The sequence below is a fragment of the Zootoca vivipara genome, chromosome 12, assembly GCF_965207765.1.
Source record: "Zootoca vivipara chromosome 12, rZooViv2.hap1.1, whole genome shotgun sequence".
NCBI lineage: Eukaryota > Metazoa > Chordata > Lepidosauria > Squamata > Lacertidae > Zootoca > Zootoca vivipara.
In genome coordinates, this window is record NC_142595.1 from 14,273,953 (window position 1) to 14,480,681 (window position 206,729).

General features: G+C 45.0%; 4 protein-coding genes and 1 long non-coding RNA gene across 11 annotated transcripts; 4 read left to right on the plus strand and 1 right to left on the minus strand.

Moving 5' to 3' along the window:
* The first annotated feature begins 4,189 nt into the window (after window positions 1–4,189).
* On the plus strand, window positions 4,190–132,153 carry LOC118094582 (uncharacterized). The gene is made up of 66 exons (XM_088655102.1): window positions 4,190–4,218; window positions 5,310–5,810; window positions 6,758–6,931; window positions 8,638–8,734; window positions 9,011–9,117; window positions 13,771–13,856; window positions 15,126–15,269; window positions 17,223–17,294; window positions 18,975–19,118; window positions 20,609–20,680; window positions 23,068–23,625; window positions 38,831–38,974; window positions 41,078–41,149; window positions 42,948–43,091; window positions 45,425–45,496; window positions 46,878–47,021; window positions 48,179–48,250; window positions 51,918–52,061; window positions 54,764–54,835; window positions 56,099–56,245; window positions 61,779–61,850; window positions 63,155–63,298; window positions 64,290–64,361; window positions 66,048–66,191; window positions 66,365–66,436; window positions 67,426–67,569; window positions 69,563–69,634; window positions 71,383–71,526; window positions 73,077–73,148; window positions 76,575–76,718; window positions 78,740–78,811; window positions 79,571–79,711; window positions 81,800–81,871; window positions 83,020–83,163; window positions 85,736–85,807; window positions 88,227–88,370; window positions 90,001–90,072; window positions 90,182–90,325; window positions 90,786–90,857; window positions 92,993–93,097; window positions 94,083–94,148; window positions 95,971–96,084; window positions 97,933–97,992; window positions 99,122–99,226; window positions 100,028–100,090; window positions 101,017–101,121; window positions 103,461–103,532; window positions 104,257–104,361; window positions 105,488–105,556; window positions 107,666–107,770; window positions 109,349–109,417; window positions 111,202–111,306; window positions 112,986–113,054; window positions 113,372–113,473; window positions 115,966–116,028; window positions 116,474–116,578; window positions 118,340–118,411; window positions 119,059–119,143; window positions 122,030–122,106; window positions 124,605–124,748; window positions 125,678–125,749; window positions 126,177–126,294; window positions 127,538–127,734; window positions 129,292–129,479; window positions 130,743–130,847; window positions 131,571–132,153. Exons 1-66 carry the CDS (start codon window positions 4,190–4,192, stop codon window positions 131,862–131,864), a joined length of 7,842 nt encoding a protein of 2,613 aa, XP_088511228.1. The 3' UTR covers window positions 131,865–132,153.
* Window positions 132,154–137,660: 5,507 nt separating this feature from the next.
* On the plus strand, window positions 137,661–152,584 carry LOC118095347 (tRNA N(3)-cytidine methyltransferase METTL2). The gene is made up of 9 exons (XM_035136532.3): window positions 137,661–137,823; window positions 139,145–139,236; window positions 141,519–141,892; window positions 142,959–143,008; window positions 144,335–144,395; window positions 145,902–146,041; window positions 146,760–146,866; window positions 147,595–147,660; window positions 150,185–152,584. Exons 1-9 carry the CDS (start codon window positions 137,732–137,734, stop codon window positions 150,376–150,378), a joined length of 1,176 nt encoding a protein of 391 aa, XP_034992423.1. The 5' UTR covers window positions 137,661–137,731; the 3' UTR covers window positions 150,379–152,584.
* A 2,417-nt stretch (window positions 152,585–155,001) lies between these two features.
* On the plus strand, window positions 155,002–191,024 carry TLK2 (tousled like kinase 2). Of its 7 annotated transcripts, none has more exons than XM_088655105.1 (23): window positions 155,077–155,703; window positions 160,404–160,486; window positions 162,422–162,498; window positions 164,573–164,644; window positions 165,115–165,184; window positions 167,060–167,103; window positions 167,448–167,543; window positions 168,658–168,825; window positions 170,688–170,783; window positions 172,467–172,559; window positions 173,001–173,111; window positions 173,731–173,867; window positions 174,516–174,668; window positions 176,497–176,563; window positions 178,091–178,188; window positions 179,638–179,719; window positions 180,300–180,391; window positions 181,376–181,465; window positions 182,787–182,956; window positions 184,374–184,512; window positions 184,971–185,082; window positions 186,029–186,136; window positions 187,744–191,024. In XM_088655105.1, the coding sequence occupies exons 3-23, from the start codon at window positions 162,487–162,489 to the stop codon at window positions 187,915–187,917; spliced, it is 2,184 nt and encodes a 727-aa protein (XP_088511231.1). In that variant the 5' UTR covers window positions 155,077–155,703; window positions 160,404–160,486; window positions 162,422–162,486; the 3' UTR covers window positions 187,918–191,024. The 7 variants fall into 7 exon arrangements, with proteins under 7 accessions (XP_034990712.1, XP_034990715.1, XP_088511231.1 ...); XM_088655104.1 differs by having other exon boundaries at window positions 155,110–155,556; XM_035134821.3 differs by lacking the exon at window positions 162,422–162,498 and having other exon boundaries at window positions 155,002–155,556.
* On the minus strand, window positions 189,779–195,466 carry LOC148683794 (uncharacterized). Its single transcript, XR_015946548.1, has 2 exons — window positions 195,357–195,466; window positions 189,779–192,075 (listed from the first exon to the last, which is right to left on the minus strand). It is a non-coding gene; the product is annotated as an uncharacterized LOC148683794 (long non-coding RNA).
* Window positions 195,467–195,518: 52 nt separating this feature from the next.
* METTL16 (methyltransferase 16, RNA N6-adenosine) lies at window positions 195,519–205,686 on the plus strand. The gene is made up of 9 exons (XM_035134825.3): window positions 195,519–196,058; window positions 197,574–197,776; window positions 199,084–199,224; window positions 200,548–200,663; window positions 200,897–201,039; window positions 201,658–201,727; window positions 202,843–202,932; window positions 203,778–203,951; window positions 204,072–205,686. The coding sequence occupies exons 1-9, from the start codon at window positions 195,931–195,933 to the stop codon at window positions 204,756–204,758; spliced, it is 1,752 nt and encodes a 583-aa protein (XP_034990716.1). The 5' UTR covers window positions 195,519–195,930; the 3' UTR covers window positions 204,759–205,686.
* The last annotated feature ends 1,043 nt before the right edge of the window (window positions 205,687–206,729 follow it).

The following is a 206,729-nucleotide window of genomic DNA, read 5'->3' on the forward strand; positions in this document are numbered from 1 at the left end:
CCACAAGGGTCATCTAGTCCAACCCCCGGCAATGCAGGAATCTTTTTGCCCAATGTGGGGGCTTGAACCCACGACCCTGAGATTAAGAATCTCATGCTCTACTGACCGAGGTATCCCAATGGATGGCAATGTAAGACCACACTTTTATATCCTGCATTCAGCCTGGATCTGCAGGATCAATTAACGACAGAGCTTAGAAGTCCCGATTCAGCCATGCAATATGCGCTGGAAGTGTGTAAAAATGAAATCTACTCACCCTAATGGAATACAACAAAGTGGTTAACCCTAGCAAGCCTACTGTGAGGAGGAGACAGCCATGCTCCCCTGATTATGCAAATATTTGCAGGAAGCCCCAGCAGCAATCAATCAAGTCAGTCTGGAGGCCACACCTCTCTTGTTAGCATGCAGAGATAAATCAGAAAAGGCCCTGGGGGGGGGGGGGAGTACAGGCATGGTGAGAAATCAGGAAGAGGAAAGTTGAGAGACTTGGAATTGTTGGGATGTGTTGTATCCCATTCACAATGTGAATAGTTTTGCAGGAAGAGAAATAATAAAGTGGATCCCTCCAAACCTCATCCAAAGAAAGTTAAGAGGAGAAAGGGGGTTTGGAAGGGAGAGCCCTCACACTTTGTACAAATACGAAGGCAACAAGAAGAGATTGGGTCTCAGACAAAAAATTTTAGTGGTGAACCTACAAGAGGAGATGAGTGAAAAATAAGAAGTTTGGGGTAGGAAGCAGGATAAAGGACAATTCCAGGGGAGGAATTGATGCTCTGGTAGCAACAACCCCACCCAGGAGACTCTGAAGTTAAGAGTACTGTTATAGATTTATAGGTGCTAGGATTTGTTTAAAAAAAAATATGTTTATTGATTTTTATAACAGACAACAAATACAACAAAAATAACAACAAAAACATTCAAAATACAAAAACAAAAACACCTAAATACAAAAAATAAATAAATTCTTATTTCATAATCTCACTTCTTATCTCATCTAATGACTTCCTCATTCCTCCTCCTCCTGTGTTACAATGTAAATCCCTTTTAGTAATTTCAAAATCATATTAAACAACTAACTTTTACTTAAAAATTGACTTAATTCTATATCTTATAATCCTTGATATTTACCTTCTCTACTATTCCATTTCTTTCTACATACATATTACTACTTCTAACAATACTTATTTCTTAACTTGTTTTTATCTACAACCTCCTTGTATCTCCTTCACTTCCATTGATTCTGCTCTATTATATGCTTATTCTTTAAATAAACTTTAAATTTCTTCCAGTCTTCTTCCACTGCTAGGATTTAATTAAGGTTTGGTGGTGTCGAAGCTAATAGCCAGACTCATATGCATGTAAGATGTGTGATAGAGTCCCCGTTAATCCTTTAATCATAGACTCATTAAAGTCAGACCCTGTGTCCTGGACCAGTTGCCACCCATCCTTAATACTTTGAAATCATTATGGGTTCAAAGGTAATGGAGTCAGCCTAATTTCCTTTGAGGTTACAGGTAGGTAGCCGTGTTGGTCTGACGTAGTCGAAACGAAAAAATAAAAAAATTCCTTCCAGTAGCACCTTAGAGACCAACTAAGTTTGTCATAGGTATGTATCTGAAGAAGTGTGCATGCACACGAAAGCTCATACCTATGACAACCGTCCACCTTCTATTTGCTAGGAGGTGATGGGACCAGTGGCCATGATCTTGGGTTTTTTGATGTTGAGCTTCAGACCATATTTTGCGCTCTCCTCTTTCACCCTCATTAAAAGGTTCTTTAATTCCTCCTCACTTTCTGCCATCAAGGTTGTGTCATCAGCATATCTGAGATTATTGATATTTCTTCCAGCAATCTTAATTCCAGTTTGGGATTCATCCAGTCCAGCCTTTCGCATGATGAATTCTGCATATAAGTTAAATAAATAGGGAGACAATATACAGCCTTGTCGTACTCCTTTCCCAATTTTGAACCAATCAGTTGTTCTATATCCAGTTCTAACTGTAGCTTCTTGTCCCACATAGAGATTTCTCAGGAGACAGATGAGGTGATCAGGCACTCCCATTTCTTTAAAAACTTGCCATAGTTTGCTGTGGTCGACACAGTCAAATGCTTTTGCGTAGTCAATGAAGCAGAAGTAGATGTTTTTCTGGAACTCCCTAGCTTTCTCCATAATCCAGTGCATGTTTGCAGTTTGGTCTCTGCCCCTTCGAAATCCAGCTTGCATTTCTGGGAGTTCTCAGTCCACATACTGCTTATAATGGAACTCATAGAGACCCTTCTGGCTCCATGATTCTATAGCTACAGGCCCCGAACGGCGTCAAGTAGCTGAGTCTCCCTTTCACCTCCCAACTCAGGATGTTATTTTCTACCACATGGGTCACCTCTTACTCTGTGACATCACTAGATTGGAACCTCTCCATGCAACAGTTGAGGTCAAAGTAGTGGGAGAGAACCTGGTGTGAGGAGGGCTGCACATCCATCATCAGAGAGCCAGTTCCACCAAACTCTCTTGGCCCCTCCTATCCCTTCACTCGGCACCAAACTTAACACCACCTTCATGGTGCCAGGAGAAGATCAGAAGTCCAAGAGCTTCCCCTTGCTCATGTTGACTATCCTGGCTGTGCTACATCCTTTTCTTTCCATTCTGGCTGCCCAGTCATTTCCAAGAGGTTTGCTAATCCCTGCAACTTCTTGACAAGCGGATTTGCAACAGAGGTGTTTTGTGTAAGTATTTCTGTATGCATCTATGAAGGAGCAGATCCACAGCTTGGGGCACTCCTGGATCATTTGCTGTCACTCGAGGCCCAGGTGGCCTTTGTGGCCCGGAGTGCCTTCCATCAGCTTCGGCTGGTGGCCCAGGGATCCCTATCTGGACAGAATTCAGCGGCCAGGTTGCTCACCGGAGCAAGTAGGTTTGAGCATATTACACTGATCCTGGTTTGACTGCACTGGCTATCAATTAGTTCCCAAGCCCAATTCAAAGTGCTGGTTTAGACCTACAAAGCCTTAAATGGCTCAGGACTGCAATAGCTCAAGGACCGCCTCTTTCCATATCAACCTACCCAGACCCTGAGATCATCTCCTGAGATCCTTCTTTGTGTGCCTCCTCGTTGAGAGATACGGAGGGTGGCAACCCGAGAACAGGGCCTTCTCTGCAGTGGCTCCCTGTCTATGGAATGCTCTCCCCAGGGAAGTTCGCCTGGTGCCTTCATTATATACCTTTCGGCGCCAGGCAAAAACGTTCCTTTTTAACCAGGCCTTTGGTTGATCTGATGGCCATCCTATACCCTTTTAAAATGTGCCTCTTTTTTGGGGGGGGGGGTTGTTATTGGGTTATTGTTTTTATTTTGATTTTATATATTGTGATCTTTTCTGTGAACCAGCCTGAGATCTTCGGGTATACGGTGGTATAATGAATGAATGAATGAATGAATGAATGAATGAATGAATGAATGAATGAAATTTACTAGGGGAGGCCATTCCAGCCGAAGGGCTGGCTGCTAGCAAAAGCTGGGTTATGGCTTCTGTTCTATCCAAGGACACCCCATCCTGTTTCACCTGAGGTGTTTCATCCCCTGAGGTGTTTCAACACCTGAGGTGTTTCATCCTGTTTCATCCCCATCCATTTCACCTGAGGCGAAATGGAAAGCTTCCACCCCCTGATAGCTTCCACCCCCTGCCCAAGATTTGGTTACCAGGGTTGAGTGGTGGCAGCGGCTTCTGGGTTTTGGTAGCATCTTGTGAGAGATCTGTGAGATCTCGCGGGATCCTGGAAGCCACCGCCACTTCCCCTTGCTTTTCTGGAGGCAGAGAGCATGGGAGGTGCTGCCTCCATCCATGGGAAAAGTGAGAAGCGACAGCAGTTTATGGCGAGCTCTCATGAGAGGCCCAGAAGATCTGGCTATGTTTTGCAGGGCAAAACCTTGCCAGAACCCAGAAGCTACGGCCACAACTTCTGCCCACTTCTTTGGTGGCAGCGGCATGCCTGCAGGGCACCGCCCCTTGGATTCCATTGCCTGAGGCAGTTACCTCAGTCTGCCTCATGGACGGACCGGTCCTGGTTCCATCACCAGAGACCATGGGGCATCTTCACTTTTGTGTTGTGCCTTACTTTTAAAATTGTTATTATTTAGGATTCATTCCACAACAACACTGATGTAGAAGGAGCTGCGCTTTCCAACCCAGAAGAATGGAGGCCCCGCTCAGCCCTGTGAGCAGGTGACTTCAGCCTCTTTAATATTTATTTTGCCTTTTGCCTTTGATTGTGTTCTTATCACGATTAACAACTTCAACAATGTTTTTAAGGGCTATATAATAAACGGCGAAATTCTGCAGCATACTTGGCAAGGCTTAAAAAAAAGAATCCTAAGTATTCTTTCAGTTTGAATTGACATAAAGGTAAAGGCGCCCCTGACCATCAGGTCCAGTCGTGTCCGACTCTGGGGTTGCGGCGCTCATCTCGCTCTATAGGCCGAGGGAGACGGCGTTTGTCCACAGACAGCTTCCGGGTCATGTGGCCAGCATGACAAAGCTGCTTTTTGCGAACCAGAGCAGCGCACGGAAACACCGTTTACCTTCCCGCTGGAGCAGTCCCTATTTATCTACTTGCACTTTGATGTGCTTTCGAACTGCTAGGTGGGCAGGAGCTGGGACCGAGCAACGGGAGCTCACCCCCGTTGCAGGGATTCGAACCGCCGACCTTCTGATCAGCAAGCCCTAGACTCTGTGGTTTAACCCACAGCGCCACCTGGGCCCCCCAGGTTGACATAGCTTATCCCTACTCCAAATTGCCCTTATTTTTTTTCACCACAACAGTAGCTGATGTTTATCAAATGTTTGTTCAATAGGGAACAGTACTCTTCACATGGTCAGAGGTACTCGGGTTTGCATTATTAGTCCTTGCATGCTCCAGAGCTCATCTTTGCCTGGCACTGAAAAATAGACCTCAGGCCGGCACCATGTTTCAAACTGATCCCATAATGGAACATAAAGCAATGGAAAGGCTTCTTAGGGATGGAATATGTTGGCTACAGCTGAAATGTAGTGTGAATTCAAAATGAGACTTTTAAAAATACATGAAACGTACCTTTTGAAACCGTCAAATTACCACCACTCCAGGCAGAATCCAATGTACTGCGTTTTCATATTTCAGATTATTGAAAGTCCCAATAATATCCCATGCTGAGATAGAGCAGAACTATTCTGCTGTGGAATCTGTTCCCTAGTGAGGGGTGGCAAAACCAGAGGAATGGTACATACACAATGTAATCCATGTCTGTGCCTGGAATCATTTCTTCCTTCCATTGCAGCAAATCCCAAGATCTAAACAAGCCAGCCGAGGAGAACAAGTCCCAAGATCTAAACGAGCAAGCGGAGGACGACAAAACTCAAAATCTAAGTGAACACACCGGGGACAACAAATCCCAAGATAAAATTGAGCATGGGGAAGATGACATCAAATCCCTGAGTGATCGGAGCGAAAGTGGAAGCAAATCCCCAAACCCAAATGATCTGAGTGAAAACGACAGCAAGTCCCAAGACCCAAATGATCAGAGCGAAGGCAATCCCCAAGACCTTACTGAGCTGTCCGAAGACAGTAAATCTCAAGATCGGAAGGAGCAGAGCGAGGAGGAGCTCGTGACGCCGTCCGGGACATCGGAGCCGCAGTCCCAAGATGGGAAGGAGAATTCTCAGACGCGCAGCTCTCTATCCTGGGGGAAGACGGCAACAGATACGAAGGATGATCTTTCCAGCTTTCTTACTACTGAGCCGAGCACAGCTGCTACCCGCTCCTCGCGCAGCTTCGACAGGTAAGAGAAACAACCGCACAGCCGAAAGTGAGCTGCCTGGGCTTTCATCCTTTCCTTTGGGCTCCAAGTCGAGTCTTTCATGTTGTGTGAACTTTTCAATGTTGGATTTTTTGAATAGTCAAGTTACTGTAAATACTGTCTGTTTAAGAGAAACAGGTGTCTGTGTTTCTGTTAATTGCTCACAGGCATGGGCTCTGCTTCTTGTATATAAGGCTCTGCCAGAAAGCCTTCTGTATCTCTTAGTTAGATCTTTCAGTTTGATCCATTTCGTAGTAGATCACTCTCTCAGTTGTTCTCAGTTTAAGAGATTCCTTAGTTGAATCTTAGTACGAGAGTTGCTTAGTTATAATGCTAGTTTGCTGTTAATTCTTGGGTAGTTTTAATGGGAGTTTTGTGGGAGGTTTGTGGGAGGTTTGGAAAGTGGGTAGATAACATTGCTAAGAGAGAAAGCATTTATCTTTAGTTTAAAGTCTCTTTAGAGTCAGTTTGTTTTTCAGTTAAAGAAACCCAACCGTTTGTATTTTCATCTGCATACTTTTACAAGTGTGCAGCTAGTAAGGGGTTTCATATAAGGGAGATAATTATATATATATGGTGTGTGTGTGTATATATATGTATGTGTGTGTATATATATATATTCCAATATTCAAACGCCCTTCGGTCATACAGCTACGTGGGGCTTGTCTTTTCAGTTTTGTGGCCTTAACCTTTGGTCGCCAAACACTTTTAGTAGAAAGAAATTTCTGTCCAATGTACTATGTCTTTCAAAGCCCCCGAGAATGGATTCTATCTAACTTCTAATGGATTACGCATCAATATTAGGGTGGTTGCATTATGGCCGTGTTACCCAGTTATACCATAAGAGCTGCCATTCCTGAGCTCCTCTCATCCCACTATACCTTAGCAATCACATCTGTGATGGGTCCCGATTTTCCCTTCCTTTTTAGGAAACTCAAAATCTTAAAGAAGGCAGACTGGGACGAGCTGCAGAGTTCGCAGGACGAAGAGCTTCCTTTATCCTTATGGAAGGCTGAGGATGAATGGAGGGGTCACATACCTGCCCAACACGCTGCAGAATGCAGGTTTTCCTATCACACCCACTGCTGCTTCAGCGCAACGGAGTAAGTCGATACAGCAAGTTGTGGTTGAAGGCAGACTCTGGATCTGAGGGCTTGTCCACACTTCCTTTTGTGCCGTGTTTCTAGGCACAAGCCTGGGATTTCCAGATTCGTGTACAAGCAGTCTGCCTGCCTTCCTTCCTTCCTTCCTTCCGTAGGGAACCAGGCAGAGGGCCTTCTCAGTAGTGGCGCCCGCCCTGTGGAATGCCCCCCAACAGATGTCAAGGAAATAAAGAGCTATCTGACTTTTAGAAGACATTTGAAGGCAGCCCTGTTTTGGGAAGTTTATAATGTCTGATGTTTTATCGCTTTTTATTATTATTATTATCATTAATTCTGTTGGGAGCCGCCCAGAGTGGCTGGGGAGGCCCGGCCAGATGGGTGGGGTATAAATGATAAATGATTATTATCCTTCCTTCCTTCCTTCCTTCCTTCCTTCCTTCCTTCCTTCCTTCCTTCCTTCCTTCCTTCCTGTCCCAGCGCTTTCCCCGATAAAACCTGCAATTTACCACTGAATTGGAACAAATGGCAGTGTCAGGACCTTGAGTCATAGACAGGGCACTTTCCCCCGCCCCTACATAGTCCATACACAATCTAGAGCTAGTGCATATATATATATATATATATATATATATATATATATATATATATATATGCTAGTGCATATATATGCACACACACTAGCTGGCCCTGCACACGTTGCTGTGCGTTAGTCTGTGAAATGGAGGGTAATAGCCCCCCTTCAGATCCCCCTGAGCCTCAGGGTCCCCCTGAGTCGAGGCAAGATACTGTGGAGAGGGCAGGTTTCATCCCTGTGTCTCCCCCCCCTGTTCTGACCCATTACGTATCCCTGCCCCCTATTCGGCACCCCACCCCCCACCCCAGGCAGGCCCCTACCTCCGCTTAGCAATGTTGGGCCTTGTTGCTGGAAAAGGCCTGTTTTCAGTTGATTTGGTCTTCAACACCTCTGCCGGATGGATGTATGTGAGTGGTGGATCTCGTGGTGGAGGCGGGGTTTGTGGGTGTGGTGTAGATTTCACAGGAAGGGAGGTGGTGTACTGTGGGAGGAAATCCACTTGAGGGCGCTGTTTTACTTTGTTGAAAAAGAGGTTTGTACCTGCGGAGGTGTGAGGTTTGTAGGATTTTTTTTCTAACAACGCTCGGGGAGTGGCCTGGATCGTTGTGTCAAAAATTTCAGGACGATCGGTCAAGCGGTTACGGAGAAAAGTGGATCCCGCACTTTCACGATTTTTACATTTATATATATAGAGAGAGAGATAAATTTTTTTGCCCCTGAAAAGTGCTTTTCGAGAAAATGTTTTCACTCGTCATGGATTGATTCTGCATTACCCTGCTGTTTGCTCATTTGAAAGCAGATGTAGGCGATCCTGGCAAGGGTGTGTGCATATCAATACTTGCCCAGTAGGTGTGGGGGGGGTATATCAAGACAGCAAACCAGCACTTCCTTCTTCGTTCACCTGGAAGCATGTGCAGGGAGGAAAAGGGGTGGGTAACCTAGCCAAAGGGAGGGATTTCAAATGCTGGACCAAGAAATCCTGGATTGAGAGAAGCTGTATTTTTTGAACTGCAAATGGGTTAGTGTGCAGGCAACTTTCCAAAGCCCTGCCACAAAGAGAAATCCAGGGGGCAACCCCACCCCCCCAAAATGGTTTATTTTCCTCCCTTTACACATTTCCCGCTTCCCACAGGCAGATGATCAGGCACAGCCCAGTGAACCCTGCAAAAGGACCGTGTTACCAAAGCTACTTTCTGAAAAAGCAGCGTGCAAAGATCAAAAGATGTAAGGTGCGTGGCGTTCGGGTTTGGAGCCCCACTCTGTTCTGGTCTCTCCCCCAACTGAGTTGTACTGGTGGTGGTGAAGGTGAAGGAGACATGCCAGCGTGATGTTGTGCCAGCACATCACCTATGTTACTCCAGCCCTGCCTCTACGTCCCCACCGATTTCTCCCAGGTGAAAAGTGGGATGGAGTTGAATTTCCTTCACTGACCTAAGGGACTGAGGAGGTCTTTCAGGCCTGTCGGTCTTTAAAGCTAAGCCCATGTTGCTGTTCCCCTATGCCAGGTCTCCTCCTCAGCCGAGAGGATGCAAAAGGCGGGCAGGAAGGAGGTGAAAGAGAGCAAGCCGTTTAGGAAAACTCAGCCACCAAGGACCACTTCACCCAGTTTAAGGTATCTGGGCAGGTTGGAATATGCATTGCAGGGCGTTGGGCCAAATGACCCTTGCGGTCCCTTCCAATTCTATGTTTCCATCTGACACGATATGACCATAGCTGCCAAGTCTCCCGTTTTTCGCAGGAAACCCCCGTATTTAAACCCGTGTCCCGCTGTTATCCCAAATAGAGAAAAATCCCGTAAATCCCCCGGATTTCCTACCTGCCAGGGAGGCTCCTTCTGCGCATGTCTGGACATGCGCAGAACCGATTTTGGGTGCCGCTCTGCCCATGTCTGGGCACCGGAAATCGGGCAGCGCCGTCACCGGAATTTGCTTCTACACATGTCCAGACATGCGTAGAAGCGACTTCCGGTGCCGCACCACTGCTGATCCCGGATTTTTCTTACCGGGAGCTGGAGGGTATGGCTATGACAGACATGTGTTTAACAAATTAATTAACCAGTGGCTTTGTCAGCCGCTATTAGCTGTGAAGTAACTTCCACATTCAGAATAAATATTGAATAGCCGTGCCAGGGTGGATATGATTTAAATCAAATTGATTTAAATCACGATTTAAATCACTAGTCAGTAAGACTTGATTTAAATCTCTCTCTTCTTCTTTTTTTACAGAAAGATTCATTCTTGCTGGTATAATCTAAGTATTTACAACCAGATGAAGGTTTCATTTTTTTGAATAATAAATTTTCAGAGTAGTTTTTACAGTTATATCAAAAATTACTGATTTGGTTATACTATTAGACATACATAGACAGATAATTATGAAATTATTGCGAGGTTTAATAAGTTAACTGTTTATATCTGGACAACTTTTCTGCTGTACTTTAACCATTTCCTTAATAACGGGAAATAAAAAACAATTTATTTAACTAAAACAATAGCATTATAGCATATGTATCCATGTTTGTTAACTGATGTGGTTAAACAATTTTTTATTTTATTTTTTAAATTTTTATTATTTTCTCATATACAAAACAAATATGTCCAAAATAACCTTAATCCACATTTTCCTATATTGATACACCTCTAATAAACATTGGTTATCATATTAATACAAATCTCTATTTTATACAACTCATACATCTATTATCGTACTATTATACATACTGATGTTTTGCCAAACCCGACTTCCCTTCTTCCCCTCATTTGGTTTTCCAATTTCTTCTCTTATTTTCATATGCTTTCCCCATTCCCCCCTGTCTTTCTCTTTAATATTTTCCATTTTGTCTTATTTACAGACATAGGTATCTATTCTAAACATTTTTTAAAAATTTATTCTAAACAATTTTTTAAATAAAAAAAAGTAGGCTGAGTTTTAGCACACATCAAAAACGTAAATCCTTATTTCCTGATGAATAGCCTTTGGACTGTACTGTAACTTAAATAGAAAACTATCTTTAGAAATATTTTTCCTCCAAAAGCATTTTATTTTAAAAATCCAATTTAAATTTTAAAAATCTGATTTTTTTAAAAAAAAATCATTGATTTTTATCCACCCTGATCAGTGCCAATATCAGAATTGAATATCAAATCATTCTGGGATACAATGCATAAGGGATAGCTGAGAAATCATGCTCGGCTTGTGGGCATCTGGCTAATAATCACTGTTGGAAACAGGATGCAGTGCAAATAAGACTGACATTTTTGGCTTAAAGCAACAGAGGTCTTCCTGGGATCTGGGATTCTATTTTCTCATTTCGGAGCTTGAGTTCTGGCATGCCTAAGAGTGAGTCCCAGAGATGTTTGGCTTCAGGCTGGTCTGCAAATTATGGGCACTGTGTTTCTTTTCTTTTCTTTTTCAAAATTTTGTATTGCTTTTATGAAAACAAATATATAAACAACAAATAACACAACAACAACAACAACAACAACAACAACAACAAAAGAAAACACAACATTACAAACAAAAACAAGAACATATAAAAGAAAATATGCGTTTCACAATTTTTCATCCTTTCTAATCATTTTGGGGTGACTTCCTCATATCCCCCCCCCATACTGCGTTTCACTGTATTTCAACTTTAGCAAATTCTGTTTCCTAACTTTTTAAACATATTTTTTATTTATCTATGCTTATTTTAAATCTAACCATTAACTATCATTCTTTCATTTTATCCTTAATCTTAAAATAATCTCTAAAACTACAACATTATACGCATTTCCAAATCCATTTCAAACTAACTAATATTGCAATATTTCTTCAAATAATCTTTGAATTTCTTCCAATCTTCTTCTACCGACTTTTCTCCCTGGTCACGGAGTCTCCCGGTCAGTTCAGCTAATTCCATATAGTCCATCATTTTCACCTGCCATTCTTCCATGGGCACTGTGTTTCAAGCTGCAGAACATTGCTTTCCCATTTTAACTTTCCTCCTCTCTAGCTGGTCATCGGGATTCTCTCCAGGCCGTGTCCTTCCTAACCGAAATCCCACTACCTGGCCTACTTCAATGCGTCCCTCTTGCCCCGAATGTTTTTGCCTGGCTGGGATGTGTTTACTGAACTCTCAAAGTTGCTATTTTCTCCAGTGCATTTTGCAGTGCTTATGTCTCAACTGTTCCCATTGACACAGCTTAAGTAGTGTCAGGTTCATTTCCGTCACGGCCGTCTTAAGGTCATTGGGCGCCCTGGTGCAGGGATCCCTCGAGCGCCCCCCCTCTTAAAACAAGGAAACTCTTACCTGGCGTGCCGGGCGGCGGGAGCCTCATGGCGGCCCCTGCACCTCACAGCAGGGCCGCGCTGTGCCAGAGGCTGCCTGCCTGTCCGGTGCCACCGGATTGAGTGGGGGAGGGGGCGCTGCTGCTCCGTGCAGCCTTCCTCCCTTCTCCCAACGGAGCGGGGTGCCTGGGCAGGCCAGGCCACGCCAGGTTCCTTCCCGCCAACAGGGCGCTGTGTTTCATTGGTAGAGGTGCTGCCATGTGGCGTCACCTCTACCAATGAAATGCAGCGCCGGGGTGGGGGATGACCCTGGCGCTGCAGAGCGAAACAGGGTCCTAGTGCCCCTGCTCCACTCGCTTCCCTCCCTGCTCTCGCGGCGCGGCTGGTGGAGGGAAAAGGGAGGCCGCCGCGAAGCTCCCCCACTTGCTGGGGCGCCCCTCAGCACCCCCTGATCGCCCAGGCGCCGTGGTGCATTGTGCCACTAGAGTCAATGGGCGAGCCGGGCCTGATTTCTGTTTGGGTACACGCCAGCGGGCGTTGATTGGGCAGGGGGTGCCTTAAAAAAAAAGGTGTTCACACCTTGACTGGAGACGAATTAGGAGTGGCTTAAGGATTCAATTACAATAATCCAATGAAAGCCTCATTATAACAACACCAAAATATAATACCATTAATAATGCTAATCATTCAAACCCCAAATTATACCATTTAGGTGACCCCCCCCCCCTGGTGTGCTAGAATTGATGGTTTGATGATCTACTATGTTTCACAGCAGGGGTGTGAACACAGCCTTAGTGACGTGGATGGTGGAAACTGTAGAACATACGAAAGGACGTTCTTTCATATGTGGTGGACCTGTAAAAGAGTATTGGGAAATAATTCATAATGAATTGGGGGGGAAACCAGAGTCCTTTTTCTTGGGGATAATTCAGACGGAAATTCCCAGGTGTCAAAAAGGTTATTTATGTATGCCATTACTGCGGCCTGTGTTTTGTTAGCCCCAAAATGGAAAAATAGCGAGGTCCCAACTAAAGAAGAATGGCAACTTAAAGTGACAGAATATGCATAGCTTGCGGACCTGCCATATAGAATAAGAGAACAATAACATACATTTAAAGAAGATTGGAAAATGTTTATTGGATATATGGGGGGGGGAATTGTGTACACTTGAAAGCATTGGCAGCATTAAGAGAAATTCAGCAGTGTAATTAGGTTTTGATGGATGTAATAATGGAATACTGAATGGTTTAGGTATTTATGCAAAATGAACCACGGAAAGAGAAGAAGGGAAGTCCTTGATATTTTAAGGTTGTTTAAATGAATATTGTAAAATGTAAAACAGAAAATTTAATAAAAATTATTTTTAAAAGGGAAAAAAAGAAACTAGGTTACTGAACAAAGGCAAAAATTGCCTCTAGCATCCCCCATTACGGGGATGTTCATTAGAAGGTAGCCCTGATGCAAATGTAGCTCTTTGTGGTCTGAAAAAGGTTCCCCATCGTTACAGCAGGGTGACCCTTTTGGCAGCGGTGGGATTCACCTTGTCAGCTTCCAAAGTTTGAGCCAATTTTCTACTTTCTCAGTAGGATGGTAGGTAAAAGTACATATTTTATTTTGTCACAGTTGCAGTTTTATTCCTTTGTTCTCTGTTGCTATGCCCAATCGAAACTGGAAAGATTGACTTGACATCGTGCAGACTGCTGGAAATAACTTGTTGGGGATTGCTTAACCACGCATCTTGCATAACGTGAAGTGTCGGCCATGGCATCATTCCAACACCGGGCGTGAGAATCTCCATGCCAGAACTACTGCTTCTAGAGAGGCAGCCGACGTTGGCATGGAAAGATGCTGCTGCAGCAGCAGCAGAATGGAATATTCCATTACTGGCCAGCTAGTTGAAGCCTCTGTCGTCAATAAATCCGAGTTCATACTGTAAAAGGGAGGGAGGGATAGGCCCGAATCGTAATGATGAACTTGCATGCATGTCTCTCGGCAGGAGGAGCAAAGTTTTGTACAATCTCTACACGACCTTCTGCGATGAGGGAGAGCTGCTTGACACATGCCTTGCTCCAGGAGCAAAAGGTAATGCATGAATTGGAGGAATTGCACCTCTCTTGATGGCAATGTCAGCAAATTTCACTCCGGTAGAAATCTGGGCAAGGGGCACTTGAACTTCTTTTGCCTATGGCTTTGTAAACATGGGTCGTCGCTGCTGCGGCGCATACGCATTCTCCTTTCACTGATGATGTGGCCAGATTCCAGGGAGCACTATAGAGCAAAAATAAAAAAGGGCATCCAGAATTTGAAGCATAAAGCACAAAAACCGCAACCTGCTGAGAAAATTGCATACAGTTTCTAATTTATCTCCACATAGGGGTAAACAATGTGGTAAATAGCAGTGGCACTCGACCCGCTCTGTCATGTCAATCCAAATGAAGTATTACAAGAAATGTTCAAAAAGGACCCAATATATGTGGATCCCATGAAGTGCGAAGTCCATAAGTAGATGCAATAAGTAGATTGTAACCTTTCAGGTCTCAATACAGATTTAGATCTTAACTGTTTCTTATAATTTAAGAACTGTAATCTTGCAGCATTTTGGGGGGTTATCGCTTTAAGACTGAGGCAACCATTGGTTAATTATATACACCTGGAGTTGATACTTTGGCTTTTTGTATAAATTACAGTTTGTAACATGAATGTGTCACGCAATGTCCTGTAATACCATTGTAAAATAAGAATAGAAAGCAGTGTTGGGTATGTATTACTATCTTGTAAATATTACAGGTTTATGATTTTGAGTCTGTTAATCCCAATATGACAAGACTATAGCATTGCATTCATGTACATTTTGTAGATTTCATTACGTGGAAGAAAGGATGTACCTCACCAGATTGCGAAGGGGTTTACAACCTTAGAAATACTGTGGTATTCCTGGTTACAATCTTACGTTGGCCTCAAGCGGCTGAAGAAGCCAAAAGGCGAAACAGGTTGTTTTTATTCCGGAAAACCTTGTTCTGCTTGCATCTACTTATGGACTTCACACTTCATCGGTTCCACATATATTGGGTCCTTTTTGAACATTTGTTGTAATACTTCATTTGGATTGACATGACAGAGTGGTGGAGTGCCACTGCTATTTACTACATTGTTTACCCCTATGTGGAGATAAATTAGACATTGTATGTAATTTTTTGTGTTTTTTGTGGTTTATGCTTGAACTGTACGTGACCTAGGTTTGTTTGGTGTTGGATCCAGAGTTTGAAGACATTCTGGATCCGCCAAGAGGGTGCAGGGACAGGACAACAGTGAAGGGAAAAACCAGATCCGCAGTGTTATTATTTTTTCCAGGACTCTCCAGGGCCTGCACCATTTTTGGTGCCATCAAGAAGGGAAAGATTAACATCAGCAACCTCCTCCTTAGTTTGCACACGCTGGGAATCCTGTTGACCAAATCCGAGATGTACCAAGCTCTCAAGTTCATTCCGATGGATGGTGCGTGCTCTCACTCCCAGGCCTGTGGGTTGTCGGCAACAGTAATTTTGCATTCCTGGAAACAAATGGGGAGGTGGGTGTTTGGAATTTGTGGGATACGTATTGTTACTGGATTGGGCGTTGAGCTGAATGACCTCTTGGGGGGTGGGCCTTCCAACTTGGGGATTCTTGACTAGAAGATTTCTCCAAATGGGTTTTATATCGGTGTAAGGGACCCAGGTGGCGCTGTGGTTAAACCACTGAGCCTAGGGCTTGCTGATCAGAAGGTCGGCGGTTCGAATCCCTGTGACGGGGTGAGCTCCCGTTGCTTGGTCCCAGCTCCTGCCAACCTAGCAGTTCGAAAGCACGTCAAAAATGCAAGTAGATAAATAGGAACCGCTACAGCGGGAAGGTAAACGGCGTTTCCATGTGCTGCTCTGGTTTGCCAGAAGCGGCTTTGTCATGCTGGCCACATGACCTGGAAGCTATACGCCGGCTCCCTCGGCCAATAATGCGAGGTGAGCGCGCAACCCCAGAGTCGGTCACGGCTGGACCTAATGGTCAGGGGTCCCTTTACCTTTACCTTTAAGTTGCCTGAAGCGTGGCTGGTCAGAATTTGTTAGTAGCCTTGGCAAAGTGGCCCAGAACCACTCCTTTGTTAGGGATGCTTCTCAATACCTTGCCTGTTGGGTAAAGAAGTTGCCAAAGGCTGTTCTGGCAGGGAAGTATGGGAGCCATTTTGGAGATGGGCATGTCCTTTCCTCTTCCTTCGGCTGGGAATGATATCATTAAGCAGTGTGTGTAGACTGGGCAGAGACCAACACAGAGCAGGGATGGTTCTGGTAGCATCTTATAGTGCTAGTCGACTGCCCTGTAGGAGCAGTGGACTTTGAGACATCTGACAGAGCATTCAGTGCTGTTCCTCCACTTCTGATCAACCTGTATATTTGTAAGTGAACGCAAATTATAAACGGCCTTGGCCCAGTATACCTGAAGGAGCGTCACCATCCCCATCATTCAGCCTGGACACTGAGGTTCAGCTCCGAGGGCCTTCTGGCGGTTCCCTCATTGCAAGAACCAAGCAGAGGGCCTTCTTGGTAGTGGCACCCGCACTGTGGAACGCCCTTCCAACAGATGTCAAGGAAATAAGCAGCTATCCTATTTTAAAAAGACACCTGAAGGCAGCCCTGTTTAGGGAAGTTTTTAATGTTTGATGTTTTATTCCGTTTTTATCTTTTGGGAGCCACTCAGAGTGGCTGGGGAAACCTAGCCAGATGGGTGGGGTATAAATAAATTTTTTATTTTTATTATTATTTATTACAGCACTCTTGTAATCCTCCCGTGACTTTCCAAAGGAAACAAAATCTGTGTATGTTCTGCACCCCTGAAACCTTTTACTGCTCCGAGAATGTCCACAGCAATTTGAAAACAACTAAACCAAACACATTTTATACACCTTCGCACAAACAAAATCAAAATTGATTTTTTTTTAAATCCAAATTTTTCAGCTTCATGTTTTAGCTTTATTAGAAATACTAAATAATAATTGCACAGCCATCAAAATATATTTTGCAGCAGCCATCAAAACATTTTTCCTCAACCTGTTCCACTCACTTCTGAGCATCAGCGCAAATATCTGTGCACTGCACTGACACCTGAAACTTCCCTACCTGGGGGGGGGGGATAATCCCTGAGTCTACAATTTGATGTTAAAATTTTCATTGATGACTTTGTGAGAAATCACAAAATTCATGCATAGCTGCCAAGTTTTCCCTTTTCTCGCGAGGAAGCCTATTCAGCATAAGAGAAAATCCCTTAAAAAAAGGGATAACTTGGCAGCTATGATTCATGTGATTTTAGAAGCTAAATGGCAACATCTGGAGGCACATGACTGAGGTTCAGTTGCGGAGCACATTTTGTACTGCCTACTCCACATCGCTTACCAATTTATCCTGCCTCTTCTTCTCAAAATAGTGCATGGGAATCTGGATTTTGCTGACTTCCTGGACATTTTGAAGACCACCCCATCCTTCACAGAAAGAGAGGGTACGTGGAGGGGGAAATTGTGGGAATGTTGAGGAAAGTAGGAGAGGATATATTGATTAAATATTATCCCACCTCACGCTAGTGAGCAAGCAGCAGAGCACATTCCCTTGCACATTGCGGCAAGCAAGTTGATGGATTCATTGATGGATTCAATCATTTAAGTTAAGCAATCCAGTCTGGCTTGTCCAGCCTGGTGTCGCGGTCTGGTTGGCGGGAGGTAGCAGTCCCGACTCAGGACGTCAGGACCAGAGGCAAGATGGCAGAGTGGAAGCAGGAACGGGAGTCCAGGTGGCGTGGGGCTGCGGGGCAAGCAGCAGGAAGTCGCAGGGTCAAAGAACCGAAGGTCGGGAAGCAGGGTGTCACAAAGGCGAAGGTCTGAAGGTCGAGGAGCAAGGAGTCAGGAAGGCAAAGGTCCAAGGGTCGAGGAGCAAGGTGTCGGCAAGGCAAGGGTCCAAGGAGCAAGACGTCAGCAAGGCAAGGGAGCAAGGCAAAGGATCAAGGAACAGGAAGCCAGATGCAACAAGGCAGGGATCACGTTGCTGTGGCAAAGAGCTGAAGGGAAATGCTGAGCTTTTATCCCTCCGAGCTCTTGCCACCAGGTGCAGTGAGTTTTCAAGTGGCCTCACCTGAGTGGCCACTCCTTGCTTCTCCAGCACAAGCTGAGGCAGGCCCCAGTCCTGCAAAGCACTACAGGCCCCAGAGCCTGACTCCTGCCCATACTCCTGACACCTGGATTGTTCCTGGTAAGTTTCTCCTTTTATTTAAAACAATAATAACGCAACAGCCTTGTTTAAAAGTAAGAGTAAAGTCCACAGTTCCCAGCAGTATTCTGAAGGCAGGTTTTATCTTGTGGTTACAGTTACATTTGTTGAGACAATAAGTCTGAGCTAGGCCTCAGACATTCTACCTTGTGGCTTCCATACTCTGTAAGGATGAGCCATGTGCTGCTGGCTAGGAGCCAGAAGAGAGAAAGATAGCTGCATGGCTATAGCCCTTTTATAGGGTCTGCTAGGGTCACGCCCATCTACCTGGTCACACTCAGGGGGAGGATGCTCCAGAACAGGTATGACAGGAAGTCCTTCCTGTCCGGGGCAACATTCCCCTGTGTGTCCACTCTAGGCAACAGGAATTGTTGTATTTGACAGAAATGGAGCAAAATATGGCTGCGTTTCTCATCGTTTGACCTAGGCTGAGTATACACTCTACCATTCAGCTCATCCTTTTCCTCAAAGGATTCTGGCAACTTCTGCACTATTAAGGATTGCTGGGAATTGTAACACCAGGCTTGGCTGCACCTGCCTTTTGCCCTGTTCTTTGCAGTCACAAGTTCACGGTTATGAGTGTGAACATCGCAGCAGCTCGGCCAGTCAGTGTCCTTAACTTCACTGACACCGGTATAGTAAAATATGGCTGACAGGGCCCAAGTGTGAAGTTTGCTAAACTACTCCTTGGCAGGGAGAAACTAGGGCAAATGTAGTTTCCCTTGCAACACCCTGCTTGCCTGAATAATTCCCCCCACTGGAGTATATTGGAATTAAGTGGTTATCTTGTGCATACTAATAGACTTCTTCTTCTTCTTCTTCTTCTTCTTCTTCTTCTTCTTCTTCTTCGTCTTCTTCGTCTTCTTCGTCTTCTTCGTCTTCTTCGTCTTCCTCCTCCTCCTCCTCTTCCCCTGCACAGCTCTCAAGAATGCTCTGTTCATTTTCAAAAACATTAGGAAAGACATGGTGGCCATTGATGACTTAGAGACCGTTTTGGCTTGCCTGGGGGTCAGTCTGAGCCCCAAAGTTATACAACATGCAGTGGGATCCGTCCGGGTTACCTGTAAGTATCCACCTATTTCAGTGTGCGCTGAAGTAGGAGGGGGGGGGGTGCGTGAATGCACTGAATGTTTCGCTGGTGGGCTGCAAATTTCAGCCAGGCCTCTCTAGTCCTTGAGCTCAGCAAATGTTCTCCTCATCCAGGGACAGAAAAGAACTTTGGAGGTTCATTAGCATTATATTAAAAGACCTCAAATTCTCTTCCAGCTCAGATTCATGCCCAGTCCTGAGAGGAACATCTGGTTTTCCTGGCCTCCCCTCTTGAAAGTAACAGAGCTACATCCCTCCATAGTTATTCACCACTGAGCCAAAATTTCCATCTGGAATATTTTTCTTTCGCAACTGGGAAGTGAGATGGAGAGGGCAAAAGAAAGAGAGCGGGGTGGTGGTGCATAAAATCTAAAGATTTTTAGGGTTCAGAGAAAATAGAAAAATCCTGCAGTTTAGCATCAAAATGTCCCCTCCCATAGGAGCCTGCCTGCAGCTTAAGATCATTGATTCCAAATCCACATTTGCTTGGAATAAGGAAGAGATTTTTTTTTTAACCGTTATTGGACTCATACTTTGAAACTCCCTGCCCAGGGAAGTTTGTTTCCCCTACCCCCCCAACCCCTTTTTGGCCTGCCAAAGCATTAAAAGTATGGTTTCTTAAGTATGCTGAGAGTTGGTAGGGGGCCCCTATTCCCTTCAAAGAGCTACCATTCCCAAAGTTTTCTGGGAAGAGGGATTGACTCTGGAATTTACAGCTCTGTGATGGAAATAGGTAAAGGGACCCCTGACCATTAGGTCCAGTCACGGACGACTCTGGGGTTGCGGCGCTCATCTCGCTTTACCGGCCGAGGGAGCCGGCGTACAGCTTCCGGGTCATGTGGCCAGCATGACTAAGCCGCTTCTGGCAAACCAGAGCAACGCACGGAAACGCCGTTTACCTTCCCGCCAGAGCGGTACCTATTTATCTACTTGCACTGCGTGCTTTCAAACTGCTAGGTGGGCAGGAGCAGGGTCCGAGCAACGGGAGCTCACCCCGTTGCAGGGACTCGAACCGCCAACCTTCTGATCGGCAAGCCCTAGGCTCAGTGGTTTAACCCACAGCGCCACCCAACCCATAGCGCCACCCAAAGCCTCCTATTTCCAGCTCTCAGAACCCTTTACAAACAACACTTCCCAGAATTCTTTAGGGGAACCTGATGTCTGTTGTAGGTGCAATGGTACTGCCTTTACTATGTAGTGCAGATGGTCCCAGAATCTGACATCCAACCCTGCAGAATACAGCTGGCCAAAGGTTAACAAATTCCCAATTGCAAATCAGTTGCATCAACACCAGCTGCTGAAGAATGCTCCTCAGCCTGTTGGTCTGGAAGATCAACAGGACTAGACAACATTGGTGGACATCACTGGGAACCTTGAAAACAGGAACCTTTAAGCATGTGGGTTTAAATGGAGGGAGGCATTCCTTTGCATAAGCAGGACCCATTTCCTTTCATTCTGTTACAGGGGATGGGAAAATAAACATCTCAGAATTTCTGTCACTTGTGAGAGGACCAACAGTTTGCCATAAAGGACTAGGTAAGTGATTTTTGCCCATAAATTGGACTGGGGTCTATCTAAAGGAAGACTCCTCTTTGAAGCAGAAGAGGCATAGTGATTGAAACAAGTGTTTTCATAGGATTTCCACGGTGTTCAAAGTGCTTCAGAAACGTTTGCTTCTTGTAGAAAAATCTGTGGCCATCCATATGTTGCTGGAACACAACTCCCGCCATTTTTGAACATTGGTCCTCCCGGCTGGGGCTGATGGAAATTGGAGTCGAACAACATTTGGAGAGCCAGAGGTTCCACATCCTTACAGCGACATTGTACAACTGGTTTGAATTATTAACCTGACATAGCAGAATAGGATTTGGGGGGGGGGCAGGACTTGAGGGGGGGGGAGAAAGTAAAATACTTGGCTTAGTATGTGTAAAAGATTTACCCACTTTTAGAGCGTCATGAAATTCTACTCAATATTGAGCCAGAGCAGAACTCCAACATATAGTTATCAGAGTAAAAACTTAAAACTCGTTGCAGGATTCCCAAAAGATTGACCGGAGGCAATTATATTTCATCCAGCAGAGCTTTACTGCTACTGAAGGCAAATGAGCAGAATGGTCACAAATCCAATACTGTACATTGAGGATTGGCACTGTCCATAAGAAATTCAGTTGCAGTAGTCTTAACTTAAACGTACAGTAACTTCTGTATGAGTCTAAACCCGAACAGTAAGCATACTATGTACAGAACATCACATGAGAAGGAAAAGAGAGAGACAGAGAGAGAGAGAAAGTATGAAATCCAGGCTCCTTCTGGCCTTACTTTTATAGTCAGCATGACCTTGACAGAAAGAGCTAAGAGAACCAGTTTGAACCAGCTGTACTCAGCTTCTCTGAAGGAATGACCTCCAGAATAACCATCATGAACCTTCTGCTTGTTTCTTTCACGCAGAGAAGCTTCCAGAACCATAGCTGTCAAATTTTCCCTTTTCGCACGAGGAAGCCTATTCAGCATAAGGGAATTCCCCTTAAAAAAAGGGGAGAACTTGACAGCTATGTTGTTATGTACTGAGCTGAATCCTAGAACAATAGGATTCAGAATCAGCAGTCTGATTGGTCAGCAGGAGCCACCCAATCCAACTCCAGGTGGAAGTGAATCCGCAACCTGATTGTCCTGCAGGAGTAGCCAATCAGGCGGCTGGTAGAAGTGAATCTGCAACCTGATTGGCCTGTAGGAGCAGCCAATCAGGCTGCAGGCAGAAGTCAATCCACAACCTGATTGGCCCACAGTTGTATCCCTGAAGTAGCCAATCACGCTAGGCCCATTGTGTAAATAATGTATATAAGCAGATGGTTTTGGGAAAAGAGCCATTGAATTAATTAGAATAGGAAAGATCTCGACACATCAGAGCAATACTTTCTGCACTAAGTAATGCAAACTGACATAGAGAGGCCTGCCTTCCTTTGTTTTCTGTACGAGTCACTGATCTGGAAGGGGGCAACCTAAAAGGAGGTAACCCTAGAGCAGTGACTTCTGGAGAAATGCAGTGGGGCAGGTTCCGTCAACAGACGATCATTCTCCTGTGTCTGCATGGAGAGTAAATGGCCTTGGCTCTGTACACTTCAAGGAGCGTCACCATTCCCATCGATCAGCACTGAGGTACAGATCCAAGCACCTTCTTGGGGTGCCTTCACTGCGGGAAGTGAAGCTACAGGAAACCAGGCAAGAGGGTCTTCTCAGTGGTGGCACCCACCCTGTGGAACACCCTCCCATCAGATGTCAAGGAGATAAGAAACTACAGTGGTACCTCTACTTACGAATAACTCTACTTACGAATGTTTCTACTTACAAATGGAGCTCCGTCCGCCATCTTGGATGTGGTTTAGATAGGATTTTTTTCTACTTACGAATTTTTAGATAGGATTTTTTTCTACTTACGAATTTTTTCTCCCAATGCATTCCTATGGGATTCAACTTACACTTTTTTTCTACTTACAAATGTGCGTTCGGAACGCATTAAATTTGTAAGTAGAGGTACCACTGTATACAACCTTTAGAAGACATCTGGTGGGTGGGGCACATTAATAAATTAATAAATTATCATTATCATCCTCATCCTCATTATTAGCCAGTCCTGCCAGAGCACTAGATCTTGATGAGCTGCAGCAGGCAGCCTTCTCTCTGCGTACGTATTTTTGGTTCATTTTAATTTTATTTACTTCTCGCTGAACTCTTAAGAGCTCTCTCACGGCACACTAATGCGCCCCTGCCTGCACACAGTTTAGATTGGCACTGTCCAATCTAAGTTGTTGTGCAAAATATTTTTGTTTCAGAAGTATTTAAGGGTTATACTGGAGATGCCTTGTTTCAGCTGAAGCTGCAGAATCTGATAGGGTCTCTTTTGCTTCTCTCTGCTACACCTGTAGATGAAAGCTCTACTTGGGGGTCTTCCCGGGGCTTTTCTAGTAACACGGATGATTCAGAGACCCAGTGGAGAATACTGCCTGCTCATACTCACCCACCTCTGTTCTACAATCCTGATTACGACGCCGCTCTTGCCCAGCTACGGAAGAGGAAAAATAAATCCCAGAAACCTGCTGAGCCTGAGGCTGAGCAGACCAAACCCAGTACTGAGGTCCCTGAAAGCCGTGTGGAAGAGAAGAGCATTGAGTGGCCAAAAGTCCGACGAGGCTTTGGCTACACAAGCCAGGACACTCTGTTTCCTCTCTCCTCCACCTTATCCTTGAAAGAAGATGCCAAGATTTCCGCCCAGAAGGCAAGAAAGATGTCCTTGATTGCGAGCCAAGCAGAGGAGCAACCTTTCTCGTTGATCAACTATGACTTGATCCAGAAGCAAAAGAAAAAGAAGAGGCTGTCCTTCCAAAAGGATCTTCCAACGAGGTATGAATTTGAAGAGGCCTTCCAAACATCAGATTCCGAAGGTGAAGGCAGGAAACCATCGGAAGTGGTATCCGACGAGCAAGGTGGGTTTTGAAATGTTGTCCATTCAATGCAATACATGCTTGAACTTGCACATTTTGAATCGAATGAACTGGAGGGGTGGTTGCCGTTTACAATATGGGATTTGTCTTCTAATGAATAATAGGGAGCCAGGGTCAAGGACAGCGGGGGTTTTTTTTAGTCTGATTTCTGCTAAGCCCCTACTCTGCATGGCTAGGGGCTAGTACTGAGAAGGCCCTGGTCCTGGTCGAGGCCAGCCTAACCACCTTGTGACTTGGGATCTCCAGTATGTTATTATTTGTGGACCTTAATGTCCTCTGCGGGGCATACCGGGAGAGGCGGTCCTGTAGGTACGAGGGTCCTTAGTGCCGTTTCATTCACTCACTTTTGTACAGGGCATCCGCACGAAGCTGTCATCCAACCATTGTTATCCGGTATTTTCACTGTGGTTCTGTTCTTTTCTTTGACTGTGCATCTTTCCAAAGCATTTGGGTGATGCATCAGTAAAAGAGAACCAATCACATCTCAGCACACATTTCTATGTACACATCCCATTATGTTCAGTCCAACCACTCAGCTTGACATGGCTGCTGCTTGTGGAGCCAATAGAAGCTCAGCAAACATTCATTATAACCTTTGGTGAGGGTGCAATTTTTAGAGCCCATATTTGCTTTCGTAATCAATCTTTTAATTATTATTAAAGTGTTCCCCCCCCTTTTTCATAAAAAAAACCTAATGATATTAATATAAAGTTTTATAGGAATAGGAAAACCCAACAACCCTATTTCTGATCACTGCTGAAATGGCAGTAACTGGAATGGTTTTTAATAATAACAATAATAATATTCATTTCATGGCTTTACTGTGCTTTTATAGCATCATGGGTGCTTCCTGACGGGATTAATTTGCAAGCGGACCATTTGAGATACTGCATATGGGTTTTATATCTCTCTTGAGTTTTACCCAGAAAGGGTAAATCCAGATTAAATTGGGGACAGGGAATACCGTAAGTTACGGCATTTTGATGCTGATGACATTATGTAGATCAGAATTTTCCAAGCTGTGTGTCGCAACATGTTAGTGTGTCGGTTGCAATGTGTAGGTATGTCTCGTGAACGCTCCCTGTGCTCCTCCCGGAATTGGAAAGAGAGCGGGCAGCCCTTTACAGTTTGCTGGTAGAACTGAATTAGTGTGTCACGAAATGATGCATGTCACCAGTGTGAAAACTTTGGAAAGCTCTGGTGTAGATGCTGCAAACAGCCATGGTGGTGGCAGCAACAATTTGCAAACCCAAGAAGCATTAATCCTACCAAACTTGCCCCCAGATATCTGGAACCACACCCTTTAATATCATAATGCACAACAACAACAACAACAACAATAACAACAACAACAACAACAACAACCCCATGATGCTGTTGTTGCATGATGTTGCATGATGTTGTTTTGTAGTTGGCTGTTGTGGTGATGTGGGTGGCACTGTGGTCTAGATCACTGAGCCTCTTGGGCTTGCCGATCTCTGCTGTTTGAATCCCTATGACAGGGTGAGCTCCCATTGCTCTGTCCCAGCTCCTGCCAACCTAGCAGTTCGGAAGCATGCCAGTGCAAGTAGATAAATAGGTACTGCTGTGGCGGGAAGGTAAACGGCATTTTCGTGTGCTCTGGTTTCCGCCACGGCGTCCTGTTACACCAGAAGTGGCTTAGTCATGCTGATCACATGATCTAGAAAGTTGCCTATGGACAAACGCCAGTCTCCTCGGCCTGAAAGCGAGATGAGCGCTGCAACCCCATAGTCGCCTTTGACTGAACTTAACTGTCCAGGGGTCCTTTACCTTTACTTCCCAGAACACTGAGCAAATTCTAGGGGCCAGACTCCCAGGTTTACTTTCCTATGGACAAGAGACCACTGGAGACCAATGTCTTTGTAGTTTTGCTTTATTTTCAAATATATAAGTAGAGCATAGTAGAAGCAAATAAACTCTCCTAAAGCAGGCAGAAAAACAGCCAAGCTTGCTTTGGATTCCACAGGCAGTGCATCTCACACTGCATCACTTACCAGTACAGCCACTCAGAGTTCTTCTCCCCTCTCTCCCTTTGCCCTTCTCTTTCTCCTTCTTTGCCAACTACAAAACTGTGCTGGTCCAAGGGTAATCCAAGAGGCGAGGTCCAGGGCCGGTCCAAAGTCTAAGGAATCAACGAGGGGTCCGTCCGATGAAGCTGAGGCAGGGTGCAGGGCAGGAAACTAGGTGAGGTCAGGAATAGGAACACAGGCAGGATCTGGCAAGCAGCAATATTGCTCCCGCAACCTGGGGTCTGTCCGCCTTTTATCTCTGACAAGGTAATGGCCAGTCCCGATCCCCTGATGACTCACCACCCTGCCTTGCCTGAAGGTGAGCACTCCTCCTGCACATAGCTGCCAAGTACCCCGTTTTCCCCTGGAAACCCCCGTATTTTCTTACCGTTTCCTGCAGGTGTCCCGAATGGCAAAATACCCCGTATTCCCCTGGATTATGGAGCTCCTGCCGGTGGCCATGTTCTTCTGGTGCTGCGCCGGCACCGGAAGTCACTTCTACGCACTTCCGGACATGTGTAGAGGCGACTTCCAATGCCGCTGTGCCCATTTCCAAAATGTCCGCAGCGCCAGAAGTCGCTTCTACGCACTTCCGGACATGCATAGAAGTGACTTCTGGCACTGCGGACATTTTGGAAATGTAGAGCTGTAGAGCTGGAAGAGACCCTGAGGATCATCTAGTCCAACCCCCTGCAATGCAGGAATATGCGGCTGTCCCATATTACAGGGGATCAAACCTCCAACCTTGGTGGTATCAGAACCACGCTCTAACCCAGGCATCCCCAAACTGCGGCCCTCCAGATGTTTTGGCCTACAACTCCCATGATCCCTAGCTAACAGGACCAGTGGTCGGGGATGATGGGAACTGTAGTCCAAAACATCTGGAGGGCCGAAGTTTGGGGATGCCTGCTCTAACTAATGGAGCTATCCAGATATTCCCATCAATCGAGGCACATTTAACTTCTTTTCTTAATCCTCACCCACTGAGGAAATAAAAGCCAAGTCATTTCCTCTCCCCCTTCCCTTCTAAGTGATCAACTTAATATGTCCTCGCCAGCCAGAGTCAGTAACGTTATGCGTGGGCAGAGAGGAGTAAGCTGTGTTAAAGATGAGGAAATGCAGAGCAAAAAAAGCTATGCCTCTTCACTTCGGAGAGCAAGCAACGACATGGCAGGGGGCTTCGCAAAACATCTGATCACATGGGCAGCCAAGATAACCTTACAGTGGCGTTTTCCTGACAATTCTGGACATTCTACTTGCTATGAGAAACACCAGTGTCGTGTTGTACTGGAATCCAGCATTGCCTGAGCTCTGTGAGTGCAGCTTTCTCCCGATTGAAGTGCAGAGTGTTTGAGGACCAGGACATTCGCAGGGAAACCAAAATGCTTACTTACAAAGCTATTGTACTACCAACCTTACTGTATGCTTGTGAAATGTGGACCACTTATAAATGCCATCTCCAACTCCTTGAAAGATTCCATCAACGGTGTCTCCAAAACTTTTTAGGTATCACCTAGGAAGACAGGCGAACTAATATCAGTGTACTAGAAGAAGCAAAGATCACCAGTGTCGAAGCAATGATTCTTCAACTACATTGAAATACTGTAGTCATGTTGTTCGGATGCCTGATTATTGTCTTCCAAAGCAACTACTCTATTCCGAACTTAAAAATGGAAAGCATAGTGTTGGTGGTCAATAAAAGAGGTTCAAAGACTCTTTCAAGGCAAATCTTTAAAAATCTAGCATTAACACTGACAACTACGAAACACTGGCCTACGAATGCTCCAATTGGAGAACGGCCTTTACCAAAGGCGCCACGGGCTTTGAAGACGCTCAAACTCAGGACGAAAGGGAGAAATGTGCTAAGAGGACGGCACGTTTGGGAAACCCTCGCCATAATCAAGTTCTGCCCAGAAACCTATGTCCCCACTGTGGAAGGACGTGTGGATCCAGAATTGGCCTCCACAGTCACTTACGGACTCACTTTTGAAAACCGTGTTTATGGAAGACAATCTTACTTGGCTACGAGTGATCGCCAAAGAAGAGGAGTTGTACTGGTATTTCTCACAGCAAATGCACAAAGCAGATGTCTAAAGCATTTCTGTGTGCGTGAATCTGAGTACCCTGGACAAAACACAGCTCCCAGAGATGTGTTTAATGGTGTACGTGCACTTTGCATGTTTGCTGCAGGAAACACTAGTGCCTTTTCACACATCACATGGGGCAAACACACCTTGGCCTCTGAAAGTGCCCTCGGCAGAGAGCCCCAGCCAGTTTTGACTCCCTAAGGAGCACAATCCCTGCGTTTGTAAATACAGGCCAGTCTCCAGTTATCATTCAGCTTTGTTTTCAAGTGCTTGAAACCTCCCAGCTATGCACCTAAGAACAATTGTAAGTATCCACTGGATCATCCCAACTTGGCCCGCAGAGCACGATGCGACTGCTACCCTCAGTTTGTGCAGAGCTCAGGTTTCAGCTCTGTGCGACGAAGTTGCCTTTTCAAAGGGTGCAAAACACCACTCCTCGTGAACGATCGCTTTTTTCACGTGAAACAAAGCCAAGTGCTACGAGAACACGAGAAAATCCTGCTGGATGAGGGCAGTGGCCCGTGGGAAACCTGCAAACAGGATGTGAGCACAAGAGCACTCTTCTGTAGTTTCCAGAGATTGGCATTCAGAAGCATTCATACCTCTAACTGCAGGGGCAGAGTATAACCATCGCAACTGGCATCCACTGATAGCTTTCTTATAGCTAGATTTAGCTTCATAGAATCATAGAACTGGAAGGCTCATGATTAGTCCAACCCCCTGCAATGCAGGAATATGCAGCTGTCCCATGCGGGGATCGAACCTGCAACCTTGGCATTATCAGCACCATGCTCCAACTATCTAGGCTCCTTCATGGATTTGTCTAACCCTCTTTTAAATGAAAAGATTCCAAGAGCTCTGGCCCGGTAATGGAATAATTTTTAGAAAATTTTAAGGTGAGAATAAGAAGCCAAATTCCAGTAGTAATCCAGTTTTTAGAAACCCAGGGCAAGGCCCTGTTTCGGTTTATTCTCCATCAGCTCTAGTTTCACAGTTTCAAGGTCAAAGCATACCATTCATGTTTTTCTAAGTTAGAAAAACATGAATGGTACGCTTTGACCTTGAAATTACTACTGGAATTTGGCTTATTCTTCTCAACTTAAAATTTTCTAAAAATTATTCCATTACCTGGCCCAGAGGTCTTGGAATCTTTTCATTTGGTTGTCTCAACTCTCCAAGGACTCCAGTTTATCTAGTAACCTTCTTTTAAAGTCATCCTAGCCATCCTGCCTTCTGTGAGAGCAAGTTGCATCGTTTGACTATGCACTGCATGAAGAAGAACTTCCTTTGATCTGTGCTGAAATTTCCAACATTCGGCTTCAGTGAATGCCCATGAGTTCTAGTGCTGCGAGAAAAACTTAACTCTCTCCATGTTCTCCATTCGATGCATAATTTTATAAACTAATATCATGCCACTGCTATCCCCCCCCCCATTTCTGTTGACAGCCAAGCAGTTTGCCAAGAGTTAATTTGGGACGGCGCAGTGCTTCACAAAGCAGATCGCCTCCTTTAAAGCGCCAGTTGCAGTGCAGGCCCCACTGTATATTGCCTCTTTTAGATGCTGGACCATAAAGAAGGCTGATCGCCGAAGAATTGATGCTTTTGAATTATGGTGCTGGAGGAGACTCTTGAGAGTCCCATGGACTGCAAGAAGATCAAACCTATCCATTCTGAAGGAAATCAGCCCTGAGTGCTCACTGGAAGGACAGATCATGAAGCTGAGGCTCTAATACTTTGGCCACCTCATGAGAAGAGAAGAATCCTTGGAAAAGACCCTGATGTTGGGAAAGATTGAGGGCACTAGGAGAAGGGGGCGACAGAGGACGAGATGGTTGGACAGTGTTCTCGAAGCTACGAACATGAGTTTGACCAAACTGCGGGAGGCGGTGCAAGACAGGAGTGCCTGGCGTGCTCTGGTCCATGGGGTCACGAAGAGTCGGACACGACTAAACGACCAAACAACAAGAAGATGCTTCAGAGCTGGTAAAGATCCTGGCCAATGCACATGGTCTGGAAGGTCACCAAAACAGGGCCCTTGTTCCCATTGGGTAAAAGGATTGACAAAACACCCCTCTCCTTCCCCAAATTCTGTGCCACCTGGAACACTGATGGACCTCACCTTTCCAACCATATCAGTTTGCCAAAGATAACCATTTCAGCTGGAAGAACTCCCCTCCAGGACTAAATTAGTGTGGGTTACCAAAACCCAGTTCGAGCCAGAATGATTGGCCAAACTTCTGGAGGTGCAGATTTGGTTGAATCTGCCCTTGTGTGCTAGCCCCACAAGATACTTCTCTCCATATCCCCACACCATTGCTGCAGAAGATCAGAATGGACTTCCCCATCTTGATTTGCACCGGCTAACATAATTTGGAATCCCAGTCTATATTTGATCCAAGTTCTACATGGATGCTCCTCATGAAGTGCCCAAAGGGTATATCGTTTCCGTTTGTTACATGTATACCTTGCCTTTCCATTAAAATAATAGTATCACCCAAGGAAGGTAACAACAAAATTCAATACGTTACAAATAAGTAATATCACAGTAAAACCATATAAAAATAAAAAACGGAGTAGATAAAAGGGGTTTTGAAAAAAGAAGAAGAAAAAAATGGCACACAATTAAAAATATGGTGAGTTGTATTCACTTAAGTCGTAATCAGAATAGACCTATTGAAATTAATGGACATGGTTAACTTAGCTCCATTGTTTTCAGTGGGTCTAACCCAATTACCTTAAAATACAGAGGAAAAGACAGAGAGGAATGGGGAAATGCCTTCTAATATATAGCCTTTTGCTTTCTGGTTGAATACATGGGCTTAGAAAAATCTACAATGGCACTGAAAAGTTTTTATTATTTTAGAATTTTGCCTGCCGTATCCCAACGATTTGGAGTGAATTGCAGCTTGCTTCCCTTCACTCTCGCTGACAATTGTGGGGCCTATGGGGGCTGGTGTCCAATCTCTCCCCTGCATCTCAGCCATCCCGAATAGCCATTTTAGAGGGTAGCAATGGACAAACCCACAAGCTGCATGTGGCCCTCTAAGCCTCTTTGGCAGGCATACTCTGAGCCAGGCATAGGCAAACTCAGCCCTTCAGATGTTTTGGGACTACAACTCCCATCATCCCTGACCACTGGTCCTGTTAGCTAGGGATGATGGGAGTTGTAGTCCCAAAACATCTGGAGGGCTGAGTTTGCCTATGCCTGCAGCCTTGGGTGCCTGGGTGGGGATGGAGAAACACTCTCACCACCTAAGCAGAGAGAGAGAGAGAGAGAGAGAGAGAGAGAGAGAGAGAGAGAGAGAGAGAGAGAGAGAGAGAGAGAAGGCTTTGGAAGGCATGGGTCCAGGGCTCAACAGGTAGTGGTCATCTTTTGAAATCCCAAAGAAAAAGAGCTGGACCGATTCTTACTTGAAGCGGGCATTTCTGCAAAGATTGTAGTTTTTGTTGGTGTTTCCTAGCACTCCTCTGCTGCTGAAGTGGTTGAAATGGAACCACAGCAACTTCATTTCTCGCGGCCCTTCGCTGTCATCTCTTGGCTTGGGAAATGTGGCCACAAGTTCCCACTGGCATTGGGTGGTGGGCAGAACACAACCTTGCATTCCATTGGCCAGCATTCACTAGGGATGACAGCAGAATGGGCCTCTTGTTATGTAAAACTCTGCTTACCTCACATAGTGGGTGGGGAGTTGCCCCATTGCTTTAGAGGCCCTTCATAACCTTATATATATATATATATATATATTTAAAATTCATTTTCACTTTTAACACTTGCTATCGTACATGAATCATAATCATTTTACAAATAGGATTCTCAGAATCCCTGAACTTCCCTCCATGGTTTCCCCAGATATTCTTTTCAAACTGCACCCATGTTTTCTTAAATCTCAATTTTATCATAGTTCTCGCTTCATTGCAAGCATTTTTAAAATCCTGCCAATGTTTTCATTTGTTTACAGTGTTCTTTCAAGTAACTTCCTCATTCTTTATTAAATTTATTGTCCTCTTGATTTCTGATTTTCCCGGTCATTTCCGCCAATTCGGCATAGTCCATCATCTTTATCAGCCATTCTTCTTTTGTAGGTAGATTGTCCTCCTCCCATCTTTGGGCAAGATGCATCCGTGCAGCTGTTGTAGCATACATAAATAATCTGTTCTGCTCCTTAGAAATTTCTGGACCTAAAATTACTAGTAAAAAAGCTGCAGGGTGTTTTTTTTGTTTTGTTTTTACAAAAGTTATTTTAAACATTTTTTTCAACTTGTTATAAATCATTTTCCAGTATACTTTTTTTTTTTTGCACGTCCACCACATGTGGTGAAATGTGCCTTCCTTCTCTTTACATTTCCAACATGTATTTTTTAGCAGTTCTATACATCTATACATTCTAGTTTAGTAGGAGTTAGGTACCAGCGATGCATCATTTTCATATAATGAGGCCCCTCATATCCAACCAGAATTCAAATCTCTTGCTAGGCTTGCGGCAAGCATCTTATTTTCTAAAGATGATAAACAACAAACAACCCCCAAAACCAAAGAAATATGTATGAAACTCTATGCCAGGCATCCCCAAACTGCGGCCCTCCAGATGTTTTGGCCTACAACTCCCATGATCCCTAGCTAACAGGACCAGTGGTCAGGGATGATGGGAATTGTAGTCCAAAACATCTGGAGGGCCGAAGTTTGGGGATGCCTGCTCTATGCAGAGTGTGGCAGAGACCAACCCCAAGTCTAGGGGGGGTGAGACTTCTCCTCACCAACCTTCCTATCGCATATCAAATATACATGAATTACTTTTTGTTTACATGGCTTACTGGGAAAATAGCCAAGTCAGCAGAAAGCAAACTGTATGGGGTGAAACAGTTTATTAAACTACAGCAGCATGGCAGATAGTATTCTAAGCACCTAATATTGAAACCTGCTGGCCAGCAGTGATGTTATGGTTTAGGGCAGTGTTTCTCAACCTTTTTTGGGCCAAGGCACACTTGTTCCATGAAAAAAATCACGAGGCACACCACCATTTAAAAAGTTAAAAAAAATAACTCTGTGCCGCCCTATATTGACTATATAATTATGACTGTAAGAAACACTTGCCAATTGCTGTGTTGGTTGCAATCTCCTGTAATAAGGCTTCACAAGCCGCTGATTTCTCTGCCAGCACAATCCTTTGCTCAGCAAGTTTCAGGTTGAGCTCATCCAGCCAGCTTCTTTAAGTTTGTCTAAAACCACCCTCCTGTGGTGGTGGCTGTTGACAGCTGCGCTCGCCCCGCGTCATGACCCGGCCGGCTTCCTTTCCGGCGGGTCAGTGTTGTCTATTGGCGGCCGCCAGGCACGTGGCAATGCAAATCGCCCTTCTCGTCGCCGCACGTCGCGGCACACCAGCCAGCGTCTCGTGGCACACTAGTGTGCCGCGGAACAGTGGTTGAGAAACGCTGGTTTAGGGGACCTGTTGCACTAGGTCCCAGATCACCTTTGTCTTGTTTATAGGGTGGCTGGATGCCCTGCAACGTGTATTGCTTGTGAGATTTCACCCACCATTTTAATTTCCAGAAGGCTTCTATACATATAAATTAGCACATTCAAACTCTATGCACATTTGAGCCGCAGGTAGGGTTGCCAGGTCAGAAGTATCCCAGACCTTGAGATTTCAGGGCCCAAACCTGAGACCTGGGGGCGGCCTCTGGTGATGTCATGTCGGACAAGTGGCAAGATTTCACAGGAGGTGCTACAGAGAAAGTCTAAGCAGTAATTTGCAGAGATGGGGGTTAATTGGGAGGAGAGCATGACCACCATCACCTTGAAAGTCTATGCAATGATTTGCAGAGATGGAGGTTAATTGGGAGGAGAGCATGACTATCATCACATTGAAAGTCTAGGCAATGATTTGCAAAGATGGAGGTTAATTGGGAGGAGAGCATGACCATCATCACATTGAAAGTCTAGGCAATGATTTGCAGCAGGGTTCTGCTGAGTTGAAGCTTGGAAGCTGCATGCACAGCCTATTTAATCAACTGCCACAGGTCCAATAAAGATTGTTGTGGCTTTGGTGTGCTGATGGACCACGCAAGTTATGCTGTTAAAGCCTGGGTTAAATGTAGCCTCTGTCAGATTAAAAAATGAAGCCATATTTGTGCATATTTGCTTTGTGTCAGCTGTTGTTTAGTCGTTTAGCCGTGTCCGACTCTTCGTGACCCCATGGACCATAGCACGCCAGGCACTCCTGTCTTGCACCGCCTCCCGCAGTTTGGTCAAACTCATGTTCGTAGCTTCGAGAACACTGTCCAACCATCTCGTCCTCTGTCATCCCCTTCTCCTTGTGCCCTCCATCTTTCCCAACATCAGGGTCTTTTCCAGGGAGTCTTCTCTTCTCATGAGGTGGCCAAAGTATTGGAGCCTCAGCTTCACAATCTGTCCTTCCAGTGAGCACTCAGGGCTGATTTCCTTCAGAATTGATAGGTTTGATCTTCTTGCAGTCCATGGGACTCTCAAGAGTCTCCTCCAGCACCACAATTCAAAAGCATCAATTATTCGGCAATCAGCCTTCTTTATGGTCCAGCTCTCACTTCCATACATCACTACTGGGAAAACCATAGCTTTAACTATATGGACCTTTGTAGGCAAGGTGATGTCTCTGCTTTTTAAGATGCTGTCTAGGTTTGTCATTGCTTTTCTCCCAAGAAGCAGGCGTCTTTTAATTTCGGGACTGCTGTCACCATCTGCAGTGATCAAGGAGCCCAAGAAAGTAAAATCTCTCACTGCCTCCATTTCTTCCCCTTCTATTTGCCAGGAGGTGATGGGACCAGTGGCCATGATCTTGGTTTTTTTGATGTTGAGCTTCAGACCATATTTTGCGCTCTCCTCTCCCACCCTCATTAAAAGGTTCTTTAATTCCTCCTCACTTTCTGCCATCAAGGTTGTGTCATCTGGATACCTGAGGTTGTTGATATTTCTTCCGGCAATCTTAAGTCCGGCTTGGGATTCATCTAGTCCGGCCTTTCGCATGATGAATTCTGCATATAAGTTAAATAAGCAGGGAGACAATATACAACCTTGTCGTACTCCTTACCCAATTTTGAACCAATCAGTTGTTCCATATCCAGTTCTAACTGTAGCTTCTTGTCCCACATAGAGATTTCTCAGGAGACAGATGAGGTGATCAGGCACTCCCATTCTTTTAAGAACTTGCCATAGTTTGCTGTGGTCGACACAGTCAAAGGCTTTTGCATAATCAATGAAGCAGAAGTAGACATTTTTCTGGAACTCTCTAGCTTTCTCCATAATCCAGCGCATGTTTGCTATTTGGTCTCTGGTTCCTCTGCCCCTTCGAAATCCAGCTTGCACTTCTGGGAGTTCTCGGTCCACATACTGCCTAAGCCTGCCTTGTAGAATTTTAAGCATAACCTTGCTAGCGTGTGAAATGAGCGCAATTGTGCGGTAGTTGGAGCATTCTTTGGCACTGCCCTTCTTTGGAATTGGGATGTAGACTGATCTTCTCCAATCCTCTGGCCATTGCTGAGTTTTCCAAACTTGCTGGCATATTGGGTGTAGCACCTTAACAGCATCATCTTTTAAAATTTTAAATAGTTCAGCTGGAATATCATCACTTCCACTGGCCTTGTTATTAGCAGTGCTTTCTAAGGCCCATTTGACTTCACTCTCCAAGATGTCTGGCTCAAGGTCAGCAACCACACTACCTGGGGTGTACGAGACCTCCATATCTTTCTGGTATAATTCCTCTGTGTATTCTTGCCACCTCTTCTTGATGTCTTCTGCTTCTGTTAGGTCCTTACCACTTTTGTCCTTGATTATGGTAATCTTTGTACGAAATGTTCCTTTCATATCTCCAATTTTCTTGAACAGATCTCTGGTTTTCCCCATTCTATTGTTTTCCTCTATTTCTTTGCAGTGCTCATTTAAGAAGACCATCTTGTCTCTCCTTGCTATTTTTTGGAAATCTGCATTCAGTTTCCTGTATCTTTCCCTATCTCCCTTGCATTTTGCTTGCCTCCTCTCCTCCGCTATTTGTAAGGCCTTGTTGGACAGCCATTTTGCTTTCTTGCATTTCCTTTTCCTTGGGATGGTTTTCGTTGCTGCCTCCTGTATAATGTTACGAGCCTCCATCCATAGTTCTTCAGGCATTCTGTCCACCAAATCTAAATCCTTAAACCTGTTCCTCACTTCCACTGTGTATTCATAAGGGATTTGATTTAGATTGTATCTTACTGGCCCAGTGGTTTTTCCTACTTTCTTCAGTTTAAGCTGGAATTTTGCTATAAGAAGCTGATGATCTGAGTTACAGTCAGCTCCAGGTCTTGTTTTTGCTGACTGTATAGAGCTTCTCCATCCTTGGCTGCAGAGAATATAATCAATCTGATTTCGATGCTGCCCATTTGGTGATATCCATGTGTAGAGTCGTCTCTTGTGTTGTTGGAAAAGAGTGTTTGTGATGACCAGCTTGTTCTCTTGACAGAACTCTATTAGCCTTTGCCCTGCTTCATTTTGAACTCCAAGGCCAAACTTGCCAGTTGTTCCTTTTATCTCTTGATTCCCTACTTTAGCATTCCAATCCCCTGTAATGAGAAGAACATCCTTCTTTGGTGTCATTTCTAGAAGGTGTTGTAAGTCTTCATAGAACTGGTCAATTTCACTTTCTTCAGCACCGGTAGTTGGTGCATAAACTTGGATTACTGTGATGTTAAAAGGTCTGCCTGGATTCGTATCGAGATCATTCTGTCATTTTTGAGATTGCATCCCATTACAGCTTTTGCCACTCTTTTGTTGACTATGAGGGCCACTCCATTTCTACTACGGGATTCTTGCCCACAGTAGTAGATATGATAGTCATCCGAACTGAATTCGCCCATTCCCTTCCATTTTAGTTCACTGATGCCCAGGATGTCAATATTTATTCTTGCCATCTCATTTTTGACCACATCCAGCTTACCATTGTTCATGGTTCTTACATTCCAGGTTCCTATGCAATATTTTTCTTTACAGCATCGGACTTTCCTTTCGCTTCCAGGCATATCCGCAACTGAGCGTCCTTTCGGCTTTGGCCCAGCCGCTTCATCAGCTCTGAATCTACTTGTACTTGTCCTCCGCTCTTCCTCAGTAGCATGTTGGACGCCTTCCGACCTGAGGGGCTCATCTTCCAGCGTCATAACTTTTATATGCCTGTTGTCTTTGTCCATGGAGTTTTCTTGGCAGGGATACTGGAGTGGCTTGCCAATTCCTTCTCCAGGTGGATCACGTTTGGTCAAAACATAACTTCTCCAAGTTATTTAAGCCCCTTCGCCACGACAAGGCAGTGATCCATGAAGGGGTTGTGTCAACTGGGCTTAGCTAATTGCATCCTGGGCAGTTTCCCCCACCCTTTCCCCCCTTGTCATGCTTCTGTTCTTTGCAACTGCAGCCTGCTGTGCACAGGTCTAGCAAGTGAAACTTTTTTTAGTACAGTGGAGATAAAGGGATGTGAAAAGCGTAATCTGCTTCATTTCTGTGCACTAGACTATTGATAAAGAAGGTTGCAGCCCTCAAAATCTGTAATGTTTTATAGTTTTCAGGCAGATGGCTCAGCCTTCGGCAGTACAGTGGTACCTTGGGTTACGAACACGATCCGCTCCGGGACACAGTTTGTGACCTGAAATGGTCGTAACCCGAAGCGCCATTTTGCGCATGCACAAAGCGTGATTTCCACGATTTTTGCGTTTTGCGCATGCACAAACCGTGCCCCCTGCTTCTGCCCATGCGCAGAACGCGGCGGAAATCCTTCCGGGTTTGCGTAGTTCGTAACCCGAGGTGTTTGTAACCCGAGGTACGACTGTATGGTTAACCAGACCTCTGTCTGGTATGAGCTGGAATGGTTGCAAAAATAGCAAACCTTTTCCAGTGTGTTTAAATAAACCTCTAGTTTCCAGGCCCAATTTGAAGTGCTGGTGTGGACCTATAAAAGCCCTACATGGCTCAGGACCTCAATACGTTAAGGACCACGAATTGCCCTGGACCCTGGGCTTGTCGTCTGAGGCCGTTCTCTATGTTCCCACTCCCTGAGAGGTCCGGAGGGTCGCAATACGAGAACAGGACCTTTTCTGTGGCAGCTCCTCACCTGTGGAATGCTCTCCCCAGAGAGGCTCAACTGGCTATATCATTACATGTTGTCAGACAAAACATTCCTCTTTCTTACCAAGGCCTTGGGCCATCAAATAATCTATGACCTGTTAAATGAGAAGGGTGGGGGGACCTGTTATTGCGACACTGTATATTTTTATGCTTTGTAGTATGTTTGTATTATCATGCTCCACAAAATATGTTCTTAATGGGAACAACAACAACAACAACAACAACAACAACAACAACAACAACAACAACAACAAGACTGTCTCTGTCTACATGATCACCACCACCCAAAAGCAGACACAGAAATGTGAGAGGGTGGGAATCTAGGTGAATGTGAAACCTTGGTGAGGAGAAGTAAACCAGAGAAGGGATAATTCAGAATACAACAATGGTTGGCAGACCATTACCCTTCCCTCTGTCTCTCCTCCTCTGCTCAAATTCACCCCCTTGTGAAGCTGCTTGTTCTTTCAAGAAAAACAGACCCAGAGCTTTGTTTCTTGGATCTGTGTGTAAAGGTAAAAAGGTGAATGGTAAAGGACCCCTGGATGGTTAAGTCCAGTCAAAGGCAACTATGGGGTTGCGGCGCTCATCTCGCCTTCAGGCTGAGGGAGCCGGCATTTGTCTACAGACAGCTTTCCGGGTCATGTGGCCAGCATGACTAAACCGCTTCTGGCGCAGCAGGACACCATGACGGAAGCCAGAGCGCACAGAAACGCCATTTACCATCCCGCCGCAGCGGTACCTGTTTATCTACTTGCACTGGTGTGCTTTCGAACTGCTAGATTGGCAGGAACTGGGACAGAGCAACGGGAGCTCACCCCATCATGCGTATTCGAAACGCTGACCCTCCGATCGGCAAGCCCAAGAGGCTTGGTGGTTTAGACCACAGTGCCACCCGCGTCCCTCTGGATCTGTGTGTAGTGTGTAGTTTGCCCCTAACTAGAGTCTCTCTTCAGCCTTGCAGAATGCCTTCGATATCCTCAACACGCTTGCAGGAGATAACATGAAAGGCAATGAACTGCACTCCACCTTTCACAAAATGGGAGTGAGTGTGAACGAGAAAGAGTTCCAGGACGTGCTGCAGAATGCGGGTTTGGCAAGTGAGTCTCTCCAGGGTCCTTGGGGCTTCGCCTGAGGCAGGCTTTGGGCTAGTGTGGCAAGTGTGGGGTGCTCCTTTCCATTCCAAACTTGCCTGAGCAGCTCAACTCCCTCCCTCCCTCCCTCCCTCCCTCCCTTTCTTCCTTCTGGTTTTTATTTATTTATTAAATCTAAAAATGTGTGTGTGTGTGTCCTGTTGAAGGGGCTCTGTTAGTCTGGCAGGCCTCAAAGACCATCAACAGTATAATTTATTGACTTTGAACTACTAAGGCCTCGGTCCAGTATACCTGAAGGAGCGTCTCCACCTCCATCATTCTGCCCGGACACTGAGGTCCAGCACCGAGGACCTTCTGACGGTTCCCTCGTTGCGAGAAGCCAAGTTGCAGGGAACTAGGCAGAGGGCCTTCTCGGTGGTGGTGCCTGCCCTGTGGAACGCCCTCCCAACAGATGTCAAAGAGGAAAACAACTACCAGACTTTTAGAACAGTGTTTTTCAACCTTTTTTGGGCAAAGGCACACTTGTTTCATGAAAAAAAATCACGAGGCACACCACCATTAGAAAATGTTAGAAAATTTAACTCTGTGCCTATATTATTGAGGTTATAAGCTGCTTGAGGTTATTATTGAGGTTATTACCGTGTTTCCCACATTTTAAGACACTGTCTTCTATTTATTTTACCCAAGAAAACAAGCCTATGGCTTATTTTCGGGGGGTGTCTTTTTAATTTTTTTTTAACTGTAATTACCGCAGCCAGCGTTGCTGCTGCTGGGTCCCGGAGGCGGCCTGCTGGGTCGGTGACCAGCAGCGCTGCAGGGAGCCCTGGATTGAGGAGGCGGCCTGCCAGGTCGGCGTCCAGCTACGCCGGTGCGGGACACGGGAGAGAGCAGGAGATTGAGCAGCCACTGCGGCATCGCGCTGCCAGAGACCCGCAGCCACTGAGGAGCTCGTGGTGCCGGGGCTTGCGGGCGGCTCTCGCCTTGCCGCCCTTTTTCCTGCTCCCGGGGGAGACGCGGCTTCCATCCCCCATTGCCAAGGAAACAGCCCGGGGGAGAGACGCCAGAGCTGAGGCGCCCCCCGCCCGCGGATCCCGCCCACCACCCGCCTGTTGCCGCTGCCGAAAACGGCAATGCTTAGGGCCCCCCACTCCTTGCGCGAGGGGGAGTAAGGCCGCCCGAGCGGTCCAGGGCTCGCTTCTGAATGCGCAGGGACAGGGCTGCGCTGTTAAACTGTTTGCAAACTCCTTGCCCAAAATAAAGCTGTCCTGCAGAGTGCCGGATCGAGGAGCCGGTCTGCAGAGTCAGCGCCCAGCAGCGCGGTGCTGGATTGAGGAGGCGGTGCTTCGTGCGGAGCTGCTGGGCGCCGACCCTGCAGGCCGCTTCCTCAATCCGGTGCTCCGCGCGGCGCTGCAGGGTGCCGACCCGGTAGGCCGCCGGATCAAGGTAGACCGCCTCCTCAATCCAGCGCCGCGCTGCTGGGCGCTGACTCTGCCTGCTTTCCCCGCAGAAGCGCTTCCCCCTGCTGGCGCCTGCCAGGCTCCTCTGGGAAGGAACCACACGCGCTCAGCCAGCCAGCCAGGGATCCTGCAGGCGCGGCGCGGCGACTCGCCGCCCCACCGCCATCTTTTCCCCACGGCACACCAGGCAACAACTCGCGGCACACTAGTGTGCCGCAGAACAGTGGTTGAAAAACACTGTTTTAGAAGACATCTGAAGGCAACCCTGTTCAGGGAGGCTTTTAATGTTTAATAGATTACTGTGTTTTATTTTTCTGTTGGAAGCCACCCAGAGTGGCTGGGGAAACCCAGCCAGATGGGCGGGGTATAAATAATATATTATTATTATTATTATTATTATTATTATTATTATTATTATTATTATGGAGGCCAGCTCCAGTGGAGGACTTAGAGAGAATGGCTTTCTCTCCCACCACTGTTACCTGGGCTGCAGGTCCAGCCTCTGTTCACCAACCTCTGTGCTTCTTTTGGACCCGGACACAAGTGAAGGGCCTCGGGTGACGAATGCAGCACCCAGGCAGGTTCATACAGTTGGCTGCCAATCCCTGTGAACAAACCCTCATGGTCTCATGCCTAAAACTTGACATTGCAGGAGATGGGATGGTGAACTTCTCCAACTTCATGTCTGCCTTGGGGAAAACAAGCCGCGTCACTGAATTCGCAAGTAAGCACACCAGACCTTCCTGCGTAAGGTTGGGTTAAAGGTCTTTCCAGGGAGGCAAAGGATGCTTGATTCCCACCCCTTAGTTACACCAAGAGCCAAGCTATTGCCAGTAGTGGAACATCCCAGCCCCCACCCCCATAAGGATTGGCAGGGGTCGTTTTTGAAAACCAGGGCAGATGTTTTCTCCAGCACTGTGGCGGTGTGGGGGAAGACAAAGCCTTAGAAGAAACCAAGTAAAAAAATTAAGAGGCTGATGATTAATCCTCCGGGACAAACAAACGTGTTTAGATCAAAGGATGTTGGGTTTCTTGAATAATCAAAGTTGCTTTTGAGCCGGTCTAATGTCAATACTGTCTGTTTAAGAAAAACAGGTGCCGGTAATTTCTGTTTAATTGCTCATAGGCGTGGGCTCTACTCCATGTATATAAGGCTCTGTTGGAAAGCATTTTGTGTGGTAGTTGTGTGGGAGTATGGTGGGAGGTTTGGAGAGGTTGGAAGGGTTGGAATGTGGGTATGTAAAGGTGCTGGGAGAGAGCGCGTTTATCTTTAGTTTAAAGTCTCTTCCGAGTCAGTTTGTTTTTCTGTTAAAGAAAGCCAACCTTTTGTTTTTCTTCTGTATACTTTAAACCAGGCATCCCCAAACTGCGGCCCTCCAGATGTTTTGGCCTACAACTCCCATGATCCCTAGCTAACAGGACCAGTGGTCGGGGATGATGGGAATTGTAGTCCAAAACATCTGGAGGGCCGAAGTTTGGGGATGCCTGCTTTAAACGGTATACTGCTAGTCAGGGGTTTCATGCTAGGTTGGGAAAAATCTTTAAACTCTTGGTGGTGTATTTTAGCCAAGTCAACTTCTGTTTGCGTATTTTGTTTTTCTATAAACTCTGCGTGAAGCGTACTTTGAAGGGCCACTGGGAAACTGGGGTATATGATTTATGTTAGCACTCTTAATACCCAGTTTCCCCCAATATTATTTCACGATAAAGGAGGCCACCCAAAGAACTTCCCTTGCTGAAGGGACTGTAATTGTTCCTGAAGGTATAGTTGATGTAGGATTCTGCTGCTGACATCCCATAGTCTAGTGGGAACGTGGAGGCATGGGACCACTGACCTGAACCCTCAGTATCTGGCCCTCTTCGCAGGTGAAAAAAGCAGGATGGGGGGCTACGTCTTGTTTGCAAGGGGGCCTGCTGAATTTCCTCAAATATTTTCGGCCCATGCCGACACACTGTGCACAAGGTCATAGCTATCAACCCTCCCGTTTTTTGTGGGAAACTCCCTTATTTGTGGGAAACTCCCCGCTGCTATCCTGGATCGTTAGATATCCCGTAATTTCCCCGGATTTCAAAGGAAGCAGCTCCTCTCCCTCCCTGCTGGCCAGGGAGGCTCCACTCCCCCCCCCCGCAAGCAAGCAAGCAGCCAGCCACCGCCCAGTAAAATGCCTCACTCGGCAGCTGGCTGCTCGCTCACTTGCTGAGTGCTGCTGGAAATTGCCCCGAGCATGCGCAGAACCGATTTCCAGTGCCGCTCTGCCCATGTCTGGGCACTGGAAATCGCTTCTGCACATGTCCAGGCATGTGCAGAAGCGATTTCCGGTGCCCAGACATGTGGACACGGGCAGTCCAGCACCGGAAGTCTCTTCTGCGCATGTCTGGACATGCGCAGAACCGATTTCCGGTGCCGCGCCACTGGGTGAAGCTGCTGATCCCTTATTTTCCAATCCGGAAGTTGACAGCTATGCGCAAGGTTTGTTCTTGGGATAAAGTTCAGCTGAGACATCAGGTGTCCATGTCTGCAGTGTTGAAAGGCGTCATTCAAGCCATCGACAAGATTGAAGAAGGCAAGGTGGCAGTGCATGACCTCCCGGCCCTTGCGAGAGGCATGGGGGTCCACCTGTCTGACCACGATTTCAAGCAAGCTCTGAAACACGTATCTGTGGATGGTAAGTACAGGAGGAAATAGTTGTGTGGCAATGTCCCTCCCTCCCCAAGAAATAAGACACAAGACACAGCGAATTGATTTTAAGTGGGTGAACAAAGGCCACAACTTTATTGGTTTCAGATGTGGAGCGGTATTGGCTTAGGCATTGGAACCTAACCGGCTATATCCAACTGTAACCCGTGTGTTACAGTCTGGGAGAAATTAACCACCAGAAAGGAGCCCAGTGATGTACATCTACTGGGACACCTCCTGTGGCCACCGTTGGGGGGTGCTATAAGGCCCTGACCTCCATAGGCTCAGGACAAAGCTACCGCCCCCGGAACCCCTTTAACGGGATTAAATCTCCAATTTCGGGCAGAGGATGACGCAATCTGCCCCCCTTCTTCATTTATGCAAATTTCCAATGCCTAACCGCCAAACCAAGTTGTGACGAATTGCTATGAGGTAGGCGAAAAAACCAGCTTGGCTAGTCCAAGTGGAAAAAGTCCTACCAGGCCCATACTGCTGGAATACCCAGCCAGCCCTGCAGCAAGGAGGCTTTCTCTGTCTTGCAATGTCTTCTGCAACCGCACAGTCTACATCAGGGGTAGCCAAAATGGTGTTCTCCATATGTGGTTGGACTACAGCTCCCATCATCCCCCATGCCACCTGGGACCGGTGCTTCCCCCCCCCCCAAATGTTTAGGGGTACTCTCATTTTGACTCAAGAAAATCACCATTTTTAAAATGGACAGAAGTACAAAGAACGTGCATTGCCTCATATGACACAGCTGACAGCTCACAGTAACTTCCACATTGGCATGAGGTTGTGTGCACAAACATCTTCCCGGCATTCATTGGTAAAACGCCACACATCCACATTCCACGCTGCTTCACACATTAGACGCTCGCTTCCATCTTGAGACTCAGGAAACAGCGTGACAGGAAATGAAGGAGGTAGTAACAACGAAACTGACCAATCACCACGCTGGATTCCAACTCCTACTTCACACATTAAATGCTCGTTTCCTTCTGAGACTCAGGAAACACCATGGCAGGAAATGAGGCCGCCATCAGGAGTAGCAACGGAACTAACGATTCACCGTGCTAGGGAAGAAACTTGAAATTTTAATTTTTTTTAGTTTCTTCTCCTGTTAGATTCACAAAATATTTAGCAGTATGCATACCCCTGCGTCCCCCCAGAAAAAAAGCACTGCCTGGGGCTAATTAGAGTTGTAGTCCAATAACATCTGGAGGACCTTGGTCCCATTCTGCCCAGTTTTTTGTTTAGTTCTTTGGCTTGTTTCGCATCGAAAATGTGTCCAGTTTGGCCATTTTGCTTCCTTAGAACTGTTGGAAGGGACATTACAGTTCCTGCAGGAGGCAGCTGTGGCATTGCTGAAAGGTGGCCATTCCGCCTCTGCTTAAATATATCCGGCAATGGCAAGCCCATCACTCTTGAAGGCTGTTCTTCCATCAAAGTGCTTTTTACTGCTATGGCGATTCTCCTAGGGCAGGCATGGCCAAACGTGGCCCTCCAGATGTTTTGGGACTGCAACTCCCATCATCCCTAGCTAACAGGACCAGTGGTCCTTCAGATATTTGAAGGTTGCTTTCACACTCCCCTTAATCTCCTCTTCTCCAGGCTTAACCAACTCAGCTTTTTCGACCATTCCTCTTGGGATTTAGTTCCCAGGCCCCCTCATCGTCCTGGTCACCCTTCTTTGGGACAACAGTCCAATTTCTCCATGTCCTTCAACATGGCCCACACCAAAGCCCTTTCTCGCAATTCCACCCCATGACAGTCAACCGGGGAAGGAAGCATGTTATGTAGGTATTATATTCATTGTCTAATCCAGAAACTAGCTGATAAGCCAGTTGAGTCGCACCTTGCATACGTGCTACAAGACACGGATCCCCATAGAACCTTGCAGGCTGCAAAGTTTTTAACCTCAGTTCTCTCGCACAAGAGACGTTCTGGAATGCTGTTTGATTACTGAAAGTTTTTATTTATATTAATCTTAATAGAAAATATGACTCTCTTGTATATTCTTTCTCTCCCCCAATCACCGTGATGCGTTTTGTAAATGGTCTTGTGATTTTGTAATGGGTTTGTCTGGTTCTGTTATGGTCTTGTTTTGTTTTGTTTGTTTATATTGGCTTAACGGCGTAATATCTATCTATCTATCTATCTATCTATCTATCTATCTATCATCTATCTATCTATCTATCTATCTATCTATCTATCTATCTTCCTATCTTCCTATCTTCATCGTCCCACCCCCTTCTCCTGTCCCCTCCTATTGGCTTAAAAAGGTAAACTTTTTAATATATACTTTCTCAATTTGATTTGTAGGTGATGGAAAGGTAGTTGTGAAAGACTTCATGAAAGCCTTTACCAGCACTTCACATTTCTCTGACCTGATAAGTAAGTAAGATTTTTCAGCTGGGGAGGGAGAGAGGATATGAGGCCCCATTGATGCTCTGTTTGAGCCAGGATATAGAATCAGAGAGTTGGAAGAGACCACAAGGGCCATCCAGTCCAACCCCCTGCCAAGCAGGAAACACCATCAAAGCATTCTTGACATATGCCTGTCAAGCCTCCGCTTAAAGACCTCCAAAGAAGGAGACTCCACCACACTCTTCATTCAATTCACCTATCTGCTAGGGTTTGCAATATTATAGTAACAATTAATTATTACTAATTTAGTGTTATTTATTAAGTAATATTATTATGATTAACTGACTGACTCATCAGCTTTGTCCACTCGATGACTTGCACAAAGTGACCTTGGGCCCAGTCCCTGTCTCTCAGCCTAACCTACCTCACAGGGTTGTTGTGAAGAGAAAAAATGGGGTGGGGAGAAATATGCACAGAACCTTGAGACTTCCTTGGAGGAAAAAGTGATATATAAATGTAATAAATAAGCAAATAATACGGTGGGCCGGCACTTAATCATTACGGTTCAGAAGGTTCCTGTGGATACAAAATATTTCAAGACTACCTGGGCGGGGGGGGTTTGTTTTGTTTTCTTATAGAATCATAGAACTGTAGAGTTGGAAAGGACCACAAGGGTCCTCTAGTCCAACTCTCTGCAATGCAAGGATCTTTTGCCCGATGTGGGGCTCGAACACACAACCCTGAGATCAAGAGTCCCGTGCTCTACCGACTGGTTTTGTTTGAAGTAGAGCTGCATTTTCTGGCAAACGGTGTCATTTCCCCCAACAGCCTTTTTTAGATTAAAAATTACGTCTTTTGCAAGGAGAAAAAATGTTTAGGGAAGCGTTTAATGTTTGACGGACTACTTTATTTTAATATTTTGTTGGAAGCCGCCCAGAGTGGTTGGGGAAACGCAGCTAGATAGGCGGGGTATAAATAATAAACCATTATTTTTATTCTTGTTGTTGTTCAAGGCCGGCCCTACGTGTAGGCTGGGTGGCGCAGGGCACTATGGTGCCGGCCCGCCAGGAGGGCGCCGCGAGCTGCGCCCGCCCGCTGGCCGGCTGGTCCGCCGCGCAGATGCGCGCTGCACCCACCCGCCCACCGCGCTGGGAAACGGGGCGGGAGGGCGCCGGAGAGATCGCGCTGCGCCTGCCCGCCCGCCGCACAGCATGCTGCGCCCAGCCGCCCACCGCGCTGGGAAACGGGGTGGGAGGGCGCCGGAGAGATCGCGCTGTGCCTGCCCACCCGCCCACCGCGCTGGGAAACGGGGCGGGAGGGCGCCGGAGAGATTTGGCGCACCATGGCGCCAGGGGCGCTTAAGACGGCCCTGTTGTTGTTTGTTATATAACATTGCTTTGCCTCTTAGTGCTGAAGGGCATCTTGAAAGCAGTTGACACCCTTCAGGAAAGCAGAGTCTTGCTGGAAGAACTCAATCCCACCCTCAAGAGCATGGGCATTCGCTTAAGCCCACAAGAGTATGAACAGCTAATCACAAGGACATCTGCTGATAGTGAGTATCACTGAGAGAGCACACCTCTTGGGAGGGTGAGGCCTTGGTCTTGCCTTCTCAATCACCTGCTGTTGCCCGGCAATGGGAACCACAAGGTGCAGGTATGTGAGGGACATCATATACCCGTATTTTCGCTCCATAGGACGCACCTGACCATAGGACGCACCTAGTTTTTAGAGGAGGAAAACAAGGGGGGGAAATACTTTGCTTTCTTGAATTGTCCTAGGCATAGCAGCCAACTCCTAGAGGCCTAGGTACCTTTGCCCCCCCCAATTAAATATTTCAAGAAGCTTCTTTTGCAAAGGGGGAAAGCTCCATATTTTTTTGAGGATCAGTTCAAAGTTGTGCAGCTTTTTTGCAAATGGGAAAAGCCCTGTTGGGGGGGGGGGAGTCAGCTCACAGTTGTGCATCTTTTTTGCAATGGGGAAAGCTCCATTTTCTTAGGATCAGCTCAAAGTTGTTGAGCTTACCTTGCAAAGGGGAAAAAAATCTTGTTTTTATGGGGTTCAACTCACAATTCTGCAGCTTCTCTAGGAAAGGAAAGGGACCCATTTCTACGGTTTCCAGACAGATAATCTAATCAGCCAGTCACATGTCACTGAGGAAACAAACAGCCTTCCTCTGCAGACAACAATTGAGGCCTGGGCAAGGGGCCTGGGCAGGCTAGGAAGGGAGCTAGCTCCCTTATCTCCCTCCCCGATCTCTTGCAATTAGCTGCTGAGCGGGTTCCTTTCAACACTCTCTTTCCCTCTTGTTAGCTTTTAGCTCTTTCTAAAAAAAAAAAAGCACGATCTGCCTTTCGCTCCTGGGCAATTCAGCTCCAGGGACCACGCATTTGCTCCATAAGACGCACAGACATTTCCTCTTCCTTTTTAGGAGGAAAAAAGTGTGTCTTATGGAGTGAAAGATGCGGTATAGAACAGGCATCCCCAAACTTCGGCCCTCCAGATGTTTTGAACTACAATTCCCATCATCCCTGACCACTGGTCCTCTTAGCTAGGGATCATGGGAGTTGTAGGCCAAAACATCTGGAGGGCCGCAGGTTGGGGATGCCTGGTATAGAAGAAGAGATCTTTATTAGAGAAAGAGTCCAGTGGGAGCGAAGGTCCCAGGACTTGCTGTCCCATTGTTCGATGTAACCTCTTTCCCCTCTGCAGAAACTGGGAAAATTGATATTGGGCAAGTCTTGAGGAAGATATCCAAATTGCGACGCTTCACAGAAATGGAAGGTGAGGGGGAACGCACAGGTTAGGAACACACCAGTGGTGGGTGGGGAAATACGCTGTTAGAGGGGAAAACCTGTGTGGAAGATTTCTTTCAAATCCAGTGTTATGTACTGAGCTGAATCATAGAACAATAGGATCCAGAATCAGCAGTCTGATTGGTCCGCAGGAGCCACCCAATCCAACTCCAGGTGGAAGTGAATCCGCAACCTAATTGTCCTGCAGGAGCAGCCAATCAGGCGGCTGGCAGAAGTGAATCTGCAACCTGATTGGCCTGCTGGAGCAGCCAATCAGGCTGCTGGCAGAAGTCAATCCACAAACTGATTGGCCCACAGGTGTATCCAATCACGCAAAGCCCATTGTGTAAATAATGTATATAAGCAGATGGTTATTTCATCCAGCTTTTTGAAAAGAACAGATTTGGAGCCTCTTTTGTATCATGCCTCCTGCACCCCTACCACAAGGTGTCTCTTCTCTGGCTTCCAGGCCTACTGAGAGGCACAGAGTACAACACAGTTGGATGGAAAGGCTTTGCAACTGAGTGTTTAAGGAAGACTCCTCCTCTTTCTTTCTTTCGTTGTTATTATTATTATTATTATTATTATTATTATTATTATTATTATTATCTATTCTCCGACCATCTGGCTGGGTTGCCCAAGCCACTCTGGGTGGCTTCCAACAAATAAAAACATAATACAGTGATACCTCAGTTTTCAAACGTCTCAGAAGTCGAACATTTCAGTTTTTGAATGGCAAAAACCCAGAAGTAACTGCTTCGGTTTTCGAAAGCTTTTCAGAAGTCAAATGTGCCACAAAATATGGAAGGTGTATGGCCAACATATAAAACGTTATTAGAAGAAAGAGAAGGGAAATTAAAATTAAAAGAGTACATTGAGATTAAAATATATTTAAGTAAGGTAAAGGTAAAGGGACCCCTGACCATTAGGTCCAGTCGTGACCGACTCTGGGGTTGCGGCGCTCATCTTGCGTTATTGGCCGAGGGAGCCAGCGTACAGCTTCCAGGTCATGTGGCCAGCATGACAAAGCCGCTTCTGGCGAACCAGAGCAGCGCATGGAAATGCCGTTTACCTTTCCACTTGGAGCGGTACCTATTTATCTACTTGCACTTTGACGTGCTTTTGAACTGCTAGGTTGGCAGGAGCTGGGACCAAGCAATGGGAGCTCACCCCATCGCAGGAATTCGAACCGCCAACCTTCTGATCAGCAAGCCCTAGGCTCTGTGGTTTAACCCACAGCGCCACCTGGGCCCCAATATTTAAGTAGTTGGCTCCAATATTTTCAAATTAATCAAAAGTTTCAAGAAGATAATAGATTAGGATTTGAAAAAGAAAATTCAAAATTAGATGAAATATTATTAGGCTCTAAAAATAAATTTATAACAAATTTATATCAATTATTATTGAAATGGGAAACCGAAGAAGAGCAAACTAAAAGTACAATGATTAAATGGGCTCAAGATCTTGGGAAACCAATTATGCTTAAAAATGGGAGAATCTGTGGCAAAGAGATATCAAATTTACACCAAATTATTATTTAAGGGAAAATATATTAAAACTGCAGTATAGATGGCATTTGACGCTAGCAAAATTGCCCAAAATTTATAAAGGAACAAATAATCAATGTTGGAGGTGCCAAAAGGAAATTGGTACGTACATCCATATGTGGTGTCAGTGCAAAGACATCAAAGGCTTTTGGGATATGATTTATAAAGAACTAAAGAAGATTTTAAAATATTCCTTTAAAAAAAATCTGGAAATATTCCTATTAGGAATGATGAAAAGTGACATCCAAGCCAAAGACATAGTAAGCTATGCAGCAGTAGCAGACAGACTCCTTGTAGCGAAAAATTGGAAAACCCCAAAAATACCAAATAAAGAAGATTGGCTACTAAAAATGATTACATATTATAATTTGGCGATAAAGTATGATGAAATTAAAGGAATAGGGGAGAAAGGGAAGGGGGAGAAAGGGAAACTATTTGTGGATTATATTAAGCAACATGTAGAAAAAGCCGATCTCTTGGCAGACGTATAAAGCAGGCTTCCCCAAACTTCGGCCCTCCAGATGTTTTGGACTACAATTCCCATCATCCCTGACCACTGGTCCTGTTAGCTAGGGATCATGGGAGTTGTAGGCCAAAACATCTGGAGGGCCGCAGTTTGGGGATGCCTGGTTTAAAGGCTCAAGTAAATAAACAAATGAGAAAAAGAGAAACAGGTCTAGAAGGGAGGTATGCAGATAAATATGGTAACTCGTAATTGTAACATAGTAGTGGTTGAGAAGGGGAGGGGAGGGGAGGGGATAAGCGGGAGGGTTAGAAAAGAAAAAGCATATACAGTGGTGCCTCGCTTAACGAATGCCCTGCTTAACGAAATTTCCGCTTAACGAAATGTTTTTTTCTACTGGAGGTTGCCTCGCTAGACGAATTCGTTTTACGATAAATTCGTCTAGCGAATTGCGGTTTCCCATAGGAATGCATTGAAATTCAATTAATGTGTTCCTATGGGCATTTTTTTTAAAAAAAAAAAGCAATGCATTCCTATGGGATTCGCTAGATGAATTTTTCGTTATAAGAAAAGACCCGTGGAACGAATTAAATTCGTCTAGCGAGGCACCACTGTATTGGGGATTTGAGTGTATTGAAGCTATTACAAGTGTTTATTTTACTTATAGACTCAGTTTTATTTTTGTGTTTTTATTTCTGTAATTTTGTGGAAAATAAATAAAGTTTTGTTTAATAATAATAATAATAATAATAAAAGTCAAACATGCCACACGGCTTCCATATTGAGTTTTCAGTAAGTAAATGCTTCCAGAAGTAAATGCTTCGGTTTTCAAATGTTTCGGAAGTTGAATGATCTTCCGGAATGGATTACGTTCGAAAACCAAGGTACCACTGTAAAACGTAAAACATTAAAAACTTCCAGACACAGGGCTGCATTCAGATGTCTTCGGAAAGTTGTGTAGTTCTTTAATCTCCTTGACATCTGATGGGAGGGCGTTCCACCGGGCAGGTGCCACTACTGAGAAGGCCCTGTGCCTTGTTCTCTGTAACTTCACTTCTCGCAATGAGGGGACTGCCAGAACGCCCTCGGAGCTGGACCTCAGTGGCCGGGCTGAATGATGGGGGTTTAGATGCTCCTTCAGGTATACTGGGCTGAGGCTGTTTAGGGCTTTAAAGCTCAGCACCAACGTATTGAACTGTGCTTGGAAAAATACTGGGAGCCAATGTAGATCCTTTAGGACTGGTGTTATATGGTCCCAGTGGCCGCTCCCAGTCACCAATCTCGTTGGGGCATATTTTATTTTATTTCAAGCTTAAAAGTTGCATTTTGTCACTCAACAGTTATATCCAATTCTACAATACTAATGACTTCCTGCTCACCCATCATCAATGTTTATAATCACAGTATCAAAGAGTTGCATTTTATAATCCCACCATATCCAGTTTCATCCTCTTGAACAAGTTTCTTAATATGTTCGGCTATTCCGCCCCCCCTTCAAAACCCTGCTGTGGCCTTCAAAGGTATATGGAAAATACCTTTTAAAACAGACTAGAAAGGGTCTCTGGTCCCCCTTAAAGAACTCTGAAATCATGCCTCTTATTATCGGTACCGACTGTTTTGCCATCTTTTGTTCTTCCTCCTTGTAGTTCTGAACAACGCCATCAAGACTTTTCGCCAGTTCAAGGATGAGAAAGTGAAGGTGTCGGATGTGGAGGCCTGCTTCAGAGCTATCGGGGTCCATTTAACTAAACCAGAACTAAAGCAAGCCATAGATTCTGTGTTAGTTTCCGGTGAGCATTCATTCCTGCACGTGTTACTCATTTTGCCAAGTATGTCCTGAGTTCACAGGACCCGAATCTGGGAGAGCAGGCGCGAGAACAGTTCCTTCCTCTTTCAGTACAGTCGCACCTAGGAAGTCAAACAGAATCCGTTCCGAAAGTCCGTTTGACTTCCAAAGTCCGTTTGACCTCCTGCAGCCAATCGGAAGCTGCTGAAGCCCCGTCGGACGTTCGGGTTCCAAAGAACATTTGCAAACCGGAACACTCACTTCCGGATTTGCAGCGTTCGGGAGCCTAAACATCCGAGTACCAAGGTGTTTGGGATCCAAGGTACGACTGTACTTTGAAAGCTACTTCACATGTGACATTTTTTATATGTGGCTTAAGGGTGGGGCAGAATGCAGGGCTGCAAGTTTTAACTTCGATTGATGGGTCTGCTTCTGATTGGCGGAGCTGCATGACATAAAGGCCGTCGGGTAAGTTGGTCCTCTTTGGAGGAATCATAGAATCATAGAACTGTAGAGCTGGAAGGGGACCCGAAGAGCCATCTAGACTAACCCCCTGCAATGCAGGAATCACAGCGAAGGAATCCCTGGCAGATGGCCCCCCAGCCACGGTAATCCGATAAACCTTCATAGCCCAAGCCTCTTTCCCCTTTCGTCAAAGAACAGAAGACCTGGGTCCTTCTTTCTGCCTGCTCATCCCTGGAGCTTTCCTGAAGATATAATAGCATAAGGACTCCAGGCCATCTTTAGTATCTTTATGTGAATCCGGCCATTCTCAAGGTTAGGTCCTCCGGTGTTGTTGGACTACAACTCCCATCATCCCTAGTTAGCAGGATCAGCAGTCAGGGATGGTGGGAATTGTAGATTAGCAACACCTGAGGACCTAACCTTGAGAAAGGCTGCGTTAATCTTTGTAATGAGACCCCTTGTGCTTTCCTCAACTCATGCACCTTCCCTACAAAGTTCCTGGCTCGCCAACAGGTGTCCTCTGCTCAGTAAGAGGAATTGTTAGGGATGAGAACCGGACCAGGCTCTGGCCTGAGACTGGGCTGTGTCTGCTGCTTCCTCCCTCCCTTAGCCCATCTTCCCGCTGCGATTTCCCCCTCCTCAGTGCTGGCTCTAAGGCAAGGCTGGGTGGCGCAATGCGCCAGGGCGGTGCCGCGCTGCTGTGCCCGCGGCAACCGTGCTGTGCCCGCCAGACAGCCGCGCCGGGAAACGGGGCGGGGGGCGCCAGAGGGATCTTTGTGCCAGGGCGCCAGATACGCTTAAGACGGCCCTGGCCCTCCTCTCTACGTCTGGCTGCCTCTGACTCTGAGATGGGTGGAAGGCCAGTAAGGTATTGGCCCCCGTCGCACCAAGCCACTTGTGACCTGATCATGCTTGCACCCAGTTGAGATGTTCTGGTACAATTACAGAGAACGGAAAATAAATATTAGACGCCCTTCTAGGCTTTAGAGTGAGTGATCGCTGGAAGGAGGCTAACGCAGAACTTTGACACCTACAGAGATGCAGTAGGTAGCCTCTCAGAGGGCAAGTAATTACGCCACATTTCCGTATCACGCATGGTACGCCCATCGCACCCAAGGCTGTTGTGACAAAATTAACCACCCCAGGACTCAGCTACACCTGTCAATTATATTGTTATGTATTATAAACATGTGACACCAGGTGGCGCTATACAGCAGTGATCCGTCACCAACGGGATTTTCCATTAAGAGCTTTTATAACGTGTTTTTCTGTAGTGTGTTTTTTTAAAAAAAAATATGTATAGATCAGGGGTCAGCAACCTTTTTCAGCCGTGGGTCGGTCCACTGTCCCTCAGACCATGTGGTGGGCCGGACTATATTTTTTTGGGGGGGGGCGGGTGAACGAATTCCTATGCCCCACAAATAACCCAGAGATGCATTTTAAATAAAAGCACACATTCTACTTATGTAAAAACACCAGGCAGGCCCCACAAATAACCCAGAGATGCATTTTAAATAAAAGGACACATTCTACTCATGTAAAACCATGCTGATTCCTGGACCGTCCGCAGGCCAGATTGAGAAGGCGATTGGGCCGCATCCGGCCCACGGGCCTTAGATTGCCTACCCCTGGTATAGATCCAACCCCAGTGGAGGCTGATTGCGAAATGAGGCGAGAGGAGTGAGATGCAGGGACACAATCTTTAGTGGGTGGGTACTTTATGTGTTACAGTGCTTTTAGACTAGTCATAATATTCCAGAAACATTATCACCTTGTGCCTAGGGCAGCGTGATTCTCTCCATATTACAGATAAAGAGGCCGTAGAGAGACACCTAGCAAGTTCGTGGCTGAGATGGAGAGCTGTGCATTTGAACTTAGCCAGAACACTAGACTAGTTCTCATGATGCACATCTTTATGACCATGCGTTTGGGAAACCATGTTTGACGGGGAAATTCCGTCCTCAAAAAAAGGAGGTTGGTCGGGCATCTGCTGGGATTGCTTGTGATATAGGCTGTCCTCTCAGAAGATGGAGGTGGATTGTATGACACTGTTTAGTCTCTCTTAACCAGGCACCCCCAAACTCGGCCCTCCAGATGTTTTGGGACTACAATTCCCATCATCCCTAGCTAACAGGACCAGTGGTCAGGGATGATGGGAATTGTAGTCCCAAAACATCTGGAGGGAAGAGTTTGGGGATGGCTGCTCTTAACGATTCCTTAACTGCTCTGCTTCTTCTGTAGCTGATGGGACTGTGGATGTCAAGGAACTGACTGCAGCAATGAAGTCAACCAGGCGCTTTGCAAATTTTTCAGGTAAGATCTTGGGCATACACAAATGTGTGTAGAGAAGGCACATCTTAAAACGTTCGTTCTTTCATATGTGGTGGACCTGTAAAAGGGTAAAAGAGTATTGGGAAATAATGTTTAATGAATTGGGGGGGGGGAATGTTTTAAAGCACCTTTCCCCCCAAAAAGCCCAGAGTCCATTTGGTTGGGGATAATTCTGATGAAAATTCCCAAGTGTCAAAAAAGATTATTTATGTATGACTACGGAGACCCGTGTTTTGTTAACCCTAAACTGGAAAACGAGCGAGGTCCCAACCAAAGCAAAATGGCAACTTAAACTGGTGGAATATGCGCAGCTTGTGGATCCAACTTCTAGAATAAGAGGACAAGAAGAACATTTGTTTAAGGAAGATTGGGAAATGTTCATTGATTACAGGGGGGGGGGCATTGTGTACATCTGAAAACATTGGCAGCATTAAGTTAAATTCAACAGTATAAATAAGTTTTGATGGAAGTAATAATGGAATTCTGAACAGTTTGGTTTATATAAAATATGCAGGGATTTGTGCTATGCAAAGAGAAGAAGGGAAGTCATTGATATTTTAAGGTTGTCTAAATGATACCGGTATGGCAGGAGGGTGCGCAGCTTCCCTCCCAAGCATCTGCGGGGATTGCTCTCCTCCCTCCACCCGCAGTGGCATGGGAGAGAGTTGCTTGCCCCCCCCCCCAAAAAATGCTCAGCAATAATAAATGAAAATTGCTTAATTTGTAGTTAAAAATGGACCCAGTGTGAGGGGAATCGAGGAAGTCTACAATGTTAATTGAAATGTTAGAATTGATATGTTTTTCTTTTTTATGTTTTTATTCTCGTTCTGTTTTGTTTTTTGTGATTTTTTGTGATTTGTAGTGTTTGAAAATCAATAGATGTTATTTGGAAAAAACAAACAAAAATGCTCAACAACAACTCTGAGCTGCTCCCTAAAAAAAACTCAACAACTTTGGCCTGCCCCCCCCAAAAAAATTGGGGGTGCTGGGCAGTTCTTTGCACCCCATATGCTAAAGACGGCCCTGCTGGGAAGAGTTGCTGTGCTCACTAGGCCTGAGCTGTTTTTGTTCCTTTGAGCTAAGAGTTAACTTGGCTGTCTCCTTGTAAGTTATTACTGACTTGACCCCGCAGCCCACCCTGACACAGGGTGGGTTTTTCCTCGGCAAGTGGGCCACAAAGGGTGTCTCCGAGCGAGAACCTTCCCTCTTAACATGACTTTTAAATGATGATGTTCTCTTCGGCAGGCGTCAAGGAGAACATCTCTGCTCTCAAGTTAATAAAAGAGCACAGTGTGGGGCAGTCGCCGGCTGCGAAGGGCACCACTAGCCGCTTTAGCCTGCGCATGACGAACAAGTTGATTGCTCAGGTACTGAAGTCGGTACGTATGACGGGTAAGTGGTCAAACCGAAAGGAAGTGGCTAGCCGTTGTAGATAAGCTTTGTGTGAAGATCGCCTCCCAGCAACTATCTGTTCCGGGGGTCAAGAATCTTTCTCAGCCAAGGGGCCACCTTGCCTTGTGGGCAGCCTTCTGGCAGGTTTTGTCTAGAGACAAAAGTGGGTTATACGTAGGGCTGCCTCTGAAGACGGTACGGAAACTTCAGCTAGTGCAGAATTCAGCGGACAGGTTGCTCACCAGAGCAAGACAGTTTGAGCTTATTAAACCGATCCTAGTCCAATTGACCCAGGGTGGCGCTGTGGGTTAAACCACAGAGTCTAGGGCTTGCTGATCAGAAGGTCGGCGGTTCGAATCCCTGCAATGGGGTGAGCACCCGTTGCTTGGTCCCAGCTCCTGCCCACCTAGCAGTTCGAAAGCACATCAAAGTGCAAGTAGATAAATAGGGACCGCTCCGGTGGGAAGGTAAATGGCGTTTCCGTGCGCTGCTCTGGTTCGCCAGAAGCAGCTTTGTCATGCTGGCCACATGACCCGGAAGCTGTCTTCGGACAAACGCTGGCTCCCTCGGCCTATAGAGCGAGATGAGCGCCGCAACCCCAGAGTCGGACACGACTGGACCTGATGGTCAGGGGCCCCTTTACCTTTACCTTTACCTAATCCAATTGCACTGGCTACCAATTAGTTTCCAGGCCCAATTCAAAGTGTTGGTTTTGACTTATAAAGCCTTAAACAGCTCAGGGCCTCAATACCTCAAGGACCGCCTCTTTCCATATGAAGCTACCCGGACCCTAAGATCATCTTCCGAGGCCCTCCTTCGAGAGCCGCCTCCTCAAGAGGTCCGGAGGGTGGCAACACGAGAATGGGGCCTTCTCTGCAGTGGCTCCCCATCTGTGGAATGCTCTCCCCAGGGAGGTTCGCCTTTGTTATATACCTTGAGGCACCAGGCAAGAATGTTCCTTTTAAACCAGGCCTTTGGTTGATCTGATTTATACCCTATGCCCTTTTAAAATGTTTTTTGGGGGGCGGGGGGGCTGTTGGGTTGTTGCTTTTATTTTTATTATGTATTTTGTGTTTTTATATCTTGATTTTATTCTGTGAACCACCCTGAAACTCCCAGGTATAGGGCAGTATAGAAATTCAATAAATAATAATCATAAATAATAATAAAAGTCGGTGGAGGAACAGGTGTGATAATTGACCTCTGCACGGTAGGTTTCATTTCATCCGTGCAAAAGCCAAAGGTTTCTACACATGTTCAGGGCCCTTCTAAGGGAATGTTTCCCTCTTCTTCAAGGTGATGGTCTCTGTAGCAGATCCCACTGCTTTGTTGTTGTTGTTTAGTCGTTTAGTCATGTCCGACTCTTCGTGACCCCATGGACCATAGCACGCCAGGCACTCCTGTCTTCCACTGCCTCCCGCAGTTTGGTCAAACTCATGTTTGTAGCTTCGAGAACACTGTCCAACCATCTCGCCCTCTGTCGTCCCCTTCTCCTAGTGCCCTCCATCTTTCCCAACATCAAGGTCTTTTCCAAGGATTCTTCTCTTCTCATGAGGTGGCCAAAGTATTGGAGCCTCAGCTTCACGACCTGTCCTTCCAGTGAGCACTCAGGGCTGATTTCCTTCAGAATTGATAGGTTTGATCTTCTTGCAGTCCATGGGACTCTCAAGAGTCTCCTCCAGCACCATAATTCAAAAGCATCAATTCTTCGGGAATCAGCCTTCTTTATGGTCCAGCTCTCACTTCCATACATCACTACTGGGAAAACCATAGCTTTAACTATATGGACCTTTGTAGGCAAGGTGATGTCTCTGCTTTTTAAGATGCTGTCTAGGTTTGTCATTGCTTTTCTCCCAGGAAGCAGGCGTCTTTTAATTTCGGGACTGCTGTCACCATCTGCAGTGATCAAGGAGCCCAAGAAAGTAAAATCTCTCACTGCCTCCATTTCTTCCCCTTCTATTTGCCAGGAGGTGATGGGACCAGTGGCCATGATCTTGGTTTTTTTGATGTTGAGCTTCAGACCATATTTTGCGCTCTCCTCTTTCACCCTCATTAAAAGGTTCTTTAATTCCTCCTCACTTTCTGCCATCAAGGTTGTGTCATCTGCATATCCGTGGTTGTTGATATTTCTTCCGGCAATCTTAATTCCGGCTTGGGATTCATCTAGTCCAGCCTTTCGCATGATGAATTCTGCATATAAGTTAAATAAGCAGGGAGACAATATACAACCTTGTCGTACTCCTTTCCCAATTTTGAACCAATCAGTTGTTCCATATCCAGTTCTAACTGTAGCTTCTTGTCCCACATAGAGATTTCTCAGGAGACAGATGAGGTGATCAGGCACTCCCATTTCTTTAAGAACTTGCCATAGTTTGCTGTGGTCGACACAGTCAAAGGCTTTTGCATAGTCAATGAAGCAGAAGTAGACGTTTTTCTGGAACTCTCTAGCTTTCTCCATAATCCAGCGCATGTTTGCTATTTGGTCTCTGGTTCCTCTGCCCCTTCGAAATCCAGCTTGCACTTCTGGGAGTTCTCGGTCCACATACTGCCTAAGCCTGCCTTGTAGAATTTTAAGCATAACCTTGCTAGTGTGTGAAATGAGGGCAATTGTGCGGTAGTTGGAGCATTCTTTGGCACTGCCCTTCTTTGGAATTGGGATGTAGACTGATCTTCTCCAATCCTCTGGCCATTGCTGAGTTTTCCAAACTTGCTGGCATATTGGGTGTAGCACCTTAACAGCATCATCTTTTAAAATTTTAAATAGTTCAGCTGGAATATCATCACTTCCACTGGCCTTGTTATTAGCAATGCTTTCTAAGGCCCATTTGACTTCACTCTCCAAGATGTCTGGCTCAAGGTCAGCAACCACACTACCTGGGGTGTACGAGACCTCCATATCTTTCTGGTATAATTCCTCTGTGTATTCTTGCCACCTCTTCTTGATGTCTTCTGCTTCTGTTAGGTCCTTACCACTTTTGTCCTTTATCATGGTAATCTTCGTATGAAATGTTCCTTTCATATCTCCAATTTTCTTGAACAGATCTCTGGTTTCCCCCATTCTATTGTTTTCCTCTATTTCTTTGCAGTGCTCATTTAAGAAGACCCTCTTGTCTCTCCTTGCTATTTTTTGGAAATCTGCATTCAGTTTCCTGTATCTTTCCCTATCTCCCTTGCATTTTGCTTGCCTCCTCTCCTCCGCTATTTGTAAGGCCTTGTTGGACAGCCATTTTGCTTTCTTGCATTTCCTTTTCCTTGGGATGGTTTTCGTTGCTGCCTCCTGTATAATGTTACAGTCAGCTCCAGGTCTTGTTTTTGCTGACTGTATAGAGCTTCTCCATCCTTGGCTGCAGAGAATATAATCAATCTGATTTCGATGCTGCCCATTTGGTGATATCCATGTGTAGAGTCGTCTCTTGTGTTGTTGGAAAAGAGTGTTTGTGATGACCAGCTTGTTCTCTTGACAGAACTCTATTAGCCTTTGCCCTGCTTCATTTTGAACTCCAAGGCCAAACTTGCCAGTTGTTCCTTTTATATCTTGATTCCCTACTTTAGCATTCCAATCCCCTGTAATGAGAAGAACATCCTTCTTTGGTGTCATTTCTAGAAGGTGTTGTAAGTCTTCATAGAACTGGTCAATTTCACTTCCTTCAGCACCGGTAGTTTGTGCATAAACTTGGATTACTGTGATGTTAAAAGGTCTGCCTTGGATTCGTATCGAGATCATTCTGTCATTTTTGAGATTGCATCCCATGACAGCTTTTGCCACTCTTTTGTTGACTATGAGGGCCACTCCATTTCTTCTACGGGATTCTTGCCCACAGTAGTAGATATGATAGTCACCCGAACTGAATTCACCCATTCCCTTCCATTTTAGTTCACTGATGCCCAGGATGTCAATATTTATTCTTGCCATCTCATTTTTCACCACATCCAGCTTACCAGGGTTCATGGTTCTTACATTCCAGGTTCCTATGCAATATTTTTCTTTACAGCATCAGACTTTCCTTTCGCTTCCAGGCATATCCGCAACTGAGCGACCTTTCGGCTTTGGCCCAGCCGCTTCATCAGCTCTGAATCTACTTGTACTTGTCCTCCGCTCTTCCTCAGTAGCATGTTGGACGCCTTCTGACCTGAGGGGCTCATCTTCCAGCGTCATAACTTTTATATGCCTGTTGTCTTTGTCCATAGAGTTTTCTTGGCAGGGATACTGGAGTGGTTTGCCAATTCCTTCTCCAGGTGGATCACGTTTGGTCAAAACATAACTTCTCAAAGTTATTTAAGCCCCTTCGCCACGACAAGGCAGTGATCCATGAAGGGGGATCCCACTGCTAAGTGCCCCCAATTAGACCTGTAGCAAACCCACCGTGCGGTACACCAATTAATTAAATTTCCAAATGGCCACAGGTTGTCTTTGGGATCTTTTGCAAAGGAAAACTTAGTGATTTGGAGTTTTAGGCAGAAGTTGAACAAATGAGAAAGGTTTTGTTTACAAAACAAAGTTGGTAAGACAAAGGATTAATTAGGAGGTAATATTCTTTCAGGAATCGGTTAACTTATTAATTACACTAAATATAAAAGTGTTGCAGGCATTAAAACAATCTATGGCCTTTTAAATGTATCTGTGGGGGTTTGGTGTTTGTTTTTTTGTTACGTCATATATTTCATATTTGTATACTGTAAACTGCCTGTATGTAAATTTAATGAATGATAACAGTTGTAATACAGTGGAATCTTGGTACTTGAGCTTAATCCATTCTTGTAGTCCGTTCGACCCTCCAAACTGTTTGAAAACCAAGGTGCGGCTTCCAATTGGCTGCAGGAGCTTCTTGCACTCAAGCGGAAGCTGCGTCGGACATTCGGCTTCCGACAAACGTTCGAAAACCGAAACACTTCCAGGTTTGCAGCATTCGGGAGCCGATTTGTTTGTCAACTATGCCGTTCGAGAACCAAGGTATAACTGTATTGTGTGCATCTCTTTCAAGTACAGTCATACCTCGGTTTAAGTATTTTCAGTTTAAGTACTCCGCGGAACTGTCTGGAACGGATTAATCTACTTTCCATTACTTTCAGTGGGAAAGTTTGCTTCAGGTTAAGTACGCTTCAGTTTAAGTATTCCACAGACCGTCTGGAACAGATTAATCCACTTTCCATTACTTTCAATGGGAAAGTTTCCTTCAGGTTAAGTACGCTTCAGGTTAAGTACTCCGTGGACCAGTCTGGAACAGATTAATCCACTTTCCATTACTTTCAATGGGAAGTTCACTTCAGGTTAAGTACGCTTCAGTTTAAGTACTCCACGGACTGTCTGGAACGGATTAATCTACTTTCCATTACTTTCAATGGGAAAGTTTGCTTCAGGTTAAGTACGGACCTCCGGAACCAATTGTGTTTGTAAACTGAGGTACCACTGTATTGCAGAGCCTCCATCTGTTTTGCCTCTTTTTTTAGGGCAATTATGGATTATTATTATTGTTATTGTTATTCTGGCAACGTTTTCAACCGATCCCCTTCTTCCCACCATTGTAACTTGCAGAAGCTGGGCAGCCACATTTCATTAATTTCTTGAGGGTTTTGACGAGGAATGATCAAATCAGAACAGCGGCAGGTAAGAACGTTGTCACAAGTGGTCGTTTAATGCACGTGGCACAGTGGCGGGTCATGGAGCCTGGGCCCGCAATACCGCTTACCATCAATGGTGGGCGACATTGCAGCACAGCGGCATCGCACTGCTCCCGCAGAGTCTCTTGCTGGGTTCCGAGACAAGGGGAGGCGTAGTACCCTCTCCAGCTGGCCAGGGAACATTTGAGTTGGCCAATAGCGGCCGGACCAACGGGTGGGCACTTGGGGGGGGGCGAGCCTAACTGGTTCCCTCAAGGACTTCACTCAGGTCTGTTCCCAGAGTAAAGAGTGCCAGCCTCATACCTGGCACTTTGGACTTGCTGGATCTTCCACCTACCCTCTTTATAGTTAGACTGGCTCCTGCCCATCACTGGGTGGTGTTTGTTTTCTGACCTTGCTATGGGTGGTGGTGGTGATGGTGATGATCAAAATTTTATTCTTTATACCTGCCCATCTGGCTGGGATTCCCCAGCCACTCTGGGTGGCTCCCAACAGAATATTAAAAACACAATAAAACATCAAACATTAAAAACTTCCCTAAACATTGCTGCCTTCAAGCAGCTTCTAAAAGTCAGAAGCTTCTAAAAGTCATAGTTGTTTATTTCCTTGACATTGGATGGGAGGGGCACCACTACCCAGAAGGCCTTCTGCCTGGTTCCCTGTAACATCACTTCTCGCACCGAGGGAACCGCCAGAAGGCCCTCAGAGCTGGACCTCAAGCGTCCGGGCTGAGCGATGGGGGCGGATTACAATCGGTTGCAGTATTTGGGGCCAGGAAGGGATTTGTCCTTCAGGTCTGTTCACATCATCCCTGACCATCAATGAAGTTGGAGGACCGTAGGCTGGGTTACACTAACTGTCATGGCTCCCACCCAGAGGCTTATGGGTGTTGTGTGTGGGAAAGAGTGCTGGGGAATTATTTGGCATCAAATATATTCACCAGACAAGAGTTCCTTGCTGTGTTCGGGACCCAGGGCTGTTGGGAAGGAGATGGCTATTGGACCTAAAGCCACTTCAAGCTATCATCAGCTAGCATTGTGGTGTAGATTGATGCCAGGCATCCCCAAACTTCGGCCCTCCAGATGTTTTTGACTACAATTCCCATCATCCCCGACCACTGGTCCTGTTGGCTAAGGATCATGGGGGTTGTAGTCCAAAACATCTGGAGGGCCACAGTTTGAGGATGTCTGATCTATGCCCTGTAGATATAGCTTTGTCACCTAGCTTAGCTTGCCCTCTGGATTGCTGCCTGGCCAATCTCTTCCCTTCCCTTCCTCTTGAACCCTGCAGCCTTGACGGATGGTTTTGAATCCCTTGAGAAGATGGAAAATGGGAAGATAGGCATGGAAGGGTTGCAGATGGTCCTGAACAGCTTCAACATCTTCTTGTCCACAAAAGATGCCTCTGATGCGTTGGCCCTTTGCAATATTGATGGTAAGTACCTTTTGTGGCCAGTGGGGGTGTTTGTGAGGTGAGTCTGGCTTGGAAAGGCCCTATACTGTAATTCAGGGGTCCCCAAACTACGGCCCCCAATCGGCCTCCCAATCCGGCCCGCGACGACCCCCGCCGCCCGCTGCCGCCGCCCGCTCTTACGGCGCGCGGCGCGGCGGCGAACTTAAGAATCGGCAAAAAATCGCCAAAAAACCTTTGTGCGCATGCGTATGGGCCTCTCCCGACCCAGAAGAGGTCATTTCCGATGCACTTCCGGGTCGGGGGAGGCCCATACGCATGCGCACATGCGATTTTCGGCGATTTTTCCCCGACCGTGTGCGTGTGCGCATGCGCACAGGCGCGCACTCCCCTGCCCTCCGGCCCGCTGCGCGCGCACTCCCCTGCCCTCCGGCCCGCCGCGCGGTAAGTCTGGGGACCCCTGCTGTAATTCAATTAAATCGCAAAAGGGGCCATCCCATTGCTCCTAGAGCAGGCACGTCCAACAGGTAGATCGTGATCTACTGGTAGATCACTGGACGTCTGTGGTAGATCACTGGTAGATCACTGGCTACCCCCCCCCCCAAAGAAGCAGAACAACTTTGGCTCCCGTAAAAAAAGCTCAACATTTTTGCCCTGCACCCCCCCAAAATGTGGCTTTCCTCCTCCCTAAAAGAAACTCAACAACTTCGACATGAACCCCCAAAAAACAGTGCTTTCCTTTCTAAAAAAAACCCTCAACAATCTTGACCTGAACCCCCCAAAAGGGGGTAGATCGCTGCTAGTTTTTAACTCTGTGAGTAGATCGCAGTCTCTTGGGAGGTGGCCACTACTGTCCTAGAGCAACCATCTTTTTGTCTTGTGTTATGGAGAGTACACTAGTGCCATTAAGAAAGACATGCAAATAGCCACTCGCCTGGTTGTTTATGGCAAATAGGAATTGCCTCCAGGAGAGTGGACAAGGAATATTTTGTAAATTTCACCCCCCCACTTTCAGGCAAAAATACAGTGAATCTGAAGGACTTCTTCAAAGGAACTACCTATACTGCCACTTTTATTACTCATCCAGGTAAGCAAAGACAAGTCTGAAAATAGCAAATCTGCCTTTGAAGACTCACAGGTGCAAGGTGCTAAGATTGTGGTTGGTTTTCTCTTTATTTTTTTAAAAATTAAAAGTTTAACACTTAAAACGCTCAGAGAAATATATGTACCTATTTCAGTAAGAATGTCCTTAGTTGCAGGACTTTGGCTATGGCTTTCTTTCATTTTTCAAGGTTTTTTATTAAACATTTTCTTGTGTTATGAAACAAACAAATGAATGAATGGGGGGGGGAGTACCATACATGTCTTCTCCGCTTTCAATTCATGGAGTCTTTTTCACAGTTCATTTACCTGTAGTGTGAGACACTTTTGCCATAGACATCTTGCGCAAAATCTGGGGCTAGGTGCCTCAACGCGCCAAGCCCTACCCAGAAAGAATTTGCTAACATCACAAAAATAAAACACTGCCACACCAACATTAGATATCATGGGGTACAAATAAAATAACTAGAAACCTTAACAAACTATATCTTCAAAACTACTCCCACCCACCCCCCTCTGGCTGAAAATCAACAAAGACCTAAAGAGATGGTGTAAAACAGGCATCCCCAAACTGCGGCCCTCCAGATGTTTGGGCCTACAACTCCCATGATCCCTAGCTAACAGGACCAGTGGCCAGGGATGATGGTAATTGTAGTGCAAAACACCTGGAGGGCCGAAGTTTGGGGATGCCTGGTGTAAAACTAACTTCGCCATGATTAAAATGAGAATACTCCCAAAGCTAACCTACCTATTCCAAAGCCTTCCCAACTGGATTCCCCCAACCCAGCTCCATAAACAGCAGGGAAAACAACAACACTCATTTATCTTCTCACAGAAAAAAAACAAACCCAAGTTGGCTATGACTTTCTGTGATTGGTTTTCTGAAAAGAAAAGAGGAAAAAATCGAAAGATTTTGTGGTGTCTGGAACTCACAGCCCTTCTTTCGAATGTCAGAGATTGAACCATGAAAGGAGGAAGGGGCAGCCTGCAAGAAAGGACATACGGTAGCTCGGGGTAGAGCATCTTCTTTGCGTCCCGAGCGACCCAGGTTTGACTGCTGGTCCGTGGAGACAAAACTGAGCTACGTGGTCTGACTCCATATAACTTGGGTTCCTGTGCTGACAAAATAGGTAGTGGAAAATGTGTAAGGGACAATAGAGGGAAGAACGGGAATAGCCGTGGAACAGGCAAGGATTGGCGAAGGCTTTGCTTGTTGACTGTAAAAACACGACTTGCCGTATTCATTGGATCAGACCAAAGGCTCATATAGTGTAGGGCTATGTATCTCCATCGGTGCCCATCTAGATCAGCTATTGGGAATCTTTGGCCCTCCAGATGTTGGTGAACTATAACTCTCATCGTCCCTAGCCGTTGGCCATGTTTGCTAGGGCTGATGGGAGTTGTAGTCCCTGGAAAGCTCATAAGTAGAGCACAGCGGAGCAGCCATCCCATCATTTTTGTCTCTGGCACCTGGTATTCAGAGGTAGAGTGCCTCTTAAAACCAGATGTTCCACTTTTTAAAAATTATCATGGCTAATAGCCGTTGTAGTGACCCTTTCTTTTTTGGTTATAAATATTGATCAAGGCCAATCTATCCTTTGTGGCCTCATTGTGCTGGGCTGTTCTGTCATGTCGTGTTGACTTTGGAGTGTGTGTGTGTGTGTTTTTATAGAACTTCAACTCACCTGTATGGCTCTGAACAAGCTCAAGGGCGACCATATTAACCTCCACGCTTTTGAGTCCACTCTGAAGACCCTGGATCTTCGAGAGGCCAATGAATTACTGCAGGAAGTGATGAAGACGGCCCAAGTCGACAGTAAGACTTCTGGGTAGGGTCTGGGTGGGAAGGTGCTACTCTGTTTTGAACAGTCTCTTGCAGACTTTTTGCTTGAAGAAAAAGACAGTTGTGCAGGGGCTAAATCTTGATTAGGTTAGTACAGGCTGGGGTGGTTTTGCTATATTTTTTCTGATTTACTCTTTGCCTTTTAGGTCACGGCAGGGTGAATTTCAGAGAATTCATGAGGGTTTATAAGCTCCTACCAATACTCTTGGAAGCAACTGGTAAGGACAAACCAGCCATTTATTTTATGGCTCTGTGCCAACTGAGAGATCTTTCCTTGTTGTGGTACCTAGAACCATTAATCAGGTTCCAGGGCAGCCTTGTCGAAGCTGGTACCTTCCAGAATACAACTCCTATCATCCCTGCCCCTTGGCTGGAGCTGATGGGAGTTGTAGTCCAAAACATCTGGGGAGCAGGAGGTTGGGGGGAAGGCTTTCCCAGAAAACGTGTTTTCGTCGTCATTCCCTTCTTAGTGTTTTTAAGTGTCAGGTGTAACTTCAGCCTGAACACAGCAGAGTTTGCGCAGGTTTTTCCGGAAGCTTCTGGCGGTAACTTAAATGACTATATGTCTGGGCGCAGAGTAGACTATATACAGGATTTATTAAAATAAAGAAATCCAGAGTTTCTATGTACAGCTTTAGAACTCAAAAACAAAGTAAAATAAAACCTTTTCTCTCTGTCTCTCTCTCTCACACACACAACCGATACAGCACCTCTCCTCCTACACTGACCACACTCACCACACAATCGTACTGTGCTAGCTTTCTCTGATAACAGGTCTCAGTGCTGATACCAACCAATGAGAACACAGTTACTAAGGCAGAAGTAGACCTTGGCTTTCTGCCCAGTGTTAATTGCTTGTCCTAGAGTTGATTGTGTGAAGAAGCAATCTGATGGTATCTCACACTACTAATTTAGCAAAACCCGAACATCCCTAGCAATCTCAAGCTCACAGCTGATGCTCAGTTCTGTGATTCCTTGCCCCGATAGTTGACTTTATAAAATACAAATCAGCCATAGGAGGTTGAGAGTTAGTCAAGTGTATGGGGGAATGGTGAGGTGTGCTTAACCCTTTCCTGCCAATAAATGGCCAGGCTACTTTTCCACCTGCAGGGTGGAAACTACGGCCGTTGTTAGCCGTCGTTTTAGGCTTGCTTCCAAATGAATGAAAAATGACCAACTGCATCTTCGTCCCTCCTGCCCTTGGCAGTCCTGAAGGACACTATGAGTGCCATGAGTAATATCAGAGGTGACCAAGTCCAGGTGGATGACCTGCCCAAAACCTTGGCCGATGTGGGCATCAAATTGACACCGGAGGAACTCCAGCAGCTGGTCCACTCAGTTCCAGTCACAGGTGAGATCAGGACACTTGCTTGGGGCCATGTTGTGTCTTTTTGCATCGTAAACCTGTGGGCAAGGACTGTCATTTTCCTTCCTTTTTCCTCGCTGCTTCAATGAACCACATTGCCATCAGTATGTCCAGGGCCAGATTTACGTATAAGCTAAACAAGCTATAGCTCAGGGCCCCACTCTCTTGGGGGCCCCCAAAAAAATTTAAAGAAAAAAAAACTGGATATACATTTCCAAAATATAAGATAAAAAACAAATAAAAAAGAACCTACATATGGCAACAGTGTTTTGTGTTGTGTAGGCTCCTCTGATGTAAGTCATGGGCCCTGCCTGCTAGCCTGCTCCCTAAAATATCACTGGTTTGCTCATCTCTCTATATAGGGTGCCTACATTCTGCATGGACCGGTTGCATGGCAACATGTGCCATGGCTTTAGATACCTATTAGGTCCAGAAATTACCATACAGTGGTACCTTGGTTTATGAACACAATTGGTTATGGAAGTCTGTTCATAAACTGAAGCGTTCATAAACTGAAGCAAACTTTCCCGTTGAAAGTAATGGAAAGTGAATTAATCCGTTCCGGATGGGTCCGCAGCGTTCGTAAACTGAAAATTCGTAAAACGAGGTGTTCGTAAACCGAGGTTCCACTGTATAGCATATATTCAACACACAAAAAACAGCGACAATTTGCTGTTGACAAAGGACAGCTGGACATATAAAGGGCCCCATTACCTTCAGTAGCTTAGGGCCACATCAAACCTAAATCCGGCCCTGAGTTTGTCACATTATCCTTCTCTCCCCACCCCCAATCTCTCGTACACATTTGACATTAAACACATTTAGAGTATTGAGTTCCTACAAAGTCCCACCCCTAAGTCTAGGATCACACTGAGACAGTTAACTTGGGCTGTACAACTGCAGCATGCATGCAAAAACCGAATGTCTGAATGTCTACCATACTTATGCTCAAGGAGCCTTTTTGGCTGAAGAGTAGGCCGCCGAGACCACATAACACCGGTCTTGAAAGACCTACATTGGCTCCCAGTACGTTTCCAAGCACAATTCAAAGTGTTGGTGCTGACCTTTAAAGCCCTAAATGGCCTCGGTCCAGTATACCTGAAGGAGCGTCTCCACCTCCATCGTTCTGCCCGGACACTGAGGTCCAGCGCCAAGGGCCTTCTGGTGGTTCCCTCTTTGCGAGAAGCAAAGCTACAGGGAACCAGGCAGAGGGCCTTCTTGGTAGTGGCGCCTGCCCTGTGGAATGCCCTTCCATCAGAGGTCAGGGAGATAAACAACTACCGGTACCTGACATTTAGAAAACACCTAAAGGCAGTCCTGTTTAGGGAAGTTTTTAATCTGTGACATTTTAATGTATTTTAATGTTTGTTGGAAGCCGCCCAGAGTGGCAGTGATGGGCAGGGTATAAATAAATAAATAAATAATACTGTAATAATCAGTTGATCATTTTTTGGTGCCAAGACTGATTGCAGAAACATTTGCAAGAACAAATGCGAGATCGCCTTACCCCACAAAGGCCCACTCAGCCTCTTCGATCTGCAGAACTCTGGCTGCTACAGGTGCCACATAATGCTCATTCCACATTTATAATAAATCAATATTTTAGTCTGCTTTGGAACGCCTGCCTTTGAATACCACTGTACTCTTTTCAATGCCTCCTAAAAGCCTTTTTTTTGGGGGGGGGACAAGCCTACCCAGATATGTAGCATATTTACATGTGTTTTAATCTGCTTTTAGCTAACTGTTGATTTTAATTATTATTATAATGTTTTAAATAGCTGTTTTTAATTGTTCTTAACTGATGCTTTTATTGTTTTGCTGTTTTCTTTTTCTGAACTGCTTTTGGGGCATTTGGTGTTGTTTTTTTAAAAGAAATCAAGCGGTATATAAATTTTATGAAATAAATGAATAAATAAGAACATGATTCCCCACACATAAGTTATCCCCCTTAACTTCTCTGCTATTCTGTTCCTTACAGGAGACGGGACTTTAGCTTTTGATGAGATTATTAGGAGTATAACTGGTACGCAGTCTATCTCAGAATTTGATGGTAAGACCACAGAAAACAATATCTTGATTGCCCAAGAATACGTCAGTGCATCTGAAAATGTTGAGTGAATGTGCAGATGAGGGAAGGGGTTAATAATAATAATAGTAGTAGTAGTATTAAACTCCCTCTAAAGCTAAATGCCAGGGAAAAGAGTTGTAGCCTAAGCATCTCACTTTCATGATTGATCTCTTTGTGGGTGATTATTTTCTTGAATGGAGTAGCATTCAGTCATGTGAAGCCCCCACCACCACCACCACCCTACCATCCAAAGTGGTACAACCCAGGTGCAGACTTGCAACCTCAGTAAGAGCCAAACTAGACATGATGGGGGCAGTCGCATTTATTTGTTCTATGTTCTATGTTCTATGTACTACTGGTGTCTACACCAGTAGTAGGAAGCCTTTGGCCCTCCAGAAGTCGCTGGACTACATCTCCCATCTTCCCTGGTCATGCTTGCTGGGGCTGATGGGAATTGTAGCTCAGCAACATCTGGAGGGCCAAAGGTTCCTCGCACCTGAATGACACCATTTACACAGAAAACAGGGAGTAGGTGTGTTACTGTAGCGTTCCAGCATCATATAACTCTAGCACATTTTAACCTAATTAGTGCCCAAAGCAGTTAAACCCTAGAGGAAGCTCTATTGCCAGGCTTAGCCTATGTCATTACTTCCCACCTTGAGAGGAAATGGGTCACCACCAAGCCTTTGTTATCTCTCATCTCCATGTGGACTTCAGTATGTGTGGATCTCTGAGCTGGTTGCTCCAGCCGCATGGCTTTGAGCAGCCTCTTTTGTTTCAGACCAGAACGGAGCCTGAAACTAGCGTTTTTCTCTGCCAGTAGTTTAGAAACTTTTACCTTTTGCAACTAGGCAATGTTTTAACTGCCTGTGCATCTTTTCTGACTGCTGTATGGAAAAGCACATGAATCTGACCTTTGAAGAGTTTTGTAAGTAAAACCATTTTGTGACTTCCCAAACATGTGGTCTATCTCTATGCCAGGGAATAGCTTGGAATGAGCTTTTAAAAGGAGACATTTTGAGACTAGCCAGAAGGGTACACTTTGAAGGTTTTACAGTCTATATTCCAACTGTTTTCTTTGCTACATGTTTTGTGGTGTTAAATCTCAGCAGAGGTTCTCTCACCAAAGAGTGTTTGCTCCCAAATTGGGTCTTGTCTTCCAGGATTCCAACATTTACAACAGAAGGGATGTCATACATTGCCCCTATTGTTATCTTACCGTAGATTCATGTACCTTTATTGCAATAATCAGTATGCAGAAGTAGAAATACATGCTTCTGAGAAATTGTGACATGTGGTCTGATGCATGGGAAGGGTGGGGGTGGGGTGTTGAGACTGGCTCTTCCATCCTTGCATCCCTCCGTATCCCCATATGGGCATCCTCCAGGGTGATACAGGCATGCTCTGCCATAAGGTTGCAACCGCTAGTCTTTTCAGGTGAGTTTCTCCCCTCTCAGCTTTTCCACCACCTCTGCCCCTGTGAGATCAGTCTTCCCTACATCACACAATTACTTTATCGCCCCTAGTGAGTTCCATCATTTACCATCCCCTCTTGTTTGCTCAAACGGGGGGTGAACGCCTGCTGTTCGCCTTTCAAGGATGTGTCCCCTCCCGGTTCTCACTGCCTAAAACCAGCCTGTTGCAAATCACCTTACGGTTGTTTCCGGACTGCCGCTGGTGAAATGGGAACGAGTGTAAAAACGAACGCTCTCTATGCTTTGCTCTGCCAGCTTTACGGAAGGCTTTTGACACAATCAGCCAGCTCTGCAAAGAGAAGATTAAGAAGGAAGGGCTTTCAGTTGCCCTCGAAATCCTGGGTATCCGACTACCAGCTGAGGAACTTCAGCTAGCTCTGACATCTATTCCCATTGATGGTGAGATTTTAATAAATTTTCTATGTTTGCCCAAAGGCCTCCATGACATCATTCATAACAGTACAATCAATGTGGTTGTATTTCCTTATTTCTCCGGCTAATATCCCAGGGTTCTATCTCCATTTAATCTTCTCCCTTCAGAGTTAAGAAACTGAGCGCAGGGTAGGACTCTGTGAAGGGGGCAAGGGCGTGCAAATAGGAGTGGACGCGGGTGGCGCTGTGGTCTAAACCACAGAGCCTAGGGCTTGCCGATCGGAAGGTCGGCGGTTGGAATCCCCGTGACGGGGTGAGCTCCCGTTGCTCAGTCCTAGCCCCTGCCAAGCTAGCAGTTCAAAAGTACGTCAAAGTGCAAGTAGATAAATAGGTACCGCTCCGGTGGGAAGGTAAACGGCGTTTCCGTGTGCTGCTCTGATTTCGCCAGAAGCGGCTTAGTCATGGTGGCCACATGACCTGGAAAAACTGTCTGCGGACAAACGTCGACTCCCTCAGCCAGTAAAACGAGATGAGCAGCGCAACCCCAGAATCGTTCACGACTGGACTTAACTATCAGTGATCCGTTACCATTATGTTAGGTTGACAAAACCTACAATCACTATTGGCAGAGGGCCCAGAGACTTAGGAGTCTCTGGTGCTCCAGAATTGCTGCAGCTAAGCAGGTGTGGAAAGGAGACCTAATGTGAGTGCAGATACAAGTTTAATAAGTAGACTGTTGTAGGAGGGACAACACCTGCATTGCACCATCTAAAGGTCCTTCTAGAGCAGGCATCCCCAAACTTCGGCCCTCCAGATGTTTTGGACTACAATTCCCATCATCCCTGACCACTGGCCCTGTTAGCTAGGGATCATGGGGGTCGTAGTTCCAAAACATCTGGAGAGCCAAGGTTGCCTATGCCTGTTCTAGAGGCTCTCTCACCATTCAGCCTGCCATAATCATGGGCATTTTGCTAGCACCCTTTGGGTGGGGCGCATCCGTTTTCTTCAGGGCCCAGTATCCTCATCGCCCCATAGAGCATCACTTCGCCACTGGGATTCCCGGCATCTTCAGTGGGAACAGCACACACAGCTTCAATTTCCAGCTGCAAATGCTTGGACGTCACTCCAGTCCTTGGTAGGAAAAGGTCATCTTCTGGGGGCTAGGAACTTCTGCAGCCACCATTGTTGCCTGGCCGTCGGCATATTTCCTTTCACCTTTCAGAAGGGTAGCAGGTGGCTTCTTGGTATTTTGAATGCATGCAAAAGCTTTCCTCACTTTCAGCGTGAACACAGGGATGTTCATTGTGCACCTTTAGTAATGTATTTAGATGTTTTATGTACAGCTTCTCTCACTCCCCCGCCAAGGGCTGTTGGAAATCCACACAATTTTTTATTTTATTTTAACGGTGGGGCAATTTACAGTTTTTTGGGTTTTTTTTAAGCCGTGAGCTGATGTGTGGTTGATTTGAAGGGGCTGTATCCCCTTTCGTGGCAAATGCCAGCCCAATGGCACCTTTCCTATGTGATCACTTGTTTATTTGTCCGTTTGTTTCCCCTTTTCTCTCAATCCGTTGAAGGTTCAGGGAGACTGGATGGGATCGATTTCCTGAAGGTTTGGTTCAATTCCCCACACTTTTTTGAATTCGTAGGTAAGCATTTGGAAAGTTGGGAAAGTGAACTTGGGCATTGGGCATAAGCTCAATGGAGGTTGGGAGGCTGTGATGCTCTGCCATCGGGAGGGCAGGTGACAAACAAGTGGGGAGCGAGGAGAGGAGAGCCTTGGCTCTGTCAGTTTACTGCTCCTTTCTCCTCATCCCTTTGCTTCCCATTCAGCAACAGTGGCTTTATAACGGCTCTGTTTCTCAGCCTCTGCTCCTCTTCCACACAATGATCTGAGCCTAGAGACAGAGGAGAAAATTCAGAGGTTTTTTCCCCCCATTTAATGAGAAACTCCGAAACTTCTTCAGCCAATATACAACCCGAAACACCATGATCCAAAATGTGCACTTCTCTCAATTTTTCGATGCCATTCTTCAACTGAACCTATGTACAAAAAGGGGGATATAATAGGGGGAATGTGCATAAAAACACTTTCAATAATGAGAATATAGCATACAGAAGTATATTCTTTAGTTCTTCATATATCTTGTTCCAATATTCTTTTATATTTTTGCAGGACCACCACATGTGGTAGTATGTGCCATCTTCTTTCTTGCACCTCCAGCACCTCGGATTTATACCCCCATACATTTTAGCCAGCTTACATGGTGTTAAATGCCAACGGTATATCATTTTCATACAATTCTCTCTTAGGTTAAAACATGCTGTAAATTTTAGATCTTTCTCCCACAATCTCTCCCATTGTTCTATATTGATGTTATATCCCAGATCTTGGGCCCACTTGATCATTGGGGTTTTAGTTTGTTCTTCCATCGTCTCCTATTCTAAAAGATAATCATACATTAGAGAAATTTTCTTCTTCCTTGCTTTTATTATTATCTTTTCAAACCTTGACGTTTCTGACGCTAGCCCTGTCTTTCTATCTACAATTAATTTCTGATTCAGTTCAAAATATTGTAGCCAGCTCGTAAATTGATTTTTGATTTCTTCGTACTTTCTCAGTACTGGTTTCCCTTCTACTATCTCCAGTACCGTTCTGTATGTGGGCCAGTTATTACACATATTCCTCCTTTCAACCACAATGGCTTCTGTGGGAGAAGTCCAGAGTGGTATTTTGGGCTCCATTATCCCTTTATATCTAATCTACAGCCTGAAGAGAGATTTCCTTATCACGTGATTAAGGAACCCTTTGTGCACCTTTATTTTCCCGTAAATCAGATACGTGTGCCAACCGAATCTCCTATCGTGGCCTTCTAGATCTAATATGTCTGTTCTTTCTAATTTTATCCATTCTCCTAGCCACACCAATCCCACCGCTGCATGGTACATTTCGAGATCGGGTAGTGCGAATCCGCCTCTTGATTTTTTATCTATTAATGATAGGTGTTTTATTCTGGGGTTTTTTCCGCACCAGACAAACCTGGCAATTTCCCTCCTCCACTCCTTGAAGCACTTAGACCCTCCTAGGATTGGGATCGTCTGAAACAGGAACATTAATTTAGGCAGGATATTCATTTTAACAGCTGATACGCGCCCCCAGAGGGATAGATGTAGCTTGTTCCAGGCCTCCATATTTCTTTTAATTTCTTTCCATACTTTTTGGTAATTGCCCTCAAACAAATTTAGATTATTATTTGAGATCCAAATTCCTAAATATTTCCATTTTTTTCTTATTTCCAATCCAGTTTCCTTCTCTAATTCTTCCTTTGCTTTTTGTCTCAAATTTTTAACTATTATTTTGGTTTTTTGGCAGTTTATTCTCATTCCCATTATTTTCCCAAAGTTTTTTATAGTTTTTATGGCCTCCGGGATGCTTTCCTGAGGATCCTGGGTTGTTACTATTACGTCATCAGCAAACGCTCTTACCTTGTAAACCTTTTCTCCTACCCTTATTCCTTTTATTTTATCATTGATCCTGATCTCTTGTAGAAGGGATTCTAGTGCAAGGATAAACAACAACGGGGACAGAGAGCATCCTTGCCTTGTTCCTTTGCAGATGTTGATTTGATCTGTGACATTTCCGTTTATTAAAAGCATTGCCGTTTGCTGACTATATATGGCTTCTATACCTGCTCTAAATTTTTCTCCCACTTTCATTATTTTTAATTGTTGTTTTATATATTCCCATGAGACGTTGTCAAACGCCTTCTCAGCGTCTAGCAGTAGCAGACCTGCCTTTCTTTCATTATTCACTTCCAGGAATTCTATTGTATCTATTATATTCCTTGTGTTATCCGATATTTGTCTTCCTGGAAGGAAGCCTTACAGAAGTATATTAAGGGAAACAGCTTGCGCAAAATGTGTACAGCATACAAAAATTTATTAGGGGACATTCACACTGAAATTCCAACAATTTTCCATGAGGGCTAATGCTGAAGGTCTGTGAAGAACTGAATTTAAGACTGGAAAAAATAAGACGGTTTGCGGACTGAAATAGACAGTTTGTTCATCACCTGAGTGATGAACTCCTGTCAGCAATAGCCCTAGCATCTGGGAAATCTCTGTTCCACATCTAGGCATGGCATGACCTTTTGCATTCTAATTGGATATGGTGGATAAATTCAGTTAGATTAGTATTTTTAATGTGAACTAGTGTGCACTTCCCCGAATAATATGTTATGTTAGCTCAGGGCAGTCTAACTTTTCATACCAGTGTACAAAAATGCATTGCAATAGGGGAAATTGCTCACAAAATGTGTGAGTGTTGGGCAAAATTCCATACAAAACTGTGTATAATGTAATCAGTGCACACAAAAATGCTGACAGATTTTCTTTATTATTTTTTTTAAAAAAATTGGTTTTACATATTTAAGTTTACAATCGTATCACAACACCTCCAAAGTTTCAAGATCTCTGGATTTCCCACCTTCTCCTCCATGGGTTTCTGTTTTTAAACCTTTTCTACTGCATCTTTTTAAAATAAATAATCCAAATTTTTATAACTCCATTGCATCTATAGTTCTCTTTACATTACAAGTGCTATTTCAGTCCTTCCAACATTTTCAGCTGCTTGCAGTGGTCTTCAAGACAGCTTGAACATTTCCCCCAATCCTTATTAAAGTTTTGGTCTTCCTGGTTCCTGAGCCTTCCGGTCAGTTTTGTCATTTCGGCATAGTTCATCAACTTAATCTGCCATTCTTCTCTGGTAGGGACTTTATCTTCTTTCCATCTCTGGACTAGCAACATCCGCGCAGCTGTCATCACGTACATGAAAAGTCTTATCTGCTCCCTTGGAATTTCAGCACCTACAATTCCTAATAAAAAAACCTCTGGGTTTTGTTTGTTTGTTTGTTTGTTAAAAGTTATTTTAAACATTTTTTCAGTTCATTATATATCATTTCCCAGAATTACTTTTATTACCTTACACGTCCACCACATATGATAAAAGGGACTCATGGCAGCCCTTCCTTCCTTCCTTCCTTCCTCCCCCCCTTCCCATTCATGTCCTCCTCCAGCACTGCGGGATGCCATAAAGCATGTTGAAAGCATCAGAAACAAGAAGATGACAGTTCAGCAGTTGGAAGGAAGTCTGGGTGGCCTGGGAATGTACTTGCCCAATAAAACTTTCAACGATATAGTCAAATCAGTCAAAACCGACGGTAAGAAAGATTTACCTGTTGTCTGTCCTCTAAGCCCCTCTCTGTTCCTAGACAGTCGACACAGGCCATTGCCTGGAAACCTCACTAAGATAAATGTGGAATTTATCCACATCCAAATGTGGAATTTATCCACATCCAAATGTGGAATTTATCCACATCCAAATGTGGAATTTACCCACATAACATGAGGAAAAGCTGCACATTGTTTAGGGATGAATGGGTGAAGGGATTGATTCAGTCATTGAATACCTCTATACTTATTTAGTCACAGGCCAGTTCCAACTTGTCGATGAATAATGATCACATTATGGCTTTGATGCTGTTTCACAGTCATACATTTGAAAGGGATGCAGGTGGCGCTGTGGTCTAAACCACTGAGCCTCTTAGGCAGGGGTCCAAAGCTAAGGCCCGGGGGCCGGATGCGGCCCAATCGCCTTCTAAATCCGGCCCGCGAATGGTCCGGGAATCAGCATGTTTTTACATGAGTAGAATGTGTTCTTTTATTTAAAATGCATCTCTGTGTTATTTGTGGGGCCTGCCTGGTGTTTTTACATGAGTAGAATGTGTCCTTTTATTTAAAATGCATCTCTGGGTTATTTGTGGGGCATAGGAATTCATTCATTATTATTTTTCAAAATATAGTCCGCCCCCCCCCCAAGGTCTGAGGGACAGTGGACCAGCTCCCTGCTGAAAAAGTTTGCTGACCCCTGCTCTTAGGCTTGCTGATCAGAAGATCGGCGGTTCGAATCCCCATGATGGGGTGAGCTCCTATTGCTCTGTCCCAGCTCCTGCCAACCTAGCATTTCAAAAGCACACCTGTGCAAGTAGATAAATAGGTACTGCTGCGGCGGGAAGGTAAACGGCATTTCCGTGCGCTCTGGTTTCCGTTACGGTGTCCCATTGCACCAGAAGCGGTTTAGTCATGCTGGCCACATGACCCGGAAAGCTGTCTGTGGACAAATGCTGACTCCCTCGGCCTGAAAAGCGAGATGAGCCCTGCATCCCCATAGTCGCCTTTGACTGGACTTAACCATCCAAGGGTCCTTTTTACCTTTTACATTTGAAAGGTACTGGTGGAAAAGCAGTGGCCAAAGCAGGGCATATTCCACAATTCTATGTAAGAAAATTTTAGTATTCAGAATTCATTTTTCTAAAAATAAAAACAAACCCTGCACATTTTTAGCTCATGTGCTTGCAGAGACAAGCTTGAAACTTGTGTGGTGTGGTAGGTTTCTGGAGTCTCAGAAGCCAGCAAGGTGTGAGGAGAAAAACAGTGTGAAATAAAAAGTGGAATGTATCACTGGTGGTTCTGTCATCTGATCAGGATGGGCAGTTGATTCAAAAATCATTTTCTAAGGTGCACAAAAAGGTTTGAAGGCAAAAAGAAAGGATTTTGGATTGGATTTTCTCTCCCCCCCCCCGCCAATTAGTTTAACTTTAGCTTCCTAGTAGTTCGGCTGAGAAAATAGAACATCTCTCCCACAATGCAGTCTGGTTCTCTTTAAATTTGCAGTGCAGGTGTACCTTGGTTTTCGAACAGCTTAGTTCTCGAACGTTTTGGCTCCCGAATGTCGCAAACCCGTTTTGTGGGTGTTCCGGTTTGAAAACTATTTTTGGAAGTCGAACGTTCAACGGGGCTTCTGGTTGGCTGCAGGAGCTTCCTGTAGCCAATCAGAAGCCGCACTTTGGTTTCTGAACTTTTTGGAAGTCGGGCGGACTTCCGGAACGGATTCCATTCTTCTTCCAAGGTACGACTGTATAGGCATTCTTCTGCCTAGAAAATCAACCAAATCACTGTCTTCCTGCACATAATGGGCAGAGTTGGAGGTTTAGGAATTTAAAACTTAAAACTAATAGTGCCATCTCAGTGTGATATTTCAGCTTTTGCTAGCCATTGAGTACGGATTCTGGCTTTAGCTGCATAATGCAAGAAAGGACCTAAATCTCATGCAATGTACTTTCTTTATCCCAATAATTTCCTTGCACATTAAATTTTTAAAAAAGTGTTTCCCCCTCTTCAGAGAACGGACTGATCTATTTCAAAGACTTTTTGTTAGGATTGGGTGAAACAGAGGATTTCACTGAACTGGAAGGTAAGTTCAGTGCTCTTTTCTAGTCTTCTTTGGTGAAAGAGATACATATATCAAATGTCCTTATTTGAGATGTAGAGTTGAGCACCATTTACCCCAACCATCCTCTTCCCTCACTGCCTGCTTCAGATTCCCTCCCCAGATGCCTTCTTGCATCTTCTCCCTCCCTCCCTCTCCCCCCCTCTCTCCATCTATCCATCTATCCTTTTCAAGTTCATACATTTCACTGATTTTTTACATTTCACTAATTTTACAATCGTTTTGCCATTTCAAAACTTGACTTCCTTCCCCCCTCTTTCTGCGGTTCCTTAAATTCATTTTTAATATCTTCTGCATATCCAAATTAATTTACTCCTTTACTCCTTTTGGAACTACAACTCCCATGATCCCTAGCTAACAGGGCCCAGTGGTCAGGGATCATGGGATTTGTAGTTCCAAAACATCTGGAGAGCCAAGGTTGCCTATGCCTGGCTTAGAGTACTGCCAGCTTGCATTTCATGTGAAATTTGGCCAGGTCTAGGCATCTCTTAATCAAATGCACGTGAATGTGCATATCGTTTGGTAGTTCTTACTCTTTCATATGCCACAAGACTCTTGTTTTTACTGCATCAGGCTAACAACTAGGCAACTCCTCTAGAACTTCCCACTTTTCTGTCACCCCCTGGGGTAACAGAAGGAGTAGATGTGTGGGTATAGGGCCATCCAGGTATGCTGGCCTCTGTTGTTGGCATTGGATTGGAACTTAGTCTTGCTTCTCTCCAGCCTTACAGCGCGCCGCCACCATCATCGACATAGGGAACAATGGCTGGATGCAACCAAAGGAGCTGCAATCCACTCTGGATACTTTGGGCATCTACTTGAAACATGAAGAGCTCCAGGAAATTGCAAAGGAGCTCATGAATGGTGAGTTTTGTGGGCAAGGGGAAACTGACCATGAGTTTTGGTTTTGCATGCTCTGTCTCTGCTACGCAACGGAGAAAACACGATGCCTATGGCAGGCTGATGTTCTGCTCATGTTCTGCCTCATAAAACAACAACGACAACAACCTCCCTTCCAAAAGAAGTAGTAATATCTACGACTGAGGCAAGACTTGCTTAGCCAAATAAAACCATCCTAGCAATGATTAAGGAGGCTATATGGAACAGGGGTGGAGGATGTTCTCCCATTCCAAGTGAGGGCAGGAAGCTTCCCGCCACTCTGATTTGACTTTGCAATGCCATCGCCAGTGAAGGGCTTCGTCCCATTACTAATTTGTTGTCAACAGGAAGCCGTGTTCAGGCCACTCTCCTGAATATGGCGCTTCCTGCTGCACCAGAAAATCATGGCCACAATATTTTTTTTAAGTCACGTCTCCACCGCAGATTTAAAACTGGTTTCAATTTTAAAATTTGAAAACTGGTTTTATGTTATTAAGGTTTCGCTTTTCAGCCCCACCCCCTAAAAAGTTGAGTGCTGGTAAGTTTTTCTCCTTTTCGAGACACTAACCATTTCAATTTCCCCCTTGGCTTGGGGCAATTACAGTTAAACAGTTTTGAAAGAAATTTATACGTGGAGTGGACTTTTCCCAAGACATACTAAATGCCACTGTGACCCTTTTCTAATGGAAGGAACCAACATTTTGGCTACTGCAGCTTATAAAATGCTGTTGATTTGAAAAAAATCGTTTAAAATTTCTACCCTGTAATTGTCTTCCAGCAATAGCGTTGGGTTACCCATTCTAGAACTGAGTTCCCCATTCTATATACAGTACTGGGGAACTAAAGCAGAGAGATACTCACTTGCTCACAATGAATTTGGGCAGGGTCACAGTTCTGAGGTGGGAAAAGGGCAAGTTCGTAGGCCAGGTGATAGGTTCCTCATAAGCAGGAAACGGTTGCAGACTAAGGGAGAAATTCTGAGCAAGTTTGCAGATGGCACCAAATTGGGAGGGGTGGCTAATACCCCAGAGGACAGGATCACACTTCAAAATGACCTTAACAGATTAGACAACTGGGCCAAAGCAAACAAGATGAATTTTAACAAGGAGAAATGTAAAGTACTACACTTGGGCAAAAAACATGAAAGGCACAAATACAGGATGGGAGACACCTGGCTTGAGAGCAGTACTTGTGAAAAGGATCTAGGAGTCTTGGTAGACCACAAACTTGACATGAGTCAGCAGTATGATGCAGCAGCTAAAAAAGCCAATGCAATTCTGGGCTGCATCAATAGGAGTATAGCATCTAGATCAAGGGAAGTAATAGTGCCACTGTTTTCTGCTCTGGTCAGACCTCACCTGGAGTACTGTGTCCAGTTCTGGGAAGTAATAGTACCACTGTATTCTGCTCTGGTCAGACCTCACCTGGAGTACTGTGTCCAGTTCTGGGCACCACAGTTCAAGAAGGATACTGACAAGCTGGAACGTGTCCAGAGGAGGGCAACCAAAATGGTCAAAGGCCTGGAAACGATGCCTTATGAGGAACGGCTTAGGGAGCTGGGTATGTTTAGCCTGGAGAAGAGAAGGTTAAGGGGTGATATGATAGCCATGTTCAAATATATAAAAGGATGTCATATAGAGGAGGGTGAAAGGTTGTTTTCTGCTGCTCCAGAGAAGCGGACACGGAGCAATGGATTCAAACTTCAAGAAAGAAGATTCCACCAAAACATTAGGAAGAACTTCCTGACAGTAAGAGCTGTTCGGCAGTGGAATTTGCTGCCAAGGAGTGTGGTGGAGTCTCCTTCTTTGGAGGTATTTAAGCAGAGGCTTGACAGGCATATGTCAAGAATGCTTTGATGGTGTTTCCTGCTTGGCAGGGGGTTGGACTGGATGGCCCTTGTGGTCTCTTCCAACTCTATGATTCTATGCTCCGAATATTATTGGCCTTCAGAGTCTGCCTGCTCCAGGAGCAGACAAGATCCTGACTCTTAGCAACCCAACCTCTTCTTGCTTTTTAATTGCCCTGTTCTTCTGTCACTCAATGGTTTCGTCCTGTTTTGTCTTTTCCTTCCAGACGAAGGGATTGTAAATGTCAAGGACTGCCTGATAACTCTGTCCATGAGCCAACGCTTCAGGGACTCTTTGGGTGAGTGCGTTAATAACAAGGGCATATATCTAGGAGAGGGTGTGAGTTTGGTACTAGCGATGGGTAAGCCTCAGTTTGGAACTGCACTCGACAAGCTGAGCTGTTTCTGACCGCCACCCCTCCCCACCACCCCCTCAAAGAAAGGGAAGAAATGAGCTTGGTTTTTATTCTGAGTCCAGTTCAGAAATCAGGAGAATAACAGTGTCTCAGTCCCTTCCCTTTTCTCCTGTGAGACCTCCAGACTCCTTTGTGTGGCTTCTGCTGCCAATGCAGCTGTAAACATATTGACCCAGGGACTTCAGTTTCTAGGATGTCAAATATATTGAGAAAACTACCGTACATTTCTACGTAAGAGTCCTTGACTCTGGGGGTGCTGCCTTAGCAACATTTCGAGTTGAAATATAAACTTTGTTGTGACTTCAGCGATAGGCTCGAATTGTGGAAATGGCATCTTGCTGTATGGAAAATGTGGCAATATACGGTTACCGACTGTCACTTGCATGCATAAAAGGGTAAACCTGAGCCGGAAATGAGCTCAAGTGACCATGGGAGGAACTCAACAGGCTCCTAGCATCTTTGCTGCTTCTCTCTTCTCTCTCTCTCTCTCTCTCTCTCTCTCTCTCTCTCTCTCTCTCTCTCTCTCTCTCTCTTCCTGGAAGAAGCCAGTAGCTGCATGGCTCCCAGCTCAACAAAATTACACATGGGTAAACGCCCTAACTAGGAAATTTACACAGCCAAATATCTTTGCTCACAGAAAAAATGCACAGTCCCTTTGTAATTAAACCAAGTATTTTTTTTTTCCTTTTTAAACCAATTGGAAACTTTTTCTTCTTCTGCCCTTTGCTGCCTATTGGATGGGGATTTATTTCTGTAACTACTAAAACTCTTTTAAGTACAATCTTTACCTGCTTGCAAAACAAGGTGTTTGATTTATTCTAGCCTAGGTATTTTCATGTGGAACACTTGTTTCAGATGGATGTGGGCAGATATAAGATGTAAACAAGCCTTAACGGTGCCTGGTGCAACCAGTCATTGTGCGAAAAGAGATTTTCATCACGAGACTAGTATCCCTGTGAAATACTTGTTTCAGTCCCTATGAACACAGTAATTCCATTTTCATGGCCCGTATTTGATCTTTCTTCTGGCAGCACTTCAATCTGCTGTTGTGAACTTCAGTAAGATCAGAGGTGAGAAAGTGGACGTCAGAGACTTGGAGTCCATTCTGGAAATTCTGGGTATTAACTTGAGCAACACTGAGTTCCAGGATGCCTTAAAAGCCATCCCTGTAGATGGTAAGTACTAAAGTTGTCTTCATTCCTGGTCCCCATAAGGCAAAGCCTTGGTGGTAGTAAGTCAAGCTTTGATATGAAAATGATGTATCATTGATATTTAACACCCACTAAATTAGTAAAAATGTATAGAACTGCTTCAAATATTTGTTGGAAAGGAGAAAGAGGGCACATTCTACCCTGTGTGGTGGACATGCAAAATAACAAAAGCATTCTGGGAAATGATATATAATGAGTTGAAAAAAATGTTTAAAATAACCTTTGTGGGGAAAAGCAGAAACTTCTACTAGGAATTGTAGGCGCAGAAATACAAAAGAAGCAGAAAAGGCTATTTATGTATGCAACAATGGCAGCAAGGTTACTTTTGGCCCAAAGATGGAATTAAGATAAATCCCTGACTAGAGAAGAATGGTTGAAAAAGATGATGGACTACGCCAAAATGGCGAAAATGACCAGGAAGATCAGAAATCAAGAAGATAGAAACTTTACTAAGGAATGGGGAGAATGTTATTCTCATTATAGGGGATTGGAATGCTAAAGTAATGCAAATAAATAAAGGAAAACAATAGAATGGGGGAAACCAGAGATCTGTTCAAGAAAATTGGAGATATGAAAGGAACATTTTGTGCAAAGATTACCATAATAAAGGACAAAAGTGGTAAGGACCCAACAGAAGCAGAAGACATCAAGAAGAGGTGGCAAGAATACACAGAGGAATTATACCAGAAAGATATGGAGGTCTCATACACTCCAGGTAGTGTGGTTGCTGACCTTGAGCCAGACATCTTGGAGAGTGAAGTCAAATGGGCCTTAGAAAGCACTGCTAATAACAAGGCCAGTGGAAGTGATGACATTCCAGCTGAACGTGGATGACATTCCAGCGAGATGAGCGCCACAACCCCAGAGTCGTCCATGACTGGGCTTAACGGTCAGGGGTCCCTTTACCTTTACTAACTATCTGCCATGTGCATTCCTTTGGCTGGGAAGCCCCTTCGACACGTAATGTTACAGGAGAGTGGTAGATCCTGGGAGCTGTGGAATCTGGTTTCTAATTGGAGGAATTTAAATCCTCATCCTCAAGGAAAATGGTCAGCTTCTGACTCCTCAGGGAAACTTTTTGAATCCTCTTCCTCTAGTTAGGCTGCAAAATGCACTTCCTCGGTCTCGGCCCACCTTGAAGTAAAGAGGATATCTGAGATAGAGCCTCACTAGCTTACATGCACTGAGCTTTCCTGCCTCAGAAAAACCAGGATGTAACACACAGAGTGCGGCATCCCTCTCTATAAAATCATGTGGACTCTTTATTCCTGACGGGTCACAAAGACAGCACCCATGAATTCCAGTGTGCCTCCTCTGGCACCCATGAAATGTCTCGGCAAATACCGCCACGAAATTCCACAATGTGTGAGAGACTCTTTGCTGTTCCTGCTCAGCTCCTGTTTGCAATAGCTTGCCTACATTTGAACAAACACCTCTTAAATGTGCTCAAAGAATAGGTGCAAGGAATGACTCTTTGTGAGTGAGCACGGCAGCAGGTGATATAGGTGCCTTTTTTCTATTGGTTGGAGGTGGGCATTGTTTTGTGGGCATTTCTCTCTTTTTGCTTTCTTAGCTGTGGCGGCCATTTTGTGACAGCCATTTTGAGTTGCGCTACACTGCCGCAGCAGCCATTTTGTGGCTGGCACCCACGGTACATTCTTGTAATTCCAAATAAGTCAGCAAAACCCTGCCTTAAAAAGCATTACATGACTGGCTCTTAGCAGATCTCAGGGAGCCACTTCTTATCAACCTGCAATCCCATTGCGACTCTGCTCAGTATGGCCAGGAACATCAGTTATTCAGGACAAATAGGTCAGTGATTGTGAGTGTGCATGACAGGAGAGGGTTTGTTTCCTATTGGGCTGAGTAGCTTGACTCTCTTGAGTCATCTAGAAATACATCTCATCTATAGGGTCTCCATCTCCTTTGTATGGTGAGCGCTTTACTTTCATTCATTGATTTAACTTTTAAGGGCAGGGGGAAATGGTTTGACCATTCTGTTCGGGTTTTGCTAAATTGGTAGCATGAGAAACCATCAGATTACTTCTTCACACAATCAACTCTAGGACAAGCAATTAACACTGGGCAGAAAGCCAAGGTCTGCTTCAGCCATAGTAACTGCTCTCTCATTGGTTGATGATTAGCATGGAGTCCTGTTATCAGAGAAAACTAGCACAGTAGTGGTGTGGTGAGTGTAGGAGGAAAAGTGCTGTATTCGTTGTGTGTGTGAGAGAGAGAGAGAGAGAGAGAGAGGAAAGGATTTATTTTACTTTGTTTTTGAGTTCTAAAGTTGTACATAGAAACTCTGGATTTCTTTTATTTAATAAATCCTGTAAATAGTTATTCTGCGTCCAGACGTCTAGTCATTATTGCCGCCAGAAGCTTCCGGATTGTGCAACACTCTGCTACGTTCAGGCTGAAGTCACACCTGACACTTTAATATTCCAAGACATTCTGCCTTGTGGAGTGGCAGGAGTTAGATTGAATGGCCTCTTGGGTTCCCCTTTCCAACCTTTATGAAACGTTGGTTTTGCAGAATTCGGAAGGGTGACTTTCAAGGACTTCCTGACCAGCGTAGTGAACAACGAGCGTTTCTCTGAATCTGCAGGTGAGTGGGATCCTCTATGCCAGTGGTTCCCAACAGGTGGTCCGGGGACCCCCAGGGGTCCGCGAGCTATGCCAGAGGGGTCCGCAAGATGCTATTAGAATAAAAAATATATTAAATATATTTCGTATGATAACAGATTTTTTGTTTTGGCCACTTCCTGCATGAGCAGAGTCTAGCGCAAAACTAGAATTAGATAGAGGCAGTAGTTCTGCTGTATGCCGTTAGGTGGCGCTTTACAAACACTACTGTTTTGCAAAGAGGCAGCGCGCGCATTCTACTAACGCTCACCTCCCCAAGATGCCTTGCGCGCGTCGGCTTCATTTGTGCGCTACTGCGCAGGTACCCTGTCTTCTCCATTCTCCTCCCTCCTCCCTGGCACGCGCTGCCTCTTTGCAAAACAGTAGTGTTTGTGAACAAAGCGTTCTTTTTCGCGGAAGCTACAGTTCGCGTAGTTAAAAATGGACCGTTGGTTAAAAAGTGGTTCGTTAAAACGACAAAGGCCTACAGATGAAGAGGAAGAACTGTAAAAAACGTATAAATATAAAATATAAAAAGACTCTTAATTTGGCTCTCACTTTTTAATTTTAGGATTAGGAATTAATGGGGGTCCTGGTCACAATAGCGGCTCGATGAGGGGTCCTCGAGAAAATTTTGTTGGCAATCCCTGCTCTATGCAGCCTGCAGATGATTGGTTAGAGGGGCCTGGAGACGTGTAGTCAAGGTCCGACAAAATTCAAGGTCCATAGCTGCAAACGAGGATCAGAGGGGCTTAAAGCAGGTGTGTGGTCAACAGAAGGAAGATGCTCTGCTCTGCAAAATGCAAGTGTCCAGCTGAGGCATAGGTGCCTCTAGAACAGGCACCCCCAAACTTCGGCCCTCCAGATGTTTTGGACTACAATTCCCATCTTCCCCGACCACTGGTCCTGTTAGCTAGGGATCATGGGAGTTGTAGGCCAAAACATCTGGAGGGCTGCAGTTTGGGGGTGCCTGCTCTAGAACAACCATTTCAGATTGCCCAGAGAGTTGGGCATTTGTATTTACTATAGATGCATAGAAATGCTTCCTAGGAATGGCCACCTTTAAAAAGTTAATCGCGTAGTTTTGAAATGGCCCCACTTGATGGGTATTGAATCCATTCATTGTTATTAAATGAAACAATAATGCTCCCCCCCCCCCGGATCGTATTCCATTACCAAAACATTCTGGGCCATGTCACTGGCTGATGCTAAATCAAGCAGATTCAGGGTCAAGCAGCCATCTAGGAATCCAGTCCAAATTAGGATTGTAGCTCACAAGGAAGGAGGGTAACTTTTCCCTTCCTGATCTGTTTTTCCCTCCACCACAACCCCTCCCCCCTCAGCTGCTATTTGCCCCTGAATGTACATGTAACTTGCATCCTACACAAGGGTTCTGTTCCAGAGGTCCACGCATATACGCAAAAAACACATAAAGCCAGGAAACCTTGGAACTAGCTCCCACTCCCACCTCACAAAGTGGAAGGCTGCCTATCTAACTTTGGGATGGAGGTGTGAGGGCTCTGGCAGGGTCCTAGCACCCTCCTATCTCCTACCCAAAGTCCTGTGAGTGCAAGCCAAGCAAGTGCTTACAGGACTTTGGGAAGGAGGGAGGAGGGCACTAGGACCCTGCCAGAGCCCTCACACCTCCTACTCAAAACCAGGTGCCTTGCTTACCTGCCCTTGGGAAGGGGGTGCGACCCAAGGGGTCTGTGATGCTGCTAGAGCCTTTGTATCACCTTCCCAAAGCCGGCAGTTTGGGGAAAATAAATAAATGCAGAGTGGGGCTCCCTCTGCTCTCCATTTATTTATTTATTTCCCACTCACCTACAAAAAAACTGTGATCTCGTAAGTTAAATAAGATGTGAGTTACCTGTACTGTTAGTAATTAATAGCAGCTTGGAGGGGTGGGTGCAGATTCTTTGGTGGGAAAACGGGGGGGGGGGGGTTTAAATCACCCTACTCATGTGCTGCGGTTCCAGTCCTGGCTGAGGCCCAGCGGTAAGCACGGTGGTTGTTTTAAAAAGCATGTTAGTTAAACATATTTAGTAGGGTGGCCATGCATACTGCCAGCCTAAAATGCTGTATTTATCTGATTGGCTAAAAGCAGCCATCGCTCACTCACTCAGTAACCTGACAGATCCACTACAACTTCTGTTTCAGAAAAGTTGCCCAAAGATATAACCTATTGTAACTGCCCTCCTGGTTAATCTCCACCTCTCCTCTGCCCCATATTTTTCAATGCATTGTGAAGTTATTCCTAAACTTGCTTATGTATGAGGCCAGGACTCGCGTTCAGGATGGGGTGGTGGGAACTGTTTGCAGTGTCCCCCGTGTACAAGTCTCATGGAAACGAGACTTAGCTTCTTGCCTCTTAACTTGGCAACCTGCTTTCCTCTTTGCAGCTATACATAACCTCTACATGCTCATTAGCAAAATGGATGGTGATAAAGTCGAGGTTTCTCAGCTGAAAGACATACTGGCTCCCATCGGCATCCATTTAACCAAGGACGACGCCAAGGAGGTGCTGAAGACCATGGCAGTCAAAAGTAAGAAAACCTTGAGACATAACCAATTTCAAATGGGCAGAGGTGGCATACAATTGTAGCCCTGCCTAGTGCGACAAAAGACCCTTATTTATTCTACCTCTCACTTAATGCAAGAACTAACAGGGATGATCTGGGGTAAACTGAGCCTCCCCCCTGTTGTTCCCTTTAGCCTATCCTGTATTCCCTCATGCACTCGAGGGTTTTATTCTTTTTCTTCTCCTTTTATACAAAAGAGAGTCCTCTTCCAGCGCAAACGTGGCCAGGTACCTTTTAAAGTTCAGGGCTATAGCTGAGACTATCCCTTGTGTCCACAGTATAGGGAGTTCTGCCTCTAGAAATCCCTTTCTGTAAAAGCTTGCTTCTCCCCTGAGGTAACTTTATGACACCCCAGGTCTGTCTGCCTGGCTCGCCCTCTTGGTACACCCCAAAGATACAAACTAACCATTCCCCTCTCAAAGGAAGTGTTGTCTTTTTAATGGATGTCCTCCTGAATGAGTTTTCATGTACCTTGGCTGGACAAATAACACAGACTAATTTTCTAATTGGCACTTTAACACTGGAAATTTTATTGCTCAAGAACGTAATGGTTGCTTTAAGGTTTGCCCAGGTCCCCAGCAGTGTGTTCCCAATGGGATTCGTCCACAGAGGCTTGCTTTTCAGGCAATGGTGCCAGCTGTGGGACCATGAATAGGGTTGCCAGACTCAATAGAGGACAGGACTTCTGTGCCTTTAATTGCCCTGCTCTCTTTTGAGTCTGGAAACCTTAAAGAGAAACCAGCAGACCCTTTGCTTGGAAATTAAACAAAGGGTCTGATGGCTTCTCTTTAAGGTTTCCAGACTCAAAAGAGAGCAGGGCAATTAAAGGCACAGAAGTCCTGTCCTCTATTGAGTCTGGCAACCCTAACCATGAACTCTCCTTCCTCGGAGTGGGAAGACACAACGCTCAAAAGCAGCTTAATGTTGCCAGCTGCGGCTGCCATTCAGATCGTTCTTCAGCCTCTGAAAACCAAAGAGCCCTCTAGGATGGCATTGGTCAAACCTGGGGTCTCTGTCGGGCCTTGATTGTTAGGAAGGGTCCTTCAAACAGAAGTGGTTTCCCCCTCCAAGCTTGGTCACGTAACCGTGAAGGTTCCTTCTGGTACAGTGTAAGAGATGCATTCAGCTCCACTCTTTTTCTTCAGGTAGCTAAGGATCACTGCATAGTTCAGGCATGGGCAAACTCGATCCTCCAGATGTTTTGGGACTACAACTCCCATCATCCCAAGCTAACAGGACCAGTGGTCAGTGATGATGGGAATTGTAGCCCCAAAACAGCTAGAGGGCCGAGTTTGCCCATGCCTGGCATAGTTTCACCTGTTGCCCATCTGTGCCAGGCAATCTCAGGGGAGACTCCTGCTTAGTCTAATGCAGGTGTGAGGAACCTTTACCCCCCACCCAGATGGTGCTAAACTACAATTCCCATCATCCCTCTGGTATCAGAAATGTAGGCAATACTACCATAATATCTAAAGCTTGTTTGTGGTCCTTGGACTCATGGCCCCAGACTGCAGAGACATCCCTGCCCTGTTCAGTTATTTTTTTGCAACTAGTTCATTCTCATTTCTCTCTCCTCCTCTGCTTTGTCTTGTAGGGGATGGTATGGTGAAACTGAAAGAATTTATGAACGAATTGCCCAATACCCGGCGATTCTCCACAGCTTCAGGTAAGAGCAAGAGACTGAAAGAAGCCAGTTCCCTTCCTGTACTATTCAGTGCTTCATTGAGGCTCCTGCCTGTGGGTGATTCATTGTGTTGACTCTTGTCTGTGTTTAGAGATGGAAGGAGCTATGAAAACGATGAATAGCATCAAGCAAGGCTGGGTGGACACTGGAGAGTTGGATTCTATCATGCGCAATATGGGCCTCAATTTACTTCCTGATGAAATCGAGCAGGCATTGAAATATGTTACCCCAAACGGTAAGGCTTTTAAAAGCCCAATGGCTTCGATCAAAACTGACTAGCCTGTTAAAATTGCAAACCAAATCATAATCTGAGAGAAACCCAGTAAATCTGCCATTTTTTCTCTTAAGCACTTCATGCTTTAATCAGCTAACCATTAGATCAATGAGCAAAAGCTTTAGTTGATTAACAGTAGAAGACAGTTTAATTGGAGATTGAAACCAAGGGCACCCGTGTATATCTTCAAGGTTATTTTTATTTCTGTACTACTGTAAAATGGAAAGAAAGCAAAAATACTAATGTTGACTTTTCCTTCTAACAATCATTTAATCAACAGAAAGGTGGATGATTAACCAGCTAACATAATGACTGATGGGAGTTGTAGTCCAAAACATCTGGAGGGCACTGGGTAGGGAAGGCTGAACCAAAATACTATTTCATTGGTTGACATCCCCACACTTCTTTTACGAATTTGCAGATGATGGGAAAGTGAGTGTGGAAAGTGTCTTGTCTGCGTTGACCAAGACTCGACGCTTTTCCCAACCTGAAAGTAAGTGAAAATAGAGCAGTGGATTACAATACTTTGTGTGGATATAGCTCTGGGAACGTCCCTCGCCCCTATCCTAAAACCTGCTTTCCATTCCTCAGCAGAAGCTTTTGCAGCTCTGTACTCTGGAAACTTTATTGTGGGTTCAGTCAGAGCAAACGGGAGCCACAGTGCACCCCTTGAGAAAGGCGGCAAGGATTCTTCCCTACGGTTATGCTTTATTTAGAGCTGGGGTGGGAACAGTGGTGTAGCATGGGTTGCCAGTGCCCTGGGCCACATCAGAGGGGTCATCCGTGTCACCCAGGAGATCGCAGCCACAGAGAGAAGAGTCGTTCCATTGTCTGGAGAGGTCACTTCCTGCTCTGCAGGATAAGCCATTTTCAACGGCGCCCAGCAACCGAAGTGCGGCAAGGATTCTTCCCTACGGTTATGCTTTATTTAGAGCTGGGGTGGGAACAGTGGTGTAGCATGGGTTGCCAGTGCCCTGGGCCACATCAGAGGGGTCATCCGTGTCACCCAGGAGATCGCAGCCACAGAGAGGTCACTTCCTTTCTCATCAAGGGCCCAGACTTGAGGCACTAATGAGGATTTCAGCCCCCTCTCCCTTTGGCACTTGGGGACTGTTTGTCCCTTCAGTGCAAAGAGCTAAGGGAAAATCCTACATCACCATATGTAAAAAAATAAAATAAATTCCTGTTTTTGTGTTTGTTTCTTTTAAACCTAACACCGTTGCGTGACGAAGCTCCCAGAAATCCCATAAATAACTCGCAACTCACACGATATTTTAGGTTTGGGTTTTTGGCATTATTTTGGCCACAACTTTATTTAAATACTATTAATTCTGAGTGTTGGCTTAGGCTTTGGTTAATCCATCTGTCCACTCTAAGGAACAGGACCATTTCCATCTGACCCTTGTTGGGTCAGGACCAATTCCATCTGCCCGGTTTGGGCAGGACCAATTCCATCTGACCCCTTTTGGGTCAGGACCATTTCCATCTGACCCCCTTTGGGTCAGGACCAGCTCCGACTTACCTATGGGTAGGTAAGTCAAGTACAGTGGTACCTCGGTTTATGAACACAATTGGTTCCGGAAGTCTGTTCATAAACTGAAGCGTTCATAAACTGAAGCGAACTTTCCAATTGAAAGTAATGGAAAGTGGATTAATCCGTTCCAGACGGTCCGCGGAGTAACCGTTCATAAACTGAAGCGAACTTTCCCATTGAAAGTAATGGAAAGTGGATTAATCCGTTCCAGACAGGTCCGGGGAGTACTTAAACTGAAGCGTTCATAAACTGAAACATGGGTGTAATTGGTTCCGGAAGTCTGTTCATAAACTGAAGCGTTCATAAACTGAAGCGAACTTTCCCATTAAAAGTAATGGAAAGTGAATTAATCCGTTCCAGATGGGTCCGCGGCGTTCATAAACCGAAAATTCATAAACCGAGGTGTTCATAAACAGAGGTTCCACTGTAAACACCCCAAGGTGGTGGAGGTACTGTTCACAGGCACTCTCCTCTTGACCCAGGAATGTTCCCCAAGGCTCGGCTCTGTAATGGCCGCACCATCCTTGCCTATGGCAGGATGAATGGACTAGAGCCCCAGAGCCCCAGGATTCCTTTAACGGAATACTTCTATGAGGAACAAGATAGGGGGGTAGGCAAATTAATGCCATGCCCCTCCTATAACCAATTTATTAACCAAAGCCTAACGGCCAATCTAACAAGTTGTGACAATTTGCTAAGCAGTACGCAAAAACCAAATGGCAACAGCCAATCAGCCAAGTGGCAAAATTCCTACTGGGCCCCTGAATACAGGCGACCCCTGAAAAGGCAATGTCAGCTAAAGCCTATAAAACAGTGGCGGGCGGGTGGGAGATTCGAAGGCTTGCCGAGAGTGAGCTGAAAATGAAAGTACTGTACCTGAGTTTAAATAAGTGGCTCCTGTCAATCAAAACTGTGACACGCCTCAATGACTCAGCCTAACTAAAGCCCACCCCCTCCCAGATTTCTTTTGAGCTCTTCCGCAACCCCCACTACACTCTATGGAGTGTAATGGGCTTTGCAAAATATTTTAAATGGGCAGTTGCTCAAGAGCTGATTTCTCCTGGTCTTGTGTTCAATTTCTCCTCGTATCTAAGGTAACAAGGTCCTCGTCGGAAACCTGGGTTCCATCCTTGAAAACATGGGGATTGTTTTAACCAAAGAGGGGATGCGGAAGGTCCTCAAGCAAGTTGAAGTTGATGGTGAGAACTGATGGACCCCGTATTTGAGATTTCGAATCACGTGGGCAAAAAGGGGGGGAGAGAGAGGCAGCTGGAGAATGGCAAGTTCTCTAAACATTTAGATTCTGGAAACGTATTGCGCCCCACCTTTCTATTACATTAGTAAAAGGGACTGAGGTCTGGGACATCCTTTGCTACATCCCAGATCTTAGTGCAGTGGGTTTCCCCCATTGCCTTATACCAGGGGTGGGCAGGCTTCAGGCTTGTGGAATTTTCTAGAACTGTGAGGATAACCAACAAGAGCCAGGTATAAAATGCTGGCTCAGGAAAGCAGACGTAGGCTATGTCACACACTATACCTTTAAAACACATTGCTTCCCTCAAACAATCCTGGGCACCGTAGCCTTCATTAAAGGTTTCTGGGAATTGTAACTCCATGAGGGGGAAACTGCAGTGCCCACAATTCCTTAAATTGTGTTTTTCCCATGCACTTTAAAGGTATAGTGTTGTACGCAGCCGTAAGCTAAGAATTAAGGAGGCTCGGCCCAGTCTGTCCCAGAATCGAGCTCACATCCCTTTTGCACAAAATCCCACTCTGCCTACAAAGTGTCCCTTTAATACTTCATCTCTGTCACTGTGTGTCTCCTGTAGGGTTGCCAGACTCAATAGAGGACAGGACTTCTGTGCCTTTAATTGCCCTGCTCTCTTTTGAGTCTGGAAACCTTAAAGAGAAACCAGCAGACCCTCTGTTTAATTTCCAAGCAAAGGGTCTGCTGGTTTCTCTTTAAGGTTTCCAGACCCAAAAGAGAGCAGGGCAATTAAAGGCTCAGAAGTCCTGTCCTCTATTGAGTCTGGCAACCCTAGTCTCCTTCCTTACAGTATGTTCTCCATTATGCCTTGTTTTTTGTTTGGTTTTGTCTCTGGCTTTAGAAGCCAGGGTGTAAGAATTGTGCTCGTCTAAAAGGTTCCGCACATGTAACTTTGCACTTTTTTGACTCCCTCACAGAGGATGGGAAAGTGAACCTCAAAGAATTTATGAATAGCCTTAGTGAAATGGGGCAGACTCCTGAAGGTGAGTGAGGTCTCTGATGCCAGGATGACTCTCTCATAGCTGCCAAGTTATCCTTTTTTTAAAGGGATTTTCCCTTATGCTGAATAGGCTTCCTCGCGAGAAAAGGGAAAACTTGGCAGCTATGTCTGCTATGTGTGCCTACCAAACATGAACGTTGATTTTCCTTCTCTTTCCATTATGGTACTAAAATAAATGGTAGAAATTTCAGCTTACTCTGAGCCGAGGCTTAGCCCCTGAACCTATTTTCAGTTGTTAAGCTTTCAAAATGTGGTTTTGATAGCATGGGGTGTGTACTAGGGTGATGACTATTTTACAACCTCATTTCCCTGTATCATAATTTGATGAGCTTTCATTAAAGATTAGATAAAAATCTTACTTTCAAAGAGATTTGATAAAAAGAAAACCCTCACACACAAAATGATTTTAAAAAATTTATTTATCTGTTTTTTTGACCATTTTTGAAGTCACTATAAGCAGATATAAAATTGAACCCAAGCTTTAGAGTCACATATATAGGGTCATCAAACACACATGGAAGCTTTTTTTTAGCTGCAGTAACAGTATAGACGCCGTTAGAGGACGATGTTTTGCTACCTCTCCTGTAGGTTCTTTTCCCAGCATGCCCAGCAGGGTCTGCTGGCTGAGTTTTGAGGTCCCCAAAAGGGGCTTTTACTTTGCGCAGGTGTGACATTTGTATACCCTAAGTTGCTAAGAACACTCCCCATTGTGGAATGTGGTGTTGTGTCCAAATTTGATACGAAATATATATAGAATTGTTAATACAATTTTATGAAATGGTAAAACGGCATACAAAAAAAACCCCGGTTTGTGCATAACCTTTTTAAATATTTCAATGGAATATACTGTACCTCATTTTAGTCATTAATAGGCAAAAGTTCATCCATGTGTGCTACAGGAAATATTTTTTGAGAAAAAAAATGAAGTCATCACCGTAGTGTGTACTGTTTGAATGAAGGGGAGGCAAGCAAACCAACCAACCAACCCCCATCTCTTTTCTCACAACCATCACCAAATGAATATATCTTTTCCCTCTGGCTGTCTCCTCTGAACAACCCTTTAACTGGCCCAGCCTGTTCCCTATACTAAGCATAGCACTTAAGCACATTGCGAATAACATGGACTGAGACCAACCTTTTCCAAAACAAACAGTTGAAAATACGTTATTTGATTCCTTCCCCCCCCCATTTGATTCCCCCCCCCATTCCGGATATAGATCTTCACTCATTCCTTCTTCCCTGAAGCAGAGGCGCCATTTTGTGTTTTGCCTCAGGTGCCAAAATGTCTTGGGCTGGCCCTGGAGGGAGGGCATATTATCCCATGGCAATTTTGCCACAACAGGTTAATGAAACCTTCAGGTTCAGAGGTATGCCACTGAAGTCTAGTTGCTAGGTCAACAGCTGAGCAGGGCTGTTGCCTTTTTGCCCCACAGATGGACTTTTCAGGAGCCTTTGAGGTTTTTAAGCAGAGTCTGGATGTCATGAATGCTTTAGCTGAGATTCCTGCATCGCAGCAGGTGGTTGGACTAGATGCTGGGTTCGACAGGCCTTTGGTCTGGCTCGTAATAATGCCCCTATGGCCATAAAGGCCTACTTGTGAACTTCCCAGAGGTACTATCTGACCATTGTGGAAAACAGAATTCTGGACTGGGTAGAACTTCGATCTGATCCTGCAGGTTTATATTACGCTGTTAGGTTAACTTCTTGGGTTTTGCAGCAGCTTGACCTTTTTTTTGGCAAGGCCTTGTTGATTTCCCACCAACTTCTGAAAGTCTGGCCTTTGGCTCATTGTTTCCCCTGACTAGGTGACCAAGGGGATATGGTTGCTATGGAAGAGGTAGATTCCTTTTTGTCCAACTTAGGGATCCACTTAACCGAAGAGCAACTCCAAGAAGCCTTGAAGTATGTGGCTGTGAATGGTGAGTGAACCTTGTTTCCTGATCTCAGGCAAGGTGGGTTTTTTTTTGGGGGGGGGGTTGCCCATGTTCTACGCAGACACTGAATCTTCCTTCTCAAAAAGTCTCCCTCAGCTCTTGGGAGGTGATCCTCAGCACACCAGTCCCAGAGGCTGCGAGAAACATCACAACCCACTGATACACGTGCCTCTAACAGAGTGTGATGGCTTTAACTGTGGGCCGATCTCTGTGGAGATGGTTGCCAGACACATAGGGTTGCCAGACTCAATAGAGGACAGGACTTCTGTGCCTTTAATTGCCCTGCTCTCTTTTGAGACTGGAAACCTTAAAGAGAAAATAATAATAATAATAATAATAATAATAATAATAATAATAATAATAATATTTTATTTATACCTCGCCCTCCCCAGTCAAAACCGGGCTCAGGGCAGCTAACACCAATAAAATTACAATAAAACATAAAGAGCAATTAATTAAAATACCATATTAAAATTTAAAATGCAGCCTCATTTTAAATAGTCCATAAATCCAAGCCATGAGGGAGGAAAACACAGGGGTCAGACTAAGTCCAGCCCAAAGGCCAGGCGGAACAGCTCTGTCTTGCAGGCCCTGCGGAAAGATGACAAATCCCACAGGGCCCTGGTCTCCTGTGAAAGAGCATTCCACCAAGTTGGGGCCAATACTGAAAAGGCCCTGGCCCTAGTAGAGGCCAAGCAAAGGGTCTGCTGGTTTCTCTTTAAGGTTTCCAGACTCAATTAAATTAAAGACACAGAAGTCCTGTCCTCTATTGAGTCTGGCAACCCTACTCGCACAGACTTCCATACAGCACTTACTTCTCAGTGAAAGGTCAAGCAGGAGTGTTCTGGTTGGACTCTGGCATTCTGACATCACCGGCAAGTTTCCCAGTGACTCTTTCATCATAGGTGAGGGTTCACAGATGAGGAGAATGTCTTCAGGTAGAGGCTGCCTATGTGAGCAGTCAAGAGCCACTGTCTTAAAGAACCAGGTATGTCACTGAGTCTGTCCTCTCTGTCTCTCATGGAAATTAGCAAACTCCTGCCTCTCAGACTGGGGCATGCAATACCTGGGATTCGCATCAGTAGCATAGGCCATTGAATCACTCTTTTGGACCAGGGTCATAATCATGATGGATACTGAAATATAGCAATTTTTATTTGCGTATGAGTATTTCAAAACACGCGCACACACATACACTTCTGCTTGGTCACTTTCTGCATTGCAGATTGTCTTATCTATCTATCTATCTATCTATCTATCTATCTATCTATCTATCAATCAAAAGTTTATTGCATTAGCCATATAGCCATAGCACATATAAAAGATCAACCACGCAACTGTCGCACAACAACATAGAATACAACAAATACAACTATAACATTAAATATATAATCCAGCTGAGTGCGGCTGGTAAGGTAAAAGACAAAGTGAGGCGTGTCGACTGTGAGTATAACAGGAATTAACATAGGACTGGGGCTGGGCAAGTTAGCCAAAAAGGTGGCCCTGAGTTTCAGGGCCTGTAAAATGTAGATGGCCACGTCGCGTGAAACCCAAGGGGTTGGCAACCACCAATAAGTACTTCATGCGGTTGATGTCCCGTGCAATGGTCGTCAGGATTAAAGAGAGAAGCCTGGATCTTACTGAGGCATATAAAGGACAGTAAAAGAAAAAGTGTATATAGTCTTTAATCTTTCTGTCATTGCATGGGCAGAGTCGAAGGTTCAATGGTGTGTTGGAAAAAACGCCATGTAAGAATGCTGTGGGAATGACGTGGAATCGAGCTAGTGTGAAGGTCCTTCTTAAGTCTTATCTATCAGTATTTTGTCCTTGCAGGAAATGGGAAGGTGAATATGAGCGAATTGATGGCGAGTGTAGTCAAGAACCAAGCTGAGGGTAAGCGGGTTGCATTACAGTAGTTGGATTAGAATTTTTTAAAAATTAAGCTGTAAGCATTCGAAGAGAGCACTTGTTTTCTGACAGGGCTTAAAGCCCCAGGCAGGGTTTAGATGATGAGGAACAGACCAGCATCGAAGCAGATGGGATAAATGGTCAATGGACAAAGCACACCTGTGCACAGGACTGGTTTCATTCTGTGATTCCACAGGGGTGCAGAATGTGGTAAGAGAGGCTTCCCAAAGGGATGCTTGTAAAAAGCGGAGTCTCTCAGGCCCTTTTGGGTCAACACTGGGTGGCCAATCATAGAGTTGTAAAGTTGGAAGGGACCACAAGGGTCATCCTGCAATGCAGGAATCTCAGCTAAAGCATCCATGACAGATGGCCACCCAACCTCTGCTTAAAAATAAACCTCCAAGGAAGGAGAGTCTACAACCTCCCAAGGCAGACCATTCCACTGCCAAACAGCTCTTACGGCCAGAACATTTTCCATGATGTTTAGTTGGAGTCTCCTTTCTTGTAACTTGGATCCATTGCTTTGATTCCTACTCTCCAGAGCAGGAGAAAAAAGCTTGTTCCCTCTTTCATGTGACGGCCCTTGAGATATTTGAAGATGGCTATCAGATGCGGACATTTCGGAAAGTGGCTGAATAAGATTTCTAGGGGTCATAGAGAGGGACATCAATGTTCTGCATGGCTCCTTGTATCCCCATGTTCTGTAAAACCAAAAGATATTATTCAAATCAGCAAAGAGTGCACATTAATATAACCATAGAATGGCAGGGTTGGAAGTGACTGTGAGGGTCATCTGGAACAACCATCCACAATGCAGGAATGTCAATATGCGGTCCTCCATCCAGCTTTGAAACCATCCTGGATCCTGCTTAGCTTTGCAAAACATGCTAGCAGTTTTAGTTCTGCACCATGCTGTACAAGAAAAAATGCATACATTTGGGCACTTTACGCAGCTCATGGAATTCTATTCTTTTTGATACAGATGTCTAATTTTCTGAATTTGTGATTATTGCATGGGGTGCACACAATCCTCGACAGCGTTTGAAGCTTTGTTAACCAAGCAGGGGATTTCAAGGCCCTGTAAATGTTTCCATGTTTATCATTTCTCTCACAGAGGATCGAGTTCCTGTCGATAACCTGAATGCTATTCTGGCCACCATGAGCATTCAGCTAACAGACGATGAGCTCCAGGAAGCTCTGAAATCTACAACTGTGGATGGTGAGTCTTTAAAGCGCTTGCTCTCCCACCCCTCTTAGAAGTAAAACAGATTAAAACTATCCAGTTCAGGAATGCACATTCCCCTTTCAGCTCCTTTGGGTGATCTCACAGACTCTGGCTGAGGCCCACATGACAGACAGTTGTGTAAGACGAATAAGTAACATTTCTCCCCCTGTTTAAAAGCAATAATGAAAAGCAGCCCTGGGGAGGTTTTGAGTTTCAGAGGGGTTAGGGCTTCTTAGCTTTCCCTGCTCTGACCTACTTCCTCCTCGAACTTCCCCCAGCTACTTTTCACTCGATGAAGGAAAATATACAGGTGCCTGCATATCCGCCTCCCCCCCCCCCCCCGGTTGAACTGTAACACATAAGCAGGCAATATTAAATGGGGAATGGCGGAAGGCGGAAGGGTTAAGCATGTCCCATTGGTCTTCAGCCCAAGACTGCTGCCTCTGTGATAAAGCATGTTGGGGGGGGGGAATGCAGGCAACAGAGCATCATGGGTCATTTGTGCTTGAGAAACATCCTATCCCAGATCTTGAAACTTCTATTGTATCTTATGATACACTTATATCAAGTACTGTATATGCATATGTCAAGTATGTCCTACCCTCTCCACTACTAAGTAGGCAATCTCTCACTTCTCTGTCCCCTCCCTGTTGCATCTCTGTCTTGCCTGCCTGGATGCAGACTGTGGGGTTTATTTGCATTCCGTGCAGCTCCTAGCAACACCCTTTGCAAAATAATTGCACTTCTGCTTCCCTGCCCACTTGAGCCGCCCTCTTCCCCCATCTTGTCTTCCAGATGATGGGAAGGTTAACCTGAAAGAGTTCATGGAGGGGGTGAAGAATGTGCAGCTGAAAGCAGGTGCAGAAGGTGAGTCTCTGGGCTTTTTAATGATGGTGGGCTGAAGGATAACAAAGAGTTTCTGTACAGCTCCAGGCACCTAAGGCACAAGGATGTAACAATTTTGTAATAGAGCGTAAGAATTGCCTCGCTGGCTCAGTCTTGCAAGTGAGGCTGTGTGCACACCATATATTTAAAGCACATGTTTTCTCAGCAAATAATCCTGGGAACTTAAGGGTGCTGGGAATTGTAGCTCTACAAGGGAAGGGGTAAACTACAGCTCCCAGGATTTGGGTGGAATGGAGTGGATGTGCTTTGTTGTTGTTTAGTCGTTCAGTCGTGTCCGACTCTTCGTGACCCCATGGACCATAGCACGCCAGGCACTCCTGTCTTGCACTGCCTCCCGCAGTTTGGTCAAACTCATGTTCGTAGCTTCAAGAACACTGTCCAACCATCTCGTCCTCTGTCGTCCCCTTCTCCTAATGCCCTCCATCTTTCCCAACATCAGGGTCTTTTCCAGGGAGTCTTCTTTTCTCATGAGGTGGCCAAAGTATTGGAGCCTCAGCTTCACGATCTGTCCTTCCAGTGAGCACTCAGGGCTGATTTCCTTCAGAATGGATAGGTTTGATCTTCTTGCAGTCCATGGGACTCTCAAGAGTCTCCTCCAGCACCATAGTTGTTGTGCTTTAAAAGTACTTTAAATGATTGGTGTTCACAAAGGTCCACCGCTTACCAGCTTAGCCCCCCCCCATTGCCCCCCATGTTAGTCTTTTGTGTCCAAAAAAATTGGTTGATGTTCCTGTCTAGTCACCCAGGTCGAATTCTTATTCACCGGGGGGCACCTGGTTAAATTATTTTTTACAAGCCTGTTCTAATGTAATAGTATAGCCTGCGAAGTACAGAACCTGGATCATGGCAGCAGACTAATTCCTGCTACTTGAACCAAGGGATCGTGGCTGAGAGTGATACCGTGAGTCCCACCTCAGAGCAGAAAAGCAGCCTCCTTTCCGAAGAACAAGTGAAGACAGATTTAACAGGCAGCAGCCCTGGGGGTAAGTTGTATGTTATGTGAGGAGACTTACAGTGGATTTTGGGGCCTACATTTTGGAGAAATGTCCGTCAGCAAAGATGCATGTATCAGGAAGGAAACAGACATTTATGCAGCCGTTCTGACCTTGCATTTAATGCACTTCCCCGCCAAAAAAAAAAAACATTCACCCCCTGTGTCTAGAGAGCCAAGAATTGTTTGGGAGCGAAACAGGCACTTAATTGGCCTTTGTTTCTCAGTTGTTTTAAATGGTTCTGTCAGGGGATTGTTGCGGCTACTCTCGAGTAAAGACTCTCTAGTCTGCTCTGTCTTTAAGAGCTTTATTGTGCATACTATTTACAGTGCAGAGATATCAGAAAACATGACCGCCTAGTCTGATTCAGAAGCCAGCAATGGCGCTTGTCTGCTTTTGCGCCAGCATAATAGTCTGGGAAACCCAAAACGCCGCCCCCTTGCCCTACCTCTGGGTGCATGGCCCAACGTGGGCGCCGGAAGGGGCTGCGTTCCTTCTCCCGTCCTTTGGCTGGAGTGTTGCTGAGGCTCCGACACCTTGCTGTGCTGTTCTTCCTCCTCTGGCCAGCTGGGTCGGTGCCGAGGCTCTGATACGTCTTGGAGCCCCCCTCTCCATTCCGCTCCATTCCTCATTCCCTCCTCCTGACCCTCTGCTCGCGCTGTCACTGGGCGAAGTGCTGGTCAGGATGACTGGGGGAGGGTCCCTGTAGGGAGTCCCCCTGACAGGTTCTAAACCACATTTCCAAAGAAAATATAACAAGGTGGTGTATCAAACTATCGTGACTCGGGAGCCATTTTTCCTGACACTTAAAACTTTCCATGAGATAGGGTGACGGCCGCCAACGTGGACTGGCTTATATTCATGGATAAGACTATAGATGGTGACTAGTCAAAACAGCAACCTTCTACCTCCAGTTGCTGGGAAATTGCAAGTGAGCAGAGTGTTGCTGTGACACTCATTTCCTTGCTTGTGGGCTTCCCACAGGCGTCTGGTTGGCCGCCATGTGAACACAGCGAGGGACAAGATGAGCCTTCAACCTGACTCAGTAGCACTCCTCGTTCTTATTTCACACCCACCTAGTGCTATTTTTCTAGGGGGAAAAGGAGCCGGAACTCACCATGAACAATGGCGCCCACCTGAGAGGTGCCAGAACTGAGTTCCGGCAAGTTCCGGCAAAAAAAAAAAGCTCTGCTCCCCCCCCCCCCCCGTAAATCGTCCTCTCCAGAAACCTGAGGTAAAATGTTTTGGCTTAGTACGTGAACCAAAGAATGTACTGTCATTTTTTTTTTTGAAATAATTTATTTATTTCAAATGTTAAAAGCCATACAAATTTGCAGAAACACAAAAGATTTTCAAAAACACATACAGGAAATTGGTACATCTCCCTTTTACATATAAAGGAATACAAGGGAAAGAAAGAGGAGGGAATTGAAACAAAAACAATTATATAGGGAGATTATATAGGAAGAAAAAGAAAAAGGAAAGAAAAAAAAAAATAAATAAGAAAAAAAAGAAGAGCGTTCTTCCAATCATATCCTGTGTAAATTATATACACCCATTTAAATTCACACTTAAGTTCTTATCAACATTTCCTTATCCTTAAAATTTCGACATGGTTCAATTCTGTTCTGCTATCGGGATTTGGTTATTTGGATGAATTTATATAGTCTTCAAAAATCCTCCACTCCTTTTTTACTTTTTGCTTTGTTTGACCTCTAATTCTCCCAGTGGTTTTAGCAAGCTGTGCATATTCCTTCATTAAGATTTGCCAATCTGTTATATTTGGTACGTCTTTAATTTTCCATTTTCTAGCGATAAGGACCCTCGCAGCTACAATACCATACATAAGTAAAATTCTACTTGCATCTTTGATATCCTCTGGTATTATATTCAACAGAAACAGTTCTGGTTTCTTTATGATCTTACACTTCAGCATTTTCTTTAACTCTTCATAGATATTATATCCAAAACTTATTTATTTCTGGGCATCTCCACCACATGTGCATTTGGGTCCCTATCTCCTTCTCGCACCTCCAACATATTGGTGATTTATTTTTATACATCCTTGATATTTTGTCTGGTGTTTGATACCACCAGTACATCATTTTGAGAATATTCTCCCGCAGATTGTAACAGGCGGTAAATTTCAAGTCTTTCTGCCACAGCCTTTCCCATTGTTCCATATAGACATTGTAACCCAGGTCTTGGGCCCATTTAATCATAGATGGTTTGGTTTGCTCCTCCTTGAGCTCCCATTCTAATGTACTGTCATAAGGGTGAGGCAACTCTCATGACCTTAAGCCTTATGTGGGCGGCCATATTGTTTGTAGCTGATGACAGCCTGACCTCGAAGGAAGTAGTGGATGACCTCCCTCTGACGCAGCCATCTCCCACGCATGAAGGTGAGTTGAACTGAGGGGGGGCATGTTGAAATGGACGTGTTAAATATGGCAGCGTCTCCTTATTTCTCTTTAGAAATGCGCAGGCAATTTCTCCCCATGCTGTGGGGACTTGTAGGACACCCTGCCCATGGCTTGCTCATCTGTCTCTTTTCCTGCTCCTCTGCACCATCCCAGAAGGATTTTTTTTAAATATTTCAAACCATTCCTATACAGCAGGGGTGGCCAACTCCCAAGAGACTGCGATCTACTCACAGAGTTAAAAACTGGCAGTGATCTACCCCCTTTTTGGGGTTTTTTTCAGGGAGGAGGGGCCTTTTTTTAGGGTTTAGGTCAAAGGTTTTGAGTGGTTTTTTTAGGGAGGAGGAAAGCGCCGTTTTGATGGGCTGCAGGGTGAAAATGTTGAGCTTCTTTTTTAGGGGAGCCATAGTTGTTGAGCTTCTTTGGGGGGAGCCAGTGATCTACTACAGGTGTCAGTGATCTACCGGTAGATCACGATCTCCCTGTTGGACGGGCCTGCTATACAGTAATGGCTTAAAGTGTAGTGAAAGAGTAACAATCAAAATACACTAAAGGGTTTTTTAAAAAATGCTCAGAGTTTCCCTCTGTACATAGGGGATCAGCAACAGAACAGAGTTTACCCTCCGGCTTACTAATATCTTTCTGTGACTGACGTATTTAGGATCGGCAGTCATGTCATCCCAATCTGTTCTGCACCCAATTGCAGGAGAAATGGTTGACGTTCAGGAACTAGGCAACGTTCTGGCCATTGAAGGCATCCAGCTCGCAGAAGAAGAGTTCCAGGAAGCATTAAAAAATGCCCCGGCGGATGGTCAGTATGGGCTTCAGGGGAAGGAGTTCTCTGAAACAGCCGAGATAATTTGCAAGCTCTGATGGTCTGGCGTCCCGCACCGGGCAAACCCCGCAATCCGAAAGTTGACGGTTCTGTAACAAGAGGCATGAGAGGCATAGTAACGGAAATGTCCAGGGAATGCACTGCCGGCTGCAGGAGTTCTGCTTCACCACTGCATTCCCCACAAGGAACGTGCTGGCAAAGCAGCACCCTGCAGGATTGAACCCAGGACTGCTGGCCAGCAAAGGAGTGGAGGGATCAATCCTACTGGCTTAGAGTGTGCTAGCAAAGCAGACTCCAGCAGGACTGAATCCCGCCATCCCATCCTTCAGGTGACATCACCTGGTGATGTCAGCTGATGGAGAGGTGGGTGTGGGTTTTTTTTGAGGGGGGAGAAATGGGGGGGGGAGATTGGCCCACACGCCAGACATTATCCCTGTGCTAGAGGAGTAGGTACTAAGGAGGGGGCCTAGTATGTGGAGGAATCAGTTTCTTGTAACTATGGCAATTTCAAAAAATACAGAATATCATTTGAAGCAAGGTACAAATACATATGCAAAGAGGGAATTTGCGTACACTTCAGGGAACATATCCTGGCAACTAGAAAAATAAACTCTAGGCCTGTAAATTCATCATGCCCCTTTACTTTCTTAAGGAAAGGTGAATACTTGACTACAGTATTTACTGGGGCTTTCTTCTTTAAAAAAAATATGTAGATATTTTGGAATTTAAGTTGGCCCTTTCAGCTTTTTATCTGAACCCACAAGGACTGGAACTGAGATTATCTGATTGATGTTTGCTGGTCTCCTTTTAAATTTGGAGCGGTGCTGGATTTAGGGCAAGTGGTTCCCCCCCCCCAGGGTGCCAAGCTGAGGGGGCGCAAAATAATAATCATAATCGTAATAAAAAATGTGCACAGATACCTACTGAGAAGATCCATAAAAAGCAACTGTGTACCAAAAGGAATTATTGTGAAAATAATAAAGATTTAGAGAGGGGTGGGGCAAATTTTGTTTTCGCTCAGGGCACCATATTATCTGCCCCTTTTTTGGAGCCTCGTTGGGGAGCGTGGTCTCCTCCTGATTCTGAGATCTTTTTCCATCAGCTGAAGGGAAAGTGAGCCTGGAAGAATTTATGAAACAGGTGAGAAAGAGCCAACAGCATCGCCAGAGCGGTGAGTCAATAAGATGTTTGAGAATGCACTGGGAGCGGGGAAGGGCCCACACCACAGGGAAATGCTTGCTTTTTTGTGCTCCATGTGTTTTGGAGTCAGAATTCTGAGATCCTGTAAAATATCAGCGTTTATCTCATGAGTCTTGCATGTAGTTCTGGACAGGAACAACTGCATAAAGCACACAACAAAACATCAGTTTTTATTTGTTCTTGTCTTCTGATTTTGCCAGCAAAACCTACACTCATGCAGACTTGAAGACACTGTAACATCTCTAGGTCCTATTGTCGCCTTCCAGCCCTCTGGTTGTGCTTCACATAGACTGCCGGATTTACGTATAAGCTATAGAAAAAACAATGTACATTTACAAAATATAAGTTAAAAAACAAATAAAATAAATAAAAAACAAATAAAATAAATCTGCATACGGCAACAGTGTTTTGTGTTGTGTAGGCTCCTATGATGTAAGTCGTGGGCCCCGCCTGCTAGCCTGCTCCCTAAAATATCACTGGTTTGCTCATATCTATATAATTATAGGCTGCCTACATTCTGCATGTGCAAATGGCTTTAGATACCTATTAAAGGGCCCCCTGACCATCAGGTCCAGTCGTGTCCGACTATGGGGTTGCGGCGCTCATCTCGCTCTATAGGCCGAGGGAGCCGGCGTTTGTCCGCAGACAGCTTCCAGGTCATGTGGCCAGCATGACAAAGCTGCTTCTGGTGAACCAGAGCAGCACACGGAAACGGCGTTTACCTTCCCGCCGGAGCGGTCCCTATTTATCTACTTGCACTTTGACATGCTTTCGAACTGCTAGGTTGGCAGGAGCTGGGACCGAGCAACGGGAGCTCACCCCGTTGCAGGGATTCGAACCGCCGACCTCCTGATCAGCAAGCCCTAGACTCTGTAGTTTAACCCACAGTGCCACCTGGGTCCCTTTAGATACCTATTAGGTCCATAAATTACCATATAGCATATATTCAACACAAAACTGTGACAATTTGTTGTTCACAACGGACAGCTTGACATATAAAGGGCCCCAATACCTTCAGTGGCTTAGGGCCTCATCAAACCTAAATCCGGCCCTGTTACATAGAATCTAGGCTGATATCGCACAGTTATCTTGGCTTATTTGTTATCCTTCCAAAATGCGATCCGCTTCCTTTTGCTATATTGGAAAAACTGCTCTGAATTTATCTTTGCTTTTGTTTTAACTATGGTTTAAGATCATGATTTGCTGACAATAAACAAACCATAGTTGCAAGGCAGAGTTCACACACAAAGCTAAACCATGGTTTAATAAACCATAGTTTAGAATTATGTGCAAACCCAGTGAATGATTGGGTTCTCATTTAGTAGGGAAGAGCCACAATAGAGAGAAATCTAAATGCCACTCTGGAAGAATGCTTCTGGACGTGGATGCTTTAGTAGCACCCGATCTTTGCTTTTCTGATTTAAACTACATGTGGAAAGTGATTCTGCTTCTAGACATCTGTTATCCAAATAAAATCCTGTGGCGGGAGGGATTTTCATTGGGATCAGTGTGCAGGAAAAGGGTTAAATAACCTTACCTTCCCTCCACTTCTAATCATGATCCCTCCTTTTTGTATTTTGATAAATTTGGGTAAAAAGAAAGAAAAGAAAGGATAGGAAGGCAATGCTATTTGGAAAGAGAAAGGTTTAAGTGAAAGTTGATTCCTGGAGAGGGGAGATGGAAGAAGGAAACGGCTAAAAAAACAATCTATACAGGTCATAACAACCCTTTGGTAAAACTAGAAAACAAATAAATTGGAGTCCTTGGAGAGTTGAGAAAATCAAATGAAAAGATTCCAAGAGCTCTGGCCAGGTACCAACATGAATGCTACTGGAATTTGTTTTATTAGTATCAACTTAAAACTTTCTAAAAATTATTCCTTTACCTGGCCAGAGCTCTTGAAAACTAGAAAACAAAGCAAAGACTAGAGAAATAAGCCATTGTTTGTTATAATCTGTGGGACAACTCAGGATTATCTTGTGTTTTGTTAAACAAACCCTGGTTTTAGTGTTATGTGAGTTTGAGTGTTCTCTTGTCTATCCATCGCCTCACTGACTCCATTTCCGCTTTTGCCCTCCAGAAGAAGGAGTTTCTGTTCTGGACCTTGGATCCATTCTGGCCCGCAAGGGCTTCTTTTTGAGTGAAAAAGAGCTGCAGGACGTCTTGGAGAATGTGGATTTGAATGGTCAGTATTTATTATTCAAATGCTTATCCCTACTTTCCATACAGTGGTGCCCAAACCAGCTAACAACAAATAAAGCAGCCCTCTAACATATGAAACAATATGCAGAATATCTGATGCTCAGACTGTGGGGTTTCATTCTGAGAGAGCTGACCCTATAAAAATACTCGCAAGGCAATTTGCGCCTGTCACAGTGGCGGTGGTGGCTACTCTAGAGTAACGACTCCTCACAGCTCTGCATTTTTATCCTTTTATTAGTGCAGTCTATTTACAGTGCTGAAACAGTGCTATATACATGTTGTCAGTACATGTTGTCAGTCCGGTGCAGAACCTCCAAATGGAGATTCCCGCGTCTTTCTCCAGCAAAGTAGCCTGGGGATACTAAATCTCCACCCCCGGCGCTTCTTATGCAATTCCGGGGTCGCTGGGATTGGTCTTCGTCCCACGGTTTCCCTGCTTCCCCCTTCCTTTCCCAAGCGGCGCCGTGGCTCGGCTACCCTGCCTGATCCCTGGCTTCTGCTTCCTGATTTCCCGCTCAAAACATCCCCCTCCCCACTCCCACTTGCACTGGGCGAAGAGCTCGTGTTTAAGATGGGAGGGGGCTGTCTATAGCTTCTGTCCCTCACAGCGCCCAACCATTAAGTACCGTATATGCCGGCGTATAAGGCGACTGGGCGTATAAGACAAACCCCCTACTTTTCTAGTCAAAATATAGAGTTTGGGATATACTCGCCGTAACGAGTATATCCCAAACTTCCAACACACACCAAATAAAAATGTTCTGTATCTCTTCCTCTCTCCGCTTTTTAAATACAGTACCAGTAAATGAAGCCAAAAGCTTAAATGCACAGATGTTTAAATGCCCTTACTTGCACGCATGCTAAGAACTACGATAGCATTTTGAACTACTGTAGATTTCATTTGGAGGGAGGGAAGGAGCTGAAGCATAAAAACTGCAGTTAGCTCTTGAAGAAGACGATGACGACGTGGGGAATAAGGGGTGGGGTGGGGTAGGATGGCCCGCCAGCCATCCACCCCTCGGGGTCAGCCCCAGGCAAGGAACCAACGGTGGTGGGCGTGGAAGGCTAAAACCTAACGTCCATGCTGGGGCTGCGCACTGAGGGGGAGAACGAGGCGGCGGTGAGAGGAGGCTCCAGCGGGCATGGAACCGGCTCCTCCGGCCTCTGGCTCAGGGCGGGTGGGCGGGAAGGGAGGGGAGGAGAGGTGGGGAGAGGGAGAAGGGCTTTCCCAATGTAGGGTTTAATCTTCCTATGCTAGGAGGCAGATTTGCACATCTGGTCTTAAATCACAAACAAGAGTACACATGTCCTCTGGTGTGTACACTAAAGGTTACCCTCAGAACAGTGAATTTTTAGCCTAAAAGCTGGCTGGTAACCAACAAACCTCTTTCAAAAAAATCAGTGTAATGTTCTCCAGTGGCCAGTCCTGGACAACAGCTATGCTGCTCTGCCATGTTCTTGACCACCCAAAGTGTCTGTGATGTTTTCCGGGACAGCGATTTAAATGATGTCAGTGGCTATGGGACCAGTCTATTGCTGTTTCTTTTTCCCTGCATTGCAGAGGATGGAACTGTAAACCTCAGTGCCTGTCTCAAAGAAATCCAAGCGCTCCGAGGGTTGTCATCAACCAGTAAGTTGAGAGCCTTAAAACCAATCACACTAACAAACCCATTGTTTTGGGGGGGGGGGAGTCCCTGGACATACCAATAAGTTACTGTACTATTTGTGGACTCTATATGTGGCACAGTTTTCATATCACCCTAGACATAGTTCTGCTCAGTAGAGGTGATTCCGGCATTCAGATATGAGCCATTGGGTGCTGAATATTCAAGCAGTTCAAAGGCATGTGGAAACTGGTTGCAAATGTGTTACGGATGTGAGATTGTAGGCTGTAATGCGTTTCTGTCTTGCGGAAAAATGAATACAATCATTGTCAGGGACAGGTGAGTAATAACTCACAAGGTGCCAGTGAAGTTAACTCCTTATTCAAAGAAACAAAACAGCTCAGATCTAATGAGCCAAGTAACTCTCTGCAATAGATCTTGCCCCAATGAGACACAATGAGAACTAAAGGTCACTGTCTTCCCATAGTTCTTCCATTGTTCCCGAAGCCTTCTCTTCCCCAAGGTCCTTCCCCAGCATGGGACACGGGTGGCGCTGTGGTCTATACCACTCAGCCTCTTGCCCAGGGGTCGGCAAAGTTTTTGTGGCTTGGGCTGGAGTGTGTGCGCGCAAACGAATGCGCAAATGCTCTTTCTGGGCGCTCCTTCCAGTGCGGAGGAGGCGTATGCAGCTTCCCATTGGCTGCAGGAGTTTCCTGCAGCCAATGGGAAGCCGACCAGCATCGTGGAAGGTGGTCTCTGCTTTGCTCTGCGCTGGTTTAACGTGGCGCACGGGAGTCGACCGAGCGGGTGGCGGGAGTCCATGGGGCGGTTAAATGACCCCCATGGGCTGCTTGTGGCCCATGGGCCTTAGGTTGCCGAATCCCCTGCTCTTGGGCTTGCCAATCAGAAGATTGGCAGTTCAAATCCCTGCAATGGGGCGAGCTCCCATTGCTCTGTCCCAGCTCCTGACAACCTAGCAGTTCAAAAGCATGCCAGTGCAAGTAGATAAATAGGTAGCGCTGTGGTGGGAAGGTAAATGGCATTTCCATGCGGTCTGGTTTCTGTCATGGTGTTCCATTGCGCCAGAAGCGGTTTAGTACTGCTGGCCACATGATCCGGAAAGCTGTCTGTGAACAAACACTGGCTCCCTCAGCCTGAAAGCGAGATGAGCGCCACAACCCCATGGTCACCTTTGACTGGACTAAAACTGTCCAGGGGTCCTTTACCTTACCTACCTAGCAACTTGAGGCTCCTTTGTCTTGTCTCTCTTTGCTCCTCCTTCATTTCTCTCTTGGTAGAAGTCTTCAAGCAGAGCCTTCTGGACAGCTCTAGCCCTGGATTTCCTGTGTTGGGAAGGGGGTTGGACCATGATTCTAAGATTCTAGAATTCTGTGACTAGCAGCCCCAGAATCCCTGGAGGGAAACGGACACTACGCACATCATTTCTGCCAGGGAGAAGTCCCACCTTGACCATTGTGGGGCTTTCTCCCTGGTAGAAATGATGCACATAGTGTTAGTTTCCTGCTGGGGATTTTGGACCTCGTAGTTCTGGTTCCCGGCAGGAAAAGACGCTTTGCCAGGACCTGCAGAGGTGCTCTGCTGCATCCCCATGCTGTCCCTCAAGGTAAGTTTTTAGGCAGGGCACTTCATGTGCACCCTCTGAGCAGTTATATGGGACACTCGCAAAATCTCGACCCTTTTGAGGAGAGCATTGCACTGCGAGGACAGTGTTGGGATCCCAAGCACGTTTTGCACAAATCTTTGGGCATTCGGCAAAAGGTTGTTGCCAACACTGTTGCCTCTTTTGCAGAGAAAAGGGTTGCTATCGAAAACCTGGAGGAAGTCTTGGATGAAATGGGCACCCAGTTAACCAACAAGCAGCTGTATGAGGCGTTGAAATGTACTCCAATTGATGGTTGGTTTCTTTGATTCTTTATATCTCGCTGCTGCTGCTAAGTGCTAGATGAGCTTGATTTAATTCAGCAAGACAACTCTTCTGATCAGTTTTGTTTATGAAAGGTTAGGGGAACAGTCAAATTGCTTGTGCTGCAGCCACCGCTCAAAATCACATGGCAAAATGAACCTGACGGGACAACCAAAAATAGCTTTGGGTGCATCCTTCAAAATCTGCATTACATATAGTTTAATCCTCATGTACAAAAATGTCAATGGTTATCAGTGGCTTCTGGGCAGGAGCATGGGAGACACACAACATGAAGGACACCATTCTGAAACAGGAGGGGAGAAGTCGTGTTCCTCTAGATGGGCTGCAAGGCTCATCATCTCTGACCATTGGTCATGGCGGCTAGAGCTGATTGAGGGGGCACAGGTTCCCCACTCCCTCCAGGTAAAAACTGTGAAAATACTGTATACAGAAGCACCCATTTTTATTCATAGTGGCAGAGTAGTTGATCTTCACCTATGCCAAGTCAAAATATAGGGTAGAGCAGCGTTTCTCAACCACTGTTCCGCGGCACACTAGTGTGCCGTGAGACGCTGGCTGGTGTGCCGCGACGTGCGGCGACAAGAAGGGCGATTTACATTGTCACGTGCCTGGCGGCCGCCAATACACAACACTAACCCGCCGGAAAGCAATATTTCTCTTACTCTTTCCCAAAGCTCAGTGCAAACGAGCCTGGCGGCCGCCAATATTCTACACTAACCCACCGGAAAGCAATATTTGGCAAGTGTTTCTTACAGTCATAATTATAATATAGGGCAGCACAGAGTTAAATTTTTAAACTTTTTTAATGGTGGTGTGCCTCATGATTTTTTTCACGGAACAAGTGTGCCGTTGCCCAAAAAAGGTTGAGAAACACTGGGGTAGAGGACTTGTGACTGCCTCTTCCTGGCAGTAGTTGATCTTCACCTATGCCAAGTCAAAATATAGGGTAGAGGACTTGTGACTGCCTCTCCCTGGTCAGCAGGTAGCCTTTTGGGAAGGAAAAAATAAGAAATAGAAGAGTCAGTTTTCCAAACCCTACCCCTCCAGGTGGACTGTTGCTACTGATGCCACTCCTACCACAGATCTTTTTTGCCCCTAAGCAAAAAAGTGGGGGTTACAAAGTTCCCCAGAGGGTTCCTCAAGACCCTGCAACTCAAGACCCTGCCGATTGCTTGATCCCTACCCTGTCTGCTTTTGTCTCTTGGTTTTTTTTGTTTTTGTTTTTTAACTGATTATGTTTAGGGCAATTTTTTAAAATTATGCATTGGCATGTTTCCTTGTTGTTTATTCAGATAGATCAGGGTTTCCGAAACCTGGGTCTGCAGCTGTTTTTGGACTACAACTCCCATCACCCCTAGCTAGTAGGACCGGTGGTCAGAGACGAATGGGAATTGTAGTCCAAAAACAGCTGGAGACCCAAGTTTGGGAAACCCTGAGATAGATATTAAGACTTTGGGACTAATATCTGTGCCGCTGGGGGAGGAGAAGAGTTTTTGGCCCAATTCGTGCCCCTCACATTGGTTTGAGCTTGAGAGCTGTCTCTCTGCCAAAGCAATAGTGAAACTGCTTTTCTGGCTCCCGCTGCCGCCACCTTCCAAGCCGCTTAGCACTTTTGTGTCTCGTTCACAACTTCTTTTTGTTCCTTGCAGCGGATGGGACGGTGGACGTGGAAACATTTAAGAGAGGGGTGCATTCGGTCTTGTCAAGCCAGCAGACTGGTGAGCTGAACCGTAATATTGAAAGATGGGTGGTTACAATGCAGTTGGGTCAAGAAATTATTATTAAAAACACCGATCTCTTTATTCTGTGCCACATGTGCACATTCTTGTGCACATGGTTCGTGACAACAAATAATTAATTAATTAGTAACTATAGCGCTCTTCGGACATTCTGGAGCCTCAAAGTGGGGACAGGGAGGAGCCTTTGGACCAAACTACGTTTCGTGAATAACATGGAAAATATCTGGAATTAACTTTACACAATGGAAGTGATGGGTATGAATTGCTACTGAGCGTTCCCTCCCCTTCTGTTCAAGGCAAAATGGTGGATGTCAGCAAGCTGGATTCTATCCTGGGTGCTATGGGGCTTCACTTAACTCAGATGGAAGTTCAGGAGGCTATCAAAAGGACAATCAATAGTGAGTATGAATCACTGGGTTCACCTTTGCATCATGTCCCTGAAAAGTCCTCAGTGCCACCAATGGTCCACACCTGATGCTCAAGCTACAGTACATATTCCATGTTCACGTTCTTTTTAACTTTTGTAACCCAAAGCAGCCAGGAGTGGGCTGTGAATCTGTATGGCAGAAAGGAGGGAGGCTGCACTATAGACCTTTCCCCCTGTTCATTTTTTTTTCAACTCAAAATTCTCTTCCCTGGGCTGCTTTTCACCCTCAGGGGAAAAAATATCTTCATCATCTCTTTCTCCCATGCTTGGAAAAGCAACTCAGGGAGGGTGCTTTTAATTTTTGCAGGGTGGGGACTACACAAAGCCAGGGACGGGGAGTGGGGGGTGGAATTATCAGCCACTCACTGCCCACCCTCCTTCCAATTAGGATGCTTCCAGGGTGCTTTTTATGTGTAACTGCCCTTTCTCCTTCATGGGCATTTATGGAAGACATCACCATCAAATTGCAATTCCCCCATATTTTCTCACAACTGCTTTCATCTTCCTGGGATAGAAATACAGTGGTACCCTGGTTGTCGAACGTAATCCTTTCCAGAAGACCGTTCGACTTCCGAAACGTTCGACAACCGAGGCCCAGAGGGCAGTCTCCAAAGTCAGTGGAGAAAATGGGAAAACATGCATTGGAAGCCGTTCGACTTCCAGAAGCAATTACTTCTGGGTTTTGGGTATTCGAAAACCAAAACGTTCGGCTTCTGAGATGCTCGAAAACCGAGGTACCACTGTAAGTGCCACCCCTCCCCCGCTCCATTTCTCATCATGCTATAATGATAATATATTTTTGTATCCTGTCCATCTGACTGGGTTGCCCCAGCCACTCTGGGCAGCTTCCAACTGAATAGATAAGAACACACATTAAAAGCTGCCTTCAGGTGTCTACCGTGTTTCTCCAAAAATAAGACACCGTCTTATATTTATTTTTCCTCAAAAAAACACACGGTGGCTTATTTTCAGGGGATGTCTTTTTTATTATTAAGTATGGTACAGTTTAACCTACAAGGTTAAACTGCCTATCACTATGGCTTATTTTCGGGGTATGGCTTATTTTTGGAGAAACACGGTATGGAAGGTCGTGTAGTTGTTTTTCTCCTTGATGTCTCTGGCGGGAGGGCGTTCCACAGGGCGGGCACCACTACCAAGAAGGCCTCTGCCCGGTTCCCTGAAACCTCACTTCTCACAGTGAGGGAACCACCAGAAGGCCCTTAGAGCTGAACGGTGGGATATTCAGGACAGGCAGAAGGAACTACCGGTACTGCTTTACACAGTGCATAGTTAAAACTCTTGATTTGATTTTGCCATTACAAGATGGCGGCCACCAACAAGGATGTCTTCAAAAGAGGATTAGACAAGGCAATTAGTTGAAGGAAGAGCCAATCTTTCCAATAAAACATGCCTGGATGTGTCTTTCTGTAGCAAATTGATTTGAAAGCCTCCCAGGCCCTCTAAATTGCTAGACTGAAAGATTGTGACTCTTAACGCAGTACTTCTTGAGGTGCTGCAGAAGACTTCTGAATGAAAGTTTCTCATTCTTACTCATTTCATTTCTATACCTCCTCCTATTTTAAAGGGGGGGGGAATATCTCAGAGCGGTTTACAACACATGAAAACTTCAAATAAAGCAATCCAGAATAAAACAGTGATTGTAACATTATTGTTTTTTAAAGTATGTTCTTTTTGGTCTTATAGTTGAGCTGTAAGACCAAATATTGTTGTGCTGGTGCCTTCTTCTACAGTGGTACCTCACAAGTCGAATGCGTCTTGCGATCTGATGGCGACTCGCAAGACGAATTCGTTTTGCGAAAAATTCGTCTTGCAAATCACGGTTTCCCATAGGAATGCATTGAAATTTAATTAATGCGTTCCTATGAGCAAAAAAAAGAAACTTCAATGCATTCCTATGGGAAACCACGATTCGCAAAACGAATTTTTCGCAAAACGAATTGACTCACGGAACGAATTAAATTCGTCTTGCGAGGCACCACTGTATATCGAGATCAGCAAACTTCAGACTCCCTGCACTTTGGTGGAGATATATAAACATTATTATTGTTGTTGTTTAGATCTTAACTCTGCCTTCAGGTTGAGTCAAAGGAAGGGAGGGAAAATGCTTAGTTTGATATTATCATTATTTTCAGTTTCTTAGACACCTGCTACAAGGAACAGTGTGAAGGCCCCTTGCCGTATACTACATTAAAATGTACATTAAAAAAAAAAATTGCAAAATGAGCCATCAGCAGTGAAATAATGTTCTCCTGGGGGAAACTGTGATGGGCGAGAGGGAGGCGACGCCTTCACCCCAGAATGGCTCCCCTTTATCACATGCCCAGCCCAACAAGACAAGGACAAGAACCCTCCGACAGCATATGAATCAATATGATAATTCATCCAGGGAAGCAGCAGCGTGGGTCTCTCTTTCCCATCCCAGCTAATCTTTTTGCCTTACAGAGGATGGTACTGTGAATATGAAAGACTTCATGTGGGCCATTCAAGACCTCCCCAGTATTCAGGGTGAGTTTTAACCTTCACGTGGAAAATGGAGAGGCAGTGGCTATCTTCTAGATTAAGGCTTGCAAGCTTTTTAACCCACCCAGGACCTTAAGGTGGGTCTGCCTTGACCCCAAGCGTTCTTCTCCCAGCTATGGTGCCATGGCGCCTCACCACCACCTCTCTTCCTTCTAGCCAGAGTACGTTCAGGGCCATCTTACCCATAGGCACTTGGGGGTGCTGGGTGCCGGGCTCTCAGGGGCTCCAGGTTGAGAGTTCGGGGCCCGAGAGTTGAGTCCAGGGAAGAGCCCACCTCTCTGTCGGAGCGCCGCAGCTGCTGCGGGCAGCTCTGCGCCACAAGTTCGGGGGCAACCGAGCCCGCGAGACGCGGAGGGGCCAAATGAGGCACCAGATGGGATTAGTTTTCCACAGTTTAATATGATGAATCTGTATTTCTTTTCCTTTAAAGATGAAAAAGTGGATATTAGCGACCTGGACACTGTCCTAGGTGGCATGGGAATCTTCTTAACACAGGAAGAACTGGAGGAAGCGCAGAAGATTGCAATGATGAATGGTGAGTGTGTCCCATGGTCTTCTCATCTTCATTAGACCATGGGACTAAGAGTTCTAAAATATGACTCCCCAAACCTTCACATCTGCATATCACACAGGTTGATGCAGACTTTTGGTCCACAGTCTGGGTGACTCTCTTGTGGCACATCCATCGACAACTCTCCGATGGGATAACAAGGTCACAAGTCCTGTCCAGGTCCTTAGAGTTCACCCATCACCCACCATACTCTAGCGCAAACTTACTCGACCTTAGGTCCCCAAATGTTGTTAGATTACAACTCCCATCACCTCTGACCACTGGTCCTGCTAGCTAGGGATGATGGGAATTGTAGTCCAACAACATCTGGGAGTCCAAGGCTGATAAAGGCTGTTCACTAGCCTTTGCCATTCATTCTGAATTTTTAATAGAGTGATTCATATTTCGGGAGATCTGTCCATTATTATGTGGTCCGTTATTTTAATATTTTCTACAGAGTCAAACTACTGTGAACAAATAGGTTTCAGTCACTACTGCCTTCAGTTTCAAAAGGTTGGTTTCAAGGCAATTTTTGGGGCCTTGCCCTTTGGAAATTTGTATAAACCCTTACATATCAGTTGGCGTTCAGAGAGTGAGGCAGATTGTCAGTTTTTAGCTGAGCTAAGGCTATTTTATATGTCCTTGTTTTTTCAAATGACTGCTGTTTTAGAAAGGTCTGTATTTTTATTTTGTTCTTATTGTTTAGTCATATCCGACTCTTCGTGACCCCATGGACCATAGCACGCCAGGCACTCCTGTCTTCCACTGCCTCCCACAGTTTGGTCAAACTCATGTTCGTAGCTTCAAGAACACTGTCCAACCATCTCATCTTCTGTCGTCCCCTTCTCCTAGTGCCCTCAATCTTTCCCAACATCAGGGTCTTTTCCAGGGAGTCTTCTCTTCTCATGAGGTGGCCAAAGTATTGGAGCCTCAGCTTCAGGCTCTGTCCTTCCAGTGAGTGCTCAGGGCTGATTTCCTTAAGAATGGATAGGTTTGATCTTCTTGCAGTCCATGGGGCTCTCAAGAGTCTCCTCCAGCACCATAATTCAAAAGCATCAATTCTTTGGTGATCAGCTTTCTTTATGGTCCAGCTCTCACTTTCATACATCACTACTGGGAAAACCATAGCTTTAACTATATGGACCTTTGGTGATGTCTCTGCTTTTTAAGTTTATTTTAAGTTACTTTAAATGGCAGAGCTTGTTTTAATTGGATACTGTGTGTGTGTGTGTCACACACACACACACACACAGAGAGAGAGTTATATAATATATGGCATATGGCTACTGACTGGGGCAACCCAGTCAGATGGGCAGCATATAAATAATATTTTATTATTATTATTATTACTTGTTGCTATGATCTGTCTTGGGGAATCTGTCACTCCATGTTAGTGAGGTCAAAATGTGGTTTATGTATATCCTGTGCACTTTTAAAATGTGTTGGGTGGGGCTATTGGGTTGTTGTTTTTATTTTTATTATGTATTTTGTGGTTTTATATCTTGATTTTATTCTGTGAACTGCCCTGAGACCCCCCGGGTATAGTGCGGTATATAAATTCAATAAATAAAACAACAATAATGTTTGTGAAGAAAACTGCAATGCAGTTCTTTAAGAGGCATTTTTCCTTTTAATCTGGAAGGAAGCCGTGTAAGGAAGGCTGTGCTCTCCCCCTTCTTTCTCTGCAATGGGGTTTTTAAAAGTACATTGGCCTTTCTCAAGTCCTTCTCTCTTTTTGCCTTGCAGAGGACGGGACGGTGAATTTGAAAGAGTTTGTAAGGGCTTGCAATGTCACTCTAGCCCGCTCGGAGATGGAGGGTGAGTTTTGTTGTTGTTGCTTTACCTTTGGCGATGGAAATATAGAGGCAACAGATTGGGGGAAAGCCCATTTCTTGGACTTGGTAGCTTCACAACCTATGGCAGTGCTTAGTGCCCTCCCAACGTCTTTGCCTCACTTCTACAGCCTCCAAGAGACACTTTATGGCTGAATAGCAGGGTAAAATGCTAATAATAATAATAATAATAATAATAATAATAATAATAATAATAATAGTTCATTGCCACATAACTGCCCCATAAGCAAATCCAGACAAATGCTCAGTAGAGACTCAACATAGTCTATCCTTTGGAAGGAAGGCTAGGATATAAATTTAATCAAGGAAATACAGTGGTACCTCGGGTTACAAACTCCGCGTAACCCAGAAGTAGTTGCTCCGGGTTGCGAACTTTGCTCCAGGATGAGAACGGAAATCGCACGGCGGCGGTGGCAGCGGGAGGCCCCGTTAGCTAAAGTGGTACCTCAGGTTAAGAACGGTTTCGGGTTAAGAACGGACCTCCAGAACGAATTAAGTTCGTAACCCGAGGTACCACTGTAAATAAAACACTGTGTACGTTTTGTGCAAGTAAATCAGGATGAATGCTGAATAAACGGGTGACGGTTTATGCAAATCTCATTTTCTTCACAGGAACCTATGTGGGTAAAAAGTTACATGCAAAGTCCATCAGGTTTCCAAAGGTAACAGAGAGGCACCACCAAGAGCCACCAAACAGGTTAGTCAGGGCTCACTCATGCAAGCTCCCTCCACCTAACTGATGATATAAGTAAAAAAAACTGCTCCTTTTCCCATTTGGGGTACCCAGAACCCATATAGAGTCCTTTTGTAGCTTCTCTATCGGTAGGAGAAAATAACAAGAGACCAACCAGAGAATATTGAGAAGCAAAGCAGCTAGTAAGCCTGATCTTTATTGACTGTTGCAACAGGGTGCTCACTCACCACATGCAGGAAGGAGGAGGAACCCATAACCATGATGTGCAAGGCCTTATATATCCATTTTGAAATTCCCTGCCCTGGAGCCATACCTGCCAAGTTCCGGCCTGAGAAATAAGGGACTGGACCGGAAGTAGCGCTGCCGCCATTTTGGAACTGGGCGGAGCATGCTCAGAAGCGACTTTTGATGCTGCTCTGCCCTGTTCCAAAATGGCCACCGCACCAGAAGTTGCGCTGCAGCCATTTTGGAACTGGGCAAAGCAGCATCAAAAGTCGCTTCTGAGCATGCTCCGCCCAGTTCCAAAATGGCCACCGCGCCAGAATAAACCGGGGGGGGGAATCCATTTTTTCAGCTGGGGGCAGCTGAAAAAACGGGGGTTTCCCGGGGAATACGGGAGACTTGGCAGCTATGCCTGGAGTGCCAGACCACCCCTCCATACATACATCACAGAAGGGGTGTAGCCCAAGAGCACTCCCCACAATGACCGCTCCCCACATTAAACGGGGGGGGGCTTTTGTGTGGTCGCACGCAGCCCCCTGGATCCCCAGAGCGGCTCCCTGGTAGTTTGGAACTGGCACTACCTTCACAGGCTGGATACCTGGGGTCTCCGCCTACCCCAGCCAATCGTCCAATCCCGCCTGGGGAGGTGTTGCCAGGGGACTGGCCAGGTAAGGGGAGGGACTGTCCAGCTCACACAATAGAATTTGAATCTTACCTGCAAGCAGCAGTTGGCTCCAGAGCTTCTCCCACCCTCCACACCCATATTGAAGTTTTCTTTTGGAGGTTAACCTCATTTCCACAGGTATGCAGGCACTGCTACGTCAAGGTCGCTGTTGAAGGGCCAGAAAGGAATTTTCCTGCATTGGCAGGTTTTGCCTTTCCCGTAGCAATACGTCACAACTTCGGCGGTTTCAGGCCTTGAGCGGAATCATTTTGGCTATCTTCCTAAAGGAGGGGGGCGTGAGGCAGTGACCTCACCCCTTTTGTGGCGTCAAGTTCAGGGTTCCCCCGTTAAAGGGGTCTTGGGGGGAGGCATTGGCCATACACCGAGAGGTTGTCATTGCTCTCCCCCTCCAGTGGCGGCGAATGGGGGCGGGCTCTCTCTGCTTGAACATACGTTCTCCAGAGCCAGCCCAACCCCCATACATTCTGGATAACCCTGAAGTCCCCCAGATCCCGGGCTGGGGACTGGTAAGGAAAACACCCAATGCCTGAGCCAAGGTCTCCCTACATCTGAAACTTAATAAAGTTGTGGCCAATTTTAATCCCATAACACGTTGTATTGAGTCATTATTCTGCCCAGGAGTCACCTGGGGTTTGGGGGGGACTCTGCCTGTCCACGCAAACATCATACCTACATCACAGAAAAGACGGTCTACAACAGAAATTCGAATGTTGTTGTTTTTCCTGTCTGCCAGGTTATCTGATTGCCTTTTCTGGTAGTCTGGCCATTCCTTTGAGACGGTAATTACTGTATATACTCGAGTGTAAGCCTACTTTTCAGCACAAAAAAATGTGCTGAAAAAGCCGCCCACGGCTTATACTCGAGTGAGGCGGGTGGCAGCGGAGAAAGGCACAGGATCGGGGGTTCGGAGAAGCGCTGCGCTGTGACTCTCCGAACCCCCGTCCTATGCCTGCTCTGTGTGAGGCGGCAGGGAGGGAGAAGCGGCGAGGAAGGGATCCTTCCTCGCCGCTTCTCTCCCCACCCCGCCACCGACAGCTGGGAAAGGCACAGGACAGTATTTATTTTTATTTTTGAAATTTACCAGTAGCTGCTGCATTTCCTACCCTCGATTTATACTTGAGTCAATAAGTTTTCCCAGTTTTTTGAGGTAAAATTAGGTGCCTCGGCTTATATTCAGGTAGGCTTATAATCGAGTATATACGGTACTTAATTCCTGAGACAATGGGAAGGTTTTTTTCATTTCCTCCCTCCTTGCAGAGAAACAATTGGTCAGTTTGGGAGTTAAAATGGTTTCAGGACTGTCTTCCTGTGCTGCTTCAGACATGTGGTTTATATATTTATGTACGTGTTTGCTTGGTACATTTATGAACATTTATTATATATCTAAGACCTTAAAATTCTTATAACACTGAGAGCCCCCGACCCTCAGGAAAAGGGGGTACAATGGCAAAGAATTGCAGTCGGAAAATTCTCCTTGCACAAGCACCCTGCATTGGATGTGCCCCATTACCGTATCTTAACTCTGGTCTTAATGTATTTACCGCCTCATTTAAATGAACTACAAATATTGACATGAAAATAGTATGGGGAAAATGATCTGTATGGTTTTAGTGGAGGACAGATCCTTCTCGATTTTTGGAATGACTGTTAAACCTCTTTAATCCCAAGTTGCCTACCTCTTCTTAAGTTCTAGTACTCCAGTTCATTCGTTCCGTTAATGGATTCTCAAATGAATGACAATTTTAAAAAAACAAAAACAGACAGCCTGCTCTTTAAAGCTCAATCCGAGCAAACATCAATTTGTGGAAAACCCAAACTGACAATGCAGCTTTAAAAAGTCGGCTTTCGCAGGGAAAAAATAGAATTAAAAAATGCTCAGACCCAGGGCATTAAAGCTCAGAAAGAGCAGGGCAAAAGCTAAGTTTGGAGAAGCCATGAGTCGGCTAATCAACGTTGTGCTTCTTTCTTTGTATTTTTGGCAGAATTCCCTTTTCTGAGCCTCCCAGTGAGACGGGCAAATCAAGAGCAGCAAGGAACCTGACCAAACCACAACTGGAAGGTAATTCTCCTGTTTGCAAAACATAATTCTGGGCTAGCCAATCTGGAACACCTTCAAATACGATGGAGCATATATGACTCCCATTTTTCCTGACTATTGGCCATGCTGGCTGAGTCTCATGGGAATTGTAGTTCTTAACATATGGAGGGTACCACATTGGCTACCCCCGATGCAACTGTTAAGTCTTCTTCAGACCCTGGAGACAACCAACTCATAGGTCTGAAAGCCACTGTAGATACTACAAACCCTACCTGCTCTTTTTTATTTTGCTCAGAGGTTGGGAAGGTCAAGACCAGAGAGGTCCTAGGATGCCTCCCAATATATTTTGTTTTGTTTTGTTTTACAAATGTATCTTGTTGTTGTTGTTGTTTAGTCGTTTAGTCGTGTCCAACTCTTTGTGACCCCATGGACCATAGCACGCCAGGCACTCCTGTCTTGCACTGCCTCCCACAGTTTGGTCTGACTCATGTTGGTAGCTTCGAGAACACTGTCCAACCATCTCGTCCTCTGTCGTCCCCTTCTCCTAGTGCCCTCTTACTGTATCTTACTGAATTGTATCTTACTGAAATGTATCTTACTGAATTCTAAAATACAAATTCAGTTATAAGAGAGAAGGATTAAACATACAGACAAACAAGCTAGGGAAATGTAAGCAAGAACATACATGCATTACATGAAAGACTCACAGCAGTCAATATCCTCATGAAACAATTTCCAGAATTTTGGGGTTGGGGTGGGAATAAGCAATGGTAATCAGTCAATGCGGGGATACAATCTAGACAAAGTTAGTACACATTCATTTTCATTGAAAGCAATGAAACTTATTATTTAGACCACTGGTCTTCAACTGGTGAGTTTAAATCCTGCTGATTCACATCCTTATCTAAGGGGGGGGGGGGTGTGCAATAGCTGCACTTCCACCATACAAATATACAGGTGTTTTCCCAACCCCATTACACGGGGGCCCCCACGCACATAAACGAAATTGTGAGCCATGAGGGCTCTCCAGCTCTCTCCCGCCACTTCTGGGTTTGGGTCAAATTATTTGTTTCCCAGCGCTGCACCTATATGCATTTGCATTTGCACTCGAGTTGGTCACATGTAAGTGGGGAGAAGTCTGTGTGGTAAATAATTAAGAAATGGTTCCCCAATTGCTTGTCTGTGTTAAAGGTGAGTTCTGGGTCAGAAAAGCTTGAGGACTACTGACTTTGCTAGTGCACTAAGGATAGCAATTTATGTAAACACTAGTGTCATTCAGCCCGTTTAGAAAACAGGCGCTAGAAAAGTGTGGGCACTCTGCACACGCTCAGAGGCGTTGCTGCCCGACAATGAGTTCCAGAGCGAGCACCGTTCCCGCCGCTGGGAAAAGGGGTTAGGGAGGCGAGACAAAGGGAAGAGGGGGCTGATTCGAGGGGAGGGTGGCGAAGGAGAGAGCCCCCTATTCTTCCCCTCACTACACAAAGGCTTCCCCCCTTCCTTTCCCCCGCGCCGGCCAAGCCCTCCTGCCGCTGTCCCCTCACACACACACGGTCTCACCTAACCCTGCCTTTGTGGGCGCCTGGCAGCCCGCCCTTCGCCCTCCGCTTCGGCGGAGGAGAAAGGGACAGCCCTTTGCTCACGCCCAGAGGCACAGGGGCAGGCACGGCAAGCAGCGCCTGGCCTTGAAGGGCAGGCCCCTCACGGAGGGAAAGCGTGCGAGGGGAGGCAGAGTCTGGCGCCTGGGCCTAGCCGCCTCCCTCAGCCATGGTGCGCTTCGTCGCAGGCTTCGCCTACGACGACGACGGGGGGAAGCCTGGCTGCCGGAGCCGCAGCAGCAGGAGCCGGAGGACTGGGAGGCTTCGGCGGGGGCGACCGGCTGGCCCGTCAGCAGGAGCGCCACTACCAGCTCCTCTCCGAGCTGCAGGCCCTCGTCAAGGACCTGCCCAGGTGCGGGGAGAAGAAGCGGAGGCTGCCTCGCCTCGGACTCCCGCCGTCTGGGTAGCGCTCAGGGAAGGGCCCGGAGTGGACGGGAGGCCGCCTTTCCTTCCTTGGATCCCCACACCTGAGGGGCTTGAGGAAGGCCCCGGAGCCCGATGCCGCCATCTTGGTCCGCCGCTGCCGGGACCTGTCCTTGCTGGACGCACACACGTGCACGCTCTTCCCCCCCCCCCGCCGCCGCCAACGCTCAGTCCAGCCAGGAGCGGCGGTTGGCAGCCGCAGGGAAACGGAAGGTGGGGGGAGCGCGCGCGTGTGTGCGTCCTGTCTCTCCGTCCAATCCCTGTGTCTCTGGGGTACATGCGCAGTAACCCAGGGACACACGGGACAACTTGGACGCAGGGACACTTGGACTTTATTATATAGGATGGGGTTTCGAATGCAGAGGCAGAGGTGGGGAGCATTCATAGAAGACATTTGGCCGGTAGGTGCTTAATTCTTTTCACGGATTCTCCGAGCAAATCATTTTTTTGTATTCCCCTGTGTCTTCCCTCTTCTTTCCCCCACCTCAAACTTCTGTACAGCATTCCGCAATGCTTATGATTCCTTCAACAAGGACTTCGATGGAACCATTGATCTTGGAGCCCTGCAGAGCACGGCCTATAACTTGGGAATCAACTTAACGGAGGAGGAAGCCTTTGATGAGCTGGTGTACGCAGACACAGATAGTGAGTGCTCTCTGGAGCTGAAGCAAAATATTTTGGGGGGAGGGGGCACCTCTCTTTTGGGTGGGGTGGGCAGCTCAGAGACCAGGGAAAGCAGAAGCAGCTGCCCAGAGGACTTCCAATGAGAGGGGCAGAGGAGGCTGAGGGAACACTCCACAAGGAGTAAAGATGTGTGGGGTATAAATTTATTATTATTATTATTATTATTATTATTATTATTATTATTATTATTATTATTATTATTTAGAGCAGTGTTTCCCAACCAGTGTGCCTCCAGATGTTTTGGGACTACAACTCCCATCATTCCTGACCACTGGTCGTGCTAGCTAGGGATGATGGGAGTTGTAGTCCCAAAACATCTGGAGGCACACTGGTTGGGAAACACTGTATTAGAGGGTGTTCAAGGAAGGGTGAGAGGCTGCCAGCTCTTCAGGCAAGGGGTGACTTAACTGGGCTCCTCAGCCCCACAGGGGTGCTGCAGAAAGAATGTAGTTGGTTAAGGGATTCATGGGCTCAAAAAAGGTTGAAACCCTCTGTTACATGTTATAATTTAGCGTTACTTGACATTTTCAGAAGCTAAAAGCAAAATTATTGGTTTTCCGAAAGCAGTTTATGTGCTTCTTCATCAAACGTAGGCTTACCAAGCTAAATGTGGTCCAATCACAAACATAATAGCAGATTTGAATTTCTCAGACCCAAAAACTGAAGAAATTTGCAAAAATACTGGTAAACTCTTGCCTCCTAAAATGACATACCCTTCTCCAGCATGCGCAGAACTGAGTCACAGCATGCAAGTGAATGAATGGAAGTCTGAGAGAGACAAGGTTGCCCAGCAGCAACTACTGTTAGGAGTAAGGCATTATTGTGATTCACTGTCTCGGCCGTCTGATCAGCTCTTTATTTTGTGTGTGTGTGTGGGTGTTGTCCTGCAGGAGATGGAAAGGTGAATTTCACAGACTTCCTTAACATCATCACAGACAGCAACCGCTTCATCCAGGCTGTAGGTGAGATAAACTGTGTTGTCATTTAGGGTCACATCAAAGAAGCGTTTGCAAACTTTGTATGAAAAATCGCGTTGGCAAAAACATAGCTCCACAGCGCCATCTGGTGTCACAGTGTTATAATGCTTATAAAACGCTTTTTCTTTACTAATTCAGCTGAGTCCTAGGGCTGATCCCTGCTCTCTCTGTATGGACTCTGCAGCATCTTGGGAGTTTCTGTGGGAAAATGTCTGTAGCTACACAAGGCTAATTTGCTGGTGGTGGCCATTAAGATGGATATCTGAGGTGCTGTTGTTGTTGTTTTCTGGATTAAAATTTGAGCCACTCAACTCTCCTTCCTTTCCCCAACTGCAGCAGTTATAGGCATGGCTTGAAAGGGGTGAGTAAATGGGAGCTTCTCTAATCGCTCTGTATCCCCCATTCCTCTCAGCCCCAAGGAAAGGTGACATGGAGACTGTTGACGCCCGAGGGATCTTGTTATTTGAGCTTTTGTCAAAGCTTGTGGAGACTTCTATGCTGTCAAGGAAAACCACTGTGAATATTGTCAGGTGAGAAACCGGGGCAGAGGTCTGTGTGTTTGTTTGTTTGTTTGTTTGTTTGTTTGTTTATTAGGGAGCCAGTTTGGTGCTGGTTTTAAGACCTGGGAGATCAATATTCAGATCCCTGCTCAGCCATGAAACTCACTGAGTGCTGTTGTTGTTTTGTATTTTTTGTTTGTTTAGTACAAAAAGTTGTAATACACGGGTGAAACTCGGAAAATTAGAATATCGTCGAAAAGTGCATTTATTTCAGTAATGCAACTTAAAAGGTGAAACCAATATATGAGATATAGAAGATGCATGACATGCAAAGCAAGATATGTCAAGCCTTTATTTGTTGTAATTGTAATTATTTGTCATTAGGCGGGTCAATTATAAATGGAATGTAATTAATGAAATGTAATACCGATATTTATTTTTGTATTATTGTAACTATTTGTTTTATTACTGCGGAATTTCCAAAAGAAAGCATTTGTAAAAATTAAAAGAAAAAAAAAGAAAAAGATGCATTACTGAAATAAATGCACTTTTCGACGATATTCTAATTTTCCGAGTTTCACCTGTAAGGTTAATTGCAAGGAATGAAATGTGAATTAGAAATACCTGGGAAAGTAATGCAGCAAGAAGCGGAAACTGTGGACACATCAACGATGGAGGGGAGGAAACCAGTTTTTGGGGGGCGTGTATTAAATTTGCTTTAATTTGTGGTTGGTTTGGTAAAATTTGGAAAATTGATAAAAACGATTTGGCAAAAAAGAGGGAAGAAAGAAAGAAAGAAAGAAAGAAAGAAAGAAAGAAAGAAAGAAAGAAAGAAAGAAAGTGTCTCCATCTTGAGTCATTCATTCATGTGTTGGTTCATTGGCTGTCAGTTTCTGCTCTGCAGTGGGGCAGCGGCTATTAGGTGAACAGCTCTCCTTGGATGTGGGATAGAAATTTTGGGTTACTGGTTCAATGAAGTTTGGAGTTTTTAATCCCCCCACTTTCAGATGAAGGGTGTGCAACCTCTCACATATCCAGTGGAGCTTTCATTGCCTCAGGACCTTGGCTAGATTTCCAGGCTTATCCCTAGTGAACAAACAAGAAAATATGCAGTAAAGATAAGCCTGTATCAACAGTCCACACAAGTAAAATATGTTTTCCTACATATAATATTCAGAGCCACGCAAGTAGCCCAGGACTACAGAGTTCAGTTCCTTCACATTCTGTAACGTTTAGCCTTTGTCTCAGTGTTGTTCTTTTGGTTGCCTCCTAGCTACTACCGGCAAAAGTTCCTGGAATCTACTGGCAAGAAAGCTTGGCGCTCCGATAGCATTACTGAGAGCAAGTCCGCTCTGAAGAAAGGACCCATGAAAAAATCCAAATCCACCTCGCTGTCTGCTTATGCTGGTGCTGCCCGTATCTGCGTCATGAAAGACAAGGAGTTGGAGGAGTATGTGGAACAGCTCCGAGGTGAAGAATGCCTGTGTAGCCAGTTTATGGCCAATAAAAATAGCTGCTAAGAACAAAGTTGGGTCTGTCAGAGAGAGGGATTCAAAAAAGGATTCTTACTCTCTTGCATCAGTTAGCACACTGACGATTGGTACGAAGCACAATAAAACTTTTTAGATTTTAGATTTTACATCTGTCCACCACCTTTAAACAAACGTTCCCCGTGAAAATACTTAGGCTAGAATAAATCACAGACACTTGGCTTTGCAAATAAGTGATGATTTTACTTACAGAGTTTCTGCAGTTACAATAAAGAAGTCTTCACCCATTGGCTGTAAAAGTAAGGAAGAAAAGGTTCCAAACAATTTGAAAAGAAAAGAACTTGGTTTCATTACAAAAGAAATCATGTAGCTTTTGCCAAGTCATTCAGAGGGCTGGGGGGAGGATAGGAAGAGGCAAAGGCTGCTGGGAGACTGCTGAGTTCCTACAAGGTAACTTGGGCTCATTTCTGGCTTCCGTTAACCCTTTCATGCATGCAAGTGTCATTACCACAGGGTAATGGACTGGAAAACAGGAAGTGTTGGCAGTAAAGTGCTGTGCTGACCACTAGCAGTCCTGCTCTGGTTTTGCTGTACTGTGAGAATTAGTTTTGGGGTCAGGTTCTCATATTCTCAGATAAGCCATTCCTCCCTTTTTTTGGTATTACTATTTTACTGAAAGAATTTTGATTATAAACAAATAAAGTGATACAGAAGAGAAGAACGAGAAAAGAACAAAAAGAACAAAAAATGTGCAGAAACAATATACAAAACTGCAATGTAATGTACTCCCATAGATTCTTATATAAATATATATCATGTTATTATCCTAATACATATGTAGCATTCTTAGGATGTGGTTACCTGGAGAAGGGCATAACTCTGTTGCTGTTGATTTACGTGTAATGCACGTAGATGGCGCTATGCATTTATTGTTATTATTAATTTATTGCATTATTATCCCACCTTTTCCTCCAAGGAGCCCATGGTGGTGTCAATGGTTCTCCCTTTCCTTGTTTAATCCCCACACAGCCACCCTCTGAGATGGGTCAGGCTGAGAGGCAATGAGTGGCCCAAGGTGACCTTCATGGACGAGTGGGGATTTGAACCCCGTTCTCCCAGGTCCTAGTCCAATACTCGAACCACTACACCACACTGGCTCTCACCACAGGGCATAAGAGGACAGGTCTGTGTCCCAAGAGACTCAGCCTATAATTTGCTAGCTGGATGAATGGATGCACAGTGTGGTTCCATGCATTTACACTTTGTTACAGCAGTATATTGGGCCTAAGGGTTGGCTTTGTAGAAAAGGTGGGTTTGGGGAAGGGATTTGATGCCAGAAGGGGTGCATCACGGAGGGGTTCTCTGGGAAGGCATTTCTGGGTGTGAGGGGGAAAGGGCAGGGTTATTTGAGGGGGCAGGAGACCTGCCCACTGCCCCATGGCCTTCCTGCTCGATCCAGACCTCGCTTTGCTTCTCTCCTACCTCAGGCACACCCTTTCCTAACATTTGGTTCCTTTTTCCTTTCCTGTTTTGCCAGAAAAAATTGCCCCGTCAGAGAGCCCCTATTCTCAGGTGCCCATCTTCCCCCTGATCCCCAACCAAGACACCACGATGGCAGGAAGGCCAAAGAAGAATCTCCAGAGGCTGGAGCAGCTGAGGAGGCAGGAGCCCATCTCCTCTTTTGAGGACCACTTCTTCCATAAGAAAAGATGGGTAAAGCAAGAGGTGAGAGCAGGATACCCTCTGCACCAGGCTCAGACCTAGCAGCTGTTTCCAATGTCACACGCAATGAAACTCTGGAATACACATTACAGTCTGTGTTCCCCATTTTCAAGGAATAAGAGGTTTCAGCAGCAGCGCCTCCCAGTTTAGTTTTATTTGGATGAGTGGGCACGGAAGTTTTACGTCACTTTATTTTCCCCAAATACAGTACAGACCCAGATGGATTGATTTTTTTAAAAAAATATGAAACAGATCCTAATGATTTTTGTTCATTGTCAATCACACCCATTAGATTTACCTAATCTCAATCTCTATAATTCTCAACCAATCTTTTTGCTGAGCACTACTATGTTTGCATGCAGGGACGTGGGTGGCACTGTGGGTTAAACCACTGAGCCTAGGGCTTACCGATCAGAAGGTCGGTGGTTCGAATCCCCGCGACGGGGTGAGCTCCCGTTGCTCGGTCCCAGCTCCTACCCACCTAGCAGTTCGAATGCACGTCAAAGTGCAAGTAGATAAATAGGCACCACCACAGCGGGAAGGTAAACAGCGTTTCCGTGTGCTGCTCTGGTTCACCAGAAGCGGCTTAGTCATGCTGGCCACATGACCTGGAAGCTGTACGCCGGCTCCCTCGGCCAGTAAAGCGAGATGAGCGCCGCAACCCCAGAGTCGTCCGCAACTGGATGTAACGGTCAGGGGTCCCTTTACCTTTACCATGTTTGCATGGACATCTTCCCAAATTGGGGTGGGAATGTGCCAACACTTTTTATGCTGCCAGTCAGAGGTGTGCGGGGTGCGGTGGCCCCGGGCACAATATTGAGAGGGGGCTCAAACAGGCACCCCCACCCCCGCAGCAGGCTCCTTCATCAGAGCCTAGCTATGCACCAGAAGGAGCTGCTCCTTGGCTGCTGTGCTTGTGCCTGGCACAGCAGCTGTGTCCCCAGATCAGGCCACCCACCCTCCTTGGCTGCAAAGCACCTTGTGCCTGGCTGCAGTAGCTGAGCCGGCGGTGGAGAGCATCCCACCTCGCCCATAGCCTGCCCCGGTAGCAGTGAGCACAGGGAGAGTGAGCGGCAAAGCTGCCAGCTGCTGTCCCATGCTGCGGAGAGTATGAAGAGCGTGGGCAGCAGCTTCCTCTCACCCCTTTCCTACCCTGAAATGTGGTGTGTGGGCATACGCTCCGCCGCTGCTGCTGGTCTTTCCAGACTTGATGGTTAAGCTTTTGTTTTCTTTCCCTTTTCCTTTCTTTCATTCTTCTCTGTACAGCCTAAATCCAACAAGCCCAAAAAGCTCTCCCTCAATCTCACACCACAGTTGACACATGGAAAGCGGCGTTTTACTTTCGACAATCTGGAAGAGATCCGGCGGGAGGTATGCTAGTATATATATGTATATGTATTCTTGATTTTCCAGCAAGCATAGAAAAACACAAACAGGAAAGCGAAAGGAAACATGCAGAAATGATAACAACTTCCCCAAAACAGTCCCCCTGCCCCCATTCCCTGCAACAATATAGATTATTATAAAAAGACCAGGAGTTGCCAAAAGATTTCCATTCTAGTATACTGCTCCATAGATGCTCATGCGTTGAAGGTGGGCGATAAGCCATGTTCTTTAGTCCTTACGTAAGAAAGAAAATCAGCCCAAATGATCCAAAGAGAGGTTAAGGGCTGGCACCCTTCAGTAGGTTGGGTTCTGTCTAAGCCACATGTCCATATGGTGGGATCCTAACATGTCCGAGTAGAATGGAACTTTCTCCTGGCAGAGTGGCAACAGGATTGCTGCCCAGGTGCCGCCGAAATCAATGGAGCTTCAGCTGGAGCCGTGGCTAACTTGCCCCACTGATTTCAGTAAGCTGCAGTGAGCACAGCCTAGGCATGTTTGGAAGCCGTTCTTCCTTCATATCTTCCCCCCCATGTGTGGACAGTGTGCTGTTGGAGCTCACAGGGGGATGCAGTGGCGAGGCAGGGCTAGAGGGAGGAATGCCTGACTAGGGCACACTGATTAACTTCCAGTCTGCGTAAAATTTCCCTTGCCGTTAGCCATTACTGTTCTGACAGCTTCATCTCCCCTTCCAACCTGTCTCCCACTCAGGTGAAGAAAGCAACAGACGCATACCGGATGGCAATCGCTCTCCGTGAGCGTGAGAAGTCCCTGAAACTCTGGAAGAGAGTGCGCGGTGCAGAGATTGGGCTGGACGCGGGGAACCCCAGCTTCTACCAGACCTTCTCCACGTACTCCTGGTCATGGAACGTCTGCCAGGAACTGCTGACGCCCCGAGAACTCCGAGAATATGACAGGAAAACGTATCAGGACAGCTGCCGGTCATCCGCTGCCGGGGAAAATCTGATCAAGGCAGGCGGGAGGCAAAAAGGAAGCAAGAAGTAGCCCCCCCAGATGTTGCTTACTGTGGCATCCTCCTCTTCACCAGAGGGCGTTCCATAGGAGGATCTCGGGCTGGCATCCGGGACGCAACTCCCATGTTGGGAGATGCAGGGCTTCACCTTTGTACACTGGCAAAATACAGTGAGAAATTAAGGTAGAAAAGGCAAACCTCCTGTGTCGTTGCTTCTGCTTTTCTCCAGTTCCTGAGTCTTGCCCAACTAGGAGGGAAAGGGAAAGCAGGAAGTGGCTGGGCATTTTAACAGCATCTCCATAGATCCCCCACCTCTCGTAAACAAACAGGGATCCACTTTTACGATACGATCATCTTTATTGTCATTGTCCCATGCAGAACAACGAAATTGAACATCTACATCAGATTTACAACCACCATCAACCTACTATCCAAAAAAATACATATTGACTCGCTACCCATCCTGCCTATACATAAATAACCCCAAAAAAACCTCTACTACCCCTCCTGATTTACCCCCTAAAACTCTCAATGCCCCATAACTGAATACAGATCCTCCCTCACAGACTGCCTTTCGCTGCATTTAAAACTGAAATCGCTCTTGGATAGAAGCTATTTCTCAGGTGGCTAGTCCTGGTCTTTATGACCCCATACCTCCTTCCAGAAGGCAGAAGCTGAAAGAGATCATTTCCGCGGTGCACACTACCCTGCACAATATCTGTAGCTTTCTTATAGCACCTGGAGGCATAGATTTGATACAAAGTGGGAAGAGTGCACCCAATTATCCTCTCCGCAGTCTTGACGACCCTGGAGAGCGCTGTTCTTTCCCCAACCGTGAAATTCCCAAACCACACACACAGACCATAGGTTAATACACTTTCTACAGTACAGACTGAACTTAGACTGAACTTTAAGCAAAACCTGACATTCTAAACTTCAAACTTTGGGATTTCCACACAACCCTTTGCGGAAAAATTCCCGCACCTCAATCATCCCGATTCATATTTATAGAGAAGTACTTAGAATCATAGAATCCTATTGTACAAGGGGATGGGCACTACCTTGTTAATCCTTCCTAGAAAACTGTGAAGTGAGCCATTGTTGCTCTTCTTATTTTGCTGACGAGAAATTATGCCTTGTATATATTCTCAAGCACAGGCTAGGCAAAATAATTGCTTTTTCTCTAGGAATGAGTCTCAGAAAAGGGGACGACGACTGCAGTCCTTGGATAACAGGGAGGGACCTTTGCGGTGGGAGAGAGGCCAGAAAAGACTACAACAGGGGTCCCCAGACTTACCGGAGGGCAGGGGAGTGCGCGCGCAGCGGGCCGGAGGGCGGGGGAGTGCGCGCCCGTGCGCATGCGCACACGCACGTGGTCGAAAAAAATCGCCGAAAATCGCTTGTGCGCATGCGTATGGGCCTCCCCCGACCCGGAAGTGCATCGGAAATGACCTCTTCTGGGTCGGGAGAGGCCCATACGCATGCGCACAAAGGATTTTCGGCGATTTTTTGCCGATTTTGAAGATCGCCGCCGCGCCGCGCGCCGTAAGAGCAGGCGGCGGCAGCGGGCGGCGGGGGTCGTCGTGGGCCGGATTGGGAGGCCAATTGGGCCACATCCGGCCCGGGGGCCGTAGTTTGGGGACCCCTGGACTAGAAACTGACAACACCTGAAGGAAAGAATATGTTCTATAGCCATAGTCCATGATGCTCATTTGTGTCTCTCCAGCAGTTCTTGCTTTGCCGAGGTTCTCCTTTAGGTGAATGAAATCTTTTGGGGCATCATCAAAATGGGGGAAAGTATGAAACATTGAGACATAGATGGCAGCGAGGATTCATGCCCCCCCCCAAAAAAAATCTAATTCGGCCATATTTGAAAGTTGAGTGAGACTTATCAGGTCTGGGTTTACAGCGTGCTTCTTAAAAGATTCTGCAACACGTGTATGTTTCTGCACAATTTAGGTCAGGGGTAGGCAACTTAAGGCCCGGGGCCCGAATGCAGCCCAATCGCCTTCTCAATCCGGCCAGCGGACGGTTCGGGAATCAGCGTGTTTGTACATGAATAGAATGTGTGCTTTTATTTAAAATGCATCTCTGGGTTATTTGTGGGGCATAGGAATTTGTTAATTCCTTTCTTCAAAATATAGTCCGGCCCACTACATGGTCCAAGGGACGGTGGACCGGCCCACAGCTGAAAAAGGTTGCTGACCCCTGATTTAGATTGTATACACATTACTGCTTAATTCTGGTTCCACTGCACTCCTGCTGCTGGTATTTGAAGCCGAGTATGCACATAGGTTGCATTTGTCCATGGAGTTTTCTTGGCAGGGATACTGGAGTGGCTTGCCAGTTCCTGCTCCAGGTGGATCACGTTTAGTCAAAACTCTCCACTATGACCTGTCCATCTTGGGTGGCCCTGCACGGTATAGCTCATAGCTTCTCTGAGTTATTCAAGCCCCTTCACCGCAACAAGGCAGTGATCTATGAAGGATCACTGGTCCCATCACCTCCTGGCAAATAGAAGGGGAAGAAATGGAGGCAGTGAGAGATTTTACTTTCTTGGGCTCCATGATCACTGCAGATGGTGACAGCAGTCACAAAATTAAAAGACGCCTGCTTCTGGGGAGAAAAGCAATGACAAACCTAGACAACATCTTAAAAAACAGAGACATCACCTTGCCAACAAAGGTCTGTATTGTTAAAGCTATGGTTTTCCCAGTCGTGATATATGGAAGTGAGAGCTGGACCTTAAAGAAGGCTGATCGCCGAAGAATTGATGCTTTTGAATTATGGTGCTGGAGGAGACTCTTGAGAGTCCCATGGACTGCAAGAAGATCAAACCTATCCATTCTTAAGGAAATCAGCCCTGAGTGCTCGCTGGAAGAACAGATCCTGAAACTGAGGCTCCAATACTTTGGCCACCTCATGAGAAGAGAAGCCTCCCTGGGAAAGACCCTGATGTTGGGAAAGATTGAGGGCACTAGGAGAAGGGGACGACAGAGGACAAGATGGTTGGACAGTGTTCTCGAAGCTATCAACATGAGTCTGACCAAACTGCGGGAGGCAGTGGAAGACAGGAATGCCTGGCGTGCTCTGGTCCATGGGGTCACGAAGAGTCAGACACGACTAAATGACTAAACAACAACATGCACATAGGTTTGCCATATTTCAAAAAATGATTATCTGGACACAAACGTTGTTAAGCTTCTTTTTAGTTTCCCCAAAGTTGTTGAGCTTTTATGGCAAAATTGCAGTTTAAAAATGAAGCTTTTGAGCTATTTTTAATGAACATCAACAAAAACGACACTGCCAACCCCCTACCCTCTCCGGGGGTTATGGAGAGGGGCCGCTGGCCCGCGATGCCCCCAGACCCACTCCGACTGTTTATGGAGTGGGGGGAGCTTGGGCTGAAAAGCACTTACGAGGGCCAGGACTCCCGGACGCTAATCTGCATGGCGGGGATTTCCATGGTTAAAGAAGATAATTAGGCTTAAATCTATGGACATACTTCAGAAGGAGGGGAAGAAGCGCTGTTTACTGCTGAGAAATCTATGCTGCTGAGGGAGAGGAGTTAAAGGCTGTATATCATCTGGAAGAAGGATTGATGGGGACAGAGCGATAAGGGAATGGAGTTTTATTTTTCTTCATATGAGTTACTTCGTACCTTCCCAGACGCGATGTCCTGGCTTGTTTGGAGTGAAAGAGAAGCAAAAGACTGTGTGAGTTGAACTTTATAAACTGTTGTTACTGAGCATATTTTTTAAAGATGTGGAGTTGCCGATGAGAAAAGCCCCCCCCCCCTAGTCGGACGGAAGGAGTCCTGGACGCGTTCGGAGGATTTATGAGCTGTGACGCACTTTGAATTGGAGCAGCGACCTGAAGCTAAGTTCAGCTATAGGGCAAGGAGATCCATTAATTTACCAAGAGTTTATGGTTTGATGTTTGGGTCTTCTGCCTGGAAAAGCTGTAAATTTTATAAAGATCGTTAATCTTCATGGCTATGAGAGAAAACGAAAGTGATTTGAGCTTTTTAAGATGGCGCTGCTTCGACGCAACAGGGAGCTACAGACTAAGAAGATTTATGGGGAGGCTGGACTGATTAACCCACACAGGAGAAAGAACATTTGTGAAACCTCGTTTGATATTTATCTCAGCAGCTGGGAAACAATCGGTTGAAAGTGGAAAACATCTATGTGACTGTAAGGGGAAGATCTGGATTATTATGAACTTGGAGGACGATTTGAACTTTAGAAAAAAGACGGCAGTGGACGGTTGCGAGGAATCCCCAATTTCTTGAAGCATGGGAACCCAAATAAAAAATTCTTTAGACGATTTGGCATAACATTCGGTTTGATTGATATATATATGTGTATAATTTGAAATAATGAATGTGATATAATTGGTTTTAATTGGAAATTTAATAAAATATATTTTAAAAAAAAAACAAAAAACAAAAACGACACTGCCGACATGGGTTGCCATATGTCCAGATTTTCCCAGACATTTTTAGCTATTTATGCCCAGATTGTTGTTGTTGTTGTTTAGTCGTGTCCGACTCTTCGTGACCCCATGGACCACAGCACATGCCCAGATACTGCTTCTGATTTCAGTACTCTGGCTATGTCCGTGAAATTCCGGCAATCCTATACATGCATGCCATTAGCAGCAATCCATACATGCCTCCCCAGTAGTTTATTGAGAAATACTGCTGTTTGATGCATTTCCCCTCAAAACAGCTTCCATGCGATTTGAAAACGGGAGCCACATTCACTTTGCAGTGTGTACATTTGAGACATCCATTGCATGTGGGCAAATGACAGCTTCATGAATAGTCCACAGGGGTTGCAGGTATGGGAATACCAAGCAGATATTGTGCATCAGGTGGAGGCATTTCAACCCCTTCTCTTGGCGTGTACAGCAACATGCAAATGCAACCTGAAATGCAATGAGGGAGGAAGTGACATTGTGCTTCAAGCCGCTACATAACTATTCTGCTTGTTACAGGTAGGTAGCTGTGTTGGTCTGACGTAGTCGAAACAAAATAAAAAAATTCCTTCCAGCAGCACCTTAGAGACCAACTAAGTTTGTCATTGGTATGAGCTTTCGTGTGCATGCACACTTATTGAGAAATACTGCTGTTTGATGCATTTTCAGGTATCTGAAGAAGTGTGCATGCACACCAAAGCTCATACCAATGACAAACTTAGTTGGTCTTTAAAGTGCTGCTGGAAGAATTTTTTAAATTTTATTCTGCTTGTGGTAGTCAAGGTGGAGGGGACACCAAATGAATGCAGGGCACTGAAGCCGTACCTTCTCATTACTGGTAGTCTTGCTTTCTTCCTACACTCCCCATCCCGCCTTCGCAGCCTAAAGGTGTGTAGCAACCTGCCTTTAAAAAAAAAAACTATTGCATAATCAGAGTTCTACACCCCATTCTGATTTCTCAGGGCCAATGGACTGCACGTTCCTCGCAAGGCACCCAAGGCTGCAATCCTGTACCCATTGCGAGAAGATGGGATACTGGACCTTTTCCGGCTTGACCCAGTTCAGTTGCTCTATTTTTTATGCAGAGAGACTTCCCTCCTCTAGGCGGAGGGAAATACAACAATCTACTGAAAAGCGCCATCCACTCCACGTGCCGCTCTGCAAGTTTCTAGTTCTACAAGTCGGGAAGCTTAGACGGGGCTGGATAGTTCTCATTATGGTCCTCGCAAGGAAGCGCGCCGCCGCGAAAATTAAACGCGGAGAAAGGAGGCGCCGGCCCACCCGACTGCCCTCGCGCCTGCGCATTCCGCGCGTCTTTTCCTATTCTTCGCAAAGGTAGAAGCGTCACACTGCGGTCTGCTTCCGGGTTCAGTTCCCTCCCGCCTTCCTTCCTCTCTGCTTTATTGCTCTCGTGCTTATGGCGGCGCCCAACCAGGACGGGAGGAGAAGGAAGCAGTTTGGGAACCGCTTCCTCACCGACCCGGCTCGCCTCTTCCAGCACAACGCCTGGTAAGGAGGAGAGGGGGAAATGAGGACTGCGGGGCGAGTTTTTCCGCATTATACCAATCTAGCTGCCATCAAAACCATGGAGGAAGGTCCCTGCCCGCGTGGAGTTTACAGTGAAAGAGGAGGTCGTGCACTCTCCTCGCTTTGAAGTTTTTAAGCATGGCCATCTGTCATAGATGCTTTAGCATTGCAGGGGGTTGGGCTAGATGACCCTCGGGTCGCTTCCGATTTTTGTTGGCAAAGCTTGTCTTTCATTCCAGAATCTGTCAGTCCCGGCCCCCACCCCCACCCCCAGATTAACACAGTTGTTCAGGACTATGTTGCCCTAGATTAGGCATCCCCAAACTGCAGCCCTCCAGATGTTTTGGCCTACAACTCCCATGATCCCTAGCTAAGAGGACCAGTGGTCAGGGATTATGGGAACTGTAGTCCAAAACATCTGGAGGGCCGAAGTTTGGGGGTGCCTGCCCTAGATCTTTGAGGCCAGTTTGTCTGCTGGTTAATAATAATAATATTATTTTTTCTTTATTTATTATTTATACCCTGCCCATCTGGCTGGGTTTCTCCAGCCACTCTGGACAGCTTCCAACAAAAGGTTAAAAATACATTAAAACATCAGTCATTAAAAACTTACCTAAACAGGGCTGCCCAGATGTCTTCCAAACATCAGATAGCTGTTTACAGTGGACCCTCTAGTTACATACCGCTCTGGATACGTAACGTTTGGGTTACGAACACAGCAAACAACAGAAGCTCTGTTGGTGTGAGCCGCCCTGAGCCCGGTTTTTGACTGGGGAGGGCGGGGTATAAATAAAAATTTATTATTATTTATTATTATTATTCCAGGTTTCACCACGCACACATGCACAGAAGCGGTCTGCGCGCCATGCGCAGAAGCAACGCCTCTGCCTACAGACTTTTCGGGATGCGGACGGACTCCCAGAATGAATTTAATTCATATCCAGAGGGTCCACTGTATTTATTTGACATCTGATGGGAGGGCGTTCCACAGGGCGGGCACCACCACCAAGAAGGCCCTCTGCCTGGTTCCCTGTAGCTTCACTTCTCGCAGGGAGGGAACTCCCAGAAGGCCCTCGGAGCTGGATCTCAGTGTCCAGGCAGAACGATGGGGGTGGAGACGCTCCTTCAGGTATACTGGGCCGAGGCCGTTTAGGGCTTTAAAGGTCAGCACCAACACTTTGAATTGTGCTCGAAAACGTACTGGGAGCCAATGGTACACTTGCAAGCGAGGCTAGCTCAGCGCAGATGGATTCCGGAGGTTAGGGTTAACGAAACCAGATAAATACTTCTTTCCTGCCCGCAGGGATAACGTGGAGTGGTCCAAGGAGCAGGAAGCCGCAGCGCAAGCGAAGGTCCAAGAGAACAGCACAGAGTTTGTGCCACAAGATCAGCAAGGTATTATTAGTGTGTGATATCACCTCTTCTGGGGGTGGTATCTCTAGCCAGTCCAGAAGAAATGAGGTGTGATTAAGCCCCACTGAAGTCAGCAGAGCGAATTAGTGTCTTAGCGTTACGCTGGAGGATCATGCCTGTAGATTCGTTGTGTGACTCATATGGCAGTTTTGTTCCATTGGGACTTGTGTTTGTGAAGCAAAGTTCCAAATCGCTATTAACTTCAGCATTCTCACAAGTCAGCCTCAAAGGGTTGTGCTGCTTGGAACGCTGCTGGTTTTGTTGCCGTTTTCCCTTTTTACACAGGAAGGCGAGATGTGCTTGCACACTAAATCTGTGTTTGCTAGATCTTGTGCTTAAGTCTCCCAATCCAATGGCTCACACCAGTTATTTTGAATATTTGAAAACTGATGAAGAGCTAATCATGCCAAGTACCGCCCAATTCGAACATCCTGAGAAGCCTTCTAAATCTTCATGTGTAACGTAGCATCACAGAACTCGCATGGAGGTTTCCACATCTGTATGCAAGAAAGCTTGCAAAGCAAGCAGGGGGATATTTTAGCCCACCCTTCTGCTGCTTGTGCATTTTGAGGTGCCCACCAGTTCCATGACAGGTCTGGAGTATGGGTTCTCCTTAATATTGGAATATTTGTTTATTTGTTTATTAAATATAAGGTGTATACTGCCTTATACCCGTAAATCTCAGGGCAGTTCACAACACAAAGTTACGGTGTACAGAGCACAATACATAATAAAAATAATCAAAACATAAATATTAGTACCGTACATATTTGACTGTCCTGTGTATAGAATGCCCCCACCCCTATTTTTAGTACACGGGTTTCTGGAAATTATCTCCCAACAGCTACTGGCTTGACCTAATACCACAAAGAATAGCTTTTACGGGTCTGGGTATGTTTGTCAAAACAGATACGATGGTGGCAACCCATCATATTTGTCTTCCCCATTCAGGCATAAACTGGGCTGGGTGGGTGTGTGTGTGCAGGTCTGATCTTAACATCCAAAGGTGTAAACCAGGGGCTCCCAACAAAATTTTCTCGAGGACCCCTCATCAAGCTGCTATTGTGACAAGGACCCCCATTAATTCCTAATCCTAAATCTAATTCCTAATTCCTAATCTAATTTTTCCAGTAAGATTAACACTGATCTTGGAAGGGTTAGGTTCAAGGGACGCCGACGATTTAGGTTCAATGGACACTGACAACATCGGTTTGAGAGTCACTGACTTACTTGCTTGAACATCAAATGCATTATCTTCCTCTTCATCTGTAGGCCTTTGTCATTTTAACGAACCACTTTTTAACCAACGGTCCATTTTTAACTACGCGAACTGTAGCTTCCACGAAAAACAATGCTTTGTTTACAGACACTACTGTTTTGCAAAGAGGCAGCGTGCGCCAGGGATGAGGGAGGGGAATGGAGAAGACAGGGTACCTGCGCAGTAGCACACAAATGAAGCCAACACGCGCAAAGCATCTTGGGGAGGTGAGCGTTAGTAGAATGCGCGCGCTGCCTCTTTGCAAAACAGTAGTGTTTGTAAAGCGCCACCTAACGACATACAGCAGAACTACTGCCTATCTAATTCTAGTTTTGCACTAGACTCTGCTCATGCAGGAAGCAGCCAAAACAAAAAATCTGTTATCATACGAAATATATTTAATATATTTTTTATTCTAATAGCATCTTGCGGACCCCTCTGGCATAGCTCGTGGACCCCTGGGGGTCCCCGGACCACCTGTTGGGAACCACTGGTGTAAACAGTTAAGGGGAGTTGAACTCTCCGTGATTGGGGACTCAATCTGTCATATTCCTCAACTCAGCTCTGATAGCAGAAATTAACCAAGCTAGGTGCAAAGTGCTTGACGTGGTGGACTGTAGGAAGGGAGGATTTTGGCTCCCCTCACCCACACACCCCTTTTGATGTTAAAATCAGACCCACAGCCTGCCTTTTTTAATATGTGACACATGAATCAATCTATGGAGGATGTTTTTGCAAATAGGAAGTTATTAAATGAGAATGGATCCTGGGGAGATGTTTGGAAACCTAAGTCACTGGGAACAGTTACATAGCGAAATACGTCTTCTGGGATTTGCTTCCTTGAAGTGAGTTTGAAGGAAAAATTATTTAGCTGGCTTAACTTTCAAAAACCATTGGGAGTTTCTTCTAGGTTTAAGGTGTTGTCTCCTAAACTGCAAAGCTCCTTCTCTGGTCAAGGGCTTGGACTGGAGTTTGTCTCACTTTTACGCTGCCATCTTCTTTGCAGATGCTTATGAGATCAGTGCCAGCAAGTATTGGAATGACTTTTACAAAACCCACGAAGGCGGGTTTTTCAAGGACCGGCACTGGCTGTTCACCGAATTCCCTGAGTTGGCTCCAAACCAGAATGCCAGGGCGGTTGGCGTGTGTGTTTCTGAGGCTGCTGCTGCTGCTGCGAAAAACACAAAAGGCTCAGGCCTTCAGGAGTGCTGGGGCAATGGACTTAGTTCACTTGAGACTGGGATCTTGGAGCATCAGAACTCGGAGATAAACAGTTGTAACTCCAGCCCCCAAATGCAAACAGAAGTGGCAGCGCAGAAACTGGAGGAACAAAAACTAAGAGACTTCCCAGGGTCATCTGCTACTTACAGAATACTAGAGGTAACTGCACACAGTGAATCGGAACCAAAGCATGCTTTGTTGGGCTAATAGTTCCACTTAGCTCAGCGTTCTGCCTACCAACAATAGGCCTTGGGGAGGCTCAGATGGAGTTTAACAGTGCTATTGATTCCCCCCCCCCCCATAGTTATTGGAGAGATATTAGCTGTGAACATGAAAGGTTTTGTTTCTATGTTGATGTGGTTAGTGGGCGCCAGTAGACACAATGGCCATATGAATCTTATTTGATGCCATTTTATTAGACGAGTTTCCCTTTCTCTGCATACAGCCACGATGCCTTTCAGTTTCACTGCATGATTACGATTTTTGTAGTTTTGAGAGGCATAATTTCAAGATAATTGTTGGGGGGGGGATTAAAGGAGTCTGCAACTGGCAGCCCCTGGGCCAAACATGGTCCCTGAGTGATGCCCCAAAGGCAGGAAGCCTGTGTGGAGGAGAGGAGGGTGTAGTCATGGGGCCTGATGGCAGTTTGTTTTAGAGTGGGGTGGTGCCCTGGTTAGCCACACCCCAAGGCAGCCCTCCTGTAAATAAAGGTAAAGGTAAAGGACCCCTAGATGGTTAAGTCCAGTCAAAGACGAATATGGGGTTGCAGTGCTCATCTTGCTTTCAGGCTAAGGGAGCCAGCGATTGTCCACAGACAGCTTTCCAGGTCATGTGGCCAGCATGACTAAACCGCTACTGGCACATGGAGGACCGTGACGAATGCCAGAGCGCACGGAAACGCAGTTTACCTTCCCACTGCAGTGATACCTATTTATCTACTTGCACTGGCATGCCTTCGAACTGCTAGGTTGGCAGGAGCTGGGACAGAGCAACGAGAGCTCACCCCGTCGCTGACCCAGGGAGAAATATATTTGATCTTGGCATTAAATGAGAGCATAAGAGGAGAGGCTTGACTATATTAAATTATTTCTAGAGCGGTAGCTATGCTGGTTTGTTGTAGCAAAAAAGAAAAATAAATCTTGTGCCACCTTAAAGACAAATGTATCGTGGTATAAACTTTTGTTGCGATGGCTGAAAATATTCACTATGTTTGCTTTATTGGCAGGTGGGCTGTGGTGCAGGAAACACCGTTTTCCCCATCCTCCAAACCAACAAGTAAGAGAGACGGCAAGCAGATTGTACGCTGAGGTTTACAAACCAATAGGATGGTTTTTAAGACTTTGGCAGGATTGTTGCAATAACCTGCAGTTTCATAAGAGCATATAGTTAAAGAAGATGAATAAATGAGCCAATTATGTTAATTTGGATATGCAGAAGATATTAAAAATAAATTTAAGGAACTGCAGAAAGAGGGGGAAGGAATTCAAGTTTTGAAATGTCAAAATGATTGTTAAATTTGTGAAATGTATAAACCTGAAAAGTATATTTAAAACAAAAACAAAAAAAAACCACCCAAACCCTCTTGGAAGCCCCAAAGAGAACAGAGCCAATGTGGGGTTTTGTTTACACTGCTTGGACTTCCGGTTCTCTGTCCTGCAGCTACATATGATATTCATTCCTTATGATCCAACCATTCTATCTTTCATAAACCAGCATTTTTTTTGTCTTCAAATCCAGATAAGATCAGTTCCTCTTTCATGCTAAAAGTCCATAAGAAATTTCCATAAGAACCTTAACAAACGTCAGTAATTATTTTTCTCCAGTTGAACCTGTTAACTTTGCTATCTCAGGCCAAGTCCAATCGTTTTATCAGCCAGTCTTCTATAGTGGCTAGGGCTGTATCTTTCCATCTTTGTGCAAATAGCAATCTCGCACTGTATTGGAGTAATCTTCCTTTTCTAACTGTGGGTCTGTTAGCCCTAAAAGAAACGAGTTCTGGCATCGGTTGAATATTAACCTTTAAAACCTTTGAAATGTATGTATCCACATCCAGTATTTTTTAGCCTTTTTCCATGTCCACCAAGCATGATAAAATGTCCCTTCATGTTCTTGGCATTTCCAGCAAGCATTTGAAACATCTTCATTTATTCTGAATAATTTCTCAGGAGTTAAGTACCAACGATACATCACTTTGTAAAAATTCTCTTTAAGATCATAGCACAGTGTAAATTTTAACCCTTAATCCACACACAGTGGTACCTCGACTTACAAACGACTAGACAACCGAATTTTTCGACTTACTAATGGGGCAAATGGCCGCACGCTTACAAAATTCTCGACATCCGAACGGAAACCGCGGCAGTTTTAGATAGGGTTTTATCAACTTACGAATTTTTAGATGGGGTTGCTTCGACTTACGAATTTTTTCCGTTTCCAATGCATTCCTATGGGAAATCGCGTTTACAGTGGCGTTTTTTGACTTACGAATTTTTCGACCTACGAAGGTGCCTTCAGAACGGATTAAATTTGTAAGTCGAGGCACCACTGTACTGTATGTTCCCTGTTCTATCTGCCTTACCAGTCTTCTCTGGTTTGTTTCAGCGATCCGGGCTTGTTTGTATATTGCTGTGACTTCTCCAAAACAGCGGTAGAGCTCGTCCAGGTAAAAAGGTGGTTTAATTGTCTTGGCTAGGTGGGAAATGCCACTGTATTTCTAAAAGTCCTTGGCCTTTGCTGTTGTAGCTTAATACAATTTTGTTGTTAATGCTAGGAAGGCTTTTGCCCTTTGACTCTTTGCCTAGTAGCTGGTGAGTAGAGACCTCGCTGGAGAACATTGGCAGGAGCTGGGTGAAGGCCTTCCTCTTTGACCTCTGGGAGCGGCTGTCTTCATTTATTTTCTCTGCAGTATTTCTAGCCTGTTATTCGTTTTTACAATCCCAGAGGGAGGACAAAAGCAATAAACACAGAAGATAGCAATAGACAAAAATGACAAAATCATATATGCAGTTCTATCATAAATAAGCAAAATGACAAGAGCAAAAATTAATATTCTCAGTTTAATGAAGTGCCGTGTGGCAAGTTTAATATATGATGCATACTTCGTTTCAGATGTAGAAATTAGAGCAGTGTGACAACAACAACAACAACAATTTATTATTTATACCCCGCCAACTCTGGGCGGCTCCCAAAATAATAATAATAATAATAATAATAATAATAATAATAATAATAATAATAAAGCGATAAAACATCAAACATTAAAAACGTCCCTAAACAGAGCTGCCTTCAGATGTTTTCTAAAAGTCATATAGTTGATATTTCCTTGACATCTGATGGGAGGGCGTGTGTTTGGTTTGGATATTTGGCCTTGAAGATCAAGATCAGGGGTCAGCAAACTTTTTCAGCAGGGGGCCAGTCCACTGTCCCTCAGACCTTATGGGGAGCCGGACTATATTTTTTGGGGGGGGGGGAAATAATGAACGAATTCCTATGCCCCACAAATAACCCAGAGATGCATTTCAAATAAAAGGACACATTCTATTCATGGAAAAACACGCTGATTCCCGGACCGTCCACGGGCCAGATTTAGAAGGCGATTGGGCCGGATCCGGCCCCCGGGCCTTAGTTTGCCTACCCATGATCAAGATAAAAACCTCTATTCAGCAATTTTTTTTCCTTTAAAATGCTTTGTATGCCACCTTTAAGAATCAAAGCTTTCCTCAAGTCATGAAAGTGATGATGACGGTGGTAATAAATAGATAAAACAGACATACACCCAGCTCAAAACAGGACACGGAGCAGCAATGAACGCAGCAAATAAAGATTCCTTCAGGCAAAAGCCAGTGAGAACAGGTGAGATATATCCTAAATATAGTGCCCCCTCCCACATACCACCTAATTTAGGCTTCCTCAAACTCGGCCCTCCAGATGTTTTTGGCCTACAATTCCCATGATCCCTAGCAAGACCAGTGGTCACGGATGATGGGAATTGTAGTCTCAAAACATCTGGAGGGCCCGGTTTGAGGAAGCCTCACGTAATTGAACCGCACTTTGCGACAGGTAGGGTTGACGCGGGCAGGCTGCGGTTTCTCGGCTTAATCTGTTACGCAGGGTTGCGGCGAGGGTAGAACGTGAAGTGTGCTCAAAGAATGCTTGTGTGAACATACAGGCCCATCCAGAATACGACGCCTCTCGCTGCTTCGCCTTTGTCCATGACCTCTGTGAGACTGGGACCCCCTTTCCAATGCCAGACGAAAGTGTGGACGTTGTGGTTCTCATCTTCGTCCTCTCCGCTCTTCTCCCAGAAAAGTAAGTACAGTATGTCATTCTGCTGTTGCTGTGTGTGTGCTTGCCTAATATCGAAAGCAGCGTGTGTGGGGTTTTTTTTGGGAGAGGGATATGTTGCAAAGTTTCATTTTTTATAACTGCAGCAAATCTAGACCACCGGTAAGCGCATGGGTTAACTATGCTGAATTATTCTAGTTATTCCGAGTTAGTTATTCCGAGCAGATAGATTACTAGCATGTTTCTTTTTTTTCTTTTTTAAATTTAAAATAATCTTTATTGATTTAAAAATAAAAATAAAACAACACATCCAACTAAAATAAAACAAAGTAGATACACAAATAATCCATCATATAAATCCAAATATAGTTTAACCTATCTTCTACAATATTCTTAACTTATACCTTTTCATAATCACCTATATTCTTATCTTCTTATACATTTCGACTTCCCCTTCTCTTCCTTCCTGGCTTCAAATTTATAATCGTTTTTGCTGCTTCTACTTATCTTCCTCTTGGGAACTTTACAAGATATTTCTCTTAAACCCAAGTTCCTTTATATATATTCCAAATTTTTCCCAATTTTCTTTAAATTTTTTGTTCGAACCACCCCTTATCGAATTTGTCAATTTGGCCAAATCGATGTAGCTAATTACTTTCTCCTGCCACTCTCTTATAGTTGATAGATTACTAGCATGTTTCAGTGGGTGCCGAGTCTTTTCCCTCTTGTTTCTCTCCCACAGAATGCAGTGTGTAATCAACAGACTTAGCAAACTTCTGAAACCCGGCGGAATTATTTTATTACGAGATTATGGCCGTTACGATCTAGCCCAACTCCGCTTTAAAAAAGGTAAGGGGAGGGAACAGGCAGTATTGCCGTTTAATAAAGGAAGCAGTCGCTCCCTCGGCATCTCAGCGGTTGCTTGAGAAACAAAACTTCTAGCCTTCACCGGGAAGTTAAGGCACAAACACGGTCCAGCCGCTGAAAGAATTGCAACGTGTGCTTGTGAGAGAGTGACAGACGTAACTTCTGCTTTTAGGTAGCGGGGATGGATGTTGTTGTTTTCACACAGGCTAACTTTTGGGCCTCTAAGCCCACCTTGTTTCATCCCCACGCAGCAGAACGAGGAAGTAATTTGAAACCAGGCGATGTCCTGATTTGCTCTCACTGTGAGATGAATGAATGAATCTTTATTTGCATCAGCCATCGGCCACAGCAGTAAAACAACAATACGATATACAAAAAAAAAGCCAATTATATAAAATGCATTTTAGGTTTTGAAACAATAGTCAAATAGTGGATCTTATTCTAATTGCCCCAGCTAAAAACCTTGCGGCCTTTGAGATGTGTGTGCAGCATATTGAGGGTGAGCTTCTGATATGGACGAGGAACAGGAAAAGCAAAGGGCTGGGGAAGGCGGCTCGGTGGGTTTTTTAACATGCAGTCCGCAAACTTCTTCTGTATGTCTTTTGGCAGATTCTTGGCCATTGATAGTTTTGGAGGCCATTGTATTTCGGAGGCAGCAGCAATTTAAAGTGAACTGAGTTGCAGTCAAAATTTTCATTCCTTTCTTTTAGGTCAGTGTCTGGCTGATAATTTCTACGTGAGAGGAGATGGCACCAGAGTTTATTTTTTCACACAAGGTAACTAACTTGCAAGTCCTTATCAATCGGAGGTCACTGTCTCTGGCCCAAAACAGGCAAGAAATGATGTTTTAGAAGATGCTAGTTCAGGTGGCAGGGAGAAGAAATGACGGCGGGATGGGTGGGTAACATGATGCACCTGAGCCATTTCCATTGCGGCCTTTCTACACATGTAGAGCAGTGATCTGGAGAACTGGACACCAGTTTATTAAAAAGCAAAAACCCTGACGATCTGATTAAAAAAAAGAGCTTAAGACTTACATGGGCTCAATTCAAATGCCACAGCCAAAGAATACTGTTTGGTTGTTTGGGAAATGCTGCAGGCTCCCATATTCCATATCACCGTTCCTGGGTTTCTGTGGCATCTGAATTGGGAAAACTATGGTTCATGCGGAACACGATTTGTTGCCGCCGAGCAGTGAGGGTATTTCAAACACTTGTATCAATGTGTACAGGGTTCTTAAATTATTTCTGCATGAAATCTCTGTCTGAACGGGGTAGAGAGGGTGGAGGTTTGTTGTCGCCGGTCCTGTCTTGTAGGAGGAGGCTGGCCAGAGGGTCTTTTAATTCTGTATTTCTCTTCCAGATAAAATATTAATTTATACCTGCCAGCGTTCAGACTGGAACCAGTCAACGAAATCACATTATATTCTGGGCTCAATTCATGGTGCGGTTTATGGCCTGGAATCAGAATTATGTCACACCATTGCCTTTTGCCATATAAGCTTGCCTGACTTTTTTTTTTAAAAAAAAAAACCCTTTTACAGCTATTGTGACAAATAATAATTTATTATTTATACCCCGGCCATCTGGGCGGGCCTCCCCAGCCACTCTGGGGGGCTCCCAGCAGAATATTATAAACACGGTAAAACATCAACCATTAAAAACTTCCCTAAACAGGGCTGCCTTCAGATGTCTTCTAAAAGTGAAGTAATTGTTTATTTCTTTGACATCTGATGGGAGGGCGTTCCACAGGGTGGGTGCCACTACTGAGAAGACCCTCTGCCTGGTTCCCTGTAACTTCAATTCTCACAGGGAGGGAACCGCCACAAGGCCCTCGGAGCTGGACCTCCGTGTCCGGGCTGAATGATGGGGATGGAGACGCTCCTTCAGGTATACTGTGCTGAGGCCGTTTAGGGCAGCGTTTCTCAACCGCTGTTCCGCGGCACAGACGCTGGCTGGTGTGCCGCGACGTGCGGCGACGAGAAGGGCGATTTGCATTGTTACGTGCCTGGCGGCCGCCAATAGCCAGCACTAACCCGCCGGAAAGGAAGTCGGCCGGGTCACGACCATAGCTGCCAAGTTTTCCCTTTTCTCGCGAGGAAGCCTATTCAGCATAAGGGAAAATCCCTTTAAAAAAGGGATAACTTGGCAGCTATGGTCACGACGCGGGGCGAGCGCAGCTCTCAGCAGCCACCACCACGGCCTCGGACGTGAGAGGCGGCCGGCGGTTGCTGCTGCTGCTGTTTGTCTCGCTCTTGCTGGCGGCGCCCGGGGCTTGGTCGGCGCGAGGCCGCGGGCCGACAAGCAGAACAGCCTCTGGAGGGCAGCCAGCAGCGTCTACGATGGAGTGAGCGGCCTCTTCGGCGAGGAGCACGTGCGCGCCCTGCAGAAGGTGAGGCGCCTGGCCTGGACTGAGGAGGGGCAGGCCCGTTGCTCCCGGGGGGTCGCACGGGTTCCAATGGATATTTTTACAGGACACATCTTTATGGCAATATTTCTCCTCCTCTTTCCCAAAGCTCAGTGCAAACGACTGGAGGGTGGTTTTAGAGTCTAGGGTTTTAGACAAACTTAAAGAAGCTGGCTGGATGAGCTCAACCTGAAACTTGCTGAGCAAAGGATTGTGCTGGCAGAGAAATCAGCGGCTTGTGAAGCCTTATTACAGGAGATTGCAACCAACACAGCAATTGGCAAGTGTTTCTTACAGTCATAATTATATAGTCAATATAGGGCGGCACAGAGTTAAATTTTTTAACTTTTTTAATGGTGGTGTGCCTCGTGATTTTTTTCATGGAACAAGTGTGCCTCGGCCCAAAAAAGGTTGAGAAACACTGGTTTAGGGCTTTAAAGCTCAGCATCAACACTTTGAATTGTGCTCGGAAACGTATTGGTAGCCAGTGTAGGTCTTTCAGGACCGGTGTCGTATGGTGTCATATAATGGACTGAGCAGAACAATTAATATTCCAATACATCTCGCTGTGACATGCCATGAGGCACAAGTGGATGTATTGTATTCTTGTCCGTGTTTATATAAAATACAAGTTAATACCGTAATCCCACCAAAGTGATCATCCAATCCTTTCCTTGCTTGACAATGTCCTTCTTCCAAGAGGTGTTCACCTATCCTTGCCACTGCCCAGTTCGATGGGCGGCAAAGCCTTTTTTACTCTTTCGGTCTCTTTAAAAGATCACTGGTTTTATTGCTCATTGTTGTCGTTATCTTGTTTTTCCCCCATCTTCATCGCAAACCGCCTTGCAGCTGTATACTTTAAAATGGAGGCATTTCTTTCCTCTGTCCCTTTAGATGAGCTGGATTTGCTGTTCTCTACAGCAGGCTTGGAGAAAGCCCAGAACATTGTGGACCGCCGCCTCCAAGTGAACAGAGGGAAACAAATCACCATGTACAGAGTCTGGATCCAGTGTAAATATCGCAAGCCAAAGGACGACAAGGACTCTATAGGAGAACGGAGCAGCTTTCATCCTAGTGGCTGCACGTAGCGAGACTCGGACCACTCCCCTGGGCGGTTGCCCCCATTACGCTGGGCAACTCAATGCAGACTTGGTACAGCAAACAGCACTGCACGGTGCTTGTTAGAGGCACAAAGTTTACCGGCACCAGCCCCGATACGGAATGAATTTTTTTAGTTTGCAGGGTGGTTAATTGCCAAGTACCTGCAATTAACTGTAATGCAACTTTGTTGTCTCACAATTCATTTGCCGCCTTCCGAATTAGGTGAGTTTATTCCTGCAAAAACAGCACTCCCTAGTTTTGATGGCGCCTTCTTCTCCTGCACAGTCCTGCTTCTGGCCACTTACTTGACCCGGAAAGGGGGAAGTCCCTTGCAAATGGTCAGCTCTACTTTTCAGAGCTGAACAAACGTTCTTCAGATGCAAGAACTTTTATCAGACCAAATGTTTTTTTTAGATTCAGGAATGTGCATCGGACCAACATCTCCCATGTATGCAGGTCTGGCTGTTTAACTAAATCTAAACAAGATCAACATGGGTTTCAGAGCATTGCATCAGTTTCTGACTGCTCCATGGAGTTTATGAAACCATGCCTTCTTATACCTACAATATAACTTTTCTGCATTGGCAGTGGGTGGGGTGGGGAAGAGCCTAAGAAAATGTACTGGGAAGCTTGCAGCTTTCTAGAATAATTTCACATTGTTTTAACAAATATTCACTGGCACAAGTGATTGTTACCGCATGGTCAACAAGCACGCTAGAAAAAAACGGAACAACCCTCTCCAGCCACCAAATTTTATAAAGTTATAGTATATTTAAAACAATTCTGAACTTAATGCAAACAAAACATGTTAAAGTTACAGGTAGGTAGCCGTGTTGGTCTGGGTCGAAGTAAAATAAAAAAATTCCTTCAGTAGCACCTTAAAGACCAACTAAGTTTTTATTTTGGTATGAGCTTTCGTGTGCATGCACACTTCTTAGAAGTGCATGCACACGAAAGCTCATACCAAAATAAAAACTTAGTTGGTCTTTAAGGTGCTACTGAAGGAATTTTTTTATTAAAACATGTTAAAGCCTGCCTGTGTAATCTCTAAAACTGAACCTGACTTGTGAAAAAAAGCTTAAAAAATTAAAAAGGACCTTTTTAAAGATTTTGCATATGAAACTATGCTTTAGCATTACAGTGGTACCCCAGGTTAAGAACTTAATTCATTCTGGAGGCCCGTTCTTAACCTGAAACTGTTCTTAACCTGAGGTACCAGTTTAGCTAATGGGGCATCCCACTGCCGCCGCACTGCTGAAGCACAATTTCTGTTCTCATCCTGAAGCAAAGTTCTTAACCTGAGGTACTGTTTCTGGGTTAGCGGAGTCTGTAACCTGAGGTACCGCTGTACATCAGGGGCAGCCAATGTTGTGCCATCCAGATATTGGACTCCCATCAGCCGTAGCCAGTGATCAGGGATTATGTGAGTTGGAGACCATTGGCTGAGGGAGACAAAGTTGGTTTCATGAATGAGCCTCAGGTGTGCACATTGATCCAATCTTCTGTGCCGTGGTGGCAAGGTAAAAAGTGTCTGCCTTTTAATCTATCTACAGCTTCCAATTCTGGCTGAACTTGGAGTAACTATATTAGCCTACTGCTTATTGCAAACATGTAAGATGGAAATGTGGTTTAAAACCCTGGCTTATTCACTAATCATAACTTAAACAAACCAGTGTTTACTGCATTCACATATAACGGGGAATGAAGTTAGTTTTTTAAATGCAAGCAGATTCTCTGAGCACCTGCTTGTGAAAAAGAAGGGGGGGAACCATAATGAAAAATCATTCTGGCCAGTTAAGAGCCCTAATTTTGGATTGCACCTGCAGCTGTACAACAGGTAAAATAGAGTTTTGAACTGCTTATCTGCTTTCCATTTCCTTCGGACACTTCATAAATTCACTCATGTCTCCATAGTACAGCCAATACTTGATGGGAACTTCTCAAACTTTGGTTCCGTGAATTCTGACAACACAGTAAACCACAGCTTGTGTAAACTATGGTTTCCAACATCAGCTTCAAATGCTGGCTTCTTGACCCCCAATGAACAATTTTGTGAGCAGGTTCCACTAAAGAGTTCGTCTTTAAACACGATTTGCTGTTCTGTACACAAGATTCAGGCTTGGGCCCTTCTCACTTGCCTCTCAACGAGGTGACCATGGGTCAGATGTCAGAATAAACTATGGTTTACTTTTATGGGAGTCATCCTAGCTGAATAACTGACTTGTTAACTATCCTCCCCCTTCTCTTATTTCGGCATGTTTGTGAGAAAATTATGTTTCTGTTGTTTGTTGACAGCATTTTAGTGTTATGTCTGAACCCTAAACTGTGGCTAGTTTTAATTATGGTTTAAAGAAGCCATTTTCATAGTCCATTCTTTGAAGTTGTCTTTTTTCAAGCCAACTATAAAGATTCACCACGGTCTGTATAATATATTCACATTTTGAAACTGGTAAGAGATAAACCATAGGCTCACCTAGTCATCCCTTCCACAAATATACTGTGGCTTATTGTGACCCCAAATGGGCAACAATGGTTAGCTGAAAAGTAAGAGAAACGTTTGTGCCCTCTTCCTGTCTGCATTAGAGATGACTGTTCTTGCACCTACTCTCAGGGGGCGTGCCATGAGCAGGTCAGCAGTAACTCACACAGTGTCAGTGAAGTTAACTCTCTTTATTCAAAGAAACAAAACAAGCTCAGAGACCAGGCCTAGCGAGCACAGCAACTCTTCCCAGTAGTTCTTGCCCCGATGAGTCAGTTGTGAGGTCCCCACCTCCCCAAGTCTCCTTTCCCAGGTCCTTCCCAAGCAATCTCGGGCTCCTTGTCTCTCGTTGCTCCGTCTTCATTTCTCTGCATGTTCTGGTAGACTGGGGAGAGGGGAAGCTAGTCGCAGCAGGATGGGGAGACCCCCCTGGCTTCTTCAGCAGCCTGCCTCATCTCTGCCTCTCCCTCCTCTCTAGCCACCTCTTCTGCCACTGGTTCTGGACTGCTCTCTGCCATAGTCTCTTCCTGCTCACTAAACCCTGTTGCCTCTTCTCCCTCTCGCCACTCATCATCATCCCACCACCAATCCCCTAGGCCTCAGCCTTCTTCCCCTGGGGGTTCCCCAGCTGGTCTCTCCTACTCCTCTGCATCCAAGCCAGTCCATGACACATACTTAGCACTGTGTGAATCCCTCCATTAGCTCAGGTGTGGGAACCTTTCTGTCCTGAGGGACCAGATTGTCATCTTCCCTAACCCCTGATGGGCAGTTTGACAGGTGGGCAATGACATCAGGTGACCTTCCCCCCCCCCCTTGCAGAGTCTTCAGAAGCCCCATTGAAAGCTCACTATTTGACACAATCTTGGATTGGTGCTGGGAAATACCCAACCTGGGTGTGGCTTGGCCCGTATGGCTCTTAGGCTAAATGGGGAGGACTGGGCATTCCCCACCCCTGCATTAGCTAAGCAATAGCTTTAAACAAGCCACCGTTCCACAATTGTATCTGAATCCCACAACTTAACCTTGTCTTACATTGTTGGGCTTTCTCTTGGATCCGGCAAATGAAGAAGCCACACACAAAAATCCTTGTCCTTTGAAATATACCCCAGCACCTCCACATGCCTGTTTGTGATTCAACCTGGTTTTTTCCCCATGATGCCTTTCTTTCCTCCACCTGTCCTCACCCCACTTGCCAAGGTTCACTTGACCCCCAATACCTCCACCTTTCCCTGCCACTTGCCAAGGCAAAACATCCACCCATCTCCCAACTAATCCTGTACCCACTGACCTGGGAGCAACCTCCATTGATCGGCTTTTGAGATACGTCATGTATAGGACTGTTGTGAACTACTAACCACCTCATGCCTTTTGTACACTCATTCTCTCCTCCGGATCATGAAATCCCCCCACATGCTCACAAATAACACTTCAGCATCCTTCACTTCCTCCCACAATGGCACTGATGAAAAAACTCGGGTTGAACTGTATATAGCCTTGAAGCTTCCGAAGCACAAGAGCCCCCCCTGCCCTTCTGTAACACCCCAAGACAAAGAGCCCCGAACTCTTTGGAGACCAACCCACCTACTGCACCTGACCACAATGCAGAAAATACCCACCTACCTTAAGTCCCTAACAAAGGCGGCCACGCCCCCCCTGGAGTTACAGGGGAAACACCTTCCTCTGTGTGTACCCCACCACCCCCTCGCCCAGTATATGGTCGTTTTGCTGCGACCCCCAAGAAGACAAGAAGTCTCCATGCCATGACCCCCCCCCAGCACCCGCTCTTGATGAAAGCTCTGACTCAGCAATTTTTTCCACCTGTAAGGCCGGACACCTGGATTCTGCAACAATCCCCCTCGGGGGGGGGGGTGTCCATCCGCCTTTGGCAAAAGCCCCGCTTAAAACCTCGTGCCCGCAAACAAGGCACGGTTAAATACAATTTTAAAAGCCACATGCAATGCAATGCAACCCGGGCCCTCCCATCGCCCCACCCCGAGGTTTTTAGCACCTCCTTGCACTGACCTCTCCCCTCCCCCCAACCTTTTTCTCACCACCACCGACTCAACCCCCCCCCCACCGCCCCACCTCGCGCACCCGCACACCAACCTCCCACCCGTGCAAATCTCGCGAGACAACACGTGCTTTCACAAGTGGTTCCCCCACACACACCTCTTCTCCTTGCACCAATCGATCCGGGGGCTGGGCTTAAAAAAAAAAGCCTAAGTAAAGGGGGCGGGGGGAGAAAGGGGTGTATAGGCGAGAGCTGGGGGGGGGGAGAAAAAGTGAAATGTGGGGGGCTGCCCCGCCCCCATTGATCGCAACTTGCAACCAACCCCCCCCCACCTGAATAGCATTTTTTGGGGTAAACGCCCCCCCTTCCCACCCACCCATCCCTAATCCCTTCCTCGGGGGAAAAAGAGGAGGAGGAGGTGGAGAGCCCCAACCCTCTCGGGAACGAGGCTACCTTTGCCGGGCGGGGAGCCTACGCGAGGCCGGGGATTTTACGGCCTGCCTGCTCGCTTCTCTCCCTTCTCGGTCTCCGCCGAGAGGGCGCAGGAGGAGCAGTTGCTCTCTCCCACGGCCACCTTCCTCCGGTGATCCCTCCTTCTCCATCTCCCCGTCTTCTCCTTGGGGCAAAAAAGGGCCCTGCAACCAGGAGCGAAGCCCAGCCGAGCCGCCGCCAGAGGTGAGAGAGACCGCGCGTCCCGGGCATCCCTGGTCTCGGACGGGCGCTGCGGGAAGAGAGAGGCTCGCTTCTCCCCCGCCGGCCTTCCATCTAGGCCGGGGCCGGCAGGCGAGCGGGAGACCAGGCGAACAGGCCGGCCTTCCCCTGGTAGGCCTAAGGAGGGTCGGGGAAGAGGTGCGCGTCCCTCCGTAGCTGCGGCGGCGGCGCTTTCCGAGGGAGGGGTAGGTAGGCCTTGCAGCTGGGACTTCTCCTTCACCCCCAGCTCCGTTGTCGTTACGCTTGGTGACATATTTTTTTTGGAGGAGGGGGTCCACAGTCTGTGTAGGCCTCGCCTCCCCCCGTCCTATCTGTTGCTATAGCAACGCCGCGGAGGAAGGGCGAGTGCGCCCCCCCCCGTGTCCCAACCTCGGGAAAGGGGCCCGGGTTACTATGGTAACGTTGTGGGGGGGATGGACCCATACATGGGCTGTGTGGGAGGGGGGAGACCCCCCTCATAATACTGTGGGGTGGTTTTAATTGGGGTGACGTGTGTGTGTGTTTTTTTGGGGGGGAGGGAGAGGTAACGCGCGTGGTGGCCGTTCTCTCGTGTAGGCCTCGAGACTGGCCTACGTTGCCTAATTAGAAGTTGCAAGCCCAGTGGGGGCTTAAAATAAGGGCGAGCTGTGGGGGGGGGGCGAGCGCGCCCGGGCTGTTGCTATGGGAACGTTCTGGTCGGTTGGGGGGGGCGGAAGAGCCTCCTTCCCTCTCGCGTGCTGGGGGTGGGGTGGGGGCTCCGTTGCCTTGGTAACCTCCCGTGGTTGGGAGAGGGTCGCGCCCACCCGTGTCAGTGAACGGGGCGCGGTGGGGTAGGTAGGTGGGTGGATAGGTTGCCGGGCCTAGAGGTCTCAGGTACCGAGCCTCCTTGGGCCTAGTTGTGAGGGGATTTGTTTTGTTTTCCGGTCAAGGGGAGAGTGAGATGTCAGCGGCCTCTGGGGACGGCAGGCCCCCACGGGTGGGAGTCGCCACATCTGGAAGTGTGGATAGGGGTTGTTACTGCTTTAAAAAAAATAAATATAAAAGGGGGGTTAGCAGGGGTTAAACAAGGGGTTCTGTTCTGTCACTCCCCATTGGAGTAAAAGAGGTGGTCCCCATCCCATAAGTACAAGTGGGTAGGCTTGGAGTAAGGGGATGGATGCTTGCCTGGGTGGAGAACACTTATGCAGTGGGTGGGGAGAGTCATTGGCTCCTGTTTTAACTACAGTATTGTAAATTCCAACAAGGTGGTGGTCTCGGGTCCTAAGCTGTAGGGCCATCTCTTGAGAAGTCAAGGATAAAGCGAGCGGGATTGGAGGTTACAAAGTGAAATAAATGTGTTCGCTGGAATAGGAAGAAATAGAAGTCGGGGGGGCACTCAATTGAGGGACATTATGTATTCGTTTATCATTTCATATAATGCCATGAAACTGAACAGTTTGTTTGCTTTATCGTCATTCCGCACACATACATGCTTGAGAGATGCTCAATTCCCACTTCAGGGAATTTAACATGCCTTGAGGGGAAAGTGATCAGAAGTCTGTTTAAAACATGCACAAATGCCTTTCTCGGATGCCCGCCCACTTTAGGGGTTCAGAGGTCCCTAAGGTGACAAACCCACCTTTGTTTGGCTGCTTTAAACTTGAATGCTTTTAATCATTATGAATGCTTCATTATCTTCCCAGCTGGCTCTTTTTGTAGCTTATTGAGTTGTTTTAGAAGTCTTGTTGGGGGATTTTGGAATGTTTGTAAGCATACTCAATTGCAACCATTTTCTTCCTTTTAATAGATACTATGATAAAAAAAAATAAGCCAATTTGGATGTCCCATCACTTGCACTGATATGTATATTTCAAAGTAAAGTGTGGCTAAGGGTGTAGCCATATGGTCACATTGTTGACATGTTCTTCAGACTATCACCACAACACTACAGCATTGCTGTCTTATTTATTTGTTATAAGTCAAAGATGGGGAACCTGTGGCCATCCATATGTTGTTGGACTTCAGTGGAGTTGTCCATCAGCCCTAGCCAGCATACCAGTACGGTAGTTAGAGATGATGGAAGTTGTAGTGCAACAATATCTGGAAGGCCATAGGTTCTACACCCTCGCTATAAATATATACAGTAACTAGCCTTTCCATTTAAAACAATTTCAGTGGTTGATAGCATGATAACAAGACTATCTGCTAAAAGGAGGTAGCAGATAAACAGATAGCAAATAAAATGTTAAAGAGAGATGGGGAAATGAGGTTCCCTGGGAAGGGAGTTTCAAAATCTGGGTGCAGCTGTATCCCAGCCAAACACAACTGTGATGTTGGCAGAATTCAGAAGAGAGTCTCCCCAAAATATCTTAATGAGCAGGAGAAAGCAGTCCTTTAAGTATCCTGGCTGCTGTTGAAAACTCCCTGACAAGTGATTTTTTAAAATTCCGCTGGATGCTTTTTCTTCTGCTGCAGTCTTCTAGAAAAGTGATAATGGGGAAAAAATGGAGAGCAAACAGAACAACTGATGTGAAGTCAGTAGCTGGTTTCCCACCCTTCCTCTTTCTAAAGGGAATTGGTGGTCTTCAGGAATGTTCCTTCTAAGCATGTGCTAGAGGTCCAGAGTGATTCAGTGTTTTAATGTTTAGTTGGGGAAATGAAAGTGAATAAATAGTTCTGGAAACAATGCCTTTGGAAAAGTGTGAGTCATAGGGTCAGGTGCACTTTGCTTTTCTACTGTTCTGTCAATCAGTTATTAAATAATTACTCCGTTTAGGGGATATAACACTACCTGAACCCTACCGGTAGTCTAGGGTTAGGGGAACTGGCCTGGCCTCTTTCAGGGCTTGCACTTTTCTCCTCCTATCCTTTTACACAACCACAAAAAAGCAGATTGGAAGTTTCTGCTTTGGCATTGTATATGAACCCTAAACTATGGTTAACTTTAACTATGCTTTGTGGAAACAAGCCATCTATATAAACTATGGCATGATGTTGGGTTTTTTCCTTTTACCATATTTAAGATTAAACATAGATTCTTTTTAATTATAGTTTAGTATTGCATCGGAGCCAGCCTGAAATGTTTCAGGAACTCCCAAGAACTCTTGCTATACACATGATAGTTCTGTTGGTAGAGCATGAGACCTTTAATTTCAGGGTCGTGGGTTTGAGCCCCGTATTGGGCAAAAGATTCCTGAATTGCAGGGGTGTTGCACTAGATGACCCTCGTGGTCCCTTCCAACGCTACGGTTCTATGATCTGACCCATGTTGTGGCCTCTCTTTCTGTTTTAGTGTTTGGTTGTGTACCCTTCACGGGTCAAGCTCATGGTAAATTTGTCTGGGAAGATGTTAAAGGGAATTGAAAAGAAAATATACCTTTTCCCTTTGTTATCCATAAATGTTTTCATTTCTGTGGTATTTTTAGCGTAACTTTTGAGGGGTTGGTCTAGAAATTGCAGGGTGGAAGAATGCATGGTCAAGGATCTACCTCTGCACTGAGGAAATGACTGTTTTGTCTGCGAATGCATATGTATTATCTCATGACTTTCGTAAACGGGAATGAAATATTTTATTAGCTATATTTACTAGTTAGGTTGACAGTGAACTTTTTGAAACACAATACATTTGTTTCATTGTTTGACTTTATTGTTTGTGTGGATGTTTAATTGTTTATAATGGACCAGATATTGTTAACCAACTTCAGAGGGAAGTGACTAAGAGTGGCTTCACATGAAAACAGAGGAGAACCCATCAGCAAACTGAAGAATTGTGCCAAACTGATAAAGGACCAGAATCTCCCAAGATACAATATTCATAGGAAAATAGGGTTCCAATATATTTAGAGTCATAGGTTGGTTGTCAAACGCCTTGGAACTCATACGTTTCGGCTTCTGAACAATTGAAAACCGGAAGTGAGTGTTCCAGTTTTCCAACGATTTTTGGAAGCCAAACGTCCGGCATGGCTTCTGCGGCTTCCGATTATCGGAAGCTGTTTCTTGGTTTTCGAATGGTTCTGGGAGTTGAACGGACTCCTGGAGAGCATTCTGTTCGAAAACCAAGGTACGACTGTATATGGAATAGAAAGTCCAGCCCCGTGTCCTGTTCTCCATTAGTGATTTGATGTGAAATGTGGTTAATGAAGGGAGATTGTCAGTACTTTTGAGCTGCCAGTGTGTGATTTGCAAATGCAGTATCCTCAGTGTTCTTTTGCTCTTCATAGGAAAGCATGGGATAGCAACAACTTGTTTCTCAGAATGAGGAATATATTAGGGTCAAACAGGTCCTTCAGAAATGAACATACCCAGTCCTGTATGTGTGATATGGGACTGAAGCAATTCTCAGCATGTTAGCATTTGCCTTTTCTCTTTTTAGGAGTAGTGAATTGTTACGCATTTTCCCTTACAATCTCAGCTTCTTGATTCCTGAAGATCTTATGTGGTTTCTCCTAATGATACTGTATTATGTTAAAAATGCTTGTTCCACAGACATTTACTAGGGTGAGGGAGAAAGGAATTTTGGGTATCCAAACTGATCCAGGTGGAGAAGGATAATTAAATCACATTCACTTGTGCATAGTAAGGGAAGAGTAGTAGTTACCAGTAGTTCATACACAAAGAAACCACCCAACAATGTCGGGGAATTATTTTATTGGAGAACTCTTACCCACAGTTCCGGTTATAGTGACACCATTTAAAACAACAGTGTTGTATCACCATATACCCCTTTATGTTTGATTGGTTAATGCTATTAATGTTTCCTTATATTCATGTTTTGACTTCAACCCAACAATGGCAAGCTTTAATTATTTCTGCATTGGATACTTATACACTGTGTTGTCTATCATTGTTGGCAGAGATGATGGAAGAATTGCATAGCCTGGACCCACGACGGCAGGAACTGTTGGAGGCCAGGTTCACTGGAGCTGGCGTTGCAAAGGTTGGTATCAGCACAGCTCACTGACCAAAAGCATGTGCATACTCAGTAACATTTCATTTGATGCTTGGTGGACTTCTAATAATCTAGAGTGTCAACTTTTGGCTTGCCGTGATGGGGATGGAGAACATTGCTGAAGCAAAATGTATGTATGACCTCTAAATGTTCAGAATCAAACATTCTTTGAAAATAACCCCGTGTTTCATAACCTCTGCAGCTTGTTTTGGAGTTGATGTGAAAAGTTCATAATATATGAGCAGTGAGAAGTTGAATGTTTTTTATCAGTTGACTCACACAATGCTAGACATTCCTATAACTAAAGTTTCTTTTCTGTCCTAATATCAAGTATCTGCTTTTGGTAACTTCTTTCATTCTTGATTTTAAATCCCACATCAATGCTGATGGCATTCTCTTCCGCCAGCTATCTCCAGTTCTCTCAGGTTTCTTCTGTTTTCACTAGCATATCATAACATCATCCAAACTAAATGTTCAAGACTGAATTGCTCTGTGCTCCATTTTATTTTTATGGATGGAGTTGCATGTTGAATTGGTTGCAAATATGGGATCCTGACATTCTTGGGATTCTTAGAAAAACAGTTTGTAGCCCTCAGCGACAATAACAACTATAATTGGTTTTTTAAGTGCCTTAGGTTTTATAGGTGCTTCAGAAAGATTCAAAAACTACAACCCCTGCTCTTAGTCTTATAGTATAATGCAATACAAAATAAAAGGAAGAGGCAACAACAAAATAAAAGGTAAACTGGCACCAGTTCTTCATAGTTCTAAATTCTTACATTAGATACAGATTTGTTGTTGTTTAGTTGTTTAGTCATGTCTGACTCTTCGTGACCCCATGGACCATGGACCAGAACACGCCAGGCACTCTGGTCTTCCACTGCCTCCCGCAGTTTGGTCAGACTCATATTCGTAGCTTCGAGAACACTGTCCAACCATCTCGTCCTCTGTCTTCCCCTTCTCCTTGTGCCCTCAATCTTTCCCAGCATCAGGGTCTTTTCCAGGGAGTCTTCTCTTCTCATGAGGTGTCCAAAGTATTGGAGCCTCAGCTTCAGGAACTGTCCATCCAGTGAGGACTCAGGGCTGATTTCCTTTAGAATGGATAGGTTTGATCTTCTTGCAGTCCATGGGACTCTCAAGAGTCTCCTCCAGCACCATAATTCAAAAGCATACAGATTATATAAATGCAAGTGTGGGTGAAAGGTGAGTCATAACTAAATTAGATTCATTGATATCCGTGGGGCTAATCTGAGTAGGATTTACTTGAATGCAACCCCTTGCTATCTGTGTGCTTATCCATGACAGCTGCTGCTCACCCTAGGCAGGTAGCAAATAAGTCTGTGGTACATAGTTCCCATCACAGACATGTTGCTAGCCTGCCAATAATAGACTGGAGCAGGCATAGGCAAACTCGGCCCTCCAGATGTTTTGAGACTACAGTTCCCATCATCCCTGACCACTGGTCCTGATAGCTAGGGATGATGGGAGTTGTAGTCTCAAAACATATGGAGGGATGAGTTTGCCTACGCCTGGATGGGAGGATTGTTGAAACAAAGTTTTCGTAGACCGTATTTGATTTGGAACTGTCATCACTCGCTTTGGGTTTCATTAAGTTTGATTTTATGTGCAGCCAAGTTTAGCGTATTCATTTTTGATCCATTAAATCTTGTCATGAGCTTATCATTTGGCTGTGCAGTATTTCAAGAAGTTTTTTTTTTAAGCTTGCGTCTTGGGCTTTCTTAGTGAAAACATTTGGGGAATTAATAAAATGAGACACCCCCAATCCAAAAGAAAAAGAAAACAGCTGGGAATTGGGGGACAATCAGTGTTGTCATGCAGTTTTGGTTCACACGACTGCAATGAAGGTGGAATTGGCAACGCCTCCTTGCCTCTTTGAGGGACAGTTTCTTATCTTAATTTTAGGTCTAATTTTGAGGTCCAGGTTGCTCCACTTCAAAGAAAGAAAGAAAAAGATTCCAATTCCCAAGATGGCTAAAATGGTACTACTTTGGTATTTTATTAATAATAATGGTGTATACATTTTGTTGTTAATATTTCAACTTATTAGTTGCTTGACAATAAAAAGTCTCCAAGCAATTTACAAAATGAGAAAGCAAAATGCAAAGCATAAAATCAGAAAAAGAGCAGTGCATTGCAGTAAAAACCATACAATACAAACAAATCCAACAGAGCATCAGCAAAAACCGTACCATCAATAGACAGCAGTATCATCCTTATTTGCCAAGTAGCTGGGAGTAGAGAGATTTTACCTGGAGCTGGAAGGGTGTTAATGATGCCACCAGGTGAGCATCACTAGCAAATGTTGTACTTAACAGAAATCAACCTAGCCACTGTGTGTGTTTTGGAGCTTCATGTTCCTTTATGTAGTTATTCTAAACTTCTTCAAGGGAAATATGATGTACTAAATCCCCCACTTTCTTTCAAAGATCTCATTGCTGCTGGTTCATGTGTATAGTCTCTCAAGTCTGTCTTTGTAAATCTTCTGCTTTTAGTCTGTGCACTGACTTGCATGTCAACATTAATCTTACTTTAACAATTAAATTTGCCAGCCAGTTCCATCTGAGACTCCCAAATGTAAAACATTCCCACAGGCATTACAAAGGTATTATGGGAAAACTTCATGTTATTAAAAATACACAAATTGTTGTTAAAAGACAGATAAGTCCACCATCTTTTGAAGACTTTTTTGAATGAATAGGATATGGTTGGTGAGATAAGCTTTTATGTGTGAACTGAAAGGGAACTTAGGGAGAACTAGCCCTATTTGTTGAGCCTAGCCTTTTCCCTGGTGTATTAATCTGCAAGAATTTTTTTGTTAGTTATGTGAGGCCCTCATCTTACATCTGAAGTACCATAACATAGTCAAGACACCTGAGTAGAATTTAAGGCCAAAATATTCATGTGTGTTTTTCTGCAACCAGAAGGACATTTTTATTCAGTGCTTGGGCATCTGGTGCAGTTCTACAGTTTGTTGCGTAATTGTAGACAATTCTTCCTTGTATATAAAGATAGGAATTGGCACTTAGGCGAGAATATTCCTGTTGCTTGAGACTCCTGTTGGTAATGGGAGACATAGGTATTTATACTCTGATGGCTACCCAGAGATTAAGGTTTTTCGTTTTCCCAGGACCACTGCAGGGTCCTTCAATTTTTGCATCTCTATTCTCAACATAGATATAATAGGCATGCCACCTTCCTGTTTGGTGTACTGTTTGATCTTTTCCTTTTAAATGATTTTATTTTTTTATTTTAATATCGTATAATTATTGCATGGTTGTAACCCATCCTGCAATCTTGTAGTAAAGGGTGGGCAAGAAATCTGTTTAAATAAATAACACCCTTCCCCACGAGGAACAGATGGCAGTGGTGCCCAACATAATGTCAGGATGCAAGTGTCTTGTGTCACCAGTGCTTTTACATCAGTTTTTACAGGTTTAACCAAGTAAATGCAACTTTTGTTTCATCCTAAGCTTATACCATAGGGAGGCAAACTAAAGCCCGGGGGCCGGATCCAGCCCAATCGCCTTCTAAATCTGCCCCGCAGACAGACAGGGAATCAGCGTGTTTTTACATGAGTAGAATGTGCCCTTTTATTTAAAATGCACCTCTGGGTTATTTGTGGGGCATAGGAATATATAGTCCAGCCCCCCACAAGGTCTGAGGGACAGTGGACCAGCTGCCTGCTGAAAAAGTTTGCTGACCCCTGGCTTATAGTCTTCGGTTCAGGTGGTAGGTACCCTGGAAATACTTTTTGCATCCACACATGCAAAGAAACCAGGAGCTAGTTAGCACCAACAGAATTATCTGTGATAGGTTTTGGCACTGTGCTGTCCGGCATCAGAATTGAGATTTTGTAAATGCACCAAAGAAAGAGACGATTACTTTAATTTCTCATTTGTAGACACTTCATTGCATTGAAAAGGGACGCAACAAGTCCGTGTGTGTGTGTGTGTGTGTGTGTGTGTGTGTGTGTGTGTGTTATGCTTTTCTGTGGGGTTATAACAATCTTCAGCATATTTAAGTATACTTTTGCTTTTTTGTCTATTTCACCAGGGGCCCCTGAACAGTGAATCTTCTAATCAGAGTTTGTGCAGTGTGGGCTCACTAAGTGACAAGGAGCTGGAAGTAAGTGAACCTGGTGTTTACTGGAAAGCCTGTCCTGGGGTCAAACCAGAAGTTACCTGATTACTGTCAACTATGTGAAAATAGTCAGGGTTCCATTCCAGCAGGAGAAAATAGGCCACCTTTTGGACTCTCTAATTCCCTGCTATGCAAATACAGTAGCCTCAACAAAACAAAACTCGAACAATTTAGCCCTCGGGAAGGTGCAAGGCAGTGATCTTAACTCTCAAGTGCCTTACAGTCTTCCTTAATGGAGATAATTCATTTTTGGTGTAATACTTGTTGTTAGTGGGGGTGCAGTGGTCACTGATTTCATGTTCCACGGTTGCATTTAAAAGTATTAAAGAGAGGAAACATAACCCTATGTATTTACAAACTGAGAAGTCTGCCAGGGCGTTTTGAATTTCTTAGTGTGCTTTGATGCTGAGATATCTGCAGAAATTGATTTGGGATTTGCTTTTCTCCCCCTTAAGACTCCAGAAAAAAAACAGAATGACCAGCGCAACAGGAAGAGGAAAGGGGAATCCTTTGAGACCAACCAAGGTAAGCTGTGCTTTAGGCCCCCCAATTAGGATCTCCAAACATTCAGTAATGAGCACGGTTGTTTGAGAATTCTATTTTCCCTTGATATCATTGAGTCTGACTCAAGGGTGTATAGGGCAACTTGTTATGATCTTGAGCTTTGAGCAGCACCCTTCCCTTCAGGGAAAATTTGCCATCTGCATTATAGGACAAACATTTTTAGCCCTGCAGCAGTCTTATTGCAACGTTCACCTGCATCTGTTTCACTACATGCACATGCCACATTTGGGCATGTTTTTCCAATGGCTGCTTGGCAAAGATAGTCACTTGCAGTGATCACACATCTCTTATCACACATGATTTTCACAAAACTTGAGGCACCGAAGTACTTCCATGTAAAAATAATAATAATAGTTTAAATAGCCCTTAGGAATCCATCAGAAGTTGGTATATTGGAGAATGTAGACCTAAATTGTGAGGAAGAGTAAAAAAAAAATTCCTTTTTGATGCTTCCTCTCTTAAGTGGTCGTTTTTGGTGTTGACAAAGAGCATCCAGAAGTACCTAATCCCAAGAATCATATGGATCAATCTTTGCATAGTCTGGAATTGTGGCCCATACTGATGACACTTCCTTCTCTGGCCCCATAATGGTTGCTCCTTATCCACCCACTTCTACCGTGCCCACTGGCGGAGGAAGAGAAGTGCAGGGGGAGCACACCGCCCCTGGCAGCGCGATCCTGGCAGGGTGCCATCATGGCTGCCTCCACGCCTGTGCTGGGTGCCGCGCCCCGCCTGCTCTCCGCCCCCCCAGTGCCAGAGCATGAAGCTCCGCCACTGACCGTGCCTTCCCCCATCCATCCTCAATTTCTTTTCTGTCCCACTTCCAAGAACCTTTGCACTCATGCACACACATCCTTTGAGCTCTTGTCAGTTCTACCTCTGTTGCCACTTGCTCCTTTTGCTGTTCTGTGTGTGCTCACATGCACACACGTCTTTCTCCTTTTCTCCAACATGCTTTTGGGGGATGGACAGAGAATCTTTGAGAATAAGTGTTGCATTTCAGATAGTCCTTGGTAAACATCCCCGAACTGTGTCATTTCAGAGGTTGGTCCTAATTGGTATTTATTCTGCATCAACACAGAAGCTCCTATTCTAGTCCACCACTCTGACACACACCATCTGAAGTGTGAGGAAGGAGTCCTCCTAAAACAGGCATCCCCAAATTTTGGCCGTCCAGATGTTTTGGCCTACAACTCCCATCTTCCCTGACCACTGGTCCTGTTAGCTAGGGATCATGGGAGTTGTAGGCCAAAACATCTGGAGGGGCCGCAGTTTGGGGATGCCTGTCCTAAAATGTAGCTGTCATTTACATGGAAAGTACATGCACAATCCTCACTTAAAGAAGGAAGCCAGCTGTGCAGGATCCTCCCCCCCCCCCAACAAAAAACGTCAACAGTCTTACATGTTAAGAGGAGCACAATGCTACAGCACATGGATAGCTGAGTCTGGAAATTCTTTTATACAGTGGTGCCTTGCAAGACAAATTTAATTCGTTCCGCGAGTCAATTTGTTTTGCGAAAAATTCGTCTTGCGAATTTCTTTTTTTGCCCATAGGAACGCATTAATTAAATTTCAATGCATTCCTATGGGAAACCGTGATTCGCAAGACGAATTTTTCGCAAAACGAATTCGTCCTGTGAGTCACCATTTTCTTGCGAAAAATTCGTATTACAGGGCATTCGTCTTGCGAGGTACCACTGTAATAAACAGGCACATCCATAATCTTTGGTACTACCCAGTTTCCTTCTTATCTCAAAACCAAGACAATTAAACCCTCAAGCATGAGAGTATTTTGATTTTGAAGGCTTAATACCACCTGTGTTTTTCCCCTTCCAGGCAAAGTCACTCCAAGGGGACATAAAATTAGTGATTATTTTGAGGTAAGCCAGTTTTACATGTAACTTTTCAGAAAACGATGTCCTTGCAAATTCTTTCCATGTTGGTTAGAGACAGTGATTCTTCTAAATAATATGTAAACATCTAAGAGAGGGAGGCCCTTGCAGTTAAATGGCTAAATTTTCTAGGGAACTGTCTTCTTTATATTTTTTAAATAGTTTTAAGGCAAAAAAAACCCCCAGATCTTAATTGTGGTTGTTCCCTTGTGTGCATAGTTTTCTGTGCCCCAGTTTCTTTGCACCTGTGCAGTGTGCTTTGCTCTGTGAAACTTTCACAGTGTTCCCATGAGCTTACTGGTCTATTTTTTTTTGTCCCCTCCAAATTTTAGTTTGCTGGGGGAAGCGGTCCAGGAACAAGTCCTGGAAGAAGCGTGCCACCTGTTGCACGATCATCGCCACAGCATTCCTTATCAAATCCTTTACCTGTAAGTATTCTTGAAGGGACAGAATGTGGGTTTTTTTGAGTAATGTGGCACCCTGAAAAGGGTATCATTTCTGTGGTTTTTTTTAATTAAAGCTCATTTTGAACTTTAAATTCAAGCAACGTTTACAGACCTAATAGGTGGTGGTTCAGAAGTTCTTGATGGTAATGCAAAGCTCCCAGGGTTCAGGTGGTGGGATCTGAACGCTCTCCTTAACAGTCCCTCTATCTGAATTCTTACTCCCTCTGTCTTTGCTGTCTGTTTAACCCAGTGTTGGGCTCTGTTTGATTAAGGTGTGTGTGCAGTAGCTAGGCAGCAGCTAAACTTCAAAGGAGGAGGCTCATACATACGAATGAGATGTGGCAGGAACTATATTTCTAAAAGAGTGAAGGCCAATCAAAAGTTGGAAACCACCATGACTCAACATTTCAAGGGCATAGGGCAAGATAGAAATCTTCTTAGCACTGCATTTCCTTCTCTTGCCCATGTAAGATTTAATGGCAGGGTCTATTATCCATTGCTGTAAATAACTACACAGAAATGACGAGTGTGTCCACCTATGTGTGTGATTTTCTCATCAGGTAGCTTGAGCTAGAAGTACCATTACTAATCCTAGGACAAATAATTTAACAAAGAGGTTTGGTCTGGCCACATCACCATACCTTTCCGTGTCTTTGCAGTTTTTTTAAAGGATTCTAAATTGCTCAGGTTAAGAACGGGCTTCCAGAACGAATTAAGCTCTTAACCAGAGGTACCACTGTACATGACTGTGGTGTAGCATTTGGAGGAGAGGTGGTTGGGAAGGCTGTGAGTCTGAGGCTCGGTACTTTTCTTCCACCTAATACCATAGGTTTCCATTGTGCCCAAAAAGGTGCAAAGGCATCAGGGACTGTGTCTTTTATTTGCCTAGTAGTAATGGGGCTGCTTTTGGTAGCTAGATCACACACACACACACACACACACACACGCTTCCTCGCTCCCTCACATTGCTTCTCCTTGCTTTTTCCAAGCTGCCGTATTTACTAATGCATGGATCAGATTTGTTATCTATGACCCTACCTCGCCATCCTTCTTTTCTCTTCAAAGTATCTTGTGGTTTTCTTTAAATGTATTACAGCGGCGAATGGAGCAGCCGCTTTACGGGGTAGACAACAGCGCAGCCAAGGAACTGCAGGAGGATCACTCTGCTCTGCCAACGCTGGTGTCGGCGATGCTGGCGAAACAGCGGCTAGAGGGCGAGCAGCTGGCCCAGAGGGGTGCAAGCCTCTGTTTTCCATTTTCTTCGGTGAGCAAGGTCTTAATGGCCACACTCAAGGGGGTGTGAATGGGTCTGACATGGGTGGATAGCATCCAATCTCCCGCCCCACATCTGTATGGCCCCCTTATTAGAATCTCAGTTTTCTTTCTTTTTCTTCAAATTCTAGTCCTCAGTGGTTGCAGCTTGTGACAGCAAAAATAGCCAAAGGTTTTAGCTTTTCTTTTTTTCTTTAGGAAGTATTCTTCCCCCAAACCCTACTTTATTGACCCCACCTTGAGGTACTCCGTTCTCTGGGGCCTCTTCTCCCTCCCATTTTCCTTGCTTTACATCTCTCCCATCCCTCCATGGTGATGAAATGGAGCTGCCCATTTCAAATTATCATGTTCTAAATGGAACACAAATTGAAGTTTAGAGAATTACAGCTTTTCCAGTTCTCATGATTTGAAAGACTAATATACTAAAAAAAAAATCGTTTTTTAATGGTTTCAATTTCAAGATAGGGTAGTTCTTTCGCAGCAGTAGCTCAGTGGCCATCACATGTAAGTTCGGCATGTTGATTAAACTAGTAAGTAGCAACTAAAATGGGCAAAATGGCATTGTGACGTGCTTCCAAGGTAGCTCTTGGCTTTGAACAAGTTGTGTACTCCTTTGCTCTGACAATTACTTCTTCAGGTTGTGAAATGTGACCTAATCTTATTTAGAAGACCACGTGCTTCAACTTTAAAATGTTTATTTCTCATGATTCACACACCCCTCTTTTCTGCAGTGTCTCCTAAGATTCCACATTGAAATGCATCCATAGAAAGAATCTGTCAGCTTGTACATGCTTATTAATTGCAAAGCAAATTGCATTTCTAGGGTTGTCATTCGAGCTTCTTAGCTCCAACAGCTAAATCTTTGTGTCACTGCCCCAGACCCCAGGCATTTGCCAAAGAAATGCATTCAACACTTTACAAACAATTCATTTTCTTAAAAGCATTTTGGCTCTTTTCCTGGAAATGATCTCTAATGTGCTTTTTAAATCATCTTAACTGTAGGTTGGGTCCAGATGTAGCTAGTTGTTCATTTTGTCCCATTGCAATCAAGGGGATTTAATTAGTCATGACTAGCTTATCCCATTGATTTAATGGAAAGAAAGTGTGACTTAATGTGGACCTAGCCCTATGCATGTGATCAGACAGTCTTTTAAACATAAGAACATAAAAAGAGTCTGCTAGGTCAGGCCAGTGACCAGCGTCCTATTCTCACAGTGGCTGAACAGATGCCTGTGGGAAACCAGCAAGCAGGTTTCAAGCACAAGAGCAGTCTTCCCAACTGGTATTCGGTAGCATTGCTGCCTCCAACAGTGGAGACCATAGCCATCATGGGAAGAAGCCATTGATAGGCCTATCCTCCATGAATTTGTCTAATCCTCTTCTAAAGTTGGTGGCCATCACTGCCTCCTGTGGGAACTGCATTGTGTAAAGAAGTACTTTCTTTTATCTGTCCTGAATCTTCCAACATTCACCTTTATTGGATGTCCACAAGTTCTAGCCTTACGAGAGAGGGAGGAAAAATTTTCTCTGTCCACTTTCTCCATGGCATGCATAGCTTTATAAACTTCTTCTCTTACTCGCCTTTTATGTAAAATAAGAAATCCCAAACACAGCTACCTTTCTTCATAGGGAAGGAACCTGCAGCACCCTGGCTCTATCGCTGCCAATGATAATTCTATTTTCCTTGGAAATATGAAACCTGCTGCCTAACAGAATTGACAGCACTCAACTAGGCAAGATAAGATTGCTTTCTTTAACCTTAGGTCACAGCTGGGAAGAGTGTGTGTTTGACACGATGCTTTGCTATCCTACTAATTTACAGCCCACGTACTTCATTTACTCCTTTTCTTGCAGGCCCAGCAAAGTAGTCCTTCTTCAACGGGTTCAGGGAACACAGAGCATTCCTGCACCTCCCAAAAACAGATTTCCGTCCAGCATAAACAGACACAGGTATAAAACCGGTGAACAACATATGCTGCAATGTCTGTGTTGTATCTTGCTTGAGTCAAACACATATCATTGGAGAAATAATGGAGGGCAATGAGATAGTGACATAGCTATGCCAGAAGAAGGCTAATGTTTATTCCATTATCAATTGTTTACTTCTAAGTGCCTTCTGCCTTAGGGATATTGTTGCCTTATTCAAAACAATGTGTTTTGGTCAGCAAGTTTCCAGAGGAGATGCTATTTTTCTTGCCTCCAGCCTTCCACCATTCTTTCCCCTCCAGTGGTAGACAAAGTTGTCTTTTATTTTGCTGGTTATTTGTTTATTTTAAAATGCTGCTGTCCCCCAACCCTAACTCCTTTTGCAAAATGGGTATTCATGATCGACGCTGTCTGAACAGTTGTGAGTGCTGTGATCTGCATCTGGCATTTCCAACTGGTATAGGTTCTGCCATTCTGGAGTATGGAAGGTTGCACAAGCAGCACCATCCCCAAAAGAAAGAATCTGCCTGCACATGGGATTTCCATGTGTTCTTCAGAATTCCTAATCATAGTAAGAGGCCTCTGATCAGGGCAACCATATAAAATGATGGCTTTCAAACTTTTAGGACCCTTTCACATGAATTTTTCGGCTGAGGATCCCATTTAAATTGTAGATGAATCCGGAATGTGCAAGAAGGGGTGTCCAGCCTTTGGGGCTACACCATTGCACTGTGGAGGTGAGACAGATGCCCAGAACTCAACCTTCTGGTTATATAACGGTGGGGAAATTTGGTATTGGTGGACAAGCTGCCTTTCAGGGAAACAAGTCCCCAGATTCTGATCTTCTCATTAGAGAACCCTTCACAATAGGATCTTGTGAATCTCAGCCATGGTTTCAATTTCTAAGCTTTGTGGCAGTGTTGCATTTCAAAAAGTGGAAGATGACCAACCAAAAATAAGTAGAAAGAGACCAATATCCCCTGAAAGGTAGGCTGATTTTCTGTGGAGAAAGTGGCTTGCTCAAAGGCACACCAGTATGTATGGCTGTAACACGCTTTCGGAGGAGCATGGTTAAAATGTTCATAGGCAATGTCTGCAAAAGGCATGTCAGCTCCACACATAATCCTACCCACCCTGCCTCTCATACCCTTTATAGATTTAGTGTGCTGAGCGACAGTGGTGTGATTCTGTTTTTCCCACAAAGTTTCAGGGAATACAAACTATGCCCTAAGATAGAGGTGGGGAACCTGCAGCTTTCCAGATGATGGTGGACTACATCTCCCACCATCCCAAACCATTAGCCTTGCTGTCTGGGGTTAATGGGGGTTAACATCTGGAGGACCACAGGTTCCCTGGCTTGTATGGTTTGTCGCTTGCTTTCCCCCCCCCCATGACCCCACATCACTGGGATTAGAATGGAGTTCTGTGAGCTTTGCTACACTTGGGAAATCTCAGCCCCCCCCCTTAGGGGCTAGAGAAGGCTTTTATGACAGATGTGAAATATTTCAGTTCCAGTTGTACCATTTTCCTGATGTTTTGGTTTGCTTTTTGTAAGGGAAAACATTTTCTCCATAATTTTAGGTTGTTCCATTCATTGGTCATGAAGGAACAAAAGACAAGTGTTTGACATGCTTTTCTGTCCCTAAAACACCCAATCACCTTTTGGGTGATTTTTCACATTGAGCTCTTTCCCTTTTCCTCCTGCAGTCTGATCTCACGGTAGAAAAAATATCTGCACTAGAAAACAGTAAGAACTCTGACCTGGAGAAGAAAGAAGGCAGGATAGATGACCTATTGAGAGTAAGTACACCTGTAAACTCTACTTTAAAAAAAAACCACATAGAGCGGTAATGTAAAGTGAGAGAATATATCTATAACATAGGGAACTTGTTAGTATTGGGATTACATTGTAGATGGGCTAGGATTTCTTGAAGCACTCAGCCACACTCTTACAGAACCCGATTATTCCAATGAAGAATTTGTTTTCTATTCAAACAAAGAACTTTTTTTTAATAAATAAATAAAAATCTTATGACTACACCACTTAATACAAATGTGAAATGACTAAAATTCCTCCATGGCCCAACAGTTGAACAACAGTGGTGCATTCTATTTTCTCTGGTACTATATTTTGACAACTACAGCATCTTCATCGTTTCCCTCTCCACCTGCATGCCGTTCAGGTGAGATTTTGGCTGTTCTCTGTTTTGGCTACCTGCTTAGCATTACTTCTATTTTCAGGCAAACTGTGACTTAAGGCGACAGATAGATGAACAACAGAAAATGCTTGAGAAGTACAAAGAACGGTTGAATAGATGTGTGACAATGAGCAAGAAGCTTCTTATAGAAAAGGTACGTTTTGGCTTCCGAATTGCTGTTTACAGTTGTCAACAGCTATCAGTCAGTCAATCGTCCATACCCCTCCCCACCCTTTCTCTACATATAAGCATCTGGGGACTTCTATTTCAGTGTATCTGAAGAAGTGTGCATGCACACGAAAGCTCATACCAAAATAAAAAACTTAGTTGGTCTTTAAGGTGCTGCTGGAAGGAATTTTTTTATTTTGTTTCGACTACGTCAGACCAACATGGCTACCTACCTGTAACTTTACAACCTTCTCACCTTTGCCCTCTTCTCTCCTCCCAGCCCTTCAGTTCTGTGCATTTTGTTGGAACTTGTATCCTGCTGCAACTTGCATACTTGGGGGATGAACACATTAATTGGAACAAAATAAAAAAATTCCTTTTGGTAGCACCTTAGAGACCAACTAAGTTTGTCATTGGTATGAGCTTTCGTGTGCATGCACACTTCTTCAGAAGCGTCAAATGACGTCATGCACAGAAGCACCAAATCGCGACCCGTGTGTGCGCAGAAGCGCTGATGCTGGTGTACTGCTCATGTTGCGAACGGGGCTCCGGAACGGATCCCGTTCACAACCAGAGGTACCACTGTACTATCCTTCTCTCCCTAGTCAAAGCAGGAAAAGATGGCATGTCGAGATAAGAGTATGCAGGATCGGCTGAGACTGGGCCACTTTGCTACAGTGCGGCACGGAGCGTCTTACACTGAGCAGTGGACAGATGGCTACGCTTTCCAGAACCTTATCAAGTAAGTACCGTAACTGCAACTGCAACTGCCTTTTCTCATGGCAGCAAAGTGTACAGGCAGTTACTTGACTTGTCCTTTTCACAAATCTATATGCAACTAAGGTGCTTCTACAAAACATGTACATTTTTAAAAGAACCCTGTTTGCAAGGGCTCAGGGCAGGTGACATACTTAATAATAGGGTTGCCATATTTGCAAAAGTGAAAATCCAGACAGAGTTGTTGAGTTGTGTTTTTTTTGGGGGGGGAGGTGTACTTTGCTAAATAATAGTATTGCTGCACAAAGCCATGAGTATAGAACTGCATATACAATAACACATCTTAAATATATGTTGTGATACACCTGTATTTACCATTGATCAATAGATGCCCCAGTAAACATTGCCTCAGGAAGAGGCATTCAGTATCATAAGGGTAAAAAGCTGAGATTTGTAGGATTCTTCATTATATGCCTGGTATATTGATGGCCGGGCATGTTTCATTCCAGAGTTCCTGCTTTAAATTCTCTGATTCTCCTTCCAGAGTAGCAAATATGACCAGAAACCAATTCTTTTAATATGCTTCCCCAGGAATGCAGAAGACGAGCCACTTCTCTGTGTCATGTATTATATTATGTTCTCTAATTTGTGTGCATGTCCTGCTTTTGTTTAGGCAACAAGAGAGGATAAATTCCCAAAGGGAAGAGATAGAAAGGCAACGGAAAATGTTAGCAAAGCGGAAGCCACCTGCCATGGGGCAAGCCCCTCCAGCAACCAATGAGCAGAAGCAGCGTAAAAACAAGACAAATGGGGCGGAAAATGAAACGTAAGTGCTGCAAAGAAATTCAGGTTGCTTTCTATGAGTCGGTTGAAATGCAAAGAATAGCTTATGGCTGAAGTTCTCAAGTTTTCCCCAGTAGATCTCCCCAAAACATACAAAATTATTGGAGCCTTTTTTCTGCAGTCCACCTGTGGTTTTAAAATAATTAGTAGTTGGTTTGAAAGTGTTGCTGTTAATATTTGGCTTTGCCTCAACCACAAACTTGTTTCTCTTGGAAAAGTTACTTCTGTTTGTGCAAGTACACACACTGAATTCCACATCATGCAAAGTAAGTACAGTGGTACCTCTAGTTGCGTTCCACTCGTTACGGACTTTCCACTTACGAACGTGGCAAACTCAATCGCGCTGTGCACATGCGCAGAAGAGGCACTCTAGTTGCGGACTTTTCGGGGTATGAACGGCACCCTGAAACAGATTAAGTCCGCAACTAGAGGTACCACTGTACAGTACTGCCCTTTCTCATAAAGTGACGGACAAAAACTGGCAAGACAGATACAGTGGTACCTCGGTTTATGAACACAATTGGTTCCGGAAGTCTGTTCATAAACTGAAGCGTTCATAAACTGAAGCGAACTTTCCCATTGAAAGTAATGGAAAGTGGATTAATCTGTTCCAGACGGTCCGCGGGGTACTTAAACTGAAGCGAACTTTCCCATTGAAAGTAATGGAAAGTGGATTAATCTGTTCCAGACGGTCCGCGGGGTACTTAAACTGAAGCGTTCATAAACTGAAGCATGGGTGTAATTGGGTCCGAAAGTCTGTTCATAAACTGAAGCGTTCATAAACTGAAGCGAACTTTCCCATTGAAAGTAATGGAAAATGAATTAATCCGTTCCAGATGGGTCCGCGGCGTTCATAAACCGAAAATTCATAAACCGAGGTGTTCATAAACCGAGGTTCCACTGTATTGTACTCTGCCTAGTAAAGGCTCAGTTTAATGACACTCAGGACCACATCCTTACAATCTGCCTGTGTCCCTCTCCTCAGCACCTCTCCTGCGGGGAGAGATGCAAAAGTTCTTTGAAAAACATAGTGATTAGCCTGGAGGAGGAAGTGGAAAAAGCAAGTGCTTTTGGCAGGGCAGGTGCTTCTGAAGTGAAGCAGATGAAGGAGGCTTAGAATAACAGAGTCAGGCAGCTTCTTAGAAGGGCTACATTGTGGGTCTTCCTTAAAAGAGCAACATCTGCTTGGGGGGGGCAGTTCTTTGTAGGTTGGTGAGGGAAATAAATTGAAGACGGAGGATCTGTGTGAATAAGAGGAAGGGGTTGGATATATAGATGTCTGGGGTGGTGTTAGTGCCCTGTGCCGGTGTTTGGCCTCCTACACATTAACCCCAGAGGAATGCATCCCTGTGCAATGGGTGAGGGAGGTTCCCCACCTGTGCCCTAGTAAGTGTAGAGTTTTAGTTGGCGAAGTCCCTGAATGCTTGGAAGGGCAGAGTGATGCCAAGCACAAGAGGAGAGGGGACTTAGTTCAGTGATAGAGCATAAGTTTTTAAGTGAAACATACATGATCAATGCTTGGCATCTCTGTTGTTGTTTTTTAAGACATTTATAGCAGAGCTGGGAAACACACTTGCCTTGATTGCCTTGGGGTGCTGGTAGTCATACTAGACAATATTGGGCTGGGTTTGAACCAATGGTCTGACTCTGCTGTATTCAGTAGGGATAGGAAACCCCAGTAAAGTGTTATAAAAATGAAAAGGGGAAGCAGGAATAGGTCCCAGGCCTGTCTGCTTTTTTGTCACCTGCCTTTATCCTGCTATTTGTTCTTCAGAGTAATCTTTTGGACCACTTATTTTGTGCACATGCAGGTTAACGTTAGCAGAATATCATGAACAGGAGGAAATCTTCAAACTCCGGCTAGGACATCTTAAAAAGGTAAAATATTGTATTGCAAAATGACTCCAGTGAGGCAGTGGTTTCAGCTGCCATCTTGTGTTTTGTGTCTGTATGACTCTTCAGCATTAATCCCAATGCAGTCTAACACGCCTTGAAGTGACCGAAATACTAGCTCTTATAAACAACATTCTCGCTTGTGCACATTGCAGGAGAAGATTGGGAGTGATGGGCAAGCTTTTTTCAGGGGAAGCTTGTTTTCTTTTTACTGGTCATCTCATTTTGCTTAATCAGATAACACACTGTTGGAAAAGCACTGATTTCAACGAGTTTATTCCCACAGTAATGAAATAAGAAATACAGTAGAACCTCTACTTACGAATTTAATCCGTTCCGAATGCACATTCGCAAGTAGAAACATTCGTAAGTCAAAACGATGTTTCCCATAGGAATGCATTGGGAATGGATTAATTCGTTCCAGAGCCTAGGAAAAAGACCCTTTAAAAGAGACTTTAAAGGCATGCACAAAAACATTACTGTACCTTTCAGTGCAGGGAGCGCGGGCGGGTGGCAGCGAGGCGGCAGGTTAGTGGTGGCGGCGGGGGCCTGATCCTGCCGTAGGCCAAGTGGGGGAGGCAGCGATCTGGTGGGAGGCCAGCTAGTGGCGGCGGCGGGGCCCGATCTGGCTGTAGGCCGAGTGCCAGGAGGCCGCTAGAGGTGTCGGCGGGGCCCAATCCGGCCATAGGCCGAGCGTCGTAGGCGGCGGGAGGCCGCTAGCGGCGTCGGCGGGGCCCGATCTGGCTGTAGGCTGAGTGCCAGGAGGCCGCTAGAGGCATCGGTGGGGCCCAATCCGGCCATAGGCTGAGTGTCGTAGGCAGCGGGAGGCCGCTAGCGGCGTCGGCGGGCCCGATCCGGCCTTGGGCCGAGCATCTTAGGCGGCGGGAGCCCGATCCGGCCTTCGGATGTCGAAGAAATTCATAAGCGGGCCCCAATTCGCATCGTTCATAAGTAGAATTTTTCATAAGTAGGGTTATTCGTTAGTCGAGGTACCACTGTAGAACTGTCCATGGCATTTGTTCCTTTCCAGTGCCTCAGTTCTTAGCCCAGTAGCTGTGAAATAGACTAGAGCTTTCCACACTGCTCAGACAATCCTATTCTAGTAGCACTGTATTCTGTCCACAAAGGACTGATCTCCTGAGTCATTTTGCCCTGATTGTGCTGAGCATGTCACTATCATCTAGTCCAGAGTAGTAAAAGTCTAGGCCTGAGGATTATTTCACAAGAAAAGCACATGTTTATTGAGATGGATGGCGTACTTAGTGAGGTTCACATTGAATCATCTCTGCAGGGGGCGACAGGGAGGAACAAGATACAACCCTTAATTTTAGGAGTTGAAAGCCATAGTAGTCATGTACATTTTATGAACACCATTAGAATCTGTAAAAATGCTTAACTTTTTCCCTTGTCTGCAAATTCATTGTTGTTCAAGACAAATGCGTTCCTTTCATCAGGTATGCAGAGTTTAAATTTAACAGTATAGCTTTTAAAGCGATATTTTTCTTTGTGTAGGAAGAAGCAGAGATCCAGGCAGAACTGGAGCGGTTAGAGAGGGTTAGAAATCTACATATCAGGGAATTGAAAAGGATACATAATGAAGATAATTCACAGTGAGTATTGGGCATGAGAGAGCTGCCTAAAGTGGCAAGGCACCAAATAGCTGCAATATATATATTTTTGCTTAAGAGTGTGTAGTGGACTTACCACTTAATACCAACAATTAATAATGCAGCGAATTAATACTTTGGTTCATGAGCAAGGGGCACGTCTCCCCAGTTACCCACCCTCTTAACCACTCCACACCTGAGGTCTTCTTAATAGTACTGTATAACAGACTCAAGGGATCACCTCACCCTTTGTTAATGGTTGAGGAGTCTTCAGTACCTAGAAGAACTCTCGCCTCCTGAGACCCAGGTAACCTGTACCTCTCCCGGTTCGGTCACAGCCGAACACTCCTTTCCCAGACCCCCAACCCTGTCTCCGTATCCAAGCTGTGAGGCTCTATCCGCTCGCTATGGATAGTCTCGGTGAACCAGTTTTCCTTATCTCACTCCCTCACAACTCCAATCAACCCTCTCTCTTAACCTGAACCTTTGCCCTATCTCTCATCTTAAATCCAGCCCCATCAAACTCCCTCGGAAACTGCTCCTTTTATTCTCCCCCCCCCCCAAAAAAAGTGCTGTTCCTCCCCACCTTTGTGGCTAGCTGACTCTGTAGCCAATCAGAGGGAGGCTTCGGTACCCTAGTGTCTGCCACAGAGTGATATGTCTAACAAGCAAAGCACTGAAGAAATTTGGACAGTTCTGTCGACAGCATGGTCAGGAATGATGAGTGGGCCACAGGTTTTCCATAACTGCTATAGACAAACCGTATAGTACTCTTAGGGTTGTATTTGTTTCAGTTTAATGTCCCCACGATTCTTTAAATAGTTCATGGTAGTCAACAATTTTAAATGCATCATTTACTTGTCACCTTTAACTTCTGATGCTGTACGGGCCAACTCAGTGCTAGCTGTTTTAGTATTAATAGAGCGTCATAAATGTTTACAGGGGAACATCAGCAAGCAAAAAAGGAGCTTACATTCCAGATTGTACTTGACCTATCATTAACAAATGCATTATCCGTTTGAGATTTGGAGTAAGCTCTTCTAGCCCCTTTTCATTTTCACCTCATGCTTGTGGCTGGCTGACCATTGGTGGATCTCCCTGGAGGTGTAACACATATACTGCCACACTGTCTAGTGCAGTGTTTGATATGATCAAAATACAGGCCTCTGTATTCCCTGCTCTTGTAGGTGCCCTACTGCCGTAATCTCAAAGCTCCTGATCACTCACCAGTTGTGGTGGCTGTAGCGCCTCCAAGCAGCATGTAAATCTAAAAGATGCATAGCTCTACCATTTGTTGGGTTACAGATCGTGCAAGAACTAGTATACCTGGCTCAAAACCGAGAGAAACTCCCTTTTTCCCAGGATAATCACTATTCTGAGTAGTTCAGCTGAAGATCATGATATTTTAGGTGCCGCATGAATAAATAAAATAATATCTGCTCTCCTCTCCAGATTTAAAGACCACCCAACACTAAATGACAGGTACTTGTTGCTACATCTCCTGGGCAGAGGCGGATTTAGTGAGGTATATAAGGTAAGTTAGATCTCCTATAGCTGATTGGCTGTCCTAATTTGACTCCTTGATAAAATGACGCAGAAGCCAGTGTCTTCATTATCTGGCATCTCAAGAAATAAAGGTGGGAAAGACCTCTGCCTGAGATCCTCACCATTCAGCATGCAGAATTGATAAAGGGCATGTCCATGTGCTTATCACAACAGGGTAGCTTCCTTTTTTTTAAAACCTGAATCATATTCATCTCACTTTCCAGGTGCCAGGTTTATAAATGCATTCATATGAACTTGCAAACACTCATGTATGTTCATATATATGCACATTGGAGCAATTGCATTACGAGCAAGCATACTAAGGGAAATTCACATCCTTATTGACAAAAAGAATCTGATTAGGGAACAGAATTATGCATGAAGCAATTTGCCTACTAAAATACTGTGTGGGGGTGTCTCAAAGAAAATGTTCCACATCCACACAAAATCGTTTAAAATTAATTTGGAATTGCTGACTTTTCCCCCCAGTGGAAGGAAGTGAAATTTGTTTAGGGTCGAGGCGTCAGCTCTGATAGTGTTCTGAATCAACTCTCTTATTCATCTTCCAGGCATTTGATTTAACGGAACAGAGATATGTAGCAGTAAAAATCCATCAGTTAAATAAAAACTGGAGGGATGAGAAGAAAGAGAACTACCACAAGTAAGTAACTCTGGACGTTGGACTGCAGAGAAGGTGGGGGGGGGGGTGTTCAAAAAAGGCATAACTTCTAAAATGAAAATGTGGTTAGTAAAAGAGGTTCATTGCTTCTGTCTGAAAAACAGCTTGTGGTTCTCCTCTTGTGAACGAAAAAAAACCCCTTAATTTCTGCCCGTGTTAGCAGAATAAATGGTTGAAGGAGCAAGACTTGAAGAGAGCTTGTCAGGGAGTTGTTGCGGCTACTCCTGAGTAAAGACGCTCCAGTCCGTTGTGTCTTTAAAGGTTTTATTGTGCATACTATTTACAGTGCAGAGCTAGCAGAAAACATGACCCCCTAGTCACTCTCAGAACCCGGCAATGGTGCCCGTCGGCTTCGGGGCCAGCATAATAACCTGGGCACCCCAAAACGCCGCCCCTTCGCCCTGCGCTTGGGCGCGCACCTCAATTTGGGCGCCGGAAGGAGCGGTGCCCCTTCTTCCCCTGGCCAGCTGGGGCAGTGCCTAGGCTCCGACATCTCCCTGAGCCGTCCCTCCTCCACTTGTTGGTCAGAGCGTTGTCAGGGCTCCGATGCCTCGCTGAGCCTTCCATCCTCCATTCCGCTTCCCCCTGACCCGCTGCTAGCGCTGTCGCTGGGTGAAGTGCTGGTCAGGATGATGGGGAGAGGCTCCCTGTAGGGAGTCCCCCTGACAGAGCTGAAATTGCTTTGGAAAAGGAGAGGGATAACAGCAGAATGTTTAGGGACTCTGCAGAGAAAGACCCCTGAAAAAGAACATGTCACACTTCAGCATCTCTGTTGGTTCTTCATTATCCTGGAATCACAACCCTGGTCCAGAGCAGTGAAGTTATATTCTCTTGCCTAGAAATATAGTGAAATACAACTGTACGGCAGCATTGGGTTTAAGTTTTGCCATTGTAATCTGCCCCAAGTTTTAGGTAGATAGTTGAGAATAAGAAAATAAAATAAGGACGCTTTCCTTGTTATTACAGGCATGCATGTAGAGAATACAGAATCCATAAAGAGCTGGATCATCCTCGTATAGTTAAGCTGTATGACTATTTCTCGCTGGACACTGACTCGTAAGTGCTGCTCTTTTTGCAATTCTGCCGTAAAACCGGCTGCTTGAATGACTGTGCTTGGGAATCTTGGGTCTCCTTATTGCAGGATCGGAATAAGGGACGTGTGGGACGTGTGTCATGTAAGACATTCTGCGTCAAGGGTTTAGAATACAAAAGAGATCAGTTGTATTGTTCAGGGTACCCATCACTCCCCAGTATGTATTCCCTTTCAATGTTGGACGAATTCCCACGCAGCAAGGAATTGAACCAGGAAGAGGGCATCCTATAGCCTTGCTGCCCTGTTAACTGCCACAGTTGAATGTGCAGCAGTGTGTGTGGAGGGAAACAAAGCTGTAATGGGTTTTGTAACTATTACAAAAATTACAAAAACTCTCCCACATTCAAACCACCATCCACAGGACCCATTGGAACCCATAACAAATGACACACTTTCATTCAAAATAAAGTTAACAATAATGCTGTAATTGCAGATTGGTTTGTGATTTTATTCATTTTGTGTTAATTTACTTTGCTGTCTAAATTATAAATGCTGCTTTTAATGGATTCAGTTTTGTGATGCCTTGAGGCCTTGGCCAGAAGGCCAGGATGTAAATTTTAAAAATAAATATTATTGAAACTGGTAATCAAAAAGTTCCTGTTTATCCAGAGAACAAGATCTTAAATCTCTGATAAAAACCCTTGACCCAATTAAACAAATTGAAGTAAGTTAAGGGTATTTTTTTCCAGGATAACTAACTGGTGTAACCCTAATAAATAAAAAAAATAAGAAAATTGTCCAGTAGCACCTTAAGAGACCAGCTGAGTTTGTTCTGGGTATAAGCTTTCGTGTCCATGCACACTTCTTCAGATACACTGAAACAGAAGTCACCAGGCCCTTATATAAAGAGGGATGGTAGGGTGGGGTTTTTCTCAGAAGGGTGGTATGAGATGGGTGATTGACTCAATGGGTATGGTAAACCTGTTGACGCTGTTAGCGACTGCAATTAGTCCTACGGAAAAAAGCAAGGCATAGTGTGCAGATGACCAAAAATAGCTTTAGCATATGTAATGAGACAAGAATCCAATATCTCTATTCAGACCAGGTTTCTCCATAGTTTTCAGTTTCGTAATAAGTTGTAATTCAGCAACTTCTCTTTCAAGTCTATTTCTGAAATTCTTTTGTAATAAGACAACCTGTCACAGTGAGACAAAAGTGGTGTTTTGTTACAAGCCAGCCCCTAGTTGCAACTACAAAATTCCTGCAGATAGAAAGGGAGGAGACTTTGCAGCACTGTTATAATATCATGAGCCAATACAGTATGTTTGACTTCACTTCCTTCAGGTTTTGTACAGTGTTAGAATACTGTGAGGGGAACGATCTGGACTTCTACCTGAAACAGCACAAATTAATGACTGAGAAGGAAGCCCGGTCTATTATCATGCAGATTGTGAATGCATTAAAATATTTAAATGAAATCAAGCCACCCATTATTCACTACGATCTCAAGCCAGGTATGTTCATAGTGGGTCTGGAACACAGCACAAGAAAGTGGGGCAGGGCACTCTCTGTTCTGCAAATTTCTGTCGTGAGAATTGCCGTGTTCGTTGGTTGTGTAATAAGCAAGCTTCCAGTGCCCATCATTGCATGATCTTATCATGTATATGTAACAGGGTAAGGAATGTGAAGCAGAGCACAAGAATAAATGAACAGCTCTCTCAATGGAAGGATGTGGAAAGTGGATGTGTGCTTTTTATTTGTTCATAAATGTTCTAAATTGGGGGGGGGGTGAGCAGTGAGGTACCCAAGTTTGCTGATGATGCCAAATAGTTCTGTGTAGTTGAAACAAAAGGGGATTGTGAGAACTTCCAAAAGGATATCTCCGAAATGGGTGAATGGGCACTGAAATGGCAAATGCAATTCAGTGTAACCAATGTAAGACATTCATATTGGGGTAAAAAATTCTAACTTCACATATAAGCTCGTGGGGTCTGAACTGGTGGCGACTGACCAGGAATTGGGTGGGTAGCTCAGTGAAGGTGTTGACTTGTATGTGGCAACTGAGAACGGCAAATTCCGTGCTTGGAATCATTAGGAAAGGGATTGAAAACAAAGCTGTCGGTATCTTACTATCAGTATACAAATCTACACTGCAACAGCACTTGAAAAATTGTGCACCCTTCCAGACACTTCACCTGAGAGAGAATATTGCAGAGCTGGGAAATATTCAGAAAAGGAGAACCAAAGTGTTTGTGGGGTTGGAGCAACCCCTGTGAGGAAAAGTTACAGCAATGGGAAGATTTTCAGTTTAGAAAAAAGACAGGGGTGGAAACGACATGATAGCAGTGCATGCATAGTGTGTAGAGAAAGTGGCTAGGAAGAAGTTACATTCTGCCTCCACTGTTGGAAGAATTTGCAAGTGGGAGAATTCTCTTGCACTCAGGAGCTGCTTGGGGTCTTCCCCTAGGCATCTGGTTGGCCACTGCGAAAACAGAGTGCTGGACCAGATGGGCCTTTGGCCTGATCCAACAGGGGCCCTTCCTAAGTTTTTGTGTTCATGTCAGAACCTTCAACTGCAAAGAGCAATTTTGATTCCTATGCTCTGCTTGTGTCATGTTGCGTTATGGGTAAATGTTTTAAACAGGAGGTGGGAGAAGACTGATGGATGGGAGATGGTTGCCTTAGGACAGGGGCTGAACCTTAACAGAGGAATCCTAACCACCCTGTTACTGTTTAGGAGAGTGGGGTTCTGATAAGGTCGCTTTTTGGAGGTGGTCTGTCATCCTGGCTGAAAATAAATAAGTGTATTTGACCTCTTTCTGCAGTCACATTTGGAACAGACCGCTGCTTCAGCAACCCCCTCCTACCCCCCCCCCCCCGCAAAATGTAATGGGCATATTCACCTAGAAAGTTTGTTTTTCCATTCTCCAGGTAACATCCTCTTGGTAAATGGTACTGCATGCGGCGAGATTAAGATCACCGACTTTGGCCTCTCAAAGATCATGGATGATGACAGTTATAATTCAGTCGATGGCATGGAGCTGACATCGCAAGGGGCTGGCACTTACTGGTGAGTGCCCTGGTCTGTTTCTTGCACTGAACTACCCATAATATCGTAGAATGTGAAGAACAGGTTATTCAGCTGAGTGGGCCAAGTCATATTTTTTTTACAGGGGAAAAAAGCTGCTGGAAGAGCCCTTGCACCTATGGTGGAGCCCACCTTGAAAAACTGTGTTAAGGTGGACAGCTCTTCCGTGTGCTTGCGTCTCACACCACCAAGAAATAATCCATACATCCTTACAACACAAATAATTATAATAAAAACAACAATCTGACTGGGTTGTCCCAGTCACTCGGGGTGGCAGTAAGATTCCAACCTTGTAAATGACTGCCGTACTTGGCAATATGGAGTTCACTCCTTTGGTAACTTCTACTCAGAGGCATGGAAGGTTGATAGTGAGGAAAGATAGGGATTTCTATATAAATGAATATGGCTAGTCTGCAGCTGTTAATTTCTCTGCCCCCTAGGTATTTACCACCTGAGTGTTTTGTGGTTGGGAAAGAACCTCCAAAGATTTCAAATAAAGTTGACGTCTGGTCAGTGGGAGTAATATTCTACCAGTGCCTCTACGGCAGAAAGGTAAGCAATATAATTTGACTGCTGCTGAATTTACTGAGCTACTGAATCATAACAGCAAACTGAGTTTTTTGTTGAATTCTGTGGTGTCTTCGGCACAAAGTTCATGTTCCTGAGACTCTCTTAAGCTTTCTGGTTTAATTTTTTTTTACGCACATTTGTTGTTGTCATGACTTGAAGGAATTTTTCAGCATGTGTGGGGAAACTTCAGTGGAAGCTCCAGTGCTCAGGAAGCAGAGCTTCTATAACTTCAATTAAATAATTAACTTACGTTATGCAAAGGTCTCCAGGCAACCATATTATACCACCAAATAACAAAAAGCACGTGAATTATAAACATCATTTTAGTCTATCAAAATCCTGTGGAAAATATGTATTTACCTGGAGCCATAAAAATATCAGTGAAGGCACCAAGCAGAGCTCACTGAGAAGCACATTCCACAAATGAGGAGCACAGCTGAAAATTCCCTCCTTTCTCACCAACCTTCAACCTGGAGATGGGCCAATATTGCCTTGTTCTCCTCCAGTCATCTTACCTTAGCACTGCACCCCCTAAATGCAGCATTGATGTAATTAGTATTCTAGGTTCTGCCAACTGACGGGGTGTTTTGTCAAGTTTGGGAAGTGAGAGAGCTGATGCTTATAGGAAAAGGAGAGGGAAGCAAACTGGTAAGGGGCAATGATTGGGATGCATGTTGAGTGATCGGAAACACTATGGGATGAATAAATCTTTCTTACTGACTGAGAACATGTTCAGACTGGAATTTTGCTACCTTTTTAGCAAAAATCCATTACACATTTTCAGATATTTGTACACCACAAAATAAACTAATGTGCTAAAATAATAATAAATCGTCTACATTTCTGTGAAACCTACTGGATCCCTCTTGTTGAAATGTGAATAATGACCGTGTTCTAACATACGCATGTTGCACTCTCCCCTCCCCAGCCTTTTGGCCACAACCAGTCTCAACAAGATATTCTGCAGGAGAACACAATTCTGAAAGCAACAGAGGTGCAATTTCCTCCAAAGCCAGTGGTAACGCCAGAAGCAAAGGTAAGAGAGTGTTTCTATTTGGTATTGGCAAAGAATCTGGGGGAAATGTAGTGACAATCTGTACTTGGCGGATACCTTTTTAGCTTTCACTCAAATGGCAGCATTCAGTAATGGGTGACTCTTCCTATCCACTTGCAGAAATGCTTCATATTTCTACCAGGAGAGGAAGGCTCCCTGTTTCCACTGAGGTTGCAGGGATGTCTACGGCTTGTGCTGAGGAAATCATAGAGCTATTTTCAACAGATCTGTACTCCCCTCCCCCCCCCTTTCTGTTCATGACCAGGATGATGATAAAGTTGTACCTTGGATCCTGAACGCCTTGCGAGTCGAACGTTTTGGCTCCCGAATGCCGCAAACCCAGAATTGAGTGTTTCGGTTTGCAAACGTTCTTTGGAACCCGAATGTCTGACACGGCTTCCGATTTACGGCAGGAACTTCCTGCAGCTAATCGGAAGCCGCGCCTTGGTTTCCAAACATTTTGGAAGTCGAATGGACTTACGAAACGGATTCTGTTCTGCTTCCGAGGTACCACTGTATATATTTTAAAAGCTCCATAAAACAAAGGCAGCCTAGTCTAACGCTTTCCACCCATCAGTTGGGATTTGGAACATATCATTGCCCTGAAACTTGTTGCCCATTGATCCTCAGCAGAGCCAAAAACTCATTGCAGCTGGTGGCTTATCTTCTGCCTCTATCATAGCTTCCTTTTAGAAAGGATATGTCTGACAGCAAGTTACGTAGTGGAGTAAATGGAGTCCAGCTGTGCCAAGGCACCACTGTGTCCTCTGTCTGTATTAGAGCAGAACCTTGGACTTTATGTGAAGGTCACTTCCGCTCTGAACTTGACATCCAGACCCACCTTGGCAACGACTTGTGTTGTCAGTTAGGACAGATCTTTCCCTTTACTAGATGAATTAGACCCTTAGATGGTTGACCCTTGTTCCTGTAACCCTTTCCTTCTGTATACCTGCTGTGTTTTAGTTAGGGTTTGGTTTCCTTTGTAGTATTTACACACTGAGTGGTCAACTCCCCCAGTGGTAGTTCTGCCTCCGCTGGTGGATAGGAGTTAACACCCATCACTGGATTTCCTCCTCCATCCAAACAGAAGGAATTGTCCTGGTGAGGTCTGTAGTTTTCTGGTCAATCAGTGATCTCCGCAAGGTTCTCCCACTCTAAACCATCTGTCTACAGTGTAGTAAGCAGCACCATTCAGAAGCTAAGATTGAAATCTCTTCAGATCTGCTGAAGAGAGAAAAAGACAACCATGGCTCCTCTCTTTACTTTCACTCCGTGGTTCTGTTGTCAACTCACCCAGTTGGAGACCAGCTTACTGCAGCAGGCTGAAGGAGGGAGCAGAAAGGAAGGGTGGGAGAAGTCCCTGCTACTGCTTTTTATGCCATTCCATCAGACTTGAAGAGCGGTGCCTGGTAAAAGCTTAGCCTGGGAAGCTCCTTCCATGACCATCTAGACAATTGCAGGATGCCCAGGAGGGTGTGTTTTACTCACAATTTACTTATCTAATCATATAGCCAGTTTCTGCTTCTGGAAAAGAGCCACCAGTACCAACTTCTCACGCCCATTTTCTCTTCTTTCTGTTTGTCTTCCAGGCATTTATCAGGCGCTGCCTGGCCTACCGGAAGGAAGATCGAATAGATGTCCAGCAGTTAGCATGTGACCCCTACTTGCTCCCTCACATCCGCAAATCTGTATCAACAAGTAGCCCGGCTGCGGCTGCCATTGCCTCAACCTCTGGATCCTCTAATAACAGCTCTTCAAACTGAGCAGGAACAATAGGCCAAAAAGATACATATAACCGGAACTGCAGAAAGAAAACCGAGAGAGAGTCAGAGACGTTTTGAGAAGCAGCCTTCGGGATTGGCAAGGAATCCACAAAACGGCCTCCAGAAACCGGTATCGGGTGCTTTGTTTTCCTCTTGCGCTCTTGTCCCATCCGTAGAGCAAGGCATCATTGATTCTCGGGCAAGGTTCTATGGCGACTTAAGTCCAACTTAAGTGGCCAAGGAAGAGGAGATTGATTGGTCTCGTGCTGAGCAACGGCAAAGGCACTCACCGCTCTGGGCAGCAGAGAGAAAAGATGGCTCCATGTACTGTGAACTTCCAAACACCACGGACCCCGGGTGCGGTTCCAAAATGCAGGGTGCACACACACTGTGTGGAGAATTGCGGACTTGGCAGCAGGGTAAAGAGGCTGGACTTGGTCCACTGTCAATATTTAAAAATATGTTCCTCTTTTTTAAAAAAACAAAACAAAAAACGAAATAAAGTTTAGGCTACATCTCATTTGGGGGAAGGGGGGGGACCCCACAGAGCTCAATGCTGTGAGGTTCTATTGAGGGATCGGCATTGGACTCTTGTGGCCTTTGCAAGGGAGCCAAGTATCCTGCCTGTCGATAGCACCAGCATTAGCATGTCATCTCAAATAATTTCAGTTTTAAAATAACAACTTTTATTGGGGGGTTTTTGGTTGTAAGATGAAAAAACTAGCAGGTCAATGTGGCAGCCCCCTCTCCCTTTTTTTTAGATTGGCCTCATAAGCTGTGAAGGAGGAGTACAATGTAATGCAGAGGGTGCGTTACAGCTATGAACATAGGTTTCTGTCGTCGCTCCAGCCCCCCAGAAAACTGCTTTTTGGCAGGTACTTGACGGTTATCCCCCTTCAGAAGAAAACTAAGTGTTTCTAATTTTTTATTTTTATTTTCAAATGTTTTCCTCGTGTGGTGTTCGGATCCATTCACTAAAGTCTCTTTTGGGTGATGGCATTCTCTTTTAACACACACAAGGATGACAGAACTCTAGACAGATTACCTGCCTTCCCCTCTTTCTCCCTCCTTTATTTTCATTTTTTAAAAAATCTTTCTGTACTGTCTCAGAAGCATCAGCTACATTAACACCCCAAAAGGACACTTATCCTGAAGAACAGCTAGATTTTTTAAAAATATCTTAAACTTTGTGTTTCAGTTTCTTTATCAGAGTTTTGAGTTTGCTTTTTTCCCTTTCTTTTTTTTTTACATTACTGCTCTTGGTCCTTGACACTCTTCCCACCCCCCACCCCACTTTTTAAGAAAGACATGTAAACCAAAGAAGAATCCAGTTGCTTGAATCTTGTGGCAGAATGCTACTCCTGCACGTGGCCAAAATGTTGTTTGCGGAAAACCTTGAAAGCCGTACTGTATGGTCAGGTACCCTGGGCAGGACTTCGATTCTGCACCCACAAGTGATGATTCTCAACCCTCCCTCCTCAGCTTCCTGCAGATTGGGGTGCAAGGGGCGAGGCGAGGGGGACCAAGCCATATTGAGATTTAGGGGACTTGCTTGGGAGCTGAGCTGGGAAGTGGAGGCTGCATGTGTGTTCATCTCTAGCTACTCCTGCAGATCAGGTGGAAAGGACCTGGGTGGGCGAGTGTAGGTGGGTGTAGCTGTCTTGTGTTTGCCTCACCCTCCTTTATTCCCCCAACGGCTTAATCACCAGGATAGAAAAGGTACCATTTGACCAGAAGGCGAGCCTGTGCCTCTGTTTAAATGGCATTAAATAAAGTTGCAAAGGGAAGTGAGGAAATGTGATGTGTCATCATTACAAATGAAGGTCCTGCAAAAAGGCTCTTGAGATATGCTTTTTTAAAGAAAGAAAGAAAGAAAGAAAGAAAGAAAGAAAGAAAGAAAGAAAGAAAGAAAGAAAGAAAGAAAGAAAGAAAGAAAATCTCACCCCAAACAGGTGCCATGAGTCCACCTTTGGGGACAGAAGGGTTTTCCTCATTTTTTCCTGAGAAGTGAGGGTGTAGCTTTTTTTAGTTCCTCTGGTGGAACAACTGATATTTGGACTCCTTCTACTGGGCATAAACTAAGTGAAATCTAGGGCCAGAGGGAAAAGCGAGCATATCATTTAGGCTATTGTTAAGGCTTCTGGTAAAGTTTACACACAGACACACACAAACAAACACCCCACCCCACAATTTGCCTCTGAGCATGAGAATAAAACACACACAACCAATTATTTTGTCTTTTCTTCCCCACCCCAACCTCCTTTTCTTGTCCTAGGAGAAAACCAGGTCTTACATTAATTCCATTTAGGGTTTTTCTAGTCCATGGTTACTCGTCATTTGTTCACCAAAACGCAGCTTGGGGCTATGTGTGAGCTGGCAAAATGCAGGAACTGGTGTCTTGGCTGCCACAGCAGAATACAGCTGCTGTCTGCTTGCTGAGCCCTTGTCTAACCCTGTATGGGGTTGGGCTCATGTTATATTTCTGCAGCTAAATTCAAGACTTGAAGCATGCTGTCCTGGAAAGCGCTCAGTCCTGGCATTTTATCCTCCCAATTGCCATTCTTGGAATTTAGCCCAAAGCAAGTTTTCACTTCAGGCAGGTTAAAACTTGGATTTACCAGCTTGTGATGGAGCTGATTATTGATCACTCTTGGAGAGAACCCTGTCCCAAGTGAGACTTAAAAAGAAGTTTTAAAATTTTGTTTTCTAAAAGCCCAACCTGCCTTTGAGCCATAAATTGTATTTCTTTCCCTTTCTCCACCCACCCACCCCAATTTACATAGTGACTGTCAGATGTTTCAGTCACTATTGGTTGTGGCTGGGTAGGAGCCTCCATCTTTTCCTGGTGTTCATCACAGAAGCAGGATAGATCTCTGGATGGAAAATGCAGACTGTGACTTTCCCTTTTCTCTCCCCCCCCCCCTTTTTAAAGCTGTTGCTGAAATGGGTTTTATTTCAGGTAACAAAACTTTATTGCCACACTGTTCATTTTACTGAGAGGAAAGAGGAAAAGGTGTATGGATTTGTAACTTGAAACTAGGCCAGACTGTTTTGGCTTTGCCCAGCAGACAAAAATATGGATATTAAACAAGTTTTAAGAAACTGAACTTGATGGTTTGTTGCATTTGAACTGCTGGTTGGTCCTTATGCTATGGGGGCAGAGACATGTGGCACAACCTGAGGAACCAAATGCTCATCACATTTGTTAGGATAATACAGACTGATCAAACAGCTTATTAGGTGCCATAAAATACTATTACCCATCCACAAAGGGAACAAAAATACTAAATAGAGTCATAGTTCTGGCAACACTTTCTGTTGGATCCGTTGAGTTCATAAACAGTACTGGGGTGGCAATTGTCTGAATAGCACAGGATTATTATTTTTTTAATCTGAAGTTCAAAAGAGCAAAGCGAAGCTGGGGCTAAAGTTCCAGTATAATTTTTTTTGCCTTGCCACATGACTAATGAACAGAATACATTATGCAGATATAGTTGACAGTGCATAACTTCAAAAAGTGGTAACGTTATGTGGAATCAGGCCTCGTGCAGATTTCTTCTATTTTGCCTTGCCAGTGCAGATTCTTTCCTTTTATCACTAGAGGGCAGAGTAATCGCAAATACAGTACTTTGTGAGAAATTTGTGACTTGTGAACACTCTTACCATACCTTGTCCTGCAAGAAAGACAGGTTCCTGCGAGTCCAAAGCACGCACTCACAGGGAATATTGTGCACATAATTAATTTATTCAATTTTTTTATTTAAAGCATTTCTACCCTGCTATTCCTCAAGAAGAGGCCAAGGTGGTCAGCAAAAAAAATAAGTTAAAGCATTATCAAGGGGAAAGATTAAAAAACATAAGATCTGTGGCCCAGTTCCATTAAAACCATTCCCAGCATTGTTCATTGCTCAGGCCTTGCCTCTTGCTGATCAGCCTCAGCTACTGTCATGCATAGTTTTTGTTTTATGATTTGTATAGCACTCAGTCGCCCCCAAATACAGGGATGCAGCAGAAATTGGTTTTCCCAGAGGAAGCTGTTGGTCATCTCAGCCTGAGTAATTGCTCTGGGCTTGCTTCTTCCCAGTCCAGAAACATGTCCAGAAGAGTATTGTGCAGAAGAATGGAGCGGAGTCTTCTATGGCCGTGTCATTTTCACTTCTAAATTATAAAAAAAATAAACATTTTGGAGTTTAACCATGAAGTGTCCCTCCAGTTCAAAGCCTGAAATATATGTGTCTCAGCTATCAGAAGTTTAGAAAACACTGATACCGGTATAATTGTATTCTGCAGGATTGCTTCATAATTTAAAGGGTGCTTTATTTCATCAGATGTGTTATCTGGTTTGTAGTATTGTAAGACAGAGATGGGGAACTGGGGGCCCTCCAGATCTTCTGCCATTCAGCTGCCATCGTCCCTACCATATTTGCCATGTTGACAGGAGCAGGTGGAAGTTGGGATTCAGCAATATCTAAAAGGACTGCAGGTTCCCCATCCTAAAGATCTAACAGTATATTGGATGTTCACTGAGCTCCATCAGTGAGTTAAAAGCTGCGTAGAAAAGAGAGGATCCATTTCTGTCAAAGGGGCATGCAGCCTGCAATAGACAGGCGTGCACAGCGACTCATTCAAAATGCGAACGGCATGTGCTTTTATATTCCTTCAGGTGTGGCATGTCAAGGAAATTCTATGTGGCAGGCATGTGTTTCACAGGGAGCTACAGATAAATATTCTTCCAAGTGGCAAATTTGAAACAGGTCCATGAACTCCCATCTCACTGGACAAGAAAGACCTGGTTCCATCTTTTCCCCCTTTGCTAATTTTGCAACACCCCGGAGGAGCTGGGTCTCTAGTATGAATGATAAGAGAAGAAAGAACTTGGTCCACCAATAGCCATCTTGTTACTTCATCTTTACCCGATTTACACCAGAATTTTCCACTGCAGTCTTGATCTTGGAGGGTGGACGTCATCTGAGAGGGTGTTGGATCATGTATAAATAGGCTCTGAGCACAGCCCTAAATCCCTGTCCTGGGATATACCTAGGTGTTGACAAGGTCCCCAACTGTGTCTTGCTATTTTAAGTGGCTGCTAAATTGCTTTCTAAACTGACCCCTCTGCATCTTAGCAATTAAGATCCAGGAAGATACAGTGGAACCTCGGTTTATGAACACCTCGGTTTATGAATTTTCGGTTTATGAACGCCGCAGGCCCATCTGGAACGGATTAATTCACTTTCCATTACTTTTAATGGGAAAGTTCGCTTCAGTTTATGAACGCTTCAGTTTATGAACAGACTTCCGGAACCAATTACACCCATGTTTCAGTTTATGAACGCTTCAGTTTAAGTACTTCGCGGACCCGTCTGGAACGGATTAATCCACTTTCCATTACTTTCAATGGAAAAGTTCGCTTCAGTTTATGAACGGTTACTCCGCGGACCGTCTGGAACGGATTAATCCACTTTCCATTACTTTCAATGGGAAAGTTCGCTTCAGTTTATGAACGCTTCAGTTTATGAACAGACTTCCGGAACCAATTGTGTTCATAAACCGAGGTACCACTGTACCGGTAACTCTGTCACGGTCAGCGAGGGCTCTTCTCACCCATCACCAATGTTATCCAAGCCAGTGGTTCCCAACAGGTGGTCCGGGGACCCCCAGGGGTCCGCGAGCTATGCCAGAGGGGTCCGCAAGATGCTATTAGAATAAAAAATATATTAAATATATTTCGTATGATAACAGATTTTTTGTTTTGGCCGCTTCCTGCATGAGCAGAGTCTAGCGCAAAACTAGAATTAGATAGAGGCAGTAGTTCTGCTGTATGCCGTTAGGTGGCGCTTTACAAACACTACTATTTTGCAAAGAGGCAGCGCGCGCATTCTACTAACGCTCACCTCCCCAAGATGCTTTGCGCGCGTCGGCTTCATTTGTGCGCTACTGCGCAGGTACCCTGTCTTCTCCATTCCCCTCCCTCCTCCCTGGCACACGCTGCCTCCTTGCAAAACAGTAGTGTTTGTAAACAAAGCGTTGTTTTTCGCGGAAGCTACAGTTCGCGTAGTTAAAAATGGGCCGTTGGTTAAAAAGTGGTTCGTTAAAACGACAAAGGCCTACAGATGAAGAGGAAGAACTGTAAAAAAACGTATAAATATAAAATATAAAAAGACTCTTAATTTGGCTCTCACTTTTTAATTTTAGGATTAGGAATTAATGGGGGTCCTTGTCACAATAGCGGCTCGATGAGGGGTCCTCGAGAAAATTTTGTTGGGAACCCCTCATCCAAGCTAATCTAGTTTTCTTCTGGGGTCATGTTAAGTACCCCCCCAGTGCTTGTCCTTCCAGCAGAAGCACCAAGGAGTGGACAAGGACATCCTAGGGTAACTGTTGGCCCCATGGTAACTGTTGGACATAATGGTTTTGCAAATACCAGCTCCAGATTTAAGGCAGTGCAGGTGGTTGTTCCCCTGCACACAGCTCCAATCCAAGGGGGCACAAAATAATAGTAATAGTAATACCTATATTTATATGACTACCTACTGAGATCCATAAAAAAGCAACTGTAGCAAAAGGAATTATTGTGAAAATAATAAATATTTCAGGACGGCACCAAATTTTGTCCTCGCTCCAGGCACAATATTACCAAAGTCCACCTCTGCAAATACCATCTCTTCTAATGATGTTTTTATTAATAGGGAATGTTTCTAGTCTTGGAAGATGTTAGATTTCTCCAGAATGTGTGCATTGTATGCTAAGAGTTGGAAAGGCAGCCTTGAAACTTTTGCTGCTGCCAGTCAAAGAAAGTAGTGATAGGCTATATACTGTACTAGTCTCTCACTCAGTGGAAGCTACAATCACGTTCATAACTGGTGTTTTCTTTGATACTGTTTGCTAAACCCAGCGAAAGCGAGAAGCATCCCTTCCTATTTGTGTGGCTATCCAAAAAGTCCAGGAAACTTTTAGTACAATAATCTTAAGCGGAGCTTGGGTGACCCTCTGTCAGGGATGAACAGTTCGTCCCTGACAGAGGGATTTACAGGTAGGTAGCCATGTTGGTCTGAGTCGAAACAAAATTAAAAAATTCCTTCAGTAGCACCTTAAAGACCAACTAAGTTTTTATTTTGGTATGAGCTTTCGTGTGCATGCGCACTTAAGCTAAATAGGCTATAGCTATAGCCTATAGGCTATAGCCCCACGCTTTTGGGGGCCCCCCAAAAAAAAATTAAGGAAAAAAACCTGGATGTACATTTCCAAAATATAAGATAAAAAATAAAATAAAACCTGCATACAGCAACAGTGTTTTGTGTTGTGTAGGCTCCTATTATGTGCAAATGGCTTTACCTATTAGGCCCATCGATTACCATATTCAACATATATTCAACAACAACAACAACAGCTACAATTTGTTGTTGACAAAGGACAGCTGGACATATAAAGGGCCCCATTACCTTCAGTAGCTTAGGGCCTCATCAAACCTAAATCCGGCCCTGGATGAACTAAGTAAGAGATCCCTGCATTGCAGGGAGTTGGGCTAGATGTAGCTGGTGTCCCTCAGAACTCTATGGTCCTATGAGAACGCGCGCAGGCACAGCTTCCGCTCCTTGTGAGGGGACGGGAGGACCTTTCAACCATAGAGTTGCCCAGCGGGATATCTGGGCACAACAACCTCTCGTCGCCTGACTTCCTGTCTGTGTCTGTGTGTGTGTGTGTGAGAGAGAGAGAGAGAGAGAGAGAGAGAAAGGCTACGGCTGTACAGAAAGCGCAGGGCCGCCTACAACTCTCGGGCTTCTCTCCCATTCTCTGCTCCTCCGCAACTACTTCGCCTTCGCGTCCGGGGACGACGACGACGACTCGGCGCATCTCCTGCGAGGGCTGCTTGCTGAGGGGGCCCGGTATCCTGAGGGGCGAAAGATACCGCGCAGCGCAGGCCTTTTCGCGCGCGAGGCCGCCTTTACCTGCCAACAGGTGTTCGTTTCCCAGAGCGACCCCCGTCCGGCCCGCGCTTCCCTCCCCGGCACCGGGATGGCCCTCAACAAATCTATGCACGCGAGGAACAGATACAAGGACAAGCCGCCGGATTTCGCTTTCCTGGCGTCCAAGTACCCGGAATTTAAACAACACGTGCAGATAAATTTGTCCGGGAGGGTGAGGTAAGTTCTCAATAGCGTCTGTATGTATTTTGTATAATATAATATAGTAATATTGTATTATAATTTTTATTATTATTTATTTATTTGAAATCATTATAGAAAAAAAAAGTTCAGGAGAGTCTTTATGTATGTTACAGTTGCTGCCAGAATTATAATCGCAAAAGGCTGGAAGGGAGAGGATATATCCATCTAAATTAGAATGGCAAAACAAAATAAGAGAGTTTCGGTGCGTAAGCAGGATAATTTTATAAAATAAAATAAAATTTATATAGTAAGTCAAATAACAGAGAAAGTAAAGTTTAAGTGTAAGTTTAAGTAAAGTTTAATTCGGGAACGCAAGGGGAAAGATCAGAGGTCTTTGATCGCTAATGGATGTACAAAGCAAGTACTAGTTAAAGAATCAATAATTGTTTATTGTTTATTTTGTATTTTGCCTATAACATCTATTGCATATGTCTGTTACAAAGTTTTCAACCGATAAAGCATTTAAAAACTGGGGAGGAGGATAAAATCATTTTTATTTGATTTTACAGATATGAATTTAGAACATTACAAATGCATATCCATATATATAGATTACTCTGAATCTCAAGACTTCCCCCCACCCCCTCCATGGGTCTCTGTTGTCAACATTTACAGCTGCATATTATTCCATACAAAAATAATAGTATTATTTTTATAACATATTAATTTTATATTATAGAAATAATACTATAAATAATATCATGGAACTAATATTATAAATAATAATCTTATTATTGTTGGTAGCCTAATATAATGTAACAGAAATATAATTATATTAGGCTGCCAGCAAGAATCACACTTTATACCGGTAGCAAAAAGGCAAGGTTTTTTTGTTTTTGTTTTTTTTGCCCTGCATCCAAAAACTTGAGCCGTTGAAAGGGACACCCCACCCCAGTCAGTTAATCCAACCTGCTGCAGTGCAGGAAACTTTTTGCCCTACGTGGTGTCCAGAGCCAGGTTACTGAGATTAAGTGTCTTATGCTCTACCAACATAAACAGGAGTTTATGATATTCATCGTGTTCATTTGCAGGCACTTGGGCCTGGTTCAGCCTTGGAAATAAGCCCACAAATGCTACTAGATCACTAAGAGACTAGTAGCCTGCAGTTTCCGTTCCAGGCAAAGAGCGCACCAAACCGAGCTCCTCTTTCTATGGCCCTTTCTATGGCCCTCATTGGTGCTCACAAGTGGATATCAGTATTTTCTTGCCACCTCCACTAAAACAGCTTTTTAACCTCTGGAAATTTACTGGCCCAGTCAGCTTTCTGTACTGGGTAGTGTGGTAAGATAATCAGGCTTGGGTTGAACAACAAGGCCTCAAAGTTTTTCCCCCAGAAACCTTTTCGGCCTGCGGTATTTCCTTTTAAATTCCCTGCTATTCTTATTTGCAAGGCTGAACATAGCCAAGTCTGGCATCTGTAGTGCATTCCACACTATGTTCCTTGATGCAAAACAGGAATTCTTCCGCTTACCTATATCTTGTGCCTTTCAGTGTGAACTTCAAGGACCCAGAAGCAGTGAGAGCTTTAACATGCACCCTGTTGAAAGAAGACTTTGGACTACAAATTGACATACCTTTGGAAAGGCTCATTCCGACTGTTCCCTTGAGGCTCAACTATATCCACTGGGTCGAAGATCTGATTGCTCAGCAGGATGCTGCTGCTAAAGATTCAGCAACATGGGGAATAGACATAGGTATGCTTCGGGTTGGTGACTAGCAGATCAGTCCTAAGTCCCACTACACACGTGGGCGACTTGTGTTGTCATAATATCGCCATAATTTAGCCTATGTCTTGTAAGTTCCCAGCACAAAAGTTGAGGAAAGGGGGGAATGCTATTACAAAAAGCGCAGAGCAGAGCATCAGCCACACCCCAATATATAATGGGAGTGGACTGGCTATGCTGCAATGATAACCAGACACCCAGACACTCACATCAATGGGCAGACACCTCTGTGGTGTCTCCTTCCCCATACGTAACCCACCAGGCAAAATGACACCACTGTGCCCTCCCTTGTAATGAATTGGGGCTGCTGGTATGTGTTTGTTTATGTCCATGAGTCCTGAGAGAGGATACATATAAGAGTTTTAAGAAGACAAATGTTTGCAACGCTATTTGTGTAAACTTGTAAAGTTCACACAAAATGTCCTTTCTACATAGTTTTGATCACCAAAGATTTCCCACATCAACTCAAGCATGTGATATGAAGCCAAATTTGTCTTTGTTACTTTCTCCCTTTCAGGGGTTTATGTCCTTCTGTGGGTGTGATCTGACTGTGGGTGTAGATTTAGTCTGAATCCCTTGTGAAGGAGTAAGTGCCTTTTGACCCTAAGAGTCCAGTGGATTGTTTTTCATTCATGCCACTTCTGTAGCCGGTACAGAGTTCTTTAGGGGACAGCGTTGTAGCAAGGCAGGTACAGGTAAGAGGGTTTGCCATATCCTGCCCAGGTTTCTGCCCCAATCTCCCACTTTGCTGGTGGAGTTTGGTTGGTAAGCTATATCTTCAGTGGTTGAGGTTTATGTGGGGTTATGCTGGTGTAGCAGGGTTTTCACCACACACCATTGCTCCCCAGCTAGCACATCCAGGAGTAGGGCTGCACCCTAACTTTGATTTTCAAAATTGATTCATTGAGATACTGTGAAGTACAACAGAGAGTTTTCATAGTAGAACGGCAAAGAATAACACTGAATGCTCTAGCTGGATTGCAGACTCTGTCTGTCTTTGGTGTGTCAGTTCTTTACTAGCCTTCTTTTGCCTGCTTGTGAAGTATCAAGTGTTGCAAGGTATTTTGTGGAATAGGAAATACTCTTCTCAAACAGTGGCACTAAGTAGAAAGTAATTTAGCATGTTCTACCTAATAGTACTTGCTGGCCAACTGGTAAAATTCATAGATAGATACCGGTAGGTAGGTAGGTAGGTAGGTAGATCCTTAGAAAATGCATTATGGGTTGTATATTTTCAATGCTCTTTAGTGTTTTAACTTTTCTTGGGTGTGTTGCAGGAACAGGTGCATCTTGTATTTACCCATTACTTGGTGCAACTTTGAATGGATGGTATTTCATTGCAACAGAAGTGGATGATGTGTGTTTCAGCTTTGCCAAGAAAAATGTGGAGCAAAACAACTTATCCAACCTTATAAAAGGTATCATTGTACTGTATCCCTCTTGTCCCAATCTTATGCTGCAAAGTAGTTTGCATACAGGCCAAATTATCCATGCATTGCATTATTTTGGAGCTGTTCGTTTGGGTACAGAAGCAGAGAGTTTTGTTTATACAGTGGTACCTTGGTTCTCAAATTTAATCCATTCTGGGAGTCCGTTTGACTCCCGAAACTGTTCAAAAACCAAGGCATGGCTTCCGATTGGCTGCAGGAGCTTCCTGCACTCATTCGGAAGCCACGTCAGACATTCGGCTTCCGGAAAAGGTTCGCAAACTGGAACACTTCCAGGTTTGAGGCGTTCGGAAGCTGATTTGTTCAACAATTAAGCCATTCGGGAACCAAGGTACCACTTTATATAATGATTCCCCACCTTGGATTTTTGTTGGATACTAGTGCCAACAGAGAAGAAAACAATCCCCAAAATTCCTAACCACCTTCCCAATCAACCCAACCCGTAAAGAGCAGAGAAAGAAAAAAAGGGGGGGGGAGGTTAAAAGAGAATGGAAGGGGGTGGCTGGCAGAAAGAGCGCCAAGAGGAAGCATAGCAACAGCAGAGGTTAGGGGACCTAAACTGTGAGAGATCTGTTGTATTACTACTCCTCATTGCTTGTTCAGCTTTTGCTACCGAAGTGGCTCTCCAATCACCGTTGGAAAAGTGAGCAACTATTTTATGAAGTCTAACAATAGTCATCATCATCATCATCACTTTTAATTTGTATACCGCCTTTCCATCATACAATACTCAAGGTGGTTTACAAGCTGAAGAAACAGAATCTAATGAAATACAAAACACCCTTATAACAATCTAATGCAATAAGTGACATACAGTGGTACCTCGCATGACAAATACCCTGCAAGACGATTTTTTCGCAAGACGAATGCATCTTGCGATCTGATGGTGACTCGCAAGACGAATTCGTTTTGCGAAAAATTCATCTTGCGAATTGCAGTTTCACATAGGAATGCATTGAAATTTAATTAATGCGTTCCTATGGGCAAAAAAAGAAATTTCAGTGCATTCCTATGGGAAACCGCGATTCGCAAGACGAATTTTTTGCAAAACGAATTGACTCGCGGAACAAATTAAATTCGTCTTGCGAGGTACCACTGTAATAGCATTTCTATTGTGAATGTCCATGATGTGGCCAACGTGTTGTGCTATTGTTATGATATTAAGCTTTCCACCTTTATGAAAGTGTGTTGCCTTTGTCTTTTTGTTTGAAGTAGCATATAATGATTTCTAGAAGCTCGGTTGAAAGTAAGCAAATGTCTGGTTTCCCCCCTCTGTGCTTCCTTTTCTTTCAGTGGTTAAAGTACCACAAAAGACACTCCTGCTGGATGCCTTGGAAGAAGAGTCTGGGGTCATCTATGATTTCTGCATGTGCAACCCTCCTTTTTTTGCCAACCAGCTGGAAGCAAAGGTATGTTGACTGCTGATCCTCTGCCCTGGGCTTCTCCTGTTTGTGTTGACACATGCTCATTCTGGAAAGGCCCCTTCACAGCTGAAACGTTTGAAGTATAATTTGATGCTGTGTAGGAAGACAGTTGGGAGAGGCGGGAAAACCTTAGCATCTGTAAAGTTTTTCATACAGTCAGTTTGCATGGCTACGGAGGAAGCTAAGAGGTAATGATGCCCGCTTTCATTCTTTGCCAGGGAGTAAATTCTCGTAATCCCAGAAGACCCCCTCCCAGCTCTGTCAACACTGGAGGGATCACTGAGATCATGGCTGAAGGAGGAGAGCTGGAATTTGTCAAGAGAATAATCCACGATAGCCTGCAGCTTAAAAAAAGATTACGGTAAGAATTTAAATATAATATTTTTATTATTTATATGCCACCCATCTGACTGGGTTGCCCCAGCCACTCTTGGCAGCTTCCTACAAAACATAAAAAACGCAATAAAATATCAAACATTAAAAACTTTCCTATACAGGGCTGTCTTCAGATGACTTCTAAATGTCAAATAGTTGTTCATTTCCTTGACATATCTCCACCGTAGATTAAAAACAAAAAAATCAATCCTTTCCAGTCCTCATAGGAAATAAAATAAAATCATAATCATCATAATGTTGATGATGATGATTTATACAACTGAAACCATTGATTAATGTGTGTGTGTGATGTGGCCCAAATTCCACTGCTTGGAATAAAGTTGTTGGGTTTTGGTTTTGAGCAGCTGTCTTGCTCTAGTAGGAAGAAAAGGTGTGCTCTTAAAGTTATTTCCAAATCTTGGCGTATGGATCACCCATGACCGTAATGAGAGTTTGCAGTTCTTCCTCAAAGCATTTTCCTTTTTTAAATTGGTAGTCATGAGACCTCAAGTTATGAAACTTGAACCCCCTAAGAGGCTAGTTTTGAGAGAGGCTAGTCTGATTTCTAGACTCTTTGGTTCTGAAATGTCTTTCATTACTGCAGGTGGTACAGTTGTATGCTGGGGAAGAAGTGCAGCCTGGCACCCCTGAAAGAGGAGCTTCGGGTCCATGGGGTAAGCATTTCTGTAAACACACCGCAGCTATCTGTATTGCATCTGTTTGCAGCTGCACTTTCCATTTGTGTAAAATACTAAACGGTTTTTCCACTGGCAGGCTGCAGAGCCTGGCACCCCTATCGCTCTAACACACTACTTGAAAGGAGGTCCCACCGACTGCAATGACACTTAGATCCAGGCAGGTGTGTGTAAGACACCAACCTTAGTCAACACAGCAGAGATCTAGTAGTTGAGAATCTAATGCACGGTGGATAAAAGTAGCAGCATTCCTTGTGCATTAAAACCTGTTCTTTTCAGAGGTGTGTTCTCACCAACAACCAATATGGGGTTCACTGCGAGACATGTATCTCCCTCCTTCGGCTGCATGCAGGGCTCCTCAGCCCAGCCCAGCTGCGGCTGCTGGGAAGGCTGTCCTTCGGAACCCCTTTTGCAGAGGTTCTAGAACCTGGATTGAAAATGCAGGTGAAAATAGTGGTAGCATTTTCAATGCCCCACCTGTCTGTTAAACAGCAAAGATACACCTCCCTGCAAGGAGAAAAAGAGTGTGCCAATCCTGTTGTGCCAGCTTTCTAACTACAGGGAGTTGTTTTCTGTGGGAGAGCACTCAACACTGCCTGCCTCTGCAGTCTGAAGTAGCCCAGTCAGTCCTCTTTATGTTTGTATCCTGCTTTTTCTTCCCCTGAACTCATTTAAACCATAGGAATCCATGGTGTGCCACCATGTAGGAACTAGCCTGACCTAGACTTGCTTAGCTTCAACAAGGTGGCTGCATCTTGTGCCTTCAGAGCATTTCCTGGCCTTTAGATTTCTCTTCCCCCTTCCTTGTTCCTGCTTCATTCTACTGCACTATAGACCCAGCCTCATTTAGCTCGCTGTGAACTGGACAAGAAGGTATTTTTCTATGCTGCCTGTGATCAGAGGCTTTGGAGGAAAGGGCCGCAGACACCTCCCTGTGTGTGTATGTGAAATGCTGTAATTTTGAGCTAAAAGACTAAAATGCCACCATGGGATGTTTTGGGATCCCAGCTCAAAATCGGTCTGAAGTCGTAATGAGTTACTGAAGGAAATAACTCCCCAAACGTAAGGCCGGCTTGCTGTTTTTCTTTGTGCAGGTTCCTAAGGTCACCCACACTGAATTCTGTCAAGGTCGCACCATGAGATGGGCGCTGGCTTGGAGCTTCTATGAAAATGTCAAAGTGCCAGTAAGTGCCCGTGTGTCTTTCCCGCAATTCGCTATCTTGTGATTACCACTTAGGACTCTCCCTTGATGTGTCACAAGCTCCAAAGCAATTTACGTAGGCCTGGTGGGATGGGGTGAAGAAGATCTCTGATAAACACACATTCAGATCTCTCTTTAGTTGCACAAAATTACCGGTACTTGAGCGATTGCTCGAATAATCAAATTTCTGCCCCTCCCCCACCTTTTTTTGCTTCTTCCTTAGTTCCTTGACAGCATACGTCAACTATGTCTGTGAACATACAGACTGTAGCTATCAGATTCAGGTGTACGAAATTCTCTTGGACCATAGTACATAGTTGGCAGAAATTGAATTACATGCTTTGTTATTTTTTTCCCCAATTGCTACTGAACAGTTCATTTTTTCCCTCCCTTAGTCCCTATGTAATGTATTTATTTAGCAATAATTGTGCTTTTGTGTGAAACGTTCTCCCATTTCCCCTATTTGGGGATTTTCTTTCTTTCCAATACTAATCGTACATAAATTCTAGCTGTTGTTGCTATACGATGTAGTTCTTGTTTTGGGCCCTAAGAAAGCTTAACTTACGGAGTTCACAGAAGGAATATTTCCCATTACCTCTTCTCTCTACAGCCACCTGTGCCCCCCGAGATGTTATTGGGGGAGGGACTCCTGAACAACATGTGATGTAGCACACATTGAGGGGTGGGGATGGAAAATTTTCCTTCCATGAACCTCCTTAAGTCACCACATCTTGACACTAATTATTAACACATTTTCTATTCACGCCCTGAATACTGCATTACTATTCCTTAGATTTTTAATTATTCCATTTCCTCTTTCCCCCTCAGTCACCTCCTTCTAAGAAACGAAAGCTAGAGAAGCCTCGGAAACCAATCACATTCCTAGTCTTGGCGTCTACAGCCAAAGAGTTAGCTACCAAAGCTTCCTCAGTGGGGATTGATGCTGTTGAAGGGATAGCAGTGGTTGCAGCGTGGATTAGAAAAATTCTCACTGACCTGAAGGTAATAGTAACTGCAACCTCCCCCCTTTGCTTTCCTCTATTAAATGTGATGTCGTTTCAGGAAGCAGCAAATTTACATCAGCGAATCACACTAAAACTCTGTGCGCGTTTGCTTCAATAGGTTCAGCACAAATGCGTTCCCTGCGGGAAAGACGAGATCAGTTTGTTCCTAACAGCTGTAGAAAACTCCTGGATCCACTTACGGAGAAAGAAGAGGGATCGTGTCAGGCAGCTGCGCGAACTTCCTCGAGCCTCTGTGGATTTTCTCCAAGCCGCAACAGAAGGAAAGAACTTGAACGATGCAAGTAACATCACAGAAGGCGGCCAAGGTGGTCCTGCTGGAGGAGACAAAGAAGGACTTGCTGAAGATGGCAGAGATGGGCCTGGGGAAGACAAGGAAGGTCGGTCCACGGAAGGTGGAAAAGACAGATCCACAGAAAAGGCATTGGCGGTACTTGGTTGCAGCCTTGAGTCACGAGAGGATGACAGACTGAATAGTGCGCCTGATGCTGAAGAAGAAAACCTCGAGGGACATACCAAAGAAAACAGCCCAGCAGAGGAACCGGCTGTTGTTTTAGCAAGCTTAGAAGATTCCAGTGATGGAAAAGAGGAGAGGTCCAAGGCCTTTGAAATTGGCTTTGAACTTGGACATGGTGAATGGTTCCTTTTCAAGTGTATGTTAGTTGTGAAGAAAGAAGGGGATGATTCTTTAGTAGAAATGCACTGGATTGAGGGGCAAAACAGAGACTTAATGAACCAGCTGTGTACCTATTTAAAGAACCAAATATTTCGGTTGGCCGCAACTTAAGGATATACGTGAATGAGGAGCATTATGTTAGCCTTATTTTTGTAATCATGGCTTTTGTGTTGGCATATATTTAAGAACATCTTTGCAATGAAAAGTGGCTATTTTTAAATCACTTGTGAAGTTTGAAGTTCTGGAAATCCATAAAGGCCTTGAAAGTAATTTATGGATAGCATCCAGACTAAAGTAGGAGCACTTAGTTCTCATTGAAACCAGTGTGAAAATTCAGTCATGACTCAAGTTGCACAGACTTCAGTGGGAGCTAAGTGCAAACTAACATAATCATGGATCCTACGCATTTTGTGTAACAAATTTTTAACTGTTGAGATAACATATTAGAAAGCAGCACTGTGTCTGCCTTAAAAAGACAACGTCGTTGTGAATTCTTCATTGGCTTTTCCATGTGCTTAGTGGGAAATTCCCACAGTTGTATCTGTGCCGTTTCCCTTGACAAGTGATATTATTGGCAACCATGAGTCAGCAGCTGTGTTCACAGGTCACAGTAAAGTGGGGTGATGAACAATTAAACCTGAATGCCTAGATTACTCCCGCTTTGTTCCTCTACCGATAATAAGCAGCAAACTATGATTCTTGGCTAACCATTACATTTGAAATCAAAACTCTGGTTTGTTTCACTCAAACCCCCATTTTGGTAAGCCAAGAACCAGTACGGCAAAGGGTGTTCAGGTACAAGTTACAAAGAATTATGGGATGGATTGAAAATATATAAAGACGCTTTAGAGACTTGGCAAGCATGTGTGACATACTAGAACCAGGTGAAACATCCAAAACATTTTAAGTCGGGAAGAATTTGAGTGCCGTAAAATGGATATTATAAAGAGCGCAAATTTGACCGTGTTAAGCTACGTGATGATGTGATATATTGATTTTTTTAATATTAAAATATCACATAATAAAATATTTTTTTAAAGCTGCTGTTCTTTTTTCAGGTGAACAAATTGTGCAATGTTGCACCCGTTTCTTAGAGCTCCCTACTGCCCTCTGGTGCACAATTCATGCAGTTCTAGTCGTCCCTCTAGTTGCTCTTTGCTTTCTGTTTGATTTTACATATATATTATTGCAGTTGTTTCTTCTCTCTTACCTTGTGAGCAGTGGGCCTAAGCTGGATTCTTCTGCAAACTGTGTTGTAAGGAATTTTACCACAAGAACACACCTTTGGATGGAGGCTTTCTCTAAGTAAGGGAGGAAAACATCTCCCTCTGGGGATTTAAACTTGCTTGGGGATTTAAACCAGGACTCAAAGTGAAAATCATGATTCTAGAACAAGAATAGAAAGCTAGTAACTCTCACCAGCTCCAGCCAATATGGCCAGGGATGATAAAGAACAATACAAGTTCTCTGCTGTAGAACAGGAAGCTGAGCAAAAGAAATGTCTCCAAAGGGACTGGGAAGGGAATGGGTCACGATCATCTTTTCTTTGCACTAGCCTACAAGCCCTGCTTATTTAACTTATATGCAGAATTCATCATGCGAAAGGCTGGACTAGATGAATCCCAAGCCGGAATTAAGATTGCCGGAAGAAATATCAACAACCTCAGATATGCAGATGACACAACCTTGATGGCAGAAAGCGAGGAGGAATTAAAGAACCTTTTAATGAGGGTGAAAGAGGAGAGCGCAAAATATGGTCTGAAGCTCAACATCAAAAAAACCAAGATCATGGCCACTGGTCCCATCACCTCCTGGCAAATAGAAGGGGAAGAAATGGAGGCAGTGAGAGATTTTACTTTCTTGGGCTCCTTGATCACTGCAGATGGTGACAGCAGTCACGAAATTAAAAGACGCCTGCTTCTTGGGAGAAAAGCAATGACAAACCTAGACAGCATCTTAAAAAGCAGAGACATCACTTTGCCGACAAAGGTCCGTATAGTTAAAGCTATGGTTTTTCCAGTAGTGATGTATGGAAGTGAGAGCTGGACCATAAAGAAGGCTGATCGTCGAAGAATTGATGCT

What these genes read in the sequence shown, in the direction of transcription:
- LOC118094582 (XM_088655102.1), top strand. Translation starts at nt 4,190, where the DNA reads ATGGAGGCCCCGCTCAGCCCTGTGAGCAG. An exon ending in ACACTTTTTTGAATTCGTAG is followed by an intron (nt 73,149 to 76,574) that starts GTAAGCATTTGG and finishes GTCCTCCTCCAG; the next exon opens with CACTGCGGGATGCCATAAAG. An exon ending in GACCAAACCACAACTGGAAG is followed by an intron (nt 122,107 to 124,604) that starts GTAATTCTCCTG and finishes ACTTCTGTACAG; the next exon opens with CATTCCGCAATGCTTATGAT.
- LOC118095347 (XM_035136532.3), top strand. Translation starts at nt 137,732, where the DNA reads ATGGCGGCGCCCAACCAGGACGGGAGGAGAAGGAAGCAGTTTGGGAAC. An exon ending in CCCATCCTCCAAACCAACAA is followed by an intron (nt 143,009 to 144,334) that starts GTAAGAGAGACG and finishes GGTTTGTTTCAG; the next exon opens with CGATCCGGGCTTGTTTGTAT. An exon ending in TCCGCTCTTCTCCCAGAAAA is followed by an intron (nt 146,042 to 146,759) that starts GTAAGTACAGTA and finishes TCTCTCCCACAG; the next exon opens with AATGCAGTGTGTAATCAACA.
- METTL16 (XM_035134825.3), top strand. Translation starts at nt 195,931, where the DNA reads ATGGCCCTCAACAAATCTATGCACGCGAGGAACAGATACAAGGACAAG. An exon ending in AATTTGTCCGGGAGGGTGAG is followed by an intron (nt 196,059 to 197,573) that starts GTAAGTTCTCAA and finishes TGTGCCTTTCAG; the next exon opens with TGTGAACTTCAAGGACCCAG. An exon ending in CTTATCCAACCTTATAAAAG is followed by an intron (nt 199,225 to 200,547) that starts GTATCATTGTAC and finishes CTTTTCTTTCAG; the next exon opens with TGGTTAAAGTACCACAAAAG.
- TLK2 (XM_035134821.3), top strand. Translation starts at nt 160,406, where the DNA reads ATGATGGAAGAATTGCATAGCCTGGACCCACGACGGCAGGAACTGTTG. An exon ending in TCCAGCATAAACAGACACAG is followed by an intron (nt 170,784 to 172,466) that starts GTATAAAACCGG and finishes TTCCTCCTGCAG; the next exon opens with TCTGATCTCACGGTAGAAAA. An exon ending in GCTTTCCAGAACCTTATCAA is followed by an intron (nt 173,868 to 174,515) that starts GTAAGTACCGTA and finishes GCTTTTGTTTAG; the next exon opens with GCAACAAGAGAGGATAAATT.